This window comes from Embiotoca jacksoni, unplaced genomic scaffold, assembly GCF_022577435.1.
Source record: "Embiotoca jacksoni isolate LCO1_2020_lvr unplaced genomic scaffold, fEmbJac1.0.p SCAF_37, whole genome shotgun sequence".
NCBI lineage: Eukaryota > Metazoa > Chordata > Actinopteri > Embiotocidae > Embiotoca > Embiotoca jacksoni.
The window spans coordinates 2,383,595-2,614,531 of record NW_027185389.1 but is presented as its reverse complement, the minus strand read 5'-3'; the positions used below and the strand labels follow the sequence as shown (position 1 = coordinate 2,614,531).

Below are 230,937 nucleotides of genomic sequence, written 5' to 3'. Positions count from 1 at the left end.
AAAGAAAGAAAGAAAGAAAGAAAGAAAGAAAGAAAGAGCTCGGTCTGTATCGCAGTGCGGAAAGAAAACACAGAACCTCGGCGCCTGTGTGTGTGTGTGTTTGTTTGTTTGTTTGTTTGTTTGTTTGTGTACATTCGGAGCGACGAGTGGGCGTTGGATGTCGGGAACGCACGGGGTCGTTTGGATCTGGATATATTCGAACAGAGAAGATGGATCGGGTTCTTTTTTTGTTTGGGATCGCAGAACGACGCAGAACGCTCTCTCTACGCTCTCTCTACACTCTCTCTTCGCCTTTCGTGCAGGTTTTTTTTTTTTTTTTTTGGGGTGGGGGGGGGGGGCGTGAGGAGGAAGGAGGGAGGAGGACCGGACGGTAATGTGTGCTCAGTGAATATCGGGGTCGATTAGAACGAGGCAGCAGATTAGACGGGCGGAGCGGCTCGGTCGTCTGGCGCTCTGACCCACATTGCTCTGATGTGCGCGTCACTTCCCATTACGCCTGACGGTCCGGACGCCGCGTCAGCTGATAGCGCAGCCGGCCGCCCGCGATCTGCATATACCCTCCCCCGTCGGGCGAGGCCTCGCTCCCCCCCCCCCCCCCCCTTCCATCCTCCTCCTCTTCCTCCACCCCCCCCCCCCTCCTCTTCGTGCTGCCAACCTCGCGCCCCGCGGGAAGCGTTCGCAGTGAGTCACAGCGAGGCATCGTCGCCCCTCGATGTGAGAGTTGGCACGCCGGCTACGACGCTGACCTTGATGCTAATATCCTAATATTTAAAGCTGCGGGGGCGTCGAGTCAGACGAGTAAACGCTTGTGACAGCTTGGTTTTTTTTTGTTTGTTTTTTTTTTTTCCTCTCTTGAGCTTCATCTCGTACGACAAACACGAAGGGGGACTAACGTTTTTTGTTTTGTTTTTAGACTAGCCAGCTGACAACAACAACAAAAAACAAAAAAAAGTGTTTTCCGCGTCGGGAGCTGCGTCCCGGCGCTCGTTCGTCCGCGTCGTCGCTCAGGAAGTGAAGTTTTGCGTCCTTCATCTTTTTTTTGGAAGTCGCCCTCTGCAGGTGAAATTTTCCAACCCTGAATGTGATCTCTCAATCTGACATTTCAACAAGCGCTTGGACCCCAAAACAAACACAAGCCGCTCCATGCATGCCTGCATACTCCTCTGTGTGTGTGTGTGTGTGTGTGTGTGTGTGTGTGTGTGTGTGTGTGTGTGTGTGTAGAATAAGAGTTAGAGGCCTCGGTGGCTGCTGCAGCAGCTGGCTGACAGAGACAGGTCTGTTTTGCAGGGCTGCCTGCAAGATAATTGGCAGCTATGGAGTGAAAAGCGGGCTCAGCAACAGATAAGCAGAGAGGGAGGGAGGGGAGGGGGGAGAGATGGAGGGGGGTGGGGGGGGTGTGTGGGGGGGTGCACGGCGTGGAAAGCGCCGTAATCAGCACGGATTAGCAAATGATAAATCATTGGGTTCACACATACAAGTAATGCTGTCACTGCTGGAAAGAGAGGAGGAGGAAGAGGAGGAAGAGGAGGAGAGGGAGAGAGGGAGAGAGGGAGAGAGGATGGCAGGGAGGAAAGATGTGGATGTTTTTGCTATGATTCAAAAGGAGGGGGGGGGGAAACCAACATAATAATACCATCTAGCAGGTCAGCAGGAGAGGAAGGTTGAGAAGAGAGGTGGGGTGGAGGGAGGTGGAGGGGGGAGGTTATGAAATGGAAAGAGAGGAGAAATTAAAAGCTCTGCCAACACTCGGGCTAATACAATCTTCTGCCTGTCAGATTACCTTCTTTAATCCAGAAAGGTTTAACGCCTCTTAGAAATCTGAAAGGAGACATGAATTCAGCTGAGATTTTTTTTTTTTGTTCCTCCTCAAGCTAGCGAGAGAGAGAGAGAGAGAGAGAGAGAGAGAGAGAGAGAGAGAGAGAGGCGGGGGGGGGGGTCGGGGTGGTGAAGGGGGGGAGGGTTAAGTCTCTGAGCAAAAAAAAAAAAAAAAAAACCCAAAACACTGGCCTCGACAACTTCACTGCTGTCGTCAACGTCGCTCTTCTGCAGAGGATCAGCCGATTTCCGCAACGCTCGACCCCCCCTCCTCCTCCTCCCCCCCCTCCTCCTCCCTCCCTCCTCCTCCCTCCCCTCCTCCACCCGACTTCTACCGCAGTTCGTTTTCGTTTTTAGTGTGTGCGAGTCTCTAAAAATATCGGTGCTTCGGCTACCGTCTTTCATAAATACAAGGAGGACGCATAAGAAAAAAAACAGAAAAGAGACGAGCTTAACTGGGAGATTAGAAAGAGGCGGAGCTGATCGGGTCACAAAGGCGAGCGGGTGTCGCCGCGTCGTGGAGCGGGAGGACGCGGCGACACGATCCCCTACTGGGACGAGGTCGGGGTGGGGGGTGGGGGTGAGGGGGGGGGGGCACGATGCTATTGTCGTTGCACAAAAAACAAAACAACACACTGAGTAATGGAGGAATGAAACGGCAGCGGACCGAACGCAGAGCGAAGCTAACGTTCGGGTCGGAGACGCGCAGCGCGACGCCAACGCTGACAGCAGCTACAGAAAAAAGAAAAGCCGCTCCGGTTCATCAACACCAGACGATTACAAATAAACAAATAAACACATAAACACATAAACACATAAACAAAGAGATGAAGCAATCGGAGGGTGGTGTTGGGAACATTTGTGTTTGCGTCTTTTGTGTGCCGCAGTGATTTCGGAAACTCGGCTTCGTTGTTCCTTTTTTCGTGATTTTTATCGACCCGTTTGAACCCCCCCCCCCATCCCCCCCATCTCCCCTCCCACCCCCCCCCCACCCCCGTCCCCCCTCGTTGTTGAGGTTGGTGGCGTGCGGTCGATCGGTATCCAGGTCGTGCCTCTCCCGTGCCGGCTCGCTCCCGCTGATAACGGAAATATGATATCTGAATTTTTATTTATTTATTTATTTTTTTTTAAATCTCTCCGTGTGAGGCTGTACGTGTGTGTGTGTGTGTGTGTGTGTGTGTGTGTGTGTGTGTGTGTGTGTGTGTGGGAGAGGATGATGATGATGATGCTGATGATGCTGATGGTTCCCTACTGCAGTCTGGGTGCAGCGAGTTCAAGTACTACAACGTACCCCCCCCCCCCTATCTCCCCCTCCCCCTCCATGCAGATTAAAAACATGGATTACGGATGGAGCCATATGAACTACGGTGTTGTAACCTCCATTTTTGTTTTGGGTTTCCTTTCGGGGGGGGGGATACTTTTTTTTTTTATTGTTGTTTGTCATCTGCTTTAACGACTCAATTAAAAGGGCGAAGAGTTTCCGAAAAACAAAAACAAAAAACGTGGTAGTTTTGGATTGTAGGCGTGAGCCAGCGTGTTTTTTCCCCCCCGAGTCTGACCCGGGGATAAAAGTCTGCTGGAGATTAAAAAAAAAAAAATGTGGCAGCAAGGAACCGGAGGAAAATGTCACGGTTAAATCCAGGAGACAACCGCAAAAAAAAAAAAAAAAAAAAAAAAAAAAAAAAAAAAAAAAAGGGGGAGGCTGCTTTCTCATCCCGCTTTGTTAGAGATCCTCAAAAAAAAAATACAAAAAAAAAAAAGCCGGTGGATACATATTCATCAGGCTGAAATGAGCTTTGGAGTGTGTGTGTGTGTGTGTGTGTGTGTGTGTGTGTGTGTGTGTGTGTGTGTGAGACACATATACAGTGCCGGTTTCTCTCAGGCGTGCTGCAGGAGTGGATAAGTCAAACGAGAGGCATGGGGTGGAGACGGTGGGGGGGGGGGGGGGGGTCGGGGGAGTGGAGGGGAGGAAGGGGGAAGGGGGGGAAGATCAAGCAGCATCAGCAAGCCGGGTTCAAAAAGGTGCACAGCGGAGAGGCACGTCAATCAGAGAGGAACGGGGATTGAACCGGGTACCGGGGAGGAGGAAGGTAAGTCGGGAGCGTGTCGGCGGAGAGTCGAGGGGTTAACGCCGGGGGGTTGGTGGGGGAGGGGGGAGGAGCTGGCGGCGGAGATAGGTGGCGCGGCCAAACGGTTAAAGTTGCAAAACGAGAAAACCAAAAAAAAACCCAAAAAAAAACCAACAAAGAACGTACCCCGAGAAGCTCTTGGCAGGAGGAGTCGGAGGCACGTGGAGGCGAGAGGGTGTTTCTGGAAGGAGGCTTTGGCGCTCCGCCTGAAGGAGTCCCGGCACGCCGGCAGGGGGGTGGGGGGGCTGGGGTGGGGGTCGGCCCGGGGGTTCGGCCACGACGCTCGAGCCGGGGTCGTTGAAGATTAAAATTTGGTTGTTTTTTTTGCGTGTCAGAAAAAGGAGCTTCTTTTGGTCATATTTCACCTCCGTTTAAATAATTAGTCTTTACTGTTAAAAAAAAAACAAAAATAAGATGAAAACTGAAAGAATTTGTAGTTTTCTCTCCAGAAATCATCCTACTCGTTAGTTAAACTGGAATAATCATTACCACTGTTAGAAAAGAGGGTTTCCTTTCAACTGTCTGAAGTTACTTCCTGTTAAAAAGGAAGTTTTTCCTTTCAACTGTCTGATGTTACTTCCTGTTAAAAGGACGTTTTTCCTTCCTTCTGTCTGAAGTTACTTCCTGTTAAAAGGAAGTTTTTCCTTCCTTCTGTCTGAAGTTACTTCCTGTTAAAAGGATGTTTTTCCTTCTGTCTGAAGTTACTTCCTGTTAAAAGGAAGTCTTTCCTTCCTTCTGTCTGAAGCTACTTCCTGTTAAAAGGAAGTTTTTCCTTCCTTCTGTCTGAAGTTACTTCCTGTTAAAAGGACGTTTTTCCTTCTGTCTGAAGTTACTTCCTGTTAAAAGGACGTTTTTCCTTCTGTCTGAAGTTACTTCCTGTTGAAAGGAAGTCTTTCCTTCCTTCTGTCTGAAGTTACTTCCTGTTAAAAGGAAGTTTTTCCTTCCTTCTGTCTGAAGTTACTTCCTGTTAAAAGGACGTTTTTCCTTCTGTCTGAAGTTACTTCCTGTTAAAAGGACGTTTTTCCTTCCTTCTGTCTGAAGTTACTTCCTGTTAAAAGGACGTTTTTCCTTCTGTCTGAAGTTACTTCCTGTTGAAAGGAAGTCTTTCCTTCCTTCTGTCTGAAGTTACTTTCCTGTTAAAAGGAAGTTTTTCCTTCCTTCTGTCTGAAGTTACTTCCTGTTAAAAGGACGTTTTTCCTTCTGTCTGAAGTTACTTCCTGTTAAAAGGAAGTCTTTCCTTCCTTCTGTCTGAAGTTACTTCCTGTTAAAAGGACGTTTTTCCTTCTGTCTGAAGTTACTTCCTGTTGAAAAGGAAGTCTTTCCTTCCTTCTGTCTGAAGTTACTTCCTGTTTAAAGGAAGTCTTTCCTTCCTTCTGTCTGAAGTTACTTCCTGTTAAAAGGAAGTCTTTCCTTCCTTCTGTCTGAAGTTACTTCCTGTTAAAAGGAAGTTTTTCCTTCCTTCTGTCTGAAGTTACTTCCTGTTAAAAGGACGTTTTTTCCTTCTGTCTGAAGTTACTTCCTGTTAAAAGGAAGTCTTTCCTTCCTTCTGTCTGAAGTTACTTCCTGTTAAAAGGACGTTTTTCCTTCTGTCTGAAGTTACTTCCTGTTGAAAGGAAGTCTTTCCTTCCTTCTGTCTGAAGTTACTTCCTGTTTAAAGGAAGTCTTTCCTTCCTTCTGTCTGAAGTTACTTCCTGTTAAAAGGAAGTCTTTCCTTCCTTCTGTCTGAAGTTACTTCCTGTTAAAAGGAAGTTTTTCCTTCCTTCTGTCTGAAGTTACTTCCTGTTAAAAGGGACGTTTTTCCTTCTGTCTGAAGTTACTTCCTGTTAAAAGGAAGTCTTTCCTTCCTTCTGTCTGAAGTTACTTCCTGTTAAAAGGACGTTTTTCCTTCTGTCTGAAGTTACTTCCTGTTAAAAGGAAGTCTTTCCTTCCTTCTGTCTGAAGTTACTTCCTGTTAAAAGGACGTTTTTCCTTCTGTCTGAAGTTACTTCCTGTTGAAAGGAAGTCTTTCCTTCCTTCTGTCTGAAGTTACTTCCTGTTTAAAGGAAGTCTTTCCTTCCTTCTGTCTGAAGTTACTTCCTGTTAAAAGGAAGTCTTTCCTTCCTTCTGTCTGAAGTTACTTCCTGTTAAAAGGAAGTTTTTTCCTTCCTTCTGTCTGAAGTTACTTCCTGTTAAAAGGACGTTTTTCCTTCTGTCTGAAGTTACTTCCTGTTAAAAGGACGTTTTTCCTTCCTTCTGTCTGAAGTTACTTCCTGTTAAAAAGGACGTTTTTCCTTCTGTCTGAAGTTACTTCCTGTTAAAAGGAAGTCTTTCCTTCCTTCTGTCTGAAGTTACTTCCTGTTAAAAGGACGTTTTTCCTTCTGTCTGAAGTTACTTCCTGTTGAAAGGAAGTCTTTCCTTCCTTCTGTCTGAAGTTACTTCCTGTTTAAAGGAAGTCTTTCCTTCCTTCTGTCTGAAGTTACTTCCTGTTAAAAGGAAGTCTTTCCTTCCTTCTGTCTGAAGTTACTTCCTGTTAAAAGGAAGTTTTTCCTTCCTTCTGTCTGAAGTTACTTCCTGTTAAAAGGACGTTTTTCCTTCTGTCTGAAGTTACTTCCTGTTAAAAGGAAGTCTTTCCTTCCTTCTGTCTGAAGTTACTTCCTGTTAAAAGGACGTTTTTCCTTCTGTCTGAAGTTACTTCCTGTTGAAAGGAAGTCTTTCCTTCCTTCTGTCTGAAGTTACTTCCTGTTAAAAGGAAGTTTTTCCTTCCTTCTGTCTGAAGTTACTTCCTGTTAAAAGGACGTTTTTCCTTCCTTCTGTCTGAAGTTACTTCCTGTTAAAAGGACGTTTTTTCCTTCTGTCTGAAGTTACTTCCTGTTAAAAGGACGTTTTTCCTTCCTTCTGTCTGAAGTTACTTCCTGTTAAAAGGAAGTTTTTCCTTCCTTCTGTCTGAAGTTACTTCCTGTTAAAAGGACGTTTTTCCTTCCTTCTGTCGGAGGTTCAAAGGGGAGTTTTTTTCCTCCTACCTTACGTGGGAACTGATGAATTGTCGGGTTCGTCTGAATCAAGCTCGGTTGTAAAGACTTTAATGTGTTATAAGCGCCTCGACACAACTCGTGTTGTGATCTAAATAAAGTTGAAATGATTGACATATTAATTTATAACACAGAGAATCAAACTTGCTACTCTAGACTCAAACCGGCTTGAAACACACGAGCCGTGGAATCGGTGAACGCGTTATCGGCCTGCCGTGTTCGTCGGCCGGCGCCGTTACATCACTTCAGAAACCGTACGACAACTTAACGGGCCGCGTGACCTCGCCGCTCCGCCGAAATCTCATTATCAACCTCTTAATTCCAGCCGATATTAAAACGTCCGATGTGACTCCGAGCCGCCCGTTCGGCGACTGACACGCCGATTACTGCCGCGTGCGTTTGTTGGATTTTGATTGAGTTTGAGGATCATCGGTGGCTTCGGCGCTTTTAATCTCCTCGTCTGAGCGCAGGCGGATTGTATAATAATACTAATAATAATAATACTAATAATAAGAGGCATGATGGGAAAGAGTGTGTGAGAGCCAAAGGAAAAGAAAAAGTGCTGGCAGTGTTGAGTCGGCATGTGAGGTATGCAGGAGGGTGGGGGGGAGGGGGGGCGTTTTTTAAAGGAGTTCGGACACATAACTCCCGATTTTATAGTTCAAGGCTTCTTGTGTAACTTTGTCCACATTTTGTTGATTTGAACTGAATGTTTGATGCTTATCGTCTCCCGGTCCGACAGTTCAACTTGTTTGTTCAGTTTGTGGTACGACTTCGTCCCATTGCTGTGATTTCTGCGATTTGTTTTTAATTGAGGTATTTTTTTTTTTAAATAATTGAGAAGCTTCCGATGCAGGAGGACTCCCAGACTAGATGCTGACTCGACATTTTTGGCAGATTTTAAGTTTAAGACTGACACCAACCACTGAGTTCCTGTTTCTGGTGCACAAACTGACCCCCCCTGCCCCCACCACCACCACCTCTTGTGTTAAGTCTGAGAATAAATCCCCACCCGGATCACATCTTCATATTTGAGTCATTTTTTTTTTTTTTTTTTTACAAGCCTCAATCCTTCAAAGAGGAAGAAAAAAAAAAAAAAAAAAAAAAAAAAAAAAAGCGCAATCGCCCGGTTACGACGATAACCCCAAAACATTTTTTTTTTTTTTTTTTTTTAATCTCACTTCTAACCTTGACTTCACCTTCTTTTTTGTTTCCCACTGAAGGACCAGGTTTATAAAAAAAAAAAAAAAAAAAAAAAAAAAGAAACGCCAAACACAAGTGACGTTTGTGTGACTTTAGATTTTTTTTTTGTGTGGCCTTGTTTTCAGGCTCTGGCTGCAGAGTGAGAGTACACAGTGTGCTTCTCATTGTCCAACCCCTGGAATGTGCTGACGAGGCAGGGTTCATGCTGGTTCAGTCACACTGTTGCACTCTTTGCCCCCCCCCCCCCACCACCACCACCACCACTGTGTCAGGGCTCTCATTGCTCAGACAGCTATTTTTACACGCTAAAACTTCACTGCAAGAAGTTTGTCAAGTTATGCAAAAGTTCAGTGGCGGGATTATGGAGAAGAAAAAAAAATAACAGGCATTTAGAGCAGTGAATGAGTGTGTGTGTGTGTGTGTGTGTGTGTGTGTGTGTAGTAGGTTAACATCCATTTCCCCTATAAGTCTGCATGCACAAGAGAGCGGAAGTCAAGAGAGAAAAAAAAACAAGTGTTAGAGGGGTGGGGGGAAGGAAAAAAGAAAGATATTTGAGAATGAAATGTGTGTGTGTGTGTGTGTGTGTGTGTGTGTGTGTGTGTGTGTGTGTGTCTCGGGCATGCGGCCAAAACGGTTCAAGTGCCAAGGAGGGAAGCCATTGAAGCCCGAGCCAGGAGGAGCTGAAAAAACTATTTACTTCCCACCTCTTCTAAGAGTGAAAACACAGAAGGCGGGAAAGTAGGTGAAGAGGAGGAGGGTTTTTATTCTATGAAGGGGAAAGAAAGAAAATGACCGAGGTGACGAAATGGGCCTTTTTAATTGAAGGCGAAATTAAATTTTCAAGGTGAATTGATTTGGAGATTTGTTTTCTTGGGAGAAATAATTCATGGCGACGCAGGAAATGGAGCCGGGTTTTTTTTTTTTAATGTGGAAATTAAATGATGTCTCCTCGGTGGTTTAGTTGAACTGTGTCAAAGTGGGAGAGAGTGAATTGTGTCTCTCTCTTCCCAAAGTGGTCATTCATTATGCAGGAAAGCAAGAAGAAGAGTCAAGTGTGTGTGTGTGTGTGTGTGTGTGTGTGGTGTGTGTGTGTGTGTGTGTAATTCTCTCATTTTCCATCCGATTGATCGAACAAGAGAAAAAAAAAAACACAAAAAAAAACACAAAAATCCTGCAGAACTGCAACAAATCTCTCTACAATGAGTTGCATCACCCGTTTCGGTAGCAGCTCCCGAACGGGTTTCAGAGCCTCTATCGAATATATAAAAACATTTTTTATACAAGTAACAAAACAAAAAAATAAATTAAAAAAAACCTCCAACCGACACATTAAATGGCTCGAAAACAAAAAAAAAAGGAAAAGAGGACGCAGAACGGACAAATGTTCCACGGCTTGCTCTTCGTCGGTGTGGAGGGAAAGCAGACAAAACAAGACAGGACAGACAGACAGACAGACAGACAGAGGAAAGAGAGAGAGGCATTAATAAAACATGACTGCATGATTTTTTCCAACCTCAAAGAGGCGAAGGCAGGAAGAGGCTCGTCTCCCAGAGCAGTAGCTGTAGCTGAGGTTCAGCGCAGGGTAAAGGGAACAGTAATCTCTACCTAGCTCAACACTGCAGTGCGCTCGTTGTGAAGCTGCGGGGGCACGGCGGCGTCCTCTGATCGCACCACTTCGCCCTCCACCCGTCCAATCTCTCCTTCTTTATCTATATGTATATATATATATATATTTATATATAAATATATTTTTCTGATTCTGTCGTTTCTCTTTTTTCTTCTCGCTGCAGGGCTGAAAAAAAAAAAAACGTCGGCGGAGAGTTTTGCCTTGCAGGAAGGAGGTGAAGATGATGAAGATGATGACGGCGACAACGACGGGAGAGCGGGGGTGGAGGGGTGTGGGGGATGGAGATGGGAGGGGGGGGGGGGGTTCAACCAGCTCTGCTATTTAAGGAAACCCAAAACCTCTTTTGGGGTTGTTTTGCATCACTGCCACACGCCGACATGGGTGGTAACAGATCTGTGGCGTGGAAACAAGCAGCTCCAGCAGGGCAAGAGAACACACACACACACACACACACACACACACACACACACACACACACACACACACTAAGAAAGGAGCGTGCTACTGGCGGCTATATCTAGCTCGTGTTTCCCGTGATGATTAGCGATGAGGTTTTCCACCGTTGACAGCCGGAGGGGACGTATAAAAAAATTAAATTAAAATTAAAAACACACACACACACACACACACACACACACACACACACACACACACACACACACGGGTCTGACATCATCGTAGCCGGCTGCCAAAAAGAAACATGTAAAATTTTGATTGGAAGTCCAGACGTTTAAAAATATATATCGCGGTTTGGACGGAAACCAGCGAGCACAAAAGTACAGTGAGTTTTTTTTTTTCCACAGCGACAAAAAGAGAAGCTGAAAACCAAAACACACCCGCCAAGCTTTTGTTTTGTTTGTTTTGTTTTTTTTTTTCCTTCCGTGACATTTATACTGCAAATGTTGATAATTTGTTTTGGGATGGAAATCGCCGGGGTGCACCGCGGGGAACATTCAACGCTGTCGGTGAGTTTGAGCTCTGACCAAAACCATCGACCGTTGACTGTACCCTGAGGGACGCCGTGACCGCACCTGTACCTCGCCGTGGGGGGGGGGGGGGGGGGCTCTTTTCAGGCTGCAATAAACATTCATTGCTGTCGGTGGGTTTGCAGCAGAATAACTCACTGATCAATGAATGCAGACTGCGGTTCAAAACACCACGGAGACCGAGCGAAGACCGGATGCTACGTGGCTAATGCTAACGCGGATGGACGAGGTTAAAAAAACAAACAAATGGACCGACACGACAAGTGTGACTTTAAAATGAGGGTTTGTAAAACAAAAAGAGGTCAGCTCAATTAAATTAAAAGCTCGCGTTAGTTTCCATCTCGATTCGTCCACATTGATTTTTTTTTTTGTACAGACAGTTTTAAATAAAATTAATCTTCCTTGTAAAAATTCTGATATTTTTAAATATTCAGCATTTCCAGATAAAAAAAAAAAAAAAAAAAAGACACGATGAGGATTTCGAAGGAGTTCAAAAGAAACTGGGTCCCATCTTGGGTGGATTATCCAGAGGAACGCCGTTCACCTTCCGCCGTGTTAAAAGACGCCGATATCTCATAAATCTGGACTTAAAAACTTATCTGCTCGACCAGATAACACGAAGCGGCGAGAGAATCGAGGCTTTAAGCTTTCTGGAGAGCGACGTCATCGCATCGACTTTTAAATATGGACGCTAAATATGCTGAGTGGACATATTCTCTTTAAATTGACATATAAACATTACGTTTTTAATCATTGACACTGTAATGTGGTTTTTGTGTGTGTGTGTAGATTCCATATTGGGTTCGTTTCAGGTAGCAGCGCTCCGATTTTTCACTGTGGGAATTTGAATGGAAGTCAATGGAAAGGGCGGAAATAAGGGAAATATATGGACCAGAGTACGTTATGTTTTAGAGAACTGCCGGCGTTCGTGTTGAGCGTTTTTAATACTGCCACGATAACTAAATTATAGCTTTTTGATCAAATATTTAACAAATAACATTTTAAATCAGAAACTATCATGAATGAAAGTCAATGGCTGTGTTTTAGAGAAGTGTTGGAGCTTATGTTGAAAGTTTTTTTTTTTTTTTTTAATACTACCGCTGGTATGAGTATATTATAGTTTTTTTTAAATTTTTTTATTCAACATTTAACACAAATAACATTTTAAATCAGAAACTATGGAATAAAAATCAAAACGACTACTAAAAACCTCCCGAAGCTGCTGTTCCCGCCACGACGCTCCAGGATATTCCAGGAATCCCAAGGCCGGAGGGAAACCGTGTCACGGACGCTTTAAAAAGAGCCGACGAGACCCGAACCCGGGACGGGTTTTTTTCTACTTACAGGAAACCCCAAAATACAGTAACTTAAAAAAAAGAAAAAGATCTGCCTCCGTTTAAAAATCACTCAAACATAAATATATACACAGAAGTTTTTAAAAGAGGAAACAATCTGCGCCCGCAATTCTTGGAAAGTTAATCATCCTCGCAACCCCGTTCCAGTGTGTAATTGGAGGAGATGTAGACATGTGGGAATAATCTGTCTGTAATTGCTCTGTAAGGTTGTTTTAAACATGCTGGGGGGAAAAAAAGAAGCTTTTTAAAAAAATTTATTTATTTATTTACAGCGGAAAAGTGTCTTCGTGTTTTTTTAATTGTTTAAATACGAAGCAAACTAACTTTAATTCAGCCTATAAGCTACTTAAATGCCTTCCTTCTTTTTTTTTTTTTTTTTTTAATAAATCCTCTTATTTTGCCGTTTTTCTGTATTCCTGTCACACTTTTCGAACATCCCTCGCTCCTCGTTTTTTTTTTTGTTGGTAGATTTAATCCCCCCCCCCCTCTTCCTCGTTTTAAGTCGGTAATGTATTACAAATAAATAAGTGAAACGAGTAAATGAAATGTCAGCGAGCTTTTTGAGTAAAAGCGCGATATCTGCAGAGGCCTGGATGTGTTGTTTTTTTTGTTTTTTTTTGCTACGTATATATAACAGGGCCCACACACACACACACACACACACACACACACACACACTTGTTTATCCCCGTGGAGTCGGGCTTTGTCATCACACACTGTGAAGTTATAGGCTCTGACACCAGGAACAGCGCGACCCACTTCTCTCGCTGACCTGGAAACACTCCGCGGGCCGACCTCCGAGCCCGACGCCGGCGACCGTTGCATCAAGCGAGAGGAAGAGCGAGAAACAATAATAATAAAATAACATTTTTTAAAAAAGAGGGGGGACGTGTGAGTGAAATCTAGGCTCACCATTCATTATTAAAAATGATAAAAAAGCACGAGAGGTCAGCATCAGCAGCAAATAAAAAACCAAACAAACAAACAAAAACAAACCACCCAATCGGTGCCGCTCACGTCTTGTTTCGTTGCGCAATGAAAGGGCTCGGAGAACAGAACTTTTTTTTTGTTTTTGTTTACTTTAAAAACTTTTATCTTTGCGTCGGACTGCAGCGAAACGCCGCCCCTCCGGCTGACAGGGAAATCCACTTTAAAAAGGAAAGAGGAGGGGGAAAAAAATTTAAAAAAAAAACTGCACAAAGGAAACAAAAGACGAGAGATCTGAAGCGGTGTCAAGTGGGTCGAACCGCCCGGCCGGCTCGGAGAAATGTTTTTAAAAAAATGAATAAATAAATAAACGCTGTTTGTCGAGTGAGTTTCGGACGCCGGCTGGTGAAGTCGGATCAGTTATGGGAGGACAAAGAGAAAAAGGCACACGCTGGGCTCCGGCCAAGTACTTCCATATGAGGGCTGGAGTTCACTGGGTGCAGGTGGCACGTGGATTGGGGGGGGGGGGGGGGGGGGGGGGCAGCATTGCTGCACATGGAGGAAGCGAGTCGAGGGAGCTGCTGCCCCTGGTGGACGGAGCCGAGCGGTGCAGCGAGAAGACGACGCGACCGAGTCGTTCTTCTAAAAACAATTTCATCTAAAATAAAACTATTTTTCAGGCTTCCTTTTTTTTTTTTTCTTTTTTTTTTTGGGGTAACTTGATGACATCAGGCAGGAAACACACACACACACACACACACACACACACACACACACACACACAAAACGTTGTCACGTCCTCCGCGGACATTTCAAAATAAAAGTTTTACGAGGCGAGGTTAAAAAGAGAAAGTCCTCAGCTGGTAATGATTAACCAGAAAGTCACCGAAAGATAACCCCGCCGCATCCATCGGTCACTGGAGGGTGGAGGGGTGAAACCAGGGGACAGTCAGGTCAAGCCCAGAGGTCTTCGGAGGCGGAGCCAACGAGCCAAAACAAGACTTTAACGTGCAGGTTGTGATGCAATTTTAAGAGAGGAAAGAGAAAAAAATTAAAAAAAGAAAGAAAGAAGAAAAAAAACAACAACCTTTAAAAAGGTAGAAAACTTGCAACAGCTGATGTGAGCGAGTGTTTTTTGGACTCGTCATCCGTTTACGACCTTTGAAATCCATCCACCAGGAGGTGGTGGTGGTGATGATGATGATGATGATGATGATGATGTTCAGGCAGGAAGATTCAGAGATTTAAAAGAAAGAATTAAAAACAAGTTTCTGATTTGAGATGTCTTAAATTGACGTTAGCAGTACCGGTGTGTGTGTGTGTGGTGTGTGTGTGTGTGGGGGGGGGGGGGGGGTAGTGTCAAAAACAGCTGTTGCTGACTCAGCTATTTGGCCCACCGTGACCCCTGAAGTTTTTTTTTCGGCCCACGCTGAATGAGGTCTCTGCACCCCACCCACCCCACCCACGTCAGAGCGTTTTACAAGCCGGAGGAGCTCGGCCTCTGCAACCCCCGCCCTCTTGACCTCGGCACCACCCTTTGCCCAGAGCGTGCACCGTGGCATCCTGGGAGGGGGGGGGGTGGGCAACCAAAGAGAAAGCGAGAGAGAGAGCGAGAGGATGCAGCAAGCGAAGCCCGCCTTGTCAAGTTTACAACCCAATCAGACCCCCCCCCACCACCACCACCACCACCACCCTCATAAATCCACGCCCTGCTTCCCCGCAAAGCACGTGAAACAATGGCGCTCATTCAGCGTGTGCGCAGGTTTTAATAGTTTCCTCCTTCCCTCCTCCTCTCAGGTTTATGTGGAGGAGCGCTGCACACAATCAGGTCACGGCGGCCGAGTCACGCCGAGGTCAGCGCTTTTTTCCCCGAACTGTGTCCGACCTCTGACCCCCTCCCCTCTCCTCGGTGCCACCTGGCACTGTGATGGCAGCCGAAGGGAGGGAGGGAGGGAAGGAGGGGAGGAGGAAGAGAGCGCCGTGTGAACTTCGCCTGAACCTGGACCTTAACATTGGACCGTTGCCTCACCCCTTGGCCTCCCCCACACACACACACACCCCTTCTTCCTCCCGAAGGAGAGAGAAGCGGCACATTTCTGAACATTGTTATTTTATTTTTATTTTTTTTTACACCGGGCGTATTCAGCGCGAGACATTTTTATTCGCGTCACATTCCCCGTCATCATTCACACTTCTTTGTTTTTTTTTCCAATCATACCGTCTTTTTACACTTTATATTTCCACCTGTTGGGTTTTTATTTTTTACACAGCCTGTTATAGATTTTTTTTAATTTATTTTTTCAAAGCTGCTGATTATAAAGAGGCTGCTGTTATTGTTGAGGTTTTTTATTTTACCGCCCTCTTGTGGATTTGACCGGAAATTACAACCCCCTTTTATCAAAAACGCACAATGCGCTACTTCACCACTAGATGGAGCTCTTCCTCTAAACCTGAGGCCGAGAGGAGGATGTTTTTTGTTTTTTTTTCCCATTTTCAGAGACATTTGGTGCTTTTATGGAAGTTTGGTTGATAAGAAAGTGAAATGAAATATGTGAACTCACCCATGTTGTCGTTGTGTTCAGAATCCATCGGGCGGGTCGCTATAGAAACCTGTAGAGGAGGAACACGGACAGGAATCGCATCACACACACAAACAAACACTGAGTGACATTAAGGTTATTATCATTAAAAAAAAAGTGTTTTGTCGGAGATAATAATAATATAATAATAATAATAATTAGAAAAACAGCCCGCAACAGCTGGATTTCTCAACACATCTGTGACCACATGATGTGAAATCTACATTTTTTCAGCTTTTATAAACAAAATTCACTAAATCTGGAAGTGAGTTTAACTCCTGGAACGTCCAGGTTTTATTTCCCCTTGGCCAACATATATATACACACATATACATATATATACACACATATACATATATGTGCGTATACGGACCAGTGTCCGTGGTTTAACTGCATTAGTACCGCCCCCTTCCTTCACTGTGATTGGACGGCTGGTGTTTTAAAAACAACTGTAAAGATACGCTGTGCTCTGAGAAAAACGCTCATCTGACACTGAATTCACATCTAAATCTCACCCTGAAAAAAACAAAAACAACAACAATCATGATCCGGCCTAACGGGTCGAGGACCTTGTTGCCATGACGACAGCTCAGAATAAATTCTAAACCGGCTTTGAAGAAGCGAAGAGATCCAGTTTTTCCCCCACGTATGAAGAACAATTTCAATTTCAGTTCATTTTAAAGTGTAAAAAAAAAAAAAAAAACAGACGAAGAAGACGATGAAGAAAAAGAAAACGATGAAGAAGATGAAGAAAAATAAAACGATGAAGAAGATGAAGAAAAAGAAGACGAAGAAGAAGTAGTACTAGTACTAGCAGTAGTGAAGTACTACCGAGACGTGGACCACACCGACTGACTGGGGGTCAAATAGAATTTTTGTTTTGATGCCCGTGCTGCTGTATCATGTGACCCCCTCGGTGACCCCCCCCCCGGTGACCCCTGGTGACCCCCCCGACAATCTGTTTGCTTCATATAAGTTACCCCGAGCTTTTTATTTCATCTCCATCTGTGCAGCCCGCCGACCGACCGCTGTCTCACTTACAGGCGGTCGCCGTGGCGACGCTGCTCCATCATAAGAGCATAAGAGCCGTTGCTGCGTCAGATCCCTCCTCCTCCTCCTCCTCCTCCTCCGATCCATGTCAGTGTACCACCCGGCTATCAACAGCTGCAGACCCCTGACCCGACACGCGCCAGCTGCCCCTCCCCCCCCCCCCACCTCCATCCTGCAGCCTACCGCAGCATATGTTCTCCCTGGAGCATACACCAACACACACGTGCCGCCCCCCCCCCCCCCCCCTCCCCACACGCTCATATTGATGTGTAACACGCAACAAGCACAAACGTCTGCGGACACACACACACACACACACACACACACACACACACACAGTGAAGCTCAGAGAGACGTCGCGGTTTTTAAAGTGAGATTTTAACGAGAATCTCGATCCTTGTTGAGAAATATCGATTTATTTTTGCATTTACAGATTTTTTTTTTTTAATCCATTTTCTTACATTACAGTTAAAGAACTATTTCCATGTTTTGTTTCGTGTCGAAACCGATTGATTTTTTTTTGTTTTTTTTTACATGATCGTAAGATAGTTTTCAACATAAAAAAAGTGCCTCAAAATAGCATAAAAAAACCACCATACTTATCATTTATTTTAAAAGGTATCTAACCTTGCAGATCTTTTTTGTTTTGTTTTATCACTGCAGAGTTTGAGACGTGCGTCTCCACTACAAGAAAATGGAGGTGAATGAATACGAGGATTACAAAAAAAGACCTTTTAAAACGTCACCGGACACATTTGTTCTTCAAGAAAAAGCCCAAACCAGCATCTACAAAGGGTGGAAACTCACAAAGCTCCGAATCAATGCCCACATCACACACACACACACACACACACACACACACACACACACACACACACACACACACACACTAACAACAATGGAGGAGCTCGGTATTTCATTTGTGCTCCTCGCAGCAATTAAGACAACGACAGCCGTCCCCTCCGAGGCTTAACTTTCTAATTAATGACAGGATTATTTTTTTTCAGATGGACCGCCAGAAAACTAATAAGGAGGAGCGACTTAAGCCAACAAAATCTAAATAACTCGTGTACAATTTTTTTTTTTTAAATGTATTGCCTTTGTTTGTCATGAGAGAAGTTGAATGGGAGTCGATGGAGGCTTTTTGGAGCCGACCTCTAGTGGCACTCGGTGGTATTGCAGCTTTAGGCACTCGGGACCTTATTTTTCAGACCCGGAAGCTACGAACACTTTTATATCCAGGTGGTATTCAACACTTGGGACTCGGCAGTTGAGGATTAAGACCCAATAAAATGTTCATGACTGCGTTCGTGGCAATCAATCTACATTTTTATTTTACATGGAGAAATATTTACCGAATGAAAACAGCTGATCCTGTAACCAGGAGAGAGATTTTATCGTTTCATTTTCGAATGCCACTTTGTTCAATCAACTTCACCACAATGTCACATCTTTAACAGCAGAAAGGGATCAATACCTACAAAACGATCCACATCACAGATCCTAAGATCACATGGGCTCAAAGAAAAGCCGACACAAGCTGCTTCACATAATAAAACCAAGAGCTGATTGAAGTTGCTGCTCAGACTTTACTGAGATTATCAGAAATGTGGGGTTTTTTTTGTTGTTGTTGTTGTTTTTAGCCTGTTTCAGGAATTAAAAAAAAAAAAAAAAAAAAAAAAAAAGGTCATCCTTCTGCTAAATGATCTTCCGGCAGAAGGCCACAGCCGGCACAAGGACAAGTGGTCAATCAGTCCACACACACACACACACACACACACACACACACACACACACACACACACACACACACACACACACACTCACGTCAGCTCTTCACCGCTGCGTTCGTGGGACTCAGGATTGAAAGCCTTGATTTCGCTCCGCGGCCTCCGAGGCTGCACTCGCTGGCTTGATAATGGCCGGGCGGCGAAGGAGGAGGAGGAGGAGGAGGAGGAGGAAGAATGGAGCTCTCCAGTGTGTGGTCTCTGTTGCTAATCCTCACGACGGCTTATTGACTATTGTAGCCCGAGGGCCGGGGGAAGGCTACCAGCGGCGGGCTAATATTGGCCCCTTTGTGTGTCGACAAAGAAAGGCTTCATCTTTAACCTTTGACCTCCAAAAAAACCTCCGCAAAACCGACAGCGCAATCTCCCCATCAAAATAACATACCAGCCTTCTTGTCGCCCCCCCCTCCTCCCCCTCCCCTCTCCTCATCACCCCCCCCCCCCTCACGGTCAGGCTCGATACTGTACCAGTCAATCTTCCCGGGGAGCTTTTCGTCACGCGCCCCTTTAACCACCGATCGAAGCGGCTCACATGAAAATCTGAAGCATTTTCCGGTTCATCCGGGAAACGAGTCGTCAAAAATGAGCCGACCGAGTCCTTTTCGAATTGGCCACCAAATTAAAAGACGCCGCAAGCAGCCGATTTATCGATTAGTTCGCGGATAGAAAAATAACGAAATATTGACGTATTTAACTCGCAGCAAATTTCTGGAGCGGATTTGCTTTTCCTGGCGTTTGCCCTTCAGCTCTGTTGCCGTATGGAACATTTCCCAGCATGCCTTTGTTATTTCTTGCGCAGCTTTTGACAATTAAGCAACCAAATTTAATCCAAGTGACGGGTAGATGTTATATGTTTACTAGATTTGTGACAAATGCTATTTTGCAGTCATTTCTAACCAAAACGTTTGTGTCCAGTAACATTTCAAGGGTGGAATATAAATAAAACGGTGAAAGAGTTTGATTTTGGGAGTTTATTTTCCAAGTCGGCTTCATGATGATTCAAAACCGTAAATGAACACGTTAGCAACGTGATCGTGTTTATTTATTGGTTTGTTATTTGTTGTGCAACACCACATATATTAGTTTACTGCAGATTTATAATATAATATAACAAATATGTTGATATTTTGTAGTCAATTTGAACTCAAACCTTTTATAGTGTGATGAAATTCTAACATTAAACATTATTTCACATTTAAACAATTCAAGGTAAAAGTTAAATGTAAAAGTTAAAAAGGGTTCAAAGAAAGAAGAGTTACTTTCACTCAACTTCAGAGCGTATTTATTCGATTGATTTCACATTTACACAAAAAATAAGAGTTGATTTAAAGAGTTTATAGCAAAGAGCAGAATTTGCTGAACATCTTTTAGGTTCGGACTCTTGTTTCAGATCAAAAAAAGAAATCGGCTTCCTTTGAATCTGGAAAGATGCGACGAGCATTTTTCAATGTTCTTTTCAGATATTCAACCGCTGAAACAAACAAACCGCTCAGTTGATCTCGTCTCTCACGACTCTGCGGTCGATAAACACGCCGGACACATTCCTCACAAGGCAGCAACATATGCTGCGACTCGTTGGTGCACTTCCACCAAGATTTACATGCAACAGATATTGAATGTACACCAAAGAGACCCCCCCCCCCCCCCCCCCCCCCCGACCACCCTCTGGAAAATCCTGAACCCGAAGAGCCATTAGCGGGGCGCAGGAATCCCTCCCCAGCCCCGATCAGTCCCCCCCCCCCATCCCAGATGGCCGAGGTTCCGCTTGGCCAATCGAGGGCGACGCCGGTCTGATATCCGAGCAGGTTGGCCCTCTACCTGCCGGCCCGGGCCCGGTCTCACAGAGCAACCACACACACACACACACACACACACACACCATTACTCACACTGTGGGGGGGGGGGGGGGGGCCTTTTAAAAGAAGAGGGTCCGACAGAGGGAAGGGGATGAAGTCACTGAGCTGCTTTTAAAGACTTAACGTGGAGTCGGAGGAACCTGAATGTTGGTCAAACCGCCACAAAAGTGAGGTTGTAGTGAGGTCAGAGTGTTTCTTTGAACACACACCCCCCCCCACTGAGCCCCCCCGTTACCGTGAATAATCCCATTAATGGGATATTCGCAGCTGCAGCTACAAGATCGGAGCGTTTTCTACCTCAAACACGTCACATCACGGCTGCTTTAACCGACTTAAAACGCTGCTTGTTCGCTGGATTTACTGATCTGATACGACAGCTGGGAAGTGGAAGGTGTTTGGTGTCTTTTTGTAGAGTAAAACTGAAAGTGAAGTATTTTACATTTCTGTTTCTTACTGGAGGGAAAAAAATGAACAAACAAAAAGCAACACCTGCTGAAGTTTAAACTTCCTGGAATTAAAAAAAAACAACAAATATTTACAGTAAATGAGCAGCTGCTGATGGAAAATTACACTTAAACAATACCAGTCGTTTTGTGTGATGTCAATCGACCAATCAATCAATCAATCAATCAATCAATCAATCAATCAATCAATCAATCAACAATCAATCAACTCTCCCGAAGAGAAGATGGATGAGAGGAGGCGGCGGCCACAGATACGTCATTGTTTCCACTGTGCAGCAGCAGCAGGACATAACGAAGCCCGAATTTAGAGGGTTTTTCTTTGACCCCTTTTGGGTGCCACGCGACCCCCCCCCCCACACACACACCCCTACCTCCCCCGCTCCTATCGAGACACCCATGCATGACGGTAAGGAAGCCCGAGTTCGCCTCAGACTGCCTCGAAGGAAGCAGATGGGGTTACAACCAAGCGATGCCACCACCTGTCCTGCAGAGCGAGCATCTCTGCGTCGAGCCGGCCGCTACCGAAGCTTCATCGTCCCCCTACGAGGTCCACGGAGGTCCCGGGACCTGCGATACGTTATATGTGAGATGTTTGGAGCACAAATAAAGAAAATATGAAGAAAAAAAACTGAAGCTAAAATAAGAATTTCTTTTAACTGGTTTTAAATATTAAACTTCCTTTGAATGCCCACAAAGCAGAAAAAAAAAAAGTCACGGAGGAGATCTGGAAGGAAAAACAACAACTTTCAGAGGAGGTCACATGACTCGGGCTCAGAGCATCGGAGGGAGGGGAAACTTCACCTGCCACAAAACATCACGATAAAAGTCAACGTCTGAAGTCTGCAAAGCGACATCTGGATAAGAAAGTGGAGCTCAGCGAAGTTTTAAAGGATTAACAACAACAACAAAAAACATCTCAAACTTCTGGATGTCTCTTGGTCGGGTCGAGGACTGAGACGAGGTCGGCTTCGACAAAAGGGTCAAGTGACATCGCCGATTTGCCCGCGCGGGTTGCCGCGGCAACGACCAACCGACACGGAAGCCGCCCGGCAACGAAAGCGGCAGCAGACGGTTTGTTTTTGAGTTTCTGTCCGCGGAGCGTCGTTATCGTCTTCTTTCTGACAGCATATCTGCAGAAATACTCATTCAAATTTGGTTTGCAAAAAAAAACAACAACAAAAAAAAACATTTCATGTGTTGTTGTTTTTTTTTGCTGTTCAAACTTTCAAAAATCAATCTGGATGTGAAAAAAAAGAAAATCTGATTTTCTTTCTGCAGGCTGAACCTAAGAGACACGAGCTGCCGGTTGTTGACCTGTGACGACATCTTAAAACATGCCGAGTGTGCGCGGACGCCTAAAAATACTTCAAGAAGCTGGGATTTAAATTTGGTGCTCAAACTTTTTACACGCGCCACAATTTTAACAATTCCAGGGAAAAAAAAAAAAAAAAAGGTCAGCAGTTGTCCGAACTTTGACCTTCAGGCTGCATCTGGTCCGATATGTAAATAAAAAATAAAAAACACTAAGTCAGAACAGCTGGTTACGGCCGGGTGTACGTCCGGGTCCTGACTGCGGGTCGGGCTGTGAAGGAACTCGAGTGCCGGCTTTCGCGGGGCGCTCGCCGGTCATCCCTTTGACCCCTCGACCCTTGACCTCATTGTGTAACACGGCGCAGCCTCTCGACTCCGTCCTCCCCGCTGCTCCCGGCTGACGAAGCTCACCCCCCCCCCACCCCCCACCTCAAGTTCACGGAGCCCGCGGTCCCGACGTGACCGAGGGGGCGGAGTCTGTAGCCGGGAGACGGCGTTTGTGAGACTTGCCGCTGCTGAGTTTGAAATGTTTGAGTTCATCCAGGACTGTAAAAGACCCGTTTTATTTGGATTGTCACTGTTTGTTTTTTTACATATTTTCAGATAATTTACTACCAAAACTTTTGGACGTTTTTTTTTTACAGTGCAAAAAAAGACCGTACTCGCATTTTTAAGCAAATAGTCCAAGACGACAAAACAAGTATTGAAGTGATGTAAATAACAGAGTTCTTCAAACGGTGAACTCTCTCCGGACGATCTTCGTCTTCACGGTGACGTCGCCAGGTTTCGTATCCTAGCAACCGACGCGACACCTGAAGACGCAGCGCCTAAAATAATTCAATTAACTCCCCCATAAAACAACAAATCAGCGTTTTTACATTTCTGTTAAAACAAAAGCGTTATTACTGCACTCTGGACACGCTGGCTGATGCCCTCTGTTTTTATGCTGCGCTAGGCTAACCACGTCCTGATTCCAGCTCCACTACTGAAGACATTAGATGACAACAGATCTCCAAGGAGACGCGTCCACCTCAACGAAGGCCAAAACCAGTAACCGCATGTCCGTCCGAAGCCGAGTCAGGACAAGAATACAAAAAAATAAATAAAACGAGATAAACTAGACGGCTGAAATTCACAATTTTAAGTGGTTAAAACTAATATTTCCCAAAAAGGTATCTAAAATCAAGGTTTTAGTCGACCAAACTAGATAAACCAGCTCACGTAGACGAGAGGAGGAAACAAAAAGCATATTTAAAAAGGTCAACGAGAGGAAGAAATCCAACACTGCTGGATGTAACCCGAGAAAACAGCGACAGAAGACGACGGCTCTTTAATTTAACCTTCGTTTAACCAGGTGGGACGTTAACGGCCAAAACATTTAGACTCAAAACTGAGGAAAGTTGATTTATTACGTTGTAAATGAACACTGTAGATTTTTCCTTTTGATTTTGAAGAATTACTTTCCCATTTTATGGGAAACTTATCACCAATAAATTAACAGATCAATTGAGTCGGATTGATGAAACGGTCGGAGACGTACGTCTTTATCCGCGTTAATGACGACGGGCGGCCGAGCCGAGGGTCACGCTGTGGTCAGAGGGGCGGGGGGAGGAGGAGGAGGAGGAGGAGGAGGAGGAGGAGGAGGACGAGGACGAGGACGAGGAGGAGGTGGTACTGTCACTGCCGCTTGACACGCTCAAAGGAGCAACTTCCCTTTCATCATACCAGGGGTCAGAGTTTTACTGCCTGGCAGAGCCGGCGAGCGTTCGGCACTGTGCAAACTCAGAGCCTTCAGCAGCCATCTGATCATCATCATCATCATCATCATCGTCGTCGTCGTCATCATCATCATCATCTCATCCAAAAAAAAGAAAGAAAGAAAAACAGCCAGAAACAGTCAGATCTGCCGGCCGGTCGAACAACGGCGGCCTCTCTGCTGCGCCACAGAGTCGCTCCCAAAAACTATTTTTTTAACTTTTCAGAGAGAAACACGAAGTGGCAGGAAATTTAGAAATTTAGATTTTTGTTTGTTTTACTGTGAAGACGCCTAAAAAAAAAACAAGTTGGCTGTTGTGTTGTTGCAACTCAGGACTTCTTTAACTGAAGGAAATCCTTTCAGTTACATGCATCAGTGTAAACAGCTGCAATGACAGGTTTGATTGATTAGTCAATTAGTTGACTGACATATTTTTAAAAGGAAAAGAAAAAGTGTTTTCAGGCAGGAATCTAAACTTTTGCTCATTTAAACTTCTCGTATGTGAAGATTTTATGTTTTTTATTTGTTGGGTTTTGAAGCTAGAATAAAAACAGACATTTGAAGACATCATATTGGACTGTGAGAAACTTTAACAGCCTTTTCTGACTATTTTGTTTTTGATATTTTATAGAAATTATTGGCAGATTAATTCATAAACGAAGCTGTTGTGAGCCGTGTGAAAAAAAAAATTTAAAATTAAAAATTTAAAAAAAAAAAAAAAATATATATATATATATATATATATATATATATATATATATATTACCATTAAATTGCGACTAGGTGAACAATTTGTATTTTATTAAATCCAGTTTGGGAGCAGTGAGATACGTCAACCTTTAATCCCATAGAAAATATACACTATAAAAAATACACAACGATATTAAAATATGAACGTAGTGCACAAGGTCCCTGATCACTCCAAACTGCTGATGGACATTAATCAAACTGTAAATTTAGAAAGTATAACAGCAGCGAACAGAGATTTTTGTAGCATTTTTTTACAGTTTTATTTCAGCACTGTAAAAAAAAAATCTAACAGAAAATCACCTTCCGGATCTTTAACATCTAATAATCCGACAGAAGTCACTCGTTCTGTTCTCTCCGACGTCACAAAAGTAAAGTTTTACGCGCTGCAGATTAAATCGTCCAATTAATCGGGACAGAAAGAGACATTTTAAAAGCTTCGGCTTCGGCTGGGAGGTCGCGATTTTACATTTTTCCCTGTTTTTCTAACATTTAATAAACCCCCCCGAGGTCTTTGTGACTGTTTTCATTCGACTGCCGCCTCAAATCTTTTACATTTTTACAAGCAGGTAAACACAGCAGGCTTTTTCTTCTGGTTTCTGGAGCTTTTACAGCAGCGGGCTGTCGTTTGACTAAAATCTCTGCTTTTCCACGTAAGTTTGGACGATTATCATTATAATATTTTTTTTTTTTTAAAGTTAAAAAAAAGCATTGTTTGTTGTAAAATTAATAATCAAACACTAGTAAAACAACTTTTGTGCTTTTGGTGCTGTGAAAAAAATGCTTAGGTGTTAAAATGGTGGAGAAAAACTAGAATTTTTCAGCCACAAATGTTGATATTTGAATTTTTTTTTTCTGCTTTAATGCAGTTTAATAGTTGCAAAAAAAACAACAACAAAAAACAGGAATATAGTTCAATTTAACTCTTTTTCTGCACTGAACAAACACTTTTTAGTCCTTTCACAGCTGTGCAAGCTGAAGCTCGCGAGTTGTTTACTCAAACCTGTGTGTGTTTGTTTGTGTATGTTTGTTTGTTTGTGTGTGTGCATTGAGGTAATGAGAACTTTAAGTGTTTAGCAGATTGCCGTCAATGTGCACATCTCCGAGTGTCTTTTCTGTTGACCGCGAGCTGACTCAGCTGATTCCAAACACCCGAGGCCAGTTTTTGCCGGAGTGTCTTTTCGTCCCCTGTAAAATGGAAATATCGTAACTCCTCAGCTGCTCTTTTATTGCCTCCCCCCCCCCCCACACATCCTCCCACCTCCTCCTCCCTCTGGACCATTGCGTCCTCCGGCACTGCAGCTTCACAGGAAACGAAGCCATCCTCTATACGCCGCATACCAAGTTCAGTGTTTTACAGCCGGCCTGTAAAACTCGTCCTCCGCCCAAATTCAAACTCAAATTGAAGACGTTTACGGCCGCCGGCCGGCCCACGTGTTGAATATCACAGAGGAACGACAGAAAAAGCACCGAGCCCTCAGATCCGGCATCGACGTACCGCCTCCTCCTTCAACGCTCATATAAGTACTGTAATACATACGCTTCATGGCTTCCTGCCCTCTTCCTCCCCCCCCCTCCATCCCAGCGGCTTCATTAACAGCTGTTTAGAGGCTCGACCCGCGGGCCGGCGAGCCCCCTTCAGTGCCGTCCCAGCCCCGCAGCAGCTCATGGATCAAGTGGAGGCTGTAAATACTTTCCCGGGTTACGCCGAGGTCAGCGGAGAGCGGAGCCATTAATGCCTCAAGAGCAGCATCCCACTGACCCCCGGTCACCGTTCCCATAGCGCTCACACCGGGCACCTCCCCCCACGTGTGCATCACACACACACACACACACACACACACACACACACACACACACACACACACACACACACACACACACCAGCAGAAGCCTCGGGGGAAGAGCTCAGCGAGCCGAGAGGAAGAAAAAAAAAAAAACCACAAAAAAAAATGAAGCGATGGGAATGTTTGAAAAACACGACGTTTAAATGGAAAAGGTGAAAAAATATGAACCGAGAGATTTCAGTCGGTTATCAAGAGGTTTGGAAGGTGAATGGAAACAAACCGAGGAGTCTGGATTAATAGATTTAAATGTTTTGGTCTATAAAACATCTGGAAAACGAAAGAAACTGAAGCACAAGTTGCCGTCGTTAAAACGTGATATTTGATTGACAGTCAAATACAGAAAAAGCAAACGTATCTTTTTTCTTTTTTTTTTACTGCAGCTTAAGACGAGATAAAGCAGCAAATTCTCAAATTCAGGAGCAGAAACCTTTTAAATTCTTGGTATTTTTTTTACGGAAAAATGGTTTAATCAATTATCTAATTAACTTTCTTTTGACCATCTAATCAATGAACCCACTAATCTTTGCAGCTCTAAAAAGGTGCTTTTTTTTTGTTTTGTTTTTTAAATGTACCTCCTTTAAATTTATCCTCTATTTGACAGTCAAAATCTTTTTCTACACGAAACAAGTTGCTGAATATCATTTAGTTGTGAAAAAAAAGAGGATTTTATTTGTTAAAGTATCCAAATTTGTTTATTTATTGTTGTGATAGTGGATTTTCCTTGCAGCGTTTATAAAAAAAAATCTAAACAATAGTAACTTCTCTTTCATTTTTCTTACATCTGTATATATTGATACGTGTCACTTCGACATCTTAATAGTTGCATCACAATAAAAAAAATTAAATAAAAACGGAAACTTTCCAATCAGATTTTTCGTGATCTTTACGCCAACTTTTTGTTCTCTTATTCAACCGGTGACGAGAAAAAAAAACGAGTACTGATAAAATCATTTTTTGGGAAGCAATTAAAATGTTTTCCAATCGCGTTGAATATAAAAAAAGTTTTTTGCGACAAAAACATTTTGAACTTCATTCATTTGGAAAAATAAAATGAAAAAAAAAAAACTTCTGATATTTTTTTCTCTTGTTTTAAGAGAATCGAAGCAACAATAAACGGATCAAACAAAGTTCTCTGTGGATCGTTGCCTTTGTAGTGAGATAAAAATGTGACAGTGCAGATTGTGATAACTTTGTGGTGATCAGATAAGAGAACAATTTGAACAATGATCTCTGTCTCTGTAGACGGGGGGGAGGGGGGGGGGGCGGAGCTGTCACTATCATAATATCACAGAAGATTAAATCGTCATTCAAATAATTAAGAGGCAGATTCGATCCATTGCGTCGTGTCATTTTATGCAACTATTTATGTAGAAGTCTGATTAACAGTTATTAATATTAACGCTTCTCATGAGGAAGAGGAGGAGGAGGAGGAGAGAGAGGAGGAAGAGGAGGAGGAGGAGGAGGGAGAGGAGGAAGAGGAGAAGGAGCCTCCTGTTTTCGGGCTTTTTTCATTCGGCTCAAAATCAAAACGCTTTTGTTAACGGACGTTAACATCGATAGTCGTTCATCAACATACAGTCGGTGGAATATTAGATCGATTGACACCCCCCCCCCCCCCACACACACACACACACACACCTCCACCCCGCCTCCAATCATCATGTGTGAACGGTGACACATGGTGTGTGTGTTGCCTGGAAACAGCAGCATTAATGAAAGACATTCAGCCTGGAAGAGATGCACACAAAACACACACAAAACACACACACACACACACACACACACACACACACACACACACAGAGTCTCACTTCCTGTGAACATCCACATCAGCTGATTTGTTCCTGATGTGAACGTCAAAGAGGTATTTTCTTTCTTTTTTTCGTTCGCAGTAAAACTTTAACGGAGAGAAAATCCACCGGATGTGTTGCCGACAGAAACTAATTATGTCATTTCATTTTCTGAAATAATTTTGCTTCCGTGAAACAAGGCGTTATGTTTACGGGTCGTATTCAAGTGTATCTTCGTATTGACCTGTATTGAGTTGCTGCTGCTGCTGTACAAAAGCATAATGGGGATCTAAACAAACAGACAAACAATAATGTGAGAGGGGGAAGGGTGGAGGGGGGGGGGGTGTTCTGACAGTGCCAATTAAAAATGTAAAAGTTTGAGTTTGGTAAAATCTCATTTATGTTGCTCCCTTAACGTGTTTGTTTGGTCGTCGTCTTTAGAGCTGATTAAACATTTAGCAGAAAGTATCCTGAAAATCAATTTCGCGTTTTAGTCTTTTTTTTATTATTATTATTATTTTATAGCAAAAACAAACAAACAACCAAAAAAAACCGTCTGAGAAATTGCTGCTTGTTGTTGTTTATATTTTTGTCAAATATGTTTTTTTTTTCCTGCCGGTCAGACAAAAATTTATTTTACAATTTAATTAAAAAAATATTAATTTCCGCTACAGTTTTAGGAAATTTAAAGCGATAACTTTCAGAGCGGTAACGTTTGGAAATGGGTTTAAAAACAAACTTGTTTTTACACATTCACATTATCTTATCCAACAGAAAAACTTGAATATATTTGATTCTCAGATTATTCTGAAAATACTGTGCGTTTCTGCCTTCAGTATAAAGAAACCTCGACACAACTCTGAATCATTTGTTCACATTTCTGTCCGACGTGATAAAACAGATCAGATTTAACGTCGGGGTCAAACTATCCGACAGAAATCTTCAGTTCTCTGTATTTATTTTTGTCTTGCTTTCTAATAACAGACTTTAAAACGCCTCCACGTGTTCTTTAAATGAATTTAAAGTCTTTAAAAAACAGTCAAACCATCTGCTGGTGTCACGCGCTGCGAAACTTTGTTTGAAATGCTAATCGGGTCGGGGGCGGGGGGGGGGGGAAGTTTTTTCTTTATGAAGTTTTTATCTTCAGCGGGTTTTTTTGATTCTTTTTTTTTTTTTTTTTCCACAGAAGAGTGGTGAGAATTTACGGAGGTACTAATCCTTCAGTTTACTTTTGAAATCCTTTTAAAAAGATGTCTGATGAGGGTCATTGATAACAAACTGACTGATCTGCAGTGGAAACAGATGGAAACATGACAGTTTAACATTTACGGCTGCAATAAATAACTTTTATATCACGAGATTTGAGCCGCGACGGAGAGAAAAACACAAAAGACTTCTTCTTCTTCTTCAGGCTTTAAAAACTTCTATTTAAAATAAACCAGTTCAGTCTTACAGGAATTAACTGGTAGATTTTTATTTGTTTAAAACAGAACTTGATGAGATGCTTAGATTTCTGTGAAATGTGTTTGTTGTGAATTTTGCTGCTTCGTTTCCGTTTCGTTTCGTTAGAGAGTGAAACTGTTGGAGATTTGGACTGTAGGTCAGAAAAAATAAGATCAATTAAAAAAAAAAAAAAAAAAGTTATTTGCAAAATTTTTTTTTACCTTTCATAGACGAAATAATCAGCTGATTAATCAAGAAAATAACCTGCAGATTAACTGACAACAAAAAAGATTGTTAGCTGCAAAGTTCCTGAAAACCAGGCAGAGAATTTGTTTTTCCTGTTTAATGCGACTCTTCCTGTGATGGTTAATTCAGACTGGTTGTTGTTGTTTTTAAACTGTTTTCCTTTTCTTCTTCTTTTTTTTTTTTACTGTAAACATTCACGTTAGAAATCTTGTTTCGGCTTTTTCAATTCATCTGATGTGTCTGCAGCTCTTTTCACTGAGCCGGCATGAAATAGTTCTGAAACAGCAGAGGAAGTCAAAGGGAAGAAGGAGAAGATGGAGAAGAAGAAAACCCGACATGATGGATCCATCCTGCCCCCCCCTCCTCCCCGCCCACCACCTCCTCCACCCACCAGCAGCAGCCACTCCTCCGCTACTGTACTCCTCCTGCCTCTTCATTCAAGCATCAATGCAGATCCTGTCGCTGCCCCCGCCCACTGCCAGCCGTCCCCTTCTCCCCGCCTCAAGGGACAGGACGGGACCGGACAAGATGGGACAGGTCAGACCCACCCCCCCCACACCACCAGGAGCCAGAGCAGGGGCTGACAAAGCACTTTCTTTCAGCCTGCTCGTTCCAGCATGTAACCCCCCCCCCCCCCCCCCCCCCCCCCCACACACACACACACCAAGACCCAAACATGGATTTACACAAATACTTCACAACCCCCACCCCACCTGCCTCCCTCAGGTCTTTTTGCCCCTTCTTCTTCTTCTTCTGAGTTCAATTACATTAAAACAAGCTCACTTCACTGAGCAGGCACCTGAGGGGTGGGGTGGGGGGTTGGGGGGGCATTCAGTAGGGGGTAAATTCCTGGTCAATTCAAAGATCAATAGAAACTTAGTTTGTTTCTTCAAATGTGGTTATTAGAGGCAGCACGAGCTGTCAGCTGCTTTGTTTCAGTGGAACAATGTGAGAAGACCCAGGAGGAAGAGGAAGGAGGAGGTAGGAGGATGAGGAGGAGGAAGACCAGGAGGAGGAGGAAGACCAGGAGGAAGAGGGAGGAGGAGGAGAGGAAGACCAGGAGGAGGAGTGAGGAGAAGGAAGCTTCAGGCAGCAGCAGCTCGTCCAGCTGGACCTCAACATCTGGAACATCTGGCTTCATTCGAGGGGCGGCCGACTCACGGCTCTGTTCACCATCGATCAATCGGCCTGTAAAACGTCTTCGAAAACAGTGAAGTGACGTCATCGTCTTTCTTTGATCGACAGAAAGTCCAAAACAAAAACTACAAAAGACGCCGTTTAATTATCCGCAAGAAAGAAAAACTAAAAAAAAAAACTCTCCACAAACAAAAGCAGGATGAAGAAATATTAGACTTTTTTTCTTTCAAAGTATTGTCAATTAATCAACTCTTCATTTCAGCTAAAAAATAAATGAAAATAGATAAAAATCTATTTTCAGTGGAAAATGACAAGAATTTTAATATAAAAGCTGGAAAATGTAATCTTACATGTATTTTATTAAAATAGGTGCCAAAAGTACATAGTATGTTCAAATTGATGATTTCAAAATATAATTGTTTTTAAAATTTCATTTTTATGGTTTGTTTTGGTTCATTTCTGTATTTATTTATCATTATTTATGTATTTGTTTACTAATTTGTGTAATAGCCTATTCTGCTAAGGTATTCAAGATTAAAAGGTTGCAAGATAATTATTTTACTAATTGATTAATCTGTTGATTGAAGTTTTAAACGAATTAATGAACTCTTTCGTTTATAAAATGTTTACATTTAAAAAAAAAAAAAAAGATCATTAATCATTTTCTGCGGAAACAAATGAACTAATAATATCAGTATGAAACTGACACTGTGCCTAAAAAAAATTAAAAAAAGAAGCTTTATTTTTCCTTTGATAAGTAGTTGTGATTTCTTTAATAAAATTTTACACCATCATTTTATTTGAATCTCCTTCCGGCCTCCTCGTTATCTGCATCACGAGGTTTATTAAGTGAATCAGAAGTCACTCCGCGGTGAGTGCGCGCCGGGGCGGGCGGGGTTAAAGGAATTTTAATCTTGGAAATGTCAATAAATCCTTCAGTCACCCCCGCGTGGGGGGGGGTGGGGGGGGGCGATGTGGCGCCGGGGACAAGACGCTGCTGCAAAGGCATTGTGGGAGCTTTTAGTTTGGACCTCGGAGCTGCTGAATATCGAGAAACAAGCGAAGAAATAAGTATATTGTTGGTTAATTGGCTGAAAGGGAGAAACGAGAGGTTTGATTTAGTGACTAAAAAAGGTAGGAGCTGCAGGAAGCGTGTGAAAGGCCAAGCAGCTGATGGTGGTGATCTCGTGTTTCACCACCTCTTCACCAACATGACGTGTAACAATAGCGCGTGCAACCCCGGGATTTCTTTTTTGTTGTTTTTTGGGGGGGACAAACAAACAAACAAACAAAGAAGAAGCTAAATGGTTTCAGGGCGTTTTTCCAAGTTCAAAAGTTCACTTTTTATGAGCCTACACTGACCACCTCCAAATAAAAACATTCCGACCTCTGTTCCCAGCACCCCCCCCCCCCCCCCCATCTCTCCCCCCCCCCTCTCACACACACACAGGGATAATAAAGACAATTCACTCATTTCCACCCGAGGAGACCAAACAAGTCCAGCGTCCCCCTCCCCCCCTTCCCCTCCCCTAAAAAAAAAAAAAAAAAAACGCACTCTCCCACCGGACTGCAGCCATCCCCCCCCCACCCCCCCTCACTTCTTATCATTAAAACAACGTCTCAAAAACATCATTTCAACAAATACAAAGACCTGTAAGTGTGTCCACTCTGCCTCGTTTCTCGTTTCCAGCAGCAAACAGTTTGGAGGAAGACGCAGCTGTGAAAGAGGGCGCGTGCAAAGCTGCGGCGAACATCAAACGTTTTCGCAATCAATCAAGCTCTCGTGCGTTTGGATGGGTGAGGAGTCCCGGACAGTACCTGGGCTCGTGCGTACGTGTGTGTGTGTGTGGCCGCGCATGTTCCCCTACCGCTCACGGACTTGGCGTCGTTCCTCTCCGGGTACTCGAACCCGCTCGTCCTCTTCTCGACCTCCATCCTCCTGCATGGGCTGGACCTCACCCCGAGTCAGCGCGCGACGTCAACAACCGTCCGCGACAGGGCCCCCCCCCCCCAACAAACACGCACACGCGCGCGCGCGCGCCGTGGCCCGGAGATGGATGCCGGTGACAGTGACGGTGGAGTGACTCGAGCTGCTTTTTGGTTGGTTTGTTTGTTTGTTTGTTTGTTTGTTGTCCTCTCGCTGCAGGTCTCAACGCTCGGACCGCCGTCCCATGCTTCTGCCCGGCTGCTGCCAGTCAGCAGGGAATAACTGGATCCGCACCCCCCCCCACCCTCCCCCCTCCTGGGATGGTGCGTTCAAGAACTGAGAGGAGGGTGGAGGGGGAAAAAAAACACGAATTAAGCAGCAGACTCGTAGACTTCCTGGAGACTGTTTAAATGTAACTCAGGAGCTATTTATTAGTTTGTTTGTTGTCTTTTTCTCATGTCTATTCATTTCACACAGGTTTAAATTTACTTCAGAAATCACGAGAATAATTAATATTCAGCATAAAAATCACACTGAACTAAAAGAATAATGGAAGCTGGGACAAAAGAGTGCTTGAGGTCGTTTGTCATGCACACAGGTGTTTTGTCATGCTATTATTTGTTTGTTTACTTTTGGTTAATTAGTATTTAGATCATATGTTATTTAAAGTGGGTTTTTGTTTTGTGGACTTTGTAACTCTAATGGTACTTTTCTGTTTTACTGTTTGCACAGAGAGGGCGTTACAGATTCTCCACATTGTTTTCTGTGGAGTTTAAAAAGTCATGTGATTTGACATTTACATTTTAAAAGACCAGATGATTGAGTCATCGGGCTGTCGGTGCTTTGAGGATGTTGTTGGATGACACGAGTCCTGTTGTTGCGCTTATTTTTTTATTATTATAGATTTTAGGACCTTTTCGGTCTCAATAAAGGCTAATAAAAATGTTTTTTTAAAAACACCCTCAGTGCATCAGTGTCTCCTTTATGTTTGATTTAAGTTTGTTGGAAGAGAAATAGCAACTGAGGTAAAAGCAGGACTATATGTAACTTTTGGAAAACTAAATGTCAAAATTTCCCTTTAACAAATTGTAAATTGGGTCTATAAGCAACAAACTAGCTAATATTTAAATAACTTGAAAACAAAATAGTCTCAAACACCCCATTCTTACAATTTTGTTATTCAAAATTTTGAATAACTTTCAGGGTTTTTTTTTTTATATAAGACGTCCACGAACAAATGTAAACTGCTGTGACCTCAAAACTCAACAATTTTCCTCACGATCCATTTTAAAAAAATCTATTTAAAACTGTTTATTATTTACTGATCATTGCCTCGTCAGCGTTGTGCGTTAAACCGACTGTATGAAGTCCGGCTTCTCCCACACGACGTGAAGGCAGCACGGGCACACAACAGAGATTACGCAACAAAGAGCCTTCACGCTTAAATGCATGATGGGACATGGAGTCTTCTTCTGCCCCCCCCCCCGCTAGTCAATCACAAGAGCGGCCTTTTTACTAAGACTAGCAGCAAAAATTAGCACGCATGTGCTAATTAATACTAATTATAACACGAGCTTCCGGGACTTTAAATGACTTTTAGCTTCAGCAGAGACGTTCATTGGTGTTTTTGTAGATTTTTCAGCAGCTTTTAATGACTAGTTGGTGTCGTGTGGCGCCCCCTGGTGGACACATTGTGACTTCGAGACACCAAACTTTATAATGAACAAAGTGCGTTTTGAACAGTTAAAACTTCTAAATTGAACATTTATATCTGGAGATGTTGAATTTTTCAATAAGAGGAGAAAACATTCTTACACTTTAAAAAAAAAAAATTTAACGACTTAAATTGACTTTTTTGTCAAAATAAAACATTAAGAAGAATGATTTTTTTTTTTAATGTGTGGAAAAATGACTGAAGGCAGCTTTGATTCTTAATTTAAAGAAGTTTAAACACAATTTAGGATTTTCAGAACTTGTTATGTTGCGCTAAACTTGATGGTATAAACTGGTACAAATTCCTCATCCATTCTTCACCATCTTGTGATTGACAACAGACAAAAAAAAAAAAAATATATATATATATGTATATATATGTATATATATACACACACACAGTTGAAACCAGAAGTTTACATACACTGTGCAAAAAGACACATAACACTTTTTTTTCTCACTGTCTGAAGTTAAATCAGACTAAACCTCTCCTGTTTCAGGTCCGTTAGGATTACCAAAATTATTTAACTTTTGCTAAATGTCAAATTTTATAAATAAATGTCAAATTTTGGCAATATGCTTCGGGTCATTGTCCATTTGGAAGACCCATTTGCGCCCAAGTTTTAGCTTCCTGGCTGATGTCCTGAGATGTTGCCTTAATATTTCCAGGTAATGTTCTTTCTTCATGATGCCGTCTATTTTATGAAGAGCTCCAGTTCCTGCTGCAGCAAAACAGCCCCACAACATGATGCTGCCACCTCCATGCTTCACAGTTGGGATGGTGTTTTCAGGTCTACAAGCTTCCCCCTTTTTCCTCCAAATGTAACGGTGGTCATTATGGCCAAACAGCTCCACTTTAGTTTCATCAGACCACAGGACATGTCTCCAGAAGTTAAGGTCTTTGTCTTGCTGTCTTTTTGCAAACTGTAATCTGGCTTTTTTATGTTTCTTTAGGAGTAATGGCTTCCTTCTTGCTGAGTAGCCTTTCAGCCCATGTCGGTGCAGGACTCGTTTTACTGTGGATAATGACACTTTCTTACCAGCTTCAGCCATCATCTTCACAAGGTCTTTAGCTTTTGTTCTGGGGTTGATTTGCACATGTCGGACCAAAACACGTTCATCTCTGGGACACAGAGCCCGTCTCCTTCCTGAGCGGTGTGATGGCTGGACATTCCCATGTTTATACTTGCGTATAATTGTTTGCACAGATGAACGTGGCACCTTCAAGCATCTGGAAATTGCACCCAAGGATGAACCAGACTTGTGGAGCTCCACGATTCTCTCCCTGCTTTCTTGGCTGATTTCTTTTGACTTTCCCATGATTTCAAACAAGGAAGCAGAGTGTTTGAGGTGTGGCCTTAAAATACATCCCCAGGTGTGCCTTCAATTAACTCACATGTTGTCAGTTAACCTATCAGGAGCTTCAAAAGCCATGACATCATCATCTGGGCTTGCCCACGTTGTTTAAAGACATAGTACTTTTGGTGTATGTAAACTTTTGACCTCAAAGAAGGTAATATAAAATTCTCTAAGAAATTATCTTTCTCATTATTGTGACATTTAGCAAAAGTTAAATAATTTTGGTAATCCTAATGGACCTGAAACAGGAGAGGTTTAGTCTGATTTAACTTCAGACAGTGAGAAAAAAAGTGTTATGTGTCTTTTTGCACAGTGTATGTAAACTTGTGGTTTCAACTGTATATACAGTGCATCTGGAAAGTATTCACAGCGCTTCACTTTTTCCACATTTTGTTATATTACGGCCTTATTCCAAAATGGATTCAATTCATTTTTTTCCCTCAAAATTCTACACACAATACCCCATAATGACAATGTGAAATACATTTTTTTGAAATTTTTGCAAATCTATTAAAAATCAAAAACGAAAAAAATCACATGTACATAAGTATTCACAGCCTTTGCCATTACATTCAAAATTGAGCTCAGGTGCATCCTGTTTCCACTGATCATCCTTGAGATGTTTCTACAACTTGATTGGAGTCCACCTGTGGTAAATTCAGTTGATTGGACATGATTTGGAAAGACACACACCGTCTATATAAGGTCCCACAGTTGACAGTGCATGTCAGAACACAAACCAAGACATGAAGTCCAAAGAATTGTCTGTAGACCTCTGAGACAGGATTGTATCGAGGCACAGATCTGGGGAAGGGTACAGAAACATTTCTGCAGCATTGAATTTAATTTTGTTGAATTGTCTTTAAATATATATATGTATATATATATATGTGTGTAAAAATAGAAAGAAAAATAAACGGTTGGAAAAATGTGGATGTGACTGTATATGTGGCTGAAACTGAAATAAAAACTAAATTAAAAAAAATTGCACAAAATTGCTTGTATTTGCTTCTTGGTCTGTTGGTGATTTTACAGTTTGCTGGATTGGGAGCTGCAATTTAATAATTTGCCAGGTGGGGGCGCCAAAAGCCCTTCAAATGCCTAATTTGTGTTGTTCCTCTGACACCCTTTTTTTTTTGTTTTTTAATTAACACCTTCTAAACACAGAAATAGTGACATCATTCATGATGTGCATTGAATTAAATAGAAAATATAAATAATATCCAACTATGGCCTAAAGCAGTTTTATAGTTAGTATTTTTATTTGTTTTACTGGCGTTTCATGCCAGACCGCTATTATTTCTTCTTCTTTTCTTTTTTTTTTTTTTTTTTTTTTTTTTTAAAGCCGGACCTGTCCCGTCCTGTCCCGTGCAGGCTGATTAAACGCCGCCACACACCGAGGGGACTGTGTTTAAACTCCTCCCATCCGCAGGAGGACAGATGGATGATGGATGATGCGCACTGTGCGCCCTGGCTGACAGACGCAGCGCGGCGGTGCAGACAACAGCAGCGCACACATCCATCCGCATCCCCACACACACACACACACACACACACACACACACAGACGCAGACGGGCCGGACTCACACTGTCGGATCCTCCCCCCGTGTGTGAAGGGGAAATGGAGTTCAAATAGACGCACCTATTTCACCTTTTTTCTCCGGACTGAAAGCTGTTTTGACCGCCGCCGCTGTGGATTTTTTTCTGAACTTTTCACTTCCGGACGCACTCAGAGGAGAGAAAAATGTGGAGATACAGCAACTTGGTGGCCTGTCTGCTGGTTCTGTGTAAGGACGCGTCCTCGCAGAGTAAGGTAAGAAAAACAAACAACAAACCAACACGCGCTTTATGCCGCAGGACTTTCGTGCATGTTTGCATTTTTCTTAAATCAAGTGTTTTGGGTGTCGGTCAAAACCAGAACATAATATAATTGCAGCTGTCCTTCCTCCTCTCACCTGCATCATGTTCCGCGTCACGGTGCCTCTTTCAGACAAATAAACGCACGCGACCGGTTCCTAAAATTTCCCAACAAGCCAGACCTTTCAATTTTCTTATCTTAACGCCGGCAGATGGTTTCGGGAGGGGGGAGTGTGTGTGTGTGTGTGGGGGGGGGGGGGGGGGGGGGGGGGGGTTACGTATCTTTTTGTGGGTTTATTCAACCACACCAGTAACCATACGTGTGCGTAATTACACCTCCAAACGGCGCGCGCGCGCGCACAGGAGACGGTGCCAACGGAGGAGTGTGGGAGAGAGATGGCACTATAACGGGTAATATCTGGCTGCCCTTGTTTGTACAGCTGCTGGACTACAGTAACCCCTCACTCTCCCTCAGCCTCATCCAGCTCCACACACACACACACACACACACACACACACACACACACACACACACACAAAGGCAGGAGATAAAACACATGTACACGTTACATGAAGACCAGAGGCCACGGTCGTCTACGTAAGGCCAAGTGTGCTGTGTTGTCTGTTCTGGATAGAATCAGGGTCACTGAGGAGTAGAAGCTCTCCGTTTAACATCAGCTGAGGCAGTAAATTAAAAAAAAAATAATAATTCCAGTGAGAGAAGATCTGACACTACTGATCCCTGGTTTGTGTTTGTCCCATTTTAACATGCTTGCACACAAAAGCCGGCTCCATATGTGGAAGAACATGACTTCCCTGCACAAAGCTCTGACCTCATCCCATCAAATCCCGACTGTGTCCAAATATGATGATAAGCCTGAAAACAGAAGAGTTGGGATGTTTATTACAGTATATATATATATATATATACATATATATATATTTGGAAATGTCCAACCAGCACATGGACTATATGGCTGGAAGGATCAGGTGTCGACATACTTTTGGTTTTGTAGTGTAAATGTTTTTAAACGACTCACAAAGATGAAACTAAGTAAGAAGGCTTTTTGAATTTGGTCGAAATTTGTGTCGCAACCTGAATCTATTTTACTTTATCGTATAAATATTATGATTATATAGACGTGTAATAAAGAAACAACAGTAAATAAACAGTAATAAATTTAGTAGCCCAAAAAACAACAACAATATACAAGGCTGGTTGAGCTAACTGGTGAAACAGTTTCAGCTAAAGCAAAACATTTGCGTACATTTTGTTGCTCACGCAAATAATGCTGCATCTGAAAAAAAACTACCGGTGCTAAATGCTAACTAGCCTAAGTTTAGCGGAATAAATTGTATATAAAAAAACCTCTCAACTCAAAAATGTTTTATTTGATTTTAAATCTTATATTTAAATAGCCTATAACTAAAGACACAATTATTAAATCCAACTCACTTAAAGTGAAGATAACGAAAGTCTGTAGTTACAGTTCTCTGGATTTGTAGAGCTAGTTAGCATTTTAGCGCTAGTGATGTTAAGAGTAAGTTTTTTTTTTACAAAACACAAAGTCAATATTTAATGAAATTATTTTTGACAACTTTATCGAGGCTACTAAATTGGGATTATAGCACGTTTCAATGATTTATGAATATCTCAACGAATTGTAATTCAATAAAGACAAAGCTGATTTATTTTACGTATTTTTATATGCAAGTCATTCGCATTGTCATTTATCAATAAAAACAGGAAATAGCGGCACTTTGCTTTTCTCTCTCTGTGTCGCCGCCCATTTCTTGTTTCTACTCTCAACTCCAAAAAATACGCAAAAGAATAAAAAAGAAGCTCACAAATACACAAAACATGTTGTTGTTTTGGTCCCTGAGCAACTTTTAAATGAAAAAAAACAAAAATTGTCTGGATTAAAATTGATCGGTGTCACGTGACCAGTGTGAAAAGTCACATGACCAGATTATTTTACCTTTTTTAAACAAGTAAATTATCTGTAAAAACATTCTTTAAAGGGTCGACTACTGATATGGTTCAAGAATCAAACCTTTGCGTACACATCATATGTTCATAAGAGGTGGATATTTGTAAACAGTCAATACTCAACACAATTTCACAGACTTAAACCAACATAAAAAAAAAAGGGCATAAATCTTAGGAGGTCTGAGAGGTCAAACACGTGTACTTAAATTGCCCCCCCCCCCCCCCCCCCCCAAAAAAAAAAAAAAGCCGGATTAAACGAGCTGACATCGTCATTTTAAGGGTCATACATCGTCCCGTCACGTCTCTCGTCACAACACCCGTCCCTCGACCTTGGCGGCTGCGGCAGACAGGAAACCAGGAAACGCTCCGCCGACACAGTCGCTGCAGCCAAAAGCGGCGGCGTCATCACTGGTGTTAATGGGGGAGGACAAAAGCCCCCGCTCGGAGGAGGGCACGGAGGGCACCGGCGGGGTGGCGGGGGTGGCGTGGGAACCAGCGCGTGCACCCTCCTTTTTTTTGTTTTGGTTGTAAACAAACCCCCTTCGGGAGGACAAATCAGAAGCCGAGGTCAGCGAGGGGGCAGGAGACGGGGGACGGCGGAAGGGAGGGGGGGAGGAAGGGACGGTCATTAAAAGATGGACGGGGACCCTTTGCAGGTGCCGTAAGGTGCCTGGCGGCCGCCTTCGCATGTGCTTGCAATGACGTGTTATGCCGACAAGACTTTGTTTAATTGGGAGCGGGGGCGGGGGGGGGGGGGGGGGGGGGAGGAGGATGGGGTGTCACGTGGGTCTTGATGAAGAGTCAACATCATCAGTCTGCAGATGGTCGAGCCTCCGTGTTTGTGGTCAAAACAAAAAAGGCAGTTGGAAATGAGAACGAGCACACACACACACACACACACACACACACACACACACACACACACACACACACACACCGAGGCACCGACCTCCGTGTCGGGGTCAACGTTTGACACTACGACCGCGCACGAGGACACGTTCACCGAGGCGTGACGATGCGCTCGGCTTTCGCTGCCAATCTGCTGACGCGGCTCTTTATATTCCGGCGTCCTTCTCGTCCTTCTCGTCCTTCTCGTCTCTCAGCCTCAGATTTGATGCAAAGTTTAAACCGATCTGAATTTGTCTCCGTGAACTATGTTAGACGCGTCCTCGGCAGCGCTGTCGACTCGTGAACACAGTCCGTTGTTTGTATTACGGAGTTATTTACGGTATGTTTAAAAGCGTCCCTTTTTCTTTTCCCACACTTCCTGTCTTCACATAATTTCGAGCGCCTCTCCGTGCACATTCATTTTGTCCTCGAGAGCGACGACCTCAGATAAACTTTCAAGGTCGAGCTGGTCTCCGTCTGTAAGTTTCTGCGTCCCTGCGTGACCTCGGTTAAACTCCCCCCCCTGTCCCCCGAGAGGCGCCGTCTTCCCGTTGACCTCAACCTTGGGCCGATCTGAGGTCGTCCCTGCTGCTGTATTCTGCCTGCTACGGATGTGGAACAGTAAATGCAGGCGTTCATTTTAGAAAGACGAACCTCGCACTCGGTACCGGATCTCCTCCACAGCGGCTCTTTAGCCTGAAGTCCATTTTGAGGGAACAGAAGAGAAGTCGCAGCGGAGCCGAATCCATCAAGCAGCAGCGGTGGGCGACGATTGTGTGGTTGCAGGAGAAACTTGTCGTTTGCAGCGGATGTTTTTTTGCGGAAGGTCGCAGCAGAACTCGGTGAACAAAGTTAACAAACAGCCAATTCTGCTCATAAAACAGCTCAAGTTAGCAACCAGCTAACAACGCAAACGACTCTCAGACGCCTCGGAGGGTTCCCGGTGGAACTCGGTGTTGACAGTCTGACTCTGGGGGACGAATTCACGGTTGCACAACTTCCGCCAACGTCCAAGAAAAAAACCCACCTGGTGTCTCCTGACCTTCGGTCTCGCATTTCAAGGGTCTCCGTTGACGACTTCCAGAGTTCGGACTCAGTGGAAATCACCGCAGGGGCTCAGGAACACTTTGAGCTGTGAAGCAGGCGTGTTGAAGATTTCCCACAAATCTGATGTTTCACAAATGTTCACAAATACGTGCTGAAGTTGATCAAGAGACTAAACTTGGAAAACTTCCAAACCGACACCGAACTACGGAGGCCACCTGAGGACACGCGGTGGAAAAGAATTACATGGAAATCTGCTCACATGGGTTAACAACTAATAACTAAACGAAGTGCAACAGATTTACGAGGCTGATTGTTTAAAGGGGGAATTTGTCCGACATGCAAAAATTGGCTTCGTCGCTCCGTCGAACTCTGCGGCGTCGATTTAATCACGCTGCGGTGAAAGGAAAAAAAAAAACCTGCTTATGGTGTCGTTTTCTAAACGATGAGTTCACCCGATGATAAACGGCCATTTAATCGAATTAACTGTAATCTCCATTTGGCTCTTTTTTTTTTTGTCTGGCTTAAAAATATCTATTAATTCAAGTGTTTTGTTGGATAAATGGTTTCATGATGGAGCGCGTACAAATCTTCTTTCTCTTTTTTCAGCTCCGATAAACATCTGTTGTGTGAAAAGTCATCTGGGAGAAAGATGTTGGCGGCGTCCGTCATTCCTCAGCAGGAAAACACACTAATAATTAGGGAAGTGTCTCTTTGGGCTTACGTACAGATTCCTGTTATTATTATTATTATTATTATTATTATTAGTGTGGAGTTTATTAGCGAAACGTTCCAGGCAGCTTAATTTTGCGTCCGTGTGCTTTCAGAGGATTTTGAAAGTACACAGAATTTAAGTCATTCGGGATGAAAACTAAAGTCCGATCAGTGTCCGTCTTTTTTGCCTCGTTTTTTGTTTTTCCAGACGTGTAAAACGGAGCCGGCAGGAATGTCGACGTGGACCCCCGAAAGCAGCGAGTGCTCGGTGCACTTTGTGTGCAGCTAATTAGCGTCCCCGTGCCGACGCCACCACGGGTTCTGTCCAGGGACGACCTCGGTGGTTCGTCTCTGGACTCGGAGCCTTAAAAAAAAAAAGAAAATTGACATTTTTTTTTTTTTGGTAGGTTTTGTTTAAATTCCTCCTTTGCAGCAGGTTAATCTTTACAGTGGCGGACTGTTTATCATAAGCAGCCGCTAATTAGATTAAAAATCGGAGCCTTTGTGGCTGGAATGTGGGCCCCACTTCTGGGCTTGAGTGCCCTTGACAGGTAGATGATGTGGATTTTTAAAAGGGATAGTCCGTCCCTTTTTAGTTTTTTTTTTTTAGGGGGGCTTAAAGGGCTGATTAGAGTCGGTATTCAGGGTGCCCCCCCCCCTTTTTTTTTTTTTTTTTTTTTTTTGGTGGGAAAAATAAATTGAAAACTAAGATAATTTGCTTGCAGCTGTTTGTGTTGCACTAACAAAAAAAAAACAAAAAAAGGGAAGCGGGGGGAAAGCGGGGAGAAGCGGGGGGGGATCTTTGTTTACATGGACTGCAGATACAAACAGACAAACAGGCCTTAAAAACTCCGCGGCAATCGGGGAGGTTTGGCTTCACCGCTGTCAGGCCGCGTTAGCAGCACGGAGGCCGGCGGCGGCTGATCTAATGGAGGCTCTTTTTCCTGTGTTTTCTTTTTTTTTTTTTTTTTTTTTCTCTCTTTGACCCCAAAACTTGACTCGCACTTGAGAGGTCGGAGCCCGGAGACTCCAAAGAAGCTCAAAGCATGCGTTAAATACTCGAGGCCGCTCGGTAATTATTAGCACTCTTAATTGTGTTGCCCGTTCTCATGCTGGCAGGGTCAGCTTGGCATGGGATGCCGGACGGTCAGTTAGGCACACCGGCACATGTGATTTGACAGGGAGGGAGGAGGAGGAGGGAGAGGAGGCGATAAGGGAGGAGGCGATAAAGGGAGGCGGCCGCTCTTGACTGGCAGATTTCTTTTCTTTTTTTTTTTCCGGAAAAGCCGGCGAGTCAAGGGCTTTAGTTCTTCCTCGACCAGACGTCAAGTAGCGAAGTAAATCTGGCTGGAATTTTCTCTCGACTTTCTTTCAATTTAAAAGCTGACGTTGCCACGCAGCGATCGGTGGACGAAACAATGACCCCCCCCCCCCTCCGTTAAAGAGGTTTAATCTGCTAATCCACTCTGTTTTCATGTGGCTGTAGCATTTGTCAACCTGCTGCCTTTTTCGCTTGACATGGGTCGGGGTCGGCCCGGCTCCGCACACAGGAGTCCTGACCCCGTGTCGGACCCCCTTCCCCAGTACGTCCACTGTAATGGAAGGAGAGGGAGGCGGGGGGGGGGGGGGGAGGCGCACACACACACACACACACACACACACACACACACACCCTCCTCACCTTCCCCATCACTAAGCCTGCATTCCTCCACTAATGAGCCCCGACCACCACCTCCACCACCACCACCTCCACCTCCACCTCCACCACCACGGCTGCCTCCTTACCTTCCCTCAGCTCTCTGACAAAAGACCTCCAAAAGCTGTTCAACTCGTAACCATGGAAACCCATTAAACAACACACCGTGACCAAATCAACGCTGCTTCACACTCTTAATTTCTGTCATTTCCCTTATTATGAGCCTTTTATTGAAGCTCCGCTCAACGTATTTAAAAAGGGAGGAGGAGGGGAGGGGGGGCCCGACATCCCGACGCCTGTCGTCCCTCGGCGTGGATCAATTTCCCACAATGCAATCGCGCTTTTTTTTTTTTTTTTTTTAAAGAGCCTCCAAAGGCTGATAAACGGCCTCATCGTTTTGACTCTCCGGGTCAAGTATAATTTTGCCAACGCCGAGGTCGAGCTGGGACACGACTAAAGACATCAGTATGACATCATCACTGTCACTTTCTCAGGCAAAGAAGTCACATCACAACTGTTTTTTTGTTTTTTTTTACAGTTTTGGGGAGAACTCGTATAAAAACGGACCCCTTTAATTGGAGGACATGAAGTCCGATTAAATGACAGCAATGACGATTGGACCCGAATCTTCAGATGGAGCTCGTGAGCTGGTGGTAACGACACAGGAAGTCTCGCCCGCTTGGTGTTCACGTGGCTTAAGTCGTGAGAATACTGTTGCTAGGCAACAGCGAAATGGACGACGTCGCAATGACACAATTTAGCGAGCTACCTGGCAGGTGACGTAATAAAAAAAAAAAGACAAAGACGAGGTCGTTGGTAACATCAAGATTTTTCCAAATGAATTTCGGCAAACACGTCACAACTCAGCTTTTTATTACAAGATCCGAAGTGAACACCGCGAGAGGGCGGCGGCGTTCATATCGTCTCTTCTCGTTAACTTTGTGAACACGACCCCCATTATGGGCTCATCGTCTCCATTACTGGTTCAAGAGCTTCTGTCCTTGTGAAGAAGACTGATCTTTGCTTCCAGGCTAACAGACAGAGCGGGGGGGAGGACCCGCGTGGTGCCCTGAACACATCACGTCTTAAGATGTCAGATATGACAGTTTAAACTTGGTGAAGACTTCAAAAGAAGAAAAGCTTTTTCCGTACAAAAGGTCACCGGTTTGTTGGGACCAGTAAAGTTCGAGTCCGAGCTCCGAGTCACACGAGGACGGCACCGCGGCTCGTTAATGAAGACTCTCGGCGAAGTGATAACATGTGTGCCGGTCCCTAAATGTCACCGGGGGGACAGATGGCGGCCCGAACTTCCTCCAGCACGCCATCCAACCGCCAGGACTCCTGGAGCGCCGAGCTGGAATCAAGAGCCAGAAATAGAGACGGGGTTCAAATGGGAATTTTAGAAATGTATAATTAATGAAGATTTGAAGATGAATGGCAGAGGGGGAAAAAAACCAGAAGAATGAGGTTTCCAAATAGGTGGATGCTAAAGTTTTTATTGTGCCTTGTTTAAGAGTGGCCAGTAGGGAAGCACATAGGATATATCTCAAACGGAGATGGTCCGTCATCTGGAAGAGTTTGTGTTAATCCACTTATTAAACTTTAATTTTTTTTTGCAAACAACTGGCCATTTTAGTTTCCCAAAAAAAAAATCCACTTACTGTATTAGTTTTCGAGATAAGTGTCCAACAAAAGGATGGAGGGACGAAAACCTTCACGGCCATCTTTGGGTTGTGCAACTCAACAACAGGTTTACTTATGAAGAGCTAAAGAGGATTAAAGCCAGAATCTCAAACTCAGTAATGTCGGACTTTTACAAATAAATCCGTTACAGTCAAGTCAAAGATGTCTTCCAGCTAGTTTTAGCCCGATGCTAACTTGAATATGGATAAAAATAAATCAGCGGTGCTTTCCAAATGTGATCAGACCGAATGGATCAAAGTCTTGACGGTGGAAATGAGTCATTTCAAAGGGTTGAGGACACTTTTAATTTCATTTAATGACCGTTAATCCTCAATTTATCCACCGTTTTAGAGTCAAAATAGTAGCGTCAGGCGCTAACAGTGCTTTTATAATTGCTGTTGCTACCAGAAGATGGAGACAAAGATTCCGCGCTGCAGGTTTGAGATGTTCTTAAGAGTTTAAACCAAATCTTGACGTTGCATTATTTGTGCAAATTTAACCGCCACAGTTTCTACTTTATCTTTAACTAACTAACACTCAAACGAACCTTCAGTTCAGATCAACGAACAGCTATAAAACAGACATTTGAAAAGACATCTTGATTTATATTAGTAAATATTTAAATTTATTGCGCAATAAGGCGTGCTGCGCTTTTAGGACCAAGCGGGGAGTTCTCAGCAGAAGTGCGTCTGCCAGCTCATCATCACGGCCTGAACATTTCATCGGACGTTGCAGTAAATCTGTGCAGCTGAATATCTCGTGTCAGACCGATGTCAGCTTGCACTTGTCTCACAAAGAAAGAGCGTAAAGAGTCCGCGCTCGGGCCGCCTCGCATTTCATCCTGTTTATTAAGTAAACCGCGGCCAAGCGAAGCCCCTTGTCACCGCACGTTGGCGGCCGCCGGCCAGCCGGTGATGCAGTCGAATGAGTTATGATTGTCTCTGAGGCTTTCCTCTGAGTCACACCGGCCAACAAAAAAGAGGGGAAGCATGTGCTCATTTTTTCACATGGCTTTCCTTCCCTTTTGCTTTTGTTTCCCTTCAATGAAAAAATAAAAATAGGGATTTATTGTCAATGGATGCCCGGCAGGCTTTTGACTAATGGAATAAATGACTGGAAAGGAAGGAAGGAAAGACCAGCTTTAGCTCAACATGTACCTTCGAGAAAACGGACACACTTTATAAGTTTGGACTGAAACAATAAAGAGACATTTCCACAAAAGTGTTGTTTTGTTGATTTAAGAAATAGGGAAAATTCCCGTTTCTTGTCTTTCAGATCTTCGGGGAGACCGAGCCCGTTCGGATGACGTCCGAAGGCTCCGACTGCCGCTGTAAGTGCATCATGCGGCCGCTGAGTAAAGACGCCTGCCTGCGGCTGCGCAGCGGCAGCGTGCGCGTGGAGGACTTCTACACGGTGGAGACGGTCAGCTCCGGATCCGACTGCAAGTGCTCGTGCACGGCGCCGCCGTCGTCTCTCAACCCCTGCGAGAACGAGTGGAAGATGGAGAAGCTGAAGAAACAGGCGCCCGAGCTGCTGAAGGTGAGGGGGAGGAGCTCAAAGTCTGATACGTGAATATTTACTGTACTCTACATTTTTGAAATGATTCTGGGGGCTTCAGATAATTGGTTGTAGAAGTTACAGCTGATGTAGAAAAAAAAAACAACTGAAGAACTGAACACAAATGAATAAATCTGGGTTGAATTGAACTAAAGAAAATCAATCAGCAAAACCCTTCCAGTCTTCATCGTTCTTCCAATTTCTCTTTAACATGTTCTGTGAACACGTCAGCACACTTGAGCATAGACCTTAAAGCACACGTTTCTTTTTCACAAGCAGCAGAAGCACGCTATGTTACATATGAACCAAAAAGACCAGATGTTTGATCCGCCTCCACTTTAAGCTTTCGGTGAACCCAATAAATCTCCGAAGGCTTCGACGAGTGAACCTCAGAACGAACCTTTACGGCTAATGGGTCTATTGATGTGGACGCTCCATCAATAGAGGCAATCAGAGTGAAATGTTTTGGGAGGGCAGTTAAGGTATTACCCTGGTTTGACAGGAGGCACGTAAAGCTGTCAGGTTTGTGTTCAGGAGACGGTGAATAATACTCGTTCTCGTTCCCTTTTACGGCACGAACGAGCAGCTCCAATCCATGGTGGACCTCCTCGAGGGAACCCTCTACAGCATGGACCTGATGAAAGTCCACTCCTACATCAACAAGGTGGTGTCTCAGATGAACACCCTGGAAGAGGTAAAAAAAAAAAAGCGTATTTAAAAGGGTTGGAAGGAGACGTCGGGGGTGACGAGGGTTTACGTCAAAGCTACGATGTTTTGTCTCGCAGACGATCAAGACGAACCTCACGCGGGACAACGAGTTCGTGCGGGACAGCATGGTGAGCCTCACCAACCAGTTCAAGAGGTACGAGAACTACTCCAACATCATGATGAGCATCAAGAAGGAGATCTCCAGCCTGAGTCTGCAGCTGCTGCAGAAAGACTCCTCGGAGAGCAAAGCACAGGTGACGAAGTCCGAATCGCACGTTTCTGTTGTCGAGACATAAATACAAATCGCAGACCGTCTGAGAAGACACTTAGACACGTCTTTAATTCAAATTCATAATTTTGCTTCGACTTCAAAGCTACACAAAATAATCACGCGCCGTCGTCAGCGCGGTCGACACATGAAAACCCACCGAGTGTGTTTACGTAACCTGAATGTCTTCGCAGGAAACCAACGGCGAGAAAACAAAGGAGGCTGTAAAAACCCCCAACAAAAAGACCCCGGGAGCCAAACCACCTCCCAAGACGCCCAAAGAAAAGGTCGTCAAGCCCAAGAAAGAGGTCATCAAACCCGGGAAGCCCGTCAAGGCCGACCCGACGGCCAAAGCCAAGGCGGCCGGCCACCACCAGGCCGGCGTGGTACGGGGCATCACGTACTACAAGGCCTCCAAAACCGACGAGGACGAGCACAGAGGTGAGGGGTGTTTTTTTTTGTCAGCTTGGCTTGAACACTCTGTATAGTCTCCCAGCGCTGTGGTGTGTTCACAGAATGCCACCCTCCATGAGCTAAAGCAAACAGTGTGCTCGCACTTTAGCTGAGCTTGCACTCCCACTCTGTGTGCGATCATCTGTGCGTGATCCACCGTGGGTGTTGAAAATGATCCAAATTAGTTTCTTCACCAATTTAATCTGACCACACATGACACTTTGCTGGATCCGGATCGGCCCGCAGCCACGGAGTCCCTTTTTTTTAATTTTTTTTATTTTTTTTCCATGAGCCGGATTTAGTTTCCAATGGAGACGAGGTATAAAGCGTTTTCCTGGGAATGTTGTTTTTGCACAAGTGTGAGATAAAGGCCGTGATTGTGTTGCAAACTTTGCACGTATGCGCGAGGCAATTAATGCTGCGCGGCACACAAGATCCCCCCACAATACCAGATTTACCTCACTGTTGTTTTTAGCAAAGCTCGTCTTCGTCGGTGCTGCAGTCAGATCACCGACCATATTTGGACGAGCTGGGGGAGGAGCCAGCGGTGGATCTGACTCCATCTGATTGGAAACCTGACGATACTACGCCCCGCCCACCGATAGCTGTAACCTGACTTCACCGCTGGCCTGTCAATCAAAAAACACATCTTTTTGAAGCTTATTTTCTAATGAATGAGGGATTATTTTCAGATGGAACGCCAGCAAACTAATGAGAAGGAGTGACTTTAGCTAACTTTCCACTTAAGCACGAGGCAATTAATGCTGTGCAGCGCACAAGATGCCCCCCACGATACGAGATTTACCCCCGCTGTTGTCTTCAGCAAAGCTTGGCCTCGTCGACGCGTTCGCCGAACAGGAAATCCAAAATCGGTTTTATTGGCAAAAAATAAGGAGGAGCTCGAATGCTGGAATGCCATCTCGATGGGGCGCTGCCACGTCCATGTCACGCCTCGGCTTCACCCCCACACACAATAAACGTGTGGGGACCCTCACCGACGCAGAGAAAACATTTCCTGACTCCTTCCAATCCTCTTTAAGTCTAGTTGAGTGAATAGGTATGCTGCGTTTGCACAGGGCACACGCACATGACGCTGTCACCCCGCGTGTTCTGCCACGTATGTGAATCCTGAGAGAGACCAGCTCACCCCTTTTGTCGAATCACCAAAAACTGTTCGGGGCTTCATTTCCATAATCTGCGAGCGAAGAGGAGGACGCAGGGAGCTCTATTCACCCGGGTGGGGGGGGGGGGGGGGGGGGGGGGATGCACCTTTTAATGCCTCTCATCGGATTTAGTTACAGTGACACACATTTCTACTGGGACCTGCCGGTGTTAGACACAGCTGACAGGTTTAAAAAACTCGTTTCACCACCCTGCAAAACTTAAACCAGTAATCGCACAGCCTGCAAGAAGCTAGCATGCATCTAGCTTGGGGATTGACACAAACTGCTGACATTAGCGTTATTACTACTTTCAGTAGATACAGGTGGGGGTGCGTTTAAAAAAAAAAAAGCTGATAATCTGCTCTGGTTTTCAGCAGCTTGAGGTCGACAGAAAAATGCAGGAGTGACTCTCGCACTGAGCTGAAAATGAAACGGGTGGACAGTAAAAGAAAAAAGTAGTTACTGCACATAACTACAGTTCTATGAGTATATTGGGTGGCGGCAGGTCCCGTTGGCCGAAGATAATGGTAGGGGAAACACTGCAGTCACACGAAAGCATGAGAAAGAGTTGCTTTGTTTATCACGTTTGGCTGAAGAACACGGAAATTTAAAGAAAAACAGGTGTGCAAGTGCTTGACAAAAAATAAAAAATAAGGATGACTTACATGATGTTTTTCTTTTCTGGCACATGCACAGCGAAACACCAAACTGGCTGCCTCAAAATGTGAGCTGCACGCGGCTGTCTGCAAAGAGTTAAGAGTTAAAATGTATATTTCATGATGAAACTATAAATTTGTCTCCAAGCATTTTGTTGCCAGTGCAGATCTTTGCTTGAGTTCTTACAAAATCTCCAGAATATATTATTCTTATTTTTGAATATCTTCATTGCCGAGTTGAAATATATCTTTAAGGGGTCTTTGATGTATAAAGTTGTAAAGTAACAATAGTAGTACAATGTGCATCCCACATGCTTTTACTAAACACAGATGGATGTCCCGTCCATTAACAATTACCCGCCAGCCTCTTTCACGTAACCTCCACTCGACCGGACAGATGTGGTTGTAGCTGATTTGTTTCTCTCATTTTGGTTTTGAGGAGTTTTGAGGTACATTTCGCTCCAGGCGCAGTTTAAAACTTCTTAAAAATGCTAAACTTCTCTGAGCTTTTGTTTCTGCTAGCGAGTCCACGTGTTCAGACTGTGCGTGTTCGGGGAGATGCTTGTTTTACAGCGTAATCCGTCAACATCTGTCTGGCAGCGCAGACCATCACCGTATGAGCAGCAGGATATGTTACGCTGATGACAGAAAGCTGAATCCAAGAAAGAAAGAAATCAAAGTCCTTTTATTTATTTTTTTAAGACTAATAAAATAAGTATTCATCGAATTTAATCCAAAACCTCTAAAACAGGATTTAGGCAATCGGAGGGCTCGAAAGCGCATCAGACAAATTTAGTGGTACAAAACACTGTACAACCAAATTTAAAGGAAAACGTGCAACCAGCATCGACGTCATCGTTGGTTTGTGAACGTCCGTTATGAAGCCTCGAGTTCTGATTCTGTCCGGTGGCATCTTTGCTAGTTCGGAGCGGTTTAAGGCAGGAAGTGACCATATTTGGACGAGCTGGGGGAGGAGCCGGCGGTGGATCTGACTGATCTGATTGGAAACCTGACGATACTATGTCCCGCCCACCAATAGCTGTAACCTGACTGCACCACAGGCCTGTCAATCAAACAGACACGCCCCCAAAAACAGGTTTTCTTGAATCTTCTTTTCTAATGAATGAGGGATTATTTTCAGATGGACCTCCAGAAAACTAATAAGAAGGAGTGACTTTAGCTAACAACACCGAGATAACTGATGGACACATTTTATTCACTTTGGATTTGATGAGAGAAGTTGAATGGGAGTCTATGGAGCCGGAGGCTTTTTGGAGCCGACCTCTAGTGGCACTCGCTGGTATTGCAGCTGAAGACACTTCTGCATCGGAAACCATTTTTCAGAACTGGAAGTTACTTCCACTTTTAAATACAGTTAATGATTTCAACAGGCTGTGTTAGGAAGGAGTTTGGTGAAAGAAGCCAAGAGAAGATGGATGTTGGTGCTACATATGCCATCTTTGATGTGAACTTCTGGAACAGGGCAGACTCTAAAAATGTCTATCAAGGAGCTGCAGACTGTAAAATGTCTGTCTGCCGTCTGTAGTGTGAAGTCAACGAAAGGTTAAAACAGACAAGACCAAAGGCAGCTTCGAAACAATGTCCCGACTCACTGTTGCCTCGTGCCGCCCTTAAGTAACCATCGCTAATGAGAACAAGAAGCTGCTTGTTTACAGCTATAAAAAGCTAACGTATTACTCTCGGCCTCAGGACAGTCTGACCTCGTTTGGCCCGCTGCTACATTTTTTTTTATGAAAATGATTTCTACTTTGCTTTATCTTCCTCTCCTCTTCCTCCTCCGCCAGACCACCCAGCCAAAACGTACACAGTCCATCACGTCACCGAGAACCAGTCTGAGGACGGAGGAGCCGAAATGGTCCTGGAAACCGTGGCCGAACCTGCAGCGACCCCTGCTGCTCCCACGACGACAACCATCACAACCACCGCCGCCACCGCCACCACCACCACCACAACCGGCAGCACCACGACCACCACGAAGGCCACACCCACTACTATCACCACCCAAAGTACGATTGCATCCGAAAGACCGGCTCCCACGATTGTGCTTCTGCTGGACAACTCCAACAACAACAGCCGGCCGTCTCTCCACCGAGCAGGCGAGTACTGAAAAACCCCCTCGCTCAGAATTTTTTCGTTGCAGGCTTTGACTGCAGTGACGACGGCCAATTTGGCAGCAAGGAAAGCATGTCGGTTCACCCTGCCAAGACATGTACGGGTGTGAAATCGAGTTAAGCCCCCCCGTGTTAATGCGAGTCATTCTTTCCCAGGCATGCATGTTGAACGTTGTTGCTTTCTACTTTCCAGGGAAGATCCTGAACTGCGAAGGGACCTTGGCGTCCATTGAGCAGCCGGAGAAGCAGCACAGTTACGGGCGAAACGAGGGAGCCTGGATGAAGGATCCCCTGGCGAAGGACTCCAAGATCTACGTCACTAACTACTACTACGGCAACAACCTCGTGGAGTTCCGCAACCTGGACAACTTCAAGCAAGGTGAGGGGTCAACTGGTTTGCCCTCGACTTAAGCTGGATTTATGCTCGAGGCGACGGGGTTAAAGGTCGAGCCAGTAGATCCTAGATAAGGCGTAGGTTTTGATTTTTTAGTCCAATGTCAGAGTTCACTGCCTGATCTCATCAGAAAGTGACACTTGACAGATGTATTATACATGTTGGGCGTCAGAAAGATAAGCAGAAGGTGTACCGTGACCACCCGGGTCAAAAGAGAAGGTCATGTGACGCAGGGTAAAGAGTGATAAAGAGTGATAAAGTCTGCATAGGAAAGAAGTTCGAGGGTGGTTAGATGGAACAGGCAGGACTATGACTTGGAAAAATTAAGTCCATGATTAGACACAAGTGGACATGGACTTCTTTTAAGTAACTTACGCAATGTTATTTGCATAAAATTACTTATTTTTAACCCAAAATGTGATTATTGGCGATCAGGTCTGTTTTATTGCTTTCTAGAGATGGTTTCTTAAACTGAATAAATACAGCAAATAGAAACATAAAACTGCTCAGCTGGCTCAGTCTGGTTGTAACTAAGATATATGATGAAAAAAAGATATCGATGGACTCGTGTGTTTTTAAGATTTTGGTTCAAACCAAACCGGTCCAGCTACCCGCCGCGTGACTATCCGTGGTGTTACGGTACGGGTGCTCGGAGCGACCAAAAAGGACCAAAAGAGACCCGACTTCACCAAATGGGTCATTTAAATTACATATTATATGAAATTCAATTCCAATGATATATTCCCATTGAGAAGGCGGAGTGATATTTCTAGTGATGAGCAGGGTGTGATGTCATGGTGATTTGTTCCAAATGTACAGTTGACCAATCAGATCGCTGGGTCGGGAGGACTGGTTGTATCATTTTAACTCCTCCTACCTTAACTGTAAGCGGCCTCCTGTAGTTTTGAACCGTACAGACCCGACTCCGCTTTGCTGGCCCTTAAAACCGCGTTGGCACTCGTAGCCCTGCACAAACTCAAACACTCGAGCACATTAATATAACAAAAAGCAAAGCATTGTGTAACCGCATCTAATCCACTTAGAACAACACTCCTCAGGCCTCGACTGAGCTGTGTAACATTTGCCGTCCGATCGCGTTACCCCGTCCTGAACACCAGGCTTCCTGCCAGGTGAACACACGCTCTGGACTCCACGTACGCCTTAATGACGGTTTGAGGAGTCAGTGCGAACATTTCGAAACGCGTAAAGCTTGTTTCATGTTTGTTTACACCGTCACACATCTTTACATCCATCCAACTTAAAAGGCCATCATCTTCCCAGCGTGCCGGTTCGAACGCTCTCATCACCCTTCTTTCAATGCGCATCTGTATTTTTCTCTAATAACACCAGTGACATTGATTCGCGCTGATTTATCCGATGAGTTCGGATGGCACTGATGAGATCTGAGGAATGCGAGTGCTCTGGCGCGTTTCACGGTGGGAAAATCCACTCCTCCTTGCACATCCAAATCAACTGAGGAATTGGATTACACTCCGCTAAGGAGAGTTAAGATGATCTCCCCCTCGAAAGGCACTCGGCTTGTTGATCTAGATGTGTTTGGACAACGGGCTCTCTAAATGCACTTACATGTGAAGGCGTCCCGCCGGGCGGTGAGCTCACAGCTGTGTGCGGATGACTAGGTATCTTGGTGAGTGGCGGTGATGCCTGCTGTTCTCCCTGACATGTGCTCTGGCCTTGTTTCTTTGAACTGGGCACAGCGGAGAGGGATTAAGAGTGTGGGCCTGGGCCTTTTTTTGGGGGGATGGGGCTGGTGTCTGCGTGGGGTGGTGAGGGTGGGGGGTGGGGGAGATGCGGGGGCTCTACTGAATATTGTTTTTCACCGGCCTTCGGTTATCATCATTATCTAAGTCGGACTTCCTGAGGTTGGAAGGTTAGGATAGCAGATAGGATGTGATTAGAAAATGACACCTATAAGCGCAGAGTGTGTTGGTTCAGGGAGGGAACTCCTAAACAAACCGCGGGACTGTCACATGAAGCCGGCGTGTATACAGTCTGGCTTTGTAAAAACAGCTTAACATGGGCTCTGTAATATCAGCTAGGCATGAATAACTCCATGTGTCCAACTCATGCTAAGCAAAGTATCATGTATCTCTTTCGCTCCGAAACATCCTGAAGGGTTAACTTAACTTTGCCTTTGCCGTATATTATCCTGCTTATTGCATGGCCGGGTGTAGACCAAACACACGAATCCTTTCAGATGTTTGAAAATGATTTCATTATGAGCCCTATTTATTTATATTTACCACATGTCAGCCCCTTCAGGACAAGCTCACGGAGCTCTGTTGTGGGACAACTCTTGAGCCAAGTCTCGAGGAAGCACAAGCAAATCCTTCCCAGCCCGAGACTTTGAACATCATCCTTTCAAAGTTGCATTTATAGTGACAAGGGCTTTACAAGTCTTATTACTCTTTCATGTTATGGGTGAAATCAGGTCGAAACAAATCTAGATTTCATTGTGCAATTATATCATGGCTCCTAATTCTGAAAAAGCCCTCAATATCACTGATGTTTTTTCCGGGGTTTTTAAAGAAGTGCTGCAAGAAAAAAGTCCGCTTTTTGGGACGCTAACAACTGTGCTACATCCACAACAACAATATGGCTAAATTTGGTTAAATTTGCTGCAACTTCAGAGGTTGTTTGCAACGTGACTTGCATTAATAGTATATTAACTATTAATAGTTTTTTTGATTGTCACTTAAAACATGCAGTTATCTTATGTTAAAAATCATGAACATAGCTGAGGTGGGGAGTGGAAATGGAATTGCTTACTGATGGGTTTGAACAGATTTAAATGACGCTTATAGAAAAGGAACTTCAGTTAGATTATTGTCCAATCTTCAGGACACATTTTTGAGTGTTCGGGTCACGTTTGTTCCGTTAATGTGGTCCCAACACTTGATAATCTTTACAGTTACTGGAGGCGGAAAATCCAAAGGGAAGGTGCCCGCTGAAGTTTGATGACCAAATACGGCCTGTTTTGTTTCTTGGATCACAACAGAGCCATCACCGAGGATACTAGATACGTCCACAGTGGCAGTTACTGGCCTTGACGGAGGCAGATTGCATCAGAGCTGAAACAGTGTTCGTTGCAACAGAATTTAACACAATCTTCTCCTTTTCCTTTTTTAATCGCAGGACGCTGGAGCAACCTTTTCAAACTGCCTTACAACTGGATCGGCACGGGCCACGTGGTTTACAACGGAGCTTTCTACTACAACCGGGCCTTCACCAAGAACATCATCAAGTACGATCTGAGGATGCGGTACGTGGCGGCCTGGACGCTGCTGCACGACGTGGTGTACGAGGACACCACCCCCTGGAAGTGGAGGGGCCACTCGGACATCGACTTTGCGGTGGACGAAAGCGGCCTGTGGGTGATCTACCCTTCTATGGACTACGACTACAACCAGCAGGAGGTGATCATCATCAGCAAGCTGGACCCCGGGGACCTGTCCCTGAAAAAGGAAAGCACCTACAGGACGGGTCTCAAGAGGAACTCTTACGGGAACTGCTTCATCATCTGCGGCGTCTTGTACGCCGTCGACGTGTACAACCAGAAAGAAGGCGAGGTGAACTACGCGTACGACACCCACACCGGCACCGATGCCATCCCTCGCCTGCCCTTCACCAACGAGTACTCCTTCACCACCCAGATTGACTACAACCCCAAGGAGAAGCTCTTGTACGCCTGGGACAACGGTCACCAGCTCACATACCGGGTAAACTTTGTCGACGAGTGAGCCACGGTTAGTTTGCGCCACAGATGAGCTCACAGTAGGCCTGCTAGCACGCCACCGAAAAATAGCAAGAAGATTCGCAGTATTTCGACAGCCTATAGCAGCAGCCATATTGGAGTCAGCAGGACAACGGATGAACCTACACCAGCCTTCCAGTACCAATGCATGCATTTCAAACACCTGACCTCACAGTGTACCAAACACACGCAACGTCTCAAAACACGTACTTGGGATCATGCGACTGTACGACATGTCAATAGAACGGACGAGGAATAATCTCAGAGGTTGAGTTAAGGGTTCATCGAGAAAAAAAGTCAGCAGGCTGGCCAACAAGCAGGGAGACAGATACACGTTTAAGTTTGCGAGATAGGCTCACGTCAATCACGCAGACACTTTACCAAATGCCTCGAAGGATTGCTTCAGACAGGTCTTAACTTGTACATACAGTAAATGTCTGTTGAAAGATGTATGGATTGGGAAAGATGTTGGCGACTACCATCTCCAAGATGGCAGAACGTTCCACTTGTCTGGCTTTGGCTGAAAAGGACAGTGCCGCCCTTTCAGTGCAAGAAAGTCCAGATTAAAGGAAGCTATCATTACATTCTAGCTCAACTTTTTTTTTTAACCCTCCTCTGCTGCAGTAGCCTCATGACCAGACCCTCGCATGGGTGTAACGGGTGTAACAACTCAGTTTAATTTTGAAACTATTCGAGCGGCTTTTAATCATGTCGGAAAATAACCCTTTGCAGTCTCCGGCTTCAATTTCTCGATATTTGGTAGCACTGAGACAAACGTTCGTATCGCTTCGTGTAGGTAGGCGGAGTCAGGCTGCTGCCATAGTGACAGCTCAAAAAAACAAGCATAGATTTAGATGGTTCAAGAGTCAATAATACAAATTCTTAAACTATGTGACCCATTAGTGACCAAGAGTTAGTTTGACGCCAGCTGTGACCGTCTAGCTGGTATTCATTACGTCACCAAGTCTTTAGCGTTACCAATTTGGCACAGAGGCGCCGGTGAACTTCGCAGTGCTGATTTTTGGATCCCTTTTACAACTGCTAACAAAGCACGGCTACATTTAACCACCATCATCAGGCTTTCTAATCTTAGATTCAAGTGGAAGAATCAAGACTGTAAGTTGATCGAAGCGTTACTCGGCTCTGCTTCTCGGCCTTTAACTCAACCAACGAGATTATTTCTGCTTCTAGAGCAGCTCTGCTTCGAAGAAAGAAACTCAACTATTAGCCATTGTTTCATTTTGCCCATCTATTCCATCCTATCACCGAGCACTTTGATCATGAATCTGCTTTGATTATTATTCCGGCCTCATGATGCTTCCTGTCTCTTTTACCATTGATGTTGTTTTGAGGGATGTTTTGAATATAATATGAACTCCAAAATACAATGTACACAAGTTTCTAAGATTAAGATTTTTTTTTATATATATATATATTTACATGATTTCATTTGTCAATATCATACAACATTTGTTTCCGTGCATCTTGTTAAATTTCTGTATAAAAGTATGCAGCTTTTGTCATTTTGTTTTGATAACATTTACATAACCACTACATTTATTGTGATTCTTGAGTATGTGTTCTTCACCTTGATGGAAATTTAACATTTGTGATCAGTTACAGAAAACGTGCACCGCACCGTCAGCCGTGCCATCTTCAGTAAAAAAACAAAACATGAATGTTTTAAGTTTTGAAAATGACTTCGAGATCTCTGTGAGGCACATAGTGGGAACTGTAAAGCTTTAAAAGACACACAAGGAAACTCTTACAGAACTTTATAGTGTTGTTTTGGTGTTGTACATCAGTCATGGTTCATAACTACATTATTTTGCCTGTTCTTGAATTATCAGGAGGATTTTTTATTTTTATTTGTGAAAGTCATGCCAATTGCAATAAAGTAATTTGTCTTTACACGGAAACATTGTCATGAAATGTCTTGTGCTTTAAAGCATTATGAGCCTCGTAAAATTAATCCACAGTGACCCAGTAAATTTTGTGGGATAGCAGAACCGGCCTTGCCCACCTCGTGTTTGGGAGATGATGACCAGTGACTCAGAATCGTCTGATTTCTGGATAACAGAGCTCTCATGAGCTGTGTTCGGCTCTGGGCTAAAGGTCGCCGTGCTCCGTTTGATCTCCGGCCCAGAAAGCACAAGGAGCAGTCTCGGGGTCATGGTAATAAGGGCACGGCCGCCTGCTTCTTGGCTGGGGGATTCGAAAAAAGAAAATCTCCCAACTTTGGCTCCAAGTCATGCAACCCTGAAGGCGGAGGCGCAGAAATAAGCTGAAGGCTGGGTGTGGTGCGTCCATGCATGTGGTCCTCATTTGACAAAGAAAATCAACTCCCCGAGTCTATTTAAAGAGGATCTCCGTTTTTTTTTACATCCAGATAATGAAGGTCATTACCGAGAACGAGGGGGAAAAAAGCCGTAGGTTTGATGAGCGCCGATGGCGTGTCCAATCATGAACTCTGTCACGAAATGTTGACATGTTGTAGTGACGGAACAATGATGTCCATGTTAGCTGTGGTGATGAACACTGACAATTCACATGACCTGTGCTGCCTCGGTCGGGGCGCCTCACGGCCGACACAAAGACCCTCCTGTGGCTAAATCAGGACTCAACTTGATCCCGCCTCGCCAATCGGCCGGGCCTCCTGTTTACCGCCATCACACGCTCATCCATATACCGTCGTGTTCTCTCGGTACACGGGACGCGAAGCCTTTGTCCGCGCGTTACACGCCACCGCGGAGCCAGAAACTGCGCTACTGAGCCGTATCGCTCGTGTTTCAATGCGTAATCGGGTTAATGTAAGCCCTTCTTACTCCAGCTCCTCTGAGGTCCTCTTCGCCAACCGAGGGGAGCTTCCATCGCACAATCCACAACCACATTCCCAGATACGCAGCCGGCACGGCAACACTTCATCAAGCCCACATGACCAGGCAAGAACATGAAAGACGAGGTGTGTTACATGATGGGAGTCAGACTCAGTCATCGAATCTGATGACTTCAGATTCGTCTCGACAAAATTGGAAAAGTCAGACTTTACTCCTCCATGCCATGGCAACGCAAAACATGGTGGGCTGAAGAAGCGGCAACCAACAGTGATGTCACCCGCTGGTTGAACTGCCATCGAAGCCTCGAGTTTGGAGTTTCAGGCGTCGCCATCTTGCTTTTTGGACGAGCTGCGGAGGAGGGGGCGGTGGATCTGACTTGGTCCTCTCCCTGTAACCTGACTGCACACACAGGCGTGTCAATCAAACAGACATGCCCCCAAACATACTGCTTTTTGAGGCCTAATATATACGATTATTTTTCAAATGAATGCCAGAAAACTAATAAGAAGGAGCGACTTTAGCAAATGACACCGTAATGACTTGTGGAAAAAATTTATTGACTTCGTATTTGATGAGAGAAGTTGAATGGAAGTCTATGGAGCCGGAGGTTTTTTGGAGCCAACCTCTAGTGGCACTCGGTGGTATTACACTTTATGGCCTCATTCTTCTGACCTGGAAGCTACGAACACTTTTATATACAGTCTGCCGGGTTTATAGGATACGCCTTCACGTGATGCCAACTCGGTCACTCTGAATCAATCCAACAGCCAATCAAGTTGCATGAACAGCAGGTCTGTTTGACAAGGCATTATAGTCCAGTTATATAATAAAACATTTGATCAAGCAGAGTACTGCTTTAAATTCTAGTCCGGTGTATTCAATGGAGGTTTCAAAACTAAATTTGGATGTGATGACTTGCTGTCAAAAGGTATCAAAGCACAACTGATACATTTTTATCCTTAAGTGGGAAAGTAACCTGGAAAAAGCCCTACTTATCTCGTTGAAAGACTTTAAACTGTTATTGAATTGGGTGCGGACCTGTTCCACCTCAGCCAGAATCCTTCTGAAGGTTGAAACACACGTCGAAGTAATGACACGATGATTGACGTGGCATTGATTTGCTGCCAGTTATATTGCAGCTCTCTGTTTCACACACTTCCCCTCAGATTGAGCTTTCCAATATAGAAGTGCAACAAGTTTCCCTCGCGGATCTTATAGCGGTCTTTGCAGGATGCGCCGAGGTTTAACATTTGTGGAGCTCTCCTCGATAACATATTGCGGACACATTGCCGCTCACGATGAAGTGCGTAGAAAACGGAAACGGAAATTTGTGTCAGCTCGAGTGTTGCGCTGGACACAATGCAGAGCTTCAATGTGACTTTAATTAGGACTCTTTGGGTTGTGTTTCCTGCAGAAAAAAAAAAGGGTTGGTTGAACAGGATGGAAGAGCGGAGGCGAGGACGGCGAACACGCGGCGCCATCCTTTTCAAACGTATGCTTGGTCGACCTTCTGTAGATCCTCTAAGCTGCAGGAGATCTCATGTAAAATAAGGCCTGAGGGGTCTTAATACTCAATAACAATCCAATTATGAAGTGCTTTTCCCCCTCTGAGCTCCTCCATGGGAGCTGGCACACGCTCAATAATGTCCCATGTTCATCTGCAGAGAGGGGTGGGGGGTTTCCTGAAGGTTTTTAGGCAAGCGACCGAGAAGCACACCAAAGAAGGCCATTGTGTGAGATACAATGGAGGCCCTTTTGGAAGCGATGGAGGAGGAGTGGCCGTGTCAGGACCTCACATCAACATTTTGTAGCGGAGGCGCAGACAAAGATGCCCCGGGACACCGTCTGCATTTCGACATGTGACGTGAGGGCCAAGCCGCTGTGGGGCGAAAAGACAAATCTCAACGAAAGATTAGGAAAATGATGGCGAAGTGTTCTTCCAAATACGCCCGTAAGTCATCGGGATGAAGGGTTTGAACTCCTGCCCGGGCAGTGTTTCGACGTGAATACAATAGAGGGATTCAGATTAGACGACGAGATAACAGGTAGTCTGGCAAATAGAAGGAGTCCTAAATAAAAAAAGACTAAATGGAATCCGAGGTGACGTTCCAGAAGAGATAAAAGATCACTTCTTGATGATTTGGCAGGGAAGGGAGCCCCATCTGTTCGCTATGGTGACAGGAAAACACATCTGTCAACAATCAGGAACAAAAGAGCCGTACTGTATCAGGAAGAAACACTGTTTTATATTAGAAATGATAAGATTAATCAAGATATAAATGGAAAAGACGAACCGAGGTTTGAGCAGTGCGTCTTTGCTTCACATTCATTGATCTCCATCCACAGTTACACAGAACCGTGTTCACAGCGCTGCTGCCGGAGACGAGGACATGTGTCCTCCAGATTTGTCCCAATTTTGCTTTGTTGTTTTCCAGACGTTGCTTTCTTTTGGATTGTTATGTTCGTAATTAGTTGCGATTTGGTTGAGCGTGAACTTAATTATTGACCTTTGTTGGCCTTTGCTTCAAAGTCTTCATCACATTTGTCTGTTTGATTGACAGGCCTGTGGTGCAGTTAGGTTACAGCTATCAGTGGGCGGGACGTAGTATCGTCAGGTTTCCAATCAGATCGGTCAGATCCACCTCTGGCTCCTCCCCCAGCTCGTCCAAATATGGTCACTTCCTGCTCCAAAACTGCTAACCAAACTAGCAAAGATGGCGCCGGCCGATATCCACCTATATCTTGTCTTTCTATGCTGTTCTTTTCTCTGTCCGCTCTCCCCTCATTTCATCGTCGGTTTTCTTCCTGTTAAAAAAGAGTTTTTCCGTCCGGCTGTCACTCATGTTGGAATTGTTGGGTTTCTCTCTATAATGTCGTAATGTTAACAAGAACTTTACTACGTTAAGTGCCTTAAAATGACGTATGTTGTGATTTGGTGCTTTATAAACAAAACTTTTATGAATGAATGAATTGAATAAAACCTGCAGGCAGTTCATCCCAAGAGCTACGACGCTAGCCTTACAATAAAAGGTATATTTAAAAAAACAAAATTCAAATGCACTTCATAAAAATATAATTTGCATTCATACATTTCTAACTGTCTACATTTACGTGAGGTTATGTTATGTTTCCTTACATGTTTAATATCCCCCTCCATCTGCTCTGTTATTACACTTTGGTTTTTCTTCTGCTCCAGCGATGACCCATCTTCCCCAGAGCAAGGATTCGGGTTTCATCGTACATACCCCCCCGGCCCCCCGTAAAACTCCGGGCCCACTACAGGTCCGAATGTTGTCTTTAACGGTTTGTCTCCGTACCCCCCCCCCCCCCCCCCCCCCGTCCCCCCAACACACACACACCCCACTTGTGCTCTAAGGGAACAAATCTATATCCATTAGTGGAAATCACATCATGTGACTCTTCCAAGACGTCTCCGTGTGTCCAACAAAGAGGTGGTTCAACGGCAATGACTCTTTTACAAGCCAGAGAAATCCCCCTCGAAAAGAAAAGAAAAAAAAAATCTACAAATTACTTCCAGACCACATTTACACTGGCAACACCTTCTGTGCTTATTTCTGAGAAACAAAAGAACAAATATATAGAGAGAGAGAGCTATCTGTGATGTGTATTTTTTTTTTTTTTTTTCCGGGGTCTCAGTAGGAGTAGAGGAGAGAGGACGGAGAGTGTTGTTGGTTTACGGCCAACAACAATGTACCGCGGGGGGTGGGGGGGGCGGAGGGGGGGTTCGGTCACCAAGAGCCCTGACGCCGATCCAACGAAGCCACTTGGTCCGTCCCAGCAGCAGCTGCCCCGTTGGCTGGTACTTGTGGAACTATACAGCACCAGAGTCAGCCCCCGCTATCCGTCACGCCGCCCCACCCAACGTTAGACGCCAGCTTCCAAGGAGGCCAAACATCAACACCACTCTGCAGCTGTTGGGGGGGCGGGGGTTGGGGGGGGGGGGGGGTTGAAGGGGCGTTGAGGTGTCGTCTCATCGGGAAACACGACTGATTTGGTCTAAGATGTCAGAAAAATTCTCCACAGCTGTCAACGAACTGACTCCAGCAAACTAGACGCAACAATTAAAGCTGAAGCTTAATTGTGGAAACTCTCGATTTCAGCTCACGTTAAACAGCTGATTCAAGATCGAGTTGTTCAAAATGCCACAGGGCCTGTCAATCAAACAGACACGCCCTCGAAAAACAGGTCTTTTTTATGCTTTTCTTTTCTAATTAATGACGGGATTATTTTCAGATGGACCGCCAGAAAACTAATAAGAAAGAGCGACTTTAGCTAGTAAAACCAAAATAACTAGTTGAATTGGAGTCTTTGGAGCCGGAGGCCTCTAGTGGCACTCGGTGGTATTGCAGCTTAAGGCACTTACTTCTGCATCGGCTTCATTTTTTAGACCCGGAAACAACAAACTCTTATCCAGTCTCCGGTCAGGCACTGTCAAGATGGCGAAACCGCTTTTCAGGAAACCAAGAGGTGTCGTTAAAGAGGCTACGTCCATTTCCTGTAATAATCTGACCTCAAATGTGATGAAGACCTTGAAGCAAATGCCAACAAAGGTCAAGAAGGAAGTTCACACTCAGCCAAATCGCAACTCGTCATTAATGCAAGAATACAAAAGAAAACAACTTCTGGAAAACAACAAAGCAAAAGGTCTTAAAAGGACAAATCTGGAGGACACATGTCCTCGTCTCACGGCTCTCTGTTACTGCGGATGGAGATGAATGAATCAGAATCAAGACGGCACGACTTCAAACACTAATCTAAGCTGGTAAACACAGACATTTCTAGAGAGATGTAAACTACGATAGGAAAACAAAACAAATATTAATGTGTTGAAAACTTGAAAGAAATCTGAGGCACTCAAGAGGGTAATTCATTAAAATGCCATTAATCAATTATGGCTGTTCAATCACAGTAAAAACTCACGCAAACGCATTTCAGCCTCTAAGTTCCTTCATCAGGGCAGCAACCAATAATATGTGTGTTGGTCAGTGGTCACATGACCCGTATGGATCAATGAACTGTCCCCCAGTACATAAGCAGGTAAAAGACACGTGATAGGAAACAGGATGTCACGGACTAGAAACCAAATGCAGATATTAATCATAAAATCTCTTAATAGTTTAAGATACATTTAAACATTTAAACTGACCCGGTTGTCCAAAAAGAAACAAAACACAAAGGCATAAAAAAAAAATGGATTCATGTCGTGAGTACGATACAATAGGACACCTCGGTCCTGAACAACGTCCCTTCTGACGCATTTGTAAATCTTTTCTAAAGACTTCATTCTCCTGCTTTCTAATTTTCAGAGTCCGTGAATAATCTCAGACCGTCTCCTTCCCGACATCTCGTCGATTCTGCAGAAGTTCATTTGTAATTCTGCAGAAAAGTGTGTATCATTGTGTGGAGGCTTTTGATCAAAGCTCTTGTCGGTGGTGGCGGTGGGAGGGGGAGGGGGAGCAGGGTGAATCCATGCAAACCCAGGCATGCTTGACATTCAGCACAAAGCCAGTATCCCCCCCCCCTCCCTCACTGGACGGTGAGGAATGCTGGCTGCGTTACAGCAGCCTGAATCTGGGCTAATAAAGAATGTGAGCATTGTAGTGACGGTCAGATCCTCCTTTTCTGTCCAGCTGTCGTCGGGACACCAAAAAGGCTACGACGCATTTTTTTTTGTATTCATCGGACGGCGCCGGAGGGGGAAAACCGCTGCGAGAGATCCGAAGGGCCGCTTCAGCTTTTTTGAATCTTTAATTAGAGACGATGGGAAGAAGTCACGGAAGGTAAAAGAGTCTTCGCCCAAAAACGGTATAAAAAAAAGAACGTTGTTTTCACGTCGGAGAGGAGAAATGCATGATGGGAGTCTGCTTCTCCTCCGAGTCAAAACCACAACACACCGTAACGCCGTCATCCAACCAACCGAGGAATCATTAAACCTGTTATATTGAAAACTTATAACCATCTTAAGTTTTGGTGTCTTTTAGTACGTAGTTTTGGTTTTACAGTTCTTTTGAGAGTTTTAGCCTCTTTTAGCTTGTTATTTTGGTTTTACAACTCAGCGGAGCTTTTTAACGTCTTTTAGCTCTCTGTTTTGTTTTTTACAGCTCTGTGGAGAATTTTAGCATCTTTTAGCTCTTTGTTTTGGTTTTACAGTTCATCAGAGTTTTGGCATCTCTTATCTTGTTTTGTTGCGAACACATTAGCCTTTTCGTCTCGCTAAGTCTTAATTGACACACAGCAACAAATAATTAAATTATATTACACATACTGTAAATCCTCAATGAGTCAAAACAATGACATCATTCATACACACTATGGTAGTAGAGGCTACAAACACAGGACCCGCCAAGTTACCGCGGTGTTGCTAGTTTTGGCTGCCGTTTGGTGAACCGTACTGGAGGGTAAAATACTGAGCCAGCAGAAACAAACACAACGCTGCACTTTAAGCTTTCAATTTCAGGAGGATTCAGGCTCGTTCAAGTTAATCAACAGGAGACGGCTGCCTCTAGTCTCTAAACCAGTGTCTCAGGAGGGGGAACGAGGCGAAACGCTCGGGCAGGGCACTCGGGCAGGACACTCGGGCAGGACACTCGGGCAGGACGCTCGGGCAGGACACTCGGGCAGGACGCTCGGGCAGGGCCTGAGACAAACGAACATTTCGCCGCTGATGATAGAAAAAGAAAGTTTACTGGTGAATCCCAGTTCGAAAATCTGCGTCGGCGACAGAAAGGGTGGATGTGAGGAGACGAACGAGAGAGAATGGTATCTGAAACGTGGTGGTGGAGGCGTGAAGCTCCTTTTAACGTTATTATTATCAGGTCCGAACAGACGGGCGGAGTCCGTGCAGATGCTGTCATTAAAAAAAAAGAAAAAAAAAAAAAAAAAGGAGGCAAACGAATCGCAAAAATGAGACTCTGAAATTCATCGGTGCAGCTGTGCAAATGTTTTAGTTTCGACGCTGTGTTTATTTCTCGTGTCGTATCGAATCGTTTAATTGTTTCTGTTTTTCTGGAAGTCATTCAACACGCGGTGGAAACAAAACCCACCTTGAGCCGGGTTCCTATTATTCCACAAAACACTTTGTTTTTATTACCAAATACACAAAGTGATTGTTTCCACGTCTAATTCGTTGCCCCCCCCCCCCCGCCCGCCCCCCCTTTTGGAGGTTAATCCGGCCGTGGCAGTAGAAAAACATGCCAGAGTCCTTAGAAGACAAGTGAATAACCACCACCGCCGTCACCGGGTCACCTTCAAAAAGAAGTAAATAAAGGGCTGTAAAAAATGACCCCGTTCGGAGGAGAGCGCAGTCATGACAGCAAATATGACGCTTTGGGGCCAACTGCTGCTTAAATCAATTTTCACCCTGGTGTCAGAAGGATTGGTGTGGTGGGGGTGGTGGTGGTGGTGGGGGGGGGGGGGGGGGGGGGGGGGGGGGCTTGAGTAATCCCTTCAGGCTGGTTCACAGCGGTGCAGATCGGTTTCACCGCTGGAAGCTGGACGCGTCGAGGTTTGGTGTTTTTTTTTTTTGATGCCTCCAGATCCTCGGAGACGTGTCGAGTGTTCAACACTCAACGCTGCCTCTCTCAGATGTCAAATTACCGGCGCTCGAACTGCTCGCACATCTGAAAACATCGCATTCACGGGCGACTCGCGCTTTTTCTTTCGTTTGATGGATATCGTGTCGGATCACGATGTATCTTAACGCGTCCCGTTGCAAATAACTCAAAACACTGTTTACGTTTGTTAATCGTCTGCGCTCAAGATGTGGCTAATCTAATTAGCGGCCGAGGGGGGAATGTATGCCGACACCCCTCTTTTTTTTTTTTTTTTTTTTTTTACATCTGGCCTCTCCTGATGCAACGACCTCAGAGAACAAGCGAGAAAAAAAAAAAATCTCTCTGGCATCCTCCTTTAAGGCCGAAACACACCTCAAAAAGTTGCAGGGGATTAAAGAAAGAGCTGTAATTAAAAGACAAAACCGGGACGGAGACGGAGACGGAGACGCCCGAGACTTTTTCCGGTGTAAAAGCGGTGATTTCACCTCGCCGGGTCGGCCCGCGCCAAGCAAAATTTAAGCGCGAGGAATGTCTGTTTTTGCATCCTGCCGTCGTCGAGGGAGACGAGAGGGGGTCGTGTGGCGGATATCCTCAGCACGCCGAATGATAAAGAGTCAAAATATGAAAGTAGGGTTTTGCGGCCAGATGTTGGCAGCGTGAGCGCTTCATTTCACTTTTAAAGCAGAGAGAGGACGACCGGGCGAGCTCGAATAACTCCGGGACATTCTTCTGCCAGGAACCGGAGAGGATCTGAAAAGCGCTCTTTGTGGTGTGTAGAGATACTAAAACCCAAATAAATAATCTCCTCCTTATCACTGATATCAACTCGTTGAACACGACAGACAAAAGGAAGACGGTTCAGGTTGTAGTCGGCTTACTGTACGTCTGCTTGTCTGATCTTCGTCTCACAGGAAGGAAGGTTCACAGGAAGTGATGTGTTTTTCTTCAGTGTGTTGAGCCAGGTTTTTTTTTTCTTTTTTTTTTTCATCCTGAAACTGTTGAAAGTTACTAAAGTGCAGCGATAAAAAGTACAACTTTTAGGTGTTGTCGTGTTTTGCGACTTTAAAGTTCTGCTTCTGCATTTCTGCTTGTTGGTCGACTATTTATTTGCTGTCTAAACCTTCTGTCGAACTCGTCAACAAAATCGTCAACAGAGACTCTTGAAACGCTTCAGAAGGTCTGACGGAGATGAAGCGACGAGCCGGGCGACGTGTTTCTGAGTGACGTTCAACGGTTCAAAGAGGGGGCGGAGCTTCACCGTCCAAAGACCGAAGAAGAAGGAGCGTCGGGTGAGGAGACACCAGGTGGGTTTTCTTTGACTTTGGCGGAAGTTGCGCAACCGTGAATTTGTTCCCCAGTGTCAGACTGTCAACACCGAGTTCCACTGGGAACCTTCTGAGGCGTCTGAGGGTTGTTAGCGTTTTTAGCTGCTAACTTGAGTTTAAATGTCTTTTTAGCAAAATTAGCACTTTGTTAGCTTTACTTTAATAGCGAAATTAGAAAAATTTTGTTAGCTGGTTGTCAGACTGTCGACACCGAGTTCTACCGAGACGTATAAAGGAAAAAAAAAAACATTCGCTTGCAAACCAGCTGAACTGTGGCGCCGTGGCAACAGGGTTCTCCAACAACGACAACACTCGAAGCACATTGAGAAATTCGCAAAGTTCCTCGCCCTCGTCTTTACGTCTCACTGGATTCGTCTCTCAGCAGGAAAGAAAAACAGCGAAAGGAACGATGTGGAAATCATTGTTTGTGTTCTGACGTTCTGAGGAACCTTTTTTCTTCACACGGTGTTGAAATCCAACGCTCCATTTACTCTTAACTTGTGCTTCAGCAGTCACAACACACAGTGCTTCTGCCAGAGAAGCATGTTCGGAGGGTGTTTCGTCTCCTCCATGAAAACTAAACTGCGTTAATGACCCGGCAACACGAGTCCACAATAAAATGGGAAGAGAGCCGAATGATTTAAAAAGAGGCCAAAGGTTTCACGGGGGAAACGTCCTCAGAAGCTGCTGCGTAAAGTCGTTCCAGCCTAATTGCACTTTTGACGTGTTTCCCTGCGAGTGTGAAAAAAGCTCAACACGACCAGCGCCGTTATAAAACACGTCGTTCAGACGGAGAACCAATCTGTCTGGTTTGCGTCGGCCGAACTTGTATCGGCGCCATTTCTGTTTTTCTGTTTTCTTTGGCAAACGCGCGCAACATGTTTCACTGGCTGCTATAAAGTCCCGTCGACTTTCAGGGTGGGCCGTTGCAACGTAGGAACGATGTCAAAAATGTGTTATCTGTCCCACAGAAGAACAGAGACGGGGACGAACTGGTGGCGCTGGAAGTTTAAGGTGCTGACCGTGAACTCGCGTCTCAGGTTTGAGTCCAACTTGGGACCTTTAACTGAACGTCATTATCTATTTACGGTCTTATTTCCTGTCAACTCTGCTACATAGACCGCACATAAAAATGCACGTAGGCTCCGGGTTTGAAAAGTGAAGCAAAAAGTGCGATACCACTGATGGCCACTAGGGGCTGGCTCCAACAGACTGGGTACCAAATTCTAAATATATTGAAAAAATACAAGAATACAAGAAAGAAAGCATATCAGGCGTTTCTATAAAACTCATGATATACCGTCCTGGCAGGAATGTGTGGAAATCACTTGGCTTTACTCCTTCTCAGGAGAAAACGTCTTTCTCCACTGATTAAAAACTTCAACACTTCTACCGACGCCTCCTTCCACAAAGTCTGAGAGAAACAACACGTGCCCACCAGCAACATCCGCGTGGTTACGAAACCCGACGTTTTAAACATTTAGATCCAACCTGAGGGTTTTGTGATCGTAAAACTTTTGCTGCATCTCGTTTTAAGAGCTATGATGCAAGTTAAAGTCATAAATCAGTGATAAATGCTTCTACATGTAAATACTTGGACGAAAAATACTACCAGGGGGTAAAATGTGAATGGAGTTTGTTTTAGTGGGTTTTTTTTTTAGTGTGCAGTAATTAGTGGAAAATCAAACTGTATTTACTGTTTAATATTTAGTAGCTTTGTGTAGTAGTTTACTTTTTTACAGGCGATAGATTTTATTGTACGACAACATAAATGTCTAGTTTACAGGATCATGCTGAATCTGAATTTTCTCTTAATCCAATTTTTTTTTTTAAAGTAGTCCAGACCTGATGTGAGTCGTCATTTAATCTGCATGAGTTTTAAAGTATAATGAACACACAATTCAAAGTATAATGAACAATTTGTTTCCTACTCAGCACATCATCATCATTGTTCACCAATTAACTAAGATTTGTCCAATTTTACAATTTCGAATGGCACATTTTATTTATTTATCATTGCTTATTCTCAAAACCATTATTTATATATTTTATTAGCACGATCAGTAAGATTCTCAATTTTTAATATCGTCATGACGATCAGATGTCCCGGATCTATATGGCCTCCGGTTTACTGCAGGGAAACTCTTGACAGGTGTGCAGTCAAAAATTAATTTGAAAAGAGTGAAATAACACGTTCTATTTTAAGATTTAATTATCTAAGTTGAAACCGAGTGATTTAATGTACGTAGACGGGGCCGTCGAAGTCGAGGCTCCGCACGGCCAACTTTGCGGCTTACTGACGCTTACGAGAATTTGCTCCAATATTAACGCACAAGTTTTACAGTATTTTAGGCATCTATAGTAGATGTAGAAAAGCAGTTCAGTGAGTGCCATAAAAGTACTGAAGTTCGGTCCCCCCCGCCCCCCCACCCCGACTGGCTCTCGTGATGGACCACTTTGCTTTACAAGATGTGTGAAACTTGAGCTCAGTGAAAAAAAAACAACCTCTCCAACGTTGACATCTGTCCCGCTCTTCCATTCAAGTTTTGAAAAAGATAAAAAGTCTGGCAGCAGATTTCACGGTGCTGCTGCTTTATCACCCCCAAAGAAACCTGCCGCAGCTGAGAGGGCGTTAACAACAAAACGTTCACCCCCCCCCACCCCACCCGAGCTGAGCTCACTAGAGGTGTAATGAAACACCTCATTAGTGCTGTGTGTGTGTGTGGGGGGGGGGGGGAGGGGGGCGGGGAATCCAAGTGGGAGTCTTGACCCCGACGGAGGCTTCATTTATCCCCCCCCACGGAGAACAACACATCCAACATGCTGAGCCCGAAAAAAAAAGAAAAAAAAGCACGATGACATCATGGATGGCTCGGACCAGGAATCCCCCCGAATTATGTTGAGGAGGACATAGCGTGAAGATCCTTTTAGACAAGGGCGGCAGTGTGATGAAATATTTCCACATTCTCACTCGTCGGGAGTCTTTTCACAAGGAGGGGGGGGGGGAATAAAACATGAGATGATTGAGGATTCACTTGGATTTTATATAGATCTGTTCCAGTGGTCGTCACGGCGTCGTCAAGGCAGCAGTCACAAAAGAATATGAGAAAAGATGGTTTGAAAAAAACTGAAGTTCGAAGTGGCTGGAAACAAAAAGTCAAAGTTGCCGCGTTGCTGTTTCTGTTTTGGAGGGAAATTCTGTTGCCAAGAATCGTTGTGTCAGTGGGAGTCCGGTGACATTTCCAAACGTCTGGACAAACCGTGGTCGGAGCGCCCACATTAATCATCTCCCCACTGATGATGACCTCCGACTGTCCCGCCGAACAAACGAAGCTGACTTCGTCCAGTAACTGGCCTGTTTGTTTGGGAATCTGGGAAAAGTTACGGGGGCATATCTTTGGGGTCGCTTGGTTCCACTCAGATAAACAACTTTTCACAATCAGCCATAAACAGTTTTGAATCAACACTCCTCGAACAAACGGGGATATTTTTTTTTGCTTAAATTTTGAGTCACTTTAAGATATTATAGTCTGGTGGCCGTACTGTAAATTTATATTCTATATTTATGTTAATTTCATCTGTTCTTATGCATCTTGTTTCTTTTCTATATTTTTAAATGTTCCTTTATATCTGTTTTTATGTGAAACACTACATGTCATTTTCTCAAGCACTTTGAGCTACGTTTCAAGGTGCTATACAAATAAAGTGTATTATTATTATTATTATTATTATTATTATTATCAGTTGACGCATCGCTGCAATCATAAACTGTACATAAAAATGGACGTAGTCTCAAGTCTGAAAAGTTAAGTAAGTACGGGAAGAGCCTTAAAGTGCAATACCACGGAGGGCCACTAAGGGCTGGCTCCAACGTCTTCAGGCTTCACAACCAATAGGGCATCACCTATAAAGCTCACTACATGTCACGTAAAAATTATATTTGTCTAATCCATATGAAGACACTGAAAATATTTTTAAAAAATGACAGTTCACCATTTTACAAGGTGGTTACTGTATATGTGCCAGGACTGTTTCTTGTTTCTCTAAGCAGTTGCCAGGCAACCAACAGGTACTCCAGGAAGTAAAAAAAAAAAGCGCCCAGTCCGCCCAGAAAGCAAATATTCCCCCAAAAACGTCAAATGACTTCTTTTTCACGTGATTTCATCGCGATCTCGTTAGCATGCCGACGTGAGCGCTTAACTGAACAACCGCTGCTTCTGAATTCTCACGCAGCCGGTAGAAGAAGTTGTAGATTGATAGTCTTCAAATATTTTTCCACCAAAGGGCCACCGCCGGTCCACCGGGACACAGCAAGGAGGGAGACCGTGGAAAAAAAAAAATAAAAAAAAAAGACTCGGCTTCAACTGATTTAATCGGAAAATAAACGGTTCCCACAAAAAAAACCAAAAAAAACCCAGCCGAGTTATATTTTTATATTATTCTGATAATAGCCCGGTTCTAATGAGGCATTACAGGCACTTCGACGAGAGGCGAAGCGTTGCCGGGGGATCCTGTGTTTTATCAACAGAAACACAGTCGGATCCACTTGAGCCGTCCGTCCGTACGAGCCAACTCCCGGCGGACTTCCTGACAGTTTGACAACGGGTGGACGTGCAGCCGATTCTACAGGATCAGCCTGCGACTGCCAGGAACTGTTTTATTTTATTCCAGCGTACGAACAGAGGCGGAAAAGAGATTCTCTCCTTTTTCCCTTCGCTAAGTCTCCACCCATGTTAAGAATCAGGGTGTAAACACAAACTGCTGTTTAGGACATCAGAGTGCGTTGCCAAGGGTTACGTTCAAGTCTTCACGTCGAAGCCAAAACTTTAGTGTCTTCAACAAATGTCTTTTTTTTTTTCTGCTTCACTTTTACTCAGACTGAAATAAAACCGAAGGCCGTCTACCGGACACTTGATTCACCAAAGCCTCTTCTGGGTTCAGGTTTTTTTTTTTTTTTTTTTTTAGCTGACCTTGTCTTTAATTTCTGACACGGTAGACCCAAAGCTGTGGAAAAAGCCCCGCCCCCCCCAAACACTTCATCTATCCGCCGCAGCGCAGAGCCAGACCCTCTTCAAAACCTGCTGGAATAACCTCCGTACATATTGACGTGTTTATTTACCTGATTTTTGCTTGTTTATTTTGCATAAAACGATGACGTTCCCATCAGCCTCAGCTGTAATCTGCATTTTGTTTTTGTTTTTTTTAACTCTGATGGTCAACATAAAAAAACAAAACAGCATTTAGCTTCAACGTATAGCTTCAGATATCTTTTTTTTTAACATGACATGGTGCTGACCATTAGGGAATCACTTGTGGGGGGAACATAATCAACCCGCTGGCTGAGCTGATAGATTCATACTCTATTTTCTGGCTGTACGACGGTAACGTGATACCGGTGAACTGGCCGAGAAGCATTAATGCGACATGCATTAGAGAGATAGTCGTTCTTTGGGTCGACGGCTGAGTACCTAAAGGGGGAAATCATCGTCCTGAACGTTTCACACTGTTTAAACTAACCACATTTGAGAAGAGCGAGCGATTGCGGAAGAGATAAGGTTTCCAAAAGGGTGGACCGACTGAGCACTGCTCGTATATTACACTTTCTAATGGGGAAACTGATGTAGTGAGTAATGGATGTTAAAGGGATTAATGAGGCAAAGAGGGAAGGAGAGAGAGACGAATGAGGGAGGGGAAAGTATTTGCTGAAACTGTTTGTTATTGCTGCAACCCCATTTTCCCCGCAGGGACAATTAGTTTCCTCTCTTCCAGCAACAGATAAAAAAATAAATAAAAAAAAAAACAAACCGTTTTCGAGATAAGCAGAAGATTGATGTCATCTCATCCCTCAATAACTGAGCTGCTGAACCCTCCGGCTGCTCTGAGCCGAGTTGACAGCAGGTGAGAAACAGTGCAGAGTTTTGTGCTTCGTGGCAGCGAGCGGGTTGAAGAAGCGTCCCGTGAAGCATCGTTCCCCGAAGACCCGCGGAAAGCACACACATGCTTCGAATTATCATCTTGTAGATGAGGCTCATTTCTAATGTGCTAAACATAAACATCCGTATTGAATCAGTTCCAAAGCTGCGTGCCTTCGATTTGTTTTGTTTTTGTTTTTTTATTAGATAAAGATAAAGTCTAAAGACACGCGAACACCACCGTGAGGCTACAACGGGTACGACATAATGTCTGATCGAAGAACAAATATTCACAGCGAGACTGAACGTTTTTTTTGAACGTCGCAGGAAAAGTTGCAGCGGCGTGAACTGGCGTCGCGTCTCCGTTCAACTCAAACCAGCCGACGGCGTCGAGGGGAAACTCAGCTGTTACCTTTTTCGACAGCCAATCAGCGCGTAGCAAACTCAGCTGTTCACGTCACATACAAACTGTACGAAAAAAAAAAAAAAGGGAGGCTCACCTCGTCATTTATCTGAGGACAGATGTGTGTCTCAAAGCAAACTAACTGATCTGGTGTTGAAATTTGGTTTGGAGATTTATTTTTTTTGGGAATAGATATCCATCCCATAAAAATAACAAAGTTGGGCAACAGCCTCGAGCCCGGTGTGAACCAGAAACCAATTTCACTGTCTGGCGACGCCCAACAGGGAATCGTATGCAGTCGTTCCATCCAAGTGGGCGTCGACCTCCGGTTCATCTCGACCAATCAGCTCGCGCCGAAACCGGCCGACCTCCCGTGTCCACCAGAGCGTTTTTTTTCTCTTGAGTACAGAATATTTATAAAATTGTTTTAATGAACGCCGGCAGCTCGACAAGGTGCTCAGCGGTTTTTTTTTTTCCCAGTCAGCGAGAGTTTAAAAATATCAACTCGCTCGTCACCAGCCGTCCAATCACAGCGAGGGAGGGGTCGATTGGTCCGCCCCTTCGGAGTGGTTGTGCTGGCGCTGATATAAGTCGAGTTAGCAGACGGTTATCAGGTTATCGGGTGACATGGATGCAGCCTCGGTATTGAAATTTGGTTTCAAACAACACCAAAAAATGTTTTGCTAGTAGACAGCCGCGACGTAAAACTGTCAAACTGGGTTACCCGGTCCGAACCACGACTGACCGCCGGCAGCAGACGGACAGACACGATCACCTACGATCCTCCACTACGTCTCCAGTAGACAAATACTGAACAGAAATCAGCTCCTACTGTAGATGTCCACGTCTTACAGACAGACTCCTGCTCATTAACAGAGGTCAAAGAATAAACCTCCGGAGGCTGAACTCTCAGCTCGGGCTTCTGTGTTTCTTCACCAGATCACCCCCCCCCCCCCCCCCCCCCCCCCCAAAAAAAAAGCAGCCAGCTCCGTCCCGCTGATGTAATCGGCGTGTAAACTGAAACAGAAAAAGCCTCCTCTGCTGAATCGGATGCCGAGCGAAGACATAAGTGAAGACAGACGGCGCGAATTCCTTCCGCACCTGTCCGTCCTTTTAAGTTAAATCCGTATGACGTGGTGATAAAACCGACTCTTCACGCACGACCTTGTTCGGTCGCTCACCCACCCCTTTTTTTTTTTTTTTATTATTACCCCAGCCGATGACCGCCTTCCCCGCTCGGAGATTTTGGTTATTCAGAAATATCAGACAGTGATGTAATCGGGCGACCACATCAGGCGTCGAATCGGGACTTCCGTACGAGATATTTATCTGAAAGCAGAACATTTTTAAGATGAAATAAGAGGCTACAGCTGCTGTTCACGGAGGCCGACAATCAAAGAATGTGCGGTTAACCTCGTGCATATTTGGGGGAAACCATTTCTCACCAGTGGATTTAAATCAGTAACGCTTTCTCACACTATTTTTATTTCTATTTTTTGGGGACTGCACTAAATTCTCTCCTGTCCTGACAATATTTGGACGAAATTATAATTAAAATTAAACAAGCAAAACAACATTAAATCAAACTGAGATCCAGCTCAACTTTAAATCGATCTGGGCGGCGCTTCACGCCACAAAACCATTATGTGAACGAGTTCAATTCAAAGCTGAGCCTTTTTTCTTTCTTTTTTTTTGGCATGTCGCACACACTTTTTATTTATCTCTGTTTTCATGCTGTGACTGTCAAAAAAAAGTCTTACGATCGCAATAATTCACCCAAATTGAGAGGAGCTTTAAATTCCAGCTTTTTGTCAGCTGCGCTCCAAAGCTGTGGAACAATAGCTGTTAGATTTCAGCTCAGTCAATACTTTTAAAAGACAAACATATCTCTTTACGTTAACCTTTAACTAGTTACTCTTGAAGCTCTCTTGGACTTTGAACTACCGCGCCTTTATAATACATACTGCTTATTTGATATTTTAACTCTATTTCTGTTTAATTCTATGCATTTTATCTGTTTCCTATGCATCTCATTTCTAGATTTTAAATAAAAAATAAAAGAGCTGCATTTCTTGCAAATAAAGTTTATTATTATTGTTAGGTTTGTTAAAATTCCCGCAAAAACAGAAGAAAAAAACCACAAAGACTTTGGATGAGTAACTGCATCCTTCTCCTTATTACCCATAAACCCTTGCACTTTAAGGGGGCAGTTTACAACAGTTTGGTTTGGATCCGATTTGATTTTTTTTTACTCTTTAACAACTTCTACCGCAGCGCTGTTGGCGCAGGAGGCGTTTCAGAGCCGCTGCCATGTTCCCACCAAATGACCCCGAGGAAAACACAGCGGAGGTGAAATAAACCGCTCACGCTGGGTGTGAGCTGATCGATACCACCGGCTGTCCTTCGGCCCCGTTGTTGAGCCCGAGCGCTGGATTTCCAACACCAGAGAGCCTTGTTAAAATCTGATGCCCATTGTGTCGCATGAAACCAGGGCTTGTAACTAAGACAGGAGAAAACTATGACCCCCCCCCTCCCCCCCTCAACACACACACACACCCCTCACCACCACCGCCTCCCCCCCACCCCTACCAACCACAAACAAACCCAGAGAGTGAGCTCACGGTCCCCTTAGCAACAGCAGAGTGGATCTACAGTAACAAGGCCGCTGGTAAAAAAAAAAAAAAATCAGTGTTTGGGTGTGGATGCATTACAGAATGGGAATCCATTCAACTCTCTGCTACACGGTTCCTCGGGGTGAAACCGCTGGAAGACTTTGAATGAGAGCAGGTAAAGAGCGTTTTTATTTTTTTTTCTTCTTCTTTTAAATCAGCGAGCCGCTGAAAGGCAGCGTAACGAACTGTAACCTCTAACCACACACACATGCACACATGCTTCTCGTTAAAACGCCGTTGATAACCCGGCTCGTCCAAGCGACTGAAACCAAGGCGGCCGAATCCGTTCCAGAGGTGTGCGCCTTCTGTTTTTCTTTAAAATGTGTCGGGCCGTTAAAACGGACTTGTAAAAAAAATAAAAAAGCCTGCGAACTGTTGTGCAGGATTATCCCAGGACAGAAGGAAACATCTGCCAGAACCTCTTATAGGCTAAACACACAGCGATTCCCCCGATCAGTCAATCAACCAGTGTAATGTGGCGCTGACAGCGTAACAACCTGTTTGGTGGAAACACGTCAGTCTGAGCTTCGTTCTTATGTTCTTGGATTTCAACTGTACCGCGATTCCTTAAAAGTATTGACAAAATAAAATGTGGACGTCTGTGAGTCGGGCGAGGGATTAAAAAAAGAAGACGATTATTCCAGTCGTCTACACGTGGAGAACATTTCAAACAGGTTTTCTTTGATGACGGTGGGAGTTGTGCAACCGGGAATTCCTTCTGAGGCATCTGAGGGTTGTTAGCATTGGTTAGCAGTTGGTTAACTTGAGTTTAGCTGGTTTTTAGTGAAATTAACTCTTTGTTAGCTTCGTTAGCTGTCTGTTTAATTTAGCTGTTTTTTTTAGTCAAATTAGCTGCTAGCTGGTTGTTAGCATTGGTTCGCAGTTTGTTAACTTGAGTTTAGCTGTTTTCTTTTACTTTGGACAACAAAATTAATCGTTAAACTGTATTAAATATTGTACATGTTTGTCACGAGTGTTTGAGAACTAATAACACCAGTGTAGAATTGTTTTACTCCTGAAATGTAGGAATTGGCATCGGCCCTAAAAAATTCAGTATCGGTCGAGCTCGTGTTTTTGTTTGTTAGCGTAGAAATAATCACTTTCAATAGGAAAGTATGTGCTGAGTTTGTACAATAAGCCCCAAACCAGGCACATTGTTAGAATTACTGCACCGCTGCATGTTTTCGATGTGATTATTCCCAACAATTATATGCTGTGTTTTTTTATGCACTGAAAATGAGGTAAAAAAAAAAAAAAAAGCAGGGTTTTTCTCAGACAAACATTATGTAAAACTGTGTTTGTTTATACAGGAATGCTAAAAAATGTACCACTTGAAGATTTTAATTGACGAGAGAAACAACATAAAAATGTGTTGTTGTCTTGGTATGAACACCAGACGGTCTGAAGGCCTCATTTAAACCTCTCGTCCAATCAAAATGCTTTTCACTGCCCTCTGAATTATGTGGTGTGGCATTCATTTTCTGACACACTTCACTTTGTGTGCATTGCACTATACGATGCCCTGTATGCATTCAGTGTTAACCTCTGAATATATACTGCATAACTGCACTTACCATTAAAAGCTGCGGTCGACCTCCGAGCCGGCCAATCAGTCTGGAGTTACTGCAAAAAGACAAACAAACAATCTGCATTCAATTAAAGGAGATTAACATAAAAAAATTTTTTTTTAAAAACACTGTAAAAACATTCAGGTTTTTCCAGATGACCGCGCTGAAGTTCACCATTTCTTTTTATATTCGTATCAAGCGAGCGGCAGATCTGACCGATCTGATTGGAAACCTGACGATACTTCGTCCCGCCCACCGATAGCTGTAACCTGACTGCACCACAGGCCTGTCAATCAAACAGACACGCCCCCAAAAACAGGTCTTCTTGAATCTTCTTTTCTAATGAATGAGGGATTATTTTCAGATGGACCTCCAGAAAACTAAGAAGAAGGAGTGACTTTAGCTAACAACACCGAGATAACTGATGGACACATTTTATTCACTTTGGATTTGATGAGAGAAGTTGAATGGGAGTCTATGGAGCCGGAGGCTTTTTGGAGCCGACCTCTAGTGGCACTCGCTGGTATTGCAGCTTTCTGCGTCTGGGCTCATTTCTCAGACCCGGAAAACGATGTGAATCATAAAGCGATTGGACTTCACTTTTCCGACATCGTAGTCAAAAATGAGGAGATATATCCTTTTGGAAGAAGACTGAAGTCTGGAGAAAATACCGTTTGAACAATAAGCGTTGAAATTGAAAAGAAAATAGCCTTCAGTCCCGACCATGTGGTTGACACATTGTGTTGTAACATATTAAATCCAATGTAAATTCTGCTTTCACTTAGTGGATGCAAACAACAGAGCCAGATGTTATTTTGTTTTTTTTAGGATTGTTTCAGTTCCATAACTTTAAATTCAACGCAGATTGTTTTCTCGACGTGTTTCCATTCAGTCCGTATTGAGAAAAACACCCCATTAATGAAATGTCATCATCTGAAGCTTTGAAAATCAACTGAAAGGCCAATAAAAGTCGTTAATGTGTTTTTTGCCCTTTTTTAACAATACAATCTAAAGTTATTAAATTGTGAGTCATGCAGTTTATTCGCCAGCTTTACACTGACGGTCTGACATCTGTCCGCAGTTAAAACATGTCGAGGTGTGCAGGATGACTGACAGGAGGAAGCATCGGGAGGAATTCGAAGACGTGTACGCCCGCGGCTTTCGGTCCAAACCTTTCCGAGAGGGCGAAGTGGTTGCGGCGCTGCCGCCGAGGCCGAGGGCCTGCAGACTCGCCCGGCCGCCCTCCGGAGACTCGGCGCCTCCGAGGCTGCAAGGTGGCCGTCAATCGCACACCGACCACTTCCACGTCCGTGCGGGCCTTTAAAAACGGCACGTTTTCATGCCATGCTTTTTATCCCCCTTTTTAACATTGCGTGGTGCCTTCAAGTGTCGTCACGTTCGCCAGCCGTACGAGCGCTGTCCTTCTGTGGTGTTCGCGACCTGCTACGGCAGGTCGATGGTGCCACAATTTGACAATATTTCCTCCAAGATTTTCATAGAAAAATGGCACTTTTTTAACGCACATTTTGATGTCCAAAAATGCCGGCGTTCAAGTTAGTGGCCAGAAAAACAACGCTTTGTTGTGGCATAAATAGTCTTAAGCATCTTAAAAAAGCAGTGTTTTTCTTTTCTTTTCTTAAAAACGGAAAAACAGCTTTTTACGCTCCGATAAGTTGCCCAAAAAAACCCTGCTTTTTACGGCGTTATACGACACTTTACGGAACAAAAGCACTATTTTCTGGTAGCTCAATAGAACGCTGTAAAAAAGCTGTTTTTTTAAATGAAAATCACGAGGAAATAAAAACCTTGGACGTTGGAGTTTCCTGAAATCCACAAGGTCGAGAAGTGTTTGTTGATATATTATAATTTAAGTTTTGTAATTCAAACTTATGTCTGAGGTAAATGTAAATGTTACGCCTTTATATTTCCTGCATCACGTTATCCGGCCGCTAGCTTGCCAAACCGTTAGCCTCCGTGGCTTCTAGACGCCGCCTCGTTGTTTTGGTTTTCCCGTCGCATCATATTTAACGTGATTTTAATTCGTGCTGTATCACGCAGAAGAACAATGAATTTGATTTCCTTTCCCGTCGCAGTGCAGGGGTTCTGCTGCCCCCTACAGCAGAGACCCGGCAGCGGCAGGGCGACGCCGCAGAGCCGAGGGGGCGGAGACGGGACGCTGCCAAGCGGTCTCGCATGGAGGCCGGAGAGCGGAGCAGAACCGGCACCGTGGAGGTGGAGGTGGGGGGTGGGGGTGGGGGCCCGGAGGCCGACCTGAGATGACCCCGCCGGGTGGAGAGCCGGTCAGCGAAGCAGCAGGTGAACGAATCACATGTTTGGTGTTTTATATCCAATGCCGGCTGATGGGTGATGGATCGTCTCACTGTACAAGTGTGGACACTCCCCTCACCCCCACCTCCCCCCTCCCACCACCCCTCCACCCCCACCACCACGTTACATTTTACACTTGATCCTGCAAAAATTCAGAAAAGCTCGTTAATTAAATTCTGATGATCCCAGCGGGACTTTCTTTGGACGGTTGGATGTGTTCAATTTCCTACTTAATAATCCGAATATCCTCAAACTGAAACCCGATCTGAACGTCACGCGTGAAGCCGCCGACTCTCGGGAGTCAAACCGCCGACGTAATCGAGGACGGGACGTCTGCAGACGAGCAAAATGTAACACTTAACAACAGTTTAGTTCACAGCTATGATCTGAAATCAATACGGACTCTGTCTGGTTCTAGTTAATCCTCTCTACTGTTGGTGAAGCTGCTGTTTACTGCTCAACCACTTGAAACGTCTTTTTGATCAACACACACACACATACACATACACACACACACACACACACACACATACACATACACACACACACACACACACACACACACACACACACACACGCGCGCGCAGATTTCCATGATCACATCCAGACAGCAGCATGAATTTTTAACTTCTGGCTCTAAAAGCGGGAAACAGCTGTGCTTCTTTTTTCATTTTTTTTTTCGGTGCCTCAAACCAATAATTCGATTTCACTGCCAATTTACATGAAAGTTTTTTTTTTTTAATGTGTAATTTTCAGAGTGGCGTTACTTTGAGTGACAGCCCGTTGGATATTCTTTAGCGATAAGCAGACAGTTGTTCAGACGCTTCATCAATTATCCCGAAAAGCAGATTGTGGTGGGTTTTTTTAGGGTTTGTTGGCGGGCGGTGAATGAACATCTGCTGAGTCGACGTTCAGTGAATTTTAAACTCCCTTTTACAGAAACTGCCGCCGTCGCCCGCGACGACGAGAGGCCGGCCGGCGCCGCGAAGGTTTCGGAGCTCCATCTGTATCTCCCGTCGTCGCTCGGAGGAGACGAGGTACGAGGAGCTCATCGTTTTCATGAACCGGAAAAAAAAAAATCTGGATGGACTCGAGCTCCAAACAAGCAGGTCTCAGCAGTGACGTCAGTTCGGGAGGGTGGAGGAGGACAAAAAGTATTTTCCCAAGCAATTAGAACAACTGGTGGAGGCTGTAAATGCCCACTGGGGTCCGAACGGGATCTGTTCTGTTCATGGAGTCGTTCAGGGCAACACACACACACACACACACACACATATACACACACACACACACACACACACACACACACACATATATACACACACACACACGCGCGCACACAAAAAGTCAAAGCGGATGAATTACAGGAAGTTCTGTGGAAAAAAAAAAAAAAAAAAAAAAAAACAGTCCTGTGAAACGTCAACGTGGAGACAGATGGAGGGTGTTTCAGTGTTTCAGTGTTTCAGTGTTTCGGTGTTTCAGTGTTTCAGTGTTTCGGTGTTTCAGTGTTTCAGTGTTTCGGTGTTTCGGTGTTTCGGTGTTTCAGTGTTTCAGTGTTTCGGTGTTTCAGTGTTTCAGTGTTTCAGTGTTTCAGTGTTTCGGTGTTTCGGTGTTTCAGTGTTTTGTTCGTCGCATCTCGTTTAATCGTGTTTCGAGCAGCGTCGGAGAGCCGCTGTGGAAAAACATCAGGCAGTTAGGAGGTCTGATAAAAACACTGAACACCAGATGACCAAAAACACAGATAAAAGGACGGAGAATGTTATAAATAAATACATTCTACGGTTGTTTGGTGTAAAATTTATAATAATAATAAATATATGCAGGTTTCAGTTGAGAAAAATCCTCAAATTCGAGGGAATATGATCAAAACCACAGAAGTCATATATAGATTTACTTGAGATAACTTGAGTACAAAATTAATGCCGAGTCAGCTCGTCGGTGATAGATGAAGGTCAGAGGCTCACCGTGAAGCATCCACAGGTACAGACTGGATCTGGGGGGGGGGGGGGGGGGGGTCCATCAGGCTGTACTGAAGAGTTTCAGTATCTGACTGGATTTAGAGCAGGAAGAGAGACAAAAGTATAAATGTATTATATGAGCATAAAGATAAAAGAGTCGACACGAGCCGTGATGCGTTCAATGACCCGACTTCTTCCGTCACTCCTTTGCAGGACTTCAGCGGAGGAGAAGAAAGCTCGGGAACGTGAGGTTAAAATCCGAAACGACTCGAAACCATTCGCACACCCCACCACCCCCCACCCGGGCGCCCTCTGATGACATCACCCTGGAGAGAGTATAGAGTTCAGAGAGATGATTTTCACCCTCTTGAAGAAAAACAGGCAAAAGAGGCCTCTGCTGATAAGCTGGAGACACACACACACACACACACACACACACACACACACACACACACGCTGATTAAACTAATGATACGACACCTGATATGTCGGCGCTGTAACAGGCCTGTTTGTTTCAAAATAATAGCGACAGCTGCAGAGACATGACGAGGCCACACAGGAGACAGAGAGGCGAAACACGATATTTCAAAACTAAAAGCACTAATTAGTGCTCGGGATGAGGAACGTGACCCACGGAGAACACGTGAAGGAAAACTTTTTTTTTTTTTTTAAAGAACAATTCAGTAAATGTGACCCCTATTTTATCAGGACACTCTTATTTTGAAGGCACAGTCGCCTAAACTGTAAGCAGCTTTTGTTTTGAAATGTACAGCTTCTGTTCATCAGATTATGTCATATATAACCATGTTGTCTTTTTGGTTGTTGTTGTTTGGTGCCATATTTGAAAATTTTGTAATAAAATCTATGTATAATATTCTCCTCAATCAGCTTTGCTTCCACATATTTTTGATTTTGACATTAAAAACACTGAAAAATATAAATGTAGAAATTCGCAGTTTGTCCTTTGAAAGGTGAAACTTCATTCTGCTGCTTCCAAGAAAAAAACAAAACATTTTTGTCCAGGTTTAAAAAAATTTTTTTAAAAAAATACAAATCTGTACGCTTGTGATTCATCGAAGAGAAGCGAACCTCGGGGTGCTCGAGGTCGAAGCGAAACCCGAGACGTCCGATCAGCGGCCGCTGCAGCTCACACCGGCGGCAGAAGATGTATAATAATAATAATAATAATAATAATGATAATAATAATAAACTCAAAGAAAAAGAACAGAATAAAAGTTTCAGTAAATCAGAATGACGTGAAAAAGTCGTACGTTTTAATTGTTAACTTGAAAAACATGAAACCAAAAACTAGCGTCATCTTAAATCAGTCAGTTCTTAAATACTTAAAGACCAGTTTTACAAATTATTAACTGTCTCTTGAAAATAAAACACGAGGCTTCGATTTATAAATTATGATGTTTGTCCCCATTTTATTCATAATTTTTTTAAGACTATTTGCTTTTGTTTTTGTTAATAAATGTAACTTCAGATTTAAAGTCTTCATCGTGTTTTTTTTGGTGCTCGGATCGACGCTGAGTCGTGAAAAGTGCGCTGCTCGGTTTTGTTCTTCAACGTTACCGAGGATGAAGTCCGCGGCGGCGCTGAGGAAGAGGATGATGAGGAAGATGTCGCTGAGGCCCAGATCTCCCATGATGCAGGCGTTCGGACACGCACAGGGGCTTCCTACCCACATCTGCAGGGGCTCCTCCGAAACCAGATCATGGACGCTGGACGGTCGGGGTCCCAGTAGTGGACCAGTCAGAGGCCGCACCGCCTCAGCTGGGAGGAGGAGGAGGAGGAGGAGGAGAAGAGGAAGAAGGAGGAAGAGGAGGAGAAAGGAGGAGGAAGGGGGAGGAGGAGGAGAAGGGGAAGAGGAAAAAGAAGGAGAAAGAGAAGGAAAAGAAGGAGGAGGAGAGAGAGAAGAGGAGGAGAAAGGAGGAGGAAGGGGGAGGAGAGAGAGAAGGAGAAGAGGAGAAAGAAGGAGAAAGAGAAGGAAAAGAAGGAGGAGGAGAGAGAGAAGAGGAGGAGAAAGGAGGAAGAGGAGGAGGAGGAGGAGAAGGAAAAGAGGAGAAAGAAGGAGGAAGAGGAGGAGAAGGAAAAGAAGAAGGAGGAGGAGAGAGAGAGGAGAAAGGAGGAAGAGGAGGAGGAGAAGGAGAAGAAGGAGGAGATGGAGAAGAGGAGAAAGGAGGAGAAGGAAAAGAAGGAGGAGGAGGAGAAAGGAGGAAGAGGAGAAGGAGAAGAGGAGAAAGAAGGAGAAAGAGGAGGAGGAGAAGGAAAAGAAGGAGGAGAGAGAAGAGGAGGAGAAAGGAGGAAGAGGAGGAGGAGAAGGAGAAGAAGGAGGAGATGGAGAAGAGGAAGAGGAGGAGGAAGAGGAGAAGCAGAAGGGGAAGAAGAAGAAAAAGAAGGAGCAGAAGAAGAAGGAGGAAGAGGAGGAGGAAGGAAAGGACAAGAAGAAGGAGACAGAGAAGAGGAAGAAGAAGGAAGAGGAGGAGAAGAAGGAAAAGGAGAAGGAGGTGTTCGTCTGTCAGGTCGTAACAGCGCTCAGTGATGTAATATATTTGTTTACAGGATTGTTTGTTTATTTGTTGTGATGTCTGATATTCACCGTAGAAAGAAACCGTCAGCAGCTTCAGACTGATTGTAGTGAAACTCGTTTCCTTCATGTCGTCTGTAGTTGAAGAACCTGTTGAATCCCTCGTAGCTGTTTACAAAATATCATAACGAAGATCTTTATTCTTCATTATTCTACAAACCAACATATTTACAAATAAACAAACATTAATATGGAATTAAAGCATATTTATTAAAGAAGAATTCAAAACAAAGAAAGATGGCAAATTTCTTCCCAAAAACTAAAGATTGTTATTTTACAAACAACGGTTTCATAAATAAAACCTACAATGTGGGAAACATTCACGGTAATCAGCTGTAGAAGATTTATTATGATCAAATATGACCTGACAAAAGAGAGAGAGCTTCCTGTGTTTGGTCTGTGTGTTGGTGGCGCCCCCTAGTGGTAGATATAGAAAGATGGATGGATGGATGGATGGATGGATGGATGGATGAATAGATGATGGATGGCTGGATGATGGAAGGATGGATAGATGGACTTTATTGATCCCACAAAGGGGAAATTTTTCTGCAACAGCAGTTTGAAAAATGACCGAGTCAAAATATTAAAATGGGAAAAAAATGTAACAGTACATACAAATAAAAATAGACTAAAACCAGTCAGCAGTTTAGTGCAAAAAAATATTGCCAGTGATGTAGGACGGATTTAATGATAAATATCTTAATTAAGATCCACAAAAATCAAAGATAACGAATACTTGCAGGAATTAAAAGCTGATTTATGAATTTTTTGATTAAATTTGAAACTGTAATCATGAACGCAGCCGGTTAAAAGAAGTTTGAGGGTTCGTTTAATATAAAAACAGAAGTTATATATATATATACATGTATATGTATATATATATATATATAGTTATATATGTAGTTATATAGAAGGAGCTGCCTGAGGAAATAAAGGTCTGCAGTCGCTGACATCTTTTAAATGTCTTCTTACTTTTAATTGATTTTAGTGATCAACTCTTTATTTCTATTAATTCGTTCTTTATGTTTGTTTTATACGATCGTTGTTTGTTGAAGGTTTGTTAGAATTCACTTGTTGTAACTTGAGTTTAGAAAAAGATTATTATGATGATGATGATGATGATGATGATAAGGACTGAATCCCGTCTTAATCTACCTGACGACGAGACACGCAGCGACGTTGGTGCATTCGCTTCCCGTCGGGTCGTCCGGCTGCGAGAAGCGCCGGCTGAAGGCACGACGTCGTCGTCGGCAACCACGGTCCTCGACCGGCCCAAGAAAGCGTCCTCGTCTCCCGTCGCCTTCAGGTTTATCGTCCCGCTGCCGTCCTCCATGATGCATTTGCAGTCGTCGACTTTGAAGCGGCCCGACGAGGGACGGACGGGACAGCGCGAGGAAGACGACCCGGAGGCTCACGGCGGTGGACGGTGTGCGAGCGACGTCAGGTTGGTCGTGTTGTCGTGGAGCAGGAAGCTCACAGCGACATTCCTGAAGCTCTGACCGACAACTTCCTGTTTTAAATTCAAACATAAAAATAGAAGTTCTCGTCTTCGTTCCTGAAAAACTCGTTCTCGACTCGAGACGACGTCGTCTCGGCCTCCGGCTCCTCAGAGACGACGTCGTCTCGGCCTCCGGCTCCTCAGAGACGTCTTTCACCAGGATTTGTTCCTCCAACCACCGTGTGAAGCGTCTCCTTCGTTCAGCTACGTAATATTTGTACAAATTGATGCGTTTGTTACTTCCAAGTCTAAAAATAAAAAACCTGCAGAAAGACAAAAGAAACCCGTCCGCTACTTGGTTTCCCATCATGCACCTGGAGAAAACTAAACGACCCGCGACTCGTTTCTATGGAGCTAAAATGAAAAAGGAGCACGACAGAGTTTCTACGGAGGAAATTCAACAGAACCGACCGTCTTTTAAACAGTTTGTTTTTTTATTTTGTCACAAGAAAAAGCGTTTTTAAGCTTTGACAGCAAATTTGCGGAGCGAGTAGAGGAGGTCTTTCCTCTGCTGCTTCTTGGTGCGCAGGCTCTCTTCATGCTTGTTGAGCCGGCGGCGCAGAGCTCGGGTCTTCTTGGGTCTCAGATCCAGCGGCTTGTACTTCTTGCCCTGGAGGAGGAGGAAGAGGAGGAGGAGGAGGAGAAGGAGGAGGAGGAAGAAGATTTAGAAAAAGTTGCGATCTTTTACACCGACTGCAAATCTTCCAATGTACAAACTGTGAATGAATTACGGATGTTTTTAAAACCTTTTAAAAAGAAATACAACGTTCATCTCTTCCATTTACAAACTCTTTTTTTTTTACGTAAACGGTCTCAATCAACAAAAAGTGATGTAACATCTGGCCTTATTTTCTATAGTTGTGGAAGTGGAAACCCTTCAAATTAAATATTTACACTATTTGGTTTAACTAGAAAATAATTCGTAGGGAAATATTGTCTTAATTAGAAGCGTTGCAGCCAATAAAAATATAGTTATCAATTATTTAGGAAACATTCGGGCTCATCTCAAGTCTCAGTCTTTTGGTAAGCAGTTGTTGAAAACGCATCAGCAAAACATCAGCTCAACAATTATCATCTTAGACGAGAGAGAACCGGAGTGTGTGTGTGTGTGTGTGTGTGTGTGTGTGTGTGTGTGTGTGTGTGTGTGTGAAATGATGGGATGTCAGCTGTTCTCACCTTGTAGAACTTCCTCAGGTTCTCTTTCTGCGTCTGGTTGATGACCGTCAGGACTCTGGCGATGGATTTACGGACGACACGGCTGGAAAGGACGAAAAGTAAAAGTCAGACAACTTTGGATTTTAGAGGTAAATTATATTGAATCATTTGAGAGAGAAAAGATCAACGGGTCCGAAGACACAACGATAACCGTTGACGTCTTTTCAGTGTCGTTAGGAACTTATTTTTGATTAAACTGCAGAAGACTCATAATCAGACGAAAACTGTTTTAGAGCATTTTCACTGAAATGAAAAAAACAAGAATTTTTTTCTGATTATTAAAGAAGACGCAAAAAAAGAAAGAAGAGAAGCTGATATAAAAAAAAAACAGTCAAGTTTTACCAGTTATTTTAAAAGCACCCATCAATTAAATGTTGAACGTTTTTTTTTTAATTAAATCAATATTTAGGAAACATTCGGGTTCATCTCAAGTCTCAGTCTTTTGGTAAGCAGTTGTTGAAAATGCATCAGCAAAACATCAGCTCAACAATTATCATCTTAGACGAGAGAGAACCAGAAAAAAAAAAGACTTAAAAGTTTAAGACGCTGTCATTTGTAATAACTTTTACGATATCTGTCCCTCATTCATGCTTTTAACAGGCTGGACATTATATCAAGCTACTGGAAAAAAAAGAAAGAAGAAGAAGACACCCATCCATTATCTAACCCTGCTTCATCCTGAACAACATGTGGGAGCTGCAGCCTGTCAAAGCAGGGCCCGCCCTGGACAGGTCGCCTGTCAATCACAGTGGACAGACGGGACAGAAACAAAAAGGTCCATTCACGACCTTTAAAGGCCGAATTTGTAGAATCAACGATGAACCTGAACAAAAGCACGTGGGAACCCGCACAGGCCCGGGACGGAGCAGAAATACGAGCAAACCTCCGAAATGAACACCTCTGAAGGTGGCGAGAACAAACACTGAGTCGACCCGGGGCTCCTCCGGGGGTCCCCCGGGGCTCCGGTGCCCCGGTCCCCCGGTGTGTGTGTTTACGGGATGCGGGACTTACATCTTGGAGAGCTTCGAAGCGGCTCCACCGGTGACTTTGGCCACCCGGAGCTGGGACAGCTCATTTTTCAGGTCGTCCAGCTGCTTGAGCAGCTCCTCCTTCTTCTTGCCCCGCAGGTCTCTCGCCTTAATTTTAGCCTGAAACAAGAAAACGATCGTTCAGAAACAAACGTCCGATCAGCGTCGTCTTCTTCCTCGACACGAGATCAACTCAACGACCGGCAGGTCGGCACATCGCGGGGTTAAACCAGTCAGTAAATTAGGGAAAGATTATAACAGCGGGTGTGAACAGATTAGCTGCGCGCGTTTTCTGTAAAATAAATAAATAAAATAAAAAGCAGCTTCGAGCTCGTCCGCCATTTCTCCATTAGCTTCACTGTTAGCCTCGCAGCTTAGCTCGCGCCGCCGCTCCGTAATTTCACATTTTATTCCATCCGGGCTTCAATCTACCAACAAACACGCGAACGAACAAGCGCCCGGGAGTCTTACGTCGACATATAATTAAAATTAAACGGGTTTTGCTGCCTATTAGACGCCGAAATGTCAGGTTTGGTAGCAGAGCGCCTGCTGCTCACCATGTTCCCTCTCGCTGCCCCGTTGGAAAGGCCGGACGCTGCCGCGTGCTCAGAAAATGTAGCTTCCGGAGAATTTTCTTCTTCTTCGTGGGGTTATATGGTTGTTTGACCAAACGTGCGTACACAGCGCCGCCACACGGGCGGGCGGGCGGACGGGATGGTTGGGGGAAGCAGCAATGAGGAACAAACGTGCAATAAAAAAATAAAAAAATAAAAAATCAGAGGAAACGTTTACGAAACAAAAAAAACAAAACAAAAAACAAAAAAAATATGGATATAACCTAAACGGGCGTAGATTTCAAAATGATAAAAATGTAGGTCGATTTCAGCGTTTTCACCTAAACCTATTAAACCTAAAACTAAAAACTAAACCTATTAAAATTATTAAAATTATATAAATTATATATATATAAAAAAAAAAAAAAAAAAAAAAAAAATTCCCCTCGGGGATTAATAAAGTATATACCTACCTACCTACCTACCTATATCAGAATAAATAATAGCTCACGTTTTAAGAAAAAAAAAATTGAAATTCGAATAGAAGTAAAAATACAGCATTTATCTACGGTGCTAAATACTGTTCGCTGAAAATGGGACAAGTACACAATCGGGTATTTTAGTAAATATTAAAATTTGCACCTTGTATTGTCAATAATATGGCCTGGATATTCAAACAGTATAAATTCAACTATATAATTCTGCTATTTTTAATGGTTGTTTCGGATTACTCATCTAAAGTGTGATTTCAGTCGCACCCGTTTCCTGCAAATATTTTATAATAAAAGCCTCGTCAAGAAATGAAGGGTATACAGGAAGTCGATAATTTTAACAGGGCAAACGGAAGCGGATCAAAACGAGGCTTCGAGTTGAATCTTCGTGGAAAAAAAGAAAGTGATATTTAAATTCCCCCAAAAAAGATGCAGCGTTTGTAGCCAGAAGGTTTTTTTTTGTTTGTTTTTTTAATATCACTTTGGGTTTATTTTTTAATAAATGTGTGAAAGGAAAAACGGTTGTAGTGGCAGCACTTATTAAATCATAGAAAGCAAACAGACAGGAAAAAAAACCCTGTAGTGATTGTACAGTTGTGTTTTCAGGGTTCAACAAAGCAGAATCGATCAGGTTAAAAAAAAAAAAAAAAAAAAGTGCATTCACTGTTATTTTTATTCTCACGGAGACATTATATGTCTGCGTCAGAGTCTGCGGTACGACATCTCGTCTGCTACCTGTTGTTTAGCGTCACAACATCGTGACGATCCTGCATCCCAAATATACAAAGAAGGAATCAAACATACAAACGCAAACGTCAGGAAAAAAAAACAAAAAACATATGAGGATGTGACACCAGTTTGAGGGAGACGGAGGAGAGCGATAAGGCAGAAACATGAACGGGTTCTGGTCCATGATGATGATGATAAATACTGCAAACTGGTCACGTCAAACCATTTACACCCACTGATTTGTTTATAAAGTTCTCAATGCATACAGTTATGTACATACTTCTATATATAAATAGACATGTGGAATGTACTTTCATTTACATTAGCAAAGGCAGGTAAAGGTAGAGCACGTCCTCATTTAACAGCGCATTCAGTTGTTTTATCACATTGTTATTATTATTATTATTATTATTACTGTCCCACTTGCACAAATACAGTCCGTAGAATTCACACTGGTGTTAAAGGACCTACGAGCAGGTCCGTTAAGATGCAATACCGCCGAGTGCCACTAGAGGTCGGCTCCAAAAAAGCCTCCATAGACCACCGCTGGCTCCTCCCACCCAGCTCGTCCAAATATGGTCACTTCCTGCTCCAAATCGCTCCCAAACTAGCAAAGATGGTGACGGACAGAATCTGAACGGGAGGCTTCATAACGTTCACAAACCAACGATGACATCACTGATGGTTGATGTTTAGTTTGGACATAGTTTGTCCAATAAAGTGTTTAATTTAATTTAATTTAGACTGTGAAATCTGCTGCTCAGTTCACATCTTAAGTCAAAATTCTCTGCAGTTAAATGTCAGTTATTTTTTATTAATATTTAAGCTGGAGGGAAATTTTGTTTTCTGTTTTCTTGAATTCTATTTTCTTGAATTTTTATAAAATTCTGTAAAAGAAAAAGAAGAAAAACAGTTGGAAGAATTTGTGAATTCTGAATGTAGAAGTTACTGAAACTGAAAGAAAAAAAAAAGAAAACAAACTTGAAAATACCGACAGCGATTTTTGGCCTTAAATCTCGACTTCTTTTAAAAGCTGATTTCATCAAAAGAGCAAATAGAAAGTGATCACGTTGCTGTTGATGACAACAGAGATGTCAGTGATGTCATTACTGCAGTGAATTCTGGGACATTAACGGCCCGCCTAGATTCTCCTCGAATGTTTTTGAAGTCCGAATGAAAACTGATATGTTTTTAACATGCAGACAACCCGTGACCTTTGACACCAGTGTGAAACTACTCACGTCCATTTTGACAGGTTTTATTGAACGAGATTCTCGCCGACACAAGCCCGTTACCACGACAACGTTGTCATTGAAAGAAGCCCTCTGTGATTTTAAAACTAAAGCGTGAACCGAGGTGACGGGTCCCTCCGGCGGTCGGAGAGGCCGTACTTCCTGTCCACGGTGAGGACCAGTCACGTCGCGCCGACGGTAGAAATGAGGAAGTCTCTTAAAATAACAGTCAAAGTCGGGTCTGTTAATCGTCTCATTTCTTCACGGTTTCGCTGTTTTCAACCGAATTAGAAAACATCGGATTTCCGAAAAAACCCGGAGACGGCTGACGGGAAAACGAGTGTCATTTAGAAATCAACTGCTGATTATAAAGAGGATGCCTTTCATCCCCTCAGAGATTGTGTGCAGCGCCCTCTTTGTTCCCCCCCGCCCCGGAGCAGAAAACAACAGTTCCTCTCCCACAGCTGAGTAACGGGAGCCACGCAAAGGAAGGACGTCTTCCTTTAGCCTTTTTTCTTTTTTTCCTTTTTCTCCACCTTCATCTCGGCTCCGCCTCCGTCGCCGCTCATCAGCTCCAGTGAGTCGAGGCGCCCGAGATGGACGGCCGGATGGCGCCCTTCGGAGACGGCTTGGATCCAAACCAGGACATCTAAGAGCGCAGAGGACACAATAGGGTCAGCAGCTGAGACTGAAATTTTAAAAAACTGCTTTTAAAAAGGTCTTTAAACACCACGTGCAGTCTTTTTTTTTTTATTTACAAAGGAGAATATTTATTCATGCAGACGGATTTTTACGGTCTGAACTTAAAATATTATCAAACTAAACTCCCTCGCTTCGATATTTCAGAATATTTCCTGTTTGTTTTTAATGGTAAATATGTTGATTTCTTGTTCACCAACAATAAAAAAAACAACAGTCTACAGTAACAATGAGTTTAACATTAAGAATAGTAAACACTTTATATATACTAGTATGTAGTTTGGAAGTGGGATCTTCAAAATAAAATACTTCAGTCTGTAAAAATCAATGAATTGATCTTATTTGGATTTAATCACTGGATTTATTGCGACCCGACACAACAGAGTAAACTTCTGAGACAAGTTTTATTAGAAACTATCATTAATTAATTGTTATAGTCAACAAAAGAGACTCTGGTTCCTAAAAGGTTTCCAGAGGGGAGGAGTGTCGACGAAACACCGACCTTGTACTCCAGAGTTTGCTTCAGCATGTCTTCTTCCTCTCGAGTGAAGTTGAGCAGCACAGAAACGGCTCGGATCAGCTGGTAGGCCTGACGGAGGGAGACACACAACGCACAACAACACGGCGTGAGTTTTTGTAACACACACACACACACACACACCAGAAATTAATAAATGGAAACTGACCTCGGCCTCTCTGGAGGACATGAACTTGAGGACGACGTGCCTGAGATACTCGAAGTTGATCTCCCGCGAGTCGTTGAGGTCGGAGGTGTTGGTGACAGTGGTGTTGGAGGTGGGAGGACTCGGGGCGGAGGAGGCCAGCGGAGGCGTCGGGCAGACGCGCTCCAGCTTCTCGGCTCGGCTCTCCTGCAGCTTCTCCTTCCCGTCGGCTTCCGGCTCGGGCTTCAGTTTCTATAAGAAAAAAACATGTACATTTTATTTTTTTTATTTACATTCAAGGAGACGAAAACAACATCAACATCTGTATAATGCGGTTTGTTTTATTGTGATCACACAATGCAGATATTTATTCCAGATATCTTCTGTTCACCTGCAGAGTTTCAGTATTCAGGTGGTTTGCTGCAGTATTTTGTTGTATTTTTTCCTTCGGCTGCAGTTTCTTTGAGCTCTCAGGAGAAATGCTGGAGAATTAACGTTCACGGCAGCTTTAACACGACATGAAGCCTCAGCACTTTTTTTTTCTGCGTAGAATTGAGGTCACGGTGACTTTAACCTTTGACCTTCCCCCAACATACAAAATCCAGTCAGTTCATCCTTGGTATCAAGTGAATGGTTTCGTCAAATTTTAAGAAATTCCCTCGAGGCGTTCTCCAGATATGGAGTTCACGAGGAGGTGACGGAGGGACGGACGACCCGGAGAACACATCGGAGGAATAAAAACGGGTCTTGAGGACAAAACCAGTAAAAAAAACAACAACAAAAAAAACACGTTACCACACAAACAACCACGAAGACACCGACTGAGTCTCACCAGCTCTTTCTGCAGAGTCCTCTTCAGTTCTGCGAGTCTCTGCTGCAGCTGCTTGATGGTCTGAAATAAAAACATCATGAGTGTGTTTAATGTGTGTTGATGGGCGAAGCTGCAGATTCTCACACCGAATAAAAAATAAAGAAATAAAGAAAGAAAAGGGTTGTCTGACCCGGTTCTTGTCGCCGAGCTGCTGCTCCAGATCTCTGTTGACCTTCTGGATGTGATCCAGGTCGTCCACGGTGACGCTGCCGTTCTGGTCCTCGTCGCACACAGCGGGGCTTTGGAGCTGCTCCGTCAGGGTCTCCACCTCCACCTCCAGGTACGAGATCTGGACGACACACACAAGTACACAATTAAATAAATGATGACATGAAAACTGCTCCAAAAAAATGTGAATTTATCTTAAAAAAAAAACAACAACAAAAAACAGCTTAAAACTGTATAAATGTCACTCGTAAGTCTGTTTCCTTGTTGTTGGTGTTTACTATTTTAATAATATAGTCTTTGATTTGTGGTTTAAAAAATGTGGGTCTGGGTAGCTGCAAGACATCGAGCTGAAAACAAAAAGCAGCAACGTGAATGTTTATTTTAATTTTCATGTTTACTTCATTTAATTTGCTGCTTCAGTTGAATAAGAAAATATTCAGCAGACTTCAGACTCCGTAAATGTGTCTTTGTGTGTGTGTGTGTGTGTGTGTGTGTGTGTGTGTGTGTGTGGGTTCTGACCCGCGCCTGGCAGCTGTCCAGCTGTTGGGTCTGGCCGTGCAGCTCCGCCCTGAGGCCCGTCAGCTGGGCGTCTTTGTCTGTCTCCGTCTGCTCCAGCTGGAGCTGCAGCCGCTCCGCCTCCTCCTGCAGCTGCAGCAGAGACGCCTGCCGCCGCTGCACATCTGCAACACCGACAAAACAAATGTTAAGAGAAAAAATTAACCACGCTACACTTATTCATTTTCAATTGTACAAGTAGAATTAAATGTGTTTTTTGCAGATTTATGTGAAATCGAAAAAAAAGCCACGCTGGAGCCGACCTTTCAAAATAAAAAGAGGAGTTGGCATTTAAACCTCCGAGTGGTGCCACTTTTAGCAAAGAAATGTAAATGTATTCTTTTATTTTGAAGCAGCGGCCTTCTGACATGTTATATTAGTGGATTTTATTTTGTTACCTAGTGATAGAAAAAAATATATTAGGGGCTCAAACTCGTGATTAAAAATAAACAAAATGTCAGGTGGCGATATTTCCTATACAAGAGTTTATAGTGTGTGTGTGTGTGTGTGTGTGTGTGTGTGTTGTGCGTGTTGCGTGTGTGTGTGTGTGTGTACCGTTCTGCAGTGTCTTGACGTCCTCCTCTCTCAGAGCCAGCTGCTCAGTGACAGCAATGACTTCCTGCTGTGAGCTCTGTAAAGATGAGGTCTTCTCTCCGACCTGACATCATCAAACACAAACATGTCATCACACAATACACACTTTACACTTTCATACACACACACACACACACACACACTAAAGGACAAGCAGCTTTGATTTTCTTTCCCACTGTCTTATAATGTGACACCCTGGTGTCTGTCTGTGTGTGTGTGTGTGTGTGTGTCTGTGTGTGTGTGTGTGTGTGTGTGTCTGTCTGTGTGTGTGTACGTGCGTGCGGTGGGAGACACACACCTGCGTCTGCAGCTCCTCCCTCTGCCGTCGGCTTTCCTCCAGAGCTTTGGCGATTTCCGTGCTCACCGTCTGCCGGCTGCTCAGCTCCACCTGCGAGGGGGAAGGGAAGCGAGGGGGTGGAGGGGAGGGGGGATGGAGGGGGGGCAACAAACACACTCTGGTTTCCATCATCACTCAGTTTTACACCTGTTGTGTAAATCTATCACATTTGAGGTCACGTTTTCATCGTTTTTTATTTGACAGATTTCGAATGAAAAAAAAAATTCTTCAAGCTTTCAAAGTCTGGACATTTAAAAGAAGAGAATCTTAAATGTTGTGGTTTTATTTTTTTACCCGGCATTCCTCCAGTTCTTCTGTCTGCTGCTTCAGAGTAGAGTTCACCTCGACCACCTGCTGGTCCAGTTCAGCCTGGAGACAAAACAGGGAGACAGAAAAACATCAGTCAACACAAAAAAGTAACACCGCCTCTTTCTTGTAATAAAAACATTTCCATAAACACTCCATGACTGATTAATCTCTTATGATATCACTTATAAATATTAAATCTACTTAAACAAAAACAAAAGATTAAACAGTTACAAACTTTTCATGGAGTTTAAAGGGGGGAGAGTGTAATTCAGGTTATTCTTCCAGAGCTACAATTTACACATCCCATAAACACCTCACATGCAGACTATTGGTTGACGCCATAGTTTACAGACGTCCCATAAACACCTCACATGCAGACTATTGGTTGACGCCATAGTTTACAGACGTCCCATAAACACCTCACATGCAGACTATTGGTAGACGGCAAACGAAGTTTAGGACCCAGACCTGCCTTTTAAGTCCAAGATTTATGGAAATAAACACAAATAAAAAAAACAAACACACAAATTAAGCCAGTGTCAGCACCAACACTACAAGGCCAAAATTAAAAAGCAATGAGCTCAATGAATCAGAGACACTCAGGAGACTTTCAAAAGACAATAAGTGTCTCTTGTCGCCATCACAGGACCAGATTGACATCTGACAACGTCTACCTCAATAAAACACTAAATCAGAGTAAATAACATGACAATCATCAGGACCGCAGGACACAACATGATGAAGTAAAACAAGAAAATAAATAATAATTGGTGAACGTGCCGTCGTGTCCAGCAGCGTCTGTTTGTCCGTCTGCAGGGAGGCGATTCTCTCCTGCAGCCGGCCGACCGTCTCCTCGCTCTGCTGCTCCAACAGACGCAGCTGCTGGTCCAGGAAGGCTTTCTCTGCACTCCACTCTCCCTGCTGAACACACACACACACACACACACACACACACATATAACGACAACTTTTAAAAGAACAATTTCTTCACGGAGAAATATTCAGGTCAGAGATAAGAACATTATAGGTGTGTGTGTTGCTGGTTGCTGCGTTGCAATCCCTAATCCAACCACCAGGTGGCACCACAGTAAATAATTTTTCCCTCTACACATATATTGGTTGAAAATTTGAATTTTATTTGTTTGGTCCGCTCGTTTTTACTTTAATTCTAATTCAAATTTACATCCGCACACCTTGAATTTTAAAGATCCTTCTTTGTGGTTTCCTTAACAAACCTGTTGACCACTTTGGGAAAAACACCAGGCTTGTTTCCGTCTTAGACGAAGCCTGATTTTGCACATCGGTGTTTCCTCACCAGCTTCTCCACCTGCTGCTGCTTCTCTGCGACCTGCTGCTCGGCGCTCTTCAGCCTCTCGTCGCTCTCCACCAGCTGCTGCTCCAGGTTCGCTATCTGAAACCGGAAACACACACAACCGCACGAGGTGTGTGAGTCTGAGCCGTGTGTGTGTGTGTGTGTGTGTGTGTGTGTGTGTGTGTGTGTGTGTTGTCTGACAGCTCACCTGAGCGTCCGTCCTCTCCCTGTACGCCCTGGAGGACTCGTCTTTGTGCCGGAGGAGAGTCTGCAGCTCGGTGATGCTGTAGTTCATCCTGGACACCTGGAGGTCGACACAACATCGTGCATTCAGAAACAGGTTTTTCTTTTAATAACTCAAGTCTGTTTAAAAGAGTTTATTTGTGTGTTGAAACCGAATCATCATCTTTTAAAAGCTAGAAATGACATTATTCTTATGGAGATTCGGTGCCTCACCGTTGTGATAACAGACTGTCTCATATAAATCAGGGTTTACAGCCTGAATAAAGGTCCTATTTTTTTTTTTACCTGAGCCTCCAGAGAGCTGACGGTGTCAGCGTGGTTCGTCCGAACGGTCAGCAGCTCCGCTCTCGTCTCCTCCAGACTTTTCTCCAGGCTGGATTTCTGAAAATACATCAACGGCACCGATCAACAAAGTGTTTGTGCTTCTACAAATCAACATGAGTCCATATCATATCGTTCACGTTAATACTGGCATCACTTTCCAGACTCATATTGAAATTAAGGCTTACAAAAATAAATAAAAGTGTAAAAAAAAAACTAATTAATTAATGACGACTCCAAACTTCAGAAAATCTGTTCTTTGTCACATCGTCAAGAATCTCGTCTCTATCATGAAATTCACGTGAAGATAATCTCATCATTTGATTATCGATAGTTTTGATGGCTGAAAGTGAAATCCCCTCCATCGGTGTGTGTGGCCTCTCCTCACCTCCTGGAGAAGCTCCTGCAGGTGCTCGTCCTGGCTCAGGTTCCCCTCCAGCCGTCTGTCCAAAGACGCGACTTTCTTCTGGAGGTCCGCCAACAAGCGCTCCTTGTCCTCCTCCGTCACGGTGGCCTGACGACGGACGGAGGAAAAGTTAAAAGACGTGCTGCACGGCGACGGTTTTTAGAGGCGGCTCTTTTTCTTCTGACCTTTTGCTGCTGCAGCTTCAGGGCGTCATGCTCCGTCTGTAAATCACAGAGCGACTTCTCCAACGTGGACACCGAGTTCTGCGACTGAAAAAAACCAACAGAGAAATAATGGATGAAGGAGCGTTGCGGCGGAGTCGAAGTGTGGTCGTGCGGCGGCTCGCGTTCGCCGACCGACCTTCTGGAAGTCCTCGGAGACCTGCTGGATGACCGCCTGCAGCTCCCGACATTGTCCCCCCAGCTCATTGATCTTCTTGTCGGCCTCCTCTCGGAGCAGCAGAAGCTCCTCTCTGCTCCAAGCACATAAAATAAAATCAAGACAACGAATGCAAGCGAATTTTTTTTTTAAGAGCGACCGACTGTGTGCTGGAACTGTCTTCTTACAACCCCCGTATCCCCCCAAAAAGTTGGGATGTTGCGTAAAGTGTAAATAAACACAGAATGCAAATCCCGTAAAGCCATATTTAATTGAAAATAAACCAAAGAAAAATCAAAAGACTATGTGGGAAAATAGTACAACAATTTAAGAATAATGTTCCTCAACTTAAATTTTCATCATCTACGGTTCATAACATGAAAGATTCAGAGAATCTGGAGAAATCTCAAGGGACAAAGCTGATAAAACCAATACAGTGAACCCTCACTATAACGCGGTTCACCTTTCACGGTCTCGCTGCTTCACGGATTTGCATCGTGCATTGTGTTCTGCATTCTGATTGGCTAAACAGTCTCTCCGCTTCTTCTCTACCTGTTTGTCAATAACGTTGCGGTTTAATATGTACACGTACGTAAAACAGCTTGCCAAATTTAAGTTCTCAAACATAATCGATGGTGGCATGTCGGTTTATAAGAATCTTTTTGCCCAGAAGAAAAAAGAGCGACAACAACTACCGATAACTATGTTCTTCTCGAAAAACCACACCTGCACCGCGCTTTAGAAGAAAAAAACGCTCCAGAGCGGAGTCAGGATGCAGCGGCTCAGTCAGAAGAGCAGTGAAATACACGTGAGTCACTATTTGTCCTACTGTACTTTGTAGTTTTTTTCATAATCATTTTTTATTTTCTCCCGTTCTAATCCAATGACTCGGGTCGCAGTGGGGCGGTGCTGATCTCAGCAATTTGAAGCCGTCAGTTCGTATTGATGATTAAAATTATTATTTTACAGTACAGTAGTTATTTGTAAAAAAAACATTTATACAGTACTTTTATTTGTTAAACAAATGCTTGGGCCTGTAAAAAGGTTTTGTTCTTTGGTTTCAATGTATTATGGAGTATTTCATTGTATAATAATTGTAAAAAAAATAAAGGTTACTACTTCACGGATTTCGCCTATCACGGTTTCTATTTGGAACGTAACCCCCGCGAAAAACGAGGGTTCACTGTATTGGATAGTCGTGATCTTCGGGCTGCGCTGCATTAAAAACGGACACAAATCTGTAGTGGAAATCACTGCATGGGCTCAGGAACACTTATGAAAACCATCGTTTGTGAACACAGTTCTTCACTGCTTCCAAAAATGAAGGTTAAAACTCTCCAAAGAAGAAACCAGAAAGAAACATGATCCAGAAACGCCGCCGCCTCTTATGAGCCCGAGATCGTTTAAGACAGACTGAGGTGAAGTGGAAAACTATCTTGTGGTGTGACGAATCAAAAATCTTTGATACATTTTTTGGGGAAATTATGGACGCTGCATCCTCCAGGCTAAAAGATGAGAGGGACCATCCAGCTGGTTGTCAGCGCTCAGCTGATAAGCCAGCCAATACAGCGATGCATTAGTGCACGGCTTTGCAAATCATTTCTTTCTGTTTTTATTGACATTTTACACAAGTTTTTTTTTTTTAGTGTAAACGGGGGTTGTAGATTTGTCGACTTTAAAAAGTAACCTGGCCTGATTCCCCAACTGCCTGAAAATTGTCTGACGGCTCAGTTCACACAGAAGTCTCACCACCAATAATAATAATAAAAATAAAAAAAAATCACCTGTGGCGTTCCTTCTTACCGCTCTATTTCGAACTCGGAGTTGAGTCGGCAGCTCTCCTCGTGCCGCTGCTCCAGAGCCCGGAGTTTCCCCCGAGCCTCGGACAGCCCTCGTTTGGCCGACTGGACGTCGACCTCCTTCTGCTGCAGCTCCTGCTCCCGCTGACTCAGCAGCTCCTCCTTCCTCAGCAGCTTGACGGACGTAATTAAATCACAATCAAAGAACGAGCCGCGCGCACACACACAAAAAAAGTGCTGCTATCAAATCACAACAAACTATTCACAGACTCTCCTCAGAGAGCGCCAACTTCTTCTTTAGAAATGGCCTCCCTCCCTCCCACACCCGCCCACCCATCTGGGACTCCACACGTACGCACCATGTGTTTAACCTTAGCGAGCTCCTGCTGCTGAAAGCCCTCCAGTTCATCCAGGTCATCCCTTTTCTGGAAGAGCGCTAAGCTTTGCTCCATCGTCTCGTCTAGCCGAGCTGACAGGGCAGCTTTCTCCTAAACAGAACGACAACAGCTACGTTACACCAGCGTTCGCCGTCCCGAGTCCGTCCAGGCAGGTTTTCACAAAAAGCCCGTTTTAAAAGGCTCCCCTGTGGAGTTTTCGGACTTCTCGTGGCGCTATGGGACACGTTGATGGTTTCATACTGTACCACAGGTAGCAGTAACACAGCAGCAAAGACTGCTGGCAAGTAAATATCGACGTAAACAACGCTCGATTTAAAATAGTTTGAAACAAATTCATTTTGTTTACTCCACAGGGCACCTTAAAGGAAGCTTTTCCATTTCCTCGTTCATTTAGGAAAGAGGAAAACTCTGTTAAGATATATAACATGACAGCTCTCCAGAAGTAAAGCTAAAATATGTCAGAAATGAGTGACTGGCATGAGGGGGTGGAGCCATGGTAGCGTGGCCCCGCCTCCTGCTCGGCCCTCACTATCGAGCTAATGGCTCGACCCCCCCTTGAACTCACCTGTTGGTTTGTAAACTGCCGTTTTGAAACCTATATTTTGGTATTTCGCCTGTCCCTAACCTGTTTCTTTTTTGGAGCAGGAAGTGACCATATTTGGACGAGCTGGGGGAGGAGCTACCGGTAGATCTGACTTGATCTGAAATAGGAAACCTGATGATACTACGTCCCGCCCACCGATAGCTGTAACCTGACTGCACCACAGGCCTGTCAATCAAACAGACACCCCCCAAAAACAGGTCTTCTTGAATCTTCTTTTCTAATGAATGAGGGATTATTTTCAGATGGACCTCCAGAAAACTAATAAGAAGGAGTGACTTTAGCTAACAACACCGAGATAACTGATGGACACATTTTATTCACTTTGGATTTGATGAGAGAAGTTGAATGGGAGTCTATGGAGCCGGAGGCTTTTTGGAGCCGACCTCTAGTGGCACTCGCTGGTGTTGCAGCTTAAGGCACTTCTGCATCGGAACCATTTTTCAGACCCAGAAGCTACGAATACTTTTATATACAGTCAACGGTTATAACACACATATGTGTTACCCATACTTCACTTGTAGCAGAGACAAGGAGATCACTTCTTCAACCGTTCACAAGCAGCAGAAAAGTTTAACAGTCGTTATCCACAACGAGTAAGTGGAACCAGACTGAGACCTTTTTTCTTAAGGAGGTCTGAAGTTATTTTAGTCCCCAGAAACTTCAGATAAACATCATTGACCACGGAAAGCAGGTAAATTCAACAGGAGTCAACTGAAATAGATCAAACGTGTCAGAAATAAAAGGCTCCAACAAATGTTTGGCAAAGAGTCCAAGTTTTAAACCCTTCAATCATAGAAACGTCGTGTAATTCAATTTACGACAGGCTCAAAGACAGATGTAGAGTCGTACCTTTTCTATGTCGACCATCTTCTCCGTCCATTCCTGCGGGTAAAACATAGAAGGAAGTGAGAACACGAGCCACCAAATCACCACCGTATGATAACTGAGACCGAGAGACGTTTTACCTGATCTTTCTTTTCCAGCGCCAAAGCCATCCCCTCCGCCATTTTGGCTCTGTTGGCCTGATGAGACTCGTTCTGGTCCTGAAGTTTCTTTATGGATGCTGAGCAGAGAAAGTGAGAGAAGAAGAAGAAGAAGAAGAAGAAGAAAAGATGGAAACCATGCAGAGGTTTGTTCGCAGCCAAAGAGAACAGAAACATTAAAAACAGCAACAAGATAGTGGCACCGTTAGTAGCTGTGAAAAGTTGCAGTCGGATTACAGCGTGTTCGTCACGCAAGCAAAACAAAACAAAACAAAAAACAGGCAGGAAACAAGCGACGTGAAAACTAAAACGCTAACGGTGAAGCCAACATCTGTGTAAGTCTTAAAAAGATGCAGAACTTAACACAACTCACAGAACTACAATCCCATCTAACAAAAACAAAATTCTTATATCGTTAATACTTTAACGTTAATACTTGAGAATAAACCGCCGCAGCAATTTACGATAAACTAAATCTATAAAGTCAGCCCTGGCGGGGGATTTAAAAAAAAAAAAAAAAAAAATCACAGGTTTTACCTAGAATATACCAAGGATATTTAAAAGGTGACACATCAGATCCACAGCTGTGGAAGAGCCCCCCCCTTCGCACAGTTCATTGACCACACCGCAGCGCAGAGCCCGACCCTCTCAAACCAGCTGGAATAATACTAAATAATCTGAGCCTGAACTGATCGGGGTCCTGACGGTTCCGGTTGTAAATTACAGACTCGAGCGTTCCGACATTTACAAAAAAAAAAAAACGTAAAACTACATCGTAATCGGGTTTATAACGGGTTAATTGCGCCGCGCAGAGCAAACGCAAAGCAGCCGCCTCCAGTGGACAATAGATTGTGACATTCCTCGTCAGCCTGGAGTTCAGGTCATCAAAAAAAACATGAGGACTCGCTCTCAGGACCATAAACACACTATTAACAAAAAAAACAAACAACTGATGTCAGACAGACGTGACAAAAACATTCCACGATGTCAGCAGAGATTCATCATAAGAGGCGGATGTACCAGTTTTTACACCGGCAGCAAACTCAACAAACCAGAATACAAAAACAAGACATATTGGTATTTAAATAACGGGTGCGGCTGCAAAAGAGCTTCATTTATAATCTGTCTGTTTCTGAAAATCTACGTCACACCTTTGGGAGTGAAAGCAGAAAAGATGTGGAACAAAACTTTGAAGTGTAACAGATCTGAAGGTTGAATTATTAGATTAAAAAGTTTTAAAAAAAAGCATCCGGTGATCCCAAAGAAAAATAACTCATGCTGTTAGTGTCTGGAGACGACCGCCTTCCTGAGAGGATGTGATGATGTCACTACGGCTGACGGACAGGTGAGGAGAAGAAAAAAGACAAGAAAAAGGAAGCTAATCGGGAGGAGAGTAGAGGTACGTACAATCCTGATGCCTTTCTAATGCAATTTCAAGCTTGTCCTTGGTCTTCTGCATAATTCGTAGCTGCTCAGCGTAGTCTAGTGTTGGGAGGTTGGGGGTCATGGGATGGTGGGGGGAAGAAGGGGAGGGACAACACACACACACACACACACACAAACAGACACAACCACGAGAGGCAGATGACAGTCAAGAGAGGAAGTGGAAACAAAAGGAGAGGGAGAAAACAAAAGGGAAAAACATGATTGAGAAATAATGGAAGGTAAAAAAAACGAGCTAATGATTTTCTTAACTGGAGAAAACCATCGCTGGTTTAAAGGCGGCAGGAGAACGTGCGACCTTTAACCTCTCTCTCTCTAAAGCCACCCGAAAAGGAAGAGGCGCTTTTTTAAAATGTTTCTATACACACACACACACACACACACACACACACACACACACACACACACACACTGAGCAGAAGGGAAACTAAAGAGAGAACTAAGTCATTTGAATCTAGAATAAACAAAACCCCACAAACATTTAAAACAGCGACGAGTATCATATTCATTCAGAGACATTCATATAATCACAGGACGGGATAGTAGAGCTCGTGTTACAGAGGAAATCTAGCTGTCCAAAACAGGAAGTGGACGCTGTTCTTTCAAAGTAAAAGCAGCTCCAGTTTGTTTTTTTTATTGGTAAATTTAGATGTGCCGAGGAAATAAAAAAATAATTTGCATTTTTAACAGTCTCAATTAACTTGACTTTGATTTAAACTCCAGGGTTTAGACCAGAAGAGGCTCCAAGCTTCTTTTTTTTTTTTTTACTCTTAAGAGCTGCTTTGACAAAATAAAAGTGTCGTAGAGCTACTCATGTTTAGTAACATTTATTATTACGTTCAGCTATTGTCGAGGATTTCGTCGTTTTTTTCCTTTGGCAGTTTTTATTTATTAAATATCGAGTCTTCTTCGTGCATCACGTCTGTCTGGATGATTCTTTTTATTTGTTTCCATGTTCGAGTCGTGTGCACCTTCATTCAATGTCTAAAAAAGCTTCTTTTTTTTTATTTTATTTTTTTTATTTCTATTTTTTACCTTAGAGCCATTTCAGACCAAAGATTTCTGACGAGAGGATCTGAAACTCGCTGCGAGTTTACACTCGGATAAAACCAGACGAGACGACTTTCCTCTAACTGACGTTTTAAAGCTGCCAGCTTTTCAGGCTTTCTCGTAAATTTGTAGCATCTTGAATGAGGACAGTGATCGTGAGTTACTTGACAAAAAAAACGTTTTGCCAACGTTTAGGGGAGTTGGTGTCTCTTCTAATAAGCAGAAAAAAAATGAAATGAAATGTTTCATCTGGTCGTGAATCTTTGGTCTGAACTGGACTATAAAAGGGCTGTTTACCAAAGTTATTAACATACAGTCCAAAATATTAATCAAACAACGCCATTACACATTTTTTGGTTAATGCTTCAGAGTTTGAAATACTTCAGATGTTCCTGTTCATCAGGTTTAAACTGAACTCTCCTGATTATCTCCTTTAAAAAAAAAACCCAGCTCCAGCCCGACGGGTTCGTCCCACCTGACAGTTTGGCCTCCAGCTTCCTGATCTGATCGTTTCTTCTGAGGAGCTGAGCGGGCAGATCGTCTCTGGAGCTGCTGCCGTCGGACGCCTGCAGAGACACACACACACACACACACACACACACACACACACACACAGTCAGTGTCAGTTAAGCGTTTTTTTTTTTAACAATTAACAGAAAATGAATCCATAACTTTTTGAACTTGACAAACTTTTGTCTTTTTTTTTTTAAAGTGCATAGAGACAAATATTCTCTCGCTTCTGCTTCCTAAATATAAATCATATGTGACATTTTAAACTCAAAATGTTTCGCTGTGGAAAAAAATTCTACGTAATTTTTTTTTCTAATTTTTTCTAAAACATTTTTTTTCGAACGAAATGATGATAAATGCACCAAAATCTGCTCTTTTTTTTTTCTTTTCTTTTAAATCAAGTGAAGAGTCAAAGCATTCATCTCCTCCTGTAATCTGCTGACTCGTCAGAAATGTCGGGCACTCTGGTTATCACAGTTTAACCTTCATGTTTTAAGATTCGTCATCACACCACATTCCTGCTGGGACACAAATCACATCGTGTTTCTGGTTTTTGGCCGGTCGCCTGCAGGAAAATTATAAATACATGAAGATGACAAGCAGCATGACAAACTGCGACACCGCTTTGTTTCCATCGTACCAAAAAACAAAACAACAAAAAAAAACCACACACAATGTCACATATCAGCCTCCTGGCAGTATGAAGCTGCTCGGGCCGCTTCACTAAATTATTCAGCCGAGTGCAACTGACACTGCAGCCTCGGGAGTCTGAACTCCCCTGAGAGAGATGACGACCGCCCGGTCGGCTCGACTTGCTTCGACACAGATTTTTTTTATTTTAAACGAGCCGTGACGGCGACGTTTTGTCCCGACGACGAGAACGATGAAAACATTTCTGCAAGCGCGGCAGAAAAACGTCAAAACGGATCAGGGAAAATTTAGAGAGTAGCGCTGTGACATACTTCCCCCTTTAGTACACTAACACATAGCGCTCTTACAATGTTAGGACTCCTGCTTGTGTCGTGCAGGAATCACCCCCAAAGAACACAGCAACAAGAAAGCAGCGGTGAGTTTGTTCTTGACGGTGGAAAGAGAAACCAAGAAGAGAGCTTCATGTTACACTGACTGGACTTAAGACGGAGGAACACACGATCCTGCCGGAAGACAAAAGGAGACCATCCCTGATGTCAGTCACACCCCGGCTCTGATATCTAGAGCTGCCGACTCATCGGAGCGATGACCTCCGAATCCCACGACTTTTTCTGAGACAAACGACTCGTGACCGGTGATACGACGAGAAAATCCCTCCCCCCGATCTCTGTTAGCTGCGTCTGGATTCATAAACTCTTTACAAAAGTGTTCGTAGCTTCCAGGTCGGAAAAATGGTTCCGATCCAGAAGTGTCTTCAGCTGCAATACCAGCGAGTGCCACTAGAGGTCGTCTCCAAAAAGCCTCCGGCTCCATAGACTCCCATTCAACTTCTCTCATCAAATCCAAAGTGAATAAAATGTGTCCATCAGTTATCTCGGTGTTGTTAGCTAAAGTCACTCCTTCTTATTAGTTTTCTGGAGGTCCATCTGAAAATAATCCCTCATTCATTAGAAAAGAAGATTCAAGAAGACCTGTTTTTGGGGGCGTGTCTGTTTGATTGACATAATCCCCAGATTATCATCACAATCGTTTCCATTGATCTTTGTACAAAAAACAGCTGGATGTAACAAACAGAAATGTCACATTTCCAACAATATTTCCACATAGATTTTTTTTTTCCTCTGCTGTGTTTAATAGCGTGTGTAATGTTTATTTTTGATCAGGAATTTCCTTTATATATTTCAAAAATAGGCTTTTGTATATTTGTGATTTAAATCCTTTTTATTTGTCATATGTTTTTGTTTACAAAGCCTAAAAAGGTAAACAAAAATTTGAATTTGCCAATAAAAAAAGCTCCTCTTCTTCATGAGGTGTATTATTAAAGCATGATTATACTATTAAAGAGGGCGTAAAAATGACGATAAAATAGTTCAAGTAAAGCAAGTAAAACTGCTTTATTGCTTTTTAAATGTGTTGTTGGTGGGAGGGGTGATCACATCGACTGTGTGTGCGCTGTGAGTGATGGAGGGAGAGGAAGGCAGTAAAAGGCTCTTATCCAAGCGGCCGCGGGGATTTGACTAATGCGGATGGACATCGGCCATCAGCGGCCAGAGAATCTCTCGAGTGGCCTAAATATCGCAGCGCTGACCGAGGTCGGAGGTTTGACATCCTGAAAGGCTGAACTTGTTGGAAAGATTAGTTTTTAAAATGTGAAAACATTCACTCAGTTTGTTTATAAAGGCCGTTGCAGCTTCTCAGTTAGCAGAACTTCCTGTTGGGAATCTGCTTGTTTTTTTTCTGTTTCAAGTCCAACGTGGAGACGTTTGTTAACGAAACTTTAACGACAACAATAAATAGACCAAAGACAACATATCAAATGTTGAATTGAGGAATTTGTATTGTTTTTTGTAAAATATGTGCGTATTTTGAATTTGATGGCAGCAACACGTCTCCATAAAAAAGTTGGGACAAGGTGACAGTTTATCGCTGTTATTGTGTCATCTCTTGTTTTTACAACACTCTGTAAAAAAAAAAAAAAAAAAAAAACAAGGAAACGGGTGTGGGATTTTAACACCACAGAAGAGCGCCGACGAGTCCGTCAACTTTATTACGCTGGATTTTATCAATGAATTTCATTCAGAAAGTTTTTGTCTTTCATGCACAAAAGGACAAAAAAATATCCAAAGTTTGCGGTTAAAAACTGAACTTTGTTTCGATCTGCATCACAAAGATATTCTGCTGAAAACAAAAGCTGTTTATCGTCTTCCTGAGTGACAAACAAGTGACTTTAATCTGTTAATTACTCAACTACTTTCACATAAACGCACCTACGGATATAAATTTGAATTGATGAGGATTTTTTTTTAACCGCTTTATCTGTTCCCGTTCACGTAAAAGAGATCACGGCAACAAATCAACCAAACGGTGGTTATTATGCATCAAAAGCAAAAAAAAAAAATTTAAAAAAAAGAATAATACCCAATCACGAGAGTACTTACGAAGTCATCCCCGGAGTCGGCTCCCACCGAGGTGATGGATTCCTTGCTGATGGTGCGCGGTATACGAACTCCGGTCCGCGGCGCCGTGGCCGCCTCCTCCGCGATCTTCTTCTTCAACTTGGCGAACATCCTGGTTTCCTCTCGGCGTCTCTCTCTCTTCGGGTGCGGCGGGCGGTTTTGTGCGGCGCGAGCGGCTTGTATCGTGACGCATGGAGTTTGTTTCTTACGGCTCCGTCTCCTTCTTCTGAGGGCTGAAACCGAGTCGCGTCCTCGCGCTGTCACACTCGGAGGAGGTTCGTGCTGCCGTTTCCATTCTGCTACATCTACGAAAAGGAGACGGTTAATGATCGGTCCCGAGTTCAGCCCATTTTAAACCTGTTTCACGAGTGTAAAATAATATCTGCAGGCTTTTCCCACCAGTAAAAACAGTTAAGTGCAGCACCCACGTGTGTTTTTAAAGCACCTAAGACCTCACAGCTTCACTTTAAGCTGCATTTAAGTAACGCTTAGTGATTATTGCATTTTTAAATAACTTTTCTGTCATGATAATAGTCCAAAAATGACTTGCAAATGCATAGTTTAGAGTCAAATAACTGCACCCCCTCCCCTCTCCCCCCCCACCGCAGCACCGCAGCCAATCAGAAAACAGGGAAAACTGTGTCATCTTACAATTTTTTTTTGTAAGAAATCAACTTCCTTCCAGCATCCCTGGAGGCTGTAGCTCAGTCGGTAGAGCGGGTTGCACACAGGTTGGTGGTTCGATCGCCAGCTCCTCCTGTCCACATGCCTAAGTGTCCTTGAGCGAGACACCGAACCCTAAAAAAAATAAGTCGCTTTGGATAAAAGCGTCAGCTAAATGAAATGTAACGTAATCCCTCGTAGCCCAGCCGACATCTGAGATCAAACTTTTGCCGTGAAAATCTCAGGACCTAAATCGATCATTTTTGCCATATTAGTCTTAAGTTCCTACATATTATAATTTGACTGACATCTTCTTCATCACTTGGACCGTTTCTGCACGACACCCAACCGCATCAGCACTGTTTGCACGAGGTGCAACTGCACAGGTGTATATTTTTGTTTCTTAGCTGTATACATGTCCATTTATGTTTTTACGTGTCTATTTATGTCTGTTTTAGTTTGGTTTTGTTTTTTTGCACGCTGAGAAAGAGAGAAGCTGCAACCGGAGTCAAATCCCTCGTCTGTGTAAACATACCCGGCCAATAAAGATGATTTTTGAGATTTTTCTTATAAAATATTGAGTTTAATTTAGGGAACTCTTGAACCTTATTCTCTTTTTCCTCATTCCCTCTTTTTTTTTTTAGTACAAAGACAGACAGTCCCAAACGCTGCTCCAGTTTAAATTAAGTCACCTGACCTCCTTTCTTTATCGTGACATATTTCCCGGTCTGTCTGACCTACGGGAGGTCTGGTACTAACACTTTCTCACACCGACACGTTTCCAGCAGATATCCTGTCGATTTTGGTCACGTGACAGCTTTCTGTTCTTGTAAATTGCTTCCGGACACGTGCCACTCCTGAAACTCTCCCGTCAGTCACTTAGAGACGTGAAGAGCGCGTCATCAAAACAAATCAATCATCGGATCAGAAAGAGCTTTCTAACTGTGTTTCTGCGGTTTGTCTCCGGTGTCTCCTGTCCAACTCAACCGTCCGGCTGTTTACCGGATGAGTGAGGTCACAAAGTAAAAAAAAAAAAAACAAACAAACAGTGTTTTATGAGTGTTTAATAATAATAATAATAATAATAATAATAATAATAATAATAATAATAATAAAAAAAGGAAAACGCTGTTTGCGCTGTCAAGTCTTGTTTTGACAGAAAGGCTAGCCGAGCTAGCTCCTCTTAGCCACAACAATGAGAGTTAACGTTACCGTGTGACGTTAGCTGTCGTTAAACTCACCGTATAAACGTCCGAGTGAAGACGGGTCCGTTCGCTTTTCTTTTTTTCTTCCTCCTCTGAAGAAAAGCTCCGAGCTGCTGAGCCCGTCGGGTCCGACTCGGTAAGTCCCGCTCGTCTTCACCAGCTAGCTTGCTGCTGGTTTTCTGAGCTGAGCTACACGTAATCACCCCCCGACACGAGCCGGATGACGACGTCACGGGATCAGGCCTCTTCGCTGATTGGACGAGAACACAGAGAGAGAGAGAGAGAGAGGAGGGGGCGTGGAAAAGGTGTCTGGGTAGAATATGAAGCCGCACGCGCCGCCTGCAGGCTTTGATGTGGACGGAGGGCCACGTGACGAAATTAAATGTTTGTTCTGTGAAATTAAAACCCCATTATGATATATTATATTTTAATACAAAAAAATAATATTCTAAATCTGAAATACATTTTTAGAATAATTAAAGTATTACTCTTTAATCTGTGTAATAGTCATTTTATTATGTATATTTAGCAGGAATTCCCTAATTATCCACAGATAAGTGTAGACCATTGAATTTAACAGGGAAGTTTAACAGCACGTTGCCATAAAACTCCTATTATGTATTTTTTTAGCAGCCCAAAATTTACAGTTCGTAGTCATTGCAATTTTTTTTTTTTTTTTAACAGCAGTTAAGAATATGGAGATTAAGCAAAGCTCATCAAATGCCAAAGCAGGTGCAGACCAATCTTGGCCCACGTGCCCTATATTGAGGCTCTTTGTTCTATGGCCTTTAGGGAGGATCAATTTAATGCTGTTTAAGACTTTTTAAGACCTTGTGAGTGCAACAGAAGATACTGTAGTGTTTGTCCACTTAGAAGCACGAGAAATATGTAACTATGCTGAGAAAATACTGATTATAATATGATAAATGCAAATATGTTGTTATTTATTACCAAATACAAGTTGTTTTCTGATAAAAGTACAGTAATTTTTTGCCCCTTTTAACCAAATATCGACATCCAACTTTAAATATTTTGGGGGGATTTATTTATTTAAAAACAGCATGGCAACACAGAGAAAAACCATTAATTACAGGAGCTGATTCCAAATCTGGAAATTACAGAGAATATTTTTTTGTATTTTAAAATGTACCAGTTTTAACAATACTGAAATCTCTAACAAAAAAAAAATGGATAAGAATACATTTGTACACATCAAAATCTCAGTTTACATGTTTATTTATAGGATCACATAATAACACTACGTGAATAACTCCATCGTCAGAATAGATGCAATTTTTTGCTTTTGTGCAGTGCTTTTTTTTTTTTACACCCAGCTTCAAGACATAACAAAATAAAATGGAACATTCGATATCCCACTGCTTGTGCGCTTTGCTCTGCAGTGACTTTAATTTTTTTTATTGCAAAGTAAAAATGGAGATTTATAAATATGAACATTGTACAGGGGTCAGCTGATTTTATTCCTTCCTCTAATACACCAGCAGGGCGGCGCTGCTCGGCAAAAACGCCACTTTGCCGTCATGATTTAAAAGCTGCAGACTCGATGGCGTTACAAGTTAAATGCACAGAGTGGGAAATAGCAACAGACAGTTGGCACCGAGAAATGCACGGTAAATACTTTAAACGTATAATACAAAATGTATACGGGGTTCGCCACACGTCGGAGTCGGTATCTTGTACACCTGAACCGAATGGCTGCTACTTTTTAAGTCTCCGTGCGCTTACAGGAAGTAAGGAGTCGTCGTCCGGGGCGGGATGACCCGCTCGGAGTCCGGCACCGCCCGGAAGAGCTTCGGCTCTCTCGTGTTGGCGTCCTTGAAGACCATGATGGAGGCGATGTTGCCGCAGCGGTAGCAGTAGTTGGGGGCCGACCACACCGTCACCAGCTTCTCGTCGAACATGAACTTGTAGCCCTCGTGGACGAGCTGGTGCGCCCGGCAGATCAGCTTCAGGTTGTTGATGTGGACGAACTGTTGTTTTTTTTTTAATGTTTTGTGGAAGATAGAGAAAGAAAAAAAATACAAATAAATGTCAAGACCTCCCAAAAACAGTGACAAGATGAACTCCACCGTCTGAATCACATCCTTTTTGAATTTTTCTAGTCCTGCAAGACCGTAACCGCTGGCAACCCAGAATAGAAATTCAGTCTACAGGGAAATGCTGTGATGATGTCATATTAAGGGAGTACGGGGGGCAAAAATGGTGACTACTTTGTCAGGATAAGAAAGCTTGAATAACAACAGGGCTTCCACACCACTCGGTGCTCGGGCCCTGAATATAAGAGGCGCGGGTTTTGTCGAGGAATCGAACCTTCGTACGGGAAACACCCACCTCATTTGTGACCTTCGCGCCGAACAGCCAACCCGCTCCGCGTGGGCTGATGGCCCAGGTGTCCACGTCTTCGGGGTCCGACCACACCAGGTCGCAGAAGGCCCCTTTGTGGGGGATCTCCTGGTTCCGCTCGATGGTTCGGATTTGGTCCAGAGTCTTTATGTCCGGAGAGAGGCCTCCGTGGACGCACAGGATCTGCTCGTCCATCAGCTGAACGAACAATACGACAGAGGTGTTTTGAGAAGGTCAGACATCAGGTCCATCAGCCAACAGAGTATTTTGTTGTTTTTTTTAAACCTATGCTGCAAGCAGCCACCAGGGTGCGACTGAGCTCTTTTCGGATTCCACAGTCTGTGGTCTTTACTTAAGAAAATAACTAATGGTTACACAGTACGGTAACACTTGAATACTTACAGCTGCGACCGTCAACATATCGAACACTTTGGTGCAGTAACGCCAGGCATTGGCGTTCCCGTATTTGGTCTGGCACTCATCTGTAAGACCAAAAAAAAAAGGGAGGTTAGTGCCGTCAGAAGACGTTTGCAGCCGAAAGTTCGTCATAATCTTAAGTAAAATCGGATCTCACCGTAAAAGCCGTAAACTTGGGTGATCTGCCGGCTCTCGTGGTTGCCGCGGAGAAGAGTGATGCGGTCGGGCCATTTGGCTTTCAGCACCAGCAGGTAGGTGAACGTCTCCAAGCTGTAATAACCCCGGTCAACAAAGTCGCCCTGCAGCAGACGGGTAGAAGGTTTATTATAAAAAAAAAATAAATAAAAGCACATTCAGAAGAAATACGATTAAAAATACGTTGAGTTGATCGGAAAAAACAAACAAACCATGAAGATGTAATTTGTGTCGGGAACTTGGCCGCCGGTTCGGAACAGCTCGCAAAGATCGTAAAACTGTAAACACAAAGTTTTGCGTTACGTTTTATTTGTACAACACAGACACACAGGCAGAGAGGTTAGAAATATATAGAGACTAGATGTTACCTGTCCGTGTATGTCTCCACACACAGTTACAGGAGTGGAGACGGGCTGAACGTTGGACTCCTCCAGCAGGAGATCACAGACGTAGTCACATAACCGCTGTGTGGATCAAAGAGAAACAAACACACACGATAAGAGTTCAGACATTTTTAGACAGTGCTTTTGAAATGGGACAGAATTATGAGTATTCAATGTTTTCTCCCATGAAAGCCTGTACAATGTTATTTAGTTAAATCTGTCCACCCGACAACCAGACGAGAAGACAGTTTTAGAGCCGGCAGCTTTTTAATGCCATTTATAGAAATGAAAAATTACGTCAGATGTGCACATGTCAGGAATGTCGTAAGTCTGGTAGAAGTAACATTACAAAGTGAATTTGACAGTAAATAAATCCAAATAATGTGTAACTGTAGCTGCGATTTCCATCTCAAACACACAGGAGTGTAGAGCACGAAAACAATACAAAAAAATAAAATAAAGAGTGAGTTATGCCTGTCACTATTATTACATCATTGCCTGATCGCGATTGTTTGAGCCCACGACGATTATTTACCAGAACCGTTTCCATTTATCTGTACGAAAAAAGCTGGATAACACTAACAGCAATGTTAAGAGAAACACGGTGATCATTTCAAAAGTCTTGTTTAATGCAACCAAAAAAAAAAAAAAATCAACAAAAAGTACAACAGCTGGGAATCCCATCTCGGGCAAGAACGGGACCACATTTCACTTTCAAAACTGGTCTCCCCAGTTCCCCGTTTACAGAGTGTCGTTAAAAAAAAGAAGACGTGGTGTAAAAACAGTTGCTGGCATCAAATTAAAAAAAAAAAAGCAGATATTTTACATAAAACAATAAAAATGTCTCTCAAGATTCAACACTTCAGATGTTGTCTTTGGTCTGTTTGCAGTTAAATATCTGTTTATGAGATTTGCAAATCATTTGCATTTTTGTTATTATTTACATTTTAACAGCATCCAAAACTTTTTCGGGAAAGGGGGGAGGGGGGGGGGGGTGTAAAAATTATATTCAATTTACAATAATCACGCCTTTAAAAACCAGAGGGGGGGGAAAAAAACAAATAAAAAATGATGTCATATATCGATAATACGGGTTCTAGTCTCATATACGATATAAAATAACGTTATTGCCCAAAAGACAGTGACGACAGTCATCATATTAATTGAAGCATTGTTTTTCCTACGAGGGGGCAAAATTCGGCATGATTAAGTAACGGCAGAGATGACGTCACAGCGTTACGTGGACCCTGACAAAAGGCGGGGGGGGGGAAGCATTTGTAAACAAATCAGCTGACAACAACAACATAATGAAGTCACGGTGACGTCGGCAGGTAACAACACGCCAAACTAGGTCATCGTCATCCCCACTTCAGGAACATTTAACAGGATAGAAAGGTTTGTATTTGAGCCACAGCAGCTACAACTAAAATAAATAAAATAAATAAACTCTTTAATTCGACTTCCCGACCAGAGAGGTGGAAGTCAGCAGGGTTAGCATCACCGGCTAGCCGAAGCTAACGTCAGCTAAATGACGCCGTTACGACATAAAACAGCAGCGAGCGGACGGTTTGCCTCTCTAAAGCTCCGCCACACGTCCCCGTGCAAAACAAAACACTTCTAGAAAAGTCGCGTTTACCTTGAGGTCATTCTCTGGGAGATATTTACACTGTTTTGCGATCTCCGCATATTTATCCAAGTCTAGAGGCGCCATTGTAAGCTGAGATAGTCGTCATACGCAACTTCCGGCCGGAAGTAGTTCGATTGCCTCTTGCTCTTTACCGCCACCTAACGGCTGTTTCTTCTTCTTCTTCTTCTTTTTGCGTTTTATGGCGTATGGTATCCAACGAAAGGTGCATTACCGCCACCTACTGTATAGGAGTGTGGAGCAAAGTTAACCGATCACCCTTACAAACAAAGAAACAAAATCAATTTTAATAATTGAATAAATAAATAATTAAAAAAAAAAAGGGTTGTACCAATTATTTTACTCAATACTATTTATTTCCAGTATTGCAATACACTCTCTGCCCCCTAAGGTTTAATGGATCTTTTTAGATTAAGTTCCTTAACTCCCAGTTTACTCTTCAATCTGTTTGGCTCTATAGTGTGAATTTCTGAGATATTACAAATACGTATACAATAATAAAAAAAGATAGATAATACGATTTTTTTTTTTTTAAGAAAATTAAGACCAATGAATAAATACACACACACAAACTATATACACAAAAATAAATAAATACAATTTGGGATTTTAAAAAAAAGTGTCGGGTGCTATGACATACATTTGACATAGTATATAGAAATAATAATAACAATAACAACATAATAAGATGTTTTTATTTTCTGTAGCTGATTTTTGTTGACTTGTTGTTACGCCCCGAGGCCGCTGGAGGGCAATAAACACTCAACAAAACCTTTAACGAGCCTCAAAGGCATACGTTTCCTGTGGTGCCCTTCAAAATAAAGTTGTTGTTTTTTTTCTTTTAAATTGAGGCGTACTGGTGTAAATTTGGAAGTAGAGCTGCATTTCCAAATGTTGAAATATTAAAAAAAAAAAAATTAATAGCCAAAAACCCTCAAAGAAACCTGTAAACAAGCTCAGAAATGCTTTGCGGAGTCCAAAGGTGGAAATAAAAGCGTGATGAGGCGGAATTTAATCCGCAGCACCATTAAAACCGTCAATAAAGATTTTGTTTTTTGTTTTTTAAGCGAAATTCCAGGATAGGTTCACTCAGATAAAATGGGTGGAACCTGAATCTTACCGTGTAATTAAGTAAGTATAAACACAGTAATAAGGTGGTAACTACAACCTTTCACCGGGCTTTTTCCGGGACATGTGGAGGAAGCACACCTGAGCCAGGTGAACAAATATCACATAGAAAACGTGTGTCTTACACGCATTAGGCGACTACAGTCTCTTTTCAAAGGGTAAAGTTGTTCCGTTTATGAATGGAAATCGGTTATGTTTTGATAATTATCAGAGCAGGGTGGAGGGGGTGCAGGGGGCGGAGGGGGGGCGCGTTTAAATAATTTACAACATTTCTGTCTCCGCGTTATAGCGACTGTCCAATCAGAGGACGACCGACAGCGCCCCGGAGAACAACATTCGAGGGCTCCCATTGGCTCACGAGCATGTCCATCTTTGGCGCGCCGGTGGGGTGGGGAGGGAGGGGGTGTGTGAGGGGGGGGGAGGAGGAGGAGGAGGGCGGAGGGCGGGGGGAGCGGCGGCGGTTAGGTTGCAGCGCAGGTGAAGTGTTGGTGGTTCATAGGGCAACAAACTAGCAGCGTTACGCCGCCGCCGGGAGACATCAATGGTGGAGCACGCGTCCATCCAGGGAAAGGTCTGACACAGACCGGTACCGGGGGGCTTACATGGAGAGCTGAAACCGAATATGAGGCTAACGTCCTTAATGATGTACATATCTCCGGCCCTGCTGTTTATTTTGTACGTATACGTCGGATTCTCCGAAGCTGCACCCCGCATCAGCGCCTACGATGCGCCGCCTCTCCCCAGGAAGCCCGGCTCAGCCTCCGACACCTGGGAGACCCTCCGCACCGACGTGCCTCGTTCTCTACCCGGGAGGAGCAGGTTCGCTCCGGGGCCTCTAGCCGGGCCGGCCGCCGCCGCCGCCACCACCACCGATACCGGAATAAACTCAGCGCCGAAGGAGCGGATAACAGCGCCGGTATCCAGGACGAGCGGCGCGCGCAAACGATCCACCGATGCGCAAACATCACTTTTTAGCCCGGAGAAAATGCTGCAGACCATGATGGTGTCCATGGTGTCCCAGCAGCGCTCCGCCAACGACGCCTGGGCTGCGGATAATATCGGCACATCTGTTACCTCAGTGGAGAACAGTCAAGGTGAGCGTGCTCACAACGAAACGGCGCACATTCAAAAGCTTTTATAAACGGTTTATTCTTATTTTATTTATTTTTATTATTATGACTGTTTGCACAGTCATTGATGAAAGAGAAAGAGCACTTTGCTGGATGGTCTCGCGCTGTGGCTTTTGACGCAGAGAATAAACCAGATTGCAACACAATGGGCAGACCCCTTTAGATTACAGTGTGCACCCTTTTAAACGAGGGGAGGGGGGGGTGATGGGAGGGGGGGGTGCTACCAAATTAACACCAATCAGTTTCTTCAGTGTGGCCTTTATTATAATAGTAATAACAATTATTATTATAGGAGGATACATATTCCTAGTGGGCTTGGAAAAAACAGGGAGGGGGGGCGTGAGGGGGTGTGAGGGAGGGGGTGTGAGGGAGGGGGGGTGAGCTTGATCCTGTTGTTGTTCAGTGATTTCCTTTTTTTCTTTTTTTTTTTACATTGGGGCTGTGATCCTGCCATGTTTCCTATTCTGGTAACAAGGATCTGCTGCTTCATCCCTCCTTCTATTATTATTATTATTATTATTATTATTAATAAATTATTATTATTATTATTATTTCATGGCATTTATTTGTATTTTTTTAAAGAACGAGCCCACCCCAAACCAAAATGGCCAGGAAAGGTCCAAGCTATGAATGAGCAATGACAGCGAGGAGGAGGAGACTGCTCCCCCCCCCCCCCATCTCCCCATCTCCACCCCCCCCCCACCCACCCACCCCCACCCCCCACCCCTCCCCACACACACATCATCCCAGCATCCATGTGGATGTGTTGTTTCTCTCCGGTCAGCACAGATCTGCTCCAAAATGGATCTTTGAGAAGGTTTTTGGTTTTCAGAGATTTCCCCTTTTGTTGTTTGTTTGTTTGTTATTAGGAGCGTATTAAATATTTAACACTTCAGTTTAATAATGTAAAAGATACCCCCCAAAAAAATTGCTTTCATGTGTTTGAAAACTCTTTATTTTCCTCCATCTTTTATCTTTCTCTGCTTATTTCTTTGTGATTGCCTCCCCCTCTCGCCTCCCTCCGCCCCCCCAAATCCCGAGCGTTAAAAAAAAAAAAAAAAATCCAGACTACTGTATTTCATATTCTGACTGATATGCCCCCCCTCCACCCCGCCCTCTCTCCCTCACATCGGGGGGTCCCGTCCAGTCATGTTTTTTTTTTACATTTCACCCTTTGTTCTCTTCCCCTCTCTGTCTGTCTGTCCCACCTGACCGTCATCCCGGTGATGGATGAGAGGGTGGAGGGGGGGGGGGGGATTAGAAAAGATGAAGGTGGCTGCATCACATCTGTAAACACCTAGAAGAAAAGGTTTCGGGGTGAGAGGGGGGGGAAGGAGGACGGGCAAAGACATTTTTGAAGAAGTCGTCTTCCAATCGTCGGTGTTCATCTTTGAATCTCGGCTTTTAAAGACAGTTTGGACACTTCAGGTCCAGACTGGTACGTAAACAGGTCAAAATGACCCCGATGATGGATTCAAAGTTGGGTTTTATTTCTCGCAAAAATGCCAAACATAAAAAACATTTCAGAGCTCCCCCAGTTGTGAAAATTCGCCGTTTCTTCCATTTTTTTCTTTCCGTCTCGCGAGACTTTAAACTGGATGTTTAGGTTTTTCCGATTTTGTCGCTCGGTCTTAAGGCGCCATTTTGGGCTCCAGGAGACCGCCGGGGCTGTTTATTTATTTTACTATTTTAATCTCCTGAACGAGTAGACGAGTTAAAAGCATCGAACGTTTCGGTGCCGTGTTCTCGTAATGTGTGTGTGTGTGTGTGTGTGTGTGTGTGTGTGTGTGTGTGTGTGTGTGTGTGTGTGTGAGAGGGTCATCAGCAGTCGGCATTGTTTCGGTGTAAAAAGTTCACCTGCAGGGATAACGTCACGTCAACAAAGGCGTGGACCGGGTGTCAACGAGTCGCCCGGCCGCCGTGTTTATCTGCATTATTTCAGTTTTCGAACACCAGCCGACGCCGTCGCAGCGCTTCACAGCCAGGACGGGAGGTGAACTCTCGGCCACCCTCCCTCCTCCTCCTCCTCCTCCTCTTCTTCCTCCCACCACACTGCACACAGATCCAGTCCGATCTACATCAAAACCTGTTGTGTGGCTCTCACAGAATCGCCCCCCCTCCCTCGCCCCTTCACCTCCTTATCCCTCACCTAGAGGACGCCGAGTTTAAAGAATGAACTGTGTGTGAGGTGATGTGCATTCACCGGGCCTCACGCTGTCTCACGGCGTGATCGGGGCCGACAGCGAAGGCCCTCGAACCGACCCGCAGGACTTTTTTTTTTTATTATTATTTTCAGTCACGTAAAAAAAAAGTCCAAGCAAGCAGCAGCAGCGTTGGAAAGAGGAGTTTAATCTGAGTGGGGATGACCGGGCAGCAATTTCATTACGACTCCTCTTTTATCCGGCTGCAGCCGAGGCACCAGATGTACGAAGAAACACCGCAGATTTTTTTTTTTTGTCTTGTTTTTTATTCTTCGTCTGACGCAGTCGAGCCCTTTCACACCTAGCGGTCGGATGAATAAGAGGTCGGCCGTCGGCGCTCCGAGGGGTCATCCGCGGGTCTGCCATTACGTCCTCCACCCTTCGTACGTGGCAGCGGAGCCGGACGACTGCTAGCTCCTTGATTAAAAAAAAAAAAACAAAAAAAAAAACAGACGCTCCTGCGAGGCTGTGAATGAGAAAGTTATTTTGTCGGTGTGGTCACAAACTATAAAGGAGATCGGCGCCTTTGTGACTTGTAACCGAACAGGTTTATGACGCATGAGAGAATAATGGCTTTTAAAAAAAACACGGCGCATCACTGTTTCTGTTGGCCGCAGCGAGAGGATGACATCATGTTATGAAATACACAGAAAGCTTTTAAAGTAACAGACATCATCGAGGCGGGTCCACTGTTTTCTTTAACATGTGTTCAATACTAACTATTCATTATTATTATTATTATTATAATGGAGTTATGCTGCAGAAGAATACCTGCGTGAATCCAGACTCCACCTGGAAAAAAAAACTGCTCGTAGAGAAAATGCCGATAATTTTTAAGACTAGATGTTTTTGTTTCATAGCAGCAGTCTACAGATTAATTTATGAATATAAAAGGTACCGGTAGTGGTAATTAGTGTTAGTTTTGCTTTATCGTCAAATTTTACAATAGAATCACTTTACACTGTAAAACTGACAACCGTTGTAATTTGTAGTTTAAAATCTTGTCTTCGAATTTGTTGTTACGCCAGCGTGAAAGTCGATAACATAATTATAGTACATTTACAGTCATATTAAATATGAATATTTATAATTAATAAGACATTTAATGTAATATTAACCAAAGAAAAACATATCCACATTTTAAAAGCTGAAATCATAACTGTACAATAAATAATGAATCAATTATCTTATTTTTTGTTGACCAATTTTTCTGTCAATCACCTTTATGATTAAATGTTTTCAACAATACATTAATCTTGCTTTTTTTTTTTTTATTGCTCAATTAAACGAACGGCGTGGGATTACTGTCGTTCTAAAACTAGTTCATCTACTTTCTTTCAAGACGGGTCGTCATGGAAAAATACATTTTTAGAATAAAACTAGACGCCACAAAATCAGATGAAGTAAGATAGAATAGAATAGAATGAGATTCAAATCAAATAAACACATTTATTCAGACTTGTTGTCTCACACCGTGTGTTGTTTTTTTGTTTTTTTTCTCCCGTCCTTTCTCAGAGGGCCTTTGTGACTGCAGCAACGGCTCCGAGGGGATTCTGGACCCGGACGAGTGCGAGCCGACCACCGGTCAGTGCTTGTGCCTGTCGGGCTACTCGGGTCTGCAGTGCGAGGCCTGCGAGGAGGGCTACTCCACCAACGGCACCAGCGGCTGCGTGCCCTGCGCCTGCGACTCCTTCGGGGCCGTCAGCCACCTCTGCGACAGGTTCGGGCCTTCCTACTTCCTGTTTTTTGGTGAAACCGACTCGCCCTCTGGCAGCCATGTCTGTTTGTTTTGTTAAACTGTAACTGAAGAGAGACGCACGGCCGGTGGGGTTTTTTTTTTTTCTTCCTCTCACCACCTTTAAAGTAAATCCATGATTTGGCCGTTATTCCTCCAGCTCACTGAGCATTTTAGCGTCTTTCAGCTCATTTGTTTTGGTAGCTTGAACATTTTGGTTTTAGCCTCTCCGGCTACATCAACATTTTCCAAGCGAGGAAAAGATGCTCTTAGCGGTCAAGAACAAAATAACTAGCTGGTGCAGGTGTTACTCCCCCGAGTCGGTGGAAACCAAAACAAGCTAAAACAGAGCTAAAAGCAGAGTAAACTGAAATGCGACAGATGTTTTGTTTACAGCTCGTTACGCTGCCTCAAAGCGGCAAAAAATCTATTCATGCAGATTTAATTGAATTCATTTCAACTATTTTCACTGGATCATCAGCTACTTGATAAAAACTTGGTTGTTTTTGTTTTTTTTACGCAATTTTACTGATAAACGCTTTGATCAGAAAGAGGTATGAAAACTATCCGAGACCAAAATTATATATGATATAAAACTATAAAGTTACAGACGGTAAAGGAACGTAAAGCTCTGAACTTGAATTTGAACGTTATTTGCTTGCGTGATTGGACGGGACAAAGCTCCTGATTGGTGGAGAAGCGCCGGCTGTTTTTGTGGAGTCAACCGTGTTGTCGTGATGTAAATGGTCGGCGTGAGGCTGTCGGCGGGTTTGTTTCCCGCGTTAGTGAATATTTACGGGCGTCTCTGGTTGTTTTGCGTTCGTCTGCAGCTTCTTTTTAAAGGCGTCTTATCTTTAGCAGCACGGACGTCTGCTTTCTTTTAATTAGTTGATGCGTCGGTGTTTCGGACATTATGTTCATCGTGAGTCATTATTCTGCGCTACGACGACCCCCCCCCCCCCCCCCCCCCCACACACACACACACACAACTACCCCCCCCCACACACACACAACTACCCCCCCCCCCCACACACACACACACAACTACCCCCCCCACACACACACAACTACCCCCCCCCCACACACACACACACAACTACCCCCCCCCCCACACATACACACACACACACAAGGCCTTCCCTGAGGATCGCCAATAAAACCGAGAAGAAGTGTGTGTGTGTGTGTGTGTGTGTGTGTGTGTGTGTGTGTGTGTGTGTGTGTTTAGCAGCGTGGTAAAAATAGCTGCTTTCCTTTTTCTGCCCTCGAACCGTGAACAGGAATGTTGCTGCTGCTTCTCAGAGTCCGTGAAGTCTGCGGCGTGTTGAAGGATTTGTTGTCGTCGTACATAAAACTTTCTTTTTTTTTTTTTTCTTTCATGTTTTATGAATTGTGAAAATGTGTCTGGAGGTCAGTGGGATGCAGGAGCAGGAGGAGGAGCAGGAGGAGCAGGAGGAGGAGGAGGAGGAGGGGGGCGGAGTCAGGGTTCAGTTCTTTCACACACACACACACACACACACACACACACACACACACACACACACACACACACACACACACACACACACACACACAGCTGATACCCTTCCCTTCTCAGACGGTCTGAGCCTGGCCTATGCTAACCCTGCTAGCCTAGCCCCCCCCTCCCGCCCTCCCCCACTTCAGGAGCGTATCACTGTGAGTTACACAGATTAGCAGGCAGCTTTCCGACCCCCCGGCCGGCCGCTTTAGCTATCTTTTCCCCCATTAAGTAATGAGCCGAGATTTGGGGGCAGCCGGCGCTTTTAAAGTCGCCTTCACGGCCACGTGGAAAAACTCCCAAACGGCATAAATTATCCAAAAGATTTGTAACGCAAGAGTTTGTGCGTTCGGAGACGCACACATCCAGCTGATAATCCGAAGAGACGACGGTACCTACGTGTCCTCGAGTCAAATAAACCAAGAAACAAGAGCACAGACATTTCTTTAAAGAGAGGATCCACTGCTGAGCATAACATGGCTAATCGTTCTTGGGGAGGATTAAAGGCCTCTGGTGGCCTGAGAACTGCTCTCAGAAAGAGAAAAGAAATCATCCGGCTCTCAACTCCCCTTTTTAAAAGAGCAAACTGTATTTTTTTTTAGTTTTTGTGCCTGTAAAACGAGCGAGATGTAACGGCACCTTCACACCAGCTGGAGTCGGCTTCTGTCGGACGTTTTTTCTTCCTCTTAAAAAGGGAGATTTGTTTTCCTCCTCGTTGCGAGGAAAAGGTTGTTTATTGCAAACCCGTTTACGATTCTCTTTCCCCGATCGCTTCCAGACACCTGCAGAGTTAAAAAACGGCAGACTTTTTCTTTTCTTTTCTTTTCTTTTTTGTTGTCACACGTGTGCAACAGCCTCCTTTAAGGAGCGTCTGCAGCCCCCAACAGTTTCATCTGAAGCTGCGTTATGTAACCGCTTTGTAATAAAAGACACGACTCTCTCCTGAGGTTTTTTTTTTTTTTTTTTTGGGGGGGGGGGGTTGCGGTTAAGAAGATTTGTGTGTCGGTTCTGACGCGGCGCTGACTCGGCACTTTTAAAACCGTACTTCTCCATCGCTTTTGTTGTCGTGTTTTTAAAAAAAAAAAATTTATCCTACTGTATTCATCTGAATAACTCGACCAAATATAGATCGACGTGACATCACGCTGGAGATATTTCCAGCCCCCCTTTGTAGGACCGAACCGTAATAGACGACCCATTTTCGGTCCGCCGAGAAAACATCAATTTAGAGCCTCTTTCTGAGGAGAGCGTTTTTTTGTTTTGTTTTGTTTTTTGCAGTCAGGGAGAAATACCTCGTGAAGAGGGTCAGTCTGTCTTCTCCGAAACTCCGGGTCACACAATTTGATCAAACTAAAAAGGAGTTTATAAAGACGACAGCCGGATGCAGCTTTGATCTAAAACGGCAATTTGTTGATTCGGGGCTGAATTTTAACCCCAGACAGCTCGACTTGTACTCAGTTAAACCGTGCTCTCTCACTGGAGGATGCTTCAGGTGAGCAAAACAGACATCCCATCTGCACAAACAAGTACCTGAGGGCCTCAAGTTGTTGATTAACTCGGACGCACGGTATCGTTTAAATACGGAGATAATAACAGTGATCCTCACACGGTCTTCTCCCGGGAAATGTTCACGCTGTGGCACTCATTTGTTCGCGAGAAAAAGAGGGATTTCCATCTCGAAGTCGAGTCCTGGATCGTAGACTTTATGTTCAAATGTTTCGGGTCTGAAAAAGTGATGCAGAAGTGCCTTAAAGGTGCAGTACCGCTGAGGGCCACTAGGGGCTGGCTTCCAACACACAACGTTTTTCTGGTGGGTCCTTTTGGAAATAGCTCAAGCATTCATTAGATACTAGGACTCAAAGAGAAGTATGTTTGGGGGGCGGGGAGGGCGTGTCTGGTTTGATTGGCAGGCCAGGTTTCTGGCGTAGGTGGGCGGGGCATAGCGTTCTCAGATCCACCCTCTCGTCCAAATATGGTCTCTTCTGGCCCGATGGCGACGGCTAAAATCGAAATATCAGTTCGCAAACAAAATACTTGAACGTCACAGTCGGCGTGAATTAAGGCTGTCCGGCATTTACGAAACGCAAAGCGGTTTGCGATTATTTTCCCACGTAGCCGGCTCACTAATGCTCTTAAATTGTAACTTTTTTGCAATGAATGAAGCCGTAGTGCCCGTCGGCGGCAGCGTAAAGATACGTAGCGCTGCAATCCAGTGCAGCGGTTTGCTAAAACAGCTTTAAGGTGCTTTACCGCCACCTTCTGGCAGCGGGAATACATTGAGTAGGCGGTAACAAAAAAAAAGTTTTAATTATTTATTAATTATTGACTATTTGAAATTCCTGAACCCGTTCCTAATGTTTACCAACTTAATTTTGCTTGTTAGCAAGTAGCAGCAGGAAATATTTTGCCGGTATTTCCGTCACAAACCAAAGTATTCGGACCTGATGTTGGTTTGCTTGATGAGGATCAGCAGAGTTGAATGAACGTCTGGACCACATTTTTATGGAGAGGAAAGTTCGGAGGGATTCATCCTCCTCCGCAGACCATAAACAAAACCGGTCGATAAATCTGAATTCAGTAGATCTCTCAGCCTGTCCAGCCTGTCTTGAATATGTATTCGTGAAATCGCTCACAGATAAATGTCCAATTGTCATTTGTCAAACTGGACCATCGCTGAAACCCAGACTAATGAAATTCCTTCGGAGGTTATCCGCTCTTTAAATCCGGGTGAACATCCTTGTTCCGTGTTCTTAACCGTCCTAATGAGATTTTGGGTGCCTCCTCCTCGCTCGCTCTTAACGTGGAGCTCTGGGTGCAAAGTCATGTGATGCAAAATGAACACACACACACACACCAATTTGCAGAGTGAAGCCGTGCCAATACTTGATAAAAGAGCTGTTATTAAAACCACTTGTATCTGTCACAACAGCGGATGTGGGTCAGGTCCTGCAGGCGTCGGTCCGCGAGGCGTTTACAACACGTCTAATGAAATATTGATGGCGGCTGCAGATGTTTTCCATGTCGTCGCGTCGTCAGCGTGTCTTTACTCTGCGACGATCGCAGCGGCGATGTTCAATTATTCCATTTGCAGAACAGTAATTTCAGTAGAAAAGGTGTTGTGTTTTTCCCAGGATGGAGTTCCTCCAGGAAAAATCGTGATCATGCAATTGCAAAAATGAACGCAAATTTTTTTGCAAAATTCCCCCACAAAAATATTTTGTCAACAGAAGTATAACTGCATAAAGTATGTTTTCCAAACAAAACTGGCTTTATTAACAAAACATAACTTTACAGTCAGCCCGGCTCTGCTCTGATTGTCTGTTTGGTCAAATTATGTCACCTTTATGTTTTTTTTTTTTTTTTCAATTTGAGCCCCATGGTTCTCTTTAAAAAAAGATTCTAGCTAACATGTTTCATGTGCAGCATGATTATTATCAAGGGAAGTGATTACAAATTCTTTTTTTTTTTTCTTTTTTTTTTATCAGGCAGTGCTTAAAAAAGTGCATTTATTTTCCTCAACTTGCAATTTTTTTGAATTTCCAAAATTTTGCCGCAGAAAACAGTTTTTGAGAAAATCTGCCTCAAAATCCAAAAAGTTTCATCACAACAATCACAAAAACACCCTGCAGTCTCCTGTAGGGACTGAGTACAGTTTCATTCTTGTTATTCTTCTACCAGGAAACAGTGTGTAGATGATTTTATATCAAGTGATGCTCGGTGACAGTTTTACACTGAAAAATACCCAAAATAATCTTTTTGCATTTGTTATTTTTTGACTAAAATCTCTTTAAACATCAAATTTAAGGCCTTGCGAAGCAGCTTTCAGGAGCTCTTCTACTGTTTAAAAGCAAATTTAATTACATGTTTATTCATAACGATAGAAATTGTCTCAAGATGTTGTTTTTTTTTACAGAATTTAGAGAGCCTGAAGCAATGAGACGACAGAGGTCAGGAAAAACCTCTTCTTGAGCATTACGCGCAGCATATTTACACAATAAATATAAAACTGACAATGGAGAAAAAAAAATGAGCCGGCATTCAAGGTTTCACCGTCCACTCACTGATGTGACAGCAGCAGCATCCGCTTGTCGTCCAAGAGTGTCGCCGCCTCATCAAGTGGAATCAGTGAGCTGATTGTTCACGTAGAAGCTCAGACTTGAACTTGTGTCTTTTCTGTTTTGTCACCGGATTGAAAAGAATAAGATTAATATCTTATTCTTTTCAATCCGGTGACGTCACGAAGCGACTCTGACTTCCCTCCTCTTTCTGAAACCAGCGGGTTGCCAGGTTTGAGCTACTGCCAACACCCAACCGCCTCCTGGATGAATTTACAAGGAGCTCCCAGACTAACGAGCTCCAACACGTTCATCAGATTGGGTTTTAACATCGCTGCAAGGCTTTTTATTCCACTCTTTGTGCTAAACTAAACTAAGCGGATGAAACTGTCTGGAGATCCTTTTAATTTTTTTCTTTCCATCATGTCATACAACAATGTTCCATCTTTTAATCTGCAGCAGGATAAAAACACGTCGCATCTGCCGGCCCGAACCTTTCGACGCGTCGGTGTGAAATCGAAACATGTTTGTGCGGCTCTAATACTTTTTAAGTTCACATCCGACCGCACACACGGACCCTTCACGTGAGCGCTACTAAACAAGCTGAGATATCCCAGATGGTAATGTGTTCGGGCCTTCTGTCGTTCGGTTCTCCGTAAATATTTGCATCGCGTCAAGGAGCGATCGCGAGTCCCGACACACCCTTTCCAGGATTTTTTTTTTTTTTTTTTCTGGCAGCAACGCGACTAAACCTGCTCCGTGCCGGATCGGTGAACTGCTGATGGCCGGCGGCAGCCGCAGAACGGGGTTAAGCCTCGTCGGCCGCGTAACACTGACCTACTTAACATGTAGATCTGACGCCGGGCGGCACAGAGCAGCGACATCACACCAAAACAATAACAGAAACCATCTTCCTCCTCCTCCTCCTCTTCCTCCTCTCTGGCCAAGAGGGCACAAATTATCACCGGGATTACACCAAGGATTAAAAGGGCCTCAGAGTCCTCGTGTTCACCTTCCACCTCCACAGCAGTGAAAACATTTTAAAGGTCCCACATTGGTGCAGATTATTTTTTCTTTTTTTTGTAAATCAGGTCGCGCTGCTATAAATACTTTTCTTTGAAATGCTCCGTCGACGGAGAAAAATGTCACACCGTGTGTTCGAAAGAAGTGCGTTTGTTTGGACTTCTGTCGGTTTGTGATGTCACAACTGATCGTATGTTCAAATACCACAGGTTTTGAGTTTTGTATTACCGTATAACCGCAGGTTGTCGCAAAGCTGTGATTGGCCCGGAGGGGCGTCATTCAGAAAAATAATCAGCCAATCAGAAGCCACAGATACAAAAACAGCCTTTTTCTCGGTAGAGCTGCAGAGAGCAGATTTAAAACTACACCGAGGTGGGTTTTTTTTGTGGTTTTTTTTGGTGCTAAAAAAAACAAAAGAACATCTTAAGGAAATGAAGGCTGCAAATAAAACATTACAATGCAGGACCTTTAGTAAGTGAGAGTCTGAATTCTCGTGGTGTGACATGACTACAAAGCTGCTGACAGATTATGCTGCAGTGCCACAGGTTAGGCCAACTGCCAGCATGCTGCTCCCCTCATTTGTTTTAGTTTCCTTCTCCACCCAAATCATTTACATTCACACGGGAGGAGCTGCTCACAATGTGAACAAAGGTTAATGAAAACAATCAAGAGTGACTCACACGGCAAGGAAACCGCTTCTGCCAGTCTATATATATATATATATATATAGAGAGAGAGAGAGAGAGAGAGAGAGGAAGCACGAAACACCTGAGCTAAGCCCCGCCCACCATCTCTACCTCAGCTGACTTTATAGAAAAATCCCTCAAATGTTTTCACTACTCTGGTTTTATCGGACTAACGTTGGAATTAAGGCGGCTCAACGTTGCGTCTCTTTCCTCTAAATTAATGAAACACGCTGGTACGATTAGCGAGAGGTTAAAGGTCGCGTTCAGGACAAGAATAAAACAAATTAAATGAAATATTAAAAAAAAACAAAAAAAAAAAACGGATCGATGCACGTTAGAACGACGGCATCCAGGAAACTGAATCTTCATCAGCTGATGAAGAGCAGCGACAGAAAGGAATCATGAACTATGTCTGGAACTGTTTACTTTACCGATTAATCTCTTGAATTCATCTGATTAATATCATAATTTCTGTCACCGTGGTGCTTTTGATTGATCACGTATTTTCTTTATTTAACACGTTATTTGACGTATTTTTTGTTTCCTCTATTTCATCCGCAGTTTCTCCCATAATCTCGATATCGGTATATTAAAACATGCCCGGCAGTAAGTGCTGCTAAATGTCTGTGGGAGAATCTGCTGTAAATATTATTATATTAAACTCTTTGCTGCCGGCAGAGACGATGCAGCCGGTTTTCCAAGTGTCTGTCGTCTGGTGCTTTTGTTTCCTCGCCAGGTTTTGCACAAGCGTGCTTGTGCTGGTGTAGAGGCTCCGCCCACCTGGCATGGCCCCGGGACGTTCCCGTCGCATAAAGGAAGTAAATCAGTGGCAATAAAAAACATCACAGACGTGCTCTGGCTCACTTTGTTCCCGACACGCTACACGTTCTCCAGTCCAGGACTCGGCGAGTTTAATTCACGGTCCGATGGAGCGCCCTTTTAAAAAGGGCTGACACGGCAGCTTTATGATTTTTAATCGTGCAGAATAGTAAATCAGAACGCAAGCCGCCCGTCACGCCGAGATTTTATGTCAGTCGCCACGAGCGAAGGACGGCGAGGGCACGAGCCACTCCCCGAGGTCGACTTTGTCATCGCACCGACGCTCCTCCTGTTGATGAGGCCGGATAAAATATGGAAATTAATGCCATTTAGTTCGATCGGCGCTTTGGGCTGTTTACTCTCGCTGCTAATGAAAAGTCAGGGGAAAAAAATTCCCCCTTTTTGCTTCGACATCGACCGTCTTGGCAGGAAGCTTTGATGATTTTGAGAACTTCTATTTTGAAAATCGCAGGGAAAAACGTGATTAGCAGAAAGTGGCAATTGTAAAAATGGCAGTTTTATTTGTGTCGCACATTTAAATACGACAAAAGTTGATCCAAAACGCTGCACAACATCAAACAGAATCAAAACAACGGGATGGACTTGAAACATTTAAGACACAGAAAGGAATACTTGGAATTTTAAAACAGACTTGGGAAGTCAGCGGGATTCTTCGGGCCAAGATATTTTTTCGTGGCATGTTTGAATTTTAGTTGCCGTTTCTACAAATGGAATATTTTTTATCATGTTTATTTTTTTCGTATTTCGTCCAAATATGGTCACTTCCTGTTTCCAAACCGCTCCAAACTAACAAAGTTGGCGACGGACAGAATCTGAGCTGGAGGCTTCGTAAACGTTCACAAACCAAACGGGCGACGTCGTCGGTCAAAACACGCGAGGATTTACATGAACAGCAGATAATACTCATTTCAATTTTCTTAAATGAAAAATTTAATCTGGAAATGTGAGTGAAAATAGAGGATTCGAACACTGGAATGAAAGTTGATGACGAAACGTTTAGTCGGTCAGTCGGTGTTTTACATTTTGATTTAATTTCGAATGCTGTCTTGCTGATCTTTAACGCTTCATATTTATTGCTCACAAAAAAACAAAAAAACAAAAGGTACATATAAAAAATATATTTACTTCATGAGGAATAATGTGCCGGTTGGACGTTATCTCTCTGACTGCTTTGTATCGGGGTCATGATGATGCAGCATGTGGATATTTTGGTTGGACGTGTGTGTGTGTGTGTGTGTGTGTGTGTGTGTGTGTGTGTGTGTGTGTGTGTGTGTGCCCCCCGCCGAGCGTCGCCTGGGGTCTCCTCATTTGCATTAAGTGCAGTTGTTTTAACAAAGCCCTGTTTGCGTGACAGACCCACTGAAAGTGCTCCCCGTTACTCTCCATTTACTTCCATTGTTTTGAAGTCATTGTCCCCCAGATTACGTCTCTGAGCTCTATTGTCTTGAGGGTTTTTTTCTGTTTTTTTTTTTAGGGCTGATCGGGTTTGACTCGCGCCTCTTCCCGAGGAAAAAGAATTACCTCGAGAGTGTGGGCGGAGGGATCGGAGAGGGAAACAAATAAAATCTCTCTCTCTTCTCCTCTTTCGTGTTATACGAGCAGATCGCCGACTATTTTTAAAAACCGACGGGGGTAACGGTGAAACGGCGAAGATCCGACGAGGAGGAAGGACACTTTAACAAATGAAATAACTCGTGAGTGAGTGCGTTACTGCCGAAGAGCTCTAATGTAATTGGATTTAACGTTGCTGGAGCGTTTCCCCGAAGGCATTGACGCCCGCTGAGATTCGCTCAGCTGAGAGCGATCAGGCTCCATTATGTAGAGCACATGAAGCCAATCAGAGGCGTCCGTCATCAATGCTCCCCTTCCTCGTCTTCAGTTCTGTTTATAGCTCGACCTGCACTGGATATTTTAGGCCGATACTGATTTCAGTGTTTTTGGAGTTGCAGCTGATGATCAGACTTTAAACAAACACGTACAAATAAAAGGGCAGCGGAACATAATTAATTAGATCAATTTGTCGGTCGAATCTCTGGAATTGAAATGACCTTTTTTTTTTTTTTGCACTGCATTTTCAGCTCACATCTACATTGGTGCTCAGAAATCTGCAATAAGATCGTATCAGCCAGAAAATGTATATCTATCTATCTTTGTGTTTAAGTTTTCTCTTTTAAAAGTGTTCGTAGCCTCCGGGTCTAAAGAAATGAGGCCCGATGCAGAAGTGCCTAAAACTGCAATACCACCGAGTGCCACTAGAGGTCGGCTAAAAAAAAAAAAAAAATCTCTATAGACTCCCATTCAACTTCTCTCACGAAATACAAAGTCCAATTTTATCCAAAGTTATCTCGGTGTTGTTAGCTAAAGTCGTCCCTTCTTATTAGTTTTCTGGCGGTTCATCTGAAAATAATCCCTCATTCATTAGATATTAGGCCTCTAAAAGTGGTATTTTTGAGGGGGGGGGCGTGTCTGTTTGATTGACAGGCCTGTAGGCTCCTCCCCCAGCTCGTCCAAATACGGTCACGTCTGGCTTCAAAACAGGCAACAATTGGCATCGCTGGTCGGTTGGTCGCCGGTCGAAGATACTTTATTTCGTAGTTTTGCCTCTCAAAAACAATGCATGCTGGGAACTCTGCGAAGACCTGAATGAGCTGCACACAAAATCTGACAATTCCTGTCGTTCCCAACGCTTCGCTCTCTTCGCCGCTGAGCCTTCGTGTGTTGTATCGAGGTGGGCGGATAAAAAAACCCGAATCTGAATCTGAATCTGAGGAACCGGTATGAACGCTATCTGACTCCAGGTGATTCCCACCTGCTGCAGACTCACACGAAGCAGATGGGATGGACGGGAGAGCCTGCAGTCTGCCCAGTCTGCACAGGCTGGACGTCAGCTGCCACGACTGCAGTCCAAGAAGCACACACACACACACACACACACACACACACACACACACAGACACACACACACACACAACGTTGTTCTCCGACTGTATTTTCTGCGCCGTTGTGTTGATTTCTCTGCGTCCTCTGCTTTGCCTCTGCAGCTCAGGGATATGCGTGTGCAAGACGGGAGTTTACGGGCCCAAGTGTGACGAATGCCACCCGGGGTTCTTCCACTTCAGCAGCACCGGCTGTCGGCCCTGCCAGTGCAACAACCGCACCAACTACTGCCACCCGCAGTCCGGTGAGTCCCAACGAAAAACCCTCACCGCACGGCGGCTTCAGATAAACACACCCAAAACCGAGGCCGTGTTGTTCTCAGCATTCAGGGTTTCCTCGTTGGTGCACGTTGAGTGGCAGAAATCAAGAGAAGCTAACTCCAAAAATCAGCAGTGGAGAAGTAACTGGTCGATTTGCACTCGATAAGTTCAGAAACTGCTCCTGGTGCGCGTGAACGGTGCGCAGCGCCGTGACGTCAAAGAAGGTCGATTCGTCCCCCAAAAATGTAGTCATTTTAATAAGCTTAAAATAAGCTTATTATAAAAAGTAGTTAAAAAATGAGCTCCATCCGGAATGCGTCATCAACAACAATCCAGTTATATAAACGATAAAATCAAATAACTCTCTGAAAGGGTAACGAACAGTTCTACTTGTAACACTTTTAGTAATATTTTGTTTCTATGCTAAAATTCCTTTGTGACTTTGTTTGTGAATAAATGTGCACCGTCGTAAAACCAGACTCACAAACGGATCCTCAAACCGGCTTTTACGTTTCATCCTCTGAGACCTCGACAACAACGATCCACCGGAGCCGGGAACAAAAGCAGCAGCTGTATCTGCTTCGTTCAGCCGGTGCACTCCCTTTATTCTTTTTTTGGTGGGGGGGCAAGCTAAAGCTTCACGCTCCGGTCTGCACCAATAAAAAAAAAAAAAAAAACGCTCATTAAGTTTAATTTTAAATCTTTGGTTTTGGTGGCCCGGGTCACACCTCGGTGCTAACAGGCCTGGCACACACACACACACACACACACACACACACACACACACACACACACGCACACACACGCACACACACACACACAGACACAGACACACACACACACACACACACACACCTCCACTTCCTCTAAAGTAAACATTTACAGGAAGAGAGCTGCTGCAAACGAAACAGAAAATATTAAAAATAATAATAATAATAATTTTAAATGCCACAAATCCAGTTTTCCAGTCGGATCCAAGCGTGATTTTTTTCATTTTATTTTTTAAAGGTGTTTAAAGGTTTATATCCTCCTGTGAGTCCTCGGTCACATGTGACGGGAGGATTTGCTGCTCACCTCCCTGCAGAGAGACGACCAGCTAGTGACAGTGTGTCTGATTGTTGGGGGGGGGGGGGGGGGGGGAGTTTAGAAGCAGCCATATGTCTTTGCATTATAATGCAGGGGGGGGGGCAGATGGGGTGCAGCGCAGTGCCGTGGATTAGCTGGGGGAGGGGGGGGGGGGGGTACACAAGAATGTCCTGTGCAAATGCAAGAAAATGATACAGTGTCCCAAACACTGTGTCTCCGATAAACATGACGAGGACACGCCGTTTTTTATTTTCCCAGCAGGACCGAGGAGGACGGCCTCCACGCTGACTCAGCGTTTTTTGTTTTTTTTTCAAACTGAAACTGTATTTAATGTCAGAGATGAGTGAAGAATACACAATGAGTACAAACTTTTAGTTTCACTTTCACTGTCCAAAAAGAAACATGATTTACTGCGTAAAAGCCGTCCTCGGCGTCACGAGGCGACCTTTCCTCGCCCTCTGTAATTTAAACCTGTGAGGTGCAGCGTTTTTTTTGTTTTGTTTTTTTTAACCTCGGCGACTGTCGAAACCACCGTTACGTAAATAAAGCCCAGAGGCCCGCAGACGCGTCGAGTCACGTCCTCGTGACGTCTGCCAGGGATCACGGAGGCATGACAACACAACACACACACACACACACACACACACACACACACACACACACACACACACACACACACACCAGGTAACATCTGGACAAGAAACAGGAAATATAAAGCCTGATATTAAAGGCATCTCAAAGCTTTACATTATCTGACAGTGTTTGATGTCATTGCATATTTTGAGATACATCATGTTTGGTATGAAAGCACCTGTCAGTCGACACTCAGGGTTTTCTATCTTGGCGACAGGTGCTGCCTGATGTGTTATATTTTACTTTATACTGCCGTTCTTATCAAGTTGAAATATCGTTTTTTCACCTTATATTTTCGATTCTTTTTTGATATGGCGATTAAAAGATCTTAAAACATGTTAAATTGAATCATCACGAAGCCCCTATGACAAAAAAATAAGCCTCTAATTCATGATACCACAATAACACAGAAGCCCGATGACCAACTGGATTCAGATAAATATGTGGCTGTTTCCGTGTAATCTTGTTGTTGTTGTTGTTGTTGTTTTTTAAGTTGGAGCAGCTCTGACTTTGTGTGCGCTGACCTGAGCTGAGACTTACGTAACCAGCTAATCTGCCTCTCTGACGTAACCCTGCACAGCTGATCATGTGACCTTTTTGTTCTGTCCTCCAGGAGTGTGTCTGAACTGTGAAGGCAACACGCAGGGATCCAACTGCGAGGAGTGTAAGCCCGGTTTCTACCGCGGCGCTGAAGCCTGCTCCCCGTGCCCTTGCCCCAACTCCACCTCCACCGGCACCTGCCGCACGGGTCAGTCCCGCCGCTCGGCCTCGCACGCTAACCGTTAATCCTGCAGGTTCTGACGGCGGCGGTGTCGTCAGAAAATGGTCTCAGCTTATTAAACTGGAGATAACTCGACGAGACATCGCACAGTCAACTGTCAAAAGAAGTTGAGGAGACGAGATGAAAAGGGAAGAGGGCGACACGCCGTTGTCACATAGTTCAGACATCCAGAAAAAGCGAAATAAATATGAAACAAAGCAGCACCTTTTGTGTCTGTCACAGCATTTGACTTTAAAACCTCTCTTTATATTTGCTTTTATCCATATGGCACATTTAAATACAACAAAATAGCCAACCAAAACTTCTGCACAACATCAGACACAATCAAAACAGTCAGATAGACTTGAAACATTTAAAGACAAATTAAGATATAAAACAAAATTAAGAGAATAAAAAAAAAAAAAAACCTGATAAGCCAAAATAGCACAGAATGATATACTGAGCATGAGCGGTAAGTAACACTCAGTGTGTTTCACCTAATCATGTACTTTTAGTGAGTCTGATCTTGAGTCTTTTTCACCTACAAAACAGCATTTTCTACTTATTCGACGTCTTCGCAAGTCAAATTAACTCATTATCTTTAGTTCACTAGTTCTCTTCTCGTCTTTTTTTTGTCTCGAATTCAGCATTTTAAAGCCTCGCATTAAAAGAAGCTTCGTCCATTATGAAGCTACTGAGGTGTTTTATCCCGGACGGGCCCCTGATTTTTGTAACGAGGCAAACCACGACAAAAAAAATAGGAGAACCACCATGTTGCATCCTTCGAGCATAAAATGGTAAATACAGAGAATCTTCAAGTCACACAACTAACTGCAAGACTAAGAAACTGAAGAAACTACACAACATTACAGTGCTGATATTTAACCCGTATTTGACTGCTACACCTTGTTTTAATGTCATTTTCTGATTTCTGATGGGAATCTCAGCTCATACAAGAGGCACAACGTTTTTATCTGCTCCAGACAATCATTGTAGCTGATTTCTAATCTCTGTGCTGCCTGATTTATTATGTTTTCAACATAAAGTGAGGCGAGCGAGGTCTTGTCGTCCTGGCGTTAAAAAACGAGCCTCCGTATTCCTGATTGAATCCTCTTCATAACAACTTCAGTTCCATTAGCGAACTGGGCGAAAACTCTTCATCCACCAACGTGAATACTTTGTGTATTAAACACCGCTTTTAGTGACACTGCAGAGGAAATTCAGCTCTTCAAATTTCTCTGACAACACAAAAAAAACAAAAAAAAATACTAAATCACACGGATGGGTCCGATTTCTCTTCGTTTACAGAGAGGTGAGTTTACTCGACATAAAACTGGCTGAATGCGACTGCGTAGGTTTTTGTTTCTTTCCTGCTGTATCATTTTACCACGAAAAGGTCGTCAACAAATTCACGTTCAACCACCATCTGTTTCTGCTTTAAATAATACCGCTTTTATTCCTCGCTTCAGCTGTTTGTTAACTATTTGCCGTGATTAAATAATCTCTCAAAACACGCCGACCTTCCCTTTGACCTCTTCATCTTTCACCTCCGGGCCGCTGCTGCCGCCGCACCTCCACCTCCACCTCCACCTCCTTAACCCAGTTCTATAGAAACACGCTTTACTGAATAACCCAGTTTTTGCTTCATCTCACTAATTAAAAGAAACGTGGTGAACATTTTCTGATTAGTCTTTCGGTAAATGGGTTACACCGGAGAGGAAAAATCACAGATAGTTTGATCCGAATTCAGTCACTCTTCGTGTTTTATTTATTTCTTTATTATCTAAGAAACAATTAGGGATCGAGATCTCAATGAATCTAAAGTGCTCAGAGCTTTTTTCTGATTCTGTTATTTATTAACAGTAAGATTTGATTAAATACAGAAAAAGACCATTTGATGATGAAATGCTTTGCCCTCATTCGTCCTTTTATCACCTCGGCAGTCTCAACCTCATGATTAGTAGATAAACCTGCTCTACTATCGCTATCTTGGCTGCGTAGAAGAAAAGGGGGCGGGGCCACCGATGTTAAATAATTTTTCAAATTAAGGCGTTTGAGGAAGCTGCACAGAAGTGTTTCTTTTTTACTAACTGAATCAGTGTGTTTTACTGAGTGTTAAACAGAGGAAACACAAAAACACGTTGATTTCTGGGTAAAAAAAAAATCATTAAAGCTGCAGATATTTTGGTGGGTGATGTGTTATTTCTCGTCTACTTTTGAAAAAAATCTGTTATAACTGCCCAGAGATAAAAAAATAAAATAAAAAATTGTCCTCAAAGTGTGTCCAAACTACTTTAAAACAAAGACTCACAGCTAACAGGCTTAAAAAAAAGAAAAAAAAGTTTAAATCCTTTAACAACGTCCTCATCTGTGGATCCGTTAACTGACTCATCGTTTAATTATCTGTTCGCCAGGTTAATTTGTGGCGACGGATAAAACGAGGTTAACTCCCGGAGCTTACAGACAGCGTGGTGGGTAGCCGTGGTTACGTGATCTCACCTCATCCACACGCCTTGAACCCTTCCTGCCAGCTGTCCGTCAACTCTACTGTTTTATCCACGTTGTCTCACCTTGCCCTCCCCGTCCCCGTCCCCTCCCCCTGCCCAGACCAATCGCAAGACGGCTCCGCCACGTCCCGGCGCCCCTCCATTGGGCCGTGGCACCGCATGGCAACAGCACATCTATAGATGCACTTAGGCTGTCACTTTACGTTCGGTGCCTGCCGGATGGGGGGGGGGGGGGACACCAAGGTTGCACAACGGGGGAGGGGAGCGGAGGGGTGTTGGGACATGAACCAGGTCGAGCTGAGCTGGGACAGCATGAGCACAGCTGGGCCGTTTCAACGCCAGTCATGCATCAACAGACCGGGGGGGGGGAGATCACGTTATCTGTTGAGACAGCATCGCAACGGGAAGACAGGAAATGATCAGAAGTACGTCGTCAGAGATTGTGTGTGTGTGTCTGTGTGTGTGTGTCTGTGTGTGTGTGTGTGCGTGTGTGTGCGTGTGTGTGTGTGTGTGTGTGTGTGTGTGTGTGTGTGTGTGTGTGTGTGCGTCTGTGTGTGTGTGTGTGTGTGTGTGTGTGTGTGTGTGTGTGTGTAGGAGGAGTTGGTTTCACATACTCTCGATGCCGGAGCAGGAAAAAACAGAAAGCAGCCCTCCAGGTAGAGGTTGCCGCGGCAACAGTGACAAGTGAGACGATGCCACAATGCAGCATCACGGCTCTCCAACATTGCGTGTGTGTGTGTGTGTGTGTGTGTGTGTGTGTGTGTGTGTGTGTGTGTGTGTGTGTGTGTGTGTGTGTAGACGCCTCCTGAATGTGCTGAAGAGGCCTGTTGCAGTAAATGACTCTCCCTCTCCCGTACCGACACACACACACACACACACACACACACACACACACACACACACACACACACACACAGAGGTGAAATGGAGCATTGCACCAGCTCTGAATGTGGGTCACACATATTAAATCATCCATGTATGATTGTGTCTTCACTCCGGTGGCCGATCTCTCTCTCTTCCTCTCTCTGTGTGCATCCTGAGGTTCATCAAATATTTCCATTCATTTCTCCTCCAGTTCTATAGTTTTAAATGTGTGTGTGTGTGTGTGTGTGTGTGTGTGTGTGTGTGTGTGTGTGTGTGTGTGTCGGAGCAGGCCGCACTTGGCCGACCTCGCGGCCGATCGGAGGGGACGCCGGGTAACCGAGTGGGGTCAGGTCCTCCTCGTGTTTCCTCTTCTGTTATCTACACCCCCCCGCCTCCCCCCCCCCCCCGCTTCTCCCCCCTTCCGCCCCCCAGCAGGCCGACTGGCTGCCTTTGAACCTCCAGCAGAGGTTAAATCAAGCTTATCAGGAGCAGCCGGCCTCGGCGCTGGGACACGAACGCGGGTCATGTGACCGCGGGAGACAGAGCGAGGCGCCGACATGTAGGCCATCGGGAGGCAGCTCTCTGCGTCTAAATCATTCAACGCTGTCGGGGCTCCGCCGAGGACCCGACGTCTGAACACGGGGCGTCCCGACCTCGTCATGAACATCCTCAAAAAGTCTGCTTGATGATTGGAAAAGCATTTTTCTATGAGAGACTTGAACGCCACGCTGCCGTCTTCAGGGTGCGAGATGGCTGCTGCTCAAATAATAATAATAATAATAATAATAATAAAAGAGGGGGTCTGGCCTGGGGACACGTTGAAATCCTCCAGAGGGAGCTGGAGGACATGGAGACATCTGGTCTCCTCTGGATGCATGTCTTTATTTTGGAAACTTACCATTTAGGTCCTAAAAAACATCATTTGTAAAAATCCATATTAAGGATGCAAAATATTAAATTGTTTCTTGCACTTACAGTTAAATGAAAAATCTTTATAGCCATCAAAATGTGCATCTACCAACTTGTACAGATTAACCCTTAAATGACCGGATGTTATTTACATGCTTCACGTCTGCAGCCACCTGAATTTTAATGTTGACTTTAAAAACAGGATTTCTTGTCAACTTTATACACAAAACTAAATATTATCAGCGTTAAACCCTCCCGTGGCACTTTTTTTTATTTTACCCTTTTTTCCTCCCAATTATTTGATATCAAAAGTCATCTATCCGTGTGCTCTGCATGGCGTCATTCAGCTGATTCTGCCTCTAAATTATCAGATTGATGAGCCTTGTGATTACTAACATATAAAAGAGGATGGCCATACCAGTAACATATATTTTACTTAAATATATATATATATATATGACTGAGCTGCTTCTCTTCCAGCCTCCCTCTAAATAGGCTAAAGTGGGTGGAGCCAACCGCTCATCACAGATCAGAAACACCTGAGGAGAAAAAAACCCTCTAATCCTCATCATCAGTTGGTTTTCTCACAGCTGTCGCAGCTTGAACTAATAAATTAATGTTTGTTTTGCTTAAAAAAAAAAAAAAATGCATTATTTAAAATAGTTCATTTTCTGTCAGTCAACTAATCAAAAAGTCTTCATCCTTTGTGTGCGCGTTCATTTCCGGTCACCGGATTGGTGAATTAAAATGAAGCCAAAAAACATCCTGCTAGTTTTTATACACCAAAATAAAACAAAAAAGAGCCCGTCGCACCGAATGCGAAACTTCAATATCGTAGTAAATCAACATTTTTCAGTCTACTTTTACACTGTAAAAAACAAAACAGTTGCCTCACTGTTCATTTTCAGCAACATAAGCAGCGTGTTTCTCAGTTTTGGACTCTACGGAGTTATTTGAAGGAGACATCGGACGCTCGCCGGCCGTAAATAAGTCATCGTTTGGTCTCGGCGACGCGGTGCCGTTGAAGGTAGATGCTGTGATACCGCTGTTCCCGTTTGACATGCCAGGAGATGTTGTGGTGTCGTGTTACCGGGGAGGTGGAGGGCGGAGGAGGAGGAGGTGTGGGGGGTGTGGGGGAGGTTGCCGGAAAGAAAAGTTGACACTTCGCAAAAATGACGTACTGTACCCTTGATGCTGCGGAACAATGATGTCAAGCCGCGATCGATTCGGGAAGAAATCAAACTCCAGCCGACCTTTAAAGATCTTATTACTGGTAGATATTTAAACATAAAAATACACAGGATAGAGTTCAGATTGATGACAAAGCAAAACCAAAAGTACCGGTCAAAATGTGAAATCTGAAGCAGCTGCCCAGATACGGCCTTTTTAAGTTTTTGATGGCTTGTGTGTCGATATGATAAATAAAACTTCTGAGCGAAGCAATTCCGAATGTGCGTCTCTATTCGTATCTCGGTGTGCAACCTCGTTGACGTGGTATCGTGCGGGGTCGGGGGAAACCCCCGTGTGTTCCGGTATGAGCTGACGTTGACTGCAGCGGGATTACGTGAAACTCCGCAAAGGAAAAAATTTTTTTCCCGTTAGCCCAAACTAACAACTAGCTTCAAAATGTCTCTCGAGAGGTCAAAAGAGACATAAAGTTGATCGTGAAAGTTGCCAATTGAACGAACTTTTTGGCTTTAAAAAACGTGTTTGTCGTGCTAAATCGAGGCTCGTTTTTTTTTTGAGGGCTCAGCGGAACCGAGGAGGAAAGCTCGGGGACTGTTAGCATCACTTAAACAGTCAGTGTTTTTATTCGTATCACGAACGTGCTGGTTTATTGTTATTGTTTCCAGTCGTTGCATCCTGATGGGCGTCGGCCTCGGGTAAATGACCTCTGCCGACTTTGCAGAATCCGACTTAATTACAATTTTTTTTTGTTGGCGTTGCTATCTTTACAGAAAGGTCAGAGGTCGTAGAAGCTCTTTTTTTTTTTCCGACGGATGTTAAGCTAATATGTTGTAATTTTAGTCACGTAGAGTTTGTCTTTGTAATTTAGATAATCGCCTACGTCTGAGGAACAATGTCGATATTCCCATCTTTTATGTGCCTTTGCGTTTCCTTCATTGTTATCCTCCACGTCTGTTACCTAGCAACTGTGTAATTTTACGACTTAACCGATGGAGAGCCAAGTGTGCGGCGCGCGCACGACTTCCCGAACGAAGCGTTGTTTCCTCTCGTGGTGTTTTAACGGCGCCGCTCCCAAAACATCCATTCTGGTGATCGGGAAATAATTTGAATTCAGATCATATTTATTGTCATCAGACTGTCCAGTGAGCGCTCCTCAGATATAAACAGCAGTCTGAGTTCCACGGGACCGAACAGGGAAGACGTTGGAGAACATGGAGCTCGCTCCCACTTTCATATCCTGTCGTCTGGAGCCCCCTAGTGGCGCAACACGAGATCTTCCATTTAGGGATCCTCTAAATCATATATGTCAAGCTCAAGGCCAGCGGGCCACATCCGGCCCAGCGTGCAATTATATCCGGCCGGCGAGATCATTTTATATAGATCTATTATTATGGCCCGGCGATACGAAGCGCTGATAATACACGAACTACAGATCCCATAATGCAGTGCTTCAGTTGCCTTTACGGACGCTCGGATACCCGGGAACTTTCCCACGTCAATCAAGTCAGCTTCTGTTGCGCTCCAACTATCTGCAACCCTGTTGAAAAGTTATTGCGATGCCCCTCACAATGGAGGAGAGAAAAGTTGATTCTGAAAACAGAGCTTTTCAAAACCGATGGGAGGCTGAGTACATGTTTACTGACACTGCCGGTAAACCTGTGTGTCTCATTTGTGGAGCTAACGTGGCTGTAATGAAGGAATTTAATCTACGACGGCACTACGAGACAAAACATCAGGAGCTGCAAAACCTGAATGCAGAGGAGAAGATACAGAGAGTAGAAGAGTTAAAGAAGACTCTGAGAGTTCAGCAGACGTTTTTCACCAGAGCAAAATCCCAAAGGGAAGCTGCTGTGAAAGCAAGTTTTATTGTGGCAGAGGAGATCTGCCAAATCGGCCCGTCCATTTACCGAGGGAGAGTTTGTGAAGGGATGCATGATGAAGGTGTGCGATGTCTTGTGTCCAGAACAAAAGCAGATGTTTGCAAATGTAAGCCTGAGTAGAAATACGGTTGCTGATCGGATTTGTGAGATGGCCACTGATTTAAAAACACAGTTGAGTGAGAGAAGCAAAGACTTTACTGCATTTTCTCTTGCTGTTGATGAAAGTACCGAAAGGGACGTGACCACATCATCACTGACACGTACGGTGAATGCGGTGAAGACATTTAAAGTGAAGCTGCTCTTATGGGAGACACAAATGCACCAGTCCAACTTGCCTCACTTCCCCTGTTGCCAAGTAATGTTGAACCAAGTCGGCGCAACGGTGTTCCCAAATACGCACTTTGCTGACAAACTGAGCGCAATACGCGCTGAATCCGCACGAAAAAAGAAGTTCGAGCTGCTTCGCAACCCGTTTGCCGTCGACGTGGAAACTGCTCCTGTCCAGATTCAGATGGAGCTGATTGAGCTGCAGTGTAATGAGACACTAAAGGCAAAGTACGACACCGCAGGGCCCGCACAGTTTATTCACTCCATTCCTGAAACAAAGCCCCAGCTCCGTCTGCATGCTGCTCAAACCTTGTGCATGTTTGGTAGCACATATCTGTGTGAGAAGCTGTTCTCAGTGATGAAGACGAACAAAACAGCACAAAGGAGTCGTTTCACCGACGAACACCTGCAGTCCATCCTGAGGATCTCCACAACACAGGAACTCACACCAAACCTAAACCATCTTATTGCCTAAAAAAAGATGCCAAACATCCTGCTCTGACAAAATGGCATCAGAGCAAAGAAAAATGTTTTGATTTATTTTACTTCAAAGCACTATTTTTATTTATTTTTTTCAGGTTTTTTTTGCAGCATGTTCATATTTCTAACTTGTATAATTTTGACAGGATATATTTTTATGGAGAGCAAAATACTTTATTTTATTTAAAGTTTAAGTTGATTTATTCTGAAATAATATTCCTGTCTGTTTTATTCATATTTATGTTCAAACATGTAGTTTCAGTGCGTTCAATAAATGTTTATCCTGTTCGGCCCGCGAGCTGAAGTTTGCTTTGAGTTTTGGCCGCCTGTGCAATTGAGTTTGACACCCCTGCTCTAAATGAAGATGAACTCACGTTTGGCTGGTTCTCCTTGAAACATGTAAACAAATATTGAAGCCAATTATTTCCCCCACTTAATCTGTGGTTAAAAAAAAAAAAAAAAAAAGATTAAGGTTGATGTTAAAAGTGGGTTTTAAAAAGTATTTTTATACATTTTTAAATGAGTAATTTACGACGTGTCAGAAATCGAGCTGTTTCTATTTAACACCGATGCTCTCGGAGGCTATATTTATTTATTTGATTTGTTTTTGTGTATATAGTTTGTGTGTGTATTTAGTCATTGCTCTTATTTGTTTTCTAAAGTAATAATATTCATCTAACTTATTTCATGTGTACGTATTTGTACATTTTGTCGTATCGTGTGCACCTTTCTTGTGTTTCTATGCTGCTGTGACGACCAAAATGTCCCCGCTGTGGGAAGTCGAAATCCAAAAGTCTTTTTTTTTTTTTTTTCTTGTTTTATAATAAGATCTTTGCCTCCTCTCTTCCCGCTCAGATGCCGGCGGCGCCCCGGTGTGCGACCAGTGCCTTCCCCGGTACGGCGGCCCGCGCTGCGACGAGTGCGGCGCCGGCTTCTACAAAGCGTCGGGGGCCTGCGTGCCGTGCGACTGCAGCGGGAACGCCGACCCCCGGGGCCCCGCCCAGCTCTGCCACCCCGACACCGGCCGCTGCCTCCGCTGCACCGACGGCACCGCCGGGCCGCGGTGCCAGCTCTGCGCTCCGGGCTTCGCCGGGGACGCCCGGGCGCACAACTGCACCCGTCCGAGTAAGAGCCAACCAGCAGGTTTCTTTTGTGAGGAAATAAATGCGTCCGAACGAACTGTGGCTTTTTCTCGGAGTCGTGAACATCCAGACGAATTTGCCTGTTTGCAGACTAAAATTCATCAATTATTGAGTGAGCAGCTTGTTGGGAGTTTCTCCCAACGAGTCATTGGACAAAAACAAAAAAAAAAACACTGACTCGTCGTAGCAGGAAAACAAGCAGTGAAAAACAGGAGAATCCTGCAGCTGCCAAAACACACATTGTGTGTGTCGTAGAAAAGCTCACATTTATCTCGCAAAGACCCGACACACACACACACACACACGGTCGGATTCACTCCTTCTTGACGATTATGCCGTGTCAAACCCACCAATAGAAACTCCCGTCTCATCCATCGGCGCAGGCCACGCCCACTACGTCCAAAATCCGCTCGCAAACCGAAGACGTCTGATTCACGATCAGAACTTTTTGTGAGGCCTGAAAACCTGAAGTCTGCGACCAAAACCAACAAGACTTTGTTCTGTATTAATCCAAATAATTTATTCTCAATTCAGATATTTTTACGTGTAAACTTGATTTTTGATTGGCTCTCAAAAACGTTTATGTCTTTTATATTTTCATAAAAAAATAAATTAAAAAAAGACAATATTCCTGTAAGGACGACAAATGTGTGTTACAATTATTTATTTACTTTCCTTAATTTATTGTCTTTTATTCTCCCACTTAGTATTAATTTCTGGCACACTAACTTGTTACGGAAACATTACAGTCAAATATGCAGCCTGTAACCATAATAATGAAAATATTGTTATATAATTATGATAAAAACAACCCGCCATCTTCACTTACCAGCTTTTTAATTATGGAGAAAACTAAGAGGTAGTTACGCCTTTTTACCACAAGGTGTCACTAGTGTCCCTCGTGAAGACAACCTAGGTTACAAGACAGCTCTGTGTTAAATTTACTTCCTGAATTCAGGCCTGCATCCTTTGGCCAGTCAGGATTGAGAATTTCACAAATTGAAGAAATACAATTTTGGCATTTGTTCATACATTTTCCAACACTTTTCTGTCCTCAGCGTCGCGACTCGTTCCCATGTCAGCAGCTCCGACCGCCGCCAGCACGCCCTCCTCCTCCACGTCTCCCACCAGCACCGCGGCGAGGGGCGTCCTGGCCTCCACATCCCGTCCCGGCAACACGAGCACCGCCCCCACCACCACCACCACTGCCGCCGCCTCCACCACCACCACCGGCGCCGCCACCACCACCACCACCGGTGCCACCACCACCCCCGCCCAGGCCCTGCTCACCAGCCTCAGCAGCCCTACCGACAACACCACGGCGGCGCTGACCGAAGTCTCCTGGACGCAGTTCAACATCATCATCCTGGCCGTCATCATCCTGGTGGTGCTGCTGCTGCTGGGCTTCGTCGGAGGCGTGTACACGTACCGGGAGTACCAGAACCGCAAGCTCAACGCGCCCTTCTGGACCATCGAGCTGAAGGAGGACAACATCAGCTTCAGCAGCTACCACGACAGCATCCCCAACGCCGACGTGTCGGGCCTGCTGGAGGACGAGGCCAACGAGGTGGCGCCCAACGGCCAGCTGGCGCTCACCACGCAGGGGAACTGCTACAAGGCCTAGCCCCCGCCACACCCCCCCCCCCCTCCCCTCACCTCTACGTCCATCCGTCTGAGCAATCCATCCAACCCCCACTTCCCACCCCCAAAAAACAACAACAACAACAACAACCAGACACCTGGACTCACAGATGACACAAAAAGCTGCTGGAAAGCACCGAATCCAAAGCTCCTTCACGAACGACCGCTCGTTCACGACGCGGACGGACAGACTTCGAGCGGACGGCGATCAAAGAGACGCAGAGTTTCCACTCGTTTTACCTTTTTTATTTATTTAATTTTTTTTTTTTTTTTTTTGGGGGGGGCGGGGTCTGATTTTTTGCGGGCGATCCGTAAAAGAAAAAAAGTGGGTGTGTTTGTTGTTTTTTCGGATGGTGTTGGGGGATGACATCTATTTGTTTATAGCTCCCTGTGTCCGTTCAAGCGTGCCAGCTCACCTGAAAGTATTTTTAAGAGGAGATTTTCTTTCACAAGGAAATACCACCTGATAGACTCTCACTATTGGGCATTACCCCGGGGTGGTGACACACACTCCTGTGTGATATCTTCTGATCTTTACTCTTTGCTGCTCCTCATTCATGCTGATGGGTGTTGGTTCATGTGACTCAGATGATAAAGACTGTCGTCATGTGGTGGAGTGAAACAAGCCTTCGTGTTGGCTGTAAAGAAAAAAATCTTCGGCTCTCCCCGTTATCACCTGCAAAATCAGGTTTCGTCACCTCGGATGAAATCACTTCACACCTGGTCCTCGACGCGGATGCTGTGTTTTACGCGGGGGGCTACCGTCGGTTTGGGGTGCGCTTCTTTTTAACCACGCCGAATGAGTAAAAGCTTAATTATGGAACTAACTCCTCAGGTACTGGCTCTTTCCCTAATGTGATCACTGTAAATATTATTACTGTACAGATGAATGTGAATAGTAGCCCTATTATTGTACAGGTAGAATACTGTGTGTGCACTGTCACCGAACAAGCTCCGCCCCCTCCCCTTCTCCCACACCTTTCACTCTCCAGGGTGTGATGTCGCAGTCAGCCCACAGCTTTTTGTATTTTTCATTTCTTATTTGTCAGTGGACTTTTTTCGCCGTATACGCAGGACTAAAAAAAAAAAAAAAAAAAAAAAAAAAATATGCACCCAGAACTCAACGAAGAATACAAACGATGTAAATAATCTCCCAAAGTCAGAGACCGACTCTCCAATAAAAATGGGTTTAACTGTTGACTCCGTGTTTTGTGTCCAACTTCAACCGCTGACGCATTTGAAAAGATCTCCTGCAGAGACGTTCGAAGACATACAAACATACAAAGGACTTTAAAATGATTAGAAGTATGTTAACTTCTTTTTCCCTCATTCAAAATCAACAAACATTCAAATACTATTCGTACGAGTTCAAACGGATCACGGGGAAACTTTGGTGCTACAGATCGGCCCGATAAATTGACATACAAATAAATGCGATTAACAATTTAATTGTTTTTTGTTTATTTTATTCTAAGCGCCACCTTTTGGCTGCAAATCTAACAAATCTCCTCATTTGCAACGAAATCCACGATGTTTATGTCAATACATCATCGCAACGCGGTCGGATAAACGTCAGACGTGAAGACGGTTGGTGGCGCTATTTCGACACTCGTCTGCCGTTAAAGTACAGCAGAAGAAGAAGAAGAAGAAGAAGGGAAAGAGACTTCAAACGGTGGAAACGATAACAGAAATATGACATTTCTTTTAGTTTTTCTGAGGATTTAGATTTTTGTCCGTCACCATCTTTGCTGGTTCGGAGCGGTTTGGAGCAGGAAGTGACCATATTTGGACGAGCTGGGGGATCTGACTCGATCTGATTGTAAGCCTGGCGATACTACGCCCCGCCCACCGATAGCTGTAACCTGACTGCACCACAGGCCTGTCAATCAAACAGACACGCCCCCAAAAACAGGTCTTCTTGAATCTTCTTTTCTAATGAATGAGGGATTATTTTCAGATGGACCTCCAGAAAACTAATAAGAAGGAGTGACTTTAGCTAACAACACCGAGATAACTGATGGACACATTTGATTCACTTTGGATTGGATGAGAGAAGTTGAATGGGAGTCTATGGAGCCGGAGACTTTTTGGAGCCGACCTCTAGTGGCACTTCCGCATCGGCCTCATTTTTCAGACCCGGAAGCTACAAACATTTTTATTACAGTCTATGATTTCCTCCCACTGTTTTTTATTTTACGATACAAATGACTCTTTTCATCAAGTTCAGGCGATTGCGTAATAACTGCGACAGGCTTGGCTACAGAAAACGAATGTGAAACCAAACTCTGCACACGTTATGTACCGTGAGAGAGAATAAAGGGAAGTCGGGTCCCAATTAAACACGCGAGTGGGGAGGAACTGGTAATCAACATCTCATCTCTATTATTCCTGCAGATCTTTAATGTCTCCCGTGTGCCTGACCGGACTTTAATGTGTTAAGTGCCATGAAATAACCTCTGTTGTGATATGGCGCGATATAAATAAAGTTGAATTGAATTGAATTGAAGGTTTCGATGTGACCACTTGAGCTGCTATTAAAAGAGGAATATTTTCTTATTGGTTGGGGAGGATTTCATGGGAATTCCAAATCCCGGGAGAGCTCGCAGGTTTTAAATACGTATTTCTACAAAATGCAAGTGGGTTATAGAAAAAACGAGTTCGTTAATACATCTCACAGAGAATGTTTTACACGTGACATTGAAGCATCACCTCGATACCGCCGCATCTTCATTAACTTTACGTCTTCCGTGTCTGATCTGCGCTTCCGGGCTCCACTAACCTCCCTCCTCCCAAAAACAAAATCGTCTGTTCGTGGTCTTTCTATGCTGTTCTTTTCTCTCTCCGCTCTCCCCAATACTCCCTCTACTTGCAGGATATTAAAAAAAAGTCTAGCAAACCAAGCGTATCACTTAAAAGGCTCCCGCAGGCCTCAAACAGTCCGGCCAAAGTCTCTGCTGTGTGCAGACGGTTCAGGAGTTTCAACTGCGTCTCTGCAGGGATTGCCGGCCGATTGCTCGGCGGTCAAAACTTTTCCCAAAACACACAAAAAAAACTTTATCTGTCGGTCTCGCCACCATTCGGCTTTAAAGATGATGTTTTTTTTGAGCACTCAGGCAATTTAACCATCGTGTTGCATAATGTTCTGAAGAAATATCTGTCACAACCAAATGTGTCATTTTCCTTTAGGCTGCACATCATTTATTAGAAGTATGGGGTCATTAGGTCGGGACGTGGACAGAAACAAAGTGCTTAAAAACAAAAAACAAATGAGAGGTCCTTGGGACTTTACTCGAATATTTCCATTTCTAAGCTTCTTAATACTTCCACTCCAACACATCTCGAAGGAAATAATGCACTTTGCGCTACACTTATTTGACAGCATTTCCAGATAAAGATTTGACCCAACGGAGAATAGAACAAACTTTTAGAATCAGATGAAACTTTTCGACCTTTGTGGCCTCAAACGTCACTCCTTCTTATCAGTTTTCTGGAGGTCCATCTGAAAATAATCCCTCATTCATTAGAAAATAAGCTAAGGCATTTTATTTTTTTGTTTTTTATTTTTTTATATCCCATAATTTTCCACTGCTGGACTGGCTCCAGTTTTGAAAGGTCAGTGTTATGTGACGTGATTGTGTCATAACCAACTTACTCACATTGACCACATTGTGCAGCAGTCCCAGCTCCCTGATTGTAAAAAGCTTCCAAACCACATACTGAATGAGTTTACCACTCTAATCTCCATAAAGATACTTTTGAACCCAATGTTGGTTTATTGGGCTCCAGGCAGCCAAAAAAATTCAAATGTAACCCAGCTGTGAGAGTTGAGATTTTTTCCGTCTTACACGGTTTTATTTCAAAATCTCAGTTCAAAAAAAGTCCTAAAAAACACAGAGTCAGGGATCCAGACTTGTTTTTTATTTCATCTTCCCAGAAATCAGCTGATGACCCTTTCTGATTTAATATTGGATATAAAAGTGGATATAAAACCAGCTCCACCTACAGCAACTACAACAGCAACATGCTGCACACACACTGATGTTGCATCAACCTGGTATATATATATATGACATGTATAATATAACAGTAGTCAGAAAGGACCCAACCTGGACCTTTACTTTTTATACTTTTAACTTCATTTTTGTTGCTCATACTTGTTAATGCAGGACCTTTACTGAGGGGCCTCCTAACCACATGTGTGTACATGAGTGTACATGTGGTTAGGAGGCAGTACAACACAACTTCACTATGTGTTCCCGCTGCAGACTACTTAAATTAAGAAAACCAGACATCCCCTCTCTCCTCCCCCCGCCCCACCCCGCTACACACACCCCACCACACGCACCCCACCACACGCACCCATTAGAAAAAGGAAGTTCGTGTTGCAGTCTCGACGACTCGGGTGAAACTCCACCTGCCAGACAAGCACTTCGTCTCAACGTGGGCGACACCGCCGCCAATAAATGGAGATGCTGGATGTAAACCGACAGCTGATCCATGAATGGGAAGCCGGCGGAATGGAGGACGACGCAGGGGATGCAGAAGGACTTCACCAGCGCAAAATCCAGGCTCTCCTCCAGAAGCAGAAGCGGCTCCAGTGGATATTCAGGTTTTCCATCGCGGCGCTGCTCCTGCTGTTCACCGGGTCTCTGGTGCTCTTTGTCGCGGCCGGACGCGAAGGATCGTGCACCTCGCAGTGCGAGGTAACCCTTCAAATCCTCCTGCTGTTCTCCAGTTCACGGGCGCCACATGCTTTGAAAAGGTTCTTTAACGCGCAGCAGAAAGAAGTTTATGAAATTGCGCAACAGCACCGGAGGGTGGCGAGGTCTTTGAAACGGTTTCAGCCCAGCGTGGAGCTTTTGCGCTTCATAAGACAACTCGGTCAAAGTTCAGTTCTTCGTGCTGTGTTTGGTTTTCAGCTCCAGGTGCTGTGACTGCGCAAGTTCAAAGAAGTGATCAAACGTTGTTTGTTTGTTTGTTTGTTTTCAACGTTTGCACGTGCGTTAAAAGACCAGCAGGTGCTCACTTGTGCGCTCGTGACAAGCTCCGACAACTCCGAGATAACCCGGTAAACCGGAAAAAAAAAAAAATACCATGGTGTGGAAGTACATTACTCGGGTATTTACAATTTAGAGGTACTTGTACTTTACTTGAGTATTTCCGTTTGGTGCTGCTTCATACTTCCACTCCACATTGCAGAGGGAAATATTGAACTTTGTACTCCACTACTTTTACCTGACAGCTTTAGTTACTTTTAAAAATCAATATTTGAAATCTAAAGCATATGATTAGTTCCTATATGTGCATTAATACACATTGAAAGTTGCTTCAACAGTATCAAGGGTTGAAATGAGTTCGACAGCATTCAAATACATGTCAGTGAATATTCCAGTAATATAGGCTACATATAAGAAATAAAAACTCCTGATACTTTAACGAGCCTACAGATTGCTGTGAATACTTTTTCCCTCTTACTTAAGAAAGATTGTAAGTACAGGACAGTAAGGAGTATTTTTTTCATTGGGATATTACTATTTTTACTCGAGTAAAAGATCTCAGAACTCAGTATTCAGACCCTTTACTGAAGTAAAATAATACAGCAATGGAAAAGTACTTCTTTACGAGTAAAAGTCCAACAAAAACTAAAAGTACAGAAGTGTTAGCAGCAAAATGTAGTTAAAAGTAATGAAGTAAAAGTCCTGATTTGATTCCTTAACAACCCCGTTAACAAAAACGTTGGGATGTTTGTGTAAAATGTATCAAATTCTGAAACTGAGAAATTTCATTATTTTATGAAAAATGGTGAATTTGATGCCGAGTAGCTTGCACATCTGGGAAGGAACCATTAACGCTCAACGATATATACAGACAACGTCTTTTTCAGGGAAGGCTTTGCTTATTTCATGAACATAATACCAAGCAGTGTTCTGCAGGTATTACAACACCGCGGCTCCGCAGGAGAAGAGTGGCCTGCCAGTCCAGACCTGTCTCCCATCTTTAAAGATTGGACACATCAGTGAAGTGAAAAATAAACAAAAGGACTCTGAATTGTTGAGCAACTGAAACAACATTTCACTTTTAAAATTCCAGGCAAACTAATCTCCTCAGTTCCCAAATGTAAACCAAAAGAGGTGATGCAGCATGGATGTTGCCCATGGCTATCAAAACAGTTTCAACATTCGAGATGTTTTCTTTGGTCTGTTTTCACTGAAATATGCATTGAGATGATTTTGCAAATTCTGTTTTTATTTTCATTTAACACAGCCTCCTGACTTTTATTTTTTGAAAACGTAGGGACGTAATTAACAGCTGCAAAATCACAAACCCTTTAAATTGTACCGCCTAAATGCACATTTTCTTCGCCATTTGTTCTTTTACGTCTGCGATGCTTTGATTTCTTGTATCGCCGCTGTTAGATAACAACAAAATGTGTGCGTTTGTTTGCTCACAGGACAAGCGCCCGTCCAAATTCTCTTTATCAGGTAAATGTTTTCGCCAAATGATCTTCCGACATAAAAAAAAAAAAAAAATCAGGCCTATGAAAGTGAACGATTTTGTGTGAAAAACAATCCTTATTTTTTTTACATCTCACCTTCAGGACACACCTTGAAACAAACCACCGCCGATTGGGGGAGACCCAGCGCCTTTCTAACAGGTAAAAACACCGACCGGACTTTTGACTGAGATTTTGAGTTGTTTAAGAATAAGCGATAGAAGAAGTGCTGCGCTGCGGTCAGAAAACGTCGAAAACATTCTTTGGTTTGAGCTTTGGATGGTGTTAGTTTTGGGGTTTTGTTGCAAACCATAATCGTGGCTCATAATAGGTCACAGAAGGAGAAAGCAACAGATCTTTTTTTTTTTTTTTTTTTTCCTGTTTACTCCACTTTGTACGAATTGAAATGCCTTTCTCGCCTTCAGTGGCTTTTACACAGACACTTTGTGTGTGAGGTGACACGGGAACATTCGTAACGCCGGCTTTTGCCTCTTTTCTTCTGCGTAGCTCCTGTTGGCGACAAGAGTAACGGGACAGTTCTCCTGTGGAGCGATTCAGTGGACCACGCCATGTGTAAAGGAGGTTTCGAGTACAACAACGGGAGGCTCACGGTGCCCAAAACGGGCCTCTACAGAGTCTTCCTGCAGATCACCTACAACCGTTTAAACACTGGGTGTCCCGATACTACCCACGTGCTCTACAACGAGTTGCTGCATGAACCTCGCTCCCACTCGGGTAAAAAGATTCTCGTGAAAACGGTGGAAACAATGAGCGTCAACAAAAACGAACCGTGGCGTAAATCCATTTACACGTCCGGTATATTCAGCCTGGACGTGTCTGACGAACTATACGTGATCGCAAATCATCCAGAATGCATCACTAGTGAACAACACGAAGTGTTCTTCGGCGTCGAACTTCTTCCTGACTGATACGGTCAGAAAGAGACCCGAATCCCAGCTGGAGGTTTGGTCTGCGAGAGACCCGAGTAGTTCTGAGGTTTTCCTTCTTTTATTTTGTGTGTGTTTTTTTTACTATTACTGCTAATGTAAAGTCTTCACTCATTCACAAATCTGCAACAGCAACAAGCTGCTAAAGAAGCTACTAGTGTCTGCTCGACAGCAGGTCTGCTTTATCTCATTCAATTTAAAAGCTGCATTGTTGTTTTTTTTTTAAATGTTCACTCAGCTGGTGGTGACATACAGATTCCTCAACTGTGATTCAACTCGTACTCACAAACCGGCCTAACGAGCCAGTAGATTCACCCGACGACACCTAACAGCTCATCAGTTTATCTTAAATAAATAAGATTAAAAAAAATCAACTTAGCAAAATAAATAAACAATGGACAGATTGAAACTAGAAGTTGTTGTTTAACGTGGATTTAGAAGATCACCAAGTGTTAAGTTTCAGTTGAGTTTCAGAGCAAATACAAAAGAGGTGATCTAAAGGTGTCGTAAAACGTTGGCATTCTTCTAAAAACAACAAAAAAAGTTTGTAGAAAAGCAGCAGCGGGGCGGCGAACCATCGACGCATCCGCAAAGTTAGTCTGTCTCTTTGAACTTGCCCTCATCCAAATCCAATTTCCTCCCGCTTTGGTTTGCACCAAGTCCACAAAGCTGATACAATTTGTTTGATGCCAGGAACTCTTGTTAGTTTCTGTGGATCCGGTTTCGGCTATGAAACTTGTTTTTGTGTCGTTGGCGCTGGAAGCAGCGATCTGGCCAAACTTTGCAATAATTTTTGTCTCCTTTTTTCTAACCAGGTCACGTTTTTTTGAATAGCTGTTACAGGAAAAAGGTAACCTGTAGGTCAGTCCATTGAAGCCTGGCGGCAAAATACAAATCAGATAACACTTAAGAGTGTATTTGTCACTTTCAGAAGGAGACTGACGAAGGCACTAAAGATTTGGCAACAGAAAAACAAATGGAGGCCTCGTAGCCACGAGATGATAGTAGATACTACCTTCAAAGTCTGACTAAAGAGAGAAAAGAGAGTGGAGAACAGGGTATTGGCCAGATGAAGGATTTTATGAATGAAAGCAGCTCTGACGGAGTTGATTTCAGGCTACATTATCCCACACCCAAACTGTCCTGCTGTCACAATAACATATTTGTGGTATGTTTAACCATGCTAGGGTTTTTATCAACACTTTCATCACCACACTTATTTTTTTTTTTTTTTTTTTTTGGGGACCTCACCAGAACTGCTGATCTTTGAAGCTATTTTGGAAAAAGAAAAAGCCACGTGCACGGTGGCATTCAAAGTGGCAGTATGACAGTAATGGCGTCACGTAGGACGATGTGTCTGAGCCATTCAAACTTGTGAAATGTACCTATTAAACTGAACCAAATATGGAAATATTAAACTAGTATGCGTAATCAGGGGAACCCCTACCTGCATGTGTGACTCGAGAGGCCGGAAAAAGCCAGAAAACTCTCCTGTAGATCAGCTAATTATGTACGAAAGAATGGCTACCTGTGGATAAAATTGGCTTTTTGTTTATATTTATCTTGGGAGTCTTGGATGAAGCTGATAAAACAAATATAAATAAGGGTTTTTCTCTTGGTTTTTTTTAGTTTTTTTTTACATGTAGGGTGCTGTTGTATAAGTGTGCTAACATGGACCTATTTAACGAGCTTAAGGACATGTTTTTTTTTATTATTATTATTTAATTATTTAATTCAATGCTTGTGGGGGCACTCTGTACTCTGAAGTTGGTGCAATAACAGTTTTTTCTTCTTTAGAAAATTATCAAATAATTTGTGAACTTTTTATATATTTGTGTATGTGTGTACGTTTCTATGAGTTTCTAAAATAAAAAAAACAAAACAAGAATTGCAGCCTTTGTGTTTGTCTCCATATCTGCCCAGATCCCGTAACACATGTAGTAAACACTTCATGTTCCAGTTATGGTGTTGAGTAATGGCCAGGAAAGTCTTTTTTTTGCAAAACAACCATGACATCACTGGCTATCCAATGAGTTGTCCAAGAACTAATGAAGGATGGTTGGACAGAAGGGAGACACTGAACACCAAAGGACAGGAAAGAAGGCACAGACATTCAATCCAGAAACATTTGGTCTTCCAGCACCAATGTTCACAACAAGGACAAGGCTGGTGGACAATATAATCAACAGTGGGAAACTTTAATATCTCATATTTCCTCTTGTATTATCAATACTATTGCTTTATTATCTCTTGACATTCTTTCTGAGCTTTTGGATAAAAAAAAAATGCCCTCGCTTCATAATTTTTTATCCTATTAGACATTTGTGTGAAATGTTGACACAATTAGCGTATGAATTGTGGAGTTGTGACCACACGGGGTGACACTGACCTTCGACCACCCAAAAATCAACAGTGTTCATCCTTGTATCCGAGTGAATGTTTGTACCAAATGTGAGGACGTTCACCTGAGGCGCTCTCCAGATATCCCCTTCATGGGGAACAGACGAACGTCCAAAAACAGGACGTTTGCAGCTTTTGTTGAAAAAGAATAAGTGAAACTTTAAGGACGCAGCGGACTAAACATATGGTTTCAATTTGCATCTAACTTCCGTGAAATTTCATAATTTCTCAGAATTTGTTTGTCCATTTTTAGCCGCCCTCTGGTTCTGAAATTTCTAGATGAGCTGAAGACAAGAAAACAAGTTATTTTGATTGCCAGCAGGAATAAAAGTGAACGAAAGAAGTTAAGTGATGAAACGAATTTAAAAACTAAACATAACATGTTTTTGGTGTCGCGTTTTGACAACTTAGACCTCTGAAATGTGACTCAACTGCATCGAAAGACGTCAGTTTGGAAGCCGCTAGTTTCATTTTTAACGTTTTGTATTTTAAGATTTTGTTTTCTGTCAAATCTTCCTCTGTAAAGTAAATTAGTAGAGTAGAAGTAAATACTTCTAGTAAATAAATACTAAATACTAAATACTCAAGTAAAGTACAAGTACTTTACTTGAGTATTGATATTGAGTATTAATATATTGATATTGATATATATTGAGAAATGATACTGAAGTGCAGTATTTGAGTAAATGTATGTGTTGCCTATTGTTTCGTCAACCAACTTACAGCCGTCATAAGGTCACAGTAAAGTTTTCTGCAGGCAGACTTCCTTTGGATTACGGGCATCCCATGATCACTGTGTCATCAAAATGAATCACAGTCTAACTTTTTTCCCCTTGTTTTGTTCTTCTTATTTTGGCTGTTGTTTTCACAGTTTCTACAGTTTATTGGGATATTCGGGGTGATTCATCTCTCCCTGAGTCCTTATTGGCAAACTGAATGACTGTAAAATTAAGCACACTAAGAAATTGACCTGTATGACCTTGACCTTTGACCTTTGTTCACCAAAATCTATCTGGGTCATCCTTGAGTCCAAGTTAACATTTGTGCCTATTCCAACAGAAGTTCTCTCAAGGTGTTTCTGAGAAAAAGGTGTTCACAAGATTAGGACAGTGAAGTCAGAGTGACCTTTGACCCTAAATCAAATCAATTGATCTTAAGCGAACATTTGTGGCGGACGGAGATATTTTACATTTAGGTTAGGTTAGGTAGTTGCTTTATTAATCCCCAAGGGGAAATTTCTTCGCTACAGCAGCATTTATATATACAGGAAAGCAATAAAATAACAGTAAAAAAATATTAAATATAAAAACGCACAGTATATACAGTACAGTATATATATATATATATTTTATATTTAAACAAACAAGAAACACAGACAACAGTGTTATTGTTGTGTGATGGATTTTGCCAGAGGTGAGTTATTGGACAGTCTTATTGCAGCAACATTTGAGTGCATGACTACCACACAATCTTGTTAATATCTTTCTTCCCACAGCCTGTATCACTTTCGTTCCACTTTTGGTATTTCATTTTTAACCTCAAGCCACATCCTTCAACCTCCACACATTCTTTGTCCGTCACACAAAGCGTATTCTTTTACATCCTTATAACTCCGTGCACATCTGTTTTGAGGGGTGCAAACACTCAAGCATATTTGTTTGTTTTGACATCCTAGTAAAAGCTGTCACAGGTCTAAGTACAGGAGAAATCCACCTCCACAAAGCGTTCTCTGCAAACAGTCAAAGCGCGGCGGAGCAATCTTTTACTTATCTTCGACAGATTGTTAATAATTGAAAACACAAAAGCTTGGAACGAATTCTCACGAACATTTTTGTTTCCACATCAATCCCGTGCAAGCTTTGACTTTGTGTTTGAACTTGTTCTCTTGTTTTTTTTCATATATCAGGATATTTCACAAGTGCAGAGTTCCCTCAATGATTTGTCTTTGTTTTTGATCGTTTGAAGTCGCTGAGTAAGTTTTGTTTTTCTGGTATACATATCAGCAAAGATGTTAAATCACAAAACCCATCTCAGGATCCACTCTGGTGCCGGAACAGCTGACGGCATCTGTTCTCCATCAGCACCACTTTGTCACCAGTTAACACAATGGCGTAAAAACACTAACAGCTGAGGAATATATTTTTGGCCATTTTTTGCCAATTCCATGTGGACCCACTTGGATTTAAGTAATTAGAGTAAGGCAGTGCAAAACGATCACCATGGAAACCGGTTTGCGAGAGGTACAAATAAAGAAACAGACTCGGCGAATCAGCTTTTATGTCCTGGATTTGACGATAAGGTGTCATCGAAATCACCCACCCGTATTTTCCTTGCAGCCCTCCTGGGCCGACTGACATCCTCGAGATTTGTGCAGGGACGTGCCAGAAGATCCTGTTCTGTGCAACGGTTTCAGGAACAACGGCAGGAAGAGTTCTCTCTATCAGGTTTTCTTTTTTTCCGACGGTACTTGGCGAGCGGGCCGCTTGAAGGATCTCGGAGAACTTTGCCGCGGTTGTGGCGAGTTTGCTGATGTTCCTGGAAATCCGAGGAAGAGCTTTGTGTTTGGTAATCTTGTCTTTTACTCACGTAGAGTTTGTCTTCATAACTTCGATAACGGCCTACGTCTGAGGAAAATGTTGATCTTCCCAACGGCCTCGTCTTTTCCCTCCGTGTCTTCGACTTTCCTGCATTACGTTGACCCCCAGCAAAGGCGTTTTTTACGACTTAACCGCTTGAATACTGAGCACACGGCGAACACGACTTCCTGTGTTGCAACCACGAGCACACCGACTCCAATTCAACGCAGCATCTGACTTTTAAAAACTCTCCTCCTCCTTCTCCGACCCCTGGTCTTACATGCGTGGATTTTTTTTTTTTTCCGCGCCAAGGCGACGCAACGTGCGGCGTTGACGCGGTATTCTGTAGCCGAGATCCCTTTTTTTGTTTTGTTGATTGTTTGTTTTTTTTCCTGAGTAAATTTTTTTTTTTCAGTGTATAAAAAAATCTGCAAACCTCAGAGAATAAAAAGCGTACTCAGCAGCCGAGGTGGAAGTGGCATCTGTTTTCTATATCGTAGCCAAAATGTGAGGTCTTGTGACTTTGACATGGGACACTGGTCTTAAAATTTGAAATGTTTTTTTTGTCCGAGTCTTTTTCACCATCAAACTAATTCGTCGACTTCTTTCGCGAACACAGGTTTATAATACACATTCAAAAAACAAAACATAATGAGGTAAAATAAAATAACAATAAAACCCTATCTCAGATTCTAATTTAACGTTTACATTCAATACACACTGGCAACCTTTTTTGTGCATATTCTTTCTTTCTAGATTTGATTTTAAAGGGAAAGGCTGACAATATTTTATATTCTCATTCTTTAAAAATTTTTAAAAAAAAATCACGTGCGATTGTTCATCTTTCAATACTGAAATAACAAAAATAATAATCTCTGCGAAGCACATCTTAAAAATAGAAGCACAAAGGATTGACACAAGAAATTACAGATAAAATATTTCAGAACATTAAAATTTTATCAAATCGAACCAAATACAGCTGCAATATTTTATAATAAACTATGTTTGAACTTAATGTGTCGGTTCACATTTCTTCATTTTTGGGGGATGAAGTTACCAGGTTTTGATTGACTTTCCCCGTTCAAAGAAATCTGAAAAGCCATGTCGGCTTTGAACTCAAATAAAATCCTGTATTTTACCGCAGAGGGCAACAAATGAAACAAACACTTCAGATTCGATCTCTCAGATGATGTTTTTATAACTTGAGATCATTTTTGTTAAATTACCACATGGAACTCATTTGCCGACACTCGTATGTTTTCCTTCATTTATGACATAGGTAAGCTGATCCATCTGTCAGTAAGGCGTCATCATTGCCTGAGACACAAATCCCTTTTCCGCTGAATTTTTGCTCTTTAAATGAACTTTGCTGAAATGTTTTTCCATCTGACGCATTGGACATATTTCAGTTTTAGAGGTACACAAACTATAAATGGACTATTATTTATTAAATGGTTAAGTAGGTTATTTTCTTCTCCTGTTTTTTTTGACTTTTTCGATCACAAAGGTTTATATTACTAGTAGTTCAGTTTTGGATGTAAATGAGGTGAAGATTCTACAAATCACTACGAACAAACTCTTTTCCACCGGTTGTTATTTATGAAGGTACAAGCTCGTCTTTTTGTGTTACAGCCAGAGGTCGCCCCTACTGGCCTTCGGTGGTATTGCACTTTAAAACACTTCGGCAGGTGCCTCGTTTTTCAGACCCGGCAGCTACGTCCACATTTATCTACAGGCTGTGCTCCAATCTGGCGTTTTTGGCCGTCGCCATCTTGTTTTCTTTGGGCAATAAGTGACCATATTTGGACCGAGCGGCGACCAGCAGTGACGTCACCCGTTGGTTCGTGAACGGCTGCTATAAAGCCTCAAATCGGAATTTGGCAGGCGTCACCTTTGCTAGTACGGGAGCGGTTTGGAGCAGGAAGTGACCATATTTGGACGATCTGATTGGAAACCTGACTCTACTACGTCCCGCCCACCGATAGCTGTGGCCTGACTGCACCACAGGCCTGTCAATCAATCAGACACGCCCCCAAAAACATGGATTTTGAGGCTTATTTTTCTAATTAATGATGGAATTAAAGAAAACTCGGAAGAAGGAGTGCTACATAACTTTTATTTGACTGAGAAGCCGGAGGCTTTTTGGAGCCGACCTCTAGTGGCACTCGCTGGTATTGCAGCTTAAGTCACTTCTGCATTAATTTCACTTTCCAGACCCGGATGCATTTTTCTAAACACTCGATGTTGTGAGATGTCCCGAGAAGAGTCCTGACTTTCATCAGAGTCCCAGACTTTCTCATGGACATCTCATATATACAGCGGATGAAATACTTTATTGACTTTACTGAGATACTTTGGCAGACAATCAGGAGGTACAAACAGACACCATTAACCTTCTTACGACACTCGAGTGTATTCTTTATTTTTTCTCTATTAAATACCAGCTGCTCTTTCCTAATTTCCATTTCCGTTCCTTTTCTCGTAGACAGAAAGGACGGCTGGATTTGAGGATGTGTCATGTGTGCGTGGGTGGATGGATGGAGGAAACGGGCGGGTGCATCATCCAAAAAAGCGATAAAAGCGTCAGCTACGTAATAAGGAGGCCTCTATTGCTATCAATAATTTCCTGTCTGCAGACTGACCTTCCTTCCGCAGCTGTAGGATGTGAGTGAGTCATTCTCGGAAGTCAGGACCCCCCGGGGTGAAAACGAGAGTTTCTTCATTGCCGTTTCCTGTTGGCCCAAATATGAAGTGTCTCATTCTTGACTCAACAATTCGTGACCGCCGTTTACTGTAAATCACTCCCAGACGATCCAAAAAGCGTGTTTTGATGGAGGCGGTATTGTGTGGGCATTTCCCATCTCCTGAGGCCTCCTCGTGCCCTCCGGCGTTTTTTTTTTTCTCTCCCTAGTTCCCAGCCACATCCCATCATCCGACTGAGATGTGGTTCATAATCACAAATTGTGCTCTTCATTTAAACCCCTTTCTGTTTTCCCACCGTGGTGGCGCTCGGTCGATAAAGATCTGTTAGACTAAAACTTGACGGTATTTATATCAGCTGATCAACAGCTGCAGATGGTTTCAGCTAAACAAGCCTCCGATGAGTCAACGACATCCAGCTGAGCGTCGTTTACCTGCAGATTCGAAGGACGTCTGACCTTTTACACAGAATCAATGCTGCTGATCAGCTGCAGGATCTGGAATTGAAATGTTTCTAAAATCCTCAAACTTTCGGATTATTTCCAGGTTCACGTAAATGTTTTGTACAATCTCGCTTTTTCATTCTGTAAATTACTGTTGGCACATATTATGAATCATGTCTCCAAAAAAAATAATGAATCATGAATCATGCTGTTTTTTAAATGAGTCATAATTACAGAACAATTTGTCTTGACGACACTGTGTCTCCTCTGAAGGGTTCTTAGGAAGTTGTCTTCGGATTATGTATTGACGCCTGATCTTTTTTATTCTTCGTGTCAGCTCCAAACAGGGCGTCTAGTATTTAATTGCCAGGTTCATAGTGTCTATGCTTGTTTAGGTTGTCTGCATCAGTTGGAGCATTTAATTCTGGTTCATCAAAAATTTGTTTCATACTGGGTTGTTGTCTTTGGCTCCAGAGTCGTTTGTAATTTGCTCCCTGATGAAGAACTTTAATTTATGGTGATTTGCAGTCTTAAGTCCTGCAAAAATCATCAGAGGAGCGCCGTGAAAACTCCCCGGACCGCTGAAACGTGACTCGCTTTGGCCTTAACGTGACGTCTTTTGGCAGCTTCTTAAAACGTTCCGCGTTTATGCCAATAAATCTCAGAAAAAAATGCAACTTTAAGTTTTGTCACTGAGTGTTTAGACCGTGCAGGTTGGAGAGTTCGTTGCCGAGCGTTTTTAATGTGGCTGTTGGTGCTGGAATTGTTTCATATACCATTTGAAACCAATTTGTGGTGAGGTAATTCCTGTTTTTTTTAATTGTGGCTTCCTAAACAACATAGTTGAGTGTCAAGTTACGCTGCTGAGGTTTTTACCAGAACCGCAGCCCCACAAGCTCGGTCATATACTCCGTCCATACATACGGAAAACGACACCTTTTGTTCCCACCAAGTGTGATGAAACTGAGGTGGATATTTGTTTTAATTTTTTTAAAAGACATAAATCAGCGATGAGTACTTAGCACACTTCGCCGTCGTTGCAGCACGACAGCGTGACGCACCGTGAAATATGAAGTCTGGAAAAAGAAGGGGAAGTGAAACGGTTGTGAAATCGTGCATTGCAGAACTGGTGGGGTAAAAAGAAAACAACAAAAAAAAAAACCTTCATCTTAGGTCTCCTTTCAGAGCCTCCAGAAAACACTGCTGTCATCCAAAGGTCAGAAAGCCTTTGCTAAATCATGTCAGGCTTTAATCAGCGAAGAGCCAGAGGTGATGGAGGATCGAAGGGAGGTAGGTAGGTAGGTATTTACTTTATTAATCCCTGAGGGGACATTTTTTAATTGGTGAGGTGGAGGAGGAGGAGGAGGAGGAGGAGGAGGAGGGTGACCTGCTGCAGCAACATACATCGATCGTGCAAAAAAATAAATAAACGCGTGCGTCACAAGAGACCTGGTTTCAAACGGTTCACATCGCAGCCGAAAGAACGACGGTCCATAACAAGGGAAGTGAAACGCAGTATTTTGCTGAAATAGTGAAGAGAGTCACCCGGTTGATCTCGTGAGTTTTTTTTTTTTTTTTTTTTTTTTTACTCTCTGTGATTTCAGGAAGTCAGTGAAATTTGACGGCGCGTCACAAAAACATCATCGTGCATCTCGGCGGGAGAGTTTTCTGACGTGTTACCGAAAACACGAACGCAACTCTTGCCACGGTTGTCTGGAGATCGGCCCGTTGTCATGGAAACCCAGAGAGAGTTGAAGGCATCGAGGAGCGAGGTAAAGGCGACCCTTTTCTTGTCAAGAAGGGCGTGCCGTCTTGAGGGCGGCACGGTGGTGCAGTGGTTAGCACTGTCGCTTCACAGCAAAAAAGGTTCCGGGTTCGAATCCGGTCCTGGGCCTTTCTGTGCGGAGTTTGCATGTTCTCCCTGTGCTTGCGTGGGTTCTCTCCGGGTTCTCCGGCTTCCTCCCATCATCCAAAAACATGCACCTCAGGTCAGGTTACCTGGCGCCGCGCTAGTGGCGGCCTGCTGCAGCAGCTCCCCCCTGAGAGCCCCCCTGCTGTAGTGAAGACATTTCCCCTCGGGGATTAATAAAGTGTATAAAATCAAAAAAAATAAAAATAAAAACATTCTCAGGAAACAAGAAACGTACTACCTACCCTGAACCGTCCCTCATCCACGGATTAAATCTGAGATCGTTTAAACGACTTCTATCGGCTCACACTGCATGCAGGCCAGCTGTAACAGATGTTTATTTTGATCAGGCTCTGATGTTCTTTGCTCTCAGGCTGTGTGCACCAGGTGGCCGTTCATCAGCCTGTCGGTTTGTTGAACGGCCGTTACGAATCCTCCCGTTCAGATTCTGTCCGTCACCATCTTTGCTAGTTCGGAGTGGTTTGGAGCAGGAAGTGACCATATTTGGACGAGCTGGGGGGAGGGGGGGAGCGAGCGGTGGATCTGACTCGATCTTGTTGAAAACGCGACGATACTAAGTCCCGCCCCCCCGAAGTTGAATGGGAGTCTATGGAGCCGGACGCTTTTTGGAGCCGACCTCTAGTGGCACTCGCTGGTATTGCAGCTGAAGACACTTTCCGCATAGGACATTTTTATATCCAGTCTGTAGTTTTATATCCAGTCTGTGGTTTTATATCCATCCTGTGATTTTATATCCAGTCTGTAGTTTTACATCCAGTCTGTAGTTTTATATCCAGTCTGTAGTTTTATATCCATCCTGTGATTTTATATCCAGTCTGTAGTTTTACATCCAGTCTGTAGTTTTACATCCAGTCTATAGTTTTACATTCAGTCTGTAGTTTTAAATTCAGTCTGTAGTTTTACATCCAGTCTGTAGTTTTACATCCAGTCTATAGTTTTACATTCAGTCTGTAGTTTTACATTCAGTCTGTAGTTTTACATCCAGTCTGTAGTTTTATGTCCAGTCTGTAGTTTTATATCCAGTCTGTAGTTTTATATCCATCCTGTGATTTTATATCCAGTCTGTAGTTTTACATCGTCTGTAGTTTTATATCCAGTCTGTAGTTTTACACTCAGTCTGTAGTTTTACATCCAGTCTGTAGTTTTACATTCAGTCTGTAGTTTTACATCCAGTCTGTGGTGTCCACGTTTCTGTTGCGCAGACCAATTTTGTTTAAAAGTCATATTTATGAAGACAAACATACTTTGTGGGGACATCTCGGTTGGTGACTCGTAACTTTAAAGTGCAACCTGAGCATTAAGACGTGGTTTTAGGGTTAATGTTAGAATTATGTTAAAGTTAGCCGCTTAGTTGAGATGGTTGAGGTTAGCGTTAGTGGGGGTAGGAAATGTCAATGAGCATCCTCACAACTACAGAGAAACAAGTGTGTGTGGAATCATGACTGTGAAACGTGACCATGATGATCTTGTGTAAAAATAAAAGTATTAATTTTGTCCCTCTGCTGTTACATTTTGAAGCCAGTTGGAGGAAATGTTTCGGTTTCAGCTCTCGACCGCGCTGGTTTTTCACGTTTTTTTCCCGAAGACAAATATACTAACTGTGGGGAAAAAAGTACATGGAATTCAAATAAATCAGACTTTTTATTAAATCCCATACATTTCATTCATTCAGCAAGGAACAGGCAATAACATATCCAAACAAAATAATAATAATAATAATAATATCAGATGAGGTACAACAGAATCACAGCAAGTTGTAAAAAAAAAAAAAAAAAAAAAAAAAAAAAGGAAATTTATGAAATGAGCAGCACAAGAGAAGACATACTTTACCTTCCTCTGACTATGTTTATTTGACCCTATTCTTACCTATCTGTGAAACCCAGTATCACTCCAAAGCATGCAATACACCCGTCAGTCCACTAGAGCAGCAATTCCTAAACTGTAGTAGGTGTACGATTCGTACAGGTGAGGCTCCACCTGGTGGTGAACAAGAGTATTACGGAAAGGCGTAACAACGACACTTTAAATGGTCCATAAAGTCATTTAAGTGTATTTTATTACAAACAGATTATAATAATGTAAAAAATAGTTGGTAATGAATTAAAAGATCACGGTTTGGGTTAAAAAATAAAAAGTTACGTTACAAAACTCAAACATGTTATGCACTTAACTTACTTGCATAACTTACTTGGACTTAAACACTCCTTGTACTTTGTCACATGACCTCCTTTGAGTGTGGTCATTTGGTTTGCGTACTTTTCACGCTTGAGGCGGAAAAAAAAAAACGTAACGCTAACACTGTACCCTCTAGTGGACGGTTGGTTGTATTACAGGTTCTGCTGTAATAGCGCTCTGTCAAAAATAATTGTGCTCATTTCACAAAAAAACTCATGAAACCAGGCTGGTTTAAAACAAAAAAGAAAAAAAAGACAGTGCATGCACGTACACATACTGAACATGAGAGAGCACGTTAGCTCACGATCTCACGCAAACAGACTTAGCTACGTCATATACACACACACATACGTGTCCGGCAGGACGGGCTGTAGCACATGCAGCAGTAAGACTGAAGACACTTCAAACGGACAAACAGGAACAGTCATTAAAAAAAAAAGGGGCAAATCACACAAACACTCGTGTAATTAGAGAGTTACAGTCTTGCATGCGAACTGCGGAGAACATTAAAGTCGTTGGATATTTGTGTTGTGAAGAGCACATTTTCTGGTTTGCAGCAAATGGTTGTTTTTTTTTTGCGTCATCTTAAGGCAGTTAAGGATGGGAGTGTTGGTGTTTATTTGCACACGTTTGTATTGGTTTGACATCTGCAGTGCGGTTGAAAGCAAAAAAACGCAACAAAAAACAAATGTGGGAAATTCAGTTCCAAACTGTCCACAAAATTAACATCGCTTAATATAACACAAGGTATTACATTCATTTCGACTAGTGGTTAAGGCAAATCTTCTTCCCCAGATTCCTGGATGACAAAACCATCCACGAGGAACTTATATTTGCAGTTTCGTAGCTCTCCGGAGTAAAAAGCTAATGTTTTGTCGTATTTAACGACTTTGACCAGAATATAAATAAAAAAGATGTAACGCGCTGAAAGAAAAAGGGGGGACGACAAACATTTTTATATGCACTAAAACTAGTTTAAATAAACCAAATTGGCATTCGTGTTTCTCCTCCTTGTCTGAGGCTAGCAATTCTTGGAAATTCACTGACGTCAAAACAGCAGTCGCCACATTTTTTATTTTACCCGCAATGACTTTAGCATCCCACTTTTAACTCAGAAGATTAAGGCTATGTAATTGCGTGTTTGTTTTATCAAGCGCTGCTCATGGAAACAGATGTGAAAGCTCACATCAAGTCTTGTATCAGGACCGAGTGTTGAGAAATACAATTTTAGATTTGTCAAACTTCTGAAGATCCATCAATGAATTTATCAACAAAGGCGGCTTGAAAACAAAATAAGACAGTTTTTTTTGTTTAAATAAATCTCTAATAAAGACTTCATCCAAGCAGGGGACACGTCAGCCTGAACCTTTGGGATGCACAACAATAAATAAAAACAAAAATAAATAAATAATAATAATAATAATAATAATAATAATAATAATAATAATAATAATAAATCACCAAACTAATCTAAAAGGAATGTTAAGCATCCCTCGAGGGGATTTTGCTGCACTCATCGTAACAACGTCTCCGTTTTCCTTGCTGTCAGTGTGGTGTGAATACACGGCCCTGTTCACACCCGGCAGTACGGCGATCTCACTTTCATGCTTTGTATGCAAAAGAACGAGTACAATCACAGAAATAAACACGGGAAAACGTACAGAAACTAAATGAGACATCTTTGCTCACTGTAGTTCTATTTCAAAGTTCTTCTCTGTTAGAAATGTATGACTTAATTCACGTTTGTAAATATCTGAACACTCGAGTTTGTAATTCACAACCTGAACCGTCAGGACCCCATCAGTTCAGGCTCGGCTTGTTGAAATTATCTCAGCAGTTTTGAGGAGGGATGGGCTCTGCGCTGCGGTGGATCAGTGGACTGGGCTTCTTCAACAGCTGTGAATCTGATGTCTCAGAAATTTACAAACGAGGTCAACTTAAAAGAAAAAAAACTAAACCCGGACGAGGCTTTGGTGAAACAAGCGTCAGGAAGACAGCCTTCGTTTTCTATTCAGTAAACGGCTGCTTCACTTTGACGTAAATCACTCAGGAAAATTTTTCTATTGCTTATTCAGAGGACGTCCTCGATGTGTCCTGGCTGTGTTCGCATCTGTGCTCCGAGCTGTCCACTTGTGATCGGATCAGCCGGGGGGACGCGTGCTAATGTCAGGCGTGAACAGGGCCGACTAAACGATGTTTTGAGAAGCACATGAATGAGTGTGTGACTCTTTTGTGTGTTGTGTTGGGAGTATTATTGAGGGTTAGTGTAGGAGTGTTAAATTCAGGAAAAGTAAAAACTAAATATCCTCATGGCTTTAGTCGTGCCCGCTCACACACATGCACATGCGCGTGCGTGCGTGCGTGTGTGTGTGTGTGTGTGTGTGTGTGTGTGTGTGTGTGTGTGTGTGTGTGTGTGTGTGTGTGTGTGTGTTCTGTCTAACTGAGGAGCTCCAGGTATGTGACAGGCACTTTTCCCTTCTGGTTTCCGCGCTCTCCGATCAGCCAATCAGAGTCCATTCCCGGCACTGTGTAAACTGTGATAAGCTGTAACACAGAAGACATGTCGAACGTTCAGAACGGGCAGCTGGAAGAAGCGCGAGGGGCTCAAACATTAAATAAAACTATTAAAAAGACGACTCTGGCGTTTAGTTTCAGTTTGGTTTGGTTGACCTTCTCCTTCCAACTTCAACACTTGCGTACACATTTTGAACCCATCCATGGATTTCACTCACCATTGATGCAACTCATCTTCACACCTCATCTTGTTTTTTTTATGTTAATTTGAAATAAACTTGGCATTTCAACCTGTCTGGTCCCCCCTCCTCTTTGTCACAAGCATGGAGTCGATTTGCAAAAAGTGGGGGCTCGTCCGGGATTACAACCCGGGACCTCCAGCGCCATTTATACCAGTTTTACTTCCCTTCTCATGCATGAGGGATTGATAGGAAATGATGCATGTAATCCATGTAAATTGCTGTTTGTTTTTTTTATCTCACAGATATCAGCCTCACCGTTCAAAGATTGCTCTCTCACAGCCGTGTCTGCATTGGTTTAAGTTACGACACATCTCAGTCCCTCCAAGTGCAAAAAATAAATTAAAAGAGAATGATGATCCACAGCATGCTTATTACTATAGGAGGTGATTACATATTAGTCTTTATCAGGTAGTTGATAAAAAAAATAGTTTTTAAAGATTTCCTCGACTTGCAATTTTTGCTAATTCCCACAATTTTACAGCAAAAACTCCACAAATTACCTCGAACATCTGCTGCAGAAAAAAAACCTAATCTCAGGACTGATTTCTAAACATTTGAACACTGTTTTAAAAACCAATCCTTTACAGATTAGTACAGGATGGCCCCAGCTTAGTGATAGACTCTATGAGCTGAAAATAAAATGATGTGGATTGTAAACACTATATCCCTTACATTTGTATTGTTTTTGGTCACAGACTTTAGAATTTTCTTTATGAAACTCTTATTGTGTCACAAAAAGTTGATTCTCTCAAAACTCTTTTTTATGCTGCAGAAACAAGTTGTAACTGCTGGCTTCATGATTTATTGCATCATAATCAGTGTTTCTGTTCATGAGCCAAGCCTCACTTGTAAAAAAGTGATTTAGCAACACCCTTACCAACTGTTGTTTTCTTCCGCAGGCTAATGAATCAGGAAGCTAAAAGAGCTTATTCCTTCGTTGATACGGAGAAGTTGGACTGAACACATTCCTGCAACCCACACTGAGATTAAACCCTCCTACACAAACCTTCAGATCCACTTCCTTTGTGTGGGCGGTGACCTATGAGTGACTTAAACTAAACCCCCAAAAGAAAAAAAGGAAAATTTGTCATAATAATATTGCAGTGCATTTGAAACTGAGTAGTGACTCAATAGCTGATGAACATATCACATACAACAAAGCTACTGAGGAATTCCTCAGGGAACAGATTTTTCATGAAGCCCTTCATTATGTTTTTGTTTTTTTAATTACAGGTTTAATTTGTGAAGTTTTTTTTTTTTTTATTATATTTTTAAAAGTTAACTATTCTCAGGTGTAATTTGTTCTAGTTTGTGGCTTATTTTGTTGTTTTTATGTATTATTTCAGGGTATTTTATGCCTTTATCAATTAATGACAGTTCAGTTGAAATCGTTTTATTATTAAATAAAAAAAATTTGTGGAGAATCTTTTGTTATTTATTTCACTAAAGCAAAATAAACTATAAATTTTGATTAAATTCCCTTCCTCCGTTTTTTTTTTTTTTTTTAAATTCAGTAATTTCTTTTTACGAGGCATCGACACCTTCTCTACAGTTTCCCAAAAGGGTGGAACTACTTCGCAAACACAGATCACACCGTGTAGTTTTCCCTTTTTGATAAATGATCTGCAGCGTCGCCCATTTCTCCCATCAACAAGTTCAGGAAACGCAGGAAACCCGAGCGTTCCCTTTCGTTATTCGTCACACTGAGTGGGCATCGGAGTGACATCCAGGTCAGACCAAACCAAAGCCGGTTGTCTGAAATCATCTTCCGTCTCTCTGGAAGCTGCTCAGACAACTTCATCCTGTGTTTCGATAAGAAACACTGGATACTGGAAAAGTTGAGACATACAAAAAAAACGACGGCCAAGTCTCTGACCTTTTGCCCACCTGCTGTAATTTTCATTCAATGGAAGTCATACATTCATCGGGAGTCGAGAAAAGAACCAAAACTGGCTAAAAATGTGAAGAAAGTATCTTCTCTGCCAGAACAAATGTTTTCATGTGACACCAACGGAATGTTATTTATATCCTGTGGATTTCACCGCATCTCAGCCCGACGTCGGCCGGAGGGTCTGCCAGAAGTATGGATCATCATGTCAGACTGTGACACACACCACCGGCATCTCTACTTTCAAACTATAAACAGAGACAATGTAAAAAGGATCTTGATGCCTTTAATAGAGTTTTCACTGTTTTACCGCAGTCTCATCAATTACATCGCAGACACTGGTGTTGAGGTCATTGTTTTATTGCTGGTTTTCAACTGGTGAGTCACGACCCAAAAGTGAATTGGGGGAAATTTTCTGAGACGGTGGTTTACGTGTGAAAAGAAAAGGGGGGACAAAAAAGATTTTTAAGTCTTGCCACTGATTTGAGCATGTAAACACTGAGATCAGACCAAAGCGACTACAAACAACTTCAGTGCAAAGACGCAGAAAATTTGCCTCTGAACACAGTTCCTTTTTATTTCATATTTTGTACAGTTTCATTTAGATTATTAAAACTTCAATGAGTTTAAACTAACCTGAACAGGAAATATATGCCTATAATTCAATGTAAATCTGTCTTTTTAAAAAAAAAAATTATTTCACTGGATTTAAAGCTGTAGTTGTGTTTAAGAACTGCTGGTTTATAGAATATTTCTAATTGTATTATGTTCTAGTGTGTTCCCTCCTCTTTATTATTGTATTTTATATTTTGTTATAGATTATTGTGGAGCATTTTACATCTTTATCTAATAGTGACAGTAGAGATAAATGTCCACGCCTTTAAAATGCATTTTGCTTTATTCTATATTATAACTCTATTTGTGTTTCATTTTATTTCTTTTAGAAATATGTTTTTTTTGTATTCTTATTCTTATTGTTGCCCCCCCACCCCCACCCCCACACACACCCCACAACCCCACCCACCCACCCACCTCTCCTGTTTACATCACGAGTTTACAACCGGCCCACTGATGCAATATTAAAGACAACAAATGGACTTTGGAGCTTCAGCGAGGCCTGTCGTGTGGATTCAGGAGTTGTTCTGACTTTTTTTTTTTTTTTTGTACGAGTACCGATTATTATTTTCTATAACTTTAACTTCTCACATGTACAAAACAAACATATAAACACATGTTGTTGTTTGGAGAACTTTTTCTGGTGGTGAAAAAAACCAAAAACCCACCTCATCGGCGAGGAGGGAGAGCTCGCTGGAGTCGGCCGCGTCGTAATCGTAGAGGACTTTGGCCTTGCGGGTTCCCGTCGCCGGCGCCTGAACTTCCTCGATGTTCAGCGTGTCCGTCTCCGCGGGGCTGCCGGCGCCTTCCGGAGATGAACCAGGAGCCGCCGCCGCCGAGGGGGCGGAGTTCAGCGTGAAGGCGTTGGGAAGCCTGAGGGGACAGAGGACAGACGAGACGGTCAGAACGTCCAGTAGAGGACAAAGAAAACACACAAACAGTACGACACACACACGAACACACATTCTCTTATTTTTGTTTTACATTAGGATTTTTATTTGTAATCCTTTTCTAAGTTGTGTTCTATTCAAAGTACTAATATTTAAGCTTAAATTATGGTATTTTTTTTATTATTATGTTGACTAAAGAATTGTCTATAAAATATGTATAAACAGCTGTAAAAATAGGAAAGAAAAGAAAAACAGTTGGAAAAATTTGTGAATTTGACTGAATAAGTTGCTGAAACTGAAATAAAAACTAAGTTAAAAAAAAAAACTGAACAAGACGAGTTCAGGTCAACGTCAAATATTAAAACACGTGATTCTGCAGACTATCTGGAATAAAATGCTTCCTTGCAGACTTAAAAGAGTGAAACACACATTGAGGACTCCAGCTGCTGCTTCGCTGCACAAACATGCAGGAATCACAACTCATGCTGCGTTCAAACGCCGTCGTATTTACCGCGTATGTTCAGAAGGAATTTTCTACGTGCCTCGAGTTCACGAGTCGCGACGTTTTACGTAAAACGTCAGAGTCCGTGGAAGTTCGTGTCTTGTCGGATGTCGAGTTAACATGTCGTAATTTGAGTCAAGTTGAGTTTGTCTTCGTAACCTAGACAACGGCCGGACTTCCGAGGAAAACTTTGGACTCAACTTTCCCCCCCTCCGTGCCTTCGCATTTCCCGCATTGCATTAAATCGCGGCTTCTAGACGGTGTCCGCTTTTGCCATCGCCTAGCAACGGTGTTTTCACGACTTCCCGCTGATCACGTTCGAACGCAGCATTTAAACACACGAGGAGGAAGATGAACGGCGTCGGCACACGAGGAGACGAGCGGCTGGCGCGTCGTACTCACATGTCGTCGTCACAACTGAGAGCAGAGAGACAGCGGAGAGGATTCTTCAGTTATTTAAAAAAAAAATCTGATATTAATGACAATAAATTTATCAGGAAGAAACAAATCTCTGATGTGTGTGTGTATGCGTCCGACAATATGAACCTTCTTTCAATTTAGAAATCCATCATCTAAAAACACACTTTATCCTGAACAAGGTCACGGGGAGGAGGGGGGGTGTCATACATACAAATATAAATATATTTATATATACAATAAGGAAAAAGTATGTATTTACAAATTTAATTTACAATACGAGGCCAGTGGTATGTACAAAGTAAACCGTGTTGAAAAAAATCAGTCCACCATAGCGATGCGCGGGGTCAGGATTTTTAAAATCTGCACCCACCTGACCCAGAAAAATGTGTTAATCAAACAATCAAACACGCATGTTTCAAAAAGGAAAGACACTCAAGTAGACAATAAGGTTTTGAACAACACAGTATATGTATACATATACATACATATATATATATATATATACATATATATACAGCGAGGTTGTGACGAGGTGCCTGCTGCCTCTGGACTCTTTATGTTGGTGAGTATATATACGTATATATATATATATATATATATATACACGTGTATATATATGGAAATATGGAATTTTCCATCATGTCTTACAGCTGCCGGTTGTTGCACCAGCCAATGGTGCGGTATTGATGTTGTGTAACTGAGGATTTTCTGGAAGTTGTGTTGTGTTGTTGTGGTTGGAGTCCAGACACCATGAGATAAATACATCATTCCCTGGAGTCCATCAAAGTCTGCATGACTCACCCCCCCCCCCCCCCCCCCCTTTTACCTCGCCAGCTCCTTCTGGAGGTCTTGCATGTGGAGATGACACATCTTGTAATAAGCTGCTTGGGCCTCCACAAACTCGTGCAGGCAGCGCAGATGATTCACCTAGAGACAGCAGAGAGTCAGATGAGCTCTGACCTCCTTCTGTGTGTAGTATATGTGTGTGTGTGTGTGTGTGTGTGTGTGTGTGTGTGTGTGTGTGTGTGTGTGTGTGTGTGTGTGTGTGTGTGTGTGTGTGTGTGTGGTTACCAGTAACTGCGTGCATCCGTTTCCAAACATTGGTACTTACGTACCGTGCTGTGAACAGACCGTGTCCAGTGTCCATCCAGGACATGGTCCAACCTTACATTCCACCCCTTCACTCCACTCTGCTTCTACCAATCAGCTTGTTGCTCCTCACTGAACTAAACACTCTACAAAATCACGACTGTTTGCTGTCCTGGCTCCTAAATGGTGGAATGAGCTCTCCAACAACATCAGGACAGCAGAAAGTCTGAACATCTTCCGCCGCAAACTAAAAACACATCTCTTCAGACTTCACCTTAGGAGAACTTTAGTATCTTAACATGGAACTTACTGATAGAACTTTGTAGTTTACCTTTCTTGAAGAAATTGTATTTTCTTGATTCTTGTTGTTCTGGTTTTGTACCCTCATGGTTGAAATTAACTTATTGTAAGTCGCTTTCGATAAAAGAGTCAGATAAATGAAATGTAATGTAACGTATATGTGTGAGAGTGTGTGTGTGTGTGTGTGTGTGTGTGTGTGTGTGTGTGTGTGTGTGTGTCTGTGTGGTATGTGTGTGTGTGTGTGTGTGTGTGTGTGTGTGGTATGTGTGTGTGTGTGTGTGTGTGTGTGTGTGTGTGGTTACCAGTAACTGCGTGCATCCGTTTCCAAACATTGGTACTTACGTACCGTGCTGTGAACAGACCGTGTCCAGTGTCCATCCAGGACATGGTCCAACCTTACATTCCACCCCTTCACTCCACTCTGCTTCTACCAATCAGCTTGTTGCTCCTCACTGAACTAAACACTCTACAAAATCACGACTGTTTGCTGTCCTGGCTCCTAAATGGTGGAATGAGCTCTCCAACAACATCAGGACAGCAGAAAGTCTGAACATCTTCCGCCGCAAACTAAAAACACATCTCTTCAGACTTCACCTTAGGAGAACTTTAGTATCTTAACATGGAACTTACTGATAGAACTTTGTAGTTTACCTTTCTTGAAGAAATTGTATTTTCTTGATTCTTGTTGTTCTGGTTTTTGTACCCTCATGGTTGAAATTAACTTATTGTAAGTCGCTTTGGATAAAAGAGTCAGATAAATGAAATGTAATGTAACGTATATGTGTGAGAGTGTGTATTTGTGTCTGTTTGTGTGTGTGTGTGTGTCTGTGTTTGTGTGTGTGAGTGTGTATTTGTGTCTGTGTTTGTGTGTGTGTGTGTGTCTGTGTTTGTGTGTGTGTGTCTGTGTGTGTGTGTGTGTCTGTGTGTGTGTGTGTGTGTGTGTGTGTGTGTGTGTGTGTGTGTGTTACCCTGACAGCAGCACCTACATGTGTACTACTGATTCCCTCCAGCAGTAACCGTGTGACCTCCGCCTGCCGGTCGAACTCCGTTTGGGCGACTCGCAGCTCGTGTTCGGCCTGTAGTGACAAAAGAGCGACGACAACAGCAACAACGTCGCCCGCGTTATTGAACAATAATAATAATAATAATAATAATAAAAAACTTAATTTTTACGGCAACTTTCATACAAAGCAAAAGAATTACATGCAGCGTTTCACATAAAAACAGATATTCCCACGGCCAAAGTGCCAAACTTGTAAACTGCACAGACACTCGGAGATAAGCAGCGTTCACTAAAATATCACACGATGATTAAAACATAAATCCGACTCAGTGATTCACTTGTTACATGTAAGCAATCTCCAGTGTTTTCATTTTCCCACAACCCTGAGTGTAAATCTTCGATTTTATACGAGGAAGGATTTTATGTGTGTGTGTGTGTGTGTGTGTGCGCTCTATAATCTATGATTATTAATAATCAGGATGTGTGCAACTTAATGAACTTCATTTCCTGGCTGTGTGTGTAATTTGTTTTGGTGATTGTTACGTGTTGCATGGCCGATTTTACCCCTGAAATAAAATTCAACTTGTCGTTGTCTGATGGTGTTAAATATTCACCGCTATCATTATTATTGATTTTTCCACAATTAAGGATGTTGGGAAACGGCTACAAGCTCTTTTTTATTTTAACTTTTTTTTTTTTTTTTTTACACGAGCCAGCTTGAGGCCCGGACGGCCTCGACGTGGTCGTACACTCACTTTCTCCACCTCCTCGGTCCAGAGCTGATCGGCCACAACGTGTAGCGAAAAGAAGAGAGAGAGAGAGAGAGAGAGAGAGAGAGAGAGAGAGAGAGAGAGAGAAAAAAAACAAAAAACAAAAACCGATTAGAAACAGCGATATCCGGCGAGTGGTGTGGAAAAAATAAATAAAAATAACTATCAGCAGATTTACAGCTATCTGATTTGTTTAAAGCTCGATTGAGGGGAGACGTCTCGTTCTAGAGGACGACACAACTACTCAGACACTGACTGGATTTTGAATTTCATGCGCGCGCACACACACACACACACACACACACACACACCCACACACACACACACACACACACACCACAACCTTTCACAACATTGGCTAAACACGCTACTTCAGTGTTCACCTCTTAAAATCTCACAAAGCTCCACAGCTCCACCGGAGAAAACACTTTTAATCTGTGGAGACAGTTTGTTTGAATCAGCTGGATTTGAAAAGTGTTGCACTGCCGGTTTATCCACCACGGTTATTTTTTTTTTTTTCACATTACAGTCCACATGCGCACATTCCCAGAATATTTTATTTAACTCCAAAACAAAGTCGGTGAATGTTTTTGTTTTTTACTTCCGGTCCTTTGATCTCGTGAAGACTGTTTGCTCAAAACAATCTTTTACTATTTTTTTAAAATTATTATACTTTTGTTGTTTTTCCCCCCCATAATTTCGGTGTTTTTACATCTTGCGTGTCAAATTCTACATAATTATGTGTTTTTTGTTTTGACATCTGGAAAGACGAAGAGTTTAAAGAGAAACTTAATATTTCCTGAAAGTCCTGCAGGGGTTTTCCGTCACCCACAGCGATAAACGGAGCTCAGTCGCAGAAAGAAACTAAAGACTTTTAAGGCGACACCAATTAGATGTGAGTTAACTCTGAATAAAGCACAAGGAGATTAAAAAAAAAAAACCCGACAGAGAACCTGATTCATCATGGCAACAGGAGGACAAAAAAAATACATTACTGACAGCTTACGCGAAATAGAAGTAAATACAGTGGTGTGAAAAAGTGTTTGCCTCCTTCCTGATTTCCAATTCTTTTGCATGTCTGTCACTTAAATGTTTCAGATCATCAAACAAATTTAAATATTAGTCAAAGATAACACAAGTAAACACAAAATGCAGTTTTTAAATGAAGGTTTTTATTATTAAGGGAGAAAAAAAATCCAAACCCACATGGTCCTGTGTGAAAAAGTGTTTGCCCCCTCCTGTTAAAACATAACTTAACTGTGGTTTATCACACCTGAGTTCAATTTCTCGAGCCACACCCAGGCCTGATTACTGCCACACCTGTTCTCAATCAAGAAATCACTTCAATAGGACCTGCCTGACAAAGTGAAGTAGACCAGAAGATCCTCCGAAGATAGACATCATGCCGAGATCCAAAGAAATTCAGAAACAAATGAGAAAGAAAGTGATTGAGATCTATCAGTCTGGAAAAGGTTATAAAGCCATTTCTAAAGCTTTGGGACTCGCAAACGCTTGATTGCAGTTGTTGCTGCTGAGGGTGGCCCAACCAGTTATTAGGTTTAGGGGGCAAACACTTTTTCACACAGGGACATGTGGGTTTGGATTTTTTTTTCTCCCTTAATAATAAAAACCTTCATTTAAAAACTGCATTTTGTGTTTACTTGTGTTATCTTTGACTGATATTTAAATTTGTTTGATGATCTGAAACATTTAAGTGACAAACATGCAAAAAAAAAAAGAAATCAGGAAGGAGGCAAACACTTTTTCAAACCACTGTATCTAAGAAAAGCAAAAGAAGTTGAGATGACAGTATTTACCTGTTGTTGCAGATAAAGACTCACATAGTTATAGTGGGAGCTGCGATCATGCAGACAATCACACCTGGAAACCCCTGAAATACATCAAATGAACTAACTGGCCTGCAATTGTGGAGAATTTTTCTCAAAAGACCAAAATTCCAGAGAGTTGACTCACTCTTAATCTGGGAGATCCTCAAGCTGACTCAGGATCACTTTAAATACGTGATCGCCCAAGAGTTTACTCCTGGTTCTGAATGTGCCGTATGAATGAGACGATGGATGACAATATTGCTCGGTTGGATTATTCATTTTGGGCGGAAAAATATAAGTAAAAAGTGCAATGGTCTGTAACGAACAGAGGATTAAATAACACAAGGTGCGGTTAACGTGACACATGAATTCAATAAAAGGTGACCACAAAAATGTTCCCGAGACAAACGTAGGCATTAAAACTCAGTAGTGCCCCACATCTGTTTGGCTGGATGATTGTTATCGACAGCATGGCAACGCCAGGACTACAAACAACAGAAGCTGACACATGTCACTTTTACCAGACGACGCCCTGTTAAACATTCATTATTCTCACCGCTGCTTACAGCAAGTGATGTTAATTTCAGAAGCATGCAAACAAATGTCAATCACCGTGTGTGGACAGTTGATATTATGTCCCGGTGTTTGTAAAGCACAATTGTTTTCTTACCGCAGAGGCGCTGGCAGAGAGCACGTAGTTGCGAGGTCTGGTTTCCTGAAAATCTGGAGCCATCTACAGAAACAGTAGAGTTGTGTCACATTTGTGCCGTTGTGTGCTCGACGTGAACACGGCGGTGAAGGTATTTATTGTTTCTTTATAATGTGAGCAAAAAAAACAACAACAACAACAAAAAAAGCTGTTTTCAGGCAAATTTCTTGCACTGAAATACCCCCCCCCCCCCCCCCCCCCCCCAAAAAAAAATCTAAAATATATCAACAGAATTAAATGATTTGCATTGCAAACAAATTTGCTCACAGTTTTGGTCACAGAATTAAAAATGTTGTTTATGAAACTTGACTTTGTAGCTGCAAATAGAAAAAAGTCAAAAACTTTTGCTCTCAAAATTTTAAATAATTCAGTGCGTTAGACCTGGAACGATGGTCTCCCTGCTCAGTCGTGTTGAAAGTATTCAATGTTCGGCCCAGACTTCGCCACTTATTTCAGATGCTACGTATAGAAAATTCCCAAATAATTTTTTTGATAACCCTGATAAAATAATTCGGCAAAAAAAAAGTGTCTTAGAATTAGACTTCAAACTTTAAACTGGAGGCCTTAAACTTCCAAACTGAAAATATGACTTGAAACCTTTGATAAGGTGGATTCAGAATAGCACAAACATTCGCTGGCTTAATATTGAGAAATATATAATTTATATATATATAATATTATGCCCAGAACCCTTACAAATTTTTGCCTTTTTTTTTTTTTTTTTTTAGATGCACCTATAAAAGAAGTGGCAGACTGGACTAAGATCACTCTTTGAAAAATGTGGAACAAAATACAGAACAACTTATGGGCTCCTGAAGTTAATTTCAACATTAACGAGCATCGGATCTACGAAGACCTTCACATCTAATGATCTGGAGATGGGCTGGAGGAAACTGTCAGATATTGGGTTGGTCATGAATCTGCATAATTCCTTACAGATGAAGCAGAGATGAGAAGCAACAATGACCAAGGTGATACCACAGAATACCTGCGAGGAGATGTGAACAGAGGCACACCTAGTTACAAACTGAAACACCTGCAGGGAATTTAAATGACAAATAAACACCAGATTCTTCAGAACACCATAAATAAAATACATTGAATACCTGCTGCCGATCACATAGGTATTCTGGCTACGCTCCAAATTAAATGTGTCACATGTTCATTAAGGGTCCAAAGGTCGCAGCGTTATTAATACGATGAGGGTTACTACTTGATGTTGCTCGGCCCCCCTGGTTGAACTAACAGCAAATATATCACCTATGGTACTACATTCAGGAGTGGACAATTATTATTTCTTTACCCCCTTTTGTTTTATCTTACTTTTTATTCCATTCTTTTGAATTAATTTAATTATCTATTTATGTAATGAAATATTTATTTGTTTATTTTCATTCTTATTTCCCCTCTTTTTCTCTCGGTGTGAGCATTATTTGCTGTTTGTTGTTATTTCTGTGCATTGGGCATTGTACCTGAATATCATGCGTGCAAAGACGACATACAGTTGAAAAATGGACAAAGACAGTAACTGTCTGAAAATGCATGTTGTCATGTTGTTGAAAACTAAATAAAAAAAATGAGCTTAAAGGAAAAAAAAAACAAACAAAAAAAACTTTGGTCACGTCAAAAACCTTGAGAGCGAAGGTTTTCAATTTGCACCCAAAAAGTCTAGTTTCATCAGCAAAATTCTTAATTCTGTGACCAAAACAAAAAAAAATTGCAAATAATTTTATTCTCAGTTTGTATATTTTTTACTCGCAAACTTGATTTTTAATTGCAGTGCGAGAAATTTGCTTTCAAAACTTTTTTTTTTTGTTGCTTGTATAATAAACACAGAAATACCTTCATACACGGCAACCACGCTAAAAACCTGCAGTGCGGAACTTTTGTCTCTCCCTTCTGGCCGTCAGCGTAGTTACAACAACACCGCTTACAAAAAACTAATATTATATTTCCGATGAATTGAACAGGTGGAGTGTTATTTGTTTTAGTAACAGAAGAGAGCTTTGATGTTCACACAATTAGGTTGTGGCTTTTGTTTCTGAGGTTGCGTAGCAACTCTTTCTACGGTGATAAGTTTACATTCAATAGTCAATAAATATTTCCAGTAATTTAATTTAATAAATCCTGCTACGGTAGTTCTGGATTAATCATATAAATTTACCGTCTCATGAAAAGCTAAATGGCTTTTAATCTGAAACAGATACAGGAAGTGTTGAGTTTTGTATTAGCAGCGTCATCCAATCCAACCAGCCGTCTCCAGTCTCCAGTTCGGTATTTCAGCCGTCGCCACATGTGACCATATTTGGACGAGCTGGGGGAGGAGTGAGCGGTGAATCTGACTGATCCGATTGGGGATCAGAGGACACTATGCCCCGCCCACCTGCAGCGGAAACCTAATATCTAATTAACAATGGAATTATTTTTGAATGGATCATCTGAAAACTAAGAAGAAGGAGCGACTTCAGCGAATGACACCATGATGACTTGTGTAAAAAAAAATATATTGACTTTGTATTTTAATGAGAAGTTGAATGGGAGTCTATGGAGGCTTTTTGGAGCCGACCTCTAGTGGCGCTTGGTGGTATTGCGGTTTTAAGGCGCTTGTTGCGTCATTTACTGCCAATTGTTCCGACCCAGAAACTAAAACTCCAAAACGGTACTATGAAACAGCGAGAGATTGATCTGCGATCGCGGGCTTCATCGGCACCGTGTCAACTTGTTCGGTTTGACTGTAACTGGCGGTCGTGTTTGTAAAAGTCCCGCACGGTAGGTTTTAGGCAAAAAGAAAAAAAAAACGCAGACAAAACAGTCAGAAAAGCACAGCAGGAACGAAAACCATGACGAGTAACACTTTAATCTGCAAGACAGCGCGGACGAATGTTCAATCTGCACATTATTGATATTCATGTCTGATAATTCACCTGCACCCCTCCCTCCACCCCCCTTCCCTAAACCCTTCGATATTACATATTTCATTAAATTCAAATAGCTCATTTTCCAACTCTGAAAAAAAAAAAAAAAAGAATGTCAATTTTGCCTCATTAATTCAAATTGTATTAAAAAATTTTTTTTAAATAAATAAAAGTTGAGTAATTTAGTCTTAATTTTAAAGGTCAGTTTTGAATCACAAGCTGCCGGTTGCAGAGGTGGGAGACGGCGACACACTTTCACATGAGGTGTGTCTTGAGCTCCGTAGAGGAAAAGGTGCAGATTCGGTGACATAACCCGGCCGTGTGTAAACAACCTCTCACACTAAAACCGGTGACTCATCCGTCCAGTTCACTGACCTGACTAATCCACTGACAACAAGACACACTCACCGACTATATTACTAAAACCCCCCGACGCTGGTCAGCTGCAGGTCATCATGCGCATGCTAACATGCCTTTTGTCAGTCGGCCAAGTGTATGGCTTTCTTTTTTTTATTCATCATCCTCATCCTCATCCTCATCATCATCATCAGTAAGACTTTTTCTTCTTTTTAAAAAAAATTCTGATCAATGGTGAAACAAAAACCAAAAAGAAGAAGCAGGAGGGGCTTTCAAGGGACGTTCCCTCCCGAGGAACAATCTTTTGTTTATAAACTGATTTTTGTGCAGAATTTATGATGAGTCAAGACTTTAGTGGTAAATATTAGAGCTGCGTAGCCCCCTACTGGGAAAACAATGTCATGTTCTCAGTCTGAAGATTTTTTCAGGACTGGTAATAGTAAGAAGAAGGTTGTTGTTGTTCTTCTTGGCCCACATGCAATCATTTTCTTCTTAAGATTAAAAAAAAAAATCTGTTTTGGTTATGGGCCTCACAAGTCTTATAGCAGCCATTTCTGCTTATTTTAACAGCCTTAAAGTAAAAAAAGCCCCAATGTATGAAGTCTAAAGTCTTATATTCGACCAAATATTCCCGTGGTTAACAAAAAGTTGTCTCATCAGGTTTAATCCAAACGAGGCGGCAACGCTGAAAACTAATGTAATGCCAACATAAAAATAAAATAATACTGCCTTTGTTGACAACGATTGCAGCAGATGCACAATAAGTTTTTCACTTTTTCTCTCAAACCTTTATTTTTTTGATCTCGTCTATTTTTTTGGGATTCAGTTCATTAAGTTAAATTCCCTGAGTCCTGGTTCTGATCTGTTTGCAGTATATTTCTATTACAGATACATCTTATTAAATATTCAGGTAAATTCTTTGTTAGGTAAAAAGCTATAAGGAGATGCAGCCCAGTCATAGAGGCTGCTACCAAATCCAAATCTCAAAATGTTATATCTGTTCATAGAAAACAATAGTAAAATCTTTTTGATGTTCAATGAGCGTTTTTGAATGAGGAATGATCACAAAAAAAATAAATAAATGAAGGCACATTCAGATCTGAGCAAACAACACTGTATAGATCAGATTTGTTTTTGAGACCCAGAAGTGACCGTATTTGGACAAGCTGGGGGAGGAGCTTACGCTTTGTCCCGTATCGGGAAACAGCTGGACCCCAGACATGTCAATCAAACCAGAGACACGCCCCCAAAACACCGCCGTTTGAAGGCTAGCATTTTTAGAAGGACCATCAGGTTGTCGTTTTATTTGTTTGTTGGTTTCAGCCCCCTAGTGGCTCTCAGTGGTATTGCAACTTTAAGGCACTTCTGCATTAGCTTCCCTTTTCAGATCCGGGAAGCTACGACCACTTTTACATCCAGTCTGTGTTTAACTGTCCTGTCACACTGCAAGCTTTCATCTGCAAAGAGTGACTTCAAAGTTGTTTTTTCAGTCCACTGCTTTTCTTCTTCTTTTTTTTTTCTTTATCTTCTTCTGCCAATTATTCAGTTTCAACATAAATTTAAATCAAAGCACTTCCTTAAAGACTGGGAAAACAACCCGAGGTTTGCATCAGACTGAAAGAATTAAAAAAACGTGTTTAATACTCACGTCACCCTCGCCACCACCCTTAATGTACAGACAGTTGGTTAGTCATGGTTGACGCCGCAGTGGGGCAATCATCAAAATGACAGTGGGAGTTGTGTGTGTGTGTGTGTGTGTGTTTTTGGTTGCAGAATTTGTTTTTTTTTTTTTTTTTTTTTGGGGGGGGGGGGGGGGGTAGGTGGGGGGGGACTCACCGCAGCTTTCGCCTCAGCCAACTTCGCCTTCTTCAGACGTGCTTTACAGGCGTCCAGGTCCAGGCGGAGGTTCTCCAGAAGGCGTCGCTCTTTCTGTACGACGACACGTCAACACGAACATATGAAAGTTAAAAAAAACAAAAACAACCACGCTGCCCTCCGGTGGCGAAGCTCAAAAGTGTTTTACAGGAAGAAGCCTCGACCGCTCGCTGAATGTATTAACATGTCCAAGAAGGGTGTTTTTTTGTATTTTTTAGATGCTACAAGATGCATTGTGAGTGAAATAAGCGACCAACGTTGCTATGACAAGAAAATATATTATATGAAAAGTAAAAAAAAAAAAAAATAAATAAAGTATGATTATAATATCAGCCCAATGTTGAAAACAACGCAGAAGTTTGCTTTGATTTTAAAAATGAATTAAATCCCTGACGCTTTTATTTTTATTTATTTGTATGTGAGGCTCGTTGTGAAGCAATCGAGACATCCTGCTCATTCAGCTGCGAAGTAAGAGACAGATATCAGGTTTTCCCACTTGACATCAGTTGCTTCTGTTTACAAACATGCTACCATTGTCATAACAAAGTTGCAGCTCTGCTCCATCAACATGATGCATTTTCATATTTCTGCCCTGACATCATCAGAACAAGAGTACCAGGCGTGGCGGAGATCATAAATACGATTAAAACGACTGTCACTTCAAAAGTATTTTTCTTACCAACCACTTCGATGTGAAGGTAAAACAAGAGGCCCTTGTTGGAAAGTTGTGACGTGTCAAAGAAATTTTTTAAAAAAGCCCCTAGTCTTCCCCACACAGGTGGACTTTCACAAAGATATTTCCGCTTAAAAACACTAAGTCGATGCACAAATTGAATCAGAGACCGAGATAAAAGATTACAAAAAAAAACACGAGTTGTGTAAATTGACATTTGTCTTGTAAATGTTAATTTGTTTTGTTGTTTTGTTTTAATCTCATACACAACTTCTAGTTGTCTAACATTGCCAGAGAGCCAGGACTGCTAGCTTAATCTGCTAACATTAGCATTCTTACTACTTTCAGTACATACAGGTGCGCAGCGTTTTGAAAATGCTGATACTCTTGTTCTGGTTTCCAGCAGTTTGAGGTCGAGGTTTTGTCCGTTGAAGGTTTAACTTTATGCTTTTTAATCGCGTCTTTTCTCTTTTTTTGTGCAGTCCCAAAAACGTAACGCTCACCCGTGGCTACCTGCGTGAGCCGAGGCCCCGCCCCCTTCTCAAAACACAGACACGCAGCAAAGAAGAAAAAAACGACAAATTAGCGCGACTTTCAGCGACAGTAAAACGCACAAACAACTCTCGCACACTGAGCTGCAATGAAAACGGATGCAACAGGAACTAAGCAAAAAAAAAATTAGTAGTTACTGAATGTAACTGCAGTTCTACGAGTTTGTTCATAGTTTTGTTTCTTTCGGGGGGGGGGGGGGGGGTGCCGTTGGGGAAACACCGATTTAGGAAAATAAAAAATCCTAAACACAGGGAAAAGTCAGAGACCCGCCCACTCAAGTTTTATACAATATGACTGTTCTTATCCACATAAATGATACAAAAAATTCAAGCTGTATGTTGTCATTTTTCCAGGTAGAAACTGGACGATCTGTGCGGATAATATGAAAAACGTGAAAAAAACGTGAGATGTGGTGTTTCGGACTTACCGAAATGGTCCTCCAGTCTCCTTCCAGGAAGTTCCTGAGGGGGGTGAGGAAGCTGATGGCCGACGTCTGGAGGAACTCCCTCTCCGCCGCTCCGAGTCGCCGCTCACACTCTCCAACTTTGATCAAAGTGCTGCCTGCAAACGAGGAGACAACACTCGGTCACCGGAAAAAAAAAAACACCGCTCCGTGGACACGAGTCCTGTTGCAGCAGAAATTTTATTGAAATTTTAAGATATTTGAGATAAATTTGCCTTTAATTAAAGAAAACTATCAAGTCCATACACCAGGAGAGCTACATTTATTCACAGTGAACCACCAGATCCTTCTTTCCTCCTTCAGGACCTCGGTGTCTCAGGCTCTGCTCTCTCCCTGTTCTCGTCCTACCTCAACGACCTCACCTACCGGGTAACTTGGAGAGGATCTGTGTCTGAACCTTGTCCTCTCACTACTGGTGTTCCTCAAGGCTCCGTCCCGGGTCCCCTCCTCTTCTCTCTGTACACCAACTCTCTCAGCTCTGTCGTTCACTCACGTCTTTTCCTACCACAGATATGCTGATGACACCCAACTAATCCTCTCTTTTCCCCGATCTGAAACACAGGTAGCAGCATGAATCTCTGCCTGTCTGACTGACATCTCTCAGTGGATGTCCTCACATCACCTGAAAATCAACCTCGACAAGACCGACCTGCTCTTCGTTCCAGGGAAAGACTCTCCCACCCTCGACCTGACTACTACCTTGTACAACTCTGTTATCCCGACCCTGACTGCTAAGAACCTCGGAGACACTCGACAGTCAACTCTCTCTTACTGCCAACATCACTGCAACAACACGTTCCTGTAGATACATGCTGCACAACATCAGGAGAATACGTCCTCTTCTCACTCAGAAGGCAGTCCAGGTTCTGGTCCAGGTTCTGGTCCAGGTTCTGGTCCAGGTTCTGGTCCAGGTTCTGGTCATCTCACGTCTAAACTACTGTAACTCCCTCCTGGCAGGTCTACCTGTTAGTGCCATCCGACCTCTGCAGCTCATCCAGAATGAAGCAGCTCGACTGGTCTTTAACCTCCTAAATTCCCTCACACTACTCGGCTCCTCCTCGTCCTCCTCCTCCTCCTCTTCCGCTCCCTTCGTTGGTTACCAGTAACTGCGTGCATCCGTTTCCAACCATAGGTACTTACGTACCGTGCTGTGAACAGACCGTGTCCAGTGTCCATCCAGGACATGGTCCAACCTTACATTCCACCCCTTCACTCCACTCTGCTTCTACCAGTCAGCTTGTTGCTCCTCACTGAACTAAACACTCTATAAAATCACGACTGTTTGCTGTCCTGGCTCCTAAATGGTGGAATGAGCTCTCCAACGACATCAGGACAGCGGAAAGTCTGAACATCTTCCGCCGCAAACTAAAAACACATCTCTTCAGACTTCACCTTAGGAGAACTTTAGTATCTTAACATGGAACTTACTAATAGAACTTTGTAGTTTGGCTTTCTTGAAGAAATTGCATTTTCTTGATTCTTGTTGTTCTGGTTTTTGTACCCTCATGGTTGAAATTAACTTATTGTAAGTCGCTTTGGATAAAAGAGTCAGATAAATGAAATGTAATATAATGTAACATAGCTAAGCTTTAACCAAAACAGCACGGGCCAAGTCAAGTATGCCGAGCACTTCCGTTACGCAGAGGAGACCAAACTGGCGTGGGAGGAAGGGAAACTATGTGAAAAATAACAAACCGTAACCCTTCTTTATATAGTGTTTTGTCTATTTTCCTTGATGCACGAGTTGTGTATCTAGATGCTACCTGATTATTGCATTTTTTTTTGTTCTCTGATGTTGGAGCCAGAATTTATTTCCAAAACTTCAGCCGTTGGTCCGTTTCCACATTCCTGAATTAATCTGAGTATATTCCATCAGTTCTTACGACCAAGGTGTGTTTGACAGGTGACATTCACGAGTGGGCGTCTCTGACGAAAACAGCTGCTGTACTTAATTTACAATCATGTGGTGCAACAATACACACACAGATTGAGGGAGTGGTACTAAAACTGTGTTTCCGTGCGCCGATCTGTTTATTAATAACGTGACGCTCCAGAAAGGCATCCAGTATAAGAGGCGTGTGCGTCTTTTTGTGTGACGTGGCAGGAAAATCCCTGGGCGTCGGTCGGAAAGTTGGAACCAGCGTCGGCGAAGACCATCAACAGCGTCAAAATAAACGATCAATATTTTAACAACAACAAAAACTGAAATTGAAAGTGAAATCCTGGAGGGAGGGTATAATGTTGGGATTATTTTTATTAATTTGTTCTTTATTCTGTAACGTAACGCAGAAAACAATCCTCACAGCATCTCTTTTCCCGATTTATTTAAAAAAAATTCCAAGTTAGATGTTTTTTTAATTGTTGCTACACAGTGGGTATGGAAAGTATTCAGACCCCTTTAAATTTTTCACTCTTTGTTTCATTGCAGCCATTTGCTAAAATCAAAAAAGTTCATTTTATTTCTCATTAATGTACACTCAGCACCCCATCTTGACAGAAAAAAACAGAAATGTAGAAATTTGTGCAAATTTATTAAAAAAGCAAAACTGAAATATCACATGGTCATAAGTATTCAGACCCTTTGCTGTGACACTCATATTTAACTCACATGCTGTCCATTTCTTCTGATCCTCCTTGAGATGGTTCTACTCCTTCATTGGAGTCCAGCTGTGTTTAATTAAACTGATTGGACTTGATTAGGAAAGGCACACACCTGTCTATATAAGACCTTACAGCTCACAGTGCATGTCAGAGCAAATGAGAATCATGAGGTCGAAGGAACTGTCCAAGGAGCTCAGAGACAGAATTGTGACAAGGCACAGATCTGGCAAAGGTTACAAAATAATTTCTGCAGCACTCAAGGTTCCTAAGAGCACAGTGGCCTCCATAATCCTTGAATGGAAGAAGTTTGGGACGACCAGAACTCTTCCTAGACCTGGCCGTCCAGCCAAACTGAGCAATCGTGGGAGAAGAGCCTTGGTGAGAGAGGTAAAGAAGAACCCAAAGATCACTGTGGCTGAGCTCCAGAGATGCAGTAGGGAGATGGGAGAAAGTTCCACAAAGTCAACGATCACTGCAGCCCTCCACCAGTCGGGGCTTTATGGCAGAGTGGCCCGACGGAAGCCTCTCCTCAGTGCAAGACATATGAAAGCCCGCATAGAGTTTGCCAAAAAACACATGAAGGACTCCCAGACTATGAGAAATAAGATTCTCTGGTCTGATGAGACCAAGATTGAACTTTTTGGCGTTAATTCTAAGCGGTATGTGTGGAGAAAACCAGGCACTGCTCATCACCTGCCCAATACAATCCCAACAGTGAAACATGGTGGTGGCAGCATCATGCTATGGGGGTGTTTTTCAGCTGCAGGGACAGGACGACTGGTTGCAATTGAAGGAAAGATGAAAGCGGCCAAGTACAGAGATATCCTGGAAGAAAACCTCTTCCAGAGTGCTCTGGACCTCAGACTGGGCCGAAGGTTCACCTTCCAACAAGACAATGACCCTCAGCACACAGCTAAAATAACAAAGGAGCGGCTTCGGAACAACTCTGTGACCATTCTTGACTGGCCCAGCCAGAGCCCTGACCTAAACCCAATTGAGCATCTCTGGAGAGACCTGAAAATGGCTGTCCACCAACGTTCACCATCCAACCTGACGGAACTGGAGAGGATCTGCAAGGAAGAATGGCAGAGGATCCCCAAATCCAGGTGTGAGAAGCTTGTTGCATCATTCCCAAGAAGACTCATGGCTGTACTAGCTCAAAAGGGTGCTTCTACTCAATACTGAGCAAAGGGTCTGAATACTTATGACCATGTGATATTTCAGTCTTTCTTTTTTAATAAATTTGCACAAATTTCTACATTTCTGTTTTTTTCTGTCAACATGGGGTGCTGAGTGTACATTAATGAGAAATAAAATGAACTTTTTTGATTTTAGCAAATGGCTGCAATGAAACAAAGAGTGAAAAATTTAAAGGGGTCTGAATACTTTCCGTACCCACTGTATACACAATATAAAAGAGTCCTGAACGAACAAAAAAAAACAAAAACAAATTTAAAACCTCTGCTCTGTAAATTCAATAATTTTGCTGAAATAAAACTGTTTTCCTTTAGAAAAAGTAGATTAGTTTAATCTAATATTCTTCAAACGCTTTAAGCAGGAAATCGCTTTAAATATCTGCCCATTCAGTTATGGAGTCTTGCATTAACATTTCATTTAATGAATTTATTTTGCTATCTGCTTGCAGAGAGGATATTCTTACATCATACAGTTTAAATATTTAAAACTGATTTACTGGCCTGTACGAGATTGTGGGGTCGGCAGACATGCAGCGGAAGAAGTATGTAAATACCAGGCATCTAAAACATTGCACAAAGTTTTCCATTTATCTGTCTTCTAACTAAGATAAAACTAAAATACCAGGCGTCTAAAACATTGCACAAAGTTTTCCATTTATCTGTCTTCTAACTAAGATAAAACTAAAATACCAGGCGTCTAAAACATTGCACAAAGTTTTCCATTTATCTGTCTTCTAACTAAGATAAAACTAAAATACCAGGCGTCTAAAACATTGCACAAAGTTTTCCATTTATCTGTCTTCTAACTAAGATAAAACTAAAGTGCTCTTGATTCAGCAGTTACAAATTTGCCTGCTTGTGAATGTTGTGACGTTCGTGTCGGAGTTTGTGCTGTTGTTGAGTTGCAATTCATTATACTGGCAGATAATCCAAATATTTACAGAGTTTGAATTGATATAAACAGGGGAGATAAAATAGTTTATAAAAAAAACCTAAAAATGAGACAGGAATGCTGAGAGGAAACTTGCATTTGGTCAGAAGTCATAATCTGAATTATTCACCCCTTTTAAGATTGTTTTTTTTTTTAACTTTCTTACTCACCGTATGGAGTCCCGGGACCGAAGTCCTTCGCTGCATCTTGCATGTACTGACCCAACAGCTGTGGGTTGGTGACCCTGGACGGCACCTTCATGTCCAACTTTTCGTAGAAAAACTCCTCGATTCGGGCACCTGCAGAGACAGTCGGGGCGGTTTAATTCACCACACAGCAGGAAAAAACTAAGAAACTAGACTAAATAAAAACTAGACCCAAAAAAAAGAGCAACTTTTGGACTTCTGTCTGCTGGAGGAGCAAAAAGCTGCTTTTTATTAACATGTAAGTTTGTGATTCTGCATATGGTGGAGGTGTTTTTTGACACATTTCAGCCCCCTGGTGGCCAAACATTAAGATTAAAAGAAGTACCTGTACAACAAAAATAAAGAACTGTTATAGGACCCCATTGCACTTGATTTTGCACTTTTATTAAATTATTGATCCATTTACTTGAAAGTGTCATTTTTAATTGTGTAACTGCTCAATGTGCTGATAAACCAGTTTGTACATTTTTATACTGTTACTGGATGGCTTATGTTGAGCAGCTGAGATCTTTAGCTGCAAAGAAACTGCAGCTGTTAACAAAGAAAAAAGTTCAATCGGTAAAAACTCAAATTTAAAAAAACAACAACAACACTGTATTCAAGCAAAATACTTCAAAAATACTTTCCAGCTCTTCCATCTTTGTGTATTTATTAACAAAGCCTCCAAACACAAAACAACCCGATGCCAGATTTATCTACTTTTGTACATCATCTATTTAAATATGAATTCTGTATGAAGCCATGCCAGTCAAACGTTTACCACGAGGCAACGTAGGTTACTATGGTTACTACTACTACTTTTTTTAATTTTGCGTTTAAATATTTAGTTTATTCTCAAAATTTCTACTTTATTCTCAAAATTGTTGGGAGTAGTTATTATTTAATCAATACATGAGAGGCTTCTTTTATCCAACTGCAGCATCTGAAAATAAAAACTGACTTTTGTATGAAAAACATAGCGGGACAAAATAACATGAACACCTTACAACGTAAAGGGGCTCAATAACTGCAGCTTGTGACAAATTTCATGTAGTGGGTTGCTTCGAAATCAGAAAACGGTCATTGAATTGAATCAATACGTCTAAATATATACACAGAAATGTTTTTAAGGTTCTTGTTACTTTGTCCGCTGCTAAAAAAAAAAATATGTCATCAGTTAAATAAAATCCTTTGAGAAAGCCTCGTCTGTCTGTTTGCAGAGCTTCACACTGCAAATCAAAGTCCTTCTAAATAACAGAGTGTTCAGACCGGACTCAAAATAGTTCCTTGTGTCAGCTTTAGCAAATCTAATAACAATACTGAAAATGATACGGAGCTTTAAAACTACCAGAATGACACAACAGTCGAATGATTATTATGTATCACCAGACCGTCAAATCCGGTGAATTACACGGCTGCACTTCAAATAAACATGTTTTCCACAAGTACAGGATGAAGATAATAACAAGAAATACTCATCAAGAAGAAAACAAATCTGACGAACAAGCTTTCGTTTGGTGTTTTTTTTCTCAGGACGTCTCTGAAAAAGAAATCACAAAATACAAAGGCCTCCTTCACTGTATTCAACTTAAATGTAGTTAAATAATTATAATTTTGAAATTCACTTTTATATAATTCTATTTTAATAATATTTCTATGATTTCAATTTCAGACTTGATCAGGACAACTTTGGTTTACATTCTTGTTTTTGTGTCATTCTGTAATTTTGATTTGTTTCATCCTTTTTTTAAAATAATGATTTCCTGTTCAAAATACTTGTAATCAATTACAATAGTCTTGTTTTAACTCTATAAAATGTGATCTACTGTTAATAACACGCTTCTGACGCTGTCCAACGGGTCATAACAGTGAATACTTGTGGAAAACTCTTCATGTGACAGAAACCTGCAGGAAAAAGAGTTTGTTGAACACACACACACACACACACACACACACACACACACACACACACACACACACACACACACACACTAATCACTACACACTGTCACAGATATGAAGCCGGAGAGATGAACCTTTAAGAGGTGACGTGAGGAAGACATGGAAAAGCCACGATGAACGTGAACTGTGTGGGAAATGGTCAAATAAATAAATAAATGAGACGACGGTTGAAAGCTGAAATCCTGTTTCTGAATTCTGACTCTGTTCCACCAGCTTCACTCATCAATGAGAGTTTATCGGTTCTTCTTCACAGCTGAAATATCGTCTTCATCATCCGAGGTGTGGTTTTCTGTCCATATTACAAGCTAAACTATTGTTGAGCAGATTTTCTCTGAGTTTTAAGTAAAACAATTTGTGGTAAAATTGGTGGAATTAAAACAAAAACAAACAAAACAACAACAATAACAAAAAAAACAAAAAAAATGTCAAGCACTACCTGACAAAGTAAGAAATATGTAATCACTTCCTTTGATAATAAACAAGCTGCACATCATAGAAATATTTTACTTTATTAATAATGTTTTATTTCTGTTTTGAACTCGTGTCTAAAAGTAAAACAAATTAAAAACTACTGAAGGTGACGTATGTTTCCAGAACAGACGGTCTGTGACTGTAATATAGAAACAAACGACTATGTCAGCCTTTCAAAATAAGAGCTTGAGATGCTGTTTAAATCATCTCAATTCAACACAAACTGTGTGCACAAAAACAAAGTGCAGTCTCTCACAACTAGAAGCTGTAAAACTAACTATATAAAACTTAAATTTTACATTTTCACCATTCACATGCTGGTTGTCACGTTCACGTCTTGTTTTTTTCTGGTTGTTTCGATTTTTCCAGTTTAACCTGCAGCAGGTTTGTTTTGCTGATAAGAGGAAGAGGCAGCCGAGCTGATTGTAAATGATGAGTTCATTTTTGTGAATAAAGCGAGCGTAGTTTGAAAAGGTGACTTTTAAAGCTGCAATACTTTTCAGTCCGGTTCCTGTTAACGACATATTTCGTTGAAAGTTAGTAAAAATTGAAAGCTCCCGTGAATATTTTGCAACATTTTGACAAAAAGACTCAAACCTGACAAGATAAAAAACTGTTAAAGATCCATAAAAATATGGACAGAAAACCACAAATATTAAAGCTTTGGCTTTAAAAAGCAAGATGAAGACGAGATGGGAAAATCTCCTCTATAATAGAAATAATAGAAAATAACAGTTTGGTGGAAGCCGGTCAAACGGAGGCTGAAACTGAGTCACTGTGTGGTTTCACAGCTGACTTCATTCAGATTATTTATTTATTTTCTTCTTTTTTTTTGGGGGGGGGGGGGGGGGGGGGGTTCCTGTTTTTCAACTTCTTGTGCAGCTTCATTTTCAAAAAGGCATGAAAGGTTGTTTTTTTTCCCACGGTGGGGGCCCTGGAGAAGGGCGGGGAGGAGGGGGGGGGTGGAGGGGTACGGGGTGGGGGGGGTACTCACCAGTGTGATCAACTGTGGCATGGAGAATCAAAAAGTCACAAGTTAGACGCCCCCCTCGTCATCCATATCACTGCAAAGCCTATAAAGACGTCTAATAACGCTATAAATAAGGGTCATGTGTGTTGTTTTTTCCTGTCGCTATGACGACCATACTAGTGTTTTTTTTTATTTTGTATTTTTTTACATGTGTATTTGCCAGCCCCATTTTTTTTTTAAAGCTGCCCTGTGGTGTTTTTTAACCACTAGTGGTGCTAGAGAGCAAATATTTCAGGGGGTTTTGTGTTGTGTTGTACGTGAAGACACAAACGCACACACACACACACGAGACACACAGTTTCAGACTATTCTGCCGACCATGCACAAATTTAAATAGCTAACAAATCAGCTTTGGGACAGGATATACAACATGTAACTTTAGTTTGTTCTCCACAGGGCACCTTTAAACTCAACTCAATTCATCTAAACGAACACGTTTTTAACTGCTCGGATAAAAAGTTCTCCGGCGTAAAAGTTTTAGTTTTTTTTTTCCTCAGTAACATCCCGTTTTTGTCGACACCGTCACGGATGTTTAAGTTTAAGTGTTGAACTCAACGGCACTTTACTCATAAAAAAAAAATGAAATTAATTAGCAACAGCAGCAAATATAATGCTGTACAGTACCACCGAATTTTTTTGTGTACATAAGTGTTTATTCATTTTTCTAAAAAAAATAAATCATTATTTTACCGTGTAATTTATTCTCATCGTGTGTCAGAAACTTCGATCGATTCCAACGATGTCAACAAAAACCGAACATTTACGAGCTTCATTAAATCGTTTGTGTTTTATTTTCAGACCAAGTCTAATAAAATGGCCGCTGAGTGCGCACTGAGCTGGCAGTCGTTCTGCTTGGAGACTTTTACTCCAGATTGTTTTGCACCACGTGATGCCATACTTGGGTTGGGCTGCAGCAGGACCTCCGTCTGCCTGAAGATCTTCTCCGTCCACAGTTTGGTGCAGTCGGCTCGGCTCATCAGGTTCTCGAAGTGAGCGTCCAGCTCCGTCTTCTCCGCCTGGCCCAGCTTCTCCTCCGTGAACTGAGGCGGAGCGCAAAGACGAAAGAACAAAAACTCACACACGTCTGGTTCTGGAGATTTGAAATGGATGTCGTCCGATATGAAAACTTATTTCATTATTGATTACACTCGCGGCCGCGTTTACAAGCCACCGATGTCATTTTGGACAATAAAGTTGCCTCTATTGCAAATGTTTGAACCTCAGTTTCAGTCGAAAATCAAATATCGGTTGGCATCTACTATTAAATAATTATTATTCATGAAAAGATTACTTTCACTATTATTGAATTTGTCCATAATTTTCTCAGTTAATCGATTCGTTTTTCTTTAAATCTGTCGATAAGCCCGACTAACAGTCCACTGTTAAAATATATTCAATTCATTTACACAAAAGGACTAAAAGAACCATAATTATTTACATTTAGGAAGCTTTTTTATTTAAAAACAACAACAAAAGGACTCAAAACTAGCGTTGGAAATGAAGTGGGGCAAAAGGCAAAAATGCCCAAAATGACACTGAAAATTTTTATCAAAGGGCAAAACAATTCCTTGAGATTGTGAAGAATTAATTATATTCACAAATTTAGGCCACAGTTAGCCATAATTTCATTCAATCTAATTTTGATAAATTGTTGTTGTTCAGACTATGTTTGTAGGTAACTTGTGAATTATACATATATATGCTTTATATTTACTCCTGTTGGCACATGTTGGTGATGTTGGTTTAATCTGGGCTCATATCACATGACAAAAAAAAACAAAACAGCAACTTTATGCACTAAATCAGTCTAATGTTTTTGTTTTTGTTTTTTTTAAACATTGTTTTTCAACAACAACGGCAAAAGTTGCCTCCCAAATATTTGATCAATTTCCTACACTGCTCAAAAAAAAAATAAAAAAAATAATTAATCCATTATTGAAATAGCTGAAGAATAATCTTCTGCCCGTTAAGTAATTGATTAATTGACTAATGGTTGCAGCTGCAAAAAAAAAAAAAAAAAAAAAGCGAGAGCGAGATCAACGTGACGCGGTGACGTCACGAGGGGGTCCGGTTCACGAGCTGCTCGGGCTCCCTCTGACGTCCCTCTGACGTCCCACCTCGTCCTGTCACCCTCCAAACTTATCCGAACGAATTAACGTGAACCTGAACATGGCAGTTGGCTGACGTCATTTAACCTCATCAATGACGAATACGTTGCTACGTTACGCTCCGTAAAATAAGGTAACCCCGGCGGCTAACAACAACAACAACAACAACTGCCCCGACGGTCGGTTGTCTCGTCACGACCACCGGCCTAAAACCACGACCGGGGACGTCGCTGAATTACCGAGAAACGTTGTCCGCCTCAGACGAAGCGAAACGTACCGGGAAAAAAAAACAAAAAACACAATAAACTTGCGACGCCGGGACTCTCGTAACCGTTCACCGGCCGCGGCGTCGGTAACGGCCGGCTGTCAAAGAGAAAAGCGAGCGGAAGCGTCGCTCTGGCACGCGCGGCCGGTTGTCGTTACCTGGACGGCTCGCGTGAAGAACAGTCCGGCGCCGGACGCCAATTTCTTCACGTTGAAATCCATCTCGTCCCGCTCGCGAACCGGCGACGTTTCACCCGACGAAGAGTTTGTGTCGACGGGCGGCTGCTCGGTCCTCCCGATGTGACGGCGCGACGCCGAGAGGTCACGTGACCGACCGGGGGACGAGGCCCTGCTACGTCACCAACGGAAAATATATATTAAAAAAAAAAAAATAAAGCAAAGTAATAGACTCACAATTAAAGTGGTGTTGTTGTTTTTTTTTATTTGTTTTTATATCATAAACCGGCACAAAAAAAAAAAGAAGAACAGCAAGTTACCGTGTTGAAGTCACAAGTTTTTACGCAAATGAAATACAAGCGTTTGACCAGCAGATGTCACCATACTAACGGAATGACTGCAGCAACAAACCGAAGCACAAATCCTAAACTCTGACTAACGATGACAAAAAAACCAATCCCTAAAATCCGTTGCCTTTCCGAGTCCTTTGAATGTCTATTGCTGTGGGTTCCTTTTTTTTTTTTTTTTTTTTTTTGCTGTGGTACGTGAATGCACCACTATCGCCCAGCGATGACGTAAGCACGCAAAGAGCGTCGCAGTCAACGCTCGGACACCCATGTGAGTTTTGTTGATAATGTTGTTGTTGTTTTTCTGTAGACATTCAGTGTTATTTATCCGTGTTAGATTCACTTCGGACATTTTAATTACTTCCCCTAAAATATTCGCTTCCTGTCTGAAGTGTCCACGTGGTGACAGTTTGCCTCGCGCGAGACCGAACCGTTCATTTATAGTTTAGGTTAGCTTAGCAACCGAGCGGATTATTATGCTACTTCGTAGACGTATCTTGAGTTTACTTTAGTTGTCGCAAATAGGACGTGTATTTATATATTTATAAATATATATATATGTTTTCTTTTACAGCTATTGCACCGGCCACGGTGACGTTATGCACAGCAGGTGGTCATGGCTTGGAAGTCGAGGACGCGCAGCCTGCAGGTGTTCGACACGGAGCTGAGCGCCGACACGGTGGAGTGGTGTCCGGTACCGTCGAGCCACGACGTCCTGGCCTGCGGGACGTATCAGCTGCAGAAAGGGGTAACGGTGACACCCCCGCCGCCCCCCCCCCCAATAAACACCTGTGGTCCAAAAACAGAACCACGTCACGTGGTCCATCATAACACGTGACTGCTGTCCTTGTTGCTCAGTAAAACCAGAACTTGCATCCTTTTCTGAAAAAGGTTGGATTACCAACAGGTACACAGCCCCACCCCCCTCCTCCCCCCAGAAACCTGCAGCCCAGAAAGGGGGGAGGGGGGGTGTACTACCTACAAAGCAAGGTTATATGTTGAGACCAAAAGCCAGGGAAGGTGAGCTAGATCACCATGGTAACCGACGCTGCAAACTTAACCCGAGCAGGTTATGTTGGGAGATATCGGATCAAAACGTTAGAAAGTCACCGGTGATTTTTATATGAGGTATAAATACATTTAATTTTTTATTTTTTTTTACTGATTTTAGGGACTGATTGATGCACACATCAAATAATAAATTAATTTCATGAAATATGCACCTGCAATTAGACCTTCCGTCATTCAGCAGCTGCAGCTTCATTATAGTTAAAAAAAAAAAAAGAGTTTGCTCCTCGTTCATACAGACTTCATCGTGCTTAATACCGTCTCGTCATTCGTTGCCCTGCAGGGAGCCGAAGACGCCGCCGCCCCGAGCCGGACCGGCCGTCTCTACCTCTTCGAATTCCGGCGGGAAGGACCGATGAGCCCTCCTCTCGCCGAGCTGCAGCGCGTCGACACAGCAGCCATTTTAGATCTGAAATGGTGAGAAGTGAGGGGTTGGGGTTTTTTGGGGGTTTGTTTTTTTTTTCCCAACGGTGTCTGCTGCTTTACTTCCTTCTTGCTCATTTGTTTTTCATTTTTTTCAGGTGCCACGTTCCCCTGTCGGACCGGGCAGTTCTGGGGATGGCAGCCGCTACGGGACAGCTGCAGCTGTTCACGCTGTCGGACGGTCAGGTGAGGAATGAGACGTCAAAAGAACCTGCAGGATGATGGAAGTTAAAAGCCGTCTTTGCTAGTTGGGAGCGGGAAGTGACCATATTTGGACGAGCTGTAACCTGACTGCACAACGGGCCTGTCAATCAAACAGATTGACTGCTTTTTGAGGCTAATTTTCAAATGAATGAGGGATTATTTTCAGATGGACCTCCAGAAATTTAATTAAAAGGAGCAACTTTAGCTAACAACACCGAAATAACTCGTGGAAAAAGTTTATTGACTTTATATTTAATGAGAGAAGTTGAATGGGAGTCTATGGAGCTGGAGGCTTTTTTGGAGCCGACCTCTAGTGGCACTCACTGGTATTGCAGCACCTCTGCATTGAGCACATTTTGTTTTTACTGTGCTGTGAGTGTTCAATGTCTGCATTCATGAAGCCCGTGTGTCTCCGGTAGGCAGGCGGCCGCAGTCTGCAGCCTCTCAGCAGCTTGGAGGTCGGAGCCGAGCGGCTGGCTCTGTCGCTGGACTGGTCCACCGGCAGGATGGACAGGTAACCGGCAACCCGGAGCGCCTCCTGCTGGATGTTTACACTGTTAAATACTGTTAAAAAAAAAAAAAAAAAAAACTCACAGTGGTCGTGTCCCAAAACGTCCACAGCAGCGATGTGCGGGTGGCGTGCAGCGACTCGGCCGGCTGCGTCAGCGTGATCTCTCCGGCCGAAGGCGCCCTGACGGCTCTGTCTCAGTGGAAAGCTCACGACTTCGAGGCCTGGATCGCAGCCTTCTCCTACTGGGACACGCAGCTGCTTTATTCTGGTAATGTCGCACTTTTCAGATTGAATACATTCAATTCAATTTGGTTGTTTTTTTTAATTCACCAACCTGTCACTTATCAGATTAGTTGTAATTAATTAGGTCAGAATAATAATAATATTCTAAAAATGCAGATTTTCTTTTATCGTTCATCCCTTATAGATTTTATTTTGAAAGTCTTCACCTTGTAGTCATAATGATACCCGTTGGGAGTGACGTGGCAACAGGTTTCTGTATCTTTGATAGTGTGTGTGTGTGTTTACTTGTATAACTATCTTTGAGAGTACCACTTTACATTTTAGATTATTTATGAGGATATTTTGACAAATTTTTGACCCTTCAAACTACATTTTGAGGGTTAAAATTTGAATTAGATTTTTGGTTGGTGGTTGGGGGTTTGTCACATTGTTGTCGTGGTTACGGTTAAGAAAGGGTGCGGTGGGGCTAGGGAATGCATTATGTCAGCAGATGTCCTCACAAAGATAGCTGAACAAACACGCGTGTGTGTGTGTGTGTGTGTGTGTTTTCTCACCAGGCGGGGACGACTGTAAACTGAAAGGCTGGGACCTTCGGCTCGGCTCCTCCAGTCCCACTTTCACCAGTAAAAGGTAGCGAGACGTCTTGATTGTCGGCGTCGACCGCCTCGTTTCTGAACAGTTCGGTGACTGGAAAACGTTTTATTTTGAAGGCACTCGATGGGCGTGTGCAGCATCCACAGCAACCCACACCGGGAACACATCGTGGCCACCGGCAGCTACGACGAGCAGGTGGCGCTGTGGGACGGCAGGAACATGCGGCAGCCGCTCGCCGAGACGCCCGTTGGCGGAGGAGTGTGGAGGCTGAAGTGGCATCCGACCCATCAGCACCTCCTGCTGGCCGCCTGCATGCACAACGACTTCCACGTCCTGCACTGCCAGCAGGCGCTCGGTGGGTTTCAAAGGATTTTGTTTCCTGTCGAGTTCGACTTCCTCTTTGATTCTTTACACGTAACGACACTAAAGCAGATTAATTAGGAACCTCATTTTTATATATTTAAAAAAAATGTTAATGTCTTGTTAATCGAAATATTAATTGCAGACAAAGATGTGATTGAAGTCTAAAATTATTATAATTTTTAAATAACCCTGGTCGTTTTTCTTCCTCAAGAGGGTGGAGGAGGAGGAGGAGGAGCCTGTCCGGTCGTCGCCTCCTACATCCTCCACAACTCGCTGGCGTACGGAGCCGACTGGTCCAGGCTGTCCCTGGAGGACGCCGCCGCTCCCGGCTCGCCTCCCGCCGCCAAAGCACCAAAGGAAAGCCTCGATGGAGGAGGAGAAGGAAGAGGAGGAGGAGGAGGAGGAGGAGGAGGAGGACACCTGAGGATCCAGTACGAGTCTCCAACCGCCAGCTTCGACACCTCGCTGGAGGACGACGCCGGACGCTACATCCCCGAGGGGCTGGCGGAGGCGCCGCCCCCCTCCTCCTCCACCTCCATCCCTCCCCCCCTCAACCCCGACGCTCCCTCGCTGTCCTGCCTGCTGGCCAGCTGCTCCTTCTACGACCACATGCTGCACGTGTGGCGTTGGGACTGGACTCCCGACGGGGCGCCGGCCGAAACGGCACTATAGAAATATCCTTTAATCGCAATGTACAGACCGACTATAAACGAGGGTCCCGATAGGCTGTTATAACTTCCATCACACAGTTATGCAACTAGCAAAAAAAAAAAAAACCTCTATTTTCATAACGACACAGATTTTTATAAACGTTGTATTTAAAACATATAAAATTGTTTATAATCCTTCTGTCCTGTAACCAACGAGAGCAATACAGACGTTCACCCTCACAACTTCCTGCTGTCGTCATCGTCTTGTTTTTTTTAACGCATGAATCGGGTACTTGTGGAGGATACGAATGAGTCTTGTTGACTTTTGTTTGGAATACGTGATTCAGATACACAACTCTGAGTGAGCTTGATGCAAAACCCCGCTGCTTTTTTCCCAGTTTGTTTCTGTTTGTTAAATTGTAGGAAATAACAATGGAGTCTGGTGAAACCACCGATCATCAGTAAACCTGCTGACTGATGATTATCGATCAGATATCGACCATTAATCAAAGGTGGGGGGGGGGGGGGGTTGTTTTATGACGTGAGATCAGCGAGGTGCATTGAGACTAGATCTGGATCGCCGTGGTAACCGACAAACTTAACCCCGGTTTCCGGAAGCAGGTTAAAAGTTCGAGATACAACGGATTGAAAACACGCCAAAAGCTCCGCCCACCGGCCGATCGATTCTCTCCCTGGAAAAAAAACGTCAGAAAAGAAAGTCGACAGGCTCCAATCGTTGTACCGGTTACCCGTGTTTACCGTCACCCGAGTTAGCCGATCGTCTACGAGACACATAACACAGACTATTAAAACACTGCATTTCATTTCACCGCAACAAAAAACACCTGATTGAAACGGCGTCGGATCATTTTACATTTTAATGAAATTGCGTGCGTGGCGATTCGTGATCAGTTTCAGTCTTGTTCATTCGCGCGTCACTAACGCACGTAGTTTTTGGGGTACAGCTTGAAGAGCTTCCCGTCCTGCTCGGGCTCCAGCCCGTACTTCTCCAGCTGCCCTCGGCTGAACTTTCCCTCCTCGAAGTCCGACTTGATCCGAGGCGCCACGACTTCGGCGAACAAACTCTGCGCCGTGACCGGCGGCTCCGAGCCTTTCGGCGAGCGATACGACACGTACGGCTTGAGTTTGAATCCCTCCAGGTGAGGCACCACGAACTCCGGGATCATCGCCCGGATGGTGAGGAACTTCCTGCTGGAGAGCCTCAGCCCGGTGGGCCTGGCGCCTCGGCCTTTGTTGTGCGTCCTCGATCCTCGCTTGCTGGTGAACTCGGACATTCGGTCGGCGCCTCGGATCAGACCTCTCACCAGCGTCGACAACACGCCCATGCTGCCGCAGCGAGGAAGAAAACAACACAACAATGTGTTTTAATGACGGTTAAAATACCAACCCCCAAGAGGAAAATCTTTTTTATCCATCTTATACGTGTTTGTACATTTTTTCCATATTGTGTGCATCTTTTTTGTGTTTCTATGTCGTCGTGACTAAATTTCCTCACTGTGGGATTAAATAAAGTCTAAATCTAAATGGAGTCACGAATACAAACACACTTTTGTTCTCTGCTTGCATCAGGTGGATTTATCTCAAGTCTTCAAATCTTTTACTTCAATTCGTGAAACTTTGGAAGGAAAATAAAAAGTGTTTGTTGTTGTTGTTGAGGGTTAAATACAAAAAGAAAACGACATCTGTCACCAACAGACCGACATGCTCTCCATCTGTTGACATTTATCTTCGTCAATTAAACGTGACATTGTTCAATATGGAGTGAAAAGTGCTTAAAGTTATTTTAATAACTTTGTTAGAAAACCTGCCTGACTGTTGTTTCACCAGGATAGCGTGTTAGCTAAGCTAACTATAACGTAGCATCGTTTCCGGTCCGGCTTATTATGGCTTTAAACAAAAATACTATGTAGCGTTTTTTTATTGTTTACAATTTAAAATGTCTTCGTAAGTATATATATTATATTATATTATATTATATTCATACACACGTGACATAACATACATACATGTGTCCTCTCACCTTGAGCAGCACCGTCCGGTCCCACGCTGGTCATGTGCCTCGCGGGTCAGTGCGACGCTCGGTGATTGGCTTAACGGTCAACAACCATCCACCAATCACAACACGAGACACTGGCAGCTGCCTGTCAGCGATTGGAGCGTTCCGTCACTACGACAAAACGTAGACGAACTTACTCTTCAAAATAAAAGCTGAAAAAGTCACGTTAGTTTACCTTCTGATGTTCAGATTAACTCCGGACATAGTTCGTTTCACCAAAAAGGAAATTACACGTATGAAGTGTCGTCTGGCGTCTTTTTCAAATATGTTTCAACGTCTGTTTCACTTCGAGGTCGCAAGAACCTTTTTTTTTTGTCAATGCGGGGTTTTTTATTTTTTATTTTATTTTGATAGGTATGACAAGGACGTTCATGTTGCTCTAACCGAACCGTCTTTACACTAATATTCAGACATATGCAAAAAAACTTTGACCCAACACAGGTACGTGGGGAAACTTCTCGCTCGGTTTTGTAGTGAACCGGTTATCAGGGGATCTCGTTGCATTCGTTGTCGACTCCGTCAGACCAGACTTCGTGCAGTTTTTCGCAGGTTTTAGGAGCTCGTCCTCCTCGTTGTGTAGCGGACTGCAGCAGCGCAGTAATCAGACAAACTTCAGGTTCATGTGAGCCAATTTGAACTTTTGCTCAGTTTACAGGCAGATATTAAACGACAGAAAGGATTTTTTTTTATTTTTTTTTTATTATTATTATTTTTTGCTTTTACTCCCGGACTTATTCTACAAGTTCAGCAAGGAAGGAAAACAAACAAAAAAAAGCCTCATTATGCTCCGTACTGTCGCCGATCTCCTTCAAAAAAAATATTAATTATTAATCAACCTCTTGCTTAAGATTAATTCGCTTCATTGGAAAGAGTTGAATAACTACAAAAAAAACAACCTTTTTAATTCGGCTGCTACCTAAAACCACACAGCACCTTTTAATAATAAAAAACAAGTTTTAGAAGACAAGACAAACCCAGGCTGAGTCAACATGTAAACAAGTAGACAAGTAAATAAACAACAAAGCGAGCTTTAGTGTTTTCTCCTGGACAAGCTTTGTACCTGTGTTTTTTTTTTTTTCCAGAGCTGTGACTGTTTATAGATGTGGGTTGGGGGGGGGGGGGGTGTACTAGTAGTGTATGAGAGCAGGAGCTGGTGCCCGGTTACAAACATTGAAACGACAGATGATCTTTAACCCAGATTTCTTGAACCTTTTTGCTCTGTGACCGTCTGCACAAGACTCCACTGGGTGCAAAGTAGAAGTACCAATACAGCAAAGTAAAACAAATTTAAAAAAAATACTTCTCTGCATGGAAAAGTTTGCTTAAAAGTATACATAAATATTGGCAGGAATATATAGTTAAAAGTATTGAAGGAAAAAAGTACCAACACAGCAATGTTAAAAAAAAATACTTCTTTGCATGGAAAAGTTTGTTTACAAATAAAAGTACAGGTGATTGGTATTATTATTATATACGACATAATTAGATGATTCATCGTGAGGCATCAGTGTGTCAGCGGCATCTTACCGTTGCAGCTGCTGCAGGTGGAGCTGCTTTTATATCCAGGTTAAATCTCAAAGACGGATTTCTGGGAGAGAAAAGAAGGAAAAACAAAAGTTCAGATGCACAAATCTGCTTTCAGTTTTTTTGCAATCTTTTTTTTTCCTGAGAAATTGGATCATCAAAATGCAATAATGTTGGTATAAATCAGAAAAGCTTCACAATATGTTTGCAAGTAATCCTCATTTGCTTTGTTTTGTTTTTCCCATGTTGCATTATGGGTCTTTTTCACACAGCCATGGAGGAGAGCGATGAAGAGGAGAGCTGCAGCATTTCTCCGGTACGTCCAGAAGGACAGAAAAAAACATTCAGCTGACGACAAATACAATCGCAAAGAATCTGCAATACTTTTTTTTTGTTGTTGTTTGTAAAAAAAACAACAACAACAACAACAACATTGTATAATAAATTCATGTGGTCATATTTTTCACCTGTTTTCAACCTTTTTGTTTTTCAGAACCTGGTTCCACTCGGTAGCGAGATCAAAGCCCGGATGGAGCGGTTCATAGAGGAAAGGATGGAGGCCAACATGGTAACCTGCTGACAAGGCACTTTTCTGATGCTTTAAACTGCAGCTATTATTATTATTTTTTATTTATTTTACAACTCACCTTTAAAGAAAATTAAATCCACAACAAAAGAAAAGTGTGCCAAAAAAAAAAATGCAGCGTCAGCAGAACCACACGGTTGAAAAAAAATAAAGTGTCTCAGGTTCAACTTTTTTCACGTGTAAAACATGAATAAACATTGAGTTTGATATCAGATGAGGATTTTTGTGTTTTTTTTTATCTTCCAGTGGACGGCGGTGCTGGTCGGAGCCGCGGTGGTTGTTTCTGTCGTCGGAGTCGTCGTGCTCCTCCTGTACAGAAGATACAAACGATCAAGTCAGTGCAACGGTGAACCGGTTTCAGTTTATAGATATGAAGGCGTTTTACAAATGAGGTCATAATAAGCTGCTGAAAACCTTCTCTTTTTTTTTTTTTATGTCCGTATTCATTTAAGAGGCAGCTCACTTTATTTACAAGACACATTTATATTCAACATTATTTCACCAAAGTGCTGCAAAACTTCAGACAGAAGTAAAATAATTCACAAAAAGGCAAATTAAGCAATAAAATACTATTAAGCCGAAGCGTCTCACGATGATAACCACGAGGAGTAATTCATAAATTACAAAATAAAATAAAAAAGCAAGTCTTTTTTTTAAATAAAACATCGAAATGCAAATTAAAACCTTAAAAAAATGGTTTTTTTTTTTAAAACATCAAAGAAAGTAAAATATACAGACAGACCAACTAACTAACAAACAAACAAACAGACAGGCAGACAGACAGGCAGACAGACAGACAGACAGACAGACAGGCAGACAGCTGGTCTCAGAGAGCGTGTGCTTGTTTCCAGAGGAGGCGGCCGGCGTTCCTCACTACCGCTTCAGGAAGAGAGACAAGGTGATGTTCTACGGCCGGAAGATCATGAGGAAGGTCAGTGTCCTCGCAGACGTCCCGATTCACCAGCTCCTGTTTTTCTCTGCGAGGAAACAAACACCTTCAAATATCCACGTTTGTCTGTCTTCCAGGTTCAGACGTTGTCGTCTCCTCCTGCTACAAACTCCAACTCGGCCTCGCGGCAGAGAGTGAGGAAGAGGACCAAAGTCCTGTCCATCGCTCGCAAGTGAGTCCTTTCAGTGTCACCAGAAGATAAACTTTGATCTTTATTTCATCGAAGGAGATAAACTGTAATTTTAAAGACATGAAGGATCCAGAAAACAGAAGCCAGAGACTTTGTATGACGAGAGTGTGTTTGTGTGTGTGTGTGTGTGTGTGTGTGTGTTTGTGTGTGTGTGTGTGTGTGTGTGTGTGTGTGTGTTAGGATCCTGAGGATCCGCAGGGAGCCCCCCACCCTGCAGCCCAAGGAGCCCCCTCCCTGCCTGCTGGAGGCCGACCTGACGGAGTTCGACGTGCAGAGCTCCCACCTGCCCTCGGAGGTGCTCTACATGCTGAAAAATGTCAGGTCGGCAAAAACGCTTTTTAAATGCATCTAAAAACAAAAAAACAAAGACTGGTCCGGTCATTTCAGCACAGGAACTTATGACTATATTTGGGCGTTAAACAACAGGCCAAACCTCATTTCAACGACAAATCGATACGGGAGTTTTACCTTTTCCATCCACCTGTGTCTGCAGCAGAGGTTGAGGCTCCGCCCCCACAGCGAGACGCAGAGATCAGAGGATAGAAACACAGCAGAGACCTCACACTGAGCTGCAAACAAAAAAGTTGCTCAGAAATTAGGTCAATAACAGAAACACAATATTTATCAGCTGCACCGTAACAGCGGGGGGCGGAGCTATAAAGAGAGATCAAAGTTACACCGTGACTTTTCAAAATAAAAGCCCTCCGCTGTGTTTCTTTGACCACTTTCTCTGATTGGCTGCAACCGGGGTGGGTAATAAATACTGTCGAGTTTTCTTTTCTTTTTTTTAACAGGCAGATCTTTAAAACAACATGACACCATAAAAACAACAACAACAACAACTGTAAACAGGTCTCACTGTTACATTTCCTGACCGTGTGCCTGCAGGGTGCTCGGCCACTTCGAGAAGCCGCTCTTCCTGGAGCTATGTCGTCACATGGTGCTGATCCCGCTGCACCAGGGGGAGGCGCTCTTCAGGCCCGGCGACACCGACGACAGCATCTACGTGGTCCAGGACGGCCGCCTGGAGCTGTGCATCCACGAGAGCGTAAGTAAATAACTTTTTTTTTTTGTTTTTTTTTTTGAATGACAATCACAGACTGGATATAAAAGTGGACGTAGCTTCTGGATCTGAAAAAAAAAAAGTGTCCTAAACTGCAATACCACCGAGGGCCACAAGGGGTTTGGCTCCAAAGAGGCTCCATAGACTCCCATTCAACTCGTCTTTAACTCATTTTGGTGTCATTTGCTGAAGTCGCTCCTTCTAATTAGTTTTCTGGTCCATGATTCGATCATTAATCAGATATTAAGCCTCAAAATCTAATAATGATTCTTTAATCTCTTAACGTAAGGCTAGCGCTTTGGTGTCGAGCCCAATTAAGCTTTTTTTTTTATATATACTTTTAAAACGACACTGAATTTGCTTCAGCTGCGATACAGAATATAAACACAATTACTCAGATAAGTTATTATGAAACTTTCTTTTGAGTATTTACCAACATTTTTATAAAAATTTTATTGGCGTCACTAGAACGTCTTAAAAGAGTTTAACGGGTTTGAATAATGTTGATCGCCACAGTACAAAAGTGTGTTTTTTTTTTCCCTGCTTCGCAGGACGGTACTGATGCTGTGGTGAAGGAGGTGTTGCCGGGCGACAGCGTCCACAGTTTGCTCAGCATCCTGGACATCATCACCGTATGTCTTTTATTTACTGAACCTCCCCCCCACCCCCCCCGCCCCCCACCCTTCGCTCCAGACTCTGTGTATTTATCTATATATTTTATTTCTATATTTTTCAGGGCTACCCGGCTCCTTATAAGACGGTGTCCGCGCGGGCGGCCATCCCGTCCACCATCCTGCGTCTTCCGGCCGTCGCCTTTCAGTCCGTCTTTGAGAAATATCCCGAAACTCTGGTCCGTGTCATCCAGGTAAAAAGACGCGTTTGATTTATTAACTTCATACAAAAAAAAATACAAAAAAACCAAAAATCGTTCAATCTCGAGCATTTAACTCTACGGTGCGTATCGTCTTCGTGTTTACTTCCTGTCCCTGTAGATTATCATGGTGCGTCTCCAGAGGGTGACTTTCCTCGCGTTACACAACTACCTCGGCCTGACGACCGAGCTCTTCAACATGGTGCGGTTCTCCTCGCTAACGATCCGTCGTGAGATTTAAAACTTCGGGCTTCTTACGATGTCGCGTTGTTTTACGTGTAACAGGAGAGTCAGGCCATCTCCTTGGTGTCGGTGGCGAACGTCCTGGGCGACACCCACCCGCACAAGGGCCTCCGCCGGCAGCCGTCCCACTCCGACGACTCGGGTCCCGAAAAGCCCGACGCAGGTCAGAGGTCGCCGCTTCGTCTCCGCATCGGCAGTATTTCACACGTAGTCGTGGGTTTTTTGGGTTTTTTTTTTTCTGAAGTTGTCTGTTTTGTTTTTTTTCTACTGTAAGCTGAAAAGTCCGGCCCCACTGACGCCGCGTCCACATCCAAATGGAGGAAATCTCGCTCTCAGTCCACCCCGATGGCCGTGACGGGTAAGAACACAGGAAGTACACGGATGTCAAGGAAAATGTAAACAAACAAATAAAACTTTCATCACTGTTGAAACGGAGCCGAACAGATCACAAACACCAAATGAATGATGGAGGTCGCGTAGTAACACGTGAACATAAATTAAAAAAAACAACAACAATAGAATAAATTCACATTAAAACCGATAATGCGTTGGAGGTTTTTTGCAGCTGCACGTTATGGGAATCGTAAATGTTCAAAAACGTGTGACGTCATATTTAAAGAGCTGCTACACGAGTTGAATGCAAATCACTCACGGTGGGAAAAATCTGCCGAGTTGACACAAAAATCTGAATTTACATTTTTTGTTTAGCCGACTAACTTTGCAGTAAAATACAGTTGTTGTTTTGGTTTTTTTTAAATGCTGCAGCAGTTAAACAAGCAATCAGCAGGTGAGTGTTTCTGCTCAGATTAAACCTTGATGATTTATATCATAACTGAATTTTTTGTTTTTCTGTGTTTTTTTTCAGGCGAAATGTCCCTCAACCTCAGAGACACAGTGTACGAACAGGCTCAAGTCGCCAAAGAGGAGACGCTGACTCAGAGTCCTGTGAAGGTCTCTGGAAGAGAAACGATTATCTCTCTTACAATGTTTTTTTTTAAATCCAGATGTTGAACATCTGGGAAAATTGACCCAATCTGACACAGAAAACACAAACAGGGTTGTTGTTTTTTTTTCCGTGAAATTTGCAGGATGAAAGTAGATTTGACTTTTCAGAGTAAAATAATCACATCATCATTTTATTCAGATTATTTATTATCACCTCTCTTGTCGTCTCGTCAGTCGATCCTGAAGAAGAGCGTGACGATGCTGCACGCGCCGTCGGCCGTTTACCACTACAGCGACGCCGGAGGAGGAAACGTCTACCACAATAAAGTCAACGCCATTTTCCAAGCCGCCAAAAAGGATCTTCTGCAGGTCATCCAGATACAGGTGAGGCCGCGGCGAAAACAAGAGGAAGTGTCACCGAACACTACGTGTGAAGAGAAGCTGTACATACCCGACTCTCTCTCTCGTGTGTTTTCGGCGTCGCCAGGACCCCGATCTGCTGGAGGGGAGGGTGAATCTCCGGCAGGTCAAAGCCGGCTCCCTCATCGGTCGCCAGGGAGACCAGGTGAGTCTGAAAAAAAATTATCTTTATGTCAACCTTTTAAAACAGCACCATCGTGGTGGAAACAATCAAAACCAAAACAAAGATGCTAAAAAAGCTCCGTGCCGATGAGACGTGAAGAGTTTCTGATAAGAGGTTATATAATACTTTTAGTTTTGCTGCTAGAAAAAAAATTATGATAAGTGCCCTCTTATTTAAGGGCCGATGAAAAGTTATATTCGATCTGAACCTCAGTCTGGCAGCCTCATTTTAACTCCATAAAGGACTGGATTTTTCTTTTTCTCATCTATTGTTTGACGAGAAAACCCGAAAATAAATTTAGGTGAACAAACAAGGAACCATTTTTTTAAGGTAAGGAAAACTCGTATTTAATAAAAATAATGAAAAAAAAAAAAAAAAAAAAAAAAGCATGTAGCCCTACAAATGATGTAAAACTGAACAATCATTAAAAAAAGTATTTTCCAGAGAAAACTGTCCGTGTCCTCCCTACTTCCTCCTCGCAGGACGTGAGCGTGGCGTTCGTCATCTCCGGGGTGCTCCACGTCTACCAGCGCATGATCGACCGCGAGGAGGAGAGCCTGCTGTTCGTCACGCACCCGGGGGAGATGGTGGGCCACATGGCCGTCCTCACCGGGGAGCCGCTCATCTTCACCGTGCGAGCGCACCGCGACTGCACCTTCCTCTCCATATCCAAGGCCCACTTCTACGAGTAGGAGCACACACACACACACACACACACACACGCACACACACACACACACACACACACACGCACACACACACACACACACACACACACACACACACAGTACGTGTTGCAGCCGTCGCATCGTCCCAAAAGGCGCTGACACGTGTGTTTTTTTTTGTTTTTTCGTTGCTAGGATGATGCGCGAGGAGCCCCGGGTGGTGCTGAACGTAGCTCACACGGTGGTGAAGAGGGTTTCGCCGTTCGTCAGGCAGATCGACTTCGCCCTGGACTGGATGGCGGTGGAGGCCGGCCGGGCCGTCTACAGGTACGAGGCCTCGTCGCTCCGTGGAAACTGTCATTCAATTTACAGGTAGTTGCTCCTGGCGAGGAGGTGCAAGGAGTAAAGAAAAAGAAAAGAAAAAAGTTTTGAACAAAATTACCGTCGTATAGCATGTCGTCCAAGATATATATATATATATATAAAAGTCATACTATAGTGTGTTATCCAGAATATCAAAATAATGTCATAGTATAGCATGTCGTCCAAAATATTAATAAAAAGTAATAGTATGTAGTATGTGGTCCAAATTGTTTAAAAAAAATTCATGCTATAGTATGTCGTCCAAAATATAATTTTTTTGGATATTATAGTATGTCATCCAAAATATATATAAAAAAAAATTGATATCATGGCAGCAACACGATAAACTTGGAAGAATGAAAAATGTTCTAAACGTAAGAATGAAAAAGAAATTATAAGAACATAAAATCCTACTTGTCTGTTGTTGATCGTCTCCGGTCGTCCGAATCGTTTCCAGGCAGGGCGACAAGTCGGACAGCACCTTCATCGTCCTCAGCGGCCGCCTGCGCTCCGTCATCGCCAAGGACAACGGGAAGAAGGAGCTGGCCGGAGAGTACGGCCGCGGCGACCTGATCGGCGTGGTGAGTCGTCGGTGTCCCGTGTTGGGAAAAAATGAGTTCTTAGAAACAGACGTACAGAGAGAAGAACCTTTTTTTGCTTTGTGGATTTATTTTTTTATTTTATTTTGGAACCAGGTCGAGGCTCTGACCCACATGAACCGGGCCACCACCGTCCACGCCGTCAGGGACTCGGAGCTGGCCAAGCTCCCCGAGGGAGCTCTGAACTCCATCAAGAGGAGGTACCCTCAGGTCGTCACCAGGCTGATCCACCTGCTGGGGCAGAAGATCCTGGGCAACATGCAGCAGGTCAACGGACCTCTGGCTGGTAAAAAAAACCAAACAGAAAGTCAAAACAAACCACTTAAATGCAAAGAAATCCAAGAAATTTAAAAAGCTACATGTTCGGTCGTGAGTTTATCAGACCAGAATCTGACTTTAGGAAGTTGGCATAAAAGAGATCAGGAAACGACATAAATTACAGCTAAAAAACCAAAATGACTGAAAACAGATGTTTTTCCATAGAAATGATGCTGTCAAATATTACATTTTTGAGGGGGAAGAAACAATATTAGAAATTTAAAATAAATTCAAGGCTGCCTGGAGTTATTTCTGTCACTTTTCTCTTTTTGTGGAGGAGAACAAACCTATTTTGATTTATTCTTCTTTATTTATTCTTATATCATCCAAAAAAACAAAAAACATATTTTTTTTTTGAGGAAACAAAACGGCATCGAAAAAATGTCATGAGAACTATTGAAATAAATCAAAACAAACTGCAATAACTGATTTGTTTTAAGCAGAAAACACAGAAGGGTCTCATTAAGGAAGTTAAATAATACCAGCTAAGTTTTTTTAACTATATATTTATATATCTATAATTTAAGCTATTTATTTATATATCTATAAATTAAACTCTATTTATTTATTTATATATCTATGAATTAAGCTTATTAAAGCTAACTGGTAGCTTCAGCCAAAGTTTATCTGCAAATTTTTCTCTTTTTATGAAATAAAACATAAATTTGATGCTCCAAAATGCTTTATTTTTTTTAAATAATTTTTTAATACCACACAAATGATACGATAACTAAATTTTAAAATCACATTTAAATGTGGTTGGATGCTTCACGTGAAGTCTGTCGTCAAACTGGAACTGGAAAACACTATAAACGATACACACAGGAGATTATATTGCTATATATATTTATATATTTATAAAAATATCCAGTGACAGAAGTTTTCCTCTTTCAGCTCGTGGTCTGGGTCTCCACACGCCCACCAGTAAGTGGGACGTCGGTAACCCCGCCTCCAACCTGTCCACCGTGGCCATCCTGCCCGTGTCCGAGGAGGTTCCCCTCACCGCCTTCACTCTGGAGCTGCAGCACGCACTCAGCGGCATCGGTACACACACACACACACACACACACACACACACACACACGTTGAAAAGGGGGGGGGAATCATTATATTTCAGGTTACTTTCCATTAGAAAATCAAAAATTTATTTGGTTTCAGTCAAATATATTTGTGAAAAAAAAATAGGACGTAGAGAACATTTTATTTCTATTAACCCAGAAAGCATAATGGTGTTCTTAAATTAGTAAATTGTGTGCAGGAGTCTGCAAGAGGGAGAAATGAATGTTTGTGTACACGATGTGTTTTTAGGGGCTATTTGAGGATATAAAATGTTGTTCATGTGTTTTGCGTTTTGTTTTTACCCTCCTGCAGGTCCCACCCTCCTCCTGACCAGTGACAGCATCAAACAGAGGCTGGGCGCCGCTGCTCTGGACAGGTAGGTGATTGATTGATGGACAAGTTCCCCCCTTTTTTTTTTCTTTTTTTCTTTTTTTTAGGATGCAAGAAATATATGAATCATGGAGGTAGAAATATTGTGTCGGCAGTTTATGACAAAAAAAAAAAAGAAGTACGAGAGGGTTTTAATCGATTTCTTTGAAATCGTCTTTTTTTTTTCTTTTTTTTTTAAAGCGTCCACGAGTACCGTTTGTCCAGCTGGCTCGGCCAGCAGGAGGACATCCACCGCATCGTCCTCTACCAGTCGGACGGCAGCCTCACGCCGTGGACGCAGCGCTGCATCCGCCAGGCCGACTGCATCGTCATCGTGGGACTCGGCGAGCGGGAGCCGGCCGTGGGGGAGGTCGGTGGAAACACCCAAACCTCTTCGGCTGCACAATTTAATATTTGTTCTCAAAACAGAAAACACACAGAAAGACCTCATTAAGGAAGTTAAATAAGACCAGCTCGTTTTTATGACTATATATTTATTTATCAACAAATTAAACTCTATATTCATATATATCTATAAATTAGGCTTATTATATATTTATTTATCAATAAATTAAACTCACTTTATATTTATATTATAATTAATTAAACTCACTATATATTTATATTATAATTAATTAAACTCACTTTATATTTATATAATAATAAATTAAACTCACTTTACATTTGTACAATAATAAATTAAACTCTATATATTTATATAATAATAAATTAAACTCACTTCCTATTTATATAAAATAAGTTGAACTCACTATATATTTATATAATAATAAATTAAACTCACTATATATTTATATTATAATTAATTAAACTCACTTTATATTTATATAATAATAAATTACACTAACTATATTTATATGATAAATTAAACTCACTTTATATTTATATAATAATAAATTAAACTCACTATATATTTATATTATAATTAATTAAACTCACTTTATATTTATATAATAATAAATTAAACTCACTACATATTTATATTATAATTAATTAAACTCACTTTATATTTATATAATAATAAATTACACTAACTATATATTTATATAATAAATTAAACTCACTTTATGTTTATATAATAATAAATTAAACTCACTATATATTTATATTATAATTAATTAAATTCACTTTATATTTATATAATAATAAATTAAACTCACTTTATATTTGTACAATAATAAATTAAACTCTATATATAATAATAAATTAAACTCACTTCCTATTTATATAAAATAAGTTAAACTCACTATATATGTATATAATAATAAATTAAAGTCACTATATATCATCAGCTGGAGCGGATGCTGGAGGGCAGCGCCGTGCGGGCCCAGAAGCAGCTGGTTCTGCTGCACCGGGAGGACGGCCCGCCGCCCACAGGGACGGCCGAGTGGCTGAACATGCGGAGCTGGATCTCCCGGCACCACCACCTCTCCTGCCCCCGCCGGGTGTTCTCCAGGAGGAGCCTGCCCAAACTGGTGCTGACCTCCGAACGGGCTTCTTTTCTTTTTTTTAATGGGGCGGTTCTGAAAACCGGGTCATCTTTAAGGCTTCGTTTCTACTTCCTGTGTGTTTCTCAGAGGGAGCTGTACGAGCGCGTGTTCGAAAAGAGTCCGGATCGTCACTCCGACTTCTCCCGTCTGGCCCGGATCCTGACGGGAAACACCATCGCGCTGGTGCTGGGCGGAGGCGGCGCCAGGTACTGCCGCTTCGGCGCGCAACCTGCGGGACCGTCGTCATCTTTTGTTTGTTTGTTTGTTTTGTGTTGTTTTGGGATTTAACGACTGTGTTTCTCTTCCTCGCTGCTCCGGCTTTGTCCCGGAGCTCCGCCAAGGTAGGGAACCGTGTTCCCCTCAGGTCGCGAGATTGGATCGGCGGGAGGGACGCTCTGCCGGTGGTTGGGATGTTAACATCGGGAGGGTTTAAGGAACGGGTTTGTTTTAATAATCAGACCGGCGTCAGGTCTCTCATGACCACGCCCCTTTCTTGGAGAAAACTTGGGAGACTTTTCTCGAAAACTTTAATTAAAAAAAATAAAAATAACGCCCAGCTGAAGAGTTGCGTAGTTCGTTGCATCAACGATAAAGTCCAAAAAGGACATGTCCTCCGTCCGGTCCGATCAAGCACCAAAAAAACAAAACGTTCCCGTAGTCCCGTAGATGGAGTCCACGTAGAAAAAAACCTCAGAGTTCGTCGACTCGTTCAAAATGAAGACTTTTACTGGTATTTTAAACGAGATGCTTCGTGTTTCCAGAGGCTGCTCTCAGGTGGGCATCCTGCGGGCGCTGAACGAGGCCGGGATCCCCGTGGACATGGTGGGCGGCACCTCCATCGGATCCTTCATGGGGGCGCTGTACGCCGAGGAGAAGAGCAACAGTCGGATGAGGGTCCGCGCTCGAGAGTGGGCGATGGTGCGTTCACAAAACTCCTTTTTAGTTTTCATTTCGCAGATTTCTGTTCCCGACTGTTTTTTTCCAAAGATTTTTAGAGGAAATCTTTCAAATTTATCAACGCTTTTGCTCACCTCACCATTTTTTTAAATTTTTTTTTAACTTCCTTTTTATTTTCTCAGGATATGACTTCTTACTTCAAGAAGATCCTGGATCTGACCTACCCCGTCACCTCCATGTTTTCCGGCGCCTCCTTTAACTCCAGCCTCAGCTTCGTCTTCAAGGACAAACAGATCGAGGCGAGTCTTTTAAAACGAGTTTAAAAAAAAAACGAGATGAAAATTTAAAAAAAACAGCGAGGCAGAAGGATTTTTATACGAAGAAAATTTGTAGTTGGGAGAATAAACTGAATATTTCAAATATAAAGTAGAAATGTCGAGAAATAATAAAGGAAATATTGGTAATCACGTAGAAATGTCAAGAATAAAGATTAAATGTTAAAAAAAAAAAAGTCAAAAGTCTGGAAGAAAATCTAAATGTACAGTCAAATACCATTTTGATAATAAAATTGAATTTAAAGTCAAATTTAAGTTCATCTTGGTATCAAACCACCTGACAACAATTGGTGGATGTTTTATTAACTCTCATAATTCAGATGAAATGCTCCGTTATAACTACTCAACACACATCCACTAATTAAAGCCAGAACAGCTGCATGAAATACACATTTTTACATTTTATTTTATTTATATTTTCTGTTTTTAAAAAAAAATTATTATTATTATTTAGGACCTTTGGTTGCCGTACTTCAACATCACGACCGACATCACGGCTTCCTCCATGAGAGCTCACACCGACGGTGAGGTCGAACCATCGCCTATTTTTGTATTTATTTATTCTTCAAACATTCATCTCCTTCGATAAAACGATAAACAGCTCCTTCCTTTAATAACGGGTGATGTTATTTTAATTTTATTTTTTTTGCTGACCTGTGATTTTTTTGGTTCTTCCGTGTCCAGGTTCGTTGTGGCGGTACGTCCGAGCCAGCATGTCTCTGTCCGGCTACCTGCCGCCTCTCTGCGACCCCAAAGACGGACACTTGCTGATGGACGGCGGATACATCAACAACCTGCCGGGTGAGAAAACACCTTTTTAATATGAAATATTCTGAAGACTATCTACGAATTACGAAGGCTTTAAAAAAAAAAGGGGTTTTTTTTGTTTTTTTTGTCCTCCTGTCTCTCGCCGGTTCGTAGCCGACGTGGCTCGCTCGATGGGAGCCAAAGTCGTGATCGCCATCGACGTCGGGAGCCGGGACGAAACCGATCTGACCAACTACGGCGACTCTCTGAACGGCTGGTGGCTCCTGTGGAAGAGATTAAACCCGCTGGCCGACAAAGTCAAGGTACGTCCGACTTCGGGCGACGTGCGTTGTCGTGGCGATTTATCTTTTTTTCCGAGAGGTGTTTTGACGAAATGTCGGCGAGCGGTCCGGATTCGCAAAGATTCGCAACTCGGAGAATAAACTGAAAATGTCAAATATTAAAGTCGAAATGTCAAGAAAGTCAAGGAAATATGTGGAGAAATAATAAAGGAAATATCAAGATGAAGATTAAACGTAAGTCGAAATGTTGACAATACAGTCGAAATCCCATTTAGATCATCAATTTGAATTTAACGTCAAATTCAAGTTCATCCTGGTATCAAACCACCCGACAACATCTGAAGGATGTTTGATTAAATTCTTATAATTTAGATGAAATGCTCCGTCGTAGCATCGAATACACAATTTGTACATTTCGTCACGGATCTCCGACTTCGTTGCCGTGGCGATTTTATCTCTAAACTTCCGAGTTCCCCGGTTGTTCCCGCTGCAGGTTCTGGACATGGCGGAGATCCAGACCCGGCTGGCGTACGTGTGCTGCGTGCGGCAGCTGGAGTCGGTCCGAGACAGCGAGTACTGCGAGTACATCCGGCCGCCCATCGACCGCTTCGGCACGCTGGACTTCGGCAAGTTCGACGAGATCGCCGTGAGCTGCCGCCCGCTTCGTTTTTCCTTTTCTTTTCTTTTCTTTCCTTTTCTTTTCTTTTCTTTTCTTTTCTTTTCTTTTCTTTTCTTTCGCGTCTTCCTCGAAACTTCCCGTCTTTGACTCTCTTCGGCGTTTTCGCCCGCAGGAGGTGGGGTACCAGCACGGGAAGACGCTGTTCGACGTGTGGCAGCGCAGCGGCGTGGTGGACAGCATGCTGAAGGACCGACACCAGGAGGAGTTCCACAAGACCAAGACCGGCCACGTGAGTGCAAACAACAACAACAACAACAAAAACAACAAACTCCTCTCGCCACTAGGGGGCTCCCTCAATGCAAACGATACAAAATCAATCCCAAAAAAAACAAACGACGACATTCAAGGCGTCGTCGTTTGTTTTTCGGAGCTTTCGGAGCCAATCGGAGCCGAGTCGGCGATCCTTAAAGAGACAGGCGCCGAATTTTTTTATATATTTTTATATATATATTTAAGCGAAGCTGACGCTGAGCTTACGTGTCTCTCCAGGTGGTCACGTGTCCCAACGCCTCCTTCACCGACCTGGCGGAGATCGTGTCGAGAATCGAACCCGTGAAGACCGCCGTGATCGAGGGTGAGTTCACGGGTCACAAATACCGACCTGCTTTTTTTTATTTTGTAGTATTAAGATGAAATCCAGGTTTTTAAAGAACCATTTAAAAAAAAAAAAAAAAAAAAAAAAAAAACTCTCATTTGTTATTTTAATTTTTTTATTTCAAAATGGGGAATGCAGAGGAACCGTCTGACGAGTACCAGACCGACTACGACGAGGAGGCGGTGGAAAGCGCGCTGTCCGACTTCGAGGCGTTCACCGCCGGCAGCGAGCAAACGGAGGGAGAGGAGACGGCCGACACCGCGGAAACCGTGAGTATCGATCCGACGATCGCGTCCGATGAATTATAGAAACAAAAGTGTGTAAAAGTAAAATGATTGTCGGCCCTCGACCGACAGTTCGTGTCTCGGATCTCTACGCTGTCCTTTTCTCTCTCTGCTCTCCCCTCAAACCCAAACCGGTCCAGGCAGACAGGCTCCGCCCACATCTGAGCCCGGTTCTGTTTGGAGGTTTTTCTTATTGTTAAAAGAGAGTTGTTGAGTTGTCGGGTTTCTCTACGATTTTGTAAAGTTAAAGGACTTTAACGTGTTAAAGTTCCCTGAATATATAAATAAAATTGAATTGAAAAACGGTGATGATCTTTTTTTTTTTTACAGGATGAGGAAATCCAGATCAGAGTCGGACGCCGGCAGACGAAGAAGAACCCGTGAAGTTTTTTCGGGCGTCGGCGTGTCGGAGCCGACGATCGAGGACCTCGGCGCCGATCCGACGGGTACCTCCGCTCCAGCAGGGGTCGCTGCTGGACTCGGCGCTCGAGAGGCTTCAGCTGCTTCCGGCCGGCGATCGGCCGATCTGACCGGGCCTGAACGTTACCGGCTGCACCGTCCGCTCGCAGCACCAATCTCATCTCGCAGTATTTTTTTTTTTCCCACAAAATGCACTGCAGCACTATTTCAGCAACGATATTTGACTTTCACGCAAAGCGCCACTTTCTCTGGCGCGTCGTCCGCTCGCAATGTTTACAACTTCAGACAGGAAGTACACGCACGGTCGTCGCCCTTTTATTCTCGTCCGGTAACGAAAGGATTTCTGCGCGGCATCCGTGCGACAAATAAAACTGTGAACGCAATAAATGTTTTTTTCATACGTTGCAAAAAAAAAAAAAAAAAAAAAAAAAAAATCTATCAAATTTAAATGTACGCATTTATCGCGAATGTTTTTTTTTTTTTTTTAAATCGGCTGTCGTCCCAGTTTGATGCCATATTTCACGTCGCCACTTTTTAATGTATTTTTTTTCCCGTCCTCCGGCTCACCTCGTCGGGACGTTTAATTGACATCATTTATTCCAGCTGTGATTTTTTTTCAACGAGTCAAACTGTCTGCTGGAAAAAAAGAAAAAGAAAAAGGCCTGTTAAGCTGCTCTCAACTGGAAATAGATTAAATCTAAAATTTAGAGCTCCAGAAACGAGGTATTAAACCTCCTGTGAGTTTAAAACTATAAAGTACGCCGCAAACACTTGCTGCAGGACGACCGGCGTTAACGTTGGTATGAAACTGTCTCGGTTGGTGCTAGATCGGATCAGCCAGAGGGACGCTTAAAGTCTACTTTGCTGTGATTGGCTGTCAAGTTGTATTTGGACGAGCGAAGCCAGGGGTGGACCTGAGAGCCTGAGGACACTATGCCCCGCCCACCTATACTGGAAACCTGACTGCACCCCAAGGCCCTGTCAATCAAACCAGACACCCCCCCCCCCCACTCCCCTTCCACAAATATACCACTAGCTGAGGCCTGATATTTAATTAAAGCTGGAATTATTTCCAGAAGGAAACTGATCCGAAAGAGGGATGATTTTTCTTTATGATAAAAAAAGTTGAAAACATCTCCTGACTTTGTATTTCAGGAGAGAACTTGAGTATATTTGAGTCTATTGGAGAACCCCTCCTCCCCCCAGTGGCCCATCAGTGGTATTGCACTTTAAAAAGGTCCTTCAGCATTGGCTTCACTTTTTCAGACCCGGAGACTACGATAATTTGTTTTTTATTTATTTACCGTCTGTAGTCATGACAACCAAAATCACCATCGAAAAGCGTCCCTCCCACTGATCCAATCTAGCGCCGGCGGTTTGACTCGCCGCGGCAGCGAAAACGAGCTTCAAGGGACGTCGTGCGGCGTTAAAAGCGAGAGGCCTCGCGTCTTTTTCAGACGTCCTGTATTTACAGCAGATATCAGTGTCGTTATTAAACTTAGTTAATGGATTTGTTTGTATTTACAGTATTACTGAACCGTGTTTTCATGTGATTTAGAGCTCAACCACCCAACATGATGTCCTTTTTAATCACTACGGTTTAATCTGCTGCTGCCGTGGTTACCGGCTCGTGTTGATTTATCGTTTCAAGTTTTTACGACTTGAAGAGTTAAAGAGTAGAAACGCTAACCTGACCGCCGTGTTTTTAGTGTTTAATGAAGCTGATGTCGAAGGTTTATGAAGGAATAGTTACCGAAAGTCCAGATTTTGTGTGTGTGTGACTAATTTAATGTTGAATCCTCAAACAGAACAACGTGGAACGATTGAGAATATTTAGTGTGTTGGTGACAGTAACGTGTGCACTATTAGTTAGAAAATGTTTCTTTAACTTGTGCTGATGTGAAAACCAAAACAAACCGAAGGTTTGATTTTTCTCTGTGGAATCTGAAACTGTCACTTTTGTTTAAAAATAAAAAAAAACCAGTTTCTGTAAAAGTTGTTTAAAAAAAAAAAGTCTGTTGTCAGGTCGTGATCGGTGATAAGATAAGATTTGATACGATAAAATAAGATATGATTTGATATGATGTATGATCAGATAATAATAAGCAACAGGATAACCTCGGGTTCATTTCAGGTACTTTATTTACTACATTTTTTAATTATTAAGGTTAAGTAGATAATTATTAACTACCAATGTTAAACCAAACCAAACCAAAGTTTGAAAACTGAATTCCTCGTGTAACACAGAAGCTGAAATTAACCACTGAATAAACTAACATTATAATTCATTTTACAGTGTACATTATTTTAGGCTGGGTTTTTTTAGCTTTAATATATACTCACAACTTATGTTGTGTCTGTAAATATTTTCTGAAGATTTTGAGTTAAGATAGAAACACAATCTGTGTATTTATATCTATTTATTGACATTTTCTGGCTACATCATGAATGAAATGTGCCTTAATAAATAATAATTTAAGGCACATTTCATTCATGATATTTAGACACAGTGTAATTATAACAATAATAACAACATAACATACAATAACACTTTTACATACAGTCTATTAAATCTTCTTCCTGTCACATTGAACTGCGTGCAGACGGGATTTTAGTGACTCACTGGCGCCACCTGGTGGTGTAGGGAGGTATCACAAGACAGGATGCAGCCAGCTCAGAGACATCAAAAACATCCAACACTCTTATTTCTTCTCATTCTGAGAATCAATTTTAAACTACAAATCTCACAAATCCCACCTTTAAAATGATTAAGGTTTTATCGTCTCTGGTTCTGGCACAACACTTCAAACATTTTGCTTTTATGTCTTTTGGTGAGGGTTTTTCCTCAGCCACTCAACCACTTTTTTTTTTAAATTTCTGAATGTTTTGTCTAAATATAATCACAGACGTGCGTCCTCTGACCCGTGAAGCTACCCGCCATCCCCCCGCTGCACTTTTTCAGTCATCCAATTTTCCATGTTGCTGATGTAGTGAAAGAGGAAGTGACACTTTGCTGCTGCTGAACAGTCCACAGCGTGACAAGTAGGGGAAGTGTGAACAGCAGCGAGCTTAACTCAACACAAGTCTGTAAAACAGAGACGAGCGCAAACCAATTTCTACTGAACAGGTAGGAAGCAAAACTTGATTTACTTACTTTTATTCGACCATCTTAATGTTTGAGATGTGATGTGGTGAAAATTCATTCTTGATCATAGAAACGTTGATGTTAAAACTCCAGATATTTCAAAGAAAAGTTAAAGAGTTGAAAAAAAACCAAAAGTGAATCCAAATTGTTCAGTCGTCAATCTGAAAACATAAAATATGTAAAAATGTGAAAACAAAATGTCGTTTTGGAGCTTTAAATGCCTAAAAAAATACATCAAATATGATCAAAATTACATGTAATTCTGACATCAATCTTTATTAATCGTTCTTCTAGTAAATATTTGTTACAAAAAGTAATAACGGGATGTTTTTTGTTGTTTTTTATGGATGGGAGATTTTCTTTTACCCAGAAGTGCGCAATTTATATTTCCAGGCAACTGTGTGGGTTTCTACAGATAACCAGCCAGCTGTTGTGTAACCAGAAGAAAAAAAAAAAAAAAAACCCAAAAACTTGCTGAATCGTGAAGTGTTTGTCGAGTTTGCTCAAGAGAAAATAAAATGTTGTTCTGCTTGTAAACTGAGGAAATGCAGGAAGTGAGACGTTTTGTCAGCTCGATAGCAAACAGGAAACGTAACGTGTTCCAATCAAAGAACAACAGACAACAATAATGATAATAAAAGATGCTTCTGGGTGTTGCTCGGTTCGGCGCAGATTAAATATAATATCTGGATTGTTTTGTTGTTGCAGAGTCTGATTCGTCGTCGGAGCTCCACGATGGCTCAAGGATGCCTCAAGTGTTTGAAGTACACCATGTGTGTCGCCAACTTGCTGTGCTTCGTACGTATCGCCTCGTCCACCCGGCGTCACACTCGTTACCATCTGTTGAGTTCGGAGATAAAAGATCGACTCAAAAATATGTCTTAACAAACATAGATATTATTTACAAAGAGACAAATCACATCTTTATATCAGTCGAAGTGCACAATGTTCAAGGAATGTTTTCAGCAGGAAGTTGTTTTTTTTTTGCTTTTGTTTTGTTTTGTTTTGTTTTGACCCCCCGAAGATGTTTGTGGAGAGTTCTCTAAAAAAAAAAAAATAAATAAAAAAAAAAGACTTTGAAGAAAGTTACCACAAATTATTTGTACAATATTTTCTGAAATAATGGCATTCTGGAAACATGAAAAAAAAGAAAGAAAGAAAGGAAATGAATCCTAAACAACATCAAGAATAATGATTCAATGCGTCCTGCTGCCAGTTTAAATTGTTTTTATAAATTATTTAAAAAAAAAGAAAAAGAAACAAAATAGGTTTAAGACATAAACATCAATTATAAAGTTTGATTCAGATGAAGAAACTGATCATTTTCAGCTGTTTGAGTGAGAATTAAACACTTTGAACAAAGAACAGCTTTTGTTTTATTTTGTTAACTAAACGTAGTAAAGTAAAACTATTTAAAGTACACTGTAAAAACTGCATCTTATACTGTATGTCTGGAATAATTAACTACAAGTGACTTTAGACATTTGAATGATCAGTATATTGAGTAAAAATATTTGGTATTATTAACATTATTCTTTCAAATGAACTTTTATTATCGTAGTCTGTTTAATCCAATAAATTTGTCTGCTTCAACTTCAAATATCGAGTTCAGCTGATTAAATATCTGTCGGATGGTTTACTCGACTCCTTAAATGAGGTTAAACCGACACAGCTGTCGGTAAATGTTCTGAGGCCGCTCGATGTCGGACGATCTCATCTCTCATTGGAATTGCAAATGTGAAGATTCACTTCCTTATTTTGTGAACTAAGAAATTCATGCAAGATATTTGAGTCTCTTTAGCTCAAAGTGACTCAGCGGAATAAAAACTTTAAAGTGGAATAAACAGACATTTAAGTTTACTGAAGTTTGTCGCTTTAAAATTAGACGTACTCGAGGGAAGTACTCCGCTACACCACCAGAGGGGTGTGTGGGGGGGCGCTGCCTTTGAGCAAGGCACCGAGCAGCTCTTTACTTGTTGTGTACCCCCCCGGACAGATATGCGGCGCGGTGGTGCTCGGCTTCGGCGTGTACATGACGTTGAACTTCAAGTTCGCGGCGCTCACCCCGACCCTGGCCAGCTTCAACCTGGCCAACATGCTGCTGATCAGCGGCATCGTCATCACCTGCGTGTCCTTCCTCGGCTTCCTCGGCGCCCTCAAGGAGAACCGCTGCCTCCTGCTGACGGTAACACACACACACACACACACACACACACACACACACACACACACACACACTGGACAGACATATTTCTGCAGGTTTTTCTTTACATTTTTCTTGACTTGATTTTTTTTTTTTTATGCAATTAAACTGAACCAATAATGGAGGCAAAAACCTGCACCACGAAATCAGAACCATCACGAGGGGTTGAACACCACTAGGAAAGCAAAACCGTTGAGGTTTGGGTGAACTTGGGTGAAGCCTTTAAAGATTATTTGACCACCACTAACGTCACAAAAACCATATCCACTACTCGTTTTTTTTAAGTTCTCCTTTTTCCAAGTATGGTTGAGATAATTCAGTTGTTTGTTTAATAGCTCGATCAACATATTTAATACAATATTATTCCCGATAAGAATCGCGAAACAAAATTAGCTGAAATGATCCTTTATTTCGTTTTTTTGGGGTTTCAACGTTTAAAACTCCAGTAAAACTCTGTTGACAGTATTTCCTGCTGCTCTTCATCCTGATGCTGGTGGAGCTGACGGCGGCGTGCCTGCTGCTCGTGTACGAGAAGGAGGTAAGCCCTAACGCTCTGGTGGGGGGGGGGGTAACAACGGGAACGTATAGATTACGTATATAACCTGCCAAACTCACCTTAGATTGGCGAACTGGTGAAGAAGGACCTCGTCAACGGTTTGAAAGTAGCAAACAACCCGAACGCAACCGACACAAATGTGGAAAGAGACTGGGATGTGGTTCAGAAGAAAGTGAGTACTACAAGGCTTGTTTATTTGATTTTTTATTTTTTTTTATCCGCTACCGTTTGCCCTGAAACACTTCCTGTATCTTGTTTTCAAAATAAAAGCCCCGTGGGCATTTTTAGTAGACATGAAGTTGGGAAATGAACGGGTCATTTCCCAACGAGGCTTTAAAACCCGGTCGTGGCCGTATAAAAGCTCCTCCCCAGCGTTGCCCAAATACGGTCACGTCCACCTCCAAAATAGAAAGACGGCGACGCCCCAAAACGCCAAAATTAGACGGGTGACGTCACGTTTGATTGACAATCACACTTTAGATGAGTCACCAAAAAAAAAAAAAAAAAAAGTAAAAAATGGTCAGATTCTCACGTTGACTTTACTAAATTATTAAAATATCACGGCTTCATTCTCCGCCGTCGTATGTACAACTTAGAAATGAGCAACGCGGTGCGTCACAGACGCCGAGATGTCCACGTTTTATTTTGTTTTCCTCTGGTTTGTTTCAGCTTCAGTGCTGCGGAGTGAATAATGAGACGGACTGGAAACCGAAGCCGCCGCTGTCCTGCTGCGCGGCCGATTGCGACCTCCCGAAGCCCCAGTACTGGAAAAAGGTATCGAAAATGGCTTCTTCTTTTTCTTTCTTTCTCTTCCGTCGACGTTTTTTAATGTCAAACGAACACTTCGTTTTTGCAGGGCTGTTTGATAACGTTGCAGAATTTCTTTGAGGATAATTTCCTGACCACCGGGATTTCCGTCATCGTCCTCTGCATTATCGAGGTAAGCTGATGGAAAGTTATGAATAGCGGGCAAAAAAAAAACAAAACAAAAAGAAAAAGTTTGCCTATTTTATAACCGTATTTATAACGACATTTTGTTTGTTTTTTCCCTCTCCAGGTCTTGGGGATGTGCTTCGCCATGACACTCTTCTGCCACATTAGTAGATCCGGACTGGGCTACAAGTTATAAACGTAATTCTCTTTGAAAACGGTGTTACCGTCGTATTTTAGACTTCACATCATTGTACAGTTTTGGCCTTTTAAAGTGCGCAGAAAGGAAAGAAAAAGGCTTCGACATGCGAGGTGAAAAAAGTATTTTCTAACCACAACAATGACTTCTGAGCAAAGTGGTTATCACGGTTAAATTTGTGCACGAAAAACATTTCTCATGCGGATGAAAATAACCAACATCTTGTTGATTTTTGCACTCTCGGCCTTCTCCGGTGTTATTTCAGTTCGTGAAGCGGGCGTGGTTTTCAAGACGACAGTTTATCTGACTTTCTCTACGTGGTACCTTTCTTATTTTTTTAATTTTATTTTCAAAAAGAGAAATATGGTCAAATTGTTTCTGTAAAATATACTACTATATGCTATAAACCAAACCAGTCACCGACAACAGATCTGAAAATGCACCAATAAAGGTTTTGTTTATGATACCAACGCCGAGTCGAATCGTCCCTTTGAAAAGATTTTTTGTGCTGTTACATCGACTTCCTGCTTCTGCAGTTCACTGCCTTAAAAATAACCACTTCCTCTTTTGACCTCGTTCAACCCTCCCAATTCCTCTAAAAGTCAGTTTCACATGTACGTGTTTCTAAATGTCGTCATTTAAAAAGGCAGCGAAGCGTTTTTAGATTCGGCAAACTCTCAATTTAAACGTTTAAGAGTTGCATTTTTTTTTTTAGAAACTTTGAGAAAAAGTTTTACGGGGATACCCGACATTTCTCAGACGAAATACGATTACCGTTAAAAAGAAAAGAAAAAAAAACAACCAAAGTAACACAGATGAATTTATTTATTTAAAGAATAAATCCGGCATCAATATTTTAAGACAAAAAAAAAAAAAAAAAAAAAAACTAAAAAAATACTAAGATTTCCTTTACACTTTAAAATAATTTTGTTCTTTTTGAAACCATCACACACAAAAAATAGAAACAAGTACAATTTTTTGTAATAAAAAAAAAACAAAAAAAATGTAACTGTACACAGCAGAATATACCATTTATTGCAAACTGAACACCCCTGACACCTCAGAAACTATAGACACAAGTATTGCAATTCACCTACAGATATGAAAAGACAAAAAATAAAGAAACTACTCTGATACAGCTCGCTCATCCTCGTCTGCGAAACAAACAGCTGTGTTAAGTCTGGTGCCCCCCCCACCCACCTGGGGCCCCCTCCACCCCACCCACCTGGTGCCCCCCTGTTCCGGTCCATTTTAACAGGGACTTTCAGCAACTGTGGCACACCCCCTTTTTTTTTTTTTTTTTTAAGATACCAGATGAACACAGCTGTCTTTGGGAGACACCACGCTAAATGATTCAACACGCTTTCTGAACTGTGACATTAAAAAAAAAAGAAAGTCCTCCGAGTGGTGATTCACAGGAAACCGGGTCTGACGTTATTGTAAAGCACTCCTGATTTAACATTATGGAAATATCTTCTTTAAAACAAAAAAAAACAAACAAAAAGACATTCTGTCCTCGTTATTGCTGAAAATGTTATAAAAAGCAGCTTGTTCAGAAAAAACAAACAAAAACAAAAAAACAACATTTCATCCAGCAGCCTCAGGCCATTCAAATACTGAAGTTACACTTAAATATTGCTGCTTTAAACAGACTCTGCCCACCACATACCGAGTAGACTTTTACAGTTTTTGTGAAGTGTCGCTATTAAACAGGCTAGCCGTAGTGAAACCCTGTGAACAAAATGTTTGCAAAACAAACAAAAAAAAAGAAAAGAAAAGTTTTTAGTTTGTGCTCGGGAAGTTAAAAAAAACAAACAACAAAAAAAACAAAAACGGTAAAAGCCAGTGGAAATTCCCCCTGCAGCAGAATAAAAAGGTCTTTTATGGAGGACAGTACCGAGGCCTGAAGAGGACACTCTTGTTGGAGACGAGCATTTCAGAGGGCGAAGTGTTTTTGTTTTTTTCCTCGGGTAAACATTTCATAGAAGCGTCGCGGCTCGCAGACGACGACGACGACGACGACATCCGCGAAGACGTCAAATAAATAAGAGAAAGACGAGAAACAAAAGTCTTTTTCCGACCCTGGTTCACAAATCCAAACCCCCCCCCCCCCCCCACCCACTGCTGGTGGAAAAACCAAACTCCCCCCCCCCTCCCTTAAACCCACGACCCACCGACATTTACTGGAATGAGTAAGAACAGTCGGGGGGGAGGGGAGGGGGAGGGGGTACCCAGCCCCCCTCCCCCTCCCCCCCCCACACACACATTCACAATGTTAAAATATCAAACTTAAGATCCGCTTAAAAAGTTCAGTCACATCGTACATAGAAAGTACGACCACGACGCCACCCTCCACCCCCCCTCCACCCCCCTCCAGCTGCTGCTAGCGCATTTACACTCAAGTGCGACGCTAAAAAAAACAACACACGCAAAAACAAGACGACCACGAAGCTAATATTCCCAAAGATCAGTTAGACCAGAAAGATAAAACTTGCTGCAGCTACTTTTAAATCCGTAGAAAACACAAAACTCTTTTTAAACGCGTCTTCCTTCACTCGTTATCGCTAATGAAGCCGACAAAAAAAACAAAAAAACACATCGCGGCTAAATAACAACGAGAAAAACAATCTCTCTTCGAGGTTCATTCTGTCGCTCGGGATGTCGTTTTTATTTTTTTTTTTTAATTCCCTCTGAATGTGGAAAAAAAATAAATAGAAAGTCGAAACGTGTTTTTGGAGTAGTTGGTGTTGTGGTCCAGCAGAGGGCGCCGCCTGACCGACCTCCGAATAAAAACGAAGGAGGGACACTTCGAGGGGAAGACGCTCGCCGACTTAAAGGTCCGACCGCCGACTTTTCACCTCACCGACACTCGAGACATCGAAAGTAAGACGGGAAACATTCGTAGGCGAAGACACTTCACGCTTTAACTACTTAATGAACCCTTTTGTGATGAGATTGATTTTCTCAGTTCTGTTTTAAGACAACTAATCCTGAAAGTGCATCAAACTGTCGGTGAAGCACAGAAACTAAAAAAAAAATAAAAAAAAACGAACGCCAGATTTCCTCTTGTTGACTTTTTTTTCCCCGTGGAGACGGCTGGCGTGAAAAGACTTCTGTCTGACCGTCGGACGCGAATCTAAACCGACTGAAATTCATACCGACGGCCGCGCTCGTCCATATCGTGACTGAAGGAAGCAACAGAAACATCTTCACAAACACTTCTTTCTAAAAAAAAAAATAAAAATCTGACCGGGACTTTCAAACACGTCCCTTTTGTAGTGAAACCGCCACGATTGAACCCAACCGGGGTTCACCGAACGTCGGCGGTGGAGGAAACACCAGTTTTGTGCTTTTTCAAGAGGATAAGGTGCTTCGTCCCCAAGAAACAACAACTTCTGCTGAATCCTGAAGACCGAGACAACGAAATCCACCATCTTCACCGGAGAGAGCTTTCGTTGCGTAAGGCCGCTGAAGTTTGAACCGGTTTTTTTTTTCGCCACGTTTGCCGGTGAAGTCTTGCGTTGGGGGAGGAAGGAGGAGGGGAGGGGGAGGGGGGGGCGTGGTAAACGCGAGGCGGTAAGAGTTAGCGACGGAAGAACTCTACGATTCTCACTTTTCAACAGACGATATT

General features: G+C 42.9%; 11 protein-coding genes and 2 long non-coding RNA genes across 27 annotated transcripts; 8 read left to right on the top strand and 5 right to left on the bottom strand.

The window, feature by feature from the left end:
* The first annotated feature begins 37,562 nt into the window (after positions 1–37,562).
* On the top strand, positions 37,563–58,960 carry LOC138208388 (olfactomedin-like protein 2A). The gene is made up of 8 exons (XM_069166228.1): positions 37,563–37,876; positions 47,211–47,474; positions 48,079–48,186; positions 48,278–48,454; positions 48,663–48,909; positions 52,546–52,857; positions 53,066–53,251; positions 56,423–58,960. The coding sequence occupies exons 1-8, from the start codon at positions 37,808–37,810 to the stop codon at positions 57,025–57,027; spliced, it is 1,968 nt and encodes a 655-aa protein (XP_069022329.1). The 5' UTR covers positions 37,563–37,807; the 3' UTR covers positions 57,028–58,960.
* An 18,749-nt stretch (positions 58,961–77,709) lies between these two features.
* Positions 77,710–81,572, top strand: LOC138208332 (uncharacterized). The gene is made up of 3 exons (XR_011179085.1): positions 77,710–77,879; positions 80,414–80,606; positions 81,426–81,572. It is a non-coding gene; the product is annotated as an uncharacterized lncRNA (long non-coding RNA).
* On the top strand, positions 81,573–84,602 carry LOC138208334 (uncharacterized). The gene is made up of 3 exons (XR_011179086.1): positions 81,573–81,648; positions 82,600–82,697; positions 83,832–84,602. It is a non-coding gene; the product is annotated as an uncharacterized lncRNA (long non-coding RNA).
* Positions 84,603–88,121: 3,519 nt separating this feature from the next.
* On the bottom strand, positions 88,122–90,613 carry rpl35 (ribosomal protein L35). The gene is made up of 4 exons (XM_069166240.1): positions 90,510–90,613; positions 89,936–90,072; positions 88,886–88,967; positions 88,122–88,319 (listed from the first exon to the last, which is right to left on the bottom strand). The coding sequence occupies exons 1-4, from the start codon at positions 90,510–90,512 to the stop codon at positions 88,170–88,172; spliced, it is 372 nt and encodes a 123-aa protein (XP_069022341.1). The 5' UTR covers positions 90,513–90,613; the 3' UTR covers positions 88,122–88,169.
* Positions 90,614–91,449: 836 nt separating this feature from the next.
* On the bottom strand, positions 91,450–111,778 carry golga1 (golgin A1). Of its 4 annotated transcripts, XM_069166119.1 has the most exons (25): positions 111,612–111,778; positions 110,359–110,505; positions 109,690–110,012; positions 106,566–106,656; positions 105,005–105,079; positions 103,580–103,677; positions 103,464–103,496; positions 101,972–102,100; positions 101,617–101,786; positions 99,796–99,907; positions 99,621–99,704; positions 99,418–99,543; positions 98,994–99,089; positions 98,674–98,769; positions 98,469–98,564; positions 97,934–98,074; positions 97,139–97,213; positions 96,806–96,895; positions 96,469–96,571; positions 95,878–96,038; positions 95,321–95,479; positions 95,152–95,211; positions 94,344–94,571; positions 94,160–94,246; positions 91,450–93,607 (listed from the first exon to the last, which is right to left on the bottom strand). In XM_069166119.1, the coding sequence occupies exons 3-25, from the start codon at positions 109,816–109,818 to the stop codon at positions 93,527–93,529; spliced, it is 2,520 nt and encodes an 839-aa protein (XP_069022220.1). In that variant the 5' UTR covers positions 109,819–110,012; positions 110,359–110,505; positions 111,612–111,778; the 3' UTR covers positions 91,450–93,526. The 4 variants fall into 4 exon arrangements, with proteins under 4 accessions (XP_069022220.1, XP_069022219.1, XP_069022222.1 ...); XM_069166118.1 differs by lacking the exon at positions 110,359–110,505; XM_069166121.1 differs by lacking the exons at positions 101,972–102,100; positions 110,359–110,505.
* A 1,015-nt stretch (positions 111,779–112,793) lies between these two features.
* On the bottom strand, positions 112,794–116,677 carry LOC138208366 (serine/threonine-protein phosphatase 6 catalytic subunit). Its single transcript, XM_069166202.1, has 7 exons — positions 116,568–116,677; positions 114,917–115,012; positions 114,761–114,826; positions 114,511–114,652; positions 114,339–114,418; positions 113,925–114,134; positions 112,794–113,563 (listed from the first exon to the last, which is right to left on the bottom strand). Exons 1-7 carry the CDS (start codon positions 116,640–116,642, stop codon positions 113,315–113,317), a joined length of 918 nt encoding a protein of 305 aa, XP_069022303.1. The 5' UTR covers positions 116,643–116,677; the 3' UTR covers positions 112,794–113,314.
* A 1,471-nt stretch (positions 116,678–118,148) lies between these two features.
* Positions 118,149–148,702, top strand: LOC138208279 (multiple epidermal growth factor-like domains protein 9). Its single transcript, XM_069166045.1, has 6 exons — positions 118,149–118,798; positions 122,551–122,755; positions 133,932–134,071; positions 136,420–136,554; positions 145,577–145,846; positions 146,922–148,702. The coding sequence occupies exons 1-6, from the start codon at positions 118,327–118,329 to the stop codon at positions 147,485–147,487; spliced, it is 1,788 nt and encodes a 595-aa protein (XP_069022146.1). The 5' UTR covers positions 118,149–118,326; the 3' UTR covers positions 147,488–148,702.
* A 3,191-nt stretch (positions 148,703–151,893) lies between these two features.
* On the top strand, positions 151,894–156,837 carry LOC138208280 (lymphotoxin-alpha-like). Its single transcript, XM_069166046.1, has 4 exons — positions 151,894–152,207; positions 153,956–153,986; positions 154,103–154,159; positions 154,505–156,837. The coding sequence occupies exons 1-4, from the start codon at positions 151,968–151,970 to the stop codon at positions 154,924–154,926; spliced, it is 750 nt and encodes a 249-aa protein (XP_069022147.1). The 5' UTR covers positions 151,894–151,967; the 3' UTR covers positions 154,927–156,837.
* Positions 156,838–166,615: 9,778 nt separating this feature from the next.
* Positions 166,616–197,888, bottom strand: LOC138208290 (endophilin-B2-like). 9 transcript variants are annotated; one of them, XM_069166058.1, is made up of 14 exons: positions 197,682–197,887; positions 196,049–196,190; positions 195,115–195,126; positions 191,673–191,801; positions 186,739–186,872; positions 185,048–185,140; positions 184,860–184,877; positions 179,901–179,963; positions 177,387–177,410; positions 176,615–176,704; positions 175,066–175,166; positions 174,222–174,236; positions 173,096–173,300; positions 166,616–169,712 (listed from the first exon to the last, which is right to left on the bottom strand). In XM_069166058.1, the coding sequence occupies exons 1-14, from the start codon at positions 197,742–197,744 to the stop codon at positions 169,605–169,607; spliced, it is 1,197 nt and encodes a 398-aa protein (XP_069022159.1). In that variant the 5' UTR covers positions 197,745–197,887; the 3' UTR covers positions 166,616–169,604. The 9 variants fall into 9 exon arrangements, with proteins under 9 accessions (XP_069022159.1, XP_069022161.1, XP_069022160.1 ...); XM_069166060.1 differs by lacking the exon at positions 174,222–174,236 and having other exon boundaries at positions 197,682–197,888; XM_069166059.1 differs by lacking the exon at positions 195,115–195,126.
* Positions 197,889–198,243: 355 nt separating this feature from the next.
* On the top strand, positions 198,244–202,610 carry dph7 (diphthamide biosynthesis 7). 3 transcript variants are annotated; one of them, XM_069166054.1, is made up of 9 exons: positions 198,244–198,317; positions 198,621–198,794; positions 199,398–199,531; positions 199,636–199,723; positions 200,161–200,255; positions 200,363–200,520; positions 201,053–201,125; positions 201,206–201,444; positions 201,664–202,608. In XM_069166054.1, the coding sequence occupies exons 2-9, from the start codon at positions 198,663–198,665 to the stop codon at positions 202,122–202,124; spliced, it is 1,380 nt and encodes a 459-aa protein (XP_069022155.1). In that variant the 5' UTR covers positions 198,244–198,317; positions 198,621–198,662; the 3' UTR covers positions 202,125–202,608. The 3 variants fall into 3 exon arrangements, with proteins under 3 accessions (XP_069022155.1, XP_069022154.1, XP_069022158.1); XM_069166053.1 differs by lacking the exon at positions 198,244–198,317 and having other exon boundaries at positions 198,355–198,794; positions 200,165–200,255; positions 201,664–202,610; XM_069166057.1 differs by lacking the exon at positions 198,244–198,317 and having other exon boundaries at positions 198,357–198,794.
* A 352-nt stretch (positions 202,611–202,962) lies between these two features.
* On the bottom strand, positions 202,963–204,192 carry mrpl41 (mitochondrial ribosomal protein L41). Of its 2 annotated transcripts, none has more exons than XM_069166067.1 (2): positions 204,144–204,192; positions 202,963–203,449 (listed from the first exon to the last, which is right to left on the bottom strand). In XM_069166067.1, exon 2 carries the CDS (start codon positions 203,446–203,448, stop codon positions 203,041–203,043), a length of 408 nt encoding a protein of 135 aa, XP_069022168.1. In that variant the 5' UTR covers position 203,449; positions 204,144–204,192; the 3' UTR covers positions 202,963–203,040. The 2 variants fall into 2 exon arrangements, with proteins under 2 accessions (XP_069022168.1, XP_069022169.1); XM_069166068.1 differs by having other exon boundaries at positions 204,130–204,163.
* Positions 204,193–204,571: 379 nt separating this feature from the next.
* Positions 204,572–222,540, top strand: pnpla7b (patatin-like phospholipase domain containing 7b). The gene is made up of 35 exons (XM_069166052.1): positions 204,572–204,620; positions 205,976–206,019; positions 206,197–206,271; positions 206,536–206,623; positions 207,141–207,220; positions 207,316–207,410; positions 207,609–207,749; positions 208,317–208,476; positions 209,043–209,123; positions 209,228–209,356; positions 209,484–209,564; positions 209,648–209,768; positions 209,880–209,963; positions 210,471–210,556; positions 210,785–210,934; positions 211,038–211,115; positions 211,616–211,821; positions 211,994–212,125; positions 212,619–212,742; positions 212,857–213,046; positions 213,973–214,122; positions 214,450–214,513; positions 214,708–214,876; positions 215,817–215,999; positions 216,102–216,220; positions 216,776–216,932; positions 217,094–217,210; positions 217,701–217,770; positions 217,931–218,047; positions 218,168–218,316; positions 218,789–218,941; positions 219,087–219,203; positions 219,464–219,548; positions 219,708–219,838; positions 220,184–222,540. Exons 2-35 carry the CDS (start codon positions 205,978–205,980, stop codon positions 220,235–220,237), a joined length of 3,978 nt encoding a protein of 1,325 aa, XP_069022153.1. The 5' UTR covers positions 204,572–204,620; positions 205,976–205,977; the 3' UTR covers positions 220,238–222,540.
* Positions 222,541–223,290: 750 nt separating this feature from the next.
* Positions 223,291–227,776, top strand: LOC138208351 (leukocyte surface antigen CD53-like). The gene is made up of 8 exons (XM_069166180.1): positions 223,291–223,400; positions 224,127–224,216; positions 225,415–225,603; positions 226,085–226,159; positions 226,242–226,349; positions 226,847–226,951; positions 227,034–227,117; positions 227,235–227,776. Exons 2-8 carry the CDS (start codon positions 224,154–224,156, stop codon positions 227,304–227,306), a joined length of 696 nt encoding a protein of 231 aa, XP_069022281.1. The 5' UTR covers positions 223,291–223,400; positions 224,127–224,153; the 3' UTR covers positions 227,307–227,776.
* Positions 227,777–230,937: the final 3,161 nt, after the last annotated feature.

What these genes read in the sequence shown, in the direction of transcription:
- LOC138208388 (XM_069166228.1), top strand. Translation starts at nt 37,808, where the DNA reads ATGTGGAGATACAGCAACTTGGTGGCCTGTCTGCTGGTTCTGTGTAAG. An exon ending in AGGCGCCCGAGCTGCTGAAG is followed by an intron (nt 47,475 to 48,078) that starts GTGAGGGGGAGG and finishes ACGAACGAGCAG; the next exon opens with CTCCAATCCATGGTGGACCT. An exon ending in CCTGGACAACTTCAAGCAAG is followed by an intron (nt 53,252 to 56,422) that starts GTGAGGGGTCAA and finishes TTTTAATCGCAG; the next exon opens with GACGCTGGAGCAACCTTTTC.
- rpl35 (XM_069166240.1), bottom strand. An exon ending in GCTTCGAAGCTCTCCAAGAT is followed by an intron (nt 88,968 to 89,935) that starts GTAAGTCCCGCA and finishes CGTCCTTTCCAG; the next exon opens with CCGTGTCGTCCGTAAATCCA. An exon ending in ACCTGAGGAAGTTCTACAAG is followed by an intron (nt 88,320 to 88,885) that starts GTGAGAACAGCT and finishes CTCCTCCTCCAG; the next exon opens with GGCAAGAAGTACAAGCCGCT.
- golga1 (XM_069166119.1), bottom strand. Translation starts at nt 109,818, where the DNA reads ATGTTCGCCAAGTTGAAGAAGAAGATCGCGGAGGAGGCGGCCACGGCG. An exon ending in TCTCCGAGGACTTCCAGAAG is followed by an intron (nt 99,705 to 99,795) that starts GTCGGTCGGCGA and finishes GGTTTTTTTCAG; the next exon opens with TCGCAGAACTCGGTGTCCAC. An exon ending in AGCAGCAGGTGGAGAAGCTG is followed by an intron (nt 98,075 to 98,468) that starts GTGAGGAAACAC and finishes GTGTGTGTTCAG; the next exon opens with CAGGGAGAGTGGAGTGCAGA.
- LOC138208366 (XM_069166202.1), bottom strand. Translation starts at nt 116,642, where the DNA reads ATGGCGCCTCTAGACTTGGATAAATATGCGGAGATCGCAAAACAGTGT. An exon ending in TCCCAGAGAATGACCTCAAG is followed by an intron (nt 115,013 to 116,567) that starts GTAAACGCGACT and finishes TGATCCACACAG; the next exon opens with CGGTTATGTGACTACGTCTG. An exon ending in CCAAGTTTACGGCTTTTACG is followed by an intron (nt 114,419 to 114,510) that starts GTGAGATCCGAT and finishes TTGGTCTTACAG; the next exon opens with ATGAGTGCCAGACCAAATAC.
- LOC138208279 (XM_069166045.1), top strand. Translation starts at nt 118,327, where the DNA reads ATGAGGCTAACGTCCTTAATGATGTACATATCTCCGGCCCTGCTGTTT. An exon ending in GTCAGCCACCTCTGCGACAG is followed by an intron (nt 122,756 to 133,931) that starts GTTCGGGCCTTC and finishes TTGCCTCTGCAG; the next exon opens with CTCAGGGATATGCGTGTGCA. An exon ending in CACCGGCACCTGCCGCACGG is followed by an intron (nt 136,555 to 145,576) that starts GTCAGTCCCGCC and finishes CTTCCCGCTCAG; the next exon opens with ATGCCGGCGGCGCCCCGGTG.
- LOC138208280 (XM_069166046.1), top strand. Translation starts at nt 151,968, where the DNA reads ATGGAGATGCTGGATGTAAACCGACAGCTGATCCATGAATGGGAAGCC. An exon ending in GTCCAAATTCTCTTTATCAG is followed by an intron (nt 153,987 to 154,102) that starts GTAAATGTTTTC and finishes TCTCACCTTCAG; the next exon opens with GACACACCTTGAAACAAACC. An exon ending in ACCCAGCGCCTTTCTAACAG is followed by an intron (nt 154,160 to 154,504) that starts GTAAAAACACCG and finishes TCTTCTGCGTAG; the next exon opens with CTCCTGTTGGCGACAAGAGT.
- LOC138208290 (XM_069166058.1), bottom strand. Translation starts at nt 197,744, where the DNA reads ATGGATTTCAACGTGAAGAAATTGGCGTCCGGCGCCGGACTGTTCTTC. An exon ending in AGGGAATCAGTAGTACACAT is followed by an intron (nt 175,167 to 176,614) that starts GTAGGTGCTGCT and finishes TGCTGTCTCTAG; the next exon opens with GTGAATCATCTGCGCTGCCT. An exon ending in TCTCCCTCCTCGCCGATGAG is followed by an intron (nt 169,713 to 173,095) that starts GTGGGTTTTTGG and finishes TCTGTGTTACAG; the next exon opens with CTTATCACAGTTTACACAGT.
- dph7 (XM_069166053.1), top strand. Translation starts at nt 198,605, where the DNA reads ATGTTTTCTTTTACAGCTATTGCACCGGCCACGGTGACGTTATGCACA. An exon ending in TCACGCTGTCGGACGGTCAG is followed by an intron (nt 199,724 to 200,164) that starts GTGAGGAATGAG and finishes TCCGGTAGGCAG; the next exon opens with GCGGCCGCAGTCTGCAGCCT. An exon ending in GCACTGCCAGCAGGCGCTCG is followed by an intron (nt 201,445 to 201,663) that starts GTGGGTTTCAAA and finishes TTCTTCCTCAAG; the next exon opens with AGGGTGGAGGAGGAGGAGGA.
- mrpl41 (XM_069166067.1), bottom strand. Translation starts at nt 203,448, where the DNA reads ATGGGCGTGTTGTCGACGCTGGTGAGAGGTCTGATCCGAGGCGCCGAC.
- pnpla7b (XM_069166052.1), top strand. Translation starts at nt 205,978, where the DNA reads ATGGAGGAGAGCGATGAAGAGGAGAGCTGCAGCATTTCTCCG. An exon ending in AGAGCTGCAGCATTTCTCCG is followed by an intron (nt 206,020 to 206,196) that starts GTACGTCCAGAA and finishes TTTGTTTTTCAG; the next exon opens with AACCTGGTTCCACTCGGTAG. An exon ending in TACATGCTGAAAAATGTCAG is followed by an intron (nt 207,750 to 208,316) that starts GTCGGCAAAAAC and finishes GTGTGCCTGCAG; the next exon opens with GGTGCTCGGCCACTTCGAGA.
- LOC138208351 (XM_069166180.1), top strand. Translation starts at nt 224,154, where the DNA reads ATGGCTCAAGGATGCCTCAAGTGTTTGAAGTACACCATGTGTGTCGCC. An exon ending in TCGCCAACTTGCTGTGCTTC is followed by an intron (nt 224,217 to 225,414) that starts GTACGTATCGCC and finishes CCCCCCGGACAG; the next exon opens with ATATGCGGCGCGGTGGTGCT. An exon ending in TGCTCGTGTACGAGAAGGAG is followed by an intron (nt 226,160 to 226,241) that starts GTAAGCCCTAAC and finishes AACTCACCTTAG; the next exon opens with ATTGGCGAACTGGTGAAGAA.